Source organism: Mastigoproctus giganteus, chromosome 12 (assembly GCF_048544385.1).
Source record: "Mastigoproctus giganteus isolate SK-2022 chromosome 12, ASM4854438v1, whole genome shotgun sequence".
Lineage (NCBI taxonomy): Eukaryota > Metazoa > Arthropoda > Arachnida > Uropygi > Thelyphonidae > Mastigoproctus > Mastigoproctus giganteus.
Genome location: NC_143586.1, coordinates 149477774 through 149721566, shown reverse-complemented (window position 1 = coordinate 149721566; position 243793 = coordinate 149477774). Strand labels below are relative to the sequence as shown.

The 243793-nt window shown below is 41.9% G+C and overlaps 1 protein-coding gene across 1 annotated transcript; it reads right to left on the bottom strand.

The window, feature by feature from the left end:
* Positions 1–1951: 1951 nt before the first annotated feature.
* On the bottom strand, positions 1952–129076 carry LOC150077504 (uncharacterized). Its single transcript, XM_090385926.1, has 4 exons — positions 128853–129076; positions 110712–111261; positions 70105–70740; positions 1952–2134 (listed from the first exon to the last, which is right to left on the bottom strand). Exons 1-4 carry the CDS (start codon positions 129074–129076, stop codon positions 1952–1954), a joined length of 1593 nt encoding a protein of 530 aa, XP_090242052.1.
* Between the last annotated feature and the right edge of the window lie 114717 nt (positions 129077–243793).

Genomic DNA, 243793 nt, shown 5'->3' with positions numbered 1-243793 from the left:
TCTTCTCGATTAGGTAGGGGCCTTGTTGGGGCCCCAGAAGAAAGGGGATTTAAATTACTCATATGAGTAAAGAGAAAGTGTCTGATGCCTAAGTACCTCACCCACCACGGAGCCCTACGAGGGGGCGCCCACTCGTGAACTAGCAGGTACTGCGTACACGAATGGGACGCCGAGTTCGCTTAGAACACCATACCCACGTTACCAATAAATCTTTATCCCGTCCCAGGACCATAGGGAGGGAGACTTATTGGAACGCAGTTGACCCTAGCAGTATAAAACCACCCGCCGATTGATCCCAGTCGAGCCGGTCCGGGACCGCCCGTCTTGTCGAAGCAGGGGCCAAAGTGGTGTATTAAGGCTGGGCCCCTCAACCACCAGGATCCCCCTTTCCGCTTCCACGGGTCGCGGCGCACGGCTGCACACGCCGGATTCCAAAGATGTAACCCTGGAACCAAGGTATGGGCGTTAGATCCCAGTGATGCTAATCTGGAAACCCAGCAGCATCACTGGGAGGTCCCCTCACCACGTACAGGTGCCCACGTCGAGGGGCCTGAAGGAGTAAGTTTCTCAGGATTCATAGAGGTTTTTTATTTGTTCAGTGCCCGGGCTCCCCACCCACCACGGAGCCCAAAGAGACGCCCACTACCCGGCATGCAATAAATGCGCTCGGGAGTGGGACGCCAGGGCTACCCAGACACTATACCCGCACCGCCGCCAGCCTGAATCCTGTCCCTCGGACCATGAGGGTATGGGCGTGGCATTGACACGGTTGACCCTCGCAGGCGAGCCTACTAGCCGATTGATCCTAGCCGGGCCTTCCAGGACCACCCGTCTTGTCGAAGCAGGGGCCAAAGTGGTGTATTGAAGCTGGGCCCCTCAACCACCAGGATCCCCCTTTCCGAATTTCCACGGGTCGCAGCGCACGGCAAACACGCCGGATTCCATTGATGTAAGCCCGGAACCTAGGCTGTGGGCGTTGGATCCCAGTGATGCTAGTCTGGAAGTCCAGCAGCGTCACTGGGAGGTCCCCTCACCACGTACAGGTGCCCACGTCGAGGGGAGAGAGCTGTTGATTTTCATTCTCTTAGCCTGAGACATGTTCAGCTGTAAGTCATCACATTTTTTAGAGTTAACTTTCTCCAATCTTGTGTTGTTAGTTTTTTGGTCCATTAAACTCCTTTTAGTCCTGGGTGATGTCTTTTCACCCAGGTCCAGCCCCGCCACGGGGAGGCAGGAGTAGTGCTACCAAGTGACCAAGCGAGTAAAATAGAAGGTTAATACACAGAAAAATTAAGAAAGGTTACTTTCCTTTCTGAAACTTCTTCCTTATGCTTTAAGAAAGAGAACTCTTAGTATATATATTTGAATAACGGAAGGAAAAACGTGTGACCTCAAAGGGAAAAGCGTATCTCTCTAATATAATCGCAGTAGAAGTCGCAGGGAAGATCGCTTGGCACCCGGGGCCGTCACTATCGCTTGACACTTGGGGCCAAATCACTCAGGGAATCGCCTGATCACTATAACGCTTGGCACCCAGGGCCATGGCCGCTTTTACTGTATAATCAGCGAGTATTGACTCCATATACAAACTGAAATGGGTTTCACTTTCATTCAGGCCCTTTCCCTTCCATTATAACTCAGTCAAAACTAGCTAACCGATGATCAAATTCATTACCTACGTAAAGAAAGTACTATAATTTTTATGATTATATTTCTAATGAGTGTTCCATTAAAAAGTGCATTGTATTTTGTTTAAACATAAAAATTAATTTTTTTTTAAATACGCATCAAAAAAATTTTTAATCAATTCGGATATATCATCTCAATAGTTCACTATGCTGACTCTGTGACTTTCCGACATTGGCAGTTATCAAGTGGCTTTAGAATAATCATTTTGAACAATTTTTTATGAACGAAGTTCGTTTCGTTCTCAATAGAACTGCACCAGCAATTATTGCACTTCACTATCAGTTAAATCCAAATTCCGAAGACTATTTGACAGCAAAGAAAATGTGCTCTCTTCGCTTATCGGGTCTATGAGGTTATTGCCATTATTAGGGTCTTCGACCCTGATAATGGCAAGGTTCGAAGAGCTTGATATCTCCTTACTAAATTTCTGATTGCGCAATAAATACTGAGAACAATAAATAAAATGTAATGGAGGAATTAAAAGTTTTAATGTTTTTATAAAACATGTTGATAAACTTTAACATAAAGAAATGCAGTGCAAACGATTTAAGCAATAAAATTTTATGTTGTTAAAATCCTAAGGCACCTATGAGCAGATTTTAACCACAGAATAATATACAGTATACACACTATACTGTATATTATTCTGTTTTATTTTATTTTATACAAATATTGTTTAAGTCGCTGATGTGTCCAAAACAGTGCAATAACAATCGCAAATCGGGTAAAAAATTATTATATTAGGGTTACTCTAGAACAACGTCACCTACATATACGCATTATGTTCGTAAATTGCATGTGCTCTCTAGTCGGAATGTCTGTTTAGCTGGACGAGAAACCGATTTTCTGTGAGGAAAAAAACTTCGCTATTCTCGCCCGAGACCGACTCACTCAGCCACAGAGTGAGGAATAGCCAATAAAAGTACCTTGCGTCATTGCAGTGATTCAAACCCAAGGTATTTTCCTCCCGGTGTGGGAGAACAGTGATTATAACCATCATGCTACTGAGAAGACACCATAAATCGAACATTTCTTTTCAATTAACGAGCTTGTTTAACACACGCCACCGAGGCATATCTTTCGACTCATTTATATCCTCGTGGATAGCATATATAGTAAAATCGCCGTCCTCCCCACACCGGGAAGAAAAGAACTGAGTTCGAGTAATGTCGATGATCTGAGGAATTTTTATGAGTCTTTTTTAAATATAGCTGAGTTAGTCGGTCTCAGACGAGGGTAGCATGGTTTTTTCTCCCGGAAACTTGGGTTCTTCGTCCGGCAAACGGAACATCGACCACAGAGCACACGTAATTAAAGAGAGTATACACGACGCAATATGCCCTAGTCGTAATGCTCCTAAAAACCTACTAAAACAACGACTCATTCATATAAAAGTTTCTAGATAGTAGCTTCAGTTGAGAGAATATCATAAAATGTTAATATTCCTCAACTAACTAATTAGTGCTCTTCAACTGGTGTTGTTCAATCAATCTGTAAGTTGTCTGTGTTCTATAAATCGGGCAAAAAAAACTATGATAATAGGGAAACCAAGATCCATCTTATCCACCGATGTTTACTCTAGACGATTTGCCTGATTTTCTAAATGAAAAACCCGACATTGAGGGTGGATAGCGCTGTCCTTGCCTGAAACGACTAACACAGCCAAGTTAAAAAAAGCCCATAATTGTTCATAGCTTCATTGACGGGATTCGAATCCAGATGACCCTCCATTCCACCCTGTATGGGGAGGATAGTGATTATAATCAGTGTTCTATCGCGTAGATTATAAATCGAGCAAACTAACTTAAGTGGTAGGGAAATCATGGAAGCATGAGATGTGTGTATGTGCACGTCAGGAGCTCACATATGTTGTTGTTGTTGTTGTTGTTGTTGGGTTTAACGACACAAAGGCTACTTGGGCCATATTGTGTCTTCTAATAGTGAATATGAAATAATATCTATATTTTATGATATATTTGTATCCGGTTTAGGAAAGTATATAGTTCCTTTTTATTAGAATCATCTCCCAGAATCTGCAATAAATTTATTGATGACTGTGTTTTAGCAATTGATTTAAAAGTATCTAAGCGGATGTTCTGAAGGTGGGGACAGTCCACTAACAAATGGCGAATGGTCAGTTGTACTTGACATGATGTACATTGTGGAGCGCTGTCATTAGTTAATAGATAGAGGTGAGTGAGATAATTGTTGTTGTTGTTCTGGAGGCTTAATGGCACATAAGCTGCTAAGGCTATAATGTGCCTATTCACTTATTATATTAAAACATGAGTTTTCCCTAAATCAAAAGAAAATCTGAAATCAGAAATAATTGAAAAGCCCAGTTTGCCTGAGAAAGTCAAAAAATTCAGAAATATTTGCCTTATCACCAATGAGATTTTCAAGAGTTATTGGTTTATGGAGATTAACCAGTGAGATCAAGGATGAAGTTCTGGCTTGTTTATAATAGGGGCAGCCAATAAGAATATGTTTTACTGTCAAATTATTAGAACAATGTGTACATTGTGGTGGATCATCTCCTGTGAGTAAATGAAGGTGGGTCAGATGGGTATGTCCTATTCTTGCCCTTGAAAGGACTACTTCTTCTTGTCTCGATGTACGGATACTGGAGTGCCAGATTTTTGGATCATGTTTAAACTGAAAGAGTTTATTATTAGTCTGAGAGTGCCAGAGTGCTGTCCATTGTGATATGCAAGCAGCATGAACTGTTAGTGCATAATCTGATGCTGGAACAGGGATATTGGTTAAATCAAAAGTAGTTGGATTTTTTGCAGCTTTATCGGCCAGTTCATTGCCTAAAATACCAGAATGGGATGGAATCCAGCAAAAAGTGACCAGTTGGTTGCGTTTTTTAATTTTCAGTAATAAGCTTCTGATTTCATTAAGAATAGGGTAGACTTCATCTGAGGAATTACATAACGACATGATTGAGCTGAGGGAATCAGTGTAAATAACTGATTTGAAGGAACTGTCTGAACAGAGATTTTCTAAAGCTAGTTTGATTGCATATAATTCAGCAGAAAATATACTAAATTCTGATGGAAGGGAAACTGATACAGTTGTATTCGGAAACACTGCAGCTGCTCCAACATTTGAATTAGATTTAGAGCCATCTGTATAGATTGGGGAGAAGTCAGTATATCTTTGAGTGTGAACTGCATGAATTTGTTTGACATTTGATGCTTGCAAAGTATTCTTTCTCCATTGACAGAGGTAAGTGTCACAGGTTGGAAGAGGAGGAGGAGTCCATGGTGGCTGAGTACATGTGGCTACTTGTTGTACGGAATGGACGGAAATATTCCAAACTTGCTCCAATTCAAGAAGGCGAAGACCAGCTGGCTTTACTATGCTAGGTTTGTTTCTGTATAAGATTTCAAATGGTGGGTTGAAAAGGTATGACTGAACGGGATGAGAGGCACAACTTTGTATCTTTACAGCATATTTGAGTAACAGTGTTTTCCTGCGTAAAGCTAGTGGGGGCTCGTGAGCATCAATGTAGAGATTATGTGCGGGCGACGTTCTGAATGCACCAATTGCAATTCTCAAAGCACTGTGCTGAATTGGATCAAGCCAGCGTAATACACTCTTTCTGGCAGAATCATAGACAGGAGCACCATAATCGAGACGGGATCTGATTAATGCCCTGTATAAACGAAGAAGCGAGGTACGATCTGCACCCCATGTTTGGGCAGATAAAGCTCTGAGTATGTTTAACTTTTTTAGACATGACGTCCGTACATTTTTAATATGGTCTAGGAAATTTAACTTGTTGTCAAGGATTAATCCAAGAAATCTGATGTTGCTGGTGACTGGGACAACGATGTTAGAAATTTGAAGTTCAGGATCTGGATGGAGTTTGCGTTGTCTACAGAAGTGGATGGCAACTGTTTTCTGCTGCGAGAGCCGATAGCCGTTGAGGCTTGCCCATTGTTGAATTTTATTAAGTGACTATCTGAAGCTGTCTTTCAACAGACCTCATGTTTTGAGAATGACAGGAGATGGAAAGGTCATCTGCATAAAGGTAAGTCTCAACTGTATTTGGAAGCTGCTTAGTGATAGAATCTATTCTCAGAGCAAAAAGAGTGGCACTCAGTACTGATCCCTGTGGAACACCTTCTTCCTGGATGAAAGTTGTGGAAAGGGCATGTTGGTATCGAACTTGAAATGATCTAGTATGTAAGAAGTTCTCAATAAATATAGGGAGGTTGCCTCGTAGTCCTAGAAGGTAAAGATCACTAAGTATACCATACCGCCAAGTGGTATCAAAAGCCTTCTCTATGTCTATTGAAACCATTACTAGATGTTCACGTTTGACAAAAGCATTACGGACGGCAAATTCAGCCTTGACCATAAGATCTAGGCATGACCTGTTTTGACGAAAGCCATATTGACTATGGCTCATTAGCTGTTCCGACTCTATGATCCAGACGAGTCTTCTGTGGATAATTTTCTCAAGAATTTTGCTGAGGCAGCTTGAGAGAGATATGGGTCTATAGCTATTCGGGTTGGATGGATCTTTTCCAGGTTTCAGGAATGCCAAAACTGTACAGTGATGCCAAGAAGCTGGAAAAACATTTTCTAAAAATATGCGATTGTAAAAGACCAGGAGGCAGCGCAAAGCTTTGTCATCAAGATGTTGTAGCATGACATAATAAATCCCATCTGGCCCGGCAGCACCATTGCGGGCAGTTTTAATGACATGTAAAAGTTCAGAATATTGCAGAGGTTTGTTATATGGGAGAAGACGGGCAGTTTGAAAATGAATAGCATGCTTTTCTTCAGTGTTTTTAATTCTTTGGAATGAGGTAGGATAGGCTGTTGCTGCTGAAATTTCGGCAAAAGTATTTCCCAAAGCATTAGCTATATCTACTGGATTAGAGAGATCTTTCCCATTCCAAGAGAGGATTGGAGAAGGTATGGTAGGAAACTTACCAGACAGCTGTCTAATTTTTTTCCATATTATTTTGGAATCAGTATTTCTGTGAAAACTAGAGGCAAAACGGATCCAGGATTCTTTCTTTGCTTGCTTTTGTATGAAGCGTGCTTTTGCCCTTAATTTCTTATAGTTAATAAGATTGACTGTGCTCGGACATTGCCGAAACAAATTCCAAGCTTTATTTTTTGCTCTCTTTGCTGTGGTGCATTTGTCATTCCACCAGTAATTATGATGTTTTCGGCCCGGGGGATTTGATAGTGGTATTGTATTTTTAGCCACATTTAGAAGATGCGACGTGATGTAATCTGTGGCATCATCAATATGTTGGAGGCGGATTTTTTCCTCATCAAGGTCGATTGACGATTGAAATTTTGCCCAGTCTGCTCGGACAAATTTCCACTTTCTGCACGGTTGAATTGAAGGAGTCTTTGCTATCAGAAAGTTGCATACTATTGGAAAGTGGTCACTGCCCATGGGATCATTTATTACATTCCACTCTATGGTTGGGACTAGTACTGGTGAACAAATTGTGAGGTCTATTGCTGATGTGTGTCCTGCTGGGAGCTGTACGTGTGTCGGTGCACCAGTATTGAGTATACTGAAATTTAGTGCCTCTAAAAAGCTTTCAATTAGTCGGCCACGTCTATCCAATTTGGGAGAACCCCATAATGGGTGGTGCCCGTTAAAGTCCCCTAATATACAGAGAGGTGGAGGTATCTGTATAAACAGGTCTTCAAGATCTCTTAAAGAGTAAGAACGGTTTGGTGGTAGGTAGATTGAGATAAGTGTTATTGCACTATGGAGAGTTATGCGAACAGCAACAGCTTCTATTTCAGTTTGGATTGGGATATATCTAGTTGGGATCTTCGAGTTTACTAGGATTGCTACCCCACCATGGGCAGCATTAGCGGTATTTCGATCTCTTCGATAAAGGCAATAGTTCTTTATCGAAGGAGAAATTTGTGAGGTCAGGTAAGTTTCCTGTAGACAGAAGGCAGCTGGAGAATATCGGTTAATTAAGTATTGAATATCGTCAGTGTTGCAACGAAAACCTCTGCAATTCCATTGTAAGATACTGTGGTTCATTTAGGTTTAGTTGAGGATGATTCATCAGACTGTTTTTTGTTTGAGCACTTTTTCCGGTCTTTTTTTGGGAAGCTGGGGCGCCCAGTATCCATAGTGTCATTTGCATGAAGTTCTAGTATGGGTTCCTCAAGATCTGAGTGTACATCTACTTCCATACTATTGGTGGATGATTCAGGTTTCTTGTTGTCTTTGGTAGTTTTTAATTTTTCTTTATCATGCGAGACTGTCCGAGTATCAGTTGGGATGCTGATTGGAGTGTTGGTCGATTCACTGGTTTTAGTTTGATGTGTGTCTTTTCCTGAATTAGATAGTGTATTTTTAACCCAATTAGCCATAGATGTGCTGGGGGGTATTGATACATCTGTTTGTACTGCTGTTGAAATAAAGCTTCGAGTGTGAGACGCATATGAACGACTGGGCATGGTCAACATAACCTGTCTGCGTGCCTCAGGGTATGTGACTTTGTGTTCAATTTTATATTTTTGAATTTTCTTCCCTGTTTTCCACATTTCACAGGATTTTGAAAATGCTGGGTGACTTTCTTTGCAGTTAGGGCAAATGGGACTTGATGCTGAACAGTCTGCTTGTGTATGTTCCTTGGAACCACAAATAGGACAAATAGCTTCTCCTCTGCATGCTTGTTGGGAATGTCCATATTTTTGGCATTTAAAACAACGAATCGGGTTAGGAATATAAGCCCGAATTCGGCAGTTTAAATAGCCAGCTTTTACTGAGGATGGCAAATCTGGGGTACTGAAGGTTAAAATGATTGACCTAGTTGGGACGAGATTTCCATCTTTTTTGGTCATTATGCGTTTGGCGTTGGTTACTTTTTGATTACTCAGTTCTTTAACTAATTCCTCTTCTGATATTGTAAGTAGATCCCATTCGGTTATAACGCCTTTCGAGGAATTTAAGGTGTTGTGCGGAGTAATAGATACTGGCAGGCCACCGAATGTCGTTGTTTTGAGCAGCCACTCGGAATGTTTGGAGTTGGCTGTTTCAATTAATAGGTCTCCAGATTGCAGTCGTTTAACCATTTTTGGTGTTCCAGCAATCGATTCCAGAAATCTTTGGATGACGAATGGTGATAATTTGCCTACAGGTTGGTTGGAGAGAGAGTGTATCACCAGAAAGTTTGGCATTTCATTGCACTGAACTTCTCTTCGGAGCCTTTTTGCTTGGTTCACGTCTTCATCATTAGGTTTGTCTAGCCTTGAGTTTGAAGGCTCTAGAGGTGGATATTCATTTTTATCCATCGTTGCTCCTTTTAGCCCTGGGGGATAACTTTTCCCCCAGATTACCGGCCCCGCCACGGGGAGGCAGGAGCAGTGCCGCTCGGAGGCCAAGCGGTTGAAGTGTTAGTTGGTTAATAAAACAAGAAATATAGGAAAAAGAAAGGTGTGTTTCCTTTCTGTGTTCTAACTTGTGGTTTTCAAGTATAGAACTAGTTATAAAAGAAAGGCTTTTGCTAGAAACGTAGGAACTTAAAAGGAAATAACTTCAATCACTTTAGAAGAGCGCTCTATATATCACCAGAATATCGCTTGGCCTCGAAATACGCTTGGCACCCGGGGCCTGAGTGAGATAAGTATGCCCAATCCTGAGCCTTCCTAAAATTGTTTCTTCTCGTCTGCTTTTCTGGAAGCTGGAGGGCCACAGCTTTGGTTCTGGTTTTATTTGGAATAATTTGTTTTCTGGATAACTTCTCCAGATTAATGACCAGCTATTGTAATCACATATGTTAAACAGAAAAGCAACTAAGGCTATGAGTTTTCGGTATATTTCATAACTGCGTGTGTTCGGTTAATGTTTGCTGGAAGAGAAACCCTGGTTTTAGAAGAAAAAACATGCCGCTTGAAAACATCAAAAAGTCCATAAAACTCATCTTGACACCACTGCAATATCCTAACTGTACGAAAAATAATCTAACGTATTCTAAATCACGTTAATTATAACCAATTGGCAGAAAATGCAAAAATATAAAATCAAAAATAGCTTTTTTTTTGAATACTTAGAAAAAAAAAAGTTAATTAGCTATTTCCAAAACGTACCTATGTGTGTGTCTCTTATGTTCTAAATCACCAGGCTATAGCAGTTCAAAGTAATAAATCAACGCTCTGGACAGGTCGATTGCAGAAAGTGCTAGATAAATATCTTTAGACGAATACCCGCAACGCTATATATTTAATAGATCAAAGAACAATACTCCAATTCAAGTTCCTGATTAGTTTTGTAGGGTTTTAGGCATATAAGCGACTTAGGCCATATTATTCCCTATATTTCCCTCATGGGCAGTTCAGTTGGTATAATCACCGTTCTCCCCTACACTGAGTAGGGAAGCATTAGCATTAGTAGAGGCATATGATGCAAGAAAGCAAGCTTATGCAGCATCAGCCAAAAAAAAAAAAAAACTTCCACTTCACCCTCCCTTCGTTCAAAATACCTGTCCAGCTGAGCCTTAAATTTATTTAGGCTATCAACGTCCACGACAAGGGATGGAAGTCTGTTCCACCAACCAACCACCCGCTGGATAAAGGCAAATTTCCGCACATCTATGCTACATCTCTCTTTCCTCAATTTGAATTTATGCCTTCTCAGGTGATTATTCTGAGCAAGAGGAAGAATCCCATCAGCATACACCTCTATCAGATCACCTCGCCGGTGCCTAGTCTCTAGACACTGTAATTTGCAAAACTTTAGCCTTTCTTAGTAAGAGCAACCCTTTGTTCCATTCACTAATCTTGTTGCCCATCTCTGTACTCGTTCCAGCAGCTCTACATCCTTCTTGAAATGAGGCCTCCAGACCTGTATACAGTACTCAAGGTGTAGCCTGACCATTGCCTTATACAAGGGAATAATTACCTCCTTATCCCTGCTAGAAACATTCCTGTATATCATTGACAAGACACCATGAGCTACTCTTGCAGCCCGTCTGCACTGCTCAGAGAACTTCATATCTGCCTGCGCAATTACCCCCAGGTCCTTTTCATTCTCTACCACTGTCAGTGTAGTACCACAGAGTTGGTACGTTGCTCTGGGGTTGCTGTTTCCAATATGTAGTATTTTACATTTGTCAATGTTAAACTTCATTTGCCACCTCTCAGCCCATCGCTGTAGAAGCAGTCCCTTCTGTTCACAAGTACAGACCAGGCTGAAAAACATTTTACCCCTTGAGCCTTGCACAATCTTTCCAGGGCCGAATTGATCGACAAGGCTCTCCTCTCATCATATCCTCCCTCCTATTCGAATTCGACTCCCGTCAATGGCGAGAGGAATTTATGGTTCTTTTAAAAAACTTGGCTGAGTTATCCAGTATCAGGCGAGGGTAGCATTATTTTTTCTCACAAAAACTACGGTTTTTCATCTAGCAAACAGCAAAACGACCACAGACACACGGAATTTACAGATATATTATATACGGCAATATCGCCTAAGTTGTTGATGAGACTAAAACTATACAAATATGAACCAACAATCCGTATATATATTTTTTATTTTTTTTATTTGGTAGTTGTTGGCGCATCGGCTTCTGTGGCCATAATGCACTTCCCAAGGTTTTTGCAGTACTTGGATCTAAGCCCGAGGCGGGATTCGAACCCGCGACCTTTGGTTTGCTAGGCAGGCACTTTACCCACCCGGCTAGCCCGGTCGGCGAATCCGTATATATGTGTGTGTAAGTTGCGTGTGCTCAACGGTCGATTTGCCAGTTTCTTGGACGAAAAAACCGAATTTCCGGAAGAAACTATGCTACTCTGTCCTGAACCCACTAACTTAGACATGTAGTCTACACGGAAAGCACAATGGCATCATCACCATCCTCCTCACATTGGGTAGAAAACGGTCTGGTTTGAATCCTCTTAATGACACAAGGAGCTTTTATGGGCTTTTTTTTTTTCACTCAGTCACTGAGTTATTCGGTCTCATCCGTAGATAGCAAGGACCCACCCCCCCCTGACAATCTTGGGTTTTTCGTCCAGCAAAATAGGCAAATCGACCAGAGAACACATGCAATTTACAAACAATACACAAGTAGTTGAAATAAATTTCTGGATGGGCATTAGAATATTAACACGTGTTAATATTCTAATATTCTATGGTCTGCAAACCATAGAATATTAAGATTACCTTCCAAAAAAGTACATATAGTTACAGATACAGACCCCCTTTATTTTTTCGCTTGTGCTGAGAGATTTCAGCTCTTGATCTTTGTATAGAAACAGTTTAACGTTTTTATGAACCACATTGCACATTGATAGTTCTTCAAGTTGTCGAAAAGGCGTTTTACTAATTCTTCATTTTTTTTTTTTTTTTTGGACTTTACAAGCGTGCTTGCTGAAGAGGTATAACATTTTTTGTTTTTATGCTTCCTTTTATTAATAAAAGGAAACATAAGAACAAACTTCTTGCGTTACGAAAAGTGAACAACCCCTAACTTAAAATAACATAATCCAGACAATAACAGCCATCTGAACACTTGTGCTCAGACTTCATATATTTCGCATTTGCAATCAGCCTTAAGCTGCGAAAGAATAATTTTCAGAACTTTTGATTTTCAAGAACAGTTCAAAGTACAGGAAGGTCAAGTAGTTATAGTGAGTGCTATCAGCGTGTTTCGTTGTCGAGTCAATTATCAGTACGTTAAACCGATTTGATTCACGTGGTACGTGGGTGAATGACCTGCTAAACACGCACCAGCTGAATAACCGTACACACACCAACTGACAATAACCTGATTGCGAGTATGTTATGAAAAATAGTGGATTTAGGACATTATGAAAGTGTTGTTGTTTTTCTGAGATAATGCTTTATGTGGACACATTCTGTGTAAAAATACGACATAATGCAGGGTGTCCCAAAAGTCACTTCGTCTTTTGGTGAAACAGTGTGATTTTTAAATAAATTTCATTATAAGTATATTTATTCTTTTTTACATAAAACAAGTATTTGTTTTGTGTTAGAGATGTTATTATAATTTAATTTTTATTAATGTTTTCTTTTCAAACCCATAATTCATGATGAATTTTCAGGAGCGAATTTTTGTTGTAACATCCCGCATCAAAGGAATGAAGTTTTGTGAAATTAGATAAAGCTTTTCAAGGAGATTTCATGGTGTGGTCCATTAAGCTGTTATTTTGGATTTGATCGACAAGTTCTGCACACATTACTGCTCGACGTGGAAAATCTTCTCCATGCAGGTCATGCGACAGTTGGATGTGGTAGGACTTTTTAATCAGTGTCGAACGCAAAATTTTGTGAACTAATGTCTTGGGTATGTTCGGTCTTCGAGATCCCTCCCTAACTAATAATGTTGGGTTCTCTCCAAACATTTCTCGAATTGATCCACTGCTTTCACGTGCTGTCCTTAGGAGTCCACATCTCTCCTCGTAACGGACAGACCCAGTTCTTTTCAAATTATTTACCAGTGCATGAACCTCATTGTCAGTAGGATGTGAAATTTCGGAAAGATTAAGGAGAAATCTCCTTGAAAAGGATTTGATATTGCAAAGTATATAGATACCAGTGGTTAAATACACAACCTTCAGTCTGGATATCTACAGCCATTCTCTCAAGCCAACGTTAAGAAAATGATGATTACAATAATAAAGCATTAACAACCGACCAAGTGTTACGAACTCCATTTTTCTCGCCCTAGTTAGTTTTTACGAGACCCGGACATCACTTGAATGCCGAAACCCAATGGTTACTATATACATGCATCTCTAGAGCTTCGCGTGATTAACAGAATTTAGAATCCCTTCCCAAACGACTTATTATTATTACTATTATTTTGTTTTTTTTAGGCGCATCTGCCACTCAGGCTATATTTCGCCATTGTGTATTATTTCTGTGCAAGTGCATGTTCTCGGTCGATTTGCATGTTGTGTGTGTACTAAAAACTGGAATAATTCGCGGTGAAACCTTACTCCTTTCGCCAGAGATCGACTAACTATAGTCTGGACTGGAGAAGAATTCAGAAACTCCTCCAACCTGTGAATCCGAAACCAGACCTCTCAAACGAGTGACAAAACCATAATACTGTCACGGAGAACAATATGAAATAGAATTAATGAAGAAATTAATAAATGGAGCTTTCAAGAAACCAACTATACAGTGCCAAGTATATATTCAGATTTATTATGTAGCAGAATATTCTCTGTCCACGTTATACTGTTTAGTGTTTTATTAATTTTAGATAGTCAAAGACTTCTTATACTTTATTTCCCTTATCTAAGAGGCGTTTGTTTCTAGATAAGTGCTGGGGGGAGGAGAGAGAGAGAGAGTATGAGGGACATTAATGGCAGTCGATGTTATCAGTCAATGTGGCAGCGTGATTGGAGTTAGGAGAGACTGAGTCTGTATCCCTCTTTAGGTTATTTATTTCATTTATTTTGTCTTTTCGCAGAATTTTTCTTCAGATTAAGGTCTGGTATGCTTCCAAATATACATTTTGAAATCATTTCAGGGTTATAGCATATCTTAGCTTGCTGTCCATTCATCCGTTCTAATTTTTAACCTTCTCTGTTTGGCAATGCATATTTTTTATCAATAATAATAAAGCAATTATAATTCCTTGTTACAACAATTTTTTTATATAAGAAAGAGTAAATATTAGCACAAAATGCTGAGAAAGTTATGAAGAACGTGATCTTAATCAATAATAACAATAAATGCAACTGAACGCAGAGAGTTCAGCGAATAATTTTTATAAAAAGCTTGAAAGTAAGCCAGGGACTGACATCCTTTTTGGGACTAGTGATCGAAAGACTGTGAGCATTAGATGTTTTATAATTAAATAAAACAAATCTAAAAGCATCAAAGCGATATGTTATTTATTTATATTTTAACCAGCATGTTATATATTTTTCAATACCTTCGGTTTATATCTTCCGAAAACTGCTCCAACTCTTAACTCCATACTATTTTAATAACACATTACATTAATTAATCTTAGATTAATAAATACAGTATTATTATATTTTAATAAATCAAATATTATTTATGATATTTTATAAATAAATATTTTTACTGCTGCACTTCTGTTCAGTCTTAAGTTAGTAAGACAATTCCTATTTCCCATTTCTAAAAGACAATTTATCATCAATGCAGTGCACACAAACAGAAGTGAATTAGCAATAATTTCCTGTTAATGCATCACTGCCCTCAGGAAGGACGTTCAGAAACATAATTTAGATTTCATTGCCCACTGGTATCGTCAAGGACAATGTAGGAGCACAATGATAAAAGGAGTTCCAATCCGATAGCTTTAATTTACGATTTCCGTGAACCTTTTAAATATTTCCATAATGAAGTTGGAACAGTTGTTTTGTATGTAGTATCAAAATTAATGTGGAGTTTCAATAAATTCTGCTAATAAGGTCGCGTAAAATACAGCCTAATAATAACTCCACATTTTGTTGTACTTTGTGTGGTTTTAGACTCCTCAATTTCAGTTAATAACATGATATTAAATGGTTTACAGTATCACTATTACTAATAACGCCAGTTTCACAATTTAGGTTTTTACTAATTATATTTAACTAAATCATATCTTGCAACGTTCTCACAATTATAATAACAGCACACTCTGAAAGTCTAGGTACACAATAAATTTCCATTTAGAGAAATGTTACCCGATGTTATGCATTAGCGTAGCAATTTGCCAACGATAAAATCATAAAATTAATCAGTTACAATAAAAGTCCTTCATTTTAATATACATCTGCACATATTGAGAAATTATATAAATCACAGATAGACAGCTAAAATGATTTGGTTAATACGGATAGATCGCCATCTGTCACTCGTTTGGAGAAGTAGGCCATTTCTAAAGTTGCCTTCAGTCACAGCTGTAGTTAGCCAATCTCAGACAGGACTTTGCACAGATGACAGTAACGTGCAGCTGCAGCTAAAACTGTCCCAAGTTTTTTTAGCGGCAGTCGCACAGTGCTGCCATCTTTTGTTACATTATGAAAATATCCACAAGATAACTTCCGATACAAACGATAGTTATCATTGCGCACTCTCATTATTTATCCTGCTGGAACATTATCTTCCGCCGAGATAATATTAATGGCCAGTTTAAATTGCACAATACGATAACAAGTTTAATGCAGCATTAACAACTCTGTGCTAAAGGGTTATCAGCTGCTCATTAGTATGTCATTAGTTAGAATTCATAATCGTCTACGTAAATTAGGATTAATTAGTAATACCGACGTGCAGCGAGTAATCTAAGAATAACATTTAAAATCATTCAGCCATTTTCTCAAATATTTCTTCTTTTCGGTTTCCTTTTTTCTCTTCTTGAAATGCATCTCCTGATGTTAAGAATAATACAATTTTCTTTTACATCCCGGACAGCTGTACTGAATAAAGGGATTCAGAAACCAAATTGTTACGGCATCCACATACGGCAAGGGTTAATAAATGCGCCAGTGCATTCGAGCTTCGAACATAAAGCTACCGTATGAGAGCATTATGTTCAGTTCACACTGAAGTTAAAAAAGGAGGGAAGAATTTGCTTACTAATGTAATCATTACTCGCTGCTCGACAAAATAAACAGAACATGTAGAAAACGAGGTGTAATTCTGTTCTCTGATGAGTCAGACAGGATTCAGGCCACCTCCGGTAGCCTGAAAACTGTCACTGGGACCGTGAAAGTAGGAGTCGTGGCATCGACATGGTTGATCCTTGCATGCGAACCCACTAGCCGATTGACCTGACCGAGCCATCCCGGACCACCTCTTGTCGAAGCAGGCACCAAAGTGGTGTGTTGAATTTGGGCGCCTCAACCTCCAGATCCCCCTTTCCGAGTTTCCACGGGTCGCAGCGCACCCTGGATTCCTATGATGATAGCCTGGAACCCAGGCTATGGGTGGTGGATCCCAGCGATGATAACTGGAAATCCAGGAGCGTCACTGGGTGATCCCCTCACCGCTGACAGGTGCCCAAGTCGAGAGAACAAAACCAAAAGGAATAATAAAATAAGCACTCCAAATAAAACGTGAGCAGCGGAATGATTGTAATGTACAAAATAATAAAAATTAAATATATATACATAAAATGTTTTAAAAACTACAGTGTATTTAAACAAATAATTAAATAGAAACTGAATTAGTATTTAAGTATGGCTAGACCATGCGATCTAAAATCATTTTACTAAGAAAAATTTCCACTCGATACTTGTTAATGAAGTTCATTGAATTAAAGAAGATTCTAGAAGAATAATAAATATCGCGAAGACGAGACAAGGAAATGTGAAGTGACATCTAGAGTTAAATGAGGGTTGAAGTGACATCTAGAGTTAATTCTTTTAAAATCTTTAAATTAAAAATTCAATAAAATTTAAAAATAAATATGTATTATACTGTACATTTTTTTTGTTCTTTCTAACTAATTAATTTTTTTCTCCACTATTTTGCATTGTTATTGGACTCTATTCATAACGTATGATTAATAAATAAAGCAATAAAAGCTCCTTCGTTTTTCACCAAAAATGCTCTTAATCTAGTTATCATTCCACTCATCTTTCTGTTTATCTCAAGCTTTACATGCTCCCACATTTCTCATTTCATGGCGTAACTGAAAATATAGGTCTGCCCCGAAGAAGCAAAATCAGAAGACGAGCAATTTTCACCTTGGATATACACGAAGTCGATCCTAAGAAAGACTTCAGCAAACAAGAAGATTTTCATTTTCCGTCTGATTTCCGATAGTAACGCTCGCTTAATACCATGTCCTTAAGGATAGCGTAGGCGCTACGAGCGCCGTTCTTCCACGGTCTGGAAAAGAGCTCGAGTCACTTCCATCAAGGTGAAAGCAAAGTTTATTGAAGGACGACCAAGTCAGTCGGGCATAGGTCGAATGCTTTTTCCTCTCTGAAACTCAGGGTTTTCATCCCGTCTAAGGAAACCGAATAAAGATGTTTAATATGTAGAAAGTGTATTGATGTCTCATGGCTTTGTTGCCTCACTGCAACCTGTCGTAAGACCGGACGATGAAAACATTAAAAAATGCTTTCTTGCTAACAGGTCCCTTAGAAAGTAATAGAGAAACTGATGCTTAAAGCTCAGGATCATAAATCTCTACAACTAAAATGTATGCAGAAATTTTCTTGAAGTACGTGTGTTAATGCATAATCAATAACCAAATATTTTTCTGTTGACATTCTAATTTTAACTACATTCTCCTTCACCTACTTCCAGCAATATCTTTGAAATGCTATTTAACGAATTTTGATATAAGTTCACTTATGACAATCAAGCTGTTCCTTTTCAAATGTCCATCAAGAATAATTATCAAAACTTCCTGTTTCAGCAATTATTGTAGTGTTGTCCATTCTCTTCGGGTTTTATCTGCCAATGTTCCTCAAACTTTCCGCGTTTTTGTTTCTTTGTTTTTTTTTTTTTTTTTTTTTTTTTCTGTAAGCTTTGACAACCAGTCAGTGCACACACACATCAATTTTGTTTAATTTTGTTTAACTACAGTTATTAGTGTGTTGAAGAAGAGAAAAAAAGTTTTAAGGAAAACCAACAGACAGTGAATTAAACCGAATATCAGGAAAACTATTAGACCTACAATTATAAAAATAGCTTCTGAAAGTATCATTATATATACATAATTATGTAACAAGATTATTCAGGCTCATTCTATAGGTCGAATACATTAGGCAACCGGGAAATTTCCTGATTTTCTTATTTTGTTTATTTTATTTTGCACATCGACTGTTCCACACAGTTATTTTTTTTAAATATTCACGATCAGTTCAATACGTATATTGTGAATGACGAAAAGCACAATTTCTGTATTATCTTAAAAAGAATACATACACTCAGTAATCACAGAATTATGATCATCCCTCCGAAATCGTCTATGGCACATATCACGAAGTATAAAAAGCCGAAGAGCTTCCTACGCTAGAACAGTAATAATTTGAATATGGTCATGCAAATCAAGGAGATAAGGGTTTGGGTTTTGGTTTTATTGGCGCATTAGCTACTAAGGCTATAATGCGCCAAGACCAGGTCATTTGTAAAAAAAAAAATTAAGTATGGCTAGACCATGTGATCTAAAATCATTTTACTAAGAAAAATTTCCACTCGATACTTGTGAATGAAGTTCATTGAATGAAAGAAGATTCTAGAAGAATAATGAATATCGCGAAGACGAGACACTGAAACGTGAAGTGATATCTAGAGTTAAATGAGGGTTGAAGTGCCATCTAGAGTTAAACTTTAGGGATGAAGTGCCATCTAGAGTTAAACTCATTTTAAACTTTCAGTGACCTAATTAGTTAGGTCACTATGTCAAAAGGTATAGCAAATATATAAAAGAAAAATGTAAAAATTTTATATACGACTAAAAATATTTATTGATTTTAAAAAGCTAAAAACAGCAGACACATTGTCATTGTCAGATAAAATCTGACTCAGTGTATACGGCTCAGTCAGATGGTTAAAAGCGATAAAACGAATATTGCTAAAATCTGGACAGTCAATTAAAATGTGATGAATAGATAAAATGGTGCCACAGTTCTCGCACATAGGACAGTCATCTGCCCTCAGCAGAAAAGAATGTGTAAGATGACTGTGTCCTATTCGGAGGCGAGCTAGAACAACTTCCTCCTTACGATTCCTGCTCAGACTAAACTGCCACGGTTCAATTACAGGCTTTATATGATATAATTTATTCGCAATCTGTCTATTCCATGAATCCTGCCATTGGTAGTGTATCTTCAAGTGTATTATTTGCCTGCAGTCTGTATAGGGGACTGACAGGCAGCGAATATTATTGGGAATTGCTGATTTGGCTGCGGTGTCAGCCAAATCATTTCCCCTAACCCCAATGTGGCTGGGAATCCAGCAGAAGCGGATGTCATATTCGCGTTCATGGAGAACGTGAATCTTCTGCTGAATGCAAGACAGAACTGGATGAGGATTATATCTCACAGATATTAAGGCCTGTAACATGCTAAGAGAGTCAGAATATAAAATGAACCGTTGGTATTGGCTAGTTAGTTAGTTAGTTAGTTGAGTTTTATTGGCGCATCAGCAACTTAGGCTATAATGCGCCAAAACTTTGTCAGCAAAATTAGTAAAACATTCAGTGACCTAATGAATTAGGTCACTAAGTCAGAGTATAAAAACAATTATAAACTGTAAAAGACAAATATCTGTAAACGAGTAACAATAGTAAACCTTAGAATAATAAGATTTTTTTTTTTTTTTTTTTAAATACGAGTAAAAAGGTTTACTGTTTTTAGGAAACTAAAAATAGCAGACACATGGTCATTGTCGGATAAAATCTGACTGAGTGTATACGGCTCAGTCAGATGGTTAAAAGCGGTATAACGAGCATTTCTAAAATTGGTACAGTCACATAAAATATGTTTGATGGATAAAATGGTGTCGCACTGCTCGCACATAGGAGGGTCATCAGCCCTCAGCAAAAAGGCGTGTGTTAGATGACAGTGTCCTATGCGGAGCCGAGCAAGAACAACTTCCTCTTTGCGATCCCTGCGTAAGCTGGACCGCCATGGATGGATCATAGGCTTAATTCGACATAGTTTGTTTGTAGTAATCAGTCGATGCCACGAATCTTGCCACTGAGATTGTAGGTTACTACGGATCACTTGCCTGTAGTCTGTATAGGGGACTAACAGGTCAAGATTATCCGTCAGGGCTGCCGATTTGGCTGCAGTGTCAGCCAAATCATTTCCTCTAATCCCGATGTGACTGGGAATCCAGCAGAATCGGATATCGAATCCACTTACAAAGAGGCTGTATATTATCTGCTGGATTCGGGACAGGGTTGGATGATTAGTGTGTGACATCGCTGATAAAGCCTGTAGTGCACTCATTGAGTCGGCATATATAATACTCCGTTGGTAACGGTGTTTTCTTATGTGATCTAGAGCTAACTCTATGGCATGCAGCTCTGCAGTGTAAATGCTGCAGTCAAGGGGTATCTGCTCTGATACGGTATTATTTGGAAAGACAGCAGCAGATCCCACATACGATTCTGACTTCGAGCCGTCTGTGTAAACTGGCAAGAAGTCAGAATGTTCTGCACGGTGTTGTGAATAGAGCTGAAGGTAGACAGAGGCTGGAGTATTAGACTTCGTCGCAAGTTTGAGCGAGAAGTCACATGCTGGTGTTTGTGCATGCCAGGGTGGAAGGGGCTCCTTTGGTGATCGAGCGACCTTGTCTACCGAGATGTTAAGCTCATTGAGTAGCTCTTGAACACGAATGCCGAATGGGCGATTGGTGGTCCGCCGTGTGTTATAAAGATTTTCCCATCGTGGCTCGAAAACGGATGTCCACGTGGGATGGTCCGGCAGGGACTTCAGCTTGAAGGCATATTGTAGAGACAACTGCATTCGTCGAAGCGACAACGATGGTTCATTTGCTTCGACATACAGACTTTGGACAGGTGATGTTCGGAATGCACCAGTAGCGATACGAATGGCTTGGTGATGGATGGGGTCAAGCCAACGAACAGCGCTATTTCTGGCAGATGCATACACCTGAGACCCATAATCTAATTTTGAGCGTACAAGTGCACGGTACAGACGTAGTAGAGTGCATCGGTCTGCACCCCAAGAGGTAGAAGAGAGAGAGCGGAGGATGTTAAGCCCTCTCGTACACTTCGTACGTAGCTGACGAATGTGTTGAACAAATGTCAACTTTTTGTCAAAAATGAGTCCCAGGAATTTTGCCTCTGATACGACTGGGATGGTACTTTGTCCAAGTCGTAATTCAGGCTCAGGGTGGAGGTTACGTTTGCGACAAAAATGGACGCAAACGGTCTTCTCCGGTGAGAACCTGAAACCACTGGCCGTGGCCCAGATGTTAACACGGTCAATAGCTTGTTGCAGTTGTCTCTCAATAACCCTCATATTGCATGATTGAGAGAATATGCTGAAGTCATCGACATAGAGTGCACTGTTTACAGTTGGAGGAAGTTGTTCTGAAATGGAATTTATTTTAATGGCAAAAAGCGTAACACTTAAGACAGATCCTTGTGGTACCCCCTCCTCTTGGCAAAAAGGCCGCGAAAGGGAGGATCCTACACGAACTTGTAAATAACGGCAGGATAAAAAATTTTTAATAAAAATGGGAAGGTGGCCTCTCAGACCGAGATTGTATAGGTCTCTTAAAATACCAAATCTCCAAGTTGTGTCGTACGCTTTTTCCATGTCAAAGAACATCGACACCAGATGTTCTCTTTTTAGGAAAGCATCTCGGATAGATGTTTCCAGTCTAACTAAGTGGTCCAATGTGGACCTATTTCTTCGGAAGCCGCACTGAAAGCGGGAGAGAAGGTCATTCGATTCTAAATACCATAAGAGCCGAGCATTGACCATTCTCTCCAATATTTTGCACATACAGCTGGTCAGAGCAATAGGACGATAGTTTTTTGGATATTTAGGATCCTTTCCTGGCTTAGCAAAAGCAAGAATAGTTGCCTTGCGCCAGGTTTCCGGAAAGTGCTCCTCGAGGAAGATTCTGTTGTACAGGAGGAGCAGACGGTCCATGGATTCTGGTGAAAGATGTTTGATCATTTCATAATGGATGTTGTCTGGTCCAACAGCGGTAGCCTTTGTACGGGCGAGTGCTGTTTTCAGCTCATGGATATTAAATGGCCCATTGTATGGGTGGGATCCCTTCGATGTGAATTTAAGGGCCTGTTTTTCAGCTTTGCGCTTTAGGACCAGAAACTCTGGGGAGTAAGATGATGTTGCGGAGATGTTAGAAAAAGTTTCCCCAAGAGCATTCGCTATTGCAGTAAAGTCTGCAATAGTACATCCATTATATTCAAGGACCGATGAGGGGTGCGCTGTGTATTTTCCCTTCATTTTCCGGATTTTATCCCAGACTACCTTAGAGTTGGTAGACTGGTTAATAGATGATGTAAAACGGATCCACGATTCCTTTTGACTCTGACGACGGATGTAGCGTGCTTTGGCTCGTGCACGTTTAAAGGCTATAAGGTTGGTCGTGGTAGGATACCGGCGGAATATCCCCCACGCTTTGTTTTGAGCCTTTTTTGCTGCTGTGCATTGTGAATTCCACCAGGGTTCGGGAAATGGTGGAAACCGCGCAGATGTTTTTGGAACAGTATTTGCAGCTGCTTGGACAATATTTTCTGTGATGTACTTAACTGCATCATTGATAGGCTCTTGACTGACTGTACTAAGATCAAAATTTGCCTGATGTTGGAAGGCAGTCCAGTCAGCCTGATCAAACTTCCACCGTTGTAACCTGAAGGGAAGACATGGTCTCCCACTGTGTAACAAGGTTATCACAGGGAAGTGATTACTTCCGTATGGATTCTCCTCCACTTCCCAAGTGAGTGAAGGGAGCAGAGAAGGGGAGCAGATAGAGAGATCAATGGCAGAAAAGGTACGGGTAGGCATGTGAAAAAAGGTGTTTGTTCCAGTATTTAGAAGGGAAAGGTCATTGTCATTGAGCATACGCTCTATGACTCGTCCCCTTCCGTTGATGTCAGCACTACCCCACAGGGTGTTATGTCCATCCATATCTCCGAGAAGTAATAAAGGGGGAGGCAACTGCGTTAGAAGATCATCAAGGTCTGCCTGGGAGATGTCAGTCCCAGGTGGCAAATAAATAGAGCATACAGTTAATAAGAATCCCACTGAAAGGCGAATTGCAACAGCCTCTATGCTGGTTGTTGTTGTTGTTGGTGTAGAGGTTTTTCGGCACAGGGGCAACTGTGGCCAAAATGTGCCTAATCAAATATTTGGAATGGTACCGGAGTTTGCCTTATTTGTTATTAGATACATTAATAAAGTCTAGTTTGTTTGAGATAAGTGAAAAGCTCATTCAGATTGGCATTGTTTCCCAATAGGTGGGTTAGTGATAAAAGTTCTTGCATTTGTGTCAGGGAAAGGAAGGTAGTATTTCTGATATGGGAGTAATACGAACAATCTAACAGAATATGTCGAACTGTAAGTTGTGATGAACAATGCATGCATACAGGAGGGTCATCGCCCATGAGCAGGAACAAGTGGGTCAGGTGTGTGTGCCCTATGCGCAATCTTGCCAGTATTACTTCTTCATGCCTGTTTTTCCTCAAGCTCGAGCTCCATATTTGTGGTTCTTGTTTAATTTCAAATAATTTATTGTTTGTCTGTGTCTTCCAAATGTTTAACCATTGTTCCCTACAGATACGTCGGATATGTTTTAATAAATCTATATAAGGTACTTGGTAAGATGGAGGTGCGTTGCTTTTTGGGTGCTTAGCTGCCTGGTCAGCTGTTTCGTTACCTGTGATTCCAGCATGTCCTGGAATCCAACAGAAACTTACGGTATGATTCAGATTCCTCAAATGATTTAGACGAGACTGGATTTCTTTTATTATGGGATGTGGGGTTGAGAAATTGTTACTTATTGCGGAAAGCGCACTCATAGAGTCTGTATAAATTAAACTATTAGTGTTGAGACAGATATTGATATTGTATATAGCTAGGTGGATTGCATAAAGTTCTGCAGTATAACTGGTACATTCAGCCGGGAGAGATACTGATACTGTAAATGTGGGAAAGACTGCTGCAGCACCTACGGCATCATCTGATTTTGAGCCATCAGTATATATTAGGCAGCTCTGCGCATTGCTAGCGGCATGTGCTTCGTGCAATTGCTTGATGTAACAGCTTTCCATGGACTTTTTTCCCCATTGTTGGAAATAGGTATCACAGTAAGGTGGGTTTGAGGACCAGGACGGATCAGATATTTTGGTTTCTTTGAGCGTGTTTTCAAAATGAACATTCCAGCAATGCATCAAATCTTGCAGTCTAATACCAGTCGGTCTATTTTCAGTGGGTTTATTGTTATAGAATGTTACCCTTTCAGGATTGAAAAGCAGCGGTTGATTCGGATGATCTGGAAGGCTTTTAATCCTGGCTGCATAGGTGAGGAGTAACATTTTCCTTCTGAGATGGAGTGGTGGTTCGTATGCCTCTATATAGAGACTTTGGACCGGAGATGTTCGAAAAGCTCCAAGAGCAGTGCGAAGAGCACTGTGCTGTATTGTATTCAGTCTTGTAAGTACAGATTTCCTAGCTGAGTCGTATACTATTGAACCATAATCTAGACGAGACCTGATGAGCGAACGATACAAATGCAGGAGAGTGCATCTATCTGCACCCCATGCCATGGCGGAGATGGCTCTGAGTATATTGAGTTTTTTCAAGCAGAGAGTTCTGAGATAAGTGATGTTCATGGAAAAATTAAGTTTAGTATCTAATATTAAACCTAAAAACCGGATATTGCTGGCAAGAGGGATTGGTTGGTTTTTTAACTTAAGTTCAGGCTCTGGATGTAATCTGCGCTTTTTACAGAAATGAACTGCAATTGTCTTTTGTTTTGACAGGCGATAACCATTTTCTACAGTCCATGTCTCTAACTTATTTATGGTAAGTTGTAACTGCCTCTGTATGCTGCTAATGGTCGGTGAATGGCATGATATAGCAAGATCGTCGGCATACATATATATTTCTACGGTTTGTTTGTTTGTTTGTTTTGGGGCTTTACGGCGCAAGGACAGCAAAGGCCATAATGCGCCTAGCTATGGTGATATTAAGATACATAGTTCTATCTGTATAGATGATATTCAGAATTATATCATGTTGTATAGTTTTATCTGTTTGAGGAAGTCAAATATTTTGGTCACATGTGGTGTGTCTTCTAGTAGGTCAGAAATGCTGAGAGAGGTGTTCGCCGTTGGAAATGAGGTAAACATAGCTTGTCGCTCAGTACTGTACTTGGGACAATCAATAAGTAGATGATGGACAGTGAGCTGGGTGTTACAGTTTGTACACGTTGGCGGATCAGTGGCTGCAAGCAAATAAAGATGTGTTAGGTGCGTGTGGCCTATCCTTAATCGGGCTAGTACAACTTCTTCGTGTCGGTTTTCACGTATACTAGATCTCCATGGTTTAAGACCTTTCTTTATGCCAAGTAGCTTATTGTTGACTTGATTCTGCCAGATATGTTGCCATTTTTCAAGGCATCGTTTATTTATAATGTACTTATAGTCAGATGTAGGTGTAGTGAAGGATTGGTCTATAGGATTGGTAGCAGTTTTGGCAGCTAGGTCGGCCTGTTCATTTCCAGGGATTCCAGCGTGACCAGGAATCCAACATAGCAGAACTTGTTGTTTATTCTGGTTTAATTTGGTCAGAGTGTTCCAGATCTGTTTAAGTAAGGGGTTATCATATTTTGTATTGCGTTGTATGGCTCGGATAGCACTAATGGAATCGGTATAAATAACGCTGTGCAGTTTAGTTCTTGAGAGTGTGTAGTTTAAGGCCATGTGGAGTGCACAGAGTTCTGCAGTATAGCTGCTACATTCAATGGGAAGTTTTTTGGACAAAGTGATGTTAGGAAATACTGCTGCTGCACCAACATGATTGTCTGTTTTAGACCCATCTGTGTAGATTGGTGTGTACTGGCCGTGCTGGGTTCTCAATGCGGCAAACATTTGCAGTATGTTCTGTTGAGACAGGGTGTGTTTTCCCCAGACTGTCAATGAAAGGTTACACGGTGGTATATAGCATGTCCAAGGTGGGACTGTATGAGAGGCAGTGGGCTGTATTTTACTAAAGTCAATTTGCCAATCGGCCTGCAATGCGGAAAGACGTATCCCGGTTGGTGGATTGATTGATGGATACGCTTGGTATAGGTTTACCCATTTAGGAGAGAAAAGTCCGTTCCAAGTGGGATGGTCTGGATGTCCTTTGAGTTTTGCTGCATAGTGTAGTAAAAGCATTTGTCTGCGTAGCTGAAGGGAGGTTTCATGTGCTTCAGCATATAGGCTGTGGACAGGTGATGTACGGTATGCCCCCAGTGCAAGACGAAGAGCACTGTGGTGCACAGGATCAAGCCAGCGTAAAGCGCTTTGTCTAGCAGAGCTATAAACAACAGAACCATAGTCTAGACGTGAACGTATTAGCGCATGGTACAATTGTAATAGTGTGTATCGGTCAGCTCCCCATGTTGTGCCTGATAGAACTCTTAAAATATTTAGCTTTTTTAGACAGGTAATCCTAAGTGTTTTTATATGTTCCAGGAAGGTGAGTTTTTGGTCAAGTATCACACCAAGAAAGCGGACACTAGGGACAACTGGTATGATTTGATTTTCTAGTCGAGGTTCTGGGTGTGGATGTAGATTACGCTTCCTGCAAAAGTGTATACCGACAGTCTTTTGGGTTGAGAGGCGAAACCCGTTGTTTTGGGCCCATTTTACTATTTTGTTGATTGCACATTGCAGCTGTCGCTCTATCATTCGCATATTAGGCGAATGACAGGCGATACTAAAGTCATCGGCATACAGGGTAGTGGATATTGTTTGTGGCAGGTCCTGTGTTATTGAATTCATTTTTATATTAAAGAGGGTAGCACTTAGCACTGATCCTTGTGGCACTCCTTCTTCCTGTATGAACTTTGAACATAAGTGATTGTGAAATCGAACTTGAAATGAGCGGTGTTGTAGGAAGTTTCTTATAAACTGTGGTAGGTGTCCGCGTAGTCCCAGATCGTATAGGTTTTGCATTATACCATATCTCCAGGCAGTGTCAAACGCTTTTTCAATATCAAATAGGACCATCGCAAGATGCTCTTTGCGTACGAAGGCGTCACGGATGTTTATTTCTGTCTTAATCAAAAGGTCAAGAGTGGATCTACCTTCACGAAAGCCACATTGCACTGGATTCATAAGGTTATTTCGAGATAGAAACCAGGATAACCGAGCGTTGATCATTTTTTCCATTACCTTTCATATGCAGCTGGTGAGTGCAATAGGTCGATAATGCTGCGGATTTGAAGAATCTTTTCCAGGTTTTGGAAATGCCAAAACATAAGCATGCCGCCATTTGTCAGGAAAAGTGTTTTCTTTGAATATTCTGTTGTAGAGCAATAAAAGTGTTTTGAGTGCGGGTTCAGTAAGTTTTGCTATCATTATGTAATGTATTCCGTCTGGCCCTGCTGCACTGAGTTTAGTGGAGGCTAGAGCATGATGTAATTCTGACATTGTAAAACGGAGATTATATGCAGCAGTGGATGTTGATTCAAAATTAATTGAGTGTTTTTCAGCTTGTGCTTTGAGTGTCTGGAATTGTGGCGAGTATGATGTCACAGCTGATATTTCCATGAAAGATCTACCTAGAGCGTTTGCAATTTCCTCTGGCTTTGTAATATCAGAGCCATTTACAGTCAGAATGGGACAGTTGACACTTGGATGTTTTGCATACATACGTTGTATTTTGGCCCAAATTGTTTGGGTTTTTGTCGTTTTTGTAATTGTGGAAGCGAAACGCCTCCATGCTTCCCTTTTGCTGGTCTGTCTAACTCGTTTTGCTTTTGCCCTTGCCTTCTTAAAGCAGATAAGGTTTTCTGTTGTTGGAAACCTTCTGAAGATGTTCCATGCTCTGTTCTTCTCTCTTTTTGCGGCACTACATTCATTATTCCACCACACTTTAGAGCGGGCCGATATTTTAGTGGATCGTTTCGGAATTGCTTTGTCCGCTGCTTGCAATATTTTGTTAGATATATGTTCTACTGCCAAGTTTATGGGTGTTTGTTGGACTTGTTTTTCTTCTAGTGTAGCCAGCTGCTTGTACGTATCCCATTCAGCTTTGGAGAATATCCATTTTGGAATTCGATAAGAAGTATGGGGAACGGTTGTATCAATGCGGCATATCACAGGGTAATGATCACTGCCCAGTGGGTTGCTGTGGATAGTCCATCCGAACAGAGGGTATATGGTTGCTGAGCATAAAGAGACATCAATAGCTGAGGTAGATCCTGTAGGAAGATGCGTATAGGTGTGCGCTCCATTATTGAGAGTTATCAGATTGTGTTGATCAAGTAATTTTTCGATAGTTTTTCCACGCTTGTCCAGGTTATGGTTTCCCCATAGCGGATGGTGACTGTTCAGGTCTCCTAGGATACAGTAGGGTTTGGGAAGCTGGATCACTAGTTCTTCTAATTCAGCGTAGCTTATGTTTTGGTTAGGTGGTAAGTATAATGAGACTATGGTTAAATCAAAGTTGACATTGATTCGTGCAGCAACTGCTTCAAGATTTGTCTTTAGTGGGATTGCTTTTGAGGGTATCTGGGAGTTGATGATCAGTGCTACTCCTCCATGTGCAACGTTGTTCGGATTGTGGGCAACACGATCCTGCCGATGCATTATGTATTTCTGAAGGGAAACAATTGTATTTGGTGTTAGATTGGTTTCCTGTAGACAGAAGGCAACAGGATCATACTGCGAAAGGAGATCTCGGATGTCAGCCAAATTACTGCGATAGCCTCTACAGTTCCATTGTAAGAAAGTAAGCATTATTTTGGTTTAGTGGGGCCCTCGATTTGTTTTCGAGGTGCAGAAGGTTTAGATCGCTCAAATTTACCTTTTCCCTTCTTTGGGAAATAAGGTTTCGCTGTATCCATCTCCTCTTCAGTAAACAGTTCTAAAATCTGTCCATCTTCGTTTGATTTATCTTCTGAATCCATGTAGTCTGTTTGGTTTGAGTCGGGAGTGGTAGACACTGTAGTATTTTGCTGTTGAGTGGCATCTGGTTGTATTGTGATCGGCGTATTTATTCCTTTGCTTTGCTTGCTTTTTGTTTGGGGTGTTGGCACTGGGGACAATACTGACTTTGCCCATTCAGCTAGTGACTTTGTTGGTGGTATAGTTACCTCTGTTTGGGTAGCAATTGATACGTGATTTTTGGTTATTTTGGCATAACTTGGCTTGTTAGTATTTGGAACTGGTAAAGATTTTTTAGCTTCTTGGTAGGTTACATTATGTTCAGTTTTGTATCTCTGTATCTGTTTTTCGCGTTTCCAAAGGGGACACTCCTTCGAATACGCCGGATGGGCTTCTTTACAGTTAATGCAGTTTGGAGTTGTGTTAGTGCAGTCATTTGTAGAATGTTCAGTGGATCCACATGTGGCACAGGCAGCTGCTCCTCTGCAGACCGTCTGTGAGTGCCCAAATTTCTGGCACTTATAGCAGCGTAATGGATTTGGTATGTATGGTTTAACTCGGCAGTTAAGGTAACCGGCTTTGATCAATGTTGGTGGTTTAGGATTATCAAAAGTAAGGATTATAGTCCGGGTAGGAACTAGTACATTATCCTTCTTCGTGAGAATTCGCCTTACATTGATGACTCCTTCTTCTCGTAATTCTTGTTTGAGTTCTTCATCTGACAAATTGAGGAGGTCCCACTCAGTGATGACACCTCTTGACGTGTTCAAGGAAACGTGCGGTGAAACGCTGACCGAAATTCCACCAAAGGATTGTAATTTTTGCAGTTGTTCAGATTGTCTGGCAGTGACAACTTCAACCAGTAGGTCTCCAGATCTTAACCGACGAACTGTCTTGGGAGTACCTATTATGCTTTCTAGGCTTTTTTGCACTAGGAAAGGGGAGAGTTTTCCGACTGGTTGTTCTTGAGTTGAATGTATAATTAAAAAGGTAGGGGTTCGGATTCTGCCTACGTCAGTCTTTTGACGTTTTGCTGCGACAGAACCAGACTCCTCTTGTTCTTGCCTTGTTAGAGTTTCTTCTGTGTACCCAGTGTTTTTCTGGGTTTTATGGACTTCTTGCTCCATTTCGCCCTGGAAGGGAGATCTTTTCCCCTCCAGGTTACCAGCCCCGCCACGTGGAGGCAGGAGCAGTGCCACCTTTGTGACCAAGCGGTAGTGGGTTAGTAGTAATATGCAAAGAAAAAAAGGGGAAAAAAAGAAAGAAGGTTAATTTTCCTCCTGTTCAAGTAAAGTGATTTCTTTACTGAAGCTTATTTAATTGATTGTTAGTGTAACGCTGTAAATAAAGAAGACGATTTTACTTATTCAAGAGAGCGCAATTCACTGGCAAATACACTTGATCACAAAATCGCTTGGCACCTGGGGCCATATTTCTACGGTTTTGGGGATATTCTGCGTCATGGTATTTAGTCTAATTGCGAAGAGGGTGGGACTAAGTATGGACCCTTGAGGCACCCCTTCTTCTTGAATAAAATATTGTGAAAGTACATTCTGGTGACGAACTTGAAAGGTTCTGCACTTGAGAAAGTTCTGGATGAATTTAGGTATGTGTCCTCTCAACCCTAGGGTATACAGATCTCGAAGAATGCCATACCTCCATGTGGTATCGAATGCCTTTTCAATATCTAGACTCACCATTACCAGATGCTCATTTTTAACATATGCATTCCGAATGTTAGTTTCGGCTCTTACCATAAGGTCCAAACAGGATCTGTTTTGTCTGAAACCATATTGGTTGATATTTAGTAGCATTTTGCTTTCTAGTATCCATTTTAATCTCCTATGTATCATTTTTTCTAGTGTTTTACTCAAACAGCTGGTTAGGGAAATTGGCCGGTAGTTTTGTGGAAGCGATTGATCCTTTCCTGGTTTTGGAAAGGCAAGAATTACAGAATGATTCCATGAGGAAGGATAAACACATTCAAGAAATATCCGGTTATAGAATAATAGTAATGATCTTAAAGCTGCATTATTTAGGTGTTTAAGCATTATATAATAGACTCCGTCCGGTCCTGCTGAGCTGTTTGCTGATCTGTTCAGAGCTTCTTGGAGTTCTGCTAGGATGAATGGTTGATTATAAGGAAGGGATTGGTTGGTGTTGAAATTTAATTTATATTTTTCTGCACAGGTTTTGATTTTCAGAAAAGGATTGTCGTACGCAGAAACTGATGATATTTGACTGAAGGTCTCTCCAAGGAAATCGCTTATTTCCTTTGGAGAGGACAGTTCTCGTCCATTCTTAATCAAGATTGGAGCAGAGAAGGGAATGTACTTATTATTTAATTGTTGGATTTTCTTCCATATTAGCCGACTGTTGGTGTCCTTCGTGATGGTACTGGCAAATGTTATCCACGCTTCTTTTTTGGCTTGTTTCCTGATTTGTCGTGCCCTTGCCTTTTGTTTTTTATATAAAATGAGGTTGGCTGTTGTAGGAAATCTACGAAATAGGTTCCAAGCTTTATTTTTTTCTCGTTTTGCACTGTTACAAGCCTCATTCCACCAGTGTTTTGCATGCCTTTTTTGGTTTGCAGAGGATTGAGGAATTGCCTCAGAAGCTGCTGCCAAAATTTGTGCGGTGATGTGCTCTGTGACTTTATCTATTGGTTTGGTTTTGATAAATTGATCATCAAAATTAATACAGAATGAATATTTTGTCCAGTTCGCTTTTGTGAATTTCCATTTTACTCTGTAATCTGGAGAGTGGGATTGTTTTGTTTGAATTTTACATATAATTGGAAAATGATCGCTGTTGTGTGGATCATATAAGGTTGACCACTCCATACTGGGGAACAGTATGGGAGAACAGATTGACAGATCAATTGCTGAAGAGGAGCCTGTGGGTAGATGGACATAAGTGTGATGGCCAGTATTTAGCAAGGTTAACTGCTGTTGATTCAGTAATGTCTCTATCATATGTCCTCTTTTATCCATGCTTGAAGATCCCCACAACGGGTGATGCCCATTGAAATCTCCAAAAAGGCAGAAAGGTTTTGGCAATTGTGCTATAAGATCTTCTAGTTCTTTAAGCATGATAAGTCTGTTTGGTGGGAGGTATATTGAAACAAGAGTTAGTGTTATTCCAAGCGCAATACGTACAGCAACAGCTTCTAAGTCAGTCTGTAGAGAGATATGTCGAACTGGGATTTTAGAGTTAACTAGTATTGCTACTCCTCCATGTGCGGATTTTGCAGTATTCCTGTCTTTTCTGTACATTGTGAAGTCTCTCATTGAGAGGGTTACCTGTGGTGTTAAATTTGTTTCTTGCAGACAAACACTCACTGGATTGTACTTATTAATCAGGTCATATATATCATCAATATTGGCTCGTATGCCTCTGCAATTCCATTGAAGTATGTGCTGCATTACTTGCTTTTAGGAGTTGTGTTTTGATCTGTCTGTTTTTTTGAAGCAGTTTGTTTATAACGATCTGATTTATTTCTGTCTTTTTTGGGGAAAACCGGTCTCTCTGTATCCATGTGTTCTTCTGCAGGAAGTTCTAATATAGTTTCTTCTTGGTTAGTTTTATTGTCAACATCCATATGTATAGGGAACTGTTTCTTGGTCTGAGCATGATCTGTAGGTACTATTTTTTCTGCTTTTTTTGTAGTTTCAGGCACGTTAGGAGGAACTGAAATTGGTGTATTAATTGCTTGTTCCAGTTGCTTGTGTTTGGCAGGTTGTCGCTTAACATTAAGCACGGACCTAGCCCAATCTGCAAAAGAAATGTTTGGAGGGACTGCAATGTCAGTTTGAGTAGCAATAGAATGAGTGTGTTTGGTTGCTTGTGCATACGTGCGTTTTGGCATAAACTGCATGATGTGCTTTTTGGCTTCCTGATACGTTTGTTTTCTGTTTTGTATTTTTGTATTTCTTTCCCCACTTTCCACATTTCACAATTTTTTGAATATGCCGGATGGTTACCTTTGCAATTGGAACAGGTGAAGGAGGTTACGGTACAATCTGCTTGAGTGTGTTCTGTTGAACCACAGTTTGGGCAAATCATAGTGCCACGGCAAGCTACCTGGGAGTGTCCATATTTCTGGCATTTGTAACACCTGATGGGATTCGGTATATATGGACGTATACGACAATTCAGATACCCTGCTTTAACCATTGTTGGTAAGTTTGGGGTACTAAAGGTCAGTATTATGTTCCTTGTTGGCTTTAATTCTCCATCTTTCCGGATTAATATTCTTTTTGCATGTATTACTTTTTGATCTGTCAATTCTTGTACAATTTCATCCTCTGAGATGTTAATCAGATCCTACTCTGCTATAACTCCTTTTGATGTATTCAGAGTGGCATGAGGCGTTATTTTCACGGGAATTCCACCAAAAGTTGTCAGTTTCAATAATAATTCTGAGTGTTTTGGCTTCATTGTCTCTACCAGCAGATCTCCAGACTGTAATCGCTTTACCATCTTCGGTGTTCCTGCTGCATTTTCCAAGCATTTCTGGATTAGAAATGGGGATAATTTGCTAACAGGAGAATCTGAAACAGAATGAATGAGGAGAAAGGCTGGGTGATCTTGTTGACATAGGTCTGTTTTTTGTCTTTTATTTTGATTTTGGTAAGAGTCATGATCGGGTTGGTCTTGATCAGTAGGTGATCTCAACTGATCAAGTGAGGGAAAGGTTTCTTTGTCCATTTTGTACTCCTTTTGGCCCTGAGGGTTGGCTTTCCCACTCAGGTTACCGGCCCCGCCACGGGGAGGCAGGAGTAATGTCACGAGTGGCCAAGCGGTTGTTAGGTTAGTTGGGTTAGTAACTCTAATAAAATTAAAAGGAAAGTTGCCTTTTCTTTCCTGGCTTAACTTACAACTTGTAAGATGAAGTCTACAGTGCTTTTTTTAAGAACTTAAGAGAAACTAACGGGGAACTTAAAAGAAGAGTGATTCCTTTAAAGGAGAACGCTTTGAATCGCTTTATAGAGCTCAGAAAATCGCTTGGCCCGGGAAAACGCTTGGCATCCGGGGCCTTGCTGGTTGTAATTAGCAAGGGCTGCACTGGGGTATGGTTACCCACAAGGATAGCCACTCCCCCATGTACAGAGCCGTCCGCAATTCTATCCTTTCGAAAAACTGTGATGTTGTGCATGGTGGGATCATCATTTGCCTTTAGATAAGTCTCCTGCAAGCAAAAGCAAACTGGCTCGTGCTTTTGCAGGAGGGCCTTGATGTCATCTATATTTCGCCGGAATCCACGACAATTCCATTGTAGGAATTTAGCCATTATTTCGGCTTGGTGGGTCCATCAGGCGGCTTCCGAGGTGCTGAGGGCTTACTTTTGTCAGTCTTGGATTTATCTTTTTTGGGGAAGAAAGGACGCTGTCCCGTGTCCATTTCCTCCTCCGCAAAGAGTTCCAAGACTGACTCTTCGGGTACCTCCTTCTGCTCGACATCCATCTTTTCTTGGGTACTAGGGGGGACTTCCCCTTTCTTATTCTTTTCTTTCATAACTACCTTTGTAATTTGTGGAGCATTAGGAGGTACCGATATAGGAGTGGCAGCTGATTGGTCCTTCTGTGTAGGTTTTTGCGAACTTAAGAGATACCGCGCGATGGGAGTGAAAGACTCCTTTGGAGGAATGGTCATGTCCGTCTGAGTTTCGACGGAACATCTCCCTGCTACCTTCTGGGCGTAGGTAGGTCTGTTGATATTCAGGGGTTTCACCGATTTCCTTGCCTCCTGGTATGATATATTTAGCTCTGCCTTCAGCCGTTGAATTTCTTTTTCTTCTTTCCACCTCTGGCATGCTCGTGAGTAGGCCGGATGTTCGCCCGCACAGTTAATACAGGTGGGTTTTGCGGCTGAACAAGCTGTTGTTTCGTGGTCCTTTGCACCGCATCGAGCGCATGCAAGGACTCCACGGCAGGCCATTTGAGAATGTCCATACTTCTGGCACTTAAAGCACCGTAAAGGGTTCGGAACGTATGGACGCACTGAACAGTTGATGTATCCAGCTTTAATCTCGTCAGGAGGTTTAGGAGTGTTAAAAGTCAGGATTACGCTCCTGGTTTTAACAATTTTTCCATCCCTTCGCGCAGTGATTCTCTTGACGGCAATGACTCCCTGTGGTTTTAATTCGGAGCAGATTTCCTCCTCGGTCACGTCGAGAGGGTCCCACTCCGAAATGACACCTCTCGATGAATTGAGTGTTCTGTGTGGTGTCACTGTTATAGGGATTCCTCCGATTGATGTTACTCGGAGTAGATGTTCGGATTGCTTGTCATTTTTTGTTTCAATTAAGAGGTCTCCAGAACGGAGCCTCTTAACTGATTTGGGAGAACCTATTAACCCATCTAACCCTTTTTGAATGAAAAAGGGCGACATTTTACCAATCGGTTTTTCACCGGTTGAGTGCATGATTAGGAACCTTGGGACTGGCCCTGATGGTTGTTTGTTGTTGTTATGGGATTTCTGGCGCAAGGGCTACATAGGCCATATTGCGCCTATCAAAGCAATTAAGTGTACGTGTGATAACTGCTCTGGGAGCAATTAGAGTTGGTCATACATTTTAATTTTTTTCAAGTAGGTGAAAAATTCGGAGAGTTTTGAGTCATTACCAATGATGCTGTTGAGAGACAAGGGGTTTCAGATGGAGCTGAAAGTAGTCTGTCGGGCAGTGTCAAACAAGCTACATTCAATCAGAATGTGCTTCACTGATAACGGCTGCAAACAGTGCGTGCACTGAGGGGGATCATTTCCTGTGAGCAGAAACAGATGAGTAAGGTGAGTGTGGCCAATTCGGGTTCTGGCTAGAAGTACTTCTTCCTTTCTGATTTTACGGAGGCTAGAGGTCCATAGTTGTGGTTCGGGTTTCAATTGAAACAGTTTATTATGTGTTTGCTTTTTCCACAAAAGAGTCCATTGTTCCATACATATTTCTTGTATTTTATGTTTATAATCAGGATAGGGAACAAGATCATTTGATAAGGCTACGTTGGAGGGATGCTTTGCGGCATCATCAGCGCACTCATTTCCAGGAATACCGCTGTGACCTGGGATCCAGGAGAAGACAACAGTGCAATGTTGCTCATGGAGATGTATCAGTTCTTGTCTTATTAGCTTTACCAAAGGATTGCAAGGAGAGGTGTCTGTGAGAGCTAAGAGAGCACTCTTGGAATCAGTGTACACTATACTTTTATTCGTTGACAGGAGGGAAATATTTTCCAGGGCAAGTTTAATTGCATAGAGTTCAGCAGTGTAGCTGCTGCATTCAGCTGGAAGTGGAATAGAAACAGTTGTATTAGGGAAGATAGCAGCTGCACCCACTTTATTGCCAGACTTTGAACCGTCAGTGTAGATCTTAGAAAAGTGGGAATAATTTTCTTCATGGACAAGATGCAATTGTCTGATGTTAACATCTGCTAGAACACCTTTTCCCCATTTTTCAAAGTAATCATCATATGAAACAGTTAAGGTAATCCATGGGGGATCCGGGTCTTTTAAATCTCTGATGATATTATGAAAGGAAATATTCCAGCATTCTAATAGGTTCTGTAATCTGATACCGGCAGGTCGGATTGTTCTGGGTTTGTTTCCATAGTGTGTTCTCCACTGCGGATCATACAGTAGTGGCCAAATAGGATGAGTGGGGATGCTTTTAATTTTAGCCGAGTAGTTTAACAGTAACATCTTTCTCCTGATACTGAGTGGAGGTTCGTGAGCCTCAACATACAGACTTTGAACAGGTGATGTTCTGTATGCACCCAGGGCAATCCTAAGGGCAGCGTGTTGGATTGGAGCAAGACGAGCCAAAGTACTCTCTCTAGCAGAGTCATACACAGGCGCTCCATAATCTAGGCGAGATCTAATTAGAGACCTATACATGTGGAGCAGGGTGTACCGGTCTTCACCCCAAGATGTACTGGAGACGACCCGAAGTATGTTAATTTTCTTAAGGCAGGTGGTTCGTAGGTGTTTAACATGCTCCTGAAAATTTAGATTTTTATCAAAAATTAGCCCTAGGAGACGAATGCTGTTAACGATTGGAAGAGGATGATTGGCCAAGTGTAACTCGGGTTCTGGATGCATTTTCCGCTTGTTGCAGAAGTGCGTGGCCATAGATTTGTGTTTTGATAGTCGATATCCATTTTGTGTCATCCATAGTTCAATATTATTTAATGATATTTGTAATTGCCTCTCAATATAATTTATAGTCTGAGAATGGCAGGACAAGGTAAGATCATCAGCATAAATATATGAGTCAACAGTGTTTGGAATGCTGTTTGTGATATTGTTAATTCGTATAGCAAATAGAGTGGCACTGAGGACAGAGCCTTGAGGGACACCTTCTTCTTGTCTGTACGTGTGAGACAGAGCCTGCCGGTATCGAACTTGGAATGTCCTGTGGCAAAGGAAGTTTTGGATAAAATATGGTAAATGCCCTTTCATATCCATAGAATGGAGATCCTTTAGGATTCCATAACGCCATGTGGTGTCGAAAGCTTTTTCTATATCGAGACAAACCATGACGAGATGTTGATTCCTGATAAAAGCGTTTCTTATATTTGATTCAGCCTTTATCATGAGATCTAAGGATGATCTCTTCTTCCGAAAGCCAAACTGATTGTCGCTGATTATGTTTCTAGACTCAAGGTACCACGTCAATCGACGGTGCACCATTTTTTCTAAAGTTTTACTTAAGCAGCTGGTTAGAGAAATCGGTCTGTAGTTGTTAGGGATCGAATGATCTTTTCCTGGTTTAGGGATAGCAATTACATATGAATGTTGCCAGGAGCTAGGAAATGTGTGTTCATAAAATATCCGATTGTAAAATTTCAGTAGAGAGGATAACGATTGCTGATCTAGGTTTTTAAGCATTACATAGTAAATTCCATCAGGGCCAGGGGCACTGTTGTGGGACATATTTATAGATTCTTTCAATTCTGATAGAGTGAGCGGTTGATTATAGGATAAACAGCGGGTAGTTTTGAAATTTAGTTTGAATTTTTCAGTATCGGCTTTAATTTTTTGGAATGATGGATGATACGCGATGGAGGCGGACAATTCAGAGAACACTGTTCCTAAGGCATTTGCAATATCTTCGGGATTAGAGATCTCCTTCCCATTCCAATTAAAAATAGGTGCAGGTAATGTAGGGTATTTACCATTTAGCTGCCTTATTTTTTTCCATATTATTCTGGCATCAGTGTCTTTATTGATTGATGAAGCAAATTTTATCCAAGAGTCTTTTTTAACCTTTCGCCTGATGTACCGTGCTTTGGCTTTAAGTTTCTTATAATTGATAAGGTTGGCAGTGGTAGGGCATTTTCGGAATAAGTTCCATGCTGCATTCTTTTCTCTTTTCACCTTATTACAGTCATCGTTCCACCAGTGGTTGGTATGTCTACGATTTCTTAATTGAGACTGTGGGATGGCAACCTTTGAAGCTGATAGTATCTGCATTGTGATATGTTTTGTGACAGTATTGATAGAGGCAGACTCAATGATGTGATCATCAAAAGAGATATGATTTTTATATTTAGTCCAGTCTGCTTTAGAAAATTTCCATTTCATTTGTGGATCAGTTGTTTTGGAGTTCGTGGTTTGAATTCTGCATATTACTGGATAGTGATCACTGTTGAGAGGATTGTCAAGTGTTGTCCATTCGACACTTGGGAAGAGGATCGGAGAGCAGATTGAGAGGTCTATTGCAGATGGTGTTCCAGTAGGAAAATGAATGTAAGTGGGTAAACCTGTGTTCAGTAATGTTAAATTCTGTCTGTCTAGTAGTGTCTCAATGAGTTCTCCGCGTCTGTCTGAGACGGGGGATCCCCATAGTGTATAATATCCATTAAAGTCTCCTAATAGGCAAACTGGTGACGGTAATTGCAAAACAAGGTTTTCTAGTTCATGAATCGTACATTGCTGATTGGGAGGGAGATATATTGAAACGATCGTTAAAGAAATGCCAATCATTACACGAGCCGCAACAGCTTCTAAGGCAGTTTGAAGAGGAATTTGTTTACAAGGAACCCTTGAGTCTATGAGTATGGCCACTCCACCATGAGCACTGTTTGTCCTGTCTTGTCGAAAAACAGTGTAATATTTAACTGACACGGACACTTGTGGTGTTAGATTTGTTTCTTGTAGGCATATGCTCACAGGATGATAACGATCAATTAGTTCATATATATCGTCTATGTTGCTACGAAAGCCTCTGCAATTCCATTGAATTATGTTGTTCATTGTGTTGGTTTTGAATTAGAAGTTGAATCTGTCTGTTTTTTAATGTTACTCTGCTTGTGACGGTCAATTTTTATTTTGTCCTTTTTTGGAAAGACTGGACGTGTGGGCCCTGATGGTAATTCGGTTCGCTGCCTCTTATTAGCAATAATGCTATCTGATTCTCTGTCTAAATTTTCAGATAGGGACCGGGTTGGGGCCCCTGAAGAGTAAGTTTCTCAGGATTCATAGAGGTTTTTTATTTGTTCAGTGCCCGGGCTCCCCACCCACCACGGAGCCCAAAGGGACGCCCACTACCCGGCATGCAATAAATGCGCTCGGGAGTGGGACGCCAGGGCTACCCAGACACTATACCCGCACCGCCGCCAGCCTGAATCCTGTCCCTCGGACCATGAGGGTAGGGGCGTGGCATTGACACGGTTGACCCTCGCAGGCGAGCCTACTAGCCGATTGATCCTAGCCGGGCCTTCCAGGACCACCCGTCTTGTCGAAGCAGGGGCCAAAGTGGTGTATTGAAGCTGGGCCCCTCAACCACCAGGATCCCCCTTTCCGAATTTCCACGGGTCGCAGCGCACGGCAAACACGCCGGATTCCATTGATGTAAGCCCGGAACCTAGGCTGTGGGCGTTGGATCCCAGTGATGCTAGTCTGGAAGTCCAGCAGCGTCACTGGGAGGTCCCATCACCACGTACAGGTGCCCACGTCGAGGGGCCCAGGAATTCAGACTATCAATGGCTTTCTGCAGTTGTCTTTCAATAACCCTCATGTTGCACGACTGGCAAAAAATGCTTAAGTCATCAACATAGAGGGCACTGTTTACAGTTGGAGGAAGTTGTTCTGTGATTGAATTTATTTTGATGGCAAAAAGCGTGACACTTAATACTGATCCTTGTGGTACTCCCTCCTCTTGGCTAAAGGAGCGAGAGAGTGAAGATCCCACACGAACTTGGAACGATCGATTGGCTAAAAAGTTTTGAATAAAAAAGGGCAGATGACCTCTTAGGCTTAGGCTATGTAAATCTTTTAAAATGCCAATTTTTTTTTTTTTTTTTTTATGTGAACCCCAAACACGAGAGGTATTAGAACCTATAGTACTTAGTACCGTGCTTGGGTTAGGGTTGAAGGAGAAGTATGGGAGGAGGGGGATGCCGGAAACTTTGCTCTAGAGACTAAACATGGGTTTCACCACTTCAAGCCTCCAATAGCAAAGTGGTGGTATTTCACCGGTTGATGAAAGCCATCTACCACCTATCTCCAAGTTGTGTCATACGCTTTCTCCATGTCAAAGAACACCGACACCAAGTGTTCGCGTTTTCGGAAAGCATCCCGGATGAATGCTTCCAATCTAATAAGATGGTCCAAAGTGGACTGGTTCCTTCGGAAGCCACACTGGATGCTGGAGAGAAGGTCATTTGATTCGAAATACCATATTAAACGAGAATTGACCATTCTCTCCAGGATTTTGCACAGACAGCTGGTCAGAGCAATAGGACGATAATTGGTGGTGACTTTTGGATCCTTTCCTGGCTTAGGAAAGGCAAGAACGATTGCCTTTCGCCAGGAGTCCGGAAACTGCCCTTCAGTAATGATTCTGTTATACAGAAGGAGCAGACAATCCATAGATTTTGGTGAAAGATGTTTAATCATTTCATAATTGATGCCGTCTGGTCCAACGGCTCTTGCTTTGGAAAGAGCGAGGGCTCTTTTCAGTTCCAGAATAGTGAAATCCCCGTTGTAGGGATAAATGCTCTTACATTTAAAGTTAAGTGCCCATTTTTCGATTTTATATTTCAGGACCGGGAATTCTGGGGAATACGAGATGTTGCAGAGATTTTAGGGAATGTTTCCCCAAGAGAATTGGCTATTGCAGTTGGATATGCAATATCACATCCATTATAATCTAGGATTGCAGAAGGGTGGGATGTATATTTTCCTTTCATTTTCCGGATTTTATCCCAGACTACCTTAGAGTTGGTAGACTGGTTAATAGATGATGTAAAACGGATCCACGGTTCCTTTTGACTCTGACGGCGGATATATCGTGCTTTGGCTCGTGCACGTTTAAAGGCTTTAACGTTGGTCGTGGGAGGATATCGGCGGAATATCCCCCACGCTTTGTTTTGAGCCTTTTTTGCTGTTTGTGCATTGTGAATTCCACCAAGGTTTGGGAAATGGTGGAAACCGGGCAGATGTTTTTGAAACAGCATTCGCAGCTGCTTGGACAATATTTTCTGTGATGTACTTAACTGCATCATTGATAGGCTCTTGACTGACTGTGCTAAGATCACAATTTGCCTGATGTTGGGGGCACTCCAGTCAGCTTGATCAACCTTCCACCGTGGTAACCTGAAGGGAAGACATGGTCTCCCACTGTGTAACGAGGTTATCACAGGGAAGTGGTCACTTCCGTATGGATTCTCCTCCACTTCCCAAGTGAGTGAAGGGAGTAGAGAAGGGGAGCAGATAGAGAGATCAATGGCAGAAAAAGTAAGGGTAGGCATGTGGAAGAAGGTATTTTTTCCAGTATTTAGAAGGGGAAAGGTCATTGTCATTGAGCATACGCTCTATGACTCGTCCTCTTCCGTTGATGTTAGCCCTACCCCACAGGGTGTTATGTCCGTTAAAATCCCCGAGAAGTAAGAAAGGGGGAGGCAACTGTGTTAGAAGATCATCAAGGTCTTCCTGGGAGATGTCAGTTCCAGGTGGCAAATAGATAGAGCAGACGGTTAATAAAAATCGCACTGTAAGGCGAATTGCAACAGTTTCTATGCTAGTTGTAATTAGCAAGGGCTGCACTGGGGTCTGGTTACCCACAAGGATAGCCACTCCCCCATGTACAGAGCCATCCGCAGTTCTATCCTTATGAAAGATTGTGGTGTTATGCATCGTGGGATCGACATTTGCCTTTAGATATGTCTCCTGCAAGCAAAAGCAAACTGGCTCGTGCTTTTGGAGGAGGGCCTTGATGTCATCAATATTTCGCCGGAATCCACGACAATTCCATTGTAGGAATTTAGCCATTATTTTGGCTTGGTGGGTCCATCAGGTGGCTTCCGAGGTGCTGAGGGCTTACTTTTGTCAGTCTTGGATTTATCTTTTTTGGGGAAGAATTGACGCTGTCCCGTGTCCATTTCTTCCTCCGCAAAGAGTTCCAAGACTGAATCTTCGGGTTGCTCCTTCTGCTCGACATCCATCTTTTCTTGGGTACTAGGGGGGACTTCCCCTTTTTTATTCTTTTCTTTATTAGTTACCTTTGTTACTTGTGGACGTTAGGAGGTACGGATATAGGAGTGGCAGCTGATTGGTCCTTCTGCGGAGGTTTTTGAGAAACGGTTTTTTTGGAGGAACGGTTATGTCCGTCTGAGTTCCGACGGAACATCTCCCTGCTACCTTCTGGGCGTAGGTAGGTTTGTTGATATTTTGAGGTTTGACCGATTTCCTTGCCTCCTGGTATGATATATTTAGCTCTGCCTTGAGCCGTTGAATTTCGTTTTCTTCTTTCCACCTCTGGCATGCTCGTGAGTAGGCCGGGTGTTCGGCTTCACAGTTAATGCAGGTGAGTTTTGCGGCTGAACATGCTGTTGTTTCGGGGTCCTTTGCACCGCATCGAGCGCATGCAAGGACTCCACGGCAGGCCATTTGAGAACGTCCATACTTCTGGCATTTAAAACACCGTAAAGGGTTCGGAACGTATGGACGCACTGAACAGTTGATGTATCCAGCTTTAATCTCGTCAGGAGGTTTAGGAGAGTTAAAAGTCAGGATAACGCTCCTGGTTTTAACAATTTTTCCATCCCTTCGCGCAGTGATTCTCTTGACGGCAATGACTCCCTGTGGTTTTAATTCGGAGCAGATTTCCTCCTCGGTTACGTCGAGAAGGTGCAACTCCGAAATGACACCTCTCGATGAACTGAGTGTTCTCTGTGGTGTCACTGTTATAGGGATTGCTCCGATTGATGTTGTTCGGAGTAGATGTTCTGATTGCCTGTCATTTTTAGTTTCAATTAAAAGGTCTCCAGAACGAAGCCTTTTAACTAATTTGGGTGAACCTGCTAACCCATCTAACCCTTTTTGAATAAAAAAGGGCGACATTTTACCAATTGGTGTCTCATGGGTAGAATGCATAATTAAGACCCTTGGGACTGGCCCTGATGGTAATTCGTTTCGCTGTCTCTTTTTAGCAATAATGCTAACTGCATCTTTTTCAATGGTTTCAGAGAGGGACTGGATTGGGGCCTCTGAAGAAGTTAGTTTATCAGAATTCATGTAAATTTTAAGTGGTTTGGTGTCCGGGCTCTCCACCCACCACGGAGCCCAAAGGGACACCCACTACCCGGCATGCAATAAATGCGCTCGGGAGTGGAACGCCAGGGCTACCCAGACACTATACCCGCACCGCCGCCATCCTGAATCCTGTCCCTCGGCCCATGAGGGTAGGGGGCGTGGCATTGACACGGTTGACCCTCGCAGGCGAGCCTACTAGCCGATTTATCCTAGCCGGGCCTTCCAGGACCTCCCCTCTTGTCGAAGCAGGGGCCAAAGTGGTCATTTTCGGAAAGGGGGATCCTGGTGGGCCCCTCAACCACCAGGATCCCCCCCCTTTCCGAATTTCCACGGGTAGCAGCGCACGCGAAACACGCCGGATTCCATTGATGTAAGCCTGGAACCTGGGCTGTGCGCGTTGGATCCCAGTGATGCTAGTCTGGGTGTCCAGCAGCGTCACTGAGAGGTCCCCTCACCACCTACAAGTGCCCACGTCGTGGGGAGACTTCCGACGGAACATCTCCCTGCTACCTTCTGGGCGTAGTTAGGTTTGTTGATATTCAGGGGTTTGACCGATTTCCTTGCCTCCTGGTATGATATATTTAGCTCTGCCTTCAGCCGTTGAATTTCTTTTTCTTCTTTCCACTTCTGGCATGCTCGTGAGTAGGCCGGGTGTTCGCCTTCATAGTTAATACAGGTGGGTTTTGCGGCTGAACATGCTGTTGTTTCGTGGTCCTTTGCACCGCATCGAGCGCATGCAAGGACTGCACGGCAGGCCATTTGAGAATGTCCATACTTCTGGCATTTAAAACACCGTAAAAGGTTCGGTTGTTGTTGTTGTTTGTGGGTTTAAAGAGACAAGGGCATCTGAGGCCAAATTGTGTCTATTCATCGTTTAATTGCATGACCCTATCTTTATAGTTGTTAAATTTTATACTGTTGTATAGGCCAATACATTTTAAGTATGTTAAAAGTTCTTCAATATTTGCATTGTTAACTAGGATATGAGATAAATCAGGTGATACGTTAAGCCTGGAAATTGATTGAAAAGTGTTTGACCAGATGGTTGAAGGCAAGGGACTATCAAGCAGAAAATGGCGGACTGTGAGCCGACTGTTACAGGATGAACACTGAGGTGGGATTTCTCCCAATAGCAAGTGGAGATGGGTATGATGTGTATGTCCAATTCTTAGCCTTGCCAACACCACTTCCTCACGTCTGTTTGGTCTGAAGCAAGAGAGCCACAGCTTTGGTTCTTGTTTTATTTGGTAAAGTTTGCTGTTAGTCTTCCTTTTCCATATCTGTGACCAGTTGTGGTGACATGCTTTACGAATAACAGGTTTGTAATCAGTGGATGGAATCTGAGGTTGTTGTGAGAGAGTGGGTTGAGGATGTTTAGCGGCAAAGTCTGCACTTTCATTTCCCGGAATGCCAGAATGGCCAGGGATCCAGCAAAAGCAGATTGACAGATTGGACATACTACAGGAAAATAGTTGGGAATGAATTTCTTTCAATATAGGATGAGAAGGGGAGAAATTCTTCCTTATGGCATTGATAGCACTGAGGGAATCCGTGTAAATTATTGCGGGTGAGATGCAAAGTTCAATAATCTTACTAAGTGTTAACTTGATGGCATAAAGTTCAGTAGTGAAGACACTGCATGATAAAGGTAGTGTGGCTGAAATTGTACATGTAGGAAAGACAGCTGCAGCACCTACCATACTATCAGTTTTGGACCCATCAGTATATATTTTACAGAAATCGGAGTTAAGATTAGCATGAGCTGAGTGCAACTGTCTCATGTTATTGGGAGATATGACATTCTTCCCCCACTGGAGAAAATGTGTCATGTGAGGCACAAACATACGTCAAAGGTGGAATAGGTGCAGTTGTGTTCTGAAAAATATCAGCTAAATCAATGTTCCAACTCAGAATAAGATCTTTGATCCTGAGAGAAGCAGGTCGATTTTCATGTGGCTTATTCTCATAAAAGGAATCCCACCGAGTGTGATAAAGATACTCCCAACTGGGGTGCGATGGAAGACTCTGGATCTTAGAAGCATAGAAAAGCAATAATGTTTTTCTACGAAGATGTAATGGAGGCTCGTGGGCTTCGATATAAAGACTTTGCATGGGAGAAGTCCTGAATGCGCCCAGAGCAGTCCTCAGGGCACTGTGCTGGATGACATTTAGCCGATCTAATGTGCTTTTCCTAGCTGAGTCATATACGGGAGAACCATAATCTAAGCGTGAGCGGATCAGAGATTTGTAGAGGTGAAGTAAGGAGTACCGATCAGCTCCCCACGACATGGATGAGACTGATCGAAGCATGTTCAACTGTTTTAGACAAGTAGTTCGTAGATATGTGATATGTGCTTGGAAGTTAAGCTTACTATCTAAAATCAGACCGAGAAATCTGATGCTGTTTACTACTGGTATTGGACAATTGTTTAGCCGTAATTCAGGATGGTGGTGGACAGCACGTTTGTTACAAAAGTGAGTGGTGGTAGACTTTTGTACAGCTAGACGATATCCGTTGCGTGACATCCAGGATTCAATTCTGTTAATGGCAAGTTGGAGTTGACGCTCAATGGTGTTCATGCTTTGCGATTGGCAGGAGATGGCGAGGTCATCCGCGTACATATATGCCTCCACAGTTTTGGGGATGTCTCTAGTTATGCTGTTGACTCGAATTGCAAATAACGTTGCGCTGAGTATAGATCCCTGCGGTACTCCTTCTTCCTGAATATGGGGTGTAGACAGTACGTTCTGATAACGGACCTGAAAAGAGCGGTGGCGCAAGAAATTCTGAATTATCTGAGGGAGATGACCCCTTAGTCCTAGATGATAAAGGTCCATAATAATACCATGTCGCCAGGTAGTATCAAATGCCTTTTCAATATCTAAATTGACCATGACTAGATGTTGCTTCATGACAAAGGCGTTGCGAATATTCGATTCAGTTTTGATAAGGACATCAAGAGTGGATCTGTTCTTACGAAAGCCACTCTCATGGTCTGTTAAAAGGTTCTCTGCTTCTAAGATCCAGGTAAGCCTCGTATGTACCATTCTTTCAAAAATTTTCCCCATGCAGCTTGTGAGAGATATTGGCCTATAATTTTTAACCAAAGAAGGGTCTTTGCCTGGTTTTGGTATGGCAAGTATGAGAGAATGACGCCAGGAAAGCGGATAGGCATTTTCTGAGAAGATTCGATTATAGAAAATTAATAGGGTACGTAAGTCCTCTTCAAGTAATTGTTTTAGCATGATGTAATGTACATCGTCTGAGCCTGCCGCACTATTTGAAGATTTATTTAAGGATTCTTTGAGTTCTGTTATATTAAATGGTTGATTGTATGGAAGTGAGAGCTGTGTGGAGAAGTTAATTTTGCGGCGTTCTGCATCTGCCTTGATGCGCTGAAAGGAGATCGAGTAGGAAGTAGAAGCAGATATTGTAGAGAATGATTCTGCTAGCGCATTGGCGATTTCCTTAGGTGCCGATAGATCTTTCCCATTCCAACAGAGTATTGGAGAGGGTGGTCGAGTGAATTTTCCATTTAGTGCTTTAATTCTTCTCCAAATGAATCGTGGGTCAGTGTCTTTGGTGATAGTTGAGGCAAATGAGATCCACGAGTCACGTTTGGCTTTTCTCCTAATCTGCCTTGCTTTGGCTTTAAGTCTTTTGTATTCTATTAGATTATTGGTTGTCGGAAACTTACGGAATTTGTTCCAAGCACGGTTTTTCTCACGCTTGGCATTAGAACAATCTGTATTCCACCAGTTGTTATGGTGGGAGTACTTGTGAGGTTGTGACTTCGGGATTGAATTTTTTGCTGCATTTAGTATCTGATTAGTAATGTAGTTAGTTACGTCTTCAATTGGATGTTGCTGAACATAACTCCTGTCTAACTGGACCTGGGTACAGTAGCTCTCCCAGTTTGCCTTCTTGAACTTCCAGGTGGATCGGACCTCGAGATTTGCAGTTACCCGTGTTTGTAATGAGCAAAGGATTGGAAAGTGATCGCTGTTTAAAGGATTGTTTAGCACTGACCATGACATACTTGGGAGAATTGCTGGTGAGCAGATAGACAAGTCTATTGCAGAGGTAGATCCTGTAGATAGGTTAATATAAGTGGGAGATCCAGAATTTAGTATAGTTAGGTTGTTATTATTCATGAATGTTTCGATTAATTTGCCTCTTGTGTCAATCGCTGGCGACCCCCATAATGGATGGTGGCCATTAAAGTCACCAAGAAGGCAGATTGGAGATGGTAGTTGCATAACCAAATTATCAAGATCTGTATTTGAAAATGGTTGAGAAGGGGAAATATATATAGAAGTTAGGGTAATTGATATACCGATTGAAATACGTGCTGCCACAGCTTCTAGACTAGTTTGTAACTGAATTTGCCTGGACGGTATGTTTGATTTTATAAGCACAGCTACTCCTCCGCGAGCAGGAGACTCCGAAATCCTGTCTTTTCTATATATTGTATAATTTGTAAATTTTGGTGAAGCTTCAGATGATAAGAAAGTTTCTTGTAGACATACTCCTATCGGATTGTATTGAATCAGTAAATCTTTTATGTCATCAGAATTGCTTCTTAGTCCTCTGCAGTTCCACTGTATGATATTAGACATTATTTGAGTTTAGTTGTGGTCGATTGTTCTGACTGTTTTTTAGAAGTGGAGCATTTCGATTTGTCTTGCTTTATTTTATCTTTTTTCGGAAAATAGGGGCGTACGGAATCCATGGTGTCATTTGCATGGAGTTCCAAAATGGGCTCCCCATTATCTGAACGCTCATCTACTTCCATACTATTGGTGGGAGTTTCCATTTTTTTTGAACCTGTGTCAGATTTCCTTTGCTCTGTGTCATATGGGACCGATTCAGTATGACTAGGGATACTGATTGGGGTATTTGTAGCTTCGCTAGATTTATTTTGAGGATTTTCCTTTTTTGAATTTGAAAGAGTAGATTTAAGCCAATTAGTCATTGAGGTATTAGGCGGAATTGATACATCTGTTTGTGCTCCAGTAGATACATAGTTTCTAGTGCGAGCAGCGTAGGTTCGACTGCTAGGCATGCTCAACATAACTTGCCTACGTGCCTCAGGAAAAGAAACTTTATTTTCTATTTTATATTTTTGGATTTTTTTCCCTGTAATCCATAATTCGCAAGATTTGGAAAAGGCAGGGTGACTTCCCTTGCAGTTTGGACACGCAGCGGTTGCGGCCGAGCAATCAGCTTGAGTATGTTCTTTAGCTCCGCAGATGGGACAAATGGGGTCACCTCTACATGCCTGCTGTGAATGACCATATTTCTGGCATTTGAAGCAACGAACAGGATTCGGGATATATGGTCTAATACGACAATTCAAATAGCCAGCTTTGATTGAGGATGGTAAGTCTGGAGTACTGAATGTTAAAATGATGGTTCTAGTTGGAGTTAGATTCCCATCTTTTTTACTCATGATTCTTTTTACACTTGTTACCTTTTGACTACTAAGTTCTTGGAGTAGTTCTTCTTCGGAGACTGTAATTAGGTCCCACTCACTGATCACACCTCTTGATGAATTTAAGGTTCTGTGGGGAGTAACTGATACTGTCAGCCCCCCAAATGATGTTGTATTTAACAGCCGTTCAGAATGTTTTGAGGTGGCTGTTTCGATCAGGAGGTCTCCGGATTGTAGTCGCTTCACCATTTTTGGTGACCCTGCAATAGACTCTAAACACTTTTGTATCAAAAATGGTGATAACTTGCCTACAGGTTGGGCAGATAACGAATGTACCACCAAGAAATTCGGTATCTCATTTGGACATTTTGCTTCTGTTCGAAGCCTTTTTGGGTGAACAGAGTCATGGTCAATATCGGGAGTCTCTTGTCTTGAGCTCAATGGCTCTAAAGGGGGATAATTATTTGTATCCATGTTAGCTCCTTTTGGTCCTGGGGGTTTACCTTTACCACCCAGGTTACCGGCCCCGCCACGGGGAGACAGGAGCAGTGCCGCTTGTGCCCAAGCGTATAGGTTAATATAGTTAGTAGGAGTACTAAATTAAAGAAAAAGGTTCTTTCCTTCCTCTGGGCTCACCTCTTAGTACTTTTAAGAAAATGAAGCTACTTAACCAAAAGGTTTAATAAGTAAGGGAGAAAGCAAAATAGAACCTAGTTGCTTACCAAAAAACGCTCTTTAAACGCACGAGAATCCCTTGGCTACGGAAACGCTTGGCACCCGGGGCCTAAAAGGTTCGGAACGTATGGATGCACTGAACAATTGATGTATCCAGCTTTAATCTCGTCAGGAGGTTTAGGAGAGTTAAAATTCAGGATAACTCTCCTGGTTTTAACAATTTTTCCATCCCTTCGTGCAGTAATTCTCTTTACGGCAATAACTCCCTGTGGTTTTAATTCGGAGCAGATTTCCTCCTCGGTTACGTCGAGAAGGTCCCACTCCGAAATGACACCTCTCGATGAATTGAGTGTTCTGTGTGGTGTGACGGTTATGGGTATTCCTCCGATTGATGTTACTCGGTGTAGATGTTCGGATTGCCTGTCATTTTTAGTTTCAATTAAAAGGTCTCCAGAACGAAGCCTCTTAAGTGATTTGGCTGAACCTGGTAACCCATCTAATCCTTTTTGAATAAAAAAGGGTGATATTTTACCAATCGGTGTTTCATTGGTAGAATGCATAATTAAGAACCTTGGGACAGGCCCTGATGGTAATTCGGTTCGCTGCGTCTTTTTAGCAATAATGCTAATCTGCCTCTCTGTCTAAATTTTCAGATAGGGACCGGGTTGTGACCCCTGAATGAGTAAGTTTATATTATTCATATAGTTTTTTAAATTGTTCAGTGCCCGGGCTCCCCACCCACCACGGAATCCAAAGGGACGCCCACCTCCTGGCATCCAATAAATGCGCTCGGGAGTGGAACGCCAGGGCTACCCAGACACTATACACGCACCGCCGCCAGCCTGAATCCTGTCCCTCGGACCATGAGGGTAGTGGCGTGGCATTGACACGGTTGACCCACGCAGGCGAGCCTACTAGCCGATTGATCCTAGCCGGGCCTTCCAGGACCACCCGTCTTGTCGAAGCAGGGGCCAAAGTGGTGTATTGAAGCTAGTCCCCTCAAGCACCAGGATCCCCCTTTCCGAATTTCCACGGGTCGCAGCGCACGGCAAACACGCCGGATTCCATTGATGTAAGCCTGGAACCTGGGCTGTGGGCGTTGGATCCCAGTGATACTATTCTGGAAGTCCAGCAGCGTCACTGAGGGGACCCACGTACCGGTGCCCACGTCGAGGGGCTCAATAATAGATAGAAATGAGTATGATTAATGAGTCCAATTCTGAGTCTTGCCATTACCACTTCCTCTCGTCTCTTTCGTCGGAAGCCACTGCTTTGCATCTTATTTTATCTGGTAAAGTTTACTATTGATGCTACGTTTCCAGAGTAATCTGAAGATGTTATGATAAACCGGTTTCAGGATGTTTCGATGCGAGTTCAGCAGTTTTGTTTCCCGGAATGCCAGAATGGCCAGGAATCCAGCAAAAACTGATTTTATACAAAACGTTTTGTAAAGATGCAGTAGAGTATATCGATTAGCTCCCCATGGCATAGACGATACTGATCAAAGTATATTCAAATGCTTTAGACACGTAGTTCTTAAATGATTGATGTGAGCTTGGAAGTTCAGCTTGCAGTCTATTGATACAAATAACAATCGTTCAGTTGATTTAAAAAATTTTGTCTTCCATGTGGAGTTTCCTTCTCATTTGCTCAAATCAATTTAGAGGCGAATTAAAATCACCCATTATATATTCACGCTTACCTGCCCATTCCATTTGCATGTTGAGGCTGTCATCATAATCTTCACAATCATCTGGCCTGTAGATTACTCCCACTCTCAATATACCTTTGCTTCCAAAGAAAATTAATAATTTTTCTTGGAAAGCTTTGTTTATTATTTTTTTTTATATTTCTTCTTATTATTATTTTAATCTTTTTCTTTCTCTCTGTCTCTCTGGGTTTTTTTTTTTTTTTTTTTGGCTAGGGCAGGATAAGCCATATGCTTCCTTGCACCATGTGGCTATTGCTAATACTAATATTAATCCAAGAAATCCAACGATTGTAACAAGTGGGATTGGAGTATTGTTTGTTTGAAATTCAGGACCAAGATGTAGAATCTATTGATGTAGAATCTATTTTAATGTGGTCCAAAAGTGAGTGGCAGTACATTTCTTTTATGATAGTCGATAGACTTTTCATAATGTCCAAGATTCTATTTTGGTCATAGCAAGTTGTAGCTGCCGTTCGATGGTATTCATTCTTTGAGACTGACAGGAAATGGTAAGGTGGTCTGCATGTATGTAACTTTCAACAGTTTTTGGGATATCTCGTGTCATGCTGCTAACTCGCATTGCAAATTATGTTGAACTAAATATTGATTCATTGATTTGGTTTTTAATGGCACATCGGTAGCTAAGGCCATAATGAGCCAAGTCAAATTTAAAAGGATACTAACATTTTGGTAGCCTAGGTTGCCACGTCAAGCAATTAACTATTATGTAAGGCGCCTCCGTAGCGAGGTGGGCAGGAGCAGCAGTGCGTAGCACATGCTTCTTGATTAGACCGGGGTTCGAGCCCGTGAGCCACCAAATACGGAGGATGCGGAAAGGTTAGGGAATGACCGCAGCATATCCCCGGAGCAATATGGCCTTAGTTGCTAATGCTCCTAAAAAAAACGAAATAACAAATAACAACTATTATGTAAAAATAGTATAAAATAAAGTAAAAACCTACAAAGTATAAAACTTAGATCTTTGTATACAAATTAATAGATTGTAAAAAGTTAAACACGTCAGACATGTTGTCTCTGTCACCTAAAATCTGACTGAGTGTAAATGGTTCAATCAGATTATTAAAAGCGGTAAAACAAGCGTCGTGCTTCTATGAAAACGGGAATTCTATAAAAAGATGACGGACGGTTAAAATAGCGTTACACATCTCACATATGGGTGGGTCATCCGTCCTCAGCAAATAGGAATGTGCTAGAGGACTATGACCTATGCGGAGCCGAGCAAGAACAACTTCCTCTCTTCGAACCCTGCGTAGACTGGACTGCCATTGCGTGATTAATGTGATCATCACAGGCTTAATGTGATGTAGTTTATTTATAGCCTGTCTGTGCGACGAATCTTGCCATTGGGAACGTAATTTAGAACGTATTATTTGCCTGTAGCCTGTATAGAAGACTGACAGGCAATGATTATCAAGGGAAATGGCTGATTTGGCAGCGGTATCAGCTAATTCATTTCCCCGGATCTCAATGTGGCTTGGGATCCAGCAAAAGTGAATTTCAAATTTTAATTCCAAGAGAGAAAAAAGAATCTGCTAGATCCGGGACAGGATTGGATGAGGGTTATATCTCATCGATACTAGAACCTGTAACACGCTCAATGAATCACGATAAATCATATACCTTTGGTAGTTGCTGTTCTTAATGTGATCTAGGGCTCTTTCTATTGCACACAACTCTGCAGTGTAAATGCTAGTTTCTTGTGGGATCTTATTGGATAACGTTTTGTGAGGGAACAAAACAGCAGATCCCACATAAGATTCTAACTTTGAGCCATCTGTATAGACTGGCAGAAATTCAGAATACTGTTGTCTATGTGATGCAAAGAGTTGCTGGTAGACAGATGGCTGTGGAGTAGCCTTCTCCCAGATCTTAAGGGAGAAGTGGAAGAAATTGCCTTGGTGACTGGGCACAGTTGTCTACCCTCATGTCTAGTTCATTCAACAGCCCTTGAATCCAAATACCAAAATGTTTGTTGGCATTCCGACGGGTGTTGTACAGGTTTTCCCAACATGGCTCAAAAACGGATGCCCACGTGGTATGATTGGGCAGGGATTTCAATTTGACGGAGTACTATAAGGACAACTTCTTACGTCGAAGTGATAGTTCATTTGCTTCAACGTAAAGGCTTTGGATAGGAGATGTGCGAAATGCTCCAGTGGCTGTCCGGATGGTGGATTGGGTCTTACTACCAAAGTACACTATCTCTAGCAGAATCATAAACCCGAGACCCATAATAAGTTTGGAACGGAAAATGTTCGGTAAAGACGAAGAAGGGTAGTACGATCTGCGCCCCACGAAGTTGACGAAAGGGCTTTGGTTTGGTTTGTAGTTTATTGGCGCATCAGCAACTGAGGCTATAATGCGCCAAATACCGGTCATATATAAAAAGTGAAAACATTCAGTGACCTAAGTAGTTAGGCCACCATGTCGAGATATAAAAGAAGTAAAAGTACAAAACATATGAACAAAGGAATGCCAAATCAATTTTAAATTCGATTAAAAAGGTTTACTGATTTTAAAAAGTTAAAAACAGCAGACACATTGTCATTGTCGGATAAAATCTGACTGAGTGTATAAAGCTCAGCCAGAGGAATAAAAGCGGTAAAATAAAAATCACGTTCGTGTCTAAAACGTGGACACTCGGTTAAAATGTGGCGTATGCTTAAATAGGTGTCACAATTCTCACATATAGGACAGTCATCTGCCCTCAGCAAAAAAGCATGTGTAAGAGGACTGTGTCCTATGCGGAGCCGAGCTAAAACAAATTCCTCTCTGCGATTCCTGCGCAGACTAGACTGCCAATGTCGGATTACAGGCTTTATCTGATAGAGCTTGTTTGTGACTTGCTCATGCCAGGATTGTTGCCATTGGGACAGTAATTTATCGTGTATTAACTGCCTGTAGTCTGTATAGGGGACTAACAGGCAATAACTGTTGTGGGGTTCGGGTGACCTGGCCGCAGCATCTGCCAGTTCATTTCCCACTATCCCAATGTGGCTTGGAATCCAGCAGAAACGAATGTCAAATGAACAATAAAACAAGGAATGCAACGTCTGCTGAATCCGGGTCACAAATGGATAAGGATTATACCTCATCCCCGATAAAGCCTGCAGTGTACTTAGAGAATCACTGTACCCCATACACTTTTGATACCTATGGGTTTTAATGTGGTCCAAGGCTAACTCTATAGCATACAACTCAGTTGTATATATGCTGCATTGTTGGGGAATCTTTCCAGATATAGAAAGATCTGGAAAGATAGCAGCAGATCCAACAGAACTCCGACTTCGAGCCATCAGTGAAGACAGGCAAGAAGTCGGAGTATTCGGCCCGGTGGGCAGCATAGAGTTGGTGGTAGATAGAAGATGGAGATATGGACTTACCCCAATTTTGAACGGAGAAGGCGCACGATGGTGGGCGAGCATGCCAGGGTGGAAGTGGTTGCCTTGGTGACTGGGCAACATTGTCTACCATGATGTTCAGCTCTCTGAACAGCTCTTGGACACGGATGCCAAAAGGCCGATTGGCATTCTGACGAGTGTTATATGGGTTTTCCCATCGTGGCTTGAAAACGTATGTCCACGTAGGGTTGTCTGGCAGGGATTTTAATTTAAGCGTATATTTTAAAGACAATTGCTTTCGTCGAAATGACAGTGGCGGTTCAGTTGCTTCAACATATAAACTCTGGACATGGGATGTTCTAAATGCTCCAGTAGCGATACGAATGGCTTGGTGGTGGACTGGGTCCACCCACCTAAGTACTGTTTCTAGCCGATGCGTACACTTGGGACCCATAGTCTGTTTTAGATCGGACAAGTGCACGGTAGAGACTGAGTAAAGTGGAACGGTCTGCTCCCCATTTATTCGAGGAAATAGAGCGTAGAAGATTCAACCCTCTTGTGCACTTTGTCCGCAGTTGACGAATATAAGGTAAGGTAAACTTCTTGTCGAAAATGAGCCCCAAGAATTTTGTCTCAGGTGCTACTGGAATGATGTCTTGTCCGAGTTTTAGTTCTGGTTCAGGGTGAAGGCTCCGTTTCCGACAAAAGTGTACGCAGACTGTCTTCTGTGGCGAGAACCTAAACCCATTAGTCACTGCCCAAGAGTTGACGTGGTCTATGGCATGCTGCAATTGCCTTTCAATGACCCTCATATTGCATGATTGCAAAAAGATGCTAAAGTCATCTACAAAGAGGGCACTGTTTACGGTTGGAGGAAGTTGTTTAGTTATAGAGTTAACTTTGATTGCAAAAAGCGTAACGCTTAAAACTGATCCTTGTGGAACTCCCTCTCTTGGCAGAATGGCCGGGAGAGGGTGGATCCTACACGAACTTTAAATGACCGGTCTGTAAGAAAGTTTTTGATAAAGAGGGCAATGTGTCCTCTAAGACCAAAGTTATGTATGTCTTTTAGAATTCCATATCTTCTCCAAACGTGTCATAAGCTTTTTCCATATCAAAGAAAACCGACACCTGGTGCTCACGTTTCAGGAAAGCATCAGGTATAGATGTTTCCAAGCGAATTAAATGGTCAAGTGTTGACCTGTTCCTTCGGAAGCCACACTGTATCCTGGAAAGGAGGTCGTTAGATTCTAAATACCACAAAAGACGAGCATTGACCATTCTTCCCAGGATCTTGCACAAGCAGCTCGTCAGAGCGATAGGACGGTAATGTTTTGGTATTTTTGGATCCTTTCCTGATTTCGGAAAGGGAAGGACGATTGCCATATGCCATGAGTCCGGAAATGTCTCTTCAATATAGATTCTATTATAGAGACAAACAAACGATCCATGGATTCCGATGAAAGGTGTTTAATCATCTAATAATGGATGTCGTCTGGCTCAACAGCACTCGCCTTGGATAGTGAAAGTGCTGCTTTCAGCTCCTATTGTGTAAAGGGCTGATTGTACTCCTCGCAATTGTTAGAGGACAGCTTCAGGTGATGTTCCTCTGCTCTTTGTTTGACTGCGAGGAACTCTGGGGGGTAAGCTGTTTCTGAAGATACTTCAGCAAATGTCTCCCGAAGAGTATTTACAATTGCAGTTAGATCTGCAATTGTACATCCATTATGTTCCAGGATCGATGAAGGGTGTCAGTTGTATTTTCCCTTCATTTTCCGAACTTTGTCCCAGATGACTTTGGGATTGGCGACCCGGGTAAGGGAGGATGAAAATCTGATCCAAGATTTCCTTTGGCTCTGACGTCGTACATAACGTGCTTTTGCACGTGCACGTTTGAATGATATTAAATTTTCAGTGGTGGGATATCGGCAGAATATCCCCCATGCTGTGTTTTGTGCTTTTTTTGCTGCCGTGCATTCTGAATTCCACCAAGGTTAGGGGAATAGTGGGAACCGGCTGGATGATTTTGGGATTGCAATTGCAGCTGCTTGGACAATCGTTTCTGTGACATACATGACTGCTTCATTGATTGGCTCCTGACTGACTGTAGTGATGTCAAAGTTTGTCAGATATTGAAAGGCAATCCAGTCAGCCTGATCGATCTTCCACCGCGGTAAACTAAATGGCAGACAGGGTCTACCATTAGTTAGGGTTGTTATCACGGGGAAGTGATCGCTTCCATATGGATTTTCTTCTACCTCCCAAGTAAGTGAAGGAAGGAGAGAAGGGGTTTGTTTGTTTGTTTGTTTGTTTCGGGATTTATTGGGCGCATCGGCAACTATGACCATAGTGCGCCATACATATGATAATTATGCATGCTATTTCTTTTCACTTACAGAAAATGGAAAAAGAAATCAGAAAATAATTTTTTTCCCTAACTAAAGGAGGTAATATACTTTAATCATCTTCAGAAAGTTATATATGCTTGAGACATTTGTTTCATTGTTTAAAAGTGAGGTAAGTGTAAGATCTTTTGTCGTGGCTGAAGTGCAAAGAATCTGGCGTTCTCTTGTATATTTTGTGCATTCGACCAGAATGTGTTTCACTGAGAGCAGTGTATTACAGTGATGACATTGAGGGGGTATTTCTCCTCTTAAAAGATAACCATGAGTGATATTTGTGTGCCCTATTCGCAGTCGAGCCAATATTACCTCTTGATGTCGGATTGAATTAAAGCTGGAAGGCCATCGCTCAAGGTTTGGCTTGATACTTCGAAGTTTATTATTAGGTTGATTTTCCCATGATAACTGCCATTGGCACATGCATTTTTCCTGGATTATTGGTCGATAGTCTTGATGAGGCACTTTCCATTTTTTCTCGGGTGGTAGGTGAGCTGATTTGGCAGCATTGTCCGCTAGTTCGTTTCCAGGAATTCCAATATGTCCTGGGACCCAGCAGAAATGTATGTTTTTTCCAAGTTCTGATAAGCTATGTAAAGAGCTGACTATTCTTTTCACGACTGGGTGGGTGATGTTCATGGTGTTTTTTAGTGCTTGGAGTGCACTTAAAGAATCTGTGAAAATTATACTGTTGTTAATATCAGAGGACTCGATATGGTTCAGTGCGACCTGAATTGCTATTAGTTCGGCGGAAAATATACCGAACTCAGGTGATAACTGATAAGCTAATGTGATGTTTGGAAAAACTGCGGCGATTCCAACGTGGACATCATTCTTTGATCCATCCGTATGTACTATGGAAAAGCTGGGAAACTGGTCTACTACTGCATGGTATAGTTGCGAGAAGTTTTCTCTATGCAAAGTAGATTTATTCCATTCATGCAGATGTAAGTCACATGAGGGTGGAATGATATTCCAAGGAGCAAGAGAGGATGGGAGGCTATGTGCCACATTGTCTAAGGTTAGATTTAGTTCTTCTAAGAGGTGTTCTATTCTCATACCCAAAGGACGATTAGCATTAGGGCGGTTTTGGTATAACCTACTGTGCTGTGATGTGAAAAGTATAGGCCAGTTCGGGTGTTCTGGCATAGATCTAATTTTATAGGCATAACGTAGTATCAGTTGTTGTCGCCTGATTGAGAGAGGTGGTTCGTGTGCTTCAGCATATAAGCTATGTATTGGTGACGTGCGATATGCCCCTAAAGCAACGCGTATTCCACTATGATGGATAGGGTCAAGCCAGCGAAGGGCACTAGGTCTTGCTGAACTATAGACTGGTGCTCCGTAGTCAAGTTTCGATCTTATTAATGCTCTATATAACCGTAATAAAGTAAGGCGATCAGCTCCCCATTTGGTTGCAGAGAGAACCCGGATGATATTTAGTTTTTGTTGACATGATGTTCTTAGTCTTTTGATGTGCTCAACGAAAGTGAGTTTATGGTCTAAAGTGATTCCTAAGAACCGTATGCTGGGATGAACTGTTATTTGTTGGCGATTCAGTTGTAGCTCCGGATTGGGATGGAGTTTGCGTTGGCGGCAAAAATGGATGCAAAATGTTTTTTCTGGACAAAGTTGAAATCCATTAGTCTGAGCCCATGAACAGATCTTATTTATTGCCACTTGCAACTGTCTCTCAATAGTATTCATATTTTTAGCATGACACCAAATACTAAGATCGTCTACAAACAGAGCTTTATCAACAGTGTCTGGAATTTGTCCGGCAATGGAGTTTATTGCAATTATAAAAAGTGAAGCACTGAGTACGGAGCCTTGAGGAACTCCTTCTTCTTGGGGAAATACTTGGGACAGTGAGGTTTTGAATCGTACCTGGAATGTACGCTTGCATAGGAAATTCTGTATGAAAATCGGGAGGTGACCCCGAAGTCCATGACGATGTAATTCACGGAGTATTCCATACTTCCACGTGGAATCATAGGCCTTACTGATATCAAAGCAGACTAACACATGGTGTTCCGATCTGAGGAATGCATTACGGATGGAATTCTCTAGTCTGACTAGTATATCTAGTGTAGATCTGTTTTGTCGGACACCGTATTGTGCAGAATGTAGCAGATTGAGATTTTCAAGGTACCAGATCAGTCGGCGGTTTACCATCTTTTCGAGAATTTTGCAAATGCAACTGGTCAAGGCGATTGGTCTATAATGAGTGGGATTTGTAGGGTCTTTACCTGGTTTAGGGAAGGCAAGGACCGTAGCGTGATGCCATTGATTAGGAAATTTATCTTCCAGGAAGAGTCTGTTGAATAGATGAAGAAGTAACTGTAATGATTCGGTACTTAGTTCCTGAATCATGGAATAGTGGATGTTATCTGGTCCTACAGCACTGCGTCTAGATGTTGACAAAGCTCTATGTAATTCGTGTATGGTAAAAGGTAAATTGTATTCTTCATCACCTTTTGAAGAAAAGTTTAACTTTTGTTTTTCTAAACTTGTTTTTAATCTTCTGAAGGTCGGCGTATAACTTTCTATTGCTGATGTTTTTGCAAAGGTTTCACCTAGTATATTGGCAATTCCAGCAGGATCATTTACATTCTGCCCTCTCCATTCCATGATGGGTAGGGGTATCGGTTTATATTTGCCACTCATTTTTCTGATTGCTTTCCAAATTTTATGTGTAGACATTGCTTGATTAATAGTCGAAGTGAAGCGGATCCAAGCAGCCTTTTTATTGCAGCGTCTAACATATCTCGCTCTTGCTCTAGCACGCTTATATTGAATGAGATTGGTTGTAGTTGGACTCCGGCGAAAAGAATTCCAAGCTTTGCTTTGCACTTTTTTAGCCACAAGGCATTCATCACTCCACCAGGTTTTTGGATGAATCGGTAATTTTGATGAGGATTTCGGTACGGTTTGTTCTGCTGCATGTAATATCATTTTGGTGACATAGTCAACTGCTTCGTCAGTTGTGAAATTTTGGATTATTTCGGGATCAAGCTTGGTTAATTTTTTATAGGACTGCCAATCTGCTTTATCAGTAAGCCAATGCGGAATTTTAGTAGGATGATGAGTGGGCTTATTAAGTAATTCAATTATTATGGGGAAATGATCGCTATGTAACGGATCGTTGTTTACCGTCCACTTTAGAATAGGATATAAGGTTGCAGAACAGATAGACAAATCTATTGCAGTGCTTGTTCCTGAAGGAAGGTGAACGTATGTAGGTGAACCGTCATTTAGAAGAAGGAGGTTGTTATTGTCTAGACACTGTTCAATTAGTTTTCCTCTTTGGTCGATGTTGTTGTTACCCCAAAGAGTGTGATGACCATTTAAGTCTCCCAGAATGAGGAAAGGTGTTGGGAGTTGAGCTATAAGATTGTTGAGATCATTTTGCTGGAGTGTATAGCTTGGTGGAATGTATAAGGAGCAGATTGTCATATGGATGTCAGCAGCTATACGGACTGCTATTGCCTCGAGGGGAGAGTTCAGTGAGACCTGTTTGGTAGGAATATGTGGGTTTGTTAAAATAGCTACGCCACCATGTGCGATATTCTGATTGGTTCTGTCTTTTCTAATAATGTTATAACGAGACAGTTTTGGTGTATTTTGGGGTTTTAAATACGTCTCTTGAAGGCAGAGACATATTGGTGAGTACTTACAAGAAAGATCGTATAGGTCATCGATATTGGCACGGAATCCACGACAATTCCACTGTATTATTCTGTGCATTATTTATCTCTTATTAGACTTTCTGAGCGTTTTCGGGTTGTTGAAGTTTTCTGTTTTTCACTTTTGCTTTTATCTTTTTTTGGGAAGGAAGGCCTTTCGGTGTCCATGTCTTCTTCAACAAAAATTTGAAGAACAGGGTCATCTGCTGATTTTTCTTCAGTGTCCATTTGTTGTTGGTGACTAGAAGTTAGGATATGTTTTTCTTTGGGTCCTTGATCCGGACTCTGGACGTTTTCTTGTGGTATGGTAATTGGTGTATTTACAGCTTGGGTTTGAGTTGCACTGTACAAAGATTTTACGTAATTTGAGAAAGACTGTTTTGGAGGTACTGTTATTTCAGTTTGCGATCCGGTTGATTGGAATTTTTTGGTGGCTTGGGCATACGTAGGTCTGTCTGCATGAATTGGTGGTGAGATGATTCTTTTTGCTTCTTGGTAAGAAACATTATGCTCAGTTTTATATTTCTGGATAAGTTTCTCGCTTTTCCAGCGCTCGCATATTCTGGCATAAGCGGGATGATCGTTTTTGCAATTTGGACATACTGATTGAGGAGCATTACAGTTTTCGCAATCGTGTTCGATTGAACCACACTTTGCGCAAGTAGGGGTTCCCCGGCAAGCTGTTTGGGAATGTCCATACTTCTGGCATCGGAAACACCGTAGCGGGTTTGGGACGTATGGTCTGACATTACATACCAGATATCCGGCCTTAATGGATGATGGACGGACCGGTGTGTTAAAGGTCAAGATCAGATTGCGGGTAGGGATCAGATTACCATCTTTTCTCGTGGAGATTCTCTTGACATGAATAACTCCTTGTTCTTTCAGTTCTTCTAGCATTTCTTCTTCAGTTACATCTAGTAAGTCCCAGTTTGAGATCACTCCTTTAGAGGTGTTTAGTGATCTGTGGGGTGTTACAGTTACTGGGAGACCTGCAAAGAAATTTGTTTTCAGAAGTCGCTCAGAATGTTTGGTATTAGATGTCTCAATGAGAATATCTCCTGATCTGAGTTTTTTTACGGATTTCGGAGATCCTGCTTTACTTTCCAATTCCTTTTGAATTCTAAAGGGAGAGAGTTTGCCAACTGCATTCTCACCAGTTGAATGGATGATTAGATAGGTTGGAATTGGATATGTCTCTGGCTCAGTTTTTTGGCGCTTTGCCGTTCCTGCTGTGGAACTGTCTTTCTTTTTTGATATCTGGGTTGCGTCTGGCAGCCCAGATAAGTCTGAGTTTGATTTACTCATGATATGCTCTTTTTGGCCCCGGGAGATTGTCTTTTTCTCCCAGGTTACCAGCCCCGCCACGTGGAGGCAAGAGCGGTGCCGCCTAGTGACCCAAGCGAAGAAAAGGGTTAGTAATAACTAAAAATAAAAAGAGGGATTAAAGAAAGGTGGCTTTCCTTTCTAGGTTATAGTATTTGAATATATCTATTTAATTATAATATTCAGGAGTTATCGGAATTTCGAAACTCAGGAGAAACGTATTTACAATTAAGCGTACTAGATAATCACTCTGGAAAGGCGCTGTGGTCACTAATATCGCTTGGCACTCGGGGCCGGAGAGAAGGGGAGCAGAGAGAAAGATCAATGGCAGAGAATGTACGGGTAGGCATGTGGAAGAAGGTGTTTGTTCCCACATTTAGGAGGGAAGGATCATTGTCAGTGAGCATATGCTCTATGACTCGTCCCCTTCCATTGATGTCAGCACTACCCCACAGAATGTTATATCCATTGAAATCCCCAAGAATTAAACAAGGGGAAGGCAATTGCATGATAAGATCATCAAGGTCTTTCTGGGGGATGTCAATCCCAGGTGGCAAATAAACAGAGCAGACAGTTAATAAGAACCCCACTGTAAGGCGAATTGCTACAGCTTCAATGCTAGTTGTAAGCTGCAAAGCCTGAAATGGTATCTAGTTGCCGATGAGGATTGCGACTCATCCGTGGGCAGAACCATCCACAATTCTATCCTTGCGAATGATGGTAATGTTATGCATGGTGGGGTGATCATTTGCCTTTAAATAAGTCTCCTGTTTGCAAAAGCAAACTGGTTTGTGCTTTTGCAGGAGTGCCTTGATGTCGTCAGTATTTTGCCGGAATCCACGACAATTCCACTGTAGGAATTTAGCCATTATTTGGACTTGGTGGGTCCATCAGGCGGCTTCCGAGGTGCTGTGGGCTTAAGTTTGTCAGTCTTGGATTTATTTTTCCTGGGGAAGTATGGACGCTGTCCTGTGTCCATTTCTTCCTCAGCAAAGAGTTCCAGAACTGACTCATCATGTACCTCCTTCTGCTCGACATCCATGTACTAGGGTACTAGGCGTTACTTCCCCTTTCTTATTATTTTCTTTTGCTTTTGTTACTTATTAACGGTGGGTTAAAAAGGTATGACTGAACGGGATAAGAGGCACAACTTTGTATCTTGACAGCATATTTCAATAACAGTGTTTTCCTGCGTAAGGTTAGTGGGGGCTCGTGAGCTTCTATGTAGAGACTATGTGCTGGCGACGTTCTGAACGCACCAATTGCAATTCTCAAAGCACTGTGTTGAATAGGATCAAGCCAGCGTAATGCACTCTTTCTGGCAGAATCATAGATTGGAGCACCATAATCGAGACGGGATCTGATTAATGCTTTGTACAACCGAAGCAGGGAGGTACGATCTGCACCCCACGTTCGGGCAGATAAGGCTCTGAGTATGTTTATCTTTTTCAGACAGGAAGTCCGTACATTTTTAATATGATCTAGGAAATTTAATTTGTGGTCAAGGATTAATCCTAGGAATCTGATGTTAGTAGCGATTGGGATGGAGACATTGGAAATTTGAAGTTCAGGATCCGGATGAAGTTTTCGTTGTCTGCAAAAATGGATTGCAGTTGTTTTCTGCTGAGAGAGTCGGTAGCCGTTGAGGCTGGCCCATTGTTGTATTTTATTTAGTGAAATTTGAAGCTGTCTTTCAATAGATCTCATGTTTTGGGAATGGCAGGAGATGGAAAGGTCATCTGCATATAGATAAGTCTCAATTGTGTTTGGAAGCTGTTTGGTGATAGAATCAATTCTAATAGCAAAAAGAGTGGCACTCAATACTGATCCCTGTGGAACACCTTCTTCCTTAATGAAAGTTGAAGAGAGGGCATGTTGGTATCGAACATGAAATGATCTAGTATGTAGAAAGTTCTTAATAAATACAGGAAGGTTGCCACGTAGTCCGAGAAAGTACAGATCACTAAGTATACCATGCCTCCAGGTGGTATCAAATGCCTTCTCTATGTCTATTGAAACCATTACTAGATGTTCATGTTTGACAAAAGCATTATGGATGGCAAATTCAGCCTTGACCATAAGGTCTAAGCATGACCTGTTTTGACGAAAGCCATATTGACTACGGCTCATTAGCTCTTCCGACTCGATGATCCAGATGAGTCTTCTGTGGATAATTTTCTCAAGGATTTTACTGAGGCAGCTTGAGAGAGATATGGGTCTATAGCTATATGGGTTGGATGGATCTTTTCCAGGTTTTAGGAATGCCAAAACTGTAGAGTGATGCCAAGAAACTGGAAAAACATTTTCTAAAAATATAAGATTGTAAAAGAATAGGAGGAGGCGCAAAGCTTTGTCATTAAGATGTTGTAGCATGACATAATAAATCCCATCTGGTCCAGCAGCACCATTGCGGGCTGTTCTAATGACATGTAATAGTTCAGAATATTGCAGAGGTTTATTATATAGGAGAAGGTTTGAAGTTTCAAAATTAATACCATGCTTTTCTTTAGTGTTTTTAATTCTTTGGAATGAGCTAGTATATGCTGATGTTGCTGAGATTTCTGCAAAACTATTGCCCAAAGCATTGGCTATATCTACAGGATTAGATATATCTTGCCCATTCCAGGAGAGGATTGGAGAAGGTATGGTAGGAAACTTACCAGACAGCTGTCTAATTCTTTTCCATATTATTTTGGGATCAGTATTTCTGTGAAAACTGGATGTAAAACGGGTCCAGGATTCTTTCTTTGCTTGCTTTTGTATAAAGCGTGCTTTTGCCCTTAATTTCTTATAATTAATGAGATTGACTGTGCTTGGGCACTGCCGAAACAAATTCCAGGCTTTATTTTTTGCTCTCTTTGCTGTGGTGCATTTGTCATTCCACCAGTAATTAAAATGCTTTCGGCCCGGCGGATTTGATAGTGGTATCGTGTCTTTAGCCACATTTAGAAGATGCGACGTGATGTATTCTGTCACATCATCAATATGCTGGTGGCGGATTTTTTCCTCGTCAAGGTCAATTGATGACTGAAATTTTGCCCAGTCTGCTCGGACAAATTTCCACTTTCTGCAGGGTTGAAATGAAGGAGTCTTTGCTTTCAGAAAGTTGCAAATTGGGAAATGGTCACTGCCCATGGGATCGTTTATTACATACCACTCTATGGTTGGGACTAGTACTGGTGAACAAATTGAGAGATCTATTGCTGAGGTGTGTCCTGCTGGGAGCTGTACGTGTGTCGGTGCACCTGTATTGAGTACAGTGAGATTTAGTGCCTCCAAAAAACTTTCAATTAGTCTACCTCGTCTATCCAATTTAGTAGAGCCCCATAATGGGTGGTGCCCGTTAAAGTCCCCTAATATACAGAAAGGTGGAGGTATCTGTATAAAGGGGTCTTCAAGATCTTTTAAAGAGCAAGTACAGTTTGGTGGTAGATAGATTGAGACTAGTGTTATTGTACCATGGAGAGTTATACGAACAGCAACAGCTTCTATTTCAGTTTGGAGTGGGATATGTTTTGATGGGATCTTTGAATTTACTAGTATTGCCACACCACCATGGGCAGCGTTAGCAGTATTTCGATCTCTTCGATAAATCCAATAGTTCTTTATCGAAGGAGAAATTGTGTGGTTAGGTAAGTTTCCTGTAAACAAAAGGCAACCGGAGAATATTGGTTAATTAGGTATTGAATATCAACTGTGTTGGAACGAAAGCCTCTGCAATTCCATTGTAAGATGTTGTGGTTCATTTTGGTTTAGTTGAGGATGAATCATCTGACTGTTTTTTGTTTGAAGAGGATTTTTTTCGGTCTTTTTTCGGGAAAGTAGGGCGTCCAGTATCCATCGTGTCATTTGCATGAAGTTCTAGTATTGGTTCTTCATGATCTGGGTTTACATCTACTTCCATACTACTGGCTGATGATTCAGGTTTATTCTTATCTTTAGCAGTTTTAAGTTTTTCTTTGTTATGCAGAACTGTCCGCGTCTCAATTGGGAATTTTTCTGTGTCATTTGAGACTGTCTCAGTATCATTTGGGATACTAATTGGGGTGTTGGTGGCATTACTGGTTTTCGTTTTAGAATTTTCTTTTCCTGTGGTTGATATGGTTGCTTTAACCCAATTAGCTAGCGAGACATTGGGCGGTATCGACACATCTGTTTGAATTGCAGTTGTATGAAAACGTCGGGTTCGAGAGGCATAAGATGGACTTGGCATGGTCAGCATTATTTGTCTGCGTGCCTCAGGATATGTGACTTTGTGTTCTACTTTATATTTTTGGATATTCCTACCTGTTTTCCACATTTCACATGTTTTAGAAAATGCGGGGTGATTGCCTTTGCAGTTGGGGCAGATGGGAATTGCGGCTGGACAATCTGCCTGCGTATGATCCTTTGCTCCACAAATAGGACAGATGGCGCCACCTCTGCATGCCCGCTGTGAATGGCCATATTTCTGGCATTTAAAACAGCGAAGAGGATTTGGGATGTATGGACGAATTCGGCAGTTTAAATATCCAGCTTTTACTGAGGATGGCAAATCAAGAGTACTAAAAGTTAAAATGATCGAACGAGTTGGAATGAGATTTCCATCTGTTTTTTGTCATTATTCTTTTAGCGCTGATTACCTTTTGGTTGCTAAGTTCTTGTACTAATTCATCCTCTGACACAGTAATTAAGTCCCATTTTGTGATGACACCCTTTGATGAATTTAAGGTATTGTGGGGAGTAACAGATACTGGCAACCCACCAAATGTCGTTGTCTTTAATAGCCCCTCCGAATGTTTTGTGGTGGCTGTTTCAATCAGGAGATCTCCGGATTGGAGTCTCTTTACCATTTTTGGTGATCCTGCAATAGATTCTAGATGTCTTTGAATCACGAACGGAGATAACTTACCCACAGGCTGGGTAGACAGAGAGTGCATCACCAAAAAATTGGGAATATCTGAACAGTGTGTTTCTGTTCGAAGCCTTTTGGGTTGGCTATTTTCCTTGTCTTCATTACCATATTCTGGTCTTGAGCTTGAAGGCTCTAAGGGTGGAAAATTTGTGGAATCCATGATGGCTCCTTTTGGCCCTGGGGGATTATCTTTTCCACCCAGGTTACCGGCCCCGCCACGGGGAGGCAGGAGCAGTGCCACGAGGTGACCAAGCGGCTGGGTTAGTAATTAGTATTTATAGAAAAAAACAGAAAGGTGGATTCCCTTTCTGGGCCTTTCCCTACTTCTTGTAGAGTGAAAGTGCTACTCGGATATACAAAGAAATTAAGAAAACGGTTTTTGAAACAAAAATAGAATCTGTTTGCTCAAATACTCTTTGCAGAAATCGCTTTTAGAAATGCACTACAAATCGCTTGGCCACGGAACACTTGGCACCCGGGGCCACCCATCTTGATTGACCTCGAAATTCGCCAGACCTCATTCCAATTGAACCACCTGTGGGACGTTTTGGAATGTGAATATGGCGTTTGGATACGCAACCGTAATTTGTTTTGAGACTGTGGATAGATAGCTTTACAGGCAGCCTGGCGGCAGATAGCTAAGGACGTATTCTGACATCTAGTTGAATCAGTGCTTAGGTGAATAGAGGCAGTTATACATGCCAACATGGCGCAATATATCATTAGGTAGGTGTTCGTGGCTGTTGTTGGGTTCACGACACATAGGCTGCTAGGGCCATATCCAGAATGTCCTGGAATCCAGCAGAATATCACAGTTTGGTTTGACTCATTACATGCCAGTAATTTAGAATGGATTTATGGATTACAGGGTGAGATGTGTTCGTATTACGGAGGGTTGATTCAGCCTTTTGATAACGATTTCGACAGTCCTTTAAAACTAGGAAATTTCGTGCCGCCAACACCACCGGTTGTGTTCTATTTGTTTTCCCTGCTCATGGACTATTGCACGGCATCGCAATTTCCATTGAAGTTGTTGTTGTTGTTGTTGTTGGGTTTAACGACACAAAGGCTACTTGGGCCATATTGTGTCTTCTAATAGTGAATATGAAATAATATCTATATTTTATGATATATTTGTATCCGGTTTAGGAAAGTATATAGTTCCTTTTTATTAGAATCATCTCCCAGAATCTGCAATAAATTTATTGATGACTGTGTTTTAGCAATTGATTTAAAAGTATCTAAGCGGATGTTCTGAAGGTGGGGACAGTCCACTAACAAATGGCGAATGGTCAGTTGTACTTGACATGATGTACATTGTGGAGCGCTGTCATTAGTTAATAGATAGAGATGAGTGAGATAAGTATGCCCAATCCTGAGCCTTCCTAAAATTGTTTCTTCTCGTCTGCTTTTCTGGAAGCTGGAGGGCCACAGCTTTGGTTCTGGTTTTATTTGGAATAATTTGTTTTCTGGATAACTTCTCCAGATTAATGACCAGCTATTGTAACATGCTTTATGGATGATATGTTTATAATCAGTATATGGGGATCGAAAAGTCTGCAAAAGAGTAGTATCTGGTTGTTTGGCTGCTAGATCTGCTCTTTCGTTTCCTGCTATCCCAGAATGACCTGGAATCCAACAGAATGTTACAGTTTGGTTTGACTCATTACACACAAGTAATTTAGAATGGATTTGTTTTATTACAGGGTGAGAGGAGTTGGTATTACTATTTATGGCAGAGACAGCACTGAGCGAGTCAGTGTATATTATGGCAGACGAAATTAGAAGTTGAGTAATATGCCCTAGAGCCAAGTTAATAGCATAAAGCTCAGCAGTGAAGATACTGCATTCTACAGGTAATGAGACAGAAGTGCTGAAAGATGGAAAGATCGCAGCAGCGCCTACTTGGGTCTCAGTTTTCGATCCATCTGTATAGATCTTACAGGCCTGTGAATTAAAAGCAGAGTGAGCTTCATGTAACTGTGCGATATTGAAGGGACACAAGGTGTTCTTTCCCCACTGTTGGAAATAGTCATCGTAAATTGCAGGGATATTTGTCCACGGTGGATCAGGAGGTGTTATGTCCTGATATATATTGTCGATTGCAATATTCCACGTTTGAGTTAGTTCTTTAAGTCTAAGTGCAGCAGGTCTGTTTTCATTTGGTTTACTGTTGTAAAATGAGTCCCATTCGGTGTTGTACAGACATCTCCAATTCGGGTGGTAGGGAAGACTGCGGATTTTTGCGGCATACATTAAAAGCAATGTTTTCCTCCGAAGATGTAAGGGAGGTTCGTGGGCTTCAATGTAAAGGCTCTGGACTGGGGATGTTCTGAAAGCCCCTAGAGAAACTCGAAGGGCACTGTGCTGGATGGTATTTAATCGTTCTAATGTACTCTTCCTCGCAGAGTCATACACTGGGGAACCGTAGTCCAAACGGGATCTGATGAGAGCTCTATAAATATGAATAAGCGTATGCCGATCAGCGCCCCAAGACATGGATGACACACACCGAAGGATATTCAATTTCTTCAAGCAGATGGTACGAAGATAGGCCACATGTGCTTGAAAGTTCAGTTTTCTATCTAGAATCAGGCCAAGAAAGCGGACAGTGTTAACCAGAGGAACCGACACATTTTTTATCTTTAACTCAGGATCAGGATGAAATGACCAGAGTTTGCAGAAATGAGTGGAAGTGGATTTCTGTTCAGCAAGATGGTATCCATTGCGTAAAGTCCACGATTCTATTCTGTTTAGAGTAATTTGTAACTGTCTTTCGATAGTATTCATATTTTGTGATTGGCACGATATGGTGAGGTCATCTGCATACATATATACTTCAATAGTTTTTGGAAGATCTTCCAATATATTGTTGACCCTAATTGCGAATAGGGTTGGACTCAGTATAGAACCCTGTGGGACACCCTCTTCTTGAATATGAGATGCTGATAGGAAGTTTTGATATCTGACTTGAAAGGTACGTAACTTTAAAAAGTTCTGAATAATTTGAGGGAGATAGCCTCTCAACCCTAACTGATGCATATCTGTGATAATACCATGACGCCATGTGGTGTCGAATGCTTTCTGAATATCCAGGTTGACCATAACTAAATGTTGTCTCCTGATGAAGGCGTTACGTATGTTGGATTCAATTTTGACAAGTAAATCTAGGGTGGACCTGTTTTTGCGGAAGCCATATTGGTGATCAGAAAGCAGATTTTGGGATTCAAGAATCCAGGTGAGCCTCTTATGCACCATCCTTTCGAAGGTCTTGCCCAAACAGCTTGTCAATGATATTGGTCTGTAATTTTGAACTAGAGATGTATCTTTTCCCGGTTTTGGTATTGCACAAATATAGGAATGACGCCATGAGAGAGGATATGTGTTTTCTGAGAAGATCCTATTATAAAATAGCAATAGTATGTACAGATCAGCTTCACACAGATGTTTAAGCATTCTGTAGTGAATGCCGTCTGGTCCTGCTGCACTATTTGGAGATTTACTCAAGGATTCTTTGAGTTCAGCTATAGTAAAGGGCTGGTTATATGGAAGTGGGTGATTAGTTGAAAAATTCAATTTTTTTCGTTCTTCATTAGTTTTAATTCTCTGAAAAGCAGTCACATAAGTGGTTGAGGCGGAAGTATTATAGAAATATTCTGCTAAAGCATTTGCGATGTCAGTAGGAGACGATAGGTCCTGCCCATTCCACTGAATTATTGGAGACTGTAGAGGTAGAAATTTTCCATTGAGAGCTTGTATTTTTTTCCAGATAATCCGAGTGTCAGTATTTTTGTTAATAGTTGAGGCGAACTTAATCCAGGAGTTACGTTTTGCTTTTTTCCTAATTTGTCTTGCTTTGGCTCTCAGTTTTTTGAAAGCTATAAGGTTGGCAGTAGTGGGGAATTTGCGAAATTGGTTCCAAGCACGGTTTTTTTCTACTTTCGCTATGGTGCAATCTTGATTCCACCAATGGTTTTGGTGTACCCGCTTGCTCTGGTTGGATTTTGGAATAGACATTTCAGCTGCTGATAATATATGGCTGGTAATGTGTTCGGTTACTTCATCAATATGTTGTTGCTGTACATACTGTTTGTTTAATAGGACACAAGTACAGTAGTTTTTCCAGTCTGCTTTGTGGAAATTCCAAGATATACGGGCTTTGGGGCATGATACGACCTGTGTTTGAAGTGAGCTGATGATTGGAAAATGGTCACTGTGGAATGGATCGTTCAACACCAACCATTCCATACTTGGAAAAAGAGATGCTGAACAGATAGATAAATCTATGGCAGATGTTGTGCCTGCAGGTAATTGAACATACGTTGGAGAGCCAGTGTTTAATACAGTCAGATTATGGTTATCTAGGAATGTTTCAATTAATTGGCCTCTCTTATCCATAGTGGAGGATCCCCACAATGGATGGTGACCGTTAAAATCACCGAGTAAACAGACAGGAGGTGGCAGTTGTGTTAAAAGGTTGTCAAGTTCAGTCTGGGTACAAGGATAATTAGGTGGTATATAAACAGATGCAAGGGTTAATGATATTCCCATTGCTATCCGAACTGCTACAACTTCTAGGGAGGTTACTAGTTGGAGATGTCTTGATGGTATGGTAGTTTTGACAAGAATACCTACCCCTCCACGAGAAGAGTCAGAATCCCTGTCTCGCCTAAACATAGTATAGTTTTTGAATTTGAGTGAAACTTTTGGTGATAAAAATGTTTCCTGTAAGCATACTCCTAATGCGTTTGTTTGTGTGAGTAAATCATTCAGGTCATCTATATTACTGCGTAATCCTCTGCAGTTCCATTGTAGGAATTTGTTCATTGCTTGGGTTTATTTGACGAAGATTGATCTGACTGTTTTTTCTGAGGTTTCTGCCTGCTTAGTTTTGATTTTTCATTTTTGGGAAAGGTTGGGCGTCCTGTATCCATGGTATCATTGGCATGTAATTCTAGGACTGTGTCTTCGTCCTCTGACTGAACGTCCATTTGAATGTTGCTATAGCATGATTTCATTGTCTTTTGATTTTCAACACTAACAGATTTTGTTCTTTCGGGCAAGGTTGAGATGGCATCAGTTGGGATACTGATTGGCGTGTTGCTGGTTTCATTAACTGTAGATTTTTTATTGCACGTTAGCATGGTTTTGGCCCAGGTGGCAAATGAAATGTTTGGTTCTATGGAGACATCTGTTTGAGTTGAAATTGACCGGCTGTTTTTAGAGACCGATGCGTATGATCGGCTAGGCATGGTTAACAGTATTTGCTTCCTTGCTTCAGGGTATGTGACTTTATGCTCTACCTTATATTTCTGGATTTGTTTGCCTGTTTTCCAAAGGTCACATGCTTTAGAAAAGGCAGGATGGCTTCCTTTACAGTTAGGGCAACTAGGAGTGGCAGCTGTACAGTCTCCTTGGGAATGCTCCTTAGAGCCACAAATAGGACACACAGCATCGCCTCGGCATGCCGTCTGAGAATGGCCATACTTCTGGCACTTAAAGCAGCGAATGGGATTTGGGATGTAAGGCCGAATCTTGCAGTTTAAATAACCTGCTTTAACAGAAGATGGAAGAGTCGGAGTACTAAATGTCAAAATGCCGGACCTGGTTGGTAGTAGGTTCCCATCTTTTTTGGTCATTATTCTCCGCGCATGAGTCACTTTTTGTTCCCTCAGTTCTTGTATTATCTCTTCTTCTGACACTGATAGTAAGTCCCATTCGCTGATAACGCCTCTAGAGGTGTTAAGAGTGTTATGGGGCGTAACTGACACTGGAATACTGTTAAATGATGTTAATTTTAACAGCTTCTCTGAGTGAGTTGTCTTAGAAGTTTCAATTAGAAGGTCTCCAGATTGGAGACGCTTAACCATTTTAGGAGATCCACAAACCGATTCTAAACATTTCTGTATAAGAAAAGGCGATAGTTTGCCAACAGGTTGCGTGGATAATGAGTGCATTATAAGAAATGCTGGCACGTCATTATTCTGATTTTCCGTCCTTAGTCTCTTTGGACGATTGGAGTCATGGTCAATGTCAGGAATTTCTGACCTTGAGCTCGAGGGCTCTAACAGTGGATAGTCACTTATATCCATGTCGGCTCCTTTTGGCCCTGGGGGTTTGTCTTTACCACCCAGGTTACCGGCCCCGCCACGGGGAGGCAGGAGCAGTGCCACGAGGTGACCAAGCGGCTATTAGTTGTGTTAGTAATAAAGAAAACGAAACAGAAAGGTTTCTTTCCTTTCTGGGCCTTTGCCTACTTCTTGCAGAACAAAAGAGCTACTTAAATATAAAATGAGAAAAAACGGTATTCAGAAATAAACAGAATATATACAATGGCAAAAGCTCTTTAGATAGCTCGCTTTGGAAAATGCACTGAGATCGCTTGGCCACGGAACGCTTGGCACCCGGGGCCTTCCATTGAAGTAAAGCGTGCTACAAAACTGCCAAGTCGATCTTGTTCCATTCCTGCTGGCAGACTTTCCACAAACCTTCAATAGTTCTGGGGCGGCGGTTTCTGAGAGCTCTTTTCAAAAGTCCGAATTCGCAAAAATCCATGGGTGTCGCGGCAGGTGTTAGGTAGTTAGTTAGTTAGTTAAGTTTTATTGGCGCATCAGCAACTTAGGCTATAATGCGCCAAAACTTTGTCAGCAAAATTAGTAAAACATTCAGTGACCTAATGAATTAGGTCACTAAGTCAGAGTATAAAAACAAGTATAAACTGTAAAAGACAAATATCTGTAAACGAGTAACAATAGTAAACCTTAGAATAATAAGATTTTTTTTTTTTTTTTAAATACGAGTAAAAAGGTTTACTGTTTTTAGGAAACTAAAAATAGCAGACACATGGTCATTGTCGGATAAAATCTGACTGAGTGTATACGGCTCAGTCAGATGGTTAAAAGCGGTATAACGAGCATTTCTAAAATTGGTACAGTCACATAAAATATGTTTGATGGATAAAATGGTGTCGCACTGCTCGCACATAGGAGGGTCATCAGCCCTCAGCAAAAAGGCGTGTGTTAGATGACAGTGTCCTATGCGGAGCCGAGCAAGAACAACTTCCTCTTTGCGATCCCTGCGTAAGCTGGACCGCCATGGATGGATCATAGGCTTAATTCGACATAGTTTGTTTGTAGTAATCAGTCGATGCCACGAATCTTGCCACTGAGATTGTAGGTTACTACGGATCACTTGCCTGTAGTCTGTATAGGGGACTAACAGGTCAAGATTATCCGTCAGGGCTGCCGATTTGGCTGCAGTGTCAGCCAAATCATTTCCTCTAATCCCGATGTGACTGGGAATCCAGCAGAATCGGATATCGAATCCACTTACAAAGAGGCTGTATATTATCTGCTGGATTCGGGACAGGGTTGGATGATTAGTGTGTGACATCGCTGATAAAGCCTGTAGTGCACTCATTGAGTCGGCATATATAATACTCCGTTGGTAACGGTGTTTTCTTATGTGATCTAGAGCTAACTCTATGGCATGCAGCTCTGCAGTGTAAATACTGCAGTCAAGGGGTATCTGCTCTGATACGGTATTATTTGGAAAGACAGCAGCAGATCCCACATACGATTCTGACTTCGAGCCGTCTGTGTAAACTGGCAAGAAGTCAGAATGTTCTGCACGGTGTTGTGAATAGAGCTGAAGGTAGACAGAGGCTGGAGTATTAGACTTCGTCGCAAGTTTGAGCGAGAAGTCACATGCTGGTGTTTGTGCATGCCCGGGTGGAAGGGGCTCCTTTGGTGATCGAGCGACCTTGTCTACCGAGATGTTAAGCTCATTGAGTAGCTCTTGAACACGAATGCCGAATGGGCGATTGGTGGTCCGCCGTGTGTTATAAAGATTTTCCCATCGTGGCTCGAAAACGGATGTCCACGTGGGATGGTCCGGCAGGGACTTCAGCTTGAAAGCATATTGTAGAGACAACTGCATTCGTCGAAGCGACAACGATGGTTCATTTGCTTCGACATACAGACTTTGGACAGGTGATGTTCGGAATGCACCAGTAGCGATTCGAATGGCTTGGTGATGGATGGGGTCTAGCCAACGAACGGCGCTATTTCTGGCAGATGCATACACCTGAGACCCATAATCTAATTTTGAGCGTACAAGTGCACGGTACAGACGTAGTAGAGTGCATCGGTCTGCACCCCAAGAGGTAGAAGAGAGAGAGCGGAGGATGTTAAGCCCTCTCGTACACTTCGTACGTAGCTGACGAATGTGTTGAACAAATGTCAACTTTTTGTCAAAAATGAGTCCCAGGAATTTTGCCTCTGATACGACTGGGATGGTGCTTTGTCCAAGTCGTAATTCAGGCTCAGGGTGGAGGTTACGTTTGCGACAAAAATGGACGCAAACGGTCTTCTCCGGTGAGAACCTGAAACCACTGGCCGTGGCCCAGATGTTAACACGGTCAATAGCTTGTTGCAGTTGTCTCTCAATAACCCTCATATTGCATGATTGAGAGAATATGCTGAAGTCATCGACATAGAGTGCACTGTTTACAGTTGGAGGAAGTTGTTCTGAAATAGAATTTATTTTAATGGCAAAAAGCGTAACACTTAAGACAGATCCTTGTGGTACCCCCTCCTCTTGGCAAAAAGGCCGCGAAAGGGAGGATCCTACACGAACTTGGAAATAACGGCAGGATAAAAAATTTTTAATAAAAATGGGAAGGTGGCCTCTCAGACCGAGATTGTATAGGTCTCTTAAAATACCAAATCTCCAAGTTGTGTCGTACGCTTTTTCCATGTCAAAGAACACCGACACCAAATGTTCTCTTTTTAGGAAAGCATCTCGGATAGATGTTTCCAGTCTAACTAAGTGGTCCAATGTGGACCTATTTCTTCGGAAGCCGCACTGAAAGCGGGAGAGAAGGTCATTCGACTCTAAATACCATAGGAGCCGAGCATTGACCATTCTCTCCAATATTTTGCACAGACAGCTGGTCAGAGCAATAGGACGATAGTTTTTTGGATATTTAGGATCCTTTCCTGGCTTAGCAAAAGCAAGAATAGTTGCCTTGCGCCAGGTTTCCGGAAAGTGCTCCTCGAGGAAGATTCTGTTGTACAGGAGGAGCAGACGGTCCATGGATTCTGGTGAAAGATGTTTGATCATTTCATAATGGATGTTATCTGGTCCAACAGCGGTAGCCTTGGTACGGGCGAGTGCTGTTTTCAGCTCATGGATATTAAATGGCCCATTGTATGGGTGGGATCCCTTCGATGTGAATTTAAGGGCCTGCTGTTCAGCGTTGCGCTTTAGGACCAGAAACTCTGGGGAGTAAGATGATGTTGCGGAGATTTTAGAAAAAGTTTCCCCAAGAGCATTCGCTATTGCAGTAAAGTCTGCAATAGTACATCCATTATATTCAAGGACCGATGAGGGGTGCGCTGTGTATTTTCCCTTCATTTTCCGGATTTTATCCCAGACTACCTTAGAGTTGGTAGACTGGTTAATAGATGATGTAAAACGGATCCACGATTCCTTTTGACTCTGACGACGGATGTAGCGTGCTTTGGCTCGTGCACGTTTAAAGGCTATAAGGTTGGTCGTGGTAGGATATCGGCGGAATATCCCCCACGCTTTGTTTTGAGCCTTTTTTGCTGCTGTGCATTGTGAATTCCACCAGGGTTTGGGAAATGGTGGAAACCGGGCAGATGTTTTTGGAACAGTATTCGCAGCTGCTTGGACAATATTTTCTGTGATGTACTTAACTGCATCATTGATAGGCTCTTGACTGACTGTACTAAGATCACAATTTGCCTGATGTTGGAAGGCAGTCCAGTCAGCCTGATCAAACTTCCACCGTGGTAACCTGAAGGGAAGACATGGTCTCCCACTGTGTAACAAGGTTATCACAGGGAAGTGATTACTTCCGTATGGATTCTCCTCCACTTCCCAAGTGAGTGAAGGGAGCAGAGAAGGGGAGCAGATAGAGAGATCAATGGCAGAAAAGGTACGGGTAGGCATGTGGAAAAAGGTGTTTGTTCCAGTATTTAGAAGGGAAAGGTCATTGTCATTGAGCATGCGCTCTATGACTCGTCCCCTTCCGTTGATGTTAGCACTACCCCACAGGGTGTTATGTCCATTCATATCCCCGAGAAGTAAGAAAGGGGGAGGCAACTGCGTTAGAAGATCATCAAGGTCTGCCTGGGAGATGTCAGTCCCAGGTGGCAAATAAATAGAGCATACAGTTAATAAGAATCCCACTGAAAGGCGAATTGCAACAGCCTCTATGCTGGTTGTAATTAGCAAGGGCTGCACTGGGGTATGGTTACCCACAAGGATAGCCACTCCCCCATGTACAGAGCCGTCCGCAATTCTATCCTTCCGAAAAACTGTGATGTTGCGCATGGTGGGATCATCATTTGCCTTTAGGTATGTCTCCTGCAAGCAGAAGCAAACTGGCTCGTGCTTTTGCAGGAGGGCCTTGATGTCATCTATATTTCGCCGGAATCCACGACAATTCCATTGTAGGAATTTAGCCATTATTTTGGCTTGGTGGGTCCATCAGGCGGCTTCCGAGGTGCTGAGGGCTTACTTTTATCAGTCTTGGATTTATCCTTTTTGGGGAAGAATGGGCGCTGTCCCGTGTCCATTTCCTCCTCCGCAAAGAGTTCCAAGACTGACTCTTCGGGTACCTCCTTCTGCTCGATATCCATCTTTTCTTGGGTACTAGGTGGGACGTCCCCTTTCTTATTCTTTTCTTTCATAACTACTTTTGTAATTTGTGGAGCATTAGGAGGTACCGATATAGGAGTGGCAGCTGATTGGTCCTTTTGTGCAGGTTTTTGAGAACTTAATAGATACCGCGCGATGGGAGTGAAAGACTCCTTTGGAGGAATGGTCATGTCCGTCTGAGTTCCGGCGGAACATCTCCCTGCTACCTTCTGGGCGTAGGTAGGTTTGTTGATATTCAGGGGTTTGACCGATTTCCTTGCCTCCTGGTATGATATGTTAAGCTCTGCCTTCAGCCGTTGAATCTCTTTTTCTTCCTTCCACCTCTGGCATGCTCGTGAGTAGGCCGGATGTTCGCCCTCACAGTTAATACAGGTGGGTTTTGCGGCTGAACATGCTGTTGTTTCGTGGTCCTTTGCACCGCATCGAGCGCATGCAAGGACTCCACGGCAGGCCATTTGAGAATGTCCATACTTCTGGCACTTAAAGCACCGTAAAGGGTTCGGAACGTATGGACGCACTGAACAATTGATGTATCCAGCTTTAATCTCATCAGGAGGTTTAGGAGTGTTAAAAGTCAGGATAACGCTCCTGGTTTTAACAATTTTACCATCCCTTCGCGCAGTGATTCTCTTGACGGCAATGACTCCCTGTGGTTTTAATTCGGAGCAGATTTCCTCCTCGTATACGTCGAGAAGGTCCCACTCCGAAATGACACCTCTAGATGAATTGAGTGTTCTGTGTGGTGTCACTGTTATAGGAATACCTCCGATTGATGTTGTTCGGAGTAGATGTTCGGATTGCCTGTCATTTTTAGTTTCAATTAAGAGGTCTCCAGAACGGAGCCTCTTAACTGATTTGGGAGAACCTGCTAACCCGTCTAACCCTTTCTGTATGAAGAAGGGCGACATTTTACCAATCGGTTTTTCACCGGTTGAGTGCATGATTAGGAACCTTGGGACTGGCCCTGATGGTAGTTCGGTTCGCTGCCTCTTATTAGCAATAATGCTATCTGGATCTTTGTCAATGGTTTCAGATAGGGACCGGGTTGGGGCCCCTGAAGAAGGTAGTTTATCAGGATTCATAGAGTTTTTTATATGGTTCAGTGCCCGGGCTCCCCACCCACCACGGAGCCCAAAGGGACGCCCACTACCCGGCATGCAATAAATGCGCTCGGGAGTGGGACGCCAGGGCTACCCAGACACTATACCCGCACCGCCGCCAGCCTGAATCCTGTCCCTCGGACCATGAGGGTAGGGGCGTGGCATTGTCACGGTTGACCCTCGCAGGCGAGCCTACTAGCCGATTGATCCTAGCCGGGCCTTCCAGGACCACCCGTCTTGTCGAAGCAGGGGCCAAAGTGGTGTATTGAAGCTGGGCCCCTCAACCACCAGGATCCCCCTTTCCGAATTTCCACGGGTCGCAGCGCACGGCAAACACGCCGGATTCCATTGATGTAAGCCTGGAACCTGGGCTGTGGGCGTTGGATCCCAGTGATGCTAGTCTGGAAGTCCAGTAGCGTCACTGGGAGGTCCCCTCACCACGTACAGGTGCCCACGTCGAGGGGCGCGGCAGGTGATTTAATAGGTATATCTTCAAACGGGATCGAACGAATACCTGTCGCCGCTTCCATTCTCCCTAAAATAGCGGGGGTGGAATGTAACATGTGGCTGGACGCCTTTTTGTGGTGCATCCAGACCTTTTCAGCGTCAGAACCGTACAATGTGGATATTTTGCGTTCAAACAACGGCTGTAGAACTTCAGTCTGCAAATAATACACTGGTAATTACCTGGATCTCCAGGTAATTACCAGTGTATTATTTGCAGACTTTTGCCGCACTCTTTGCCGCACTGGATTATTTGCAGACTTTTGCCGCACTGGATAATTACCTGGATCTCCAGGTAATTATCCAGTGCGGCAAAGACAACTTAGTTGATTTCAACCCTTCTAAAACTCAGTCTTGTCTTATATCTGTCAAAAAGGATTCTTCTGCTCCTATGCTTATCCTTGGTGACACTCCGATTTCTAGGCAAAATGATATATCTCTTTGGGGGATTACCCTGACTTCTAATCTCTCTTGACACAAGCACATTACAAATATTGCTTCCTCTGCATCTAAAAAACTTGGTTTTCTCTTTCGCTCTCGGTTTTACTTTTCTTCCAAACAGCTGCTCACTCTGTATAAATCGCAAATCCGCCCTACCATAGAACATTGTTCCCACATTTGGTGTGGGCCCCCAAAACCTCTCTCAGGCTTCTTGATTCCATTCAGAAGAGGGCAGTTAGCTTAATTAATGACTCATCTCTAACAGTCTCTCCACTCGCTGTCTCATAGACGCACTGTTTCTGCTGCATGCCTCTTCTACAGATACTTCCATGGGCACTGTTCTTCTGAATTGACTTCTATAATTCCCGCTCTCTTTTCAAAACAGTCAGAACACGTGCCGCCACCAGCCAACATCCGTTTACTGTCCAACTTCAGACTCACACAACCAACTTCTCATCTTCCTCATTTATTCATTCAACTGCCGTTATCTGGAACAACCTTCCTTCATACGTATTTCCTAAAAATTACAATCTACAGAATTTCAAATCGAATGTCAACAAATATCTTCTTTCGTCTTCTCGACCTCCCCAAGCAAGGTAAAATGTACTATAGGTTCTAATACCTCTCGTGTTTGGGGTTTCATAAAAAAAAACAAAAAAAAAAAAAAAAACACTGAGTTGACTTTGCCATTATTAGCGACTCTAAGCAACTGTCATTTGCCTTTAAAACAAAAACCGGCTACAACCATAAAACCTCGGCCAAAACTTTCCTTGCACTGATGCGCCTATTTTGGAAAGGCCTTGTCACCACGTAGACGTTAATAAATTGCCCGAATTTTGTTGCAATTGGAGAGGTATACCCTCACTTCGGCAAACTTTGCTACGAATTTCCACCTTTCAGCTTCCAGATATTTTTCGTAGAGTTTTCGAGTACAATCAGTCCTCGTATGGCACGATAGTTGTGTTTACAGAAACCCTCGTGCAACGCAAAATCGTGCAATATAAACAACAGGCCCTATGGGAAAAATAGGGTTAGGTGCCGACCACCCAAGATTGAACACACATTTGTAACCAAAACATTACCAAACACAATAAATAATCTTAATAAAATACGTAAGTATTTTATTACGATTATTTATTGTGTTTGGTAATCGTAATCTACGACTATTTTTGTAATCGTAATAAGATATTGCTAATGCTTTTGCTTCTATCGTAAGAAAACTTGTTTTTTGTTTGATTTTCTATCGAAACAGATGACAGCCGTTCCATCTCTTCCAATTCTTTGTGTCAATCTAATGGATTTTAATTACACTTTGAGTTGTTCTACTATGAAAGTTGTTTTTATTTTCTCTGCCTTCTTTCTAATTTTCGGCGTTGCCTCATTTAGGCCTGTAGCAGATGCAATATCACATGGTCTTTCATTTCGCTCAAAGCGTTTCCAATTTCATATTTTTTCTCTATCGACAGAGGCGGCCAAAATCATACCATCCTCCGGCCTTACCGGGAACACCTCACATTTTAATAAAGCACATTTCTTCTAAAGCAATTTCCAGTTGCGTTTCTGCTAGTGGAATCTGTTATAAACTGGTAGTAAACTCGATCTAATTGCATTTTCGATAATACCGATAGCTGTGGCTTTTTACCTTATTATGGTTGGTTGGTTGGGTTTTATTGGCGCATTAGCAACTGAGGCTATAATGCGCCGAATCCTTGTCATAAAAAAGTAAAACTTTCAGTGACCCAATAAATTAGGTCACTAAGTCAGGGTATAAAAACAAGTATAAACTGTAATAAAAGATAAATATCAGTAAACAAGTAACAATAATATGGTAGATTTTTTAAATGTGAGTAAAAATGTTTACTGATTTTAGAAAGCTAAAAATATCAGACACATCGTCATTGTCGGATAAAATCTGACTGAGTGTATACGGCTCAGTCAGTTGGTTAAAAGCGGTAAAACGAGCATTTCTAAAACTGGTACAATCACATAAAATATGTTGAACGGATAAAACGGTGTCGCATTGCTCGCACATTGGAGGGTCATCAGCCCTCAGCAAAAAGGAGTGTGTAACATGACAGTGTTCTACGCGGAGCCGAGCAAGAGCAAGTTCCTCTTTGCGATCCCTGCGTAAGCTGGACCGCCAAGGATGGATCACAGGCTTAATCCGACATAGTTTGTTTGTAGTAATCAGGCGATGCCACGAATCTTGCCACTGAGATTGTAGGTTACTACGGATCACTTGCCTGTAGTCTGTATAGGGGACTAACAGGTCAAGATTATCCGTCAGGGGTGGCGAAGAAACCTTCCATACAGGTCTATTTTGCAGAGGTTCTGCAAACGTCAGCTTATCAGGTGGAGATAGACGGAAGTCTAGGAGTCACCTTAGACATAATAATAATAATAATAATAATATCCGTTAGGGATGCCGATTTGGCTGCAGTGTCAGCCAAATCATTTCCTCTAATCCCGATGTGACTGGGGATCCAGCAGAAGCGAATATCGAATCCACTTACATAGAGGCTGTATATTATCTGCTGAATTCGGGACAGGGTTGGATGATTGGTGTGTGACATCGCTGATAAAGTCTGTAGTGCACTCATTGAATCGGCATATATAATACACCGTTGGTATCGGTGTTTTCTTATGTGATCTTGGGCTAACTCTATAGAATGCAGTTCTGCAGTGAAATGCTGCAGTCAAGGGGTATTTGCTCTGAAATGGTATCATTTGGAAAAACAGCAGCAGATCCCACATATGATTCTGCCTTCGAGCCGTCTGTATAAACTGGCAAGAAGTCAGAATGTTCTGCACGGTGTTGTGAATAGAGCTGAAGGTAGACAGAAGACGGAGTATCAGACTTCGTCGCAATCTTGAGCGAGAAGTCACATGCTGGTGTTTGTGCATGCCAGGGTGGAAGGGGCTCCTTTGGTGATCGAGCAACCTTGTCTACCGAGATGTTAAGCTCATTGAGTAGCTCTTGAACACGAATGCCGAATGGGCGATTGGCAGTGCATCGTGTGTGACTTCTCGCTCAAGATTGCGACGAAAGCATATTGTAGAGACAACTGCATTCGTCGAAGCGCCAAGGGTGGTTCATTTGCTTCGACATACAGACTTTGGACAGGTGATGTTCTGAATGCACCAGTATCAATAGGAATGGCTTGATGGGGTCAAGCCAACGAACAGCGCTATTTCTGACAGATGCATATACCTGAGACCCATAATCTAATTTTGAGCGTACAAGTGCACAGTATAGACGGAGTAAAGTGCATCTCTCTGCACCCCAAGAGGTAGAAGAGAGAGAGAGCGGAGAATGTTCAGCCCTCTCGTGCACTTGTTGTTGTTGTTGGTATGAAAATTTCACGACACAAGGGCAACTGTGGCCAATATGTGTCTGTCAGCGTCATTACGTTCATTTTAATGATTTAGGATGGATATATCAGAGTGTATTTATTATTCCTAGATGTTTAATATATATAAAGAGCTCAGTTAGGTTTGCCTTGTCACCGAGTACATGAGTGAGGGTTAGAGGTGCTTGCAAGTTTGCTAATGATTGGAAGGATGTGGCTCGAATGGCTGAATATGATGGACAATCAATCAGGATATGCCTTACTGTAAGTTGTATCTGACAGACAGAGCAGAGCGGTGGATCTTCTCTTAAAAGTAAATGTTTGTGAGTAAGGAAGGTATGTCCAATGCGCAGTCTGGTTAATATAACTTCCTCCTGTCTATTTGTACGTGAACTAGAATTCCAAAAACATAGATCTTTTTTTATTCTGCGAAGTTTATTGCATGATTGGTCCCTCCAAAGTTGTTTCCAGATGGAAATATATTTGGTACGAAATACATCCCTATAATCTGTAAATTGTACAAACTGAAAGTTATCTTGTACATCAAGATCTGGATTTTTTGCGGCTTGGTCTGCATGATTATTTCCTAGAATTCCAGCATGGCTGGGAATCCAACAGATAGACACTTGTTTTCTTGCTTTATGAAAAACTCCGAGTTGTTTTTTGATATGCTGAATCAAGGAATTTGAGGAATGTTTGCTGTTCTGCAAAGCTGCTACTGCACTAAGGGAGTCAGTATAGATTAGAGCAGGTAGAAGTTGATGCTGGGTAATATCATCCAGTGCTAGTTTAATAGCATATAATTCTGCTGTGAAAATACTGCAAACATGAGGCAAGGAGACAGATATAATATATTCCGGTAAAACTACTGCGGCACCTACTGAGTTGTTCGATTTTGAACCATCTGTGTAAATCTGATGACTGTTTCTATTTTCAAAACTGTGCAGTGCATGAAGCTTCTGTATAACGATTGGAGAGATCTCTTTTTTATTCCTGTTTGTAAGGTGTGATATGGATAAAGGCACAGTCGGAGTCCAAGGAGGTTCTGAGTTTATATCTACTGCAGAAATGTGCTGGAAATGTATTTCCCAAACTTGAGCTAAGTGTCTGAGGCGCAGTCCTACTGGTTTATTTTCATTTGGCTTGTGATCATAATTACTCGTCCATGGTGGATTGTGAATAATGGACCAATTTGGATGTGATGGCTGACTGTATATTTTTGCCGCATACATGCACAGTAAATAATCTCGTCGAAGATGCAGCGGGGGTTCCGAAGTATCTGCATACAGGCTGTAGATTGGTGAAGTTCTAAATGCTCCTAAAGCTATGCGGAGAGCATTATGGTGAATGGTATCTAGACGACGTAAGATGCTCCTTCTTGCTGAAGCATATACAGGAGATCCATAGTCTAAACGAGATCTAATCAAAGTTTTATATAATAGTAATAATGTGGACCTGTCGGCTCCCCAGGCCATTGAAGATACTGTGCGCAAGATGTTAAGTTTTAAGAGGCAACTGGTTCGAAGTCTTAGTATATGTTCCTGAAAGTTTAGTTTTCTATCTATTGTTAAGCCCAAAAAGGAGAAATTTTGAACAACAGGTAGAGCAATTTTATTTAAGTATAAGACCGGTTCAGGATGAAGACCACGCATTTTACAGAAGTGGATAACAACAGATTTTTTCTCAGATATTCTATAGCCATTATTTTGAGTCCATACTTCTATTTTGTTTATGGATAATTGCAGCTGTCTTTCAATGGTGTTCATGCTTTGTGATTGAAATGAAATGGAAAGATCATCTGCATACATATATATTTGCAATGATGGGGGTATAACCTTTGTGATATTGTTCACCCGCAGTGCAAACAGGGTTGCACTTAATACTGAGCCCTGGGGAACCCCTTCCTGTTGTATATAGATTGTAGAGAAACAGCCTTTGTATCGTACCTGAAATGTTCTGTCGGCAAGAAAGTTTTCTATAAATTGTGGAAGTTGTCCTCTGTATCCTAATTGAAATAGATCTCGTAGAATTCCGAATCTCCATGTTGTGTCAAAGGCTTTTTCAAGATCTAGATTTACCATCACCATATGCTGCTTTCTTATAAACGAGTTTCTAATATTTGTTTCTACTTTGACATGTAGGTCAAGTGTTGATCTATTTTTCCTAAATCCAAATTGGTGGGGTGATAAAATATTCTCTTTTTCCAGCAACCACGTAAGTCTATTATGCACCATTCGTTCAAGGATTTTTCTCAAGCAGCTGGTCAGTGAAATCGGGCGATAATTATATGTATAGGAAGGATCTTTTCCGGGTTTGGGAAATGCAAGGACAATTGCATGCTTCCATATGGATGGATACAGGTTGTTCAGAAAAATTCTATTATATAGAGCTAGCAGGATTTCCAGACAATCAGAGTTTAGGTGTTGTATCATAGTATAATAAATGCCATCGGAACCTGGTGCGCTATTTGGTAATTTTGTAATGGTTGTAAGTAATTCCTCTTTTAGAAATGGTAGATTATAAGAATGAGATATCTTGGTAGAGAAATTCAATTTACTCCGTTCAGCTTGCTCTTTATATTTTTGAAAGTCAGTGCTGTAGCTTGTAACTGCTGATATGGAAGCGAAAGATTCAGCCAAAATTTCTGATATCTGGTCTGTTTGAAAAACGTCCTGCCCTTTCCAATGGAAGATCGGAGATTGTGTGATTGGATATCTTCCACTTAAAATCCGAATTTTTTTCCACACCGAACCAGGATTCGAGTTCCTAGTAAGTGTAGAAGCGAACACGATCCAAGACTTTTTCTTTGCTTTTTTCCGAATTCTCCTTGCTTCAGCTTTGGCTTTTTTATATGCAATTAAATTGGCGGTAGTTGGGTATTGACGGAATCTATTCCATGCTCGATTTTGTTTTGTTTTTGCTGTTGCACATTCTGCATTCCACCAAGAGTTGTACCGTGCCTGCCTTGCCTTACTTATTTCAGGTATTGTAGCTTTGGAAGCTTCTAGCAGTTGATCGTTGATATATAAGACAGCATCATCTATTGGCAGGGTTTCTATTAATTGCTTATCCAGTTTGATTAATTGCATATATTTACTCCAATTAGCTTTTTTAAAATTCCATACTGTCCTGGTTCCTTCTGTAAGAGTTGATTGTGTCTGTATGGAACATACTATCGGAAAATGATCACTGTTGTAAGGATCATTCAACACGAACCATTCTATACTAGGATAAATTGATGGAGAACATATTGTTAAGTCTATTGCAGAGGTGATACCTGTAGACAAACTGATATAAGTGTGAGATCCGGTATTCAGTAAATTCAGTTGTTGATCATCTATGAGAGTTTCGATTATGTTACCTCTATTGTCTGTGTGAGTAGATCCCCACAAATGATGATGGGCATTCATATCTCCCATAAGGCAGTAGGGAGGTTGGAGCTGCATAGTAAGATCATTTAATTCCGATCTGGAGAGGGGGATATTTGGTGGAAGATAAATGGACGAGATTGTGATAGAAATTCCGATGGCTATTCTTACTGCTACTGCTTCTAAGTTGGTTCTTAATGTTGTTTGCTTAGCTGGTATATGAGTATTTACCAAAATTGCCACTCCTCCTTTGGCAGTTCTGTTATCATTCCTGTCTCTCCGGAAAAGTGTATAATTTTGAAATGTGGGTGAAGATTGAGGTGTTAGATGGGTCTCCTGAAGGCAAATGCAGGCCGGTTTATACTGCTGAATTATATCTTTTATTTCATCCAATTTTCCACGTAAACCACGACAGTTCCACTGTATAATAATATGTTGCATTATTTAGGTCTCGGGACGATTTGCTGAATCTGACTGCGCTTTTGAGTTTTTCCGTTTATCATATTTGGGTCTATCTTTCTTCGGAAAATTAGGACGAGGTGTATCAATATCTTCTGCAGGGTGTAGTTCTAGTATGTTCTCTCTCTGTTCATCAGTGTCCATTTGATCTATATTTGTTTGTTTCTGTTCACACGGTTTATTAGATGATGTTTGCTTTGTTTTTGAAGATTTTACTTCTGATTTCTGCTTTCCAGGCATGGAAGTATCCTGCTCTTTACCACTGGATGTTTCTTGTGAAACTGTTTTTGTCATCAATATTACTTTACTCCAGTCTATAATGTGATTTAGAGGTATTACTACCTCCGTTTGAGTGGCTATAGTTTGCTGTCGTTTCACTGCTGAAGCATAGGAACGTGAAGGTTTGGTTGCAAGTATCTGTTTTCTTGCTTCTGGATAAGACACTTTATTTTCTACTTTGTATTTTTGAATTTGCTTTCCCAATACCCACATTTCGCATGTCTTTGAAAAAGCAGGATGATTTTCGTGACAATTGGGACAGAGTGGTGTAGTGGATGTGCAGTTTGCTTGATTGTGGTCTTTTGATCCACAGAGTGGACAGATGGGATCACTGCGACATGTCGCCTGAGAGTGTCCGTATCGCTGACAGTTGTAACACCTTATTGGATTTGGTATATATGGTCGGATTTTGCAATTTAAATATCCTGCTTTAACTGAATGGGGAAGAGAAGGATTGTTAAATGTGAGAATTACTGATCGGGTTGGAATGAGAATTCCGTCTTTCTTCATCATTATCCTCCTAACATGAATTACTTGTTGTTCTGTTAGCTCGCTCAGTAGTTCTTCCTCTGAAACAGTCAAAAGGTCCCATTCAGTAATAACACCTTTCGATGTATTCAGGGAATTATGTGGGGTAATTTCAACTGGTAGGCCTGCAAAAGTTTTCATTTGTAGTAATTTTTCCGATTGATGACTTAATGAGGTTTCTACTAAGAGATCACCTGATTGTAATCGTTTTATCATTTTTGGTGATCCAACCATGGACTCTATAGTCTTCTGAACTAAGAAAGGGGATAATTTTCCCACGGGTTGTGATGATAACGAATGTATCACCAAAAAAAAAGGGACAGTAGGCTGAGAGCTGTTGATTTTCATTCTCTTAGCCTGAGACATGTTCAGCTGTAAGTCGTCACATTTATTGGAGTTAGCTTTCTCCAATCTTGTGTTATTAGTATTTTGGTCCATTTTCAACTCCTTTTAGTCCTGGGTGATGTATTTTCACCCAGGTCCAGCCCCGCCACGGGGAGGCAGGAGTAGTGCCACCAAGTGACCAAGCGAGTAAAATAGAAGGTTAGTACACAGAAAAATTAAGAAAGGTTACTTTCCTTTCTGAAACTTCTTCCTTATACTTTAAGAAAGAGAACTTTTATTATATATTTGAATAACGGAAGAAAAAACGTGTGAACTTAAAGTGAAAAGCTTATCTCTCTAATATAATCGCAATAGAATTCGCAGGGAAGATCGCTTGGCCTCAAGATTCGCTTGGCACCCGGGGCCTCGTGCACTTGTGCGTAGCTGACGAATGTGTTGGACAAATGTCAGCTTTTTGTCAAAAATGAGTCCCAAGAATTTCATCTCTGATACAACTGGAATGGTGTTTTGTCCAAGTCGTAATTCAGGCTCAGGGTGGAGGTTACGTTTGCGACAAAAATGGACGCAAACGTTCTTCGCCCGTGAGAACCTCAAACCATTGACCGTGGCCCAGGAGTTAAGACGGTCAACAGCTTGTTACAGTTGTCTCTCAGTAACCCTCATATTGCATGATTGAGAAAATATGCTGATGTCATCGACATAGAGTGCACTGTTTATAGTTGGAGGAAGGTGTTCAGAAATAGAATTTATTTTAATGGCAAAAAGCGACACTTAAGACAGGTCCTTGTGGTACCCCCTCCTCTTGGCAAAAGGGCCGCGAAAGGGAGGATCCTAAACGAACTTGGAAATAACGGCAGGATAAAAAATTTTTAATAAAAACGGGAAGGTGACCTCTTAGACCGAGATTGTAAAAGTCTTTTAAAATACCAAATCTCCAAATTGTGTCGTACGCTTTTTCCATGTCAAAGAAGATGGACACCAAGTGTTCTCTTTTTAGGAAAGCATCTCGGATAGATGTTTCCAGTCTAATTAAGTGGTCCAGTGTGGATCTGTTTCTTCGGAAGCCGTACTGAAGTCCGCAGAGAAGGTCATTCGATTTTAAATACCATAAGAGAAGAGCATTGGCCATTCACTCCAATATTTTGCACAGACAGCTAGTCAGAGCAATAGGACGATAGATTTTCGGAGATTTAGGATCCTTTCTTGGTTTGAGAAAAGCAAGTATACTTGCTTTGCGCCAGGTATCCGGAAAATGCTCTTCAAGAAAGATTCTGTTGTACAGGAAAAGCAGACGGTCCATGGATTCTGGTGAAAGATGTTTGATCATTTCATAAGGGATGTTGTCTGGTCCAACAGCGGTAGCCTTATTATGGTGAAATGTGTTTCCCCTTCACTGATATAAAAAAACAAAAATACATTTTCAGAATCTTCTCTTCATTCCTACCGTGTTCCCTTCAGTTGGGGTGATTCCGCGTTCGACTGCCATTTCTTGTAAACACAAAGGCGAATCGTGCATAAGCGAATTTCATTCGTGTTATATACGATATCGTTCCCCTATTTATAAATCGTGTATGATCGAATTCGTGTAGTGTAAATACGTGTTATACGAGGCCTGACTGCATTGACCAGCCGGTCTGCAATGTGCTTTGCTCCTAAGTGGTGTACGCGGACCTTGTGCTTCTTCTCCAGTTGTAAATTTTCATTGATTATGCAACAAACGGTTGACTGGGAGGTTCCCACACGTGATGCTATAGCTCTTTGGGTTTTTGGATTTTCACCGACAACGAGCGACTGCACTTTTCTTCGTACTACCTCCCTAGTTCGACTTGGAGCAGTTTGCAGTTTCTTCAGTGTTTTCCGCCCACTTACAGCAGCTTCGCGGAATTTTCCTTTGCCATTCAAAACCTTATGGATACCAAACTTCGATGCCCAAAAATTTTCGACTTGCACCTATCAATAATTTTCGAATAACTGTACCCTTCTTCGTAAAGTGCGATTATGTAACCTTCCAACTATGGGTCCAATATCCGAGGCATGTTTGATTTTGGGTTTATTGGCGCAAAAACAACTAAGGTTATACTGCGCCAAGAAACGATTAAAATAACATTAAAGATAAATTCTGGTAACCTTTAAAAAGGTTACCTCGTCAAATTGTTATTTATATATGTGGGTATATATTAATCGCTTTTAAAAATTTAAAAACTGCCGACACGTGGTCGTTGTCTGATAAAATCCGACTGAGTGTATAAGGCTCAGTCGGATGAGTAAAAGCGGTAAAATGTATATTGCGAACATGGGTAAAAAGAACGCAATCTATTAAAATATGCTGTACAGTTAAAACGGTGTCGCAAGACTCGCACATAGGAGGGTCATCCGCCCTCAGCAGAAAAGAATGTGTCAGATGACTGTGACCTATGCGGAGTCGAGCAAGAACAACTTCCTCACTCCGATTCCTGCGCAGACCAGACTGCCAAGTTTGTAATACAGGCTTTATTTGATATAATTTATTTGTTCTCTGTCTGTGCCACAGTTCTTGCCATTGGGAATGTATCTTTTTGCGTATTATTTGCCTGTAGTCTGTATAGGGGACTGACAGGCAACGATTATGAGTGGGTGTTGCTGATTTGGCTGCAGCGTCAGCCAAATCATTTCCCTTTATCCCAATGTGGCTAGGAATCCAGCAGAAGCGGATATCAAACTTGCATTCATGAAGAGAATGTCTCTTCTGCTGAACCCGACAAAGAACTGGATGAGAATTATGTCTCGTAGATAATAAAGCCTGTAATACACTCAAAGAATCGGAATATATTATTGACCTTTGGAATTGACAAGTTCGAATGTGATCCAAGGCTAGCTCTATTGCATACAGCTCTGCAGTGTATATGCTGGATTCGGGAGGAATCTGCTGAGATATTATGGTGTCCGGAAAGACAGCAGCAGATCCTACGCATGATTCAGACTTCGAGCCGTCTGTGTAAACGGGCAGGAAATCTGAGTACTCAGCTTGGTGTGCAGAGTAGAGCTGCTGGTAGACAGATGATGAGGTCTCAGACTTTACCCATTTCTTAAGGGAAAAGTCGCACGGTGGGGGATGAGCATGCCAGGGTGGAGTAGGTTCTTTTGGTGTTTGTGCCACCTTGTCTACCATGATGTTAAACTCTCTGATTAGCTCTTGGACACGAATACCAAAAGGTCGGTTGGCAGTCTGACGGGTATTGTACAAGTTTTCCCAACGTGGCTCAAAAACCGATGGCCACGTAGGATGGTCTGGCAGGGATTTCAACTTTAAAGCATAGTTTAAAGACAACTGCTTACGTCGAAGGGATAACGATGGTTCGTTTGCTTCGACGTATAAGCTCTGGACAGGAGATGTTCGAAAAGCTCCAGTAGCGATACGGATAGCCTGATGGTGGACAGGGTCTAGCCATCGGAGGACACTATCTCTAGCTGAAGAGTATACCTGGGACCCGTAGTCCAATTTGGATCGTACAAGTGCACGGTAAAGCCGTAGTAGGGTGCATCGATCTGCTCCCCAACGCGTTGAGGAGAGAGAGCGGAGGATATTGAGTCCCCTCGTGCATTTTGTACGAAGTTGACGAATATGTTTGAGAAAAGTCAACTTTTTATCAAACACAAGTCCCAAGAATTTTGTGTCTGACACTACTGGAATAACATTTTATCCGAGCCTTAATTCAGGTTCAGGATGAAGATTACGCTTGCGACAAAAGTGTACGCAAACGGTCTTCTCCGGCGAGAACCTGAAGCCATTACCAAGTGCCCAGGAATTAAGGCGATCAATGGCTTTCTGCAGTTGTCTTTCAATAACCCTCATGTTGCATGACTGACAAAATATGCTAAAGTCATCAACATAGAGGGCACAGTTTACAGTTGGAGGAAGTTGTTCTGTGATGGAATTGACTTTGATGGCAAAAAGCGTGACACTTAATACTGATCCTTGTGGTACTCCCTCCTCTTGGCTGAAGGGACGAGAGAGTGAGGATCCCACACGAACTTGGAAAGATCGATTGGCTAAAAAGTGTTGAATAAAAAAGGGGAGATGCCCCCTAAGGCCAAGGCTATGCAGATCTTTTAAAATGCCAAATCTCCAAGTTGTGTCATACGCTTTCTCCATGTCAAAGAACACCGACACCAAGTGTTCGCGTTTTAGGAAAGCATCCCGGATGGATGCTTCCAATCTAATAAGATGGTCCAAAGTGGACCGGTTCCTTCGGAAGCCGCACTGGATGCTGGAGAGAAGGTCATTTGATTCTAAATACCATATTAAACGGGAATTGACCATTCTCTCCAGGATTTTGCACAGACAGCTAGTCAGAGCAATAGGACGATAATTGGTGGTAACTTTTGGATCCTTTCCTGGCTTAGGAAAAGCAAGAACGATTGCCTTTCGCCAGGAATCCGGAAACTGCCCCTCAGTAAAGATTCTGTTATACAGAAGGAGCAGACAATCCATAGATTTTGGTGAAAGATGTTTAATCATTTCATAATGGATGCCATCTGGCCCAACAGCACTTGCTTTGGAAAGAGCGAGGGCTCTTTTCAGTTCCTCTATAGTGAATGCCCCGTTGTAGGGATAGAGGCCCTTGGTCTTAAAATTAAGTGCTTGTTTTTCCAGTTTATGTTTAAGGACCAGGAACTCTGGGGAATACGAGGATGTTGCAGAGATGTTAGAGAATGTTTCCCCAAGAGCATTGGCTATTGCAGTTGGATCTGCAATAGCGCATCCATTATAATCTAGGATTGAAGAAGGGTGGGATGTATATTTCCCCTTCATTTTCCGGATTTTATCCCAGACTACCTTAGAATTGGTAGACTGGTTAATAGATGATGTAAAACGGATCCACGATTCCTTTTGACTCTGACGACGGATGTAGCGTGCTTTGGCTCGTGCACGTTTGAAGGCTATAAGGTTGTTCGTGGTAGGATATCGGCGAAATATCCCCCACGCTTTGTTTTGAGCCTTTTTGGCTGCTGTGCATTGTGAATTCCACCAAGGTTTGGGAAATGGTGGAAACCGGGCAGATGTTTTTGGGACAGCATTCGCAGCTGCTTGGACAGTGATATCTGTGATGTACGTTACTGCGTCATTGATAGGCTCCTGACTGACTGTATTGAGGTCAAAATTTGCCTGATGTTGGAAGGCATTCCAGTCAGCCTGATCAAACTTCCACCGTGGTAACCTAAAAGGAAGACACGGTCTTCCACAGTGTAACAAGGTTATCACAGGGAAGTGATCACTTCCGTATGGATTCTCCTCCACTTCCCAAGTGAGTGAAGGGAGTAGAGAAGGGGAGCATATAGAGAGATCAATGGCAGAAAAGGTACGGGTAGGCATGTGGAAGAAGGTGTTTGTTCCAGTGTTTAGAATGGAGAGGTCATTGTCATTGAGCAAACGCTCTATGACCCGTCCCCTTCCATTGATGTTAGCACTACCCCACAGGGTGTTATGTCCATTAAAATCCCCGAGAAGTAAGAAAGGGGGAGGCAACTGCGTTACAAGATCATCAAGGTCTTCCTGGGAGATGTCAGTCCCAGGTGGCAAATAAATAGAGCAGACCGTTAATAAAAATCCCACTGTAAGGCGAATTGCAACAGCCTCTATGCTGGTTGTAATTAGCAAGGGCTGAACTGGGGTCTGATTACTCACAAGGATAGCCACTCCTCCATGAGCAGGACCATCCGCAATTCTATCCTTACGAAAGATTGTGATGTTATAAATGGTGGGATCATCATTTGCTTTTAGATAAGTCTCCTGCAAGCAAAAGCAAACTGGCTCGTGCTTTTGCAGGAGGGCCTTGATGTCGTCAGTATTTCGCCGGAATCCACGACAATTCCATTGCAGGAATTTCGCCATTATTTTGGCTTGGTGGGTCCATCAGGCGGCTTCCGAGGTGCTGAGGGCTTAGTTTTATCAGTCTTGGTTTTATCTTTTTTGGGGAAGAAAGGACGCTGTCCCGTGTCCATTTCTTCCTCCGCAAAGAGTTCCAAGACTGATTCATCCGGTACCTCCTTGCGCTCGACATCCATTGTTTCTGTTTTATCTGTTAGCTCTTTACCACTTGGTTTTGGTAGTGGTGGAGCACTCGGAGGTACGGATATAGGAGTGGCAGCTGATTGCGTTTTTTTGGTGGGCTTTTGTGAACTCAATAAATAGCGTGCAATCGGAGTGAATGACTCTTTTGGTGATACAGTCATCTCTGTTTGTGTACCGATAGTGCACTTCGCAGAAACCTTCTGGGCATATGAAGGTTTCCCGCTATTTATTGGTTGCATGCGTCTTCTGGCCTCTGGGTAGGAGATATTCAGCTCTGTTTTTAGTTTTTGGATCTCTTTTTCATCCTTCCACCGCTGGCATGCCCTGGAGTAGGCAGGGTGCTCTCCTTGGCAATTTATACAGATCGGTTTGGAAGCTGAACATTCCTTGCTCTCCTGATCTTTCGAACCACATCGAGCACAGGCAGGGTTACCACGACAAGCCGTTTGTGAATGGCCGTATTTTTGGCATTTAAAACACCTCAGTGGGTTTGGGATGTAAAGCCTCACTGGGCAGTTTAAATAGCCTGCCTTGATGGAACCTGGAGGCCGTGGGGTGTTAAATGTTATGATGAGAACTCGGGTAGGGACGAGATTCCCATCCTTACGCATTGATATTCTCTTGACAGCCGTCACTCCTTGGTCTTTTAGTTCAGAGCAGATCTCTTCCTCAGAGACATGAAGAAGATCCCACTCTGAAATGACTCCTCGTGAAGAGTTCAAAGTTCTGTGGGGTGTTACAATGATCGGTATTCCCCCTATGGATGTCGCATTGAGGATTCTTTCTGCTTGCTTTGTACTTGAAGCTTCAATTAAGAGATCTCCAGAACGCAGCCGTTTTACAGATTTTGGTGATCCTGCCAGCCCTTCTAATCCTTTCTGGATAAAGAAGGGTGACATCTTCCCAATTGACTGCTCTCCGGTAGAATGGAGAATGAGGAAAAGCGGTGTTATAGATGGTGTTTTATCCTCAGTTCTGGCTCTTTTTGCAGAATTGCTCTCGCTCTCATCTGATCGATTAGGTAGGGGCCTTGTTGGGGCCCCAGAAGAAGGATTTAAATTACTCATGAGAGTAAAGAAAAAATGTCTGATGCCTAAGTACCTCACCCACCACGGAGCCCTACGAGGGGGCGCCCACTCGTGAACTAGCAGGTACTGCGTACACGAATGGGACGCCGAGTTCGCTTAGAACACCATACCCACGTTACCAATAAATCTTTATCCCGTCCCAGGACCATAGGGAGGGAGACATTGGAACGCAGTTGACCCTAGCAGTATAAAACCACCCGCCGATTGATCCCAGTCGAGCCGGTCCAGGACCACCCGTCTCGTCGAAGCAGGGGCCAAAGTGGTGTATTGAAGCTGGGCCCCTCAACCACCAGGATCCCCCTTTCCGCTTCCACGGGTCGCGGCGCACGGCTGCACACGCCGGATTCCAACGATGTAACCCTGGAACCAAGGTATGGGCGTTAGATCCCAGTGATGCTAGTCTGGAAAACCAGCAGCGTCACTGGGAGGTCCCCTCACCACGTACAGGTGCCCACGTCGAGGGGTCCGAGGCATGTCGACATTAAAACGACTTCTACATCTGATGCACCTGTTAATAAGGTTTGGGACTGTGCCTGCGTGAAAAAAAAGTTTACATTGCTACCGTACGTCTCAAGCAGGATTAATGTGAAAATCATAAACCAGCCTGCTAGAACATAGAAAACTTATTGTTAAGCACCAAAAGCTACAATCTTGCTTTACCATCTCGCAAGGAGTGCCACAAGGGGGAGTTCTTTCGGCTACTCTCTTCGCGGCCGCCCTGGAGCCGTTTCTTGCACGGTACTACAATTTTATAACATATGCTGACGATATAAAATTCTTCATCTCTTCTAAAGACCATGAATCAGCAGAAGGTATTTGTCAGATGGCAAATAGCACAATCCGAGAATTTGAGAGCTACCTGGATTGCATCGGGCTCCGTATTAATGCACAGAAGTCTGCCCAAATGACCATAACTTACAAGCAGAATAAAAATGACATCTCGATCTCTGTGAACGGGTCTAATGTGGAAAAAGTGCACTCTCACCTGGACCTGGGTCATAAGTGGGATGAAAGAATCACCTTTGCTCAACACTTTGCCCATATGAAGACAAAAATATTCGCCGCTTTATGGGCTACTAGACAGGAACTGGTAGGAATTAGTGATCATCATCTAGCGACCAAGTACATTTTAATGTGTGTCCTGCCAATTGCAATGTATGCCTCGCAAATCTGGTCTTCAGCTCCAGATTCACATTATAAGTCCGTCCTTGGGATCGAGTACTGGTTCTTGCGATGGCTTAACAGAGTTGCTGGCCACCCTTTTACTATCTCAAGGGCCATTCTCTACTCAAACCTTAACATCACACCCTGGATGCAGCGGACAACTAACAGGAACATACACACTCTCGCACAAATGCTCACAGGCAGAGTAGCTGCTCCAGTCCTAGATAATATATTAGTTAAACCGCGTGCCACTGCTAGACGTTGCGGAGAACTAAATAATCCACTGCGTTCAGTCCTGAACAATCTTAGTTGTTGTTGTTGTTGTTGTTGTTATTGTTATTTTTGGCGCAAGGGCTGCTCAGGCCATATTGCGCCGATCAGCGATGTGGACGATACTCATGATGACTGTTTTGCAATCAGAACTGATCATATAAGTTTATCCGTTTGATAAATGAGAAAAATTCTGTGAGATTGGCATTATTACCTATGATATGACAGAGGTTTAAAGATTCTTTAAGATTAGGAAGAAAACTGAATGAGAGTTGCCGGGCATGCGAGTATAAGGTGCATTCAACAAGAATGTGCTTCATTGTGAGTTGAGAATTGCAGTGTGTACACTGAGGAGGATCATTGCCTGTGAGGAGGAATAGGTGGGTAATGTGACTGTGACCAATTCTTGCTCTGGCTAGGATTACTTCTTCCTTTCTGTTTTCCCGGAAGCTAGAGGCCCATAATTGTGGATCTGGTTTTATTTGAAAGAGCTTATTATCTGGTTTATTTTGCCATATAAGTGTCCATTGTTCCTTACATATTCTTTGTATATTAGATTTGTAGTCAGCATATGGAACGAGAGCACATGATGACTCTGAATTAGAAGGATATTTGGCTGCATAATCTGCACATTCATTTCCAGGTATCCCAGTGTGGCCTGGGATCCAGCAAAAGATAACTACAAGCTGGCGTTCCTGAGTGTGTATCAACATATCTCTTATAGTTTTTATTAAAGGATTCTTTGGTGAGGAGGTGTTTTGTAGGGTTATAAGTGCACTCTGCGAGTCCGTATATATTATACTCTTTTTGATGGACAGATGGAGAATATTTTGTAGGGCAAGCTTGATGGCAAATAACTCAGCTGTATAACTGCTGCATTCTGTGGGAAGTGATAGAGAGATGGTGTTAAAAGGGAATACTGCTGCAGCACCTACTGCGCTATCAGACTTTGATCCATCGGTATATATTTTTGTAAAAAGAGGATAATTCTCTGTGTGAGCAGTATGGAGTTGTTGTATATTGATATTTGCCAGGGAATGCTTCCCCCAGTTTACGAAGTAATTGTCGCAGGATGGTATAGTATAGGCCCATGGCGCAACTGGACAGGTTGGATCTTGGAGGACTTTTTCGAGATGGACATTCCAAGTTTCTGATAGTGCTTGTAATCTGATACCAGTAGGCTGAACAGCACTGGGTTTATTTCTATAAAAGATTTTAAACTGTGGGTCACTAAGTATAGGCCAAATTGGATGGGTAGGCATGCTTCGAATTTTAGCTGCATAATTCAGAAGTAACACCTTTCTTCTGAGACAGAGTGGAACTTCATTGGCTTCAATATAAAGGCTTTGTACTGGCGATGTCCTAAAAGCTCCTGTAGCAATCCTGAGGGCAGAATGTTGAATAGGTGCAAGGCGTGTAAGTACGCTTTCCCTGGCAGAGTCATAAACTGGGGCACCATAATCAAGACGAGACCTAATTAGAGTTCTATACAATTGAAGCAGGGTATAGCGATCTGCACCCCATGTTGTCGAAGAAAGAACTCTGAGTATATTCATTTTTTTCTGGCAAGTAGTCCGCAGATATTTGATATGATCTAAGAAATTAAGCTTACTATCAAAAATGAGGCCCAGGAGAGAAATACTTTTCATGACTAATATAGGATGATTCGTTAAGTGAAGCTCTGGTTCAGGATGCATCTTTCGTTTGTTGCAAAAATGAATGACACTGGATTTCTGATGTGATAGTCGGTATCCATTCTGTGTCATCCATAATTCAATATTGTTAAGAGAGGTTTGTAGTTGCCTTTCGATGAAGTTCATATTCTGTGAACTGCAGGAAACAGTCAGGTCATCGGCATAGAGATATGTGTTTACAGGGACTGGTATGCATTTGGTTATATTATTTATTCTTATTGCAAATAAGGTAGAACTCAGAACTGAGCCTTGTGGGACTCCTTCCTGTTGTATATAGATTTGCGAGAGGACTTGCCGATAGCGGACTTGAAAAGTTCTATTCTGGAGGAAGTTTTGTATGAAATATGGTAAGTGGCCTCTGAGGTCAAGGGAATGTAGATCTTTCAAGATACCAAAACGCCAAGTGGTGTCAAAGGCCTTTTCTATGTCAAGGCATACCATAACGAGATGCTCGTTTCGGATAAACGCATTCCTGATGTTTGTTTCAGCTTTGACCATGAGATCCAGGGATGATCGATTTTTCCTGAATCCAAATTGGCTATCAGATATTAAATGTTTGGAGTCAAGATACCAGGTTAGTCGGCGGTGTATCATTTTTTCCAGGGTTTTGCCCAAGCAGCTGGTAAGAGAAATAGGTCTATAGTGGTGAGGGACAGAGTGATCTTTCCCTGGTTTGGGAATTGCCAGTACATAGGAGTGATGCCAGCATGTGGGGAATGAATGTTCAGTGAAAATACGATTGTAGAAAGTTAACAGCAAGGATAATGCTTTGTTATCTAAGTGTTTAAGCATTGTATAATACACTCCATCTGGACCAGGAGCACTGTTCTTTGAGGTATGTATAGCTTCTTGAAGTTCAATCATAGTGAGGGGCCGATTATATGATAGACACGATTTGGTTTTGAAGTTCAATCGAGATTTTTCAGCTGAAGCTTTAATCTTCTGAAATGACTGGTCATATGCGGTCGATGCAGACAGCTGTGAGAATACAGAGCCTAAAGCATTTGCAATTTCTGCAGGAGTACACAGTTCCCGTCCATTCCAGTTGAAAATTGGGGAGGATGGAGGAGGAAATTTGCCATTTAATTGTTTTATTTTTCTCCATATTATTCTAGAATCTGTATTTTTATTAATTGAATTTGCAAATCGGATCCAGGAGTCTCTTTTTGCTTTTTTCCTGATATGGCGAGCCTTGGCTCTGAGTTTTTTATAATTTATAAGATTATTGGTAGTAGGATGTTTGCGGAATATATTCCAGGCTCGGTTTTTTTCTTTTTTGGCACTTCTACAGTCTTCATTCCACCAATAATTTATGGATCTACGAGAGCTTGACTGTGACTGTGGAATGGCAATAGACGCAGCTGCTAGGATTTGTTTAGTGATATGTCTGGTGACTATGTCAATTGGACAAGATTCAATTATCTGATTATCAAATGATACATGATAAGTATATTTTGCCCAATCAGCCTTGGAAAATTTCCATTTCATGCAGTTTTCTGAAGTCACAGAGTGTGAAGTTTGAATTTTACAGATTAGTGGATAGTGATCACTGTTCAGTGGATCATCCAAAGCTGTCCACTCAATACAAGGAAAAAGGATTGGAGAGCATATAGATAGGTCTATTGAGGACACAGTTCCTGTTTGGAGATGAATGTAAGTTGGTGAACCAGTATTTAGGATGGATAAATTCTGCCTGTCAATGAGCATTTCAATAAGTTGTCCCCGTCCATCTGCATTGGGAGAGCCCCACAATGGATGGTGTCCATTGAAGTCGCCCAATAAACAGAAAGGGGTTGGCAACTGCAGTATTAGATCTTCAAGTTCATGAATAGTGCAAGGCTGAGTGGGCGGTAGATAGATAGAGACAACTGTTATAGTGACTCCAATTGCTATTCGCGCAGCAACCGCTTCAATAGAGGTTTGCAAAGGAATACGCCTGCAAGGGACTCGTGAATCTATGAGAATAGCAACCCCACCGTGAGCTTTATTTGTAACTGGTCTATCTTCTCTGAAAAGAGAATAATTTTTGATCGAGAGAGATACCTTAGGAGTTAAATATGTCTCCTGTAAACAGATGCCAACTGGATTATGACGTTTAATTATTTCTTGGATGTCATCAATATTGCTACGCAAGCCTCTGCAATTCCACTGGACTATATTATTCATTGTTTAGATTTAGACGAGGGAGCTGAGTCTGTCTGCTTTTTAAAAGTCTGTTTACCGCGGTCAATTTTGATTTTATCTCTTTTTGAGAAAACTGGTCTCTTGTCTATTTCATCTTCCGGATGGATCTCCAGAATCGTTTCTGTTTCTTCCTGACTGGGGATTTCATTGGTATCCATAAGGACGGAGTCAACTGGCTGTTTGCTAACGGGATCTGGTTTCTCTGTTTGAACAGATATTACAGGGGCTGCATGGACAGCAGGTGGTATGGTGATTGGCGTGTTGTTAGCCCTGCTTGATATATGTTGCTTTGATGATTGTGGTGCAGAAGAGAGCAGGGATCGAGCCCATTCAGCAATAGAGATGTTTGGTGGAATTGATGTGTCAGTTTGGATGGATACTGAATGAAATTTTTTAGAGGCTTCGGCATATGTACGTCTAGGCATCTGTATTTGCAGTTGCTTTCGTGCTTCTGGGAACGAGACTTTGTTTTCTATTTTATATTTCTGGATTTTTTTCTCATATTTCCACTGTTCACAATTTTTGGAGAAGGCTGGATGGTTGCCTTTACAGTTGGGACAAAGAGAAGACTGGGTATTACAATCAGTTTGGGTATGCTCCTTCGATCCACAGTTTGGGCAGACTGGGTCACCTCGACAGACTGTTTGTGAGTGTCCAAATTTCTGACACTTATAACATCTTATTGGGTTTGGAATGTATGGCCGTATGCGACAATGCAAATACCCTGCTTTCACTGACGAAGGTAGGTTTGGTGAGCTGAATGTTAATATGATGCTCCGAGTTGGAGTTAGCTCGCCATCTTTTTTCATCATGATTCTTTTGGCCTGTGTGACTTTCTGTTCCTGCAATTCCTGTACAATTTCCTCCTCTGAAACATTCATTAGGTCCCATTCTGAAATTACGCCTTTGGATGTATTTAGTGTGGCATGTGGGGACACCTTGACTTGAATTCCACCAAATGAATTGAGTCTAAGTAGAGACTCAGAGTGTTTAGAGCTTGTGGTCTCTACAAGCAAGTCGCCAGATTTTAGTCGCCTCACCATTTTCGGGGAACCAGCTACATTCTCAAGACATTTTTGAATTAGAAATGGCGATAGATTGCCTAAGGGTTGGTTTGTCAGTGAATGGAGAATCAGAAAACTCGGATGTTCAATTCGATGAGTATCCGTTTTCAGTCTCTTTGGATTGGTAGAGTCGATATCAGGTTGATGCAAATCCGCATTATTCAGATTTGCAGTCTTAATCGGGGGGAAGTTGTCATATTCCATGTTTTGCTCCTTTTGGCCCTGGGGGTTTGCTTTACCTCCCAGGTTTCCGGCCCCGCCACGGGGAGGCAGGAGCAGTGCCACTAGGTGACCAAGCGGCTGAGTTAATTGGTTAGTACTGTTAGAAATAGAAACAGAAAGGTGGCTTCCCTTTCTGGGCCTTTGCCTACTTCTTGTAGTGCAAAAGTGCTGCAGTAATTTATAAATAAAGAAAACGGTAGTTGGAACGAAATATAATTTGTTCAAAGGCTCTTTGGATATAACGCTTTTTGGAACGCACAAAAATCACTTGGTCACGGAACGCTTGGCACCCGGGGCCACAATCTTAGTAGCCTGCAAAGATTCTTCCCATCAAATGCAGCGAAAATATTTAACTCACTACACATAGATGCCGAAAAACTGTGTGAGGATGCAACATACCGGAAAGAGATCTTCCAGGATTCGTACAGACTTACCGAAATATGAATCGGCTGCAAAGTACCAAAGAATTGTGAATAAAAGTGAAGCTTTCTGCTTTAAGAACAATAATAATTTGTTGACTGTAAAAATATACCTTCTGTAACAGTTATGTTAATATGTAAGTTATAGATGGAATTATTAGTGAATTGTAAATATATGAGTTGTATAATGTATGTACAGAATCATTAATGTGTAAATACCGTATATATTAAACATAAAATGTGTATATAATATTTCGGGACGAGACTACGTGTTCAGTATATGTAACCCACTGCACGTAGTATCTCGTATCCTGATATGTACTTAGCACACTCCTGGAACTTTGCCGTCCCGGGGTGGTTTCCTTATGGAAATAAACAGATAATAATAATAATAATAATAATAAAAGGTTGAATCAACCCTCCGTACTACTTATAGCAGAAACAGCACTGAGTGGGTCACTGTATATCAAGGCGGACGAAATTAGAAGTTGGGTAATATGATCCAGAGTCAAGTTTATAGTAGCGAAAATACTGCATTCGATTGGTAATCAGACAGATGTGGTGAATGTGTCCAAGTAGGTGCTGAGGGAAGACTGCCGCAGTACCCACTTGGATATCAGTTTTTGATCCATCTGTATAGACTTCACATGTCTTTGAGTTAGCAAGAGAGTAGGTTGCATGTAAATGTGCGATATTGGAATGAGATAGGGTGTTCTTTCACCATTGTTGAAATTGTCCAAGGTGGATCTGATGGTGTCATGTCCTGAAATATATTACCAATTTCTATATTCCATGATTCAGCTAGTTCTTTAAGTCTAAGGGGAGCAGGTCGGTTTTCATTTTGTTTGCTATTGTAAAATGACTCCCATTAGGGTGAGAAGGAAGACTGCGGATTTTTGCAGCATACAAGAGAAGTAATTTTTTTTCCTGCGGAGTTGTAACGGAGGTTCGTGGGCTTCAGGTAGGTAGTCATAATTCAGTGATCACGCAGTGTATCTAAAACATTTTCAGTTAGACAATCCTTGAAACTGATTTGTACCTCCACTGCATCCAGCGACATTGCAGTTTGTTATAACTCCCCTTGCGGTTATGAAAGTACTGACAATGACATTTCTTTCAAATCAAGTGGTAAAGATTTGACGTTGAATCTTGTATCAATGGCAGAAACGTTTATTCTTTTAAACCGTAATAATAATAATATTAATAATAATTCAGACAATCTTATGCCATGTGAGTATTAAGAATTCTTCAATAAATACTCATGATTCCTCTGATAATCACGAAAACCAAGACAAAAATTACCGGCTATACATACATTTGCGGTTTTCTTTATCGCAATGCAATAAGTAAATAAAAATAAAGACAATTTAAGTTTAAGAGTAATTAAAGTGTGTTTCGAAAAACAGCTAATTAAAATGAATGAATTAAGAAACTGACCTTGTAATTTTAAGTCCGCATTAGGAACAGCAGTGCACTAATACACCTGGAATAAGAAACAGCCAGAACAAACAGTTAGTCGTACTCCATGATGACTACTGAACCATTGTAGGAAAACGTTTGCATTTTACTTTACGCTTGAGCCATTTCGGGTTATTTCTTTTATTAGTATCTTAAAGGCATTCTCAGGAGACCTATTTTTCACTGTCCTTACCGCCAATCAAAATGCGTACAACTATTCTAATGTTAATTATCCAGCTGAGAGAGCAGAATTCAAACGCACTTCCCCATGTCAGAAACTTCCTCTTGCAACACCGAAAAATGGAAGTTTTTCCTGTTAGAATGAAGAATCGAACTTGGGCTACGTTTATGACAATGAGCCACGTCTGTGAGGTACTGAAGAGACAGGTAGAAAGGTCATTAGGGTGCAGTTACATTTGTTCTAGGGTCTGACGTAAAAAAAAATTGGGATATTTAAATTACTTTGATTTGATATAATATTTTTATAATTGAACATAAAATAAAAATAATTTTCAAATTAAAGTCAATATGTTATATAAAGAATAAGATATTTTTGTGACTTTAGCACTAGGAGAAATATTTGCGCGAAATTTTTATGCAATACTAAAAATCAATAAAAATAATCCTGCAGATGCAATTCTGACTGTGGACTGTAAAATAGAATGTCATATTCATTTCGAACGTACACGTTTGATATTAATATGAATATTTATACTTCGGGTATAACTGTCCAACCATCTCAAATTTCATCATAGACTGTTTGGACCACGTGTTAAAACAATCTAATAGTCCAATTAAAGTTAGAGGACTTGGAGAAAAATCGAAATGTTTAAATTTAATGAGGACGAAAATGCATATGAATAAAACTGGCCAAGTGCCAACTGTGAGTAGATGTACAGATTAAGTAAAAAATACATTGTGGTAATTATTAACAAATCAGATGAGAATGGAAATAAATTTGGCAGACCTGTTGTCAAAGTAACTATTGGCCAAAGATAGTTATGATTAATGCAGTTGAGAGAAGCGTAACGTGTAAGGAAACGAAGAATAAATGAGAACATGTGTGTTTTCTTCTGTTTACAGAAAGGGTCTTGGCAATTTGGTCACGTATGCTCAATGAACAGGAACACAAATTTCTACTGAAAGTAATGGGAACTGAGCAGATAAGTGCTGTATCAATTGCCAGTAGAACAAACTAAGCAACCGCTCGAATCGACGTCTGTACCTTTGGGTTTTTCGCTGTTTGCCTCCAGTAATTACAGAAGTCTGTCTGAAGCTACTTCTATAAAAAAGGAATTCTCCTACCCTATGTTTTCATCCTCTGGTAAATGGATATGCACTAAACTAGCAGAAAATAAGTACTCGTGAGCATTCACACGAGTAAATACTGTAATTGAAACTAGTTAGGATAGTGGAGACTCGGATGAAATACTAAGTTTTAATAACAGTTAAAAACTTTGAGAGGTCGAAATACTGAGAGTAATCTGTAATTAACTTCGATGGATCACTTATTCGTGTGATATTATTTTCGTCGTCCTTCAATAATTTATATGTAATCGAGTTTCTTTACACAGTTCAAAATATATTATTTATATATAGCTAGCCCGGTCGGCATGTCATAGTGTATATTATCTGGTCCAACTGCACTTGGTTTTGTTTGTGATGCTGCTTCGCGTAATTCATATAATGTAATTGGTTGGTTATAGGGTTCAATCCTTTTGGTATTAAAATTAATTGTGTTATTTTCAGTTTTCTCCTTATAGGTCAAAAATTCTGTAGTGTATGATTCTTTTGACGATACTTCAGCTATCTCTGATGGTTCGGTAATGCTTTCTCCATTACAGTGTAATACTAGTGATGGTTGGTTTTTATATTTCCCATTAATTTTTCCTATTTTATTCCATATTATTTGTGTGTTTGTTGTTCTATTTATTGAGGAAGTAAACTGGATCCAGGAAGTTTTTTCTGGCTTGTTTCCGTGTATATCTAGCTAGTGCTCGTGCGTGTTAATATTTTATCAGATTATCTTTTGTAGGATATCTCCGGAACTTATTCCAAGCTTTGTTTTGTTGTCTTCTTGTTTTCATGCAATCGTCGTTTCACAAGAATTTTGGGTGATTTGTGGATTAAATATTGACAGTGTTCTAAATTTTTCCCAGTTGCCGTTTTCTATTGTCCACCGGTTGGTCTGTTGGAATGACAGGGAGTGTTTCTGGTCAGTATGGTGATTACTGGGTCGTGGTCAATGTTGTTTGGGTTTTATATTACTTGCCACTTTAATTCCGGTAGAAGGGATGGTTTGGTTTGGGTTGGTTTGGTTTGGTTTTTAATGGCGCATTGGCAGCTAAGGCCATAATGCGCCAAGACAAATTTAAAATGTTATTAAACATTTTGGTAGCAAAAGCTACCACGTCAAACAAATAATTATTACGTTAACAAGGTATAAAAGTAAAACCATAAAACTTATATCTTTGTATAAACATTAATAGATTGTAAGAAGTTAAAAACGTCAGACATATTGTCTCTGTCACCTATAATCTGACTGAGTGTAAATGGCTCAGTCAAATTATTAAAATCAGTAAAACACAAGCGTCGTGCTTCAATAATAACAGGACATTCTACAAAAAGATGACTGATGGTTAAAATAACATTACAATTCTCGCACATAGGTGGGTCATCCGCCCTCAGCAAATAGGAATGTGTTAGATGACTATGACCTATGCGGAGCCGAGCAAGAACAACTTCCTCTCTTCGGACCCTGCGTAGACTGGACTGCCATTGCATAATTACAGGCTTAATGCGATGTAATTTATTTTTGGCCTGTCCATGCCAAGAATCTTGCCATTGGGAAAGTAGTTTAGAACGTATTATTTGCCTGTAGTCTGTATAGGGGACTGACAGGCAATAATTATCCAGGGAAATGGCTGATTTGGCAGCGGCATCAGCTGATTCATTTCCCCGGATCCCAATGTGGCTAGGGATCCAGCAAAAACGAATATCGAATTCTAATTTCGTGAGGGAAAAAAGAATCTGCCGGATCCCGGACAGGATCGGATGAGGATTAAAACTCACCGATACCAGAGCCTGTAACACGCTCGACGAATCACAATAAATCATATACCTCTGGTAGTCGCGATTTTTAATGTGATTTGGTTTGGTTTGGTTTTATTGGCGCATTAGCATCTAAGGCTATAATGCGCCAAGACCAGGTAATATATAAAAATTTAACATCTCAGTGACCTAATTAATTAGGCCACCGTGTCCAGATCTAATTACAATGATAAATCAATAAACGAAATAATAATAACATGAATTTTAAATACGATTAAAAACGTTTATTGCTTTCAAAAGGCTAAAAATAGCAGACACATTGTCATTGTCAGATAAAATCTGACTGAGTGTATACGGCTCAGTCAGATGGCTAAAAGCGGTAAAACGGATATTGCTAAAATCTGGACAGTCAACTAAAATGTGTCTAATTGATAAAATTGTGCCACAGGACTCACACATAGGAGGGTCATCAGCCCTCAGCAAAAACGAATGAGTCAAATGACTATGTCCTATGCGGGTCCGGGCGAGAACAACTTCCTCTTTACGATTCCTGCGCAGACTAGACGGCCACGGTTCAATTAAAGGCTTTATAAGATATAATTTATTCGCAGTCTGTCTATTCCACGAATCCTGCCATTGGGAGTGTATCTTTTCGTGTATTATTCGCCTGCAGTCTGTTGTTGTTGTTGTTGTTGTTGGGGTTTAAAGTGCAATGGCTACTTAGGCCATATTGCACTTATGGAAGTGATGCATACAGTCTGTGTTTGTTGATTAATAAGCAGTTAAATACGGTTATACAATCTTATTCGTTTTAGAAAGGAGAAGAATTCTGCAAGATTTGAATTTTCGCCTATGATATGGTGAAGTGACAAAGGTTCCTTTAAATTTGACAGAGAATTGAAAGACATTAGTCGAGCATTATTATATAGAGTACAGTCCAGAAGTATGTGTTTGACTGTGAGTGGTGTATGACAATGATTGCACTGGGGAGGATCATTTCCTGACAAAAGAAACAGATGGGTTAAATGAGTATGTCCAATTCTGGCTCTGGCTAGAATTACTTCTTCTTGTCTGTTTGCTATAGAGCTAGAAGCCCATAATTTTGGTAAGGGTTTTAGTTGGAATAGTTTATTTTGGAATTGTGTTTGCCACTGAAGAGTCCATTGATCTTTACATATTCTTTGTATATTCATTTTATAATCTGCGACAGGTACTAGCGAATTCGTTGGGGCTGGGCTGGATGGATTTTTGGCAGCATCATCTGCAATTTCATTCCCTGGTATTCCGGTATGGCCTGGAATCCAGCAGAAGATAACCTTTTGCTGATGCTCTCTAAGTCGTATCAACTGTGTTTTGATGAGCTTTAATATCGGATGAGTAGGTGGGGAATTGTTTTGCAATGCTAATACGGAACCTTGCGAGTCTGTGTAAATTATGCTCTTTTGAATTGACATATGGAAGACATTTTCTAATGCAAGCTTTATGGCAAATAATTCAGTTGTGTAGCTACTACACTCTGTCGGAAGAGATTGAGAAACTATTTTATCAGGGAGTACCACTGCTGCACCCGATCCACTCTCGGATTTCGACCCATCTGTATATATTTTAGCGAAGTCAGGATAATGTTGACCATGCTCAGTGTGCAGCTGTTGGATGGTAAAGTCTGATAGAGAGTGTTTACCCCACTGGTGGAAGTACTTGTCACAACATGGCGTGATGTCAGACCATGGTGGGTCAGGATCTATAGGATCTTGCAAGATTTTATCGAAGTGTATATCCCAATCTTCTGTTAGATGTTTTAGCCTAATACCAGCAGGCCGAACTGTCTGTGTTTTGTTTCTATACAGGGTCATATACAGCGGATCATGAAGTATTGACCAATTAGGATGGGTTACCTGGCTTTGGATCTTGATTGCATAGTTTAACAGCAACATCTTTCTCCTCATGTTTAGAGGAGGTTCATGGGCTTCGATATATAAACTTTGCACTGGAGATGTTCTGAATGCACCTAATGCTGATCTAAGAGCTGAATGTTGGATAGGGTTGAGCCGAGATAAAACACTCTCCCTAGCAGAATCAAAAACAGGCGCCCCGTAGTCCAGGCGTGATCTAATTATGGCTCTGTATAGGTGAAGCAGGGTGTTACGATCTGCTCCCCATGCTGTCGCTGATAAAACTCTGAGTATGTTCAGTTTCTTTTGACAGTTTGTCCGGAGATATTCAACGTGTTTTTGGAAGTTTAACTTGTTGTCGAAAAATAATCCTAGTAGACGAATACAATTAGCTATGGGAAGAGGTTGGTTATTCAAGTGGAGCTCGGGCTCAGGATGCATATTTCGTCTGTTACAGAAGTGTATGGCAGCAGATTTCTTGCTGGACAGTCTATAACCATTTTCTGTCATCCATGTCACGATGCGATTAATTGATATTTGTAGCTGGCGTTCAATGTAATGCATGTTTTGAGAATGACAGGATATTGAGAGATCATCTGCAAAGAGGTAGGAATCTACAGTTTTCGGAATGAGTTCAATTATGTGGTTCATTCTCATTGTAAATAAAGTGGCACTGAGAACCGACCCTTGCGGAATTCCTTCTTCTTGGGTAAAGATCTTAGAGAGGGTTCCCCGGTAACGGACTTGAAAGGATCTCTGATGTAGAAAATTTTTGATAAAGTATGATAAATTACCTCTCAGGCCAAGAGAATGCAGATCTTTTAAGAGGCCGAATCGCCAAGTAGTGTCGAAGGCTTTCTCGACATCAAGACAGACCATTACGAGATGTTCCTTCTTGACGAAAGCATTTCTAATGTTTGTCTCGGTTTTGATCATGAGATCCAATGAAGATCGATTTTTCCGGAATCCAAATTGGTTGTTGTTAATCAAGTTTTGGGACTCCAGGAACCAAGTGAGACGGCGATGTATCATTTTCTCTAGGGTTTTGCTTAGACAGCTGGTAAGGGATATTGGTCTGTAATTTTGCGGAACAGAATGATCTTTACCGGGCTTTGCAATTGCTAGTACATAAGAATGACTCCAGGAACTTGGGAAGGTATGTTCGGAAAAAATGCGATTGAAAAATATGAGCAGTAATGAGAGTGATCTCTGATCCAAATTTTGCAACATTACATAGTATATCCCATCTGGGCCAGCAGCACTGTTTCTTGAGTTGTTAAGGGATTGTTGCAGCTCAAGCATGGTAAATGGTTTGTTATAAGGTAAAGCGGAATTGTCAGTGAAATTTAGTCTGGATTTCTCTGCAATTGTTTTAAGTTTTTGAAATGTTTGATCATAGGCGATAGAAGAGGACAGCTGAGAAAATGTGGTTCCCAGTGCATTTGATATTTCTGTAGGGGTAGAAAGCTCCTGTCCATTCCAGTTCAGTAGTGGGGTGGATAAAGGAGGAAATTTACTGTTTAAACGTTTTATTTTTCTCCAGATTAATCTAATATCAGTATTTTTATTCACTGACGAGGCGAATTTAATCCAGTTTTCTTTTTTCGCTTTACGTCTGATGTAACGAGCTTTTGCTCTAAGACGTTTATAACTAATAAGATTGAGGGTGGTTGGGTGTTTGCGGAAAAGGTTCCAGGCTTTGTTTTTCTCTTTTTTCGCATGGGTGCAGTCCTCATTCCACCAATAATTTGTTTTTCGTCTATTTCTTGCTTGATATTGAGGAATGGTAGCGGATGCGGCTGACAGAATTTCATTTGTGATGTGCTCAGTAACACTGTCGATGGAACAGGACTGAATAATGTAGTTGTCAAATGATATTTGCGTTCTGTATTTTGTCCAATCAGCTCTTGAAAATTTCCATTTCATTGGATTTTCTGTTGGGAAGGAACAGGATGTTTGAATTTTGCAGATTATGGGATAGTGATCACTGCTATAAGGATCGCTTAGAGTTACCCACTCTATACTTGGAAAGAGGATTGGGGAACAAATGGTAAGGTCTATTGTAGAGGTTGTACCTGTAGGGAGATGGATATATGTGGGAGTGCCAGTATTTAGTAAAGTTAAATTTTGCCTGTCTATCAACATTTCAATAAGCTTCCCTCGTTTGTCTGATATAGGTGAACCCCATATTGGATGGTGGGCATTAAAGTCTCCTAGGATACAAAAGGGAGATGGTAACTGCAAGACAAGATCTTCGATTTCTTGAATGGTATATTGATGATTTGGTGGAAGATAGATTGAAACCAGTGTCAGTGTAATACCATTTACAACGCGAGTGGCAACAGCTTCTAAGGAGATTTGTAAATGGATGCGTCTGGAGGGGATACTTGAATCCACGAGTATTGCTACTCCTCCGTGAGCACTGTTAGTGTCAGCTCTGTCTTGTCTAAACAAGGTATAATTTTTGATTTTGATTGAGATCTGAGGTGTCAAATTCGTTTCCTGCAAGCACATTGCAAGAGGTCGGTATAGGTGAATTAATTCATGGATATCATCGATGTTGCTGCTAAGGCCTCTACAGTTCCATTGGATGATCTGTTCCATTATTTGGATTTGAAAGAAGGAGATGAATCTGACTGCTTTTTATAAGTGGGTTGTTTGTGACGATCCAGCTTAGGTTTTTCTTTTCTGGGGAAATTGGGGCGTGTTGAATTATTGCTATCTTCCATTTCATCATCTGCATGTAATTCAAGGAGGTCTTGGGTAGTCGTATCGTCGGTATCCATCCTTGTTGAGGGTGGTTGATTAACCTCGACAGGATCTGATTTTTGAGGTTTTTCTGTTACTTTACCTTGGGTTATGATTTGGGTTGGAACTGTGATAGGTGTATTCATACTTTGGTCAACTGTGTTTGGCTTTGATGTAGGCTGGGTCGATAGAACTGATCGAGCCCAGTCTGCAATCGATTTATCTGGAGAGAGTGACACTTCCGTCTGACATGCTACTGATTGGTGAGAGTGGATAATCGAGGCATAAGAGCTATTTGGCATGGTTAGTTTAATTTGTTTCCTAGCTTCTTGATAGGAGACTTTATTTTCAGTCTTATATTTTTGAATTTTTTTGCCTATCTTCCAGAGGTCACATTCTTTAGAGTATGCTGGATGGCTTCCCCTGCAATTAGGACACTGTGGAGTTTGTGCTTTGCATTCTAACTGGGTATGAGTTGTGGAGCCACAGTTTGGACATGTTGAAACGCCACGGCATGCTGTCTGGGAGTGACCAAATTTCTGGCACTTGTAGCATCTTAGGGGATTTGGGATAAAGGGTCGAACACGGCAATTTAAGTAACCTGCTTTGACTGATGCTGGTAGATTCGGTGTATTGAAAGTTAGAATTATGTTACGTGTTGGGACTAAGGTACCATCTTTTCGTATCATGATTCTTTTTGCTTGAGTTACATTTTGTGACTTTAGTTCTTGTACTATTTCTTCTTCAGACACGTTCAGTAGATCCCACTCAGTAATCACTCCTCTGGATGAATTCAGGGTGTTATGCGGAGTGACTTGTATTGGAATTCCGCTTAGAGTGGTGAGTTTCAGTAGTTGTTCAGAGTGTCTTGGGAGAGAAGTCTCTATTAACAAGTCCCCGGATTGGAGACGTTTCACCATTTTTGGAGATGCTGCTGCATGTTCAAGGCATCGTTGGATGATGAAAGGGGATTGTTGTTGTTGTTGTTTGGGGTTTAACGGCGCAAGAGCAACTTCGGCTATATTGCGCCTGTTCAAGTTTTGTTATTTCCTGTTACATTGTTACTGCTTTAACATATTAGATATGATTAGTTAAGTTTATTAAGCTGAGGTATGATAAGAGTTCACTGACGTTTGAGTTTTCTCCCATAATGAGTTCAAGGCTTAATGGCTCATTTGAATGCGATTTGAATGCTGATTGGCGGGCAATTTGGTATCGTGGACATTCTATGATGATGTGCTTCACTGTTAGTGTGGTCAGACACTGAGAGCATTGTGGAGGATCGTCTTTCATTAGGAGGTAAGAGTGTGTTAAATATGTGTGCCCGATGCGAAGCCGGGCGAGGATAACCTCTTCATGTCTGTTTGACCGAAAACTTGATTTCCAGGATTTCTGCTCTTGTTTAATTTGGTATAATTTATTGTTTGTTTGAGATTTCCAGGTCTGCGTCCATATATTTTCAGAGGCTTTTCGATTGATGTTTTTAAAGTCATTGAGCGGTATTTTATGCAAGTGAGAATTTTTGTTAGAAGGATGTTTTGCAGCATCATCCGCACGTTCATTGCCGAGTATTCCAGAATGTCCAGGAATCCAAGTGAATCTGACTCTTTGTTTGTTTTCCCGAAGGTGTAATAGGGAGGAAAGAATTTTTCTTACATACGGATGAGATGGATGATCCTCTGTCTGTAAAGCATATATTGCACTTAATGAGTCTGTGAAAATAATACTTTTTACGAGGGAAGTTTTGGCAATGTGATCTAGGGCGAGACTTATTGCAAACAATTCGGCACTAAAGATACTGCACTCTATTGGAAGAGACTGTGAGATTATGTTGTTTGGCAATGCAACAGCAGCACCAACGTGTGTGGCCGTCTTGGATCCATCAGTATACAGATGAGAATAGTCAGAGAATTGCGTTACATAAGAGGAATGAAGCTGTTTTATATGTTGACTTGGGATATTGCTCTGTTTCCATTTTATGAGGAACATGTCACAGTCAATTGAACTGATTTTCCACGGTGGAACGGCTGTGGGGGTATCTTGGTAGATTTTATCCATACTTAAGTTCAATTGTGAGAGTATTTCTTTTAGTCGGATACCTGCAGGTTTGCAGATATGAGGTTTGTTCGTATATAAATTTTCCCATTTCGGTTTATACAAGTATTGCCATGTTGGATGTCCAGGAAGGCTTTGAACTTTCGCAGCATAGTTCATAAGAAGAACTTGTCTACGAAGACTGAGTGGGAGTTCATGGATCTCTGTGTATAGGCTATACACAGGTGAGGTACGGAAGGCTCCTGAAATAACACGTAATGCATTGTGATGAATTGGATCTAACCAGTTTAACACACTTTTCCTAGCTGAGGAGTAAATGGGAGAACCATAATCTAATTTAGATCTTATCATTGCACGATAAACATGCAAAAGTGAATAACGATCAGCTCCCCATGTCATGGCTGATACAGCTCGTAGAATGTTTAATTTCTTTAAGCACATTGTACGTAGATATTTTATGTGTTCTAGGAAATTTAATTTTTGATCCATGATTAGTCCTAGTAGCCGGATACTCTGTTTCAGTGGAATTTGTTGATTGCTTATCCTGAGTTCTGGATCAGGATGCATCTTTCGTTTTCTGCAGAAGTGTATTGCCGCTGTCTTTTGTACTGAGATTCGATATCCATTATAGATGGACCAGGATTCTATTTTGTTAATAGCACATTGGAGCTGCCTCTCGATTGTCCGCATATTCTGTGAGTGACATGATATTGTGAGGTCGTCGGCATATAGGTAGGTTTCAACTGTTGCTGGAATAACTTCTGTTACAGGGTTTATTTTGATAGCGAAAAGGGTTGCACTGAGGACTGAGCCTTGGGGGACCCCCTGTTCTTGATTGTATATTAGAGACAGAATATGATGATAACGGACTTGAAAAGTTCTTTTAGTCATGAAATTCTGAAGGAACTTTGGTAGATGGCCTCGAAGACCTAATTTGTACAATTCATGAAGGATACCATATCTCCACGTAGTATCGAACGCCTTTTCAATATCAAGGCATATCATTACAAGGTGTTCGTTTCGGAGAAAGGCATTGCGAATATTTGATTCAGCTTTTGTCATTATGTCTATTGTTGATCTATTTTTCCGGAACCCATACTGACTAGGACTCAGGAGGTTATGGAAGTCAAGAAACCATGTTAACCGATCATTCACCATTTTTTCTAAAATTTTACCTAGACAGCTAGTGAGCGCGATGGGACGATAATTATATGGATTTGAATGGTCCTTCCCAGGTTTTGGAAAGGCCAGTACAAACGAATGTCGCCAAGAGTCTGGATATGTATCCTCAAGGTATATCCTATTATACAGCAGTAACAGCATGCATAAAGAGTTTTTAGGGAGGTGTTTGATCATTTGATAGTGGATTCCATCCGGACCTGCTGCGCTTTCTTTAGATTTGGCTAGGGCTTTATGTAATTCATTTATAGTGAAGGATTGATTGTATGAAATCTCATGAGCTGCATGGAAATTGATTTTGTATTTTTCGATTTGAGCTTTATATGTTTGAAAGATTGGTCTGTATGACGTTGTTGCTGACAATTCCTCAAACGTTTCTCCTAGTAGATTTGCAATTTTTTCTGGTTCAGTTATGTCATGACCTTTCCAGCTTATGATCGGTTTAGGGACGGTTGTATATTTGCCTGAAATTTGTCTAATTTTATTCCATATTATTCTGCTGTCCGTATTTCTATTAATTTTGCTTGCAAAGGATATCCAGGATTCTTTCTGAGATTTCCGGCGTATATAGCGTGCTTTTGCTCTGGCTTTCTTATATTTTATGAGATTGGTGGTGGTGGGATACTTTCTGAATTGATTCCAAGCCTTATTTTTTTCTTTCTTTGCTTCCAAGCATTCTTCATTCCACCACGGCTTATAATGTTTATGAGACTGGTTAGCTGTCTTTGGTATTGCAATGTTTGCTGCAGAAATTATTTGATTTGTGATGTGAGTAACAGCATTATTGATATCAGTATGTCTTATGATTTTCTCATCTAGAGAAGCAGCATATTGGTATTTTTCCCAGTTTGCTTTGCAAAATTTCCATTTTATACCTCTTATAGGTTGCTGTACATCATTTGCTAGTAGGTGACAAACAACTGGGTAATGATCACTGCTATAAGGATCATCGGAAACAGACCAGTCAAGGAGAGGAAAGAGAGCTGGGGAACAGATGGTGAGATCAATTGCAGAGGTAGTCCCTGTTGGTAAGTGGACATGGGTGTGAGTACCTGTGTTTAAGAGTGTTAGGTTCCTATTATTTATAAGTTTTTCAATCATCTGTCCTCTTTTGTCTGTATGAAGTGATCCCCAGATGATATGATGCCCATTAAGGTCCCCCATCAAACAAAAAGGAGATGGTAATTGTTCAATTAGATCCTCAAATTCTTGCAGTGAATACGCATGATTAGGTGGAAGGTAGAGCGAAATCATAGTCAAGGTAATTCCAGTCACGATGCGTACCGCGACTGCTTCAAGGGGTGTTTGTAGCTGAATATGCTTGGATGGAACATTAGAGTCAACAAGAATGGCGACTCCTCCATGACCTGTATTGGTTTTTCGATCTTGCCTATATACATTGTAGTTCTTGATTGAAATACTTATGTGCTGAGTTAGGTTTGTTTCTTGCAAACAGATACTTGCAGGAGCATATACGGAAATTAGATCTTTGATATCGCTTAAATTACTTCGAATGCCACGACAATTCCATTGTAGAAGTGTACGCATTATTTGGGTTTAGTACTTGATTCAGATGACTTACGATGAGTTGCTTGTTTTAATCGATCTGTTTTGATTTTTTCTTTTCTGGGGAAGCTGGGTCGGCAACCACTGTCCATGTCATCATTTGCGTAAAGTTCCAGAACTGGTTCATCTTCTTTCTCCTTTTCATCAATTTCCATAGTGTCAGTATTTTTTTGTGTTTTTTCAACAGGTTTGGTGGAATTTGTACTGCTTGTTGGTGTTGGATCTTCAGCATCTGGTGGGATTACAATGGGTGTATTAATTGCCTGATCTACTTTTTGTTTTGTTTGTATAAGAATGTTACGTGCCCAATCTGCTATTGAGATGTTAGGCGGGATTGTGATGTCAGTCTGTATTGCAATTACCTTTGTTTTCTGTACTGTAGTTGCTGCTGTTGCTGCTGCTGCTGCATATGATCTCACTGCTGGAAATAGTGGTATCTGCTTTTTGGCTTCTTGATATGTTACCTTATGTTCAGTTTTATATTTTTGAACTTGCTTTTCTCTTTTCCATATATTACAGTCTCTGGAATAGGCAGGGTGGTCTCCTTTGCAGTTTGGGCAGCAAGGAGACTGTGTATTGCATTCTTTACAGGTATGTTCTTTTGAGCCACAAGTGGCACAAATAGCTTGTCCTCTGCATACTGTTTGGGAATGGCCATATTTTTGACACTTGAAGCATCTTATCGGATTGGGGATATATGGCTTTACCTGGCAATTCAGGTACCCGGCTTTGACTGATGATGGTAGAGTTGGAGTACTGAAAGTAAGTATGATGGTGCGAGTTGGAACGAGGTTTCCATCCTTTTTAATAAGGATTCTTTTGGCATGTATGACATTCTGGTTTTGTAGCTCTTGTACGATTTCTTCTTCAGAGCTATTTAGGAGGTCCCATTCCACGATAACCCCTTTAGATGAATTTAAAGTGGCATGTGGAGTGACTTTGATGGGAATCCCTCCAAAAGTTTTGGTTTCAAGAAGAAGCTCAGAATGTCGATGATTTGACGTTTCTATCAGAAGGTCGCCTGATTTCAAGCGGCGAACCATTTTCGGTGGACCAGCTATATGTTCTAGACACCTCTGTATAACAAAGGGAGAAAGTTTACAAACTGGTTGGTCTGATAGTGAATGAACAATTAGAAAGAGTGGCGAGATGGTGTGGGTCACATCTTTCTTTTGTCTTTTGGCAGTAGATGGATTAGGATCATCTTGCTGCCGATTGTGATCAGTTTGATCCATAATTCCAGGAGAAGCCTGGTTTGTCAAGTCCATTGTTGCTCCTTTTAGCCCTGAAAGGATTATTTTTCCTTTCAGGTTTCCGGCCCCACCACGGGGAGGCAGGAGCAGTGCCACCTAGTGACCAAGCGGCTGGCGGATTAGTTTGTTAGTGAAAAAATGGATAAATATCCTAAAAAAGAAAGGTGATTTTCCTTCCTGGGTTCTACTTAAAATCTGCTAAGTGAAGAACCACTTACAATGAACTGAGAATAAGAGCGGCTAGAAATGAAAGAGAACAAAATCACTTGGAAGGATCACTTTAGAATTCGCTTAAGAAAATCGCTTGGTCCCTATCGCTTGGCACTTGGGGCCATGAAAGGGGAGAGCTTGCTAACAGGCTGTGCCGACAGAGAATGGATAATCAGGAAAGCTGGTGATTCCTGTCTGCCTGCATCTTTTTTCATTCTCTTAGAGGTAGAAAAGTCATGGTCGGGTTCACGATTGTCATATTGAGCACTCTTGGGCTCTAGACGTGGAAATTCATTCGTTTCCATTACTGCTCCTTTTAGCCCCGAGGGTTGATTTATCCCCCAGGTTACCGGCCCCGCCACGTGGAGGCAGGAGCGGTGCCACCAGTGACCAAGCGATAAAAGGTTAGTGGTTAGTGTGTTAGAAAAGTAGTTATATATACAAAAGAAAGGTGTCTTTCCTTTCTTGTAGGAGGCTTCCTTCTTTATTTACAAAGGGCCAGAAAATAAATAACTTTGAAAGTAAAGCCTTTGGAAATCTCTTTATCAACTGCTCTTTAGAAAAACGCTTTCAAATTCGCTTTGTAAATCGCTAGATCACTCGCTTGGCACTCGGGGCCCCTGCAGTCTGTAAAAGGGCCTGACAGGCAGCGATTATTATTGGGAACTGCTGATTTGGCTGCATTGTCAGCCAAATCATTTCCCTTAATCCCAATGTGGCTGGGAATCCAGCAGAAGCGGATATCATATTCACGTTCTCGGAGGAAGTGAATCTTCTGCTGAATGCTAGACAGAACTGGATGAGAATTATATCTCACAGATATTAAAGCCTGTAACACGCTGAGAGCGTCGGTATACAAAATGAACCGTTGGTATTCGCATTTACTAATGTGATCCAAGGCTAACTCTATAGCGAGCAGCTCTGCAGTAAATATGCTGCATTCAGAGGGAATCTGCTCTGATGTAATGCTGTCTGTAAAGACAGCAGCAGATCCCACATATGATTCCGACTTCGAGCCGTCTGTGTAAACTGGCGCGAAGTCAGAATATTCAGCTCGGTGTGCTGAATAAAGCTGCAGGTAGACAGACGATGGAGTGTCCGACTTTCCCCAATTTCTAAGTGACAAGTCACATGCCGGGAAATGAGCATGCCGGGGTGGAAGGGGTTGCTTCGGTGTTTGGGCAACCTTGTCTACCTTGATATTAAATTCTTTGAGTAGCTCTTGGACACGAATACCAAAAGGTCGGTTGGCAGTCTTACGTGTGTTATACAAATTTTCCCATCGTGGCTCAAAAACGGATAGCCACGTAGGATGGTCTGGCAGGGATTTCAGTTTGAAAACGTAGTTTAGAGACAACTGCTTACGACGAAGCGATAACGGCGGTTCGTTTGCTTCGACGTATAAGCTCTGGACTGGAGATGTTCGATATGCTCCAATAGCGGTACGGAGTGCCAGATGATGGACAGGATCCAGCCACCGAAGTACACTGTCTCTGGCCGAATTGTATACCAGGGACCCGTAATCTAGTCTGGATCACACATGTGCACGGTAAAGCCGAAGGAGGGTACATCGGTCTGCTCCCCAAGATGTAGAGGAGAGAGAGCGGAGGATATTTAGCCCTCTTGTGCACTTGGTGCGGAGTTGACGAATGTGATCAAGAAAGGTCAACTTTTTATCAAATACGAGTCCCAGAAATTTTGTATCCGCCGCAACTGGAATAGCATTTTGTCCGAGCCTTAATTCAGGTTCAGGATGAAGATTACGCTTACGACAAAAGTGTACGCAAACGGTCTTCTCCGGCGAGAACCTGAAACCATTTTCAAGTGCCCAGGAGTTGAGGCGATCAATGGCTTTCTGCAGTTGGCTTTCAATAACCCTCATGTTGCATGACTGACAAAATATGCTAAAGTCATCAACATAGAGGGCACCGTTTACGGTTGGAGGAAGTTGTTCTGTGATGGAATTTACTTTGATGGCGAAAAGCGTGACACTTAAAACTGATCCCTGTGGTACTCCCTCCTCTTGGCTAAAGGAACGAGAGAGTGAGGATCCAACACGAACTTGGAAAGATCGATCGGCTAAAAAGTTTTCAATAAAAATGGGGAGTCGTCCCCTAAGACCAAGGCTATGCAGATCTTTTATGATGCCAAATCTCCAAGTTGTGTCATACGCTTTCTCCATGTCAAAGAACACCGACACCAAGTGTTCGCGTTTTAGGAAAGCATCCCGGATGGATGTTTCCAATCTAATAAGATGGTCCAAAGTGGACCGGTTCCTTCGGAAGCCGCACTGGATGTTGGAGAGAAGGTCATTTGTTTCTAAGTACCATATTAAACGAGAATTAACCATTCTCTCCAGGATTTTGCACAGACAGCTAGTCAGAGCTATAGGACGATAATTGGTGGTGACTTTTGGATCCTTTCCTGGCTTAGGAAAAGCAAGGACGATTGCCTTCCACCAGGAGTCCGGAAACTGCCCTTCAATAAAGATTCTGTTATAAAGAAGGAGCAGATAATCCATAGATTTTGGTGAAAGCCGTTTAATCATTTAATAATGGATGCCATCAGGTCCAACAGCACTTGCATTAGAAAGAGTGAGGGCTCTCTTCAGTTCCTGCATAGTGAATGCCCCGTTGTAGGGATAGAGGCCCTTGGACTTGAAATTAAGTGCCTGCTTTTCAATTTTATGTTTCAGGACCAGGAACTCTGGGGAATACGAAGATGTTGCGGAGATGTTAGAGAATGTTTCCCCAAGAGCATTGGCTATTGCAGTTGGATCTGCAATAGCGCATCCATTATAATCTAGGATTGAAGAAGGGTGGGATGTATATTTTCCCTTCATTTTCCGGATTTTATCCCAGACTACCTTAGAATTGGTAGCCTGGTTAATAGATGATGTAAAACGGATCCATGATTCCTTTTGACTCTGACGGCGAATGTAGCGTGCTTTGGCTCGTGCACGCTTGAAGGCTATTAGATTACAAGTGGTAGGATATCGACGGAATATCCCCCACGCTTTGTTTTGAGCCTTTTTTGCTGCTGTGCATTGTGAATTCCACCAAGGTTTGGGAAATGGTGGAAACCGAGCAGATGTTTTTGGAACAGCATTCGCAGCTGCTTGGACAATGATTTCTGTGATGTACGTTACTGCGTCATTGATAGGCTCCTGACTGACTGTACTGAGTTCAAAATTTGCCTGATGTTGGAAGGCATTCCAGTCAGCCTGATCAAACTTCCACCGTGGTAACCTAAAAGGAAGACATGGTCTCCCACTGTGTAACAAGGTTATCACAGGGAAGTGATCACTTCCGTATGGATTCTCCTCCACTTCCCAAGTGAGTGATGGGAGTAGAGAAGGGGAGCAGATAGAGAGATCAATGGCAGAAAAAGTACGGGTAGGCATATGGAAGAAGGTGTTTGTTCCAGTATTTAGAAGGGAAAGGGCATTGTCATTGAGCATACGCTCTATGACCCGTCCCCTTCCATTGGTGTTAGCACTACCCCACAGGGTGTTATGTCCATTAAAATCCCCAAGAAGTAAGAAAGGGGGTGGCAACTGCGTTAGAAGATCATCAAGGTCTTCCTGGGAGATGTCAGTCCCAGGTGGCAAATAAATAGAGCAGACCGTTAATAAAAATCCCACTGTAAGGCGAATTGCAACAGCCTCTATGCTGGTTGTAATTAGCAAAGGCTGAAGTGGGGTCTGATTACTCACAAGGATAGCCACTCCTCCATGAGCAGGACCATCCGCAATTCTATCCTTACGAAAGATTGTGATGTTATAAATGGTGGGATCATCATTTGCCTTTAGATATGTCTCCTGCAAGCAAAAGTAAACTGGCTCATGCTTTTGCAGGAGGGCCTTGATGTCATCTGTATTTCGCCGGAATCCACGACAATTCCATTGTAGGAATTTAGCCATTATTTTGGCTTGGTGGGTCCATCAGGCGGCTTCCGAGGTGCTGAGGGCTTACTTTTATCAGTCTTGGCTTTATCTTTTTTGGGGAAGAATGGACGCTGTCCGGTGTCCATTTCTTCCTCCACGAAGAGTTGCAAGACTGAATCGTCCGGTACCTCCTTGTCCTCTACATCCATTGATTCTGTTAATTTTGGTTGCTCTTTTTTACCACTTGGTTTTGTTAGTGGTGGAGCACTAGGAGGTACGGATATTGGAGTAGCAGCTGATTGTGTTTTTGTGGTGGGCTTTTGTGAACTCAATAAATAGCGTGCAATCGGCGTGAATGATTCTCTTGGTGGTATAGTCATATCTGTTTGTGTACCGATAGTGCACTTCGCAGAAACCTTCTGAGCATATGAAGGCTTTCCGCTATTTATTGGTTGTATGCGTTTTCTGGCCTCTGGGTAGGAGATGTTTAGCTCCGTTTTTAACTTTTGTATCTCCTTTTCGTCCTTCCACCGCTGGCATGCTCGAGAGTATGCAGGGTGCTCTCCTTGGCAGTTAATACAGTTAGGCTTAGGAGCTATACATTCCTTGCTCTCGTGATCTTTAGCACCACATCGAGCACAGGCAGGGTTACCACGACAAGCTGTTTGTGAGTGGCCGTACTTTTGACATTTAAAACACCTCAGTGGGTTTGGAACGTAAATCCTCACTGGGCAGTTTAAGTACCCTGCCTTGATGGAACTTGGAGGCCTTGGGGTGTTGAATGTTAGGATGAGAACTCGGGTAGGGACAAGATTCCCATCCTTACGCATGGATATTCGCTTGACAGCTGTTACTCCTTGTTCTTTTAATTCAGAGCAGATCTCTTCTTCAGAAACGTGAAGAAGATCCCACTCTGATATCACACCTCTTGAAGAGTTCAAAGTTTTGTGAGGGGTTGTGATGATGGGTATTCCCCCTATAGATGTGGCTTTCAAAAACTTTTCAGCTTGATTTACATTTGATGCTTCTATTAGAATATCTCCAGAACGCAGCCGTTTTACGGATTTGGGTGAACCTGCCATCCCTTCTAATCCTTTCTGGATGAAGAAGGGTGACATTTTCCCAAGTGACTGCTCTCCGGTGGAATGGAGAATGAGGAAAAGAGGTGTCACAGATGTTGTTTTCTCCTCAGTTCTGGCTCTTTTAGCTGAATTACTTCCACTCTCATCTAACGATCGATTAGGTAGGGGCCTTGTTGGGGCCCCAAAAGAAGGATTTAAATTACTCATGAGAGTAAAGAAAAAATGTCTGATGCCTAAGTACCTCACCCACCACGGAGCCCTACGAGGGGGCGCCCACCCGTGAACTAGCAGGTACTGCGTACACGAATGGGACGCCGAGTTCGCTTAGAACACCATACCCACGTTACCAATAAGTCTTTATCCCGTCCCAGGACCAAAGGGAGGGAGACTTATTGGAACGCAGTTGACCCTAGCAGTATAGAACCACCCGCCGATTGATCCCAGTCGAGCCGGTCCGGGACCGCCCGTCTTGTCGAAGCAGGGTCCAAAGTGGTGTATTAAGGCTGGGCCCCTCAACCACCAGGATCCCCCTTTCCGCTTCCACGGGTCGCGGCGCACGGCTGCACACGCCGGATTCCAAAGATGTAACCCTGGAACCAAAGTATGGGCGTTAGATCCCAGTGATGCTAATCTGGAAACCCAGCAGCATCACTGGGAGGTCCCCTCACCACGTACAGGTGCCCACGTTGAGGGGTTTTTAATGTGATCTAGGGCTGTTTGAATTGCATGCAACTCTGCAGTATAAATGCTAGTTTCTTGTGGGATCTTATAGGATAATGTTTTGTGAGGGAATACAACAGCAGATCCCACATGACATTCTAACTTTGAGCCATCTGTGTAGACTGGCAGAAAGTCAGAATACTGCTGTCTGTGTGATGCAAAGAGTTGCTGGTAGAGAGATGGCAGTGTAGTAGCCTTCTCCCAGATCTTAAGGGAGAAGTCGCAAGTTGGAAGATAAGCATGCCAGGGTGGAAAGAATTGCCTTGGTGACTGGGCAACGTTGTCTACCGTCAAGTTTAACTCATTGAGCAGCCCTTGAATACGAATACCAAAGGGTCTGTTGGCAGTCCGACGGGTGTTGTAGAGGTTTTCCCAGCGCGGCTCAAAAACGGATGGCCACGTGGGATGATCGGGCAGGGATTTTAATTTAAAGGCGTACTGTAAGGACAACTGCTTACGTCGAAGAGACAGAGATGGTTCATTTGCTTCAACGTAAAGGCTTTGGACAGGAGATGTGCGAAATGCTCCAGTGGCTGTCCGGATGGCTTGATGGTGGATTGGATCTAACCACCGAAGTGCACTATCTCTAGCAGAACCATAAACCTGAGACCCATAGTCAAGTTTGGTGCGGACAAGTGCTCGGTACAGACGAAGAAGGGTAGAACGACCTGCGCCCCATGAAGTTGACGAAAGGGCACGAAGGATGTTAAGCCCTTTGATACACCTTGTCCTCAGCTGACGAATGTGTTGTAAAAATGTCAGCTTTTTGTCGAAAATAAGTCCAAGGAATTTGAATTCTGCTAAAACTGGGATGTTATTTTGCCCAAGCCTTAATTCTGGGTCAGGATGAAGATTACGTTTGCGACAGAAGTGTACACAAACGGTCTTCTGTGATGAAAATCTGAACCCATTAGCCAAAGACCAAGCTGTAAGATGGTCAATGGTTTTCTGCAGTTGCCTTTCAATGACCCTCATATTGCATGAGTGACAAAATATAGCAAAGTCATCTACATAGAGGGCATTGTTTACAGTGGGTGGAAGTTGTTCTGTGATAGAGTTTATTTTGATTGCAAAAAGCGTGACACTTAGAACGGATCCTTGTGGGACTCCCTCTTCCTGAGAGAAAACTCGAGAGAGGGTGGATCCTAAACGGACTTGAAATTGGCGATTCGAAAGAAAGTTTTTAATGAAAAGAGGAAGGTTACCTCTAAGACCAAAGTTATAAAGGTCTTTCAAAATCCCAAATCGCCAGGCTGTGTCGTACGCTTTTTCAATATCAAAGAAAACTGCTACCAAATGCTCGGATTTAATAAAAGCATCACGAATGGACGTTTCCAATCGGATTAAATGATCGAGAGTGGATCTATTTCTTCGGAAGCCGCACTGTGTCCTGGAAAGCAGACCATTTGTTTCTAAATACCATACGAGGCGTGCATTAACCATTCTTTCCAGGACTTTGCACAAACAGCTTGTCAGAGCAATAGGACGATCGTTACTTGGATTGCTAGGATCTTTTCCTGGTTTTGGGAAAGCAAGGACGATAGCCCTTTGCCAGGAATCCGGAAATTGTTTCTGAATAAAAATTCTGTTAAACATAATTAAAAGGTGATCCTTAGATTGTGGTGAAAGGTGTGTTAACATTTCGTAGTGGATGTCATCGGGCCCTACAGCACTTGCATGCGTGAGGGCAAGTGCTGCATTTAATTCTTCATGTAAAAAGGGCTTGTTATACGATTCAAGCCCTTTTGAAGAGAAGTACGGTGGGTGTTTCTCAATTTTCATTTTCAGGGCCAAAAACTCTGCGGGAAAAGATGTTATTGCAGATATTTTTGCAAATGTTTCCCCTAGAGTATTTGCTACTGCAGTTCGATCTGCAATTGGACATCCGTTATGCTCGAGGATCACAGAAGGGCATGGTGGATATTTTCCCTTCATTTTCCGGATCTTATCCCAGACTACTTTTGAGCTAGCAGCCTGAGTTATGGAAGATGTAAAACGAATCCAAGATTTCCTTTGGCTCTGACGTCGTACATAACGTGCTTTTGCACGTGCACGTTTGAATGATATTAAATTTTCAGTGGTAGGATGACGGCGGAATATCCCCCACGCTTTGTTTTGTGCTTTTTTTGCTGCAGTGCATTCTGAATTCCACCAAGGTTTGGGGAATAGTGGGAACCGGCTGGATGATTTTGGGATTGCAATTGCAGCTGCTTGGACAATCGTTTCTGTGACATACATGACTGCTTCATTGATTGGCTCCTGACTGACTGTAGTGATGTCAAAGTTTGCCAGATATTGAAAGGCATTCCAGTCAGCCTGATCGATCTTCCACCGCGGTAAACTAAATGGCAGACAGGGTCTACCATTAGTTAGGGTTGTTATCACGGGGAAGTGATCGCTTCCATATGGATTTTCTTCTACCTCCCAAGTAAATGAAGGAAGGAGAGAAGGGGAGCAGATACAAAGATCAATGGCAGAGAATGTACGGGTAGGCATGTGGAAGAAGGTGTTTGTTCCCACATTTAGGAGGGAGAGATCATTGTCAGTGAGCATATGCTCTATGACTCGTCCCCTTCCATTGATGTCAGCACTACCCCACAGAGTGTTATGTCCATTGAAATCCCCAAGAATTAAACAAGGGGAAGGCAACTACATGATAAGATCATCAAGGTCTTTCTGGGGGATGTCAATCCCAGGTGGCAAATAAACAGAGCAGACAGTTAATAAGAACCCCACTGTAAGGCGAATTGCTACAGCTTCAATGCTAGTTGTAAGCTGCAAAGCCTGAAATGGGATCTGGTTGCCGACGAGGATTGCGACTCCTCCGTGGGCAGACCCATCCACAATTCTATCCTTACGAATGATGGTAATGTTAAGCATGGTGGGGTCATCATTTGCCTTTAAATAAGTCTCCTGCATACAAAAGCAAACTGGCTTGTGCTTTTGCAGGAGTGCCTTGATGTCGTCAGTATTTTGCCGGAATCCACGACAATTCCACTGTAGGAATTTAGCCATTATTTGGACTTGGTGGGTCCATCAGGCGGCTTCCGAGGTGCTGAGGGCTTAATTTTGTCAGTCTTGGATTTATCTTTCCTGGGGAAGTATGGACGCTGTCCTGTGTCCATTTCTTCCTCAGCGAAGAGTTCCAAAACTGACTCATCATGTACCTCCTTCTGCTCGACATCCATGTTTTCCTGGGTACTAGGTGTTACTTCCCCTTTCTTATTCTTTTCTTTTGCTTTCTTTACTTGTGGAGCATTAGGAGGTATCGATATAGGAGTGGCAGCTGATTGGTCCTTCTGTGCAGGTTTTTGGGAGCTTAAAAGATAACGTGCAATGGGAGTAAATGATTCTTTTGGAGGGACGGACATGTCCGTCTGAGTTCCAATCGAACATTTCTCTGCTACCTTCTGGGCGTAGGTAGGTTTGTTGATGTTAAGAGGTTTCACTGCTTTTCTTGCCTCCTGGTACGATATGTTTAGCTCTGCCTTCAGCAGTTGAATTTCTTTTTCTTCTTTCCACCTCTGGCATGCCCTTGAATAGGCCGGATGTTCTCCCTCACAGTTAATGCAGGTGGGTTTAGTGGCTGAACATGCTGTTGTTTCGTGGTCCTTTGCACCGCAGCGGGCGCATGCAAGGACTCCACGGCAGGCCATTTGAGAATGTCCATACTTCTGACATTTAAAACACCGTAAAGGGTTCGGAATGTATGGACGTACTGGACAGTTGATGTATCCAGCTTTAATCTCATCAGGAGGTTTGGGAGAGTTAAAAGTCAGGATAACACTCCTGGTTTTAACAATTTTCCCATCCCTTCGCGCAGTAATTCTCTTGACGGCAGTAACTCCCTGTGGTTGTAATTCGGAGCAGATTTCCTCCTCGGTGACGTCGAGAAGGTCCCACTCCGAAATGACACCTCTCGATGAATTTAGTGTTCTGTGTGGTGTCACTGTTATGGGTATACCTCCGATTGATGTTACTCGGAGTAGATGTTCAGACTGCCCGTCATTTTTTGTTTTAATCAAGAGGTCCCCAGAACGGAGCCTCTTAACTGACTTGGGTGTACCTGCTAACCCATCCAACCCTTTTTGTATAAAAAAGGGCGACATTTTACCAATCGGTGTTTCATTGGTGGAATGCATTATTAAGAACCTTGGGACAGGCCCTGATGGTAGTTCGGTTCGCTGCCTCTTTGTAGCAATAATGCTATCTGCCTCTCGTTATTTTCAGATAGGGACCGGGTTGGGGCCCCTGAAGGAATACGTTTATCAGGATTCATGGAGTTTTTTTAATTGTTCAGTGCCCGGGCTCCCCACCCACCACGGAGCCCAAAGGGACGCCCACTACCCGGCATGCAATAAATGCGCTCGGGAGTGGGACGCCAGGGCTACCCAGACACTATACCCGCACCGCCGCCAGCCTGAATCCTGTCCCTCGGACCATGAGGGTAGGGGCGTGGCATTGACACGGTTGACCCTCGCAGGCGAGCCTACTAGCCGATTGATCCTAGCCGGGCCTTCCAGGACCACCCGTCTTGTCGAAGCAGGGGCCAAAGTGGTGTATTGAAGCTGGGCCCCTCAACCACCAGAATCCCCCTTTCCGAATTTCCACGGGTCGCAGCGCACGGCAAACACGCCGGATTCCATTGATGTAAGCCTGGAACCTGGGCTGTGGGCGTTGGATCCCAGTGATGCTAGTCTGGAAGTCCAGCAGCGTCACTGGGAGGTCCCCTCACCACGTACAGGTGCCCACGTCGAGGGGAGAAGGAATGGTGTGCATATAGTTAGATCTACCGCTGAGGTTGTTCAACTAGGAAAGTGAAAGTACGTATGTTTGCCATTATTGAGTAGAGAAAGTTTATGATGGTCTATTATTTCTTATATTATTCGTCCTCGTCTGTTGATGTCAGTGTTTTTCCACAGATGACTATTCCCATTCAAGTCTCCCATTATACAGAAAGGTGATGAGAGTTGGGAGATTAGTTGGTCTATTCCTTCAAATGGTTGTTGTTGGGTTTTTTTTGGCGCAAGAGTTACTTTGGCCATATTGCGCCTGTTCCTGTGGAGAGACACTGTAACTTCGAATGGTATATCTGGTCTTGGTGGAAGGTACACTGAACAGATGGTTACCCTAAATCTCAGTGTTATTCTTACTGCCATTGTTTCTATATTGCTTTTTAAAGGAATGTTTGGTTGGAATGTGGTTATGGACCAAGATGGCTACTCCTCCATGTGTTGACCTTTCTCTTATTCTGTCTTTCCAATACATTCTATAATTTTTAACTGACAGAGTGTCTTGTTGTCTATGGTATGCTTTTGTCCCTTGAAGACCAAACATATTGGCATATTGTGTGTTATTAGATACTGGACATCTTTGTAATTGGCTCGTAGTCCTCTGCTGTTCCACTGGATGAACTGATCCATTATTTGGTTTTCCTAGGACTTTCAGGTTGCTTCCGTAATGGAGCATTCTTATACTCTGTCTTATCATTTTTAGGGTAGTTTGGCCGGTCCATGTCCATATCTTCTTCTATGGAAATTTCTAGCACTGGTTCTTCAGATGTGCTTATTTTTATTTCTTTTTGCCTTCAATCCAGTAAGTGATTCTTTTGACAGCATAGAAATTTCGGTTTGAACTTCTACTGATTTATATTGGTTTACTGCTTGTGCAGATGCTGGCTTGTTTGTAGGCCGTGGCTGTATTATTATCCTTGCTTCTTGGTACGTTGTGTTGTGTTGTGTTCTGTTTTGTATTTCTGAATTAGTTTCTCTTGTTTCTATTTTTCGCATGTTTTTGAGTAGGCCGGGTTCCCCTTTACAGTTTGTACATTTCAAGATGTTGGCAGAACAAACTGTAGTCTCGTTTTCTTTAGAATCACATCACATTTTCTACAGGTTGTTGAGTTTCTGCATGCCATTTGCGAATGTCCAAATTTCTGACATTTGTAACAACGCAATGGATTTGGTATGTACTGTCGTACTTGGCAGTTCAGATATCCTGCTTTGACTGTTGTTGGAGATTTTGGAGTATTAAAGGTTATGATAAGGATTCTTTTTTGGAATTATATTTCCATCCCTTCGGCTATTCATTATCTTCACTCCTGTTACTCCTTAGCTTCTCAATTATTCTATGAGCTGTTCCTCTGACACATTTAATAGGTCCCACTGGCAGATCATCCCTATGAAAGAATTCAGTATGCTGTGTGCTGTTACCACTACTGGTATTCTTCCAAAAAAATGTTGTTGATAGCAACTTCTGGGAGTGTTTGGGATATTTTGTTTCCACTAGTATGTTCCCGGATGTCAGGCGTCGAACCGACTTCGGAGATCCTACTAGACCCTCTAATGTTTTATGAATTACGAACGGAGACATGTGTCCTAAGGTCCGATCTCCTCTCGAATGTATGACAATATATTTCGGTATTTTTGGAGGGTCCATATTTGTCTTCTGGCTTTGTGTTTTCTGTATCACTACTTGATAGGGATTTCTCTTGAAGCCCTGTAGTATTAGTAGTTATTTTACTACTCATGTTTGCTCTTTAGGCCTTGGGAGTGTTACTTTCCTCTTCCAAGTTACCAGCCACGTGGAGGCAAGAGCAGTGCCATTTAGTGACCAGGCAGTTACTGTAAAAGTGAGAATAGGACAAAAAATAACAGAGGTGAGTTTCCTTTCTGTGTCTTCACTTACTGATTGTAAGAGACAAAGAGCTGTTTCACAAAAACATGAAAGGAAGTTACCAATGAAAATGAAAGAAACTGGTATATTTTTCAGAACGCTCTATAAATCGCTTGACACGTGGCGCCAATTAGTCTTGTAAATTCGATTTTAGTGCCAGGGAAGCTAATGGAGTCAATGGCTAAACAAGAAATAGAACCATTTTGAGAGGAATTCAGGTATGGCAAACAAAACATGAATTTGTTAAATGGAAGTCTTCTCTGGCCAATCTGATTATCTATACGAGATGGTCATAAAGGAGCTGGATTCAGAAAATAATTCTGGAATCATGCACTTAGATTTCAGTAAAGCTTTTTGATACTGTTCACAAAAACCACTGGTGCACAAAATGGGACAATATGGCATTGGTGGCTCCACAGAGTTCGGTGTTGGGACCACCACTGTTTTTAATATTTATTAACAATACTGATGTAGGTAAACCAAATTAATGTCTAAGCTTTCTGATAATTATCATCAAACTTAATGCAAAGATGGGCATGGTGATGTAATCACAGTAATTATGGTATGCTTCTTCAAGATCTGGAGTAATTAAGCAGATGGGCTAAAAGGTGGCAAGTGAAGTTTAGTTTGATAATGCAAGGTACTGCATTTGAGTAGCCGTAATCCCTGCATAACATATCATTTGGGTGGTATTAAAATAAAGCATGCAAATAGGCTGTGCTGGCACAGCTCATAAGAGTTTTTCAGAGTCAAACTCCGACAAGAATTTTGCCAGCAGGGGGAAAATACTGCATAAAAGTTAGGAAGCTTCATTTAAGAAGCATGCAGATTTGTTGGAACGTGTGCAGAGAAAAACAGTTGTTGTTGTTGTTCGGTTTAACGACACAAGGGCAACTAAGGCCGAATTGTGTCTCTTCGTCGCTAATTGACAAAAAGCATATTGTTAGAGAGATTACATTATATGCTTCTATATAATATCGGTGTTTAGAATCACCATAGATAACTCTTAATAAACTACAAAGTAGTTGTTGTAGGCATCATTTGCTCTTTCTCATATTGTGCTCTGCCTTCACGACGAGTTGCCATGATATTGCACTACTTCGAATAAGTAACTCTTCACTAAAAGAGAAGACTATTGTTACTTATTCTCAGTTGAGTACCACCACCCAGACAGCACTGTTTCACGGCTATTGGCCGATCATCAGTGGGTGGGCAGGTTGGTTGGTTGGTTGGTTGAGTTTTATTGGCGCATCAGCAACTATGGCTATAATGCGCCAAAACCTTGTCATAAAAGGTAAAAAAGTTTCAGTGACCTACTGAATTAGGTCACTACGTCAGGTTATAAAAACAAGTATAAACTGTAACAGACAAATATCAGTAAATAAGTAACAATGGAAAATCTTAAAATAATAAGATTTTTAAATATGATTAAAAAGGTTTACTGATTTTAGGAAATTATAAATAGCAGACACATGGTCATTGTCGGATAAAATCTGACTGAGTGTATACGGCTCAGTCAGATGGTTAAAAGCGGTAAAACGAGCATTTCTAAAACTGGTACAGTCAACTAAAACGTGTCTGATTGTTAAGATTGTGCCACAGGACACACACATAGGAGGGTCATCAGCCCTCAGCAAAAACGAATGTGTCAAATGACTATGTCCTATGCGGGTCCGGGCAAGAACAACTTCCTCCTTACGATTCCTGCGCAGACTAGACTGCCACGGTTCAATTACAGGCTTTATACGATACAGTTTATTCCCAGTCTGTCTATTCCACAAATCCTGCCATTGGGAGTGTATCTTCTGCTGTATAGTTTTCCTGTAGTCTGTATAGGGGACTGACAGGCAGCGATTATTATTAGGGATTGCTGATTTGGCTGCGGTGTCAGCCAAATCATTTCCCCTAATCCCAATGTGGCTGGGAATCCAGCAGAAGCGGATATCATATTCACGTTCATGGAGAACGCGAATCTTCTGCTGAATGTTAGACAGAACTGGATGATCATTATATCTCACAGATATTAAAGCCTGTAACGCACTGAGAGAGTCGGAATATAAAATGAACCGATGGTATTGGCATTCACTAATGTGATCCAAGGCTAACTTTATAGCGTGCAGCTCTGCAGTAAATATGCTGCATTCAGAGGGAATCTGCTCCGATGTAGTGCTGTCTCTAAAGACAGCAGCAGATCCCACATATGATTCCGCCTTCGAGCCGTCTGTGTAGACTGGCGCGAAGTCAGAATGTTCAGCTCGGTGTGCTGAAAAAAGCTGCAGGTAGACAGACGATGGAGTGTCCGACTTTCCCCAATTTCTAAGGGACAAGTCACATGCCGGGACATGAGCATGCCAGGGTGGAAGGGGTTGCTTTGGTGTTTGGGCAACCCTGTCTACCTTTATATTAAATTCTTTGAGTAGCTCTTGGACACGAATACCAAAAGGACGATTGGCAGTCTTACGGGTGTTGTACAAATTTTCCCATCGTGGCTCAAAAACGGTTAGCCACGTAGGGTGGTCTGGCAGGGATTTCAGTTTTAGAGCGTAGTTTAGAGACAACTGCTTACGTCGAAGCAATAATGGCGGTTCGTTTGCTTCGACGTATAAGCTCTGGACAGGAGATGTGCGATATGCTCCAATAGCGGTACGGAGAGCCAGATGATGGACAGGATCGAGCCAACGAAGTACACTGTCTCTGGCCGAATTGTATACCAGGGACCCGTAATCCAGTCTGGATCGTACAAGTGCACGATAGATGCGTAGTAGGGTGCATCGATCCGCACCCCAAGATGTTGAGGAAAGAGAGCGCAGAATATTTAGCCCTCTTGTGCACTTTGTGCGGAGTTGACGGATGTGATCCAGAAAGGTCAGCTTTTTATCGAATACGAGTCCCAAGAATTTTGTGTCCGCTGCTATTGGAATTACATGTTGTCCGAGCTTTAATTCAGGTTCAGGATGAAGATTACGCTTACGACAAAAGTGTACGCAAACGGTCTTCTCCGGCGAGAACCTGAAGCCATTAGCAAGAGCCCAGGAGTTGAGGCGATCAATAGCTTTCTGCAGTTGTCTTTCAATAACCCTCATGTTGCATGACTGACAAAATATGCTAAAGTCATCAACATAGAGGGCACAGTTTACAGTTGGAGGAAGTTGTTCTGTGATTGAATTCACTTTGATGGCAAAAAGCGTGACACTTAATACTGATCCTTGTGGTACTCCCTCCTCTTGGCTGAAGGAGCGAGAGAGTGAGGATCCCACACGAACTTGGAACGATCGATTGGCTAAAAAGTTTTGAATAAAAAAGGGCAGATGCCCTCTTAGGCCTAAGCTATGTAAGTCTTTCAAAATGCCAAATCTCCAAGTTGTGTCATACGCTTTCTCCATGTCAAAGAACACCGACACCAAGTGTTCCCGTTTTAGGAAAGCATCCCGGATGGATGCTTCCATTCTAATAAGATGGTCCAAAGTGGACCGGTTCCTTCGGAAGCCGCACTGGATGTTGGAGAGAAGGTCATTTGACTCGAGATACCATATTAAGCGAGAATTAACCATTCTCTCCAGGATTTTGCACAGACAGCTAGTCAGAGCAATAGGACGATAGTTGGTGGTGACTTTTGGATCCTTTCCTGGCTTAGGGAAGGCAAGGACGATTGCCTTTCGCCAGGAGTCCGGAAACTGCCCCTCAGTAAAGATTCTGTTATACAGAAGGAGCAGACAATCCATAGATTTTGGTGAAAGGTGTTTAATCATTTCATAATGGATGCCATCTGGTCCAACAGCACTTGCTTTGGAAAGAGTGAGGGCTCTTTTCAGTTCCTCTATAGTGAATGCCCCGTTGTAAGGATAGAGGCCCTTGGTCTTAAAATTAAGTGCCTGTTTTTCTAGTTTATATTTCAGGACCAGGAACTCTGGGGAATACGAAGATGTTGCGGAGATGTTAGAGAATGTTTCCCCAAGAGCATTGGCTATTGCAGTTGGATCTGCAATAGCGCATCCATTATAATCTAGGATTGAAGAAGGGTGGGATGTATATTTTCCCTTCATTTTCCGGATTTTATCCCAGACTACCTTAGAATTGGTAGCCTGGTTAATAGATGATGTAAAACGGATCCATGATTCCTTTTGACTCTGACGGCGAATGTAGCGTGCTTTGGCTCGTGCACGCTTGAAGGCTATTAGATTAACAGTGGTAGGATATCGGCGGAATATCCCCCACGCTTTGTTTTGAGCCTTTTTTGCTGCTGTGCATTGGGAATTCCACCAAGGTTTGGGAAATGGTGGAAACCGGGCAGATGTTTTTGGAACAGCATTCGCAGCTGCTTGGACAATGATTTCTGTGATGTACGTTACTGCGTCATTGATAGGCTCCTGACTGACTGTACTGAGGTCAAAATTTGCCTGATGTTGGAAGGCATTCCAGTCAGCCTGATCAAACTTCCACCGTGGTAACCTAAAAGGAAGACACGGTCTCCCACTGTGTAACAAGGTTATCACAGGGAAGTGATCACTTCCGTATGGATTCTCCTCCACTTCCCAAGTGAGTGAAGCGAGTAGAGAAGGGGAGCAGATAGAGAGATCAATGGCAGAAAACGTACGGGTAGGCATATGGAAGAAGGTGTTTGTTCCAGTATTTAGAAGGGAAAGGTCATTGTCATTGAGCATACGCTCTATGACTCGACCCCTTCCGTTGATGTTAGCACTACCCCACAGGGTGTTATGTCCATTAAAATCTCCAAGAAGTAAGAAAGGGGGAGGCAACTGCGATACAAGATCATCAAGGTCTTCCTGGGAGATGTCAGTCCCAGGTGGCAAATAAATAGAGCACACAGTTAATAAAAATCCCACTGTCAGGCGAATTGCAACAGCCTCAATGCTGGTTGTAATTAGCAAGGGCTGAACTGGGGTCTGATTACCCACAAGGATAGCCACTCCTCCATGAGCAGGACCATCCGCAATTCTATCCTTACGAAAGATTGTGATGTTATGCAGGGTGGGATCATCATTTGCCTTTAGATAAGTCTCCTGCAAGCAAAAGCAAACTGGCTCGTGCTTTTGCAGGAGGGCCTTGATGTCATCAGTATTTCGCCGGAATCCACGACAATTCCATTGTAGGAATTTAGCCATTACTTTGGCTTGGTGGGTCCATCAGGCGGCTTCCGAGGTGCTGAGGGCTTACTTTTGTCAGTCTTGGATTTATCTTTTTTGGGGAAGAATGGACGCTGTCCCGTGTCCATTTCTTCCTCCGCAAAGAGTTCCAAGACAGATTCATCCTGTACCTCCTTGTTCTCTACATCCATTGTTTCTGTTGTTACTGCAGGCTCTTTACCACTTGGTTTTGGTAGTGGTGGAGCGCTAGGAGGTACGGATATAGGAGTGGCAACTGACTGTGTTTTTTTGGTGGGCTTTTGAGAACTCAATAAATAGCGTGCAATCGGGGTGAATGACTCTTTTGGTGGTATAGTCATCTCAGTTTGTGTCCCGATAGTGCACTTAGCAGAAACCTTCTGGGCGTATGAAGGTTTCCCGCTATTTACTGGTTGGATACGTTTTCTGGCCTCTGGGTAGGAGATATTCAGCTCTGTTTTTAACTTTTGGATCTCTTTTTCATCCTTCCACCGCTGACATGCTCTAGAGTAGGCGGGATGCTCTTCTTGGCAATTGACACAGATAGGTTTTGGAGCTGAGCATTCCTTGCTCTCGTGGTCTTTAACACCACATCGAGCACAGGCAGGATTACCACGACAAGATGTTTGTGAGTGGCCGTATTTTTGGCATCTAAAGCACCGCAGTGGGTTTGGGATATAAATCCTCACTGGGCAGTTTAGATAGCCTGCCTTTATGGAACTTGGAGGCCGTGGGGTATTAAACGTTAGGATGAGAACTCGGGTAGGGACGAGATTCCCATCCTTTCTCATCGATATTCTTTTGACAGCTGTCACTCCTTGGTCTTTTAATTCAGAGCAGATCTCTTCTTCAGAAACATGAAGAAGGTCCCACTCTGATATGACGCCACGTGAAGAATTTAGAGTTTTGTGAGGGGTTACGATGATAGGTATTCCCCCTATGGATGTAGCCTTTATGATTTTTTCCGCTTGCTTGGTGGTAGAAGCTTCGACCAAAAGGTCGCCAGAACGCAGTCTTTTTACAGATTTTGGTGAACCTGCCAACCCTTCTAATCCTTTCTGGATGAAGAAGGGTGACATCTTTCCAATGGACTGCTCTCCGGTTGAATGGAGAATGAGGAAAAGCGGTGTCACTGATGGTGGTGGTGTTTCCTCAGTTCTGGCTCTTTTTGCAGAGGTGTTATCTGCGTCATGATCTCGATTAGGTAGGGGCCTTGTTGGGGCCCCAGAAGAATTGGGATTTAAATTACTCATAGGAGTAAAAAGAAAATGTCTGATGCCTAAGTACCTCACCCACCACGGAGCCCTACGAGGGGGCGCCCACTCGTGAACTAGCAGGTACTGCGTACACGAGTGGGACGCCGAGTTCGCTTAGAACACCATACCCACGTTACCAATAAGTCTTTATCCCGTCCCAGGACCATAGGGAGGGAGACTTATTGGAACGCAGTTGACCCTAGCAGTATAATACCACCCGCCGATTGATCCCAGTCGAGCCGGTCCGGGACCACCCGTCTCGTCGAAGCAGGGGCCAAAGTGGTGTATTAAGGCTGGGCCCCTCAACCACCAGGATCCCCCTTTCCGCTTCCACGGGTCGCGGCGCACGGCTGCACACGCCGGATTCCAATGGTGTAACCCTGGAACCAAGGTATGGGCGTTGGATCCCAGTGATGCTAATCTGGTAAACCAGCAGCATCACTGGGAGGTCCCCTCACCACGTACAGGTGCCCACGTTGAGGGGGGGGGGGGGGGCAGGTACCCTGGTATTGCAGACATGACGACCCAGTTGTGAAGTTAATCACACAATATGAGAGATGCCAAGAGGTGTAGATGTCAATATTTAAAATAAATAAATGCACAAGGCATAATACTTTAAGAGTTTGGTATCTATATAATATCGGTGTTTAGAATCACCATAGATAACTCTTAATAAACAACAAAGTAGTTGTTGTAGGCATCATTTGCTCTTTCTCATATTGTGCTCTGCCTTCACGACGAGTTGCCATGATATTGCACTGATGATCGGCCAATAGCCGTGAAACAGTGCTGTCTGGGTGGTGGTACTCAACTGAGAATAAGTAACAATAGTCTTCTCTTTTAGTGAAGAGTTACTTATTCGAAGTAGTGCAATATCATGGCAACTCGTCGTGAAGGCAGAGCACAATATGAGAAAGAGCAAATGGTGCCTACAACAACTACTTTGTAGTTTATTAAGAGTTATCTATGGTGATTCTAAACACCGATATTATATAGATACCAAACTCTTAAAGTATTATGCCTTGTGCATTTATTTATTTTAAATATTGACATCTACACCTCTTGGCATCTCTCATATTGTGTGATTAACTTCACAACTGGGTCGTCATGTCTGCAATACCAGGGTACCTGCCCACCCACTGATGATCGGCCAATAGCCGTGAAACAGTGCTGTCTGGGTGGTTGTACTCAACTGAGAATAAGTAACAATAGTCTTCTCTTTTAGTGAAGAGTTACTTATTCGAAGTAGTGCAATATCATGGCAACTCGTCGTGAAGGCAGAGCACAATATGAGAAAGAGCAAATGATGCCTACAACAACTACTTTGTTGTTTATTAAGAGTTATCTATGGTGATTCTAAACACTGATATTATATAGATACCAAACTCTTAAAGTATTATGCCTTGTGCATTTATTTATTTTAAATATTGACATCTACACCTCTTGGCATCTCTCATATTGTGTGATTAACTTCACAACTGGGTCGTCATGTCTGCAATACCAGGGTACCTGCCCACCCACTGATGATCGGCCAATAGCCGTGAAACAGTACTGTCTGGGTGGTGGTACTCAACTGAGAATAAGTAACAATAGTCTTCTCTTTTAGTGAAGAGTTACTTATTCGAAGTAGTGCAATATCATGGCAACTCGTCGTGAAGGCAGAGCACAATATGAGAAAGAGAAAATGGTGCCTACAACAACTACTTTGTAGTTTATTAAGAGTTATCTATGGTGATTCTAAACACCGATATTATATAGATACCAAACTCTTAAAGTATTATGCCTTGTGCATTTATTTATTTTAAATATTGACATCTACACCTCTTGGCATCTCTCATATTGTGTGATTAACTTCACAACTGGGTCGTCATGTCTGCAATACCAGGGTACCTGCCCACCCACTGATGATCGGCCAATAGCCGTGAAACAGTGCTGTCTGGGTGGTTGTACTCAACTGAGAATAAGTAACAATAGTCTTCTCTTTTAGTGAAGAGTTACTTATTCGAAGTAGTGCAATATCATGGCAACTCGTCGTGAAGGCAGAGCACAATATGAGAAAGAGCAAATGATGCCTACAACAACTACTTTGTTGTTTATTAAGAGTTATCTATGGTGATTCTAAACACTGATATTATATAGATACCAAACTCTTAAAGTATTATGCCTTGTGCATTTATTTATTTTAAATATTGACATCTACACCTCTTGGCATCTCTCATATTGTGTGATTAACTTCACAACTGGGTCGTCATGTCTGCAATACCAGGGTACCTGCCCACCCACTGATGATCGGCCAATAGCCGTGAAACAGTACTGTCTGGGTGGTGGTACTCAACTGAGAATAAGTAACAATAGTGTTCTCTTTTAGTGAAGAGTTACTTATTCGAAGTAGTGCAATATCATGGCAACTCGTCGTGAAGGCAGAGTACAATATGAGAAAGAGCAAATGATGCCTACAACAACTACTTTGTAGTTTATTAAGAGTTATCTATGGTGATTCTAAACACCGATATTATATAGATACCAAACTCTTAAAGTATTATGCCTTGTGCATTTATTTATTTTAAATTATATGCTTCTGTACAAACCAATATGTTTTATATATAATAAAAGTTCTTCAATATTTGCTTCATTTCCTAAGATGCGAGATAAATCAGGTGATATATTCAATGTAGAGAGTGACTGAAAAGTGTTTGACCGGATGGTTGAATGTAAGGGACAATCAACCAGGAAATGACGGACTGTAAGCTGCGTCTGACAGGATGGGCACTGTGGTGGGCTTTCACCCACTAATAGAAAGAGATGAGTGTGGTGAGTATGTCCAATTCTGAGTCTTGCCAATACAACTTCCTCTCGTCTGTTTCTTCGGAAGCCAGACAGCCACAGCTTTGGATCTTCTTTTATCTGGTAAAGTTTATTGTTAGGCTCACTTTTCCAGGTCTGTGACCATTTATTGTAGCAGGCTTTGCGTATGACAGCCTTAAAATCAGAGAAAGGAACCTGAGGATGTTGTGAGAGAGCGGGTTGAGGATGTTTAGCGGCAAAGTCGGCACTTTCATTTCCCGGAATGCCTGCATGGCCAGGGATCCAGCAAAACCTAATTGACTGATTGGACACACTGCAAGTAAATAGCTGGGAATGAATCTGTTTCAATGTAGGGTGAGAAATGGAGGAATTCTTCCTTATGGCAGAGACAGCACTAAGAGAATCCGTGTAAATTATGGCAGACGAAATGGAAAGCTCAATTATTTTACTAAGCGCTAAGTTAATGGCATATAATTCAGATGTGAAGACGCTACAAGCAAGCGGAAGTGTGGCTGAAATTGTACATAAAGGAAAATGTGCCGCAGCACCTACCATACTCTCAGGTTTTGAACCATCCGTATAAATTTTACAGGCATGGTTGTCCGTAGCATGAGCTGAATGTAACTGTCTGATGTTGCAGGAAGGTATATTTTTCCCCCACTGGAGGAAGTATGTATCTTGAGAGACAGACACATATGTCCAAGGAGCAACAGGTGTAGTTGTCTTGGAAGCAACAGGTGTCTTGGAAGATTTCATTTAAATCGACATTCCAAGTCTGAACAAGCTCTTTGATCCTGAGAGAGGCGGGTCTATTTTCATTTGGCTTGCTCTCATAGAAGACATCCCAACGAGTATTATAGAGATATTCCCAACTTGGGTGCGATGGTAGACTCTGGATCTTAGCAGCGTAGTGAAGCAGTAGTGCTTTTCTACGCAGGTGTAATGGAGCATCATGCGCTTCAATATATAGACTTTGGATCGGAGAAGTCCTGAAAGCTCCCAGCGCAGTCCTCAGAGCACTGATATGGATCATATTTAGCCGTTTTAAAGTAGTGCTCCTGGCAGAGTCATACACTGGACAACCATAATCTAGCCGTGAACGGATTAAACTTCTGTAAAGATGCAGCAAAGTACACCGATCAGCTCCCCATGACATAGATGATACCGAACGAAGTATATTCAAATGCTTTAAACAAGAAGTTCTCAAATAAGTGATGTGAGCTTGGAAATTTAGTTTGCAGTCTAATAGTAGTCCAAGAAATTTAACGGTATTAACGAGAGGGATTGGAGTATTGTTTATCTGTAATTCAGGTTCAGGATGGAGAGCTCGCTTCTTGCAAAAGTGAGTGACAGTGCATTTCTTTTCTGACAATTTGTAAGCGTTCTGTGAAGTCCAGGATTCTATTTTGGTTATGGCAAGTTGTAGCTGCCGTTCAATGGTTGTTGTTGTTGTTTTTAACGACACATAGGCTGCTAGGGCCATATTGTGTCTTTCTAATGGTTAATATGGAATATCAGCTTAATTGTGATAGCTATATTTTATGATATATTCCTATACGATTTAGGAAAGTAAAGAGTTCTTTTTGATTAAAATCATCTCCCAGAATCTGTAATAAATTTATTGATGACTGCTTATTAGAAATTGACTTAAAAATGTCTAAACGAATGGTTTGAAAGTGGGGACAGTCCACTAACAAATGTCGAATGGTCAGTTGTACTTGACATGATGTACATTGGGGAGCGCTGTCATTAGTTAATAGATACAGGTGAGTGAGATGAGTGTGCCCAATCCTTAGCCTTCCTAAAATTATTTCATCTCGTCTGTTTTTTTCTGAAGCTGGATTGCCACAGCCTTGGTTCCGGTTTTATTTGGTAAAGTTTATTTCCTGGATAACCTTTCCAGATTAATGACCAGCTGTTATAACATGCTTTACGGATAATGTGTTTGTAATCAGTAAATGGAACTTGAAAAGTCTGCGAAATAGTGGTTTCTGGTTGTTTGGCTGCATGATCTGCTCTTTCATTGCCGGATATTCCAGAATGTCCTGGGATCCAGCAGAATGTCACAGTTTGGTTCAATTCCATACAGGCAAGTAACTTAGAATGAATCTGTTTTACTACAGGGTGAGAGGATTTGGTATTAGTATTTATGGCAGAGACAGCACTGAATGAGTCAGTGAATATTAAAGCAGACGGAATTAGTTGTTCAATAATGTGATCCAGAGCTAAGTTTATAGCATAGAGCTCAGCAGTGAAGATACTGCATTCTATGGGCAATGAGACAGAGGTGCTAAATGTTGGGAAGATTGCAGCAGCACCTACTTGGGTCTCGGTTTTTGATCCATCTGTATAGATTTCACATGCGTTTGAATTAGAAAGAGTGTAAGTTGCATGTAACTGTGCGATATTGGAAGGAGACAGCGTGTTCTTTCCTCACTGTTGAAAGTAGTCATCATATATTGCACAGATATTTTCCCAGGGTGGATCTGGTGGTGTTTTGTCCTGAAATATATTGCTGATATCTATGTTCCATGATTGAGCCAGTTCCTTAAATCTAAGTGGAGCAGGTCGGTTTTCATTAGGTTTACTGATATAAAATGACTCGCATTCAGTATTGTAGAGACATCTCCAACAAGGATGAGCGGGCAGACTACGGATTTTTGCAGCATACATCAGAAGTAATGATTTTCTGCGAAGATGTAAGGGAGGTTCATGAGCTTCGATGTACAGGCTCTGAACCGGGGAAGTTCTGAATGCGCCTAGAGCGACTCTCAAAGCACAGTGCTGGATGGTGTTTAGTCGTTCTAAAGTATTTTCCTCGCTGAATCATATACTGGAGAGGCATAGTCCAAGCGAGACCTGATGAGAGCTCTATACAGATGGATGAGAGTATGACGATCAGCACCCCATGACATGGATGACACACACCGAAGGATATTCAATTTCTTCAAGCAGATGGTACGAAGATAGGCCACATGTGCTTGAAAGGTCAGTTTCCTGTCTAGTATCAGACCAAGGAAACGGATATTGTGAGCAAGAGGAATTGGCACGTTATTATTAACTTTAGCTCTGGATCAGGATGAAGTGACCGAAGTTTGCAGAAATGAGTGGTAGTGGTTTTCTGTTCAGCGAGATTATATCCATTTCTTAAGGTCCAGGATTGAATTTTCGTTAAAGCAATTTGTAGCTGCCTTTCGATAGTATTCATGCTTTGCGATTGACAGGATATAGTGAGATCGTCAGCATACATGTATACTTCAATCATTTTTGGAAGTTCTTCCAAAATATTGTTGATCCTAATCGCAAATAGGGTTGGACTCAATATGGAACCCTGTGGGACACCCTCTTCTTGAATGTGAGATGTTGACAGCATGTTTTTATATCGGACCTGAAATGTACGCAATTTTAAAAAGTTCTGAATTATTAAAGGGAGATGTCCTCTCAGCCCCAACTGATGCATATCTTTAATAATACCATGACGCCATGTGGTGTCAAATGCTTTATGAATATCCAGGTTGACCATCACTAGATGTTGTTTTCTCACGAAGGCATTACGAATGTTTGATTCAATTTTTACAAGTACATCTAGGGTGGACCTGTTTTTACGGAAGCCATATTGGTGATCAGAAAGGAGATTTTCGGAGTCTAGAATCCAGGTGAGCCTCTTATGCACCATCCTTTCAAAGATTTTGCCCAGACAGCTTGTCAATGATATTGGTCTGTAATTCTCAACTAGAGAAGGATCTTTGCCTGGTTTTGGAATAGCACAAATATAGGAATGACGCCATGACAGAGGATACGTATTTTCAGAGAAGATCCGGTTATAAAAGAGTAATAGTGTGCCGAGATCGGCTTCACACAGATGCTTCAGCATACTGTAGTGAATGCCGTCTGGTCCTGCTGCGCTGTTCGGAGATTTGCTCAAAGATTCTCTCAGTTCAGATAGAGTAAACAGCTGGTTATATGGAAGTGAAAGTCTAGTTGTGAAATTAAACTTATGACGTTCTGAATCAGTTTTACTGCGTTGAAAGGAGATCGCATAAGAGGAACAGGCAGAAATGTTATAAAAAGATTCGGCTAAAGCATTTGCAATGTCAGTAGGAGAGGATAAGTCCTGCCCATTGCATTGTATTATTGGAGATTGCTGCGGTAGAAATTTCCCATTCAGAGCTTGAATTTTTCTCCAAATGACTCGAGTGTCAGTATTTTTATTAATATCTGAGGCGAATTTAATCCACGAGTCACGTTTTGCTGTCTTCCTAATTTGTCTTGCTTTGGCTCTGAGTTTTTTGTACATAATGAGGTTGGCGGTAGTTGGAAATTTGCGAAACTGGTTCCAGGCATGATTTTTTTCTCGTTTCGCTTTGGAGCATTCTTCATTCCACCACTGATTTTGGTGTACCCGCTTGCACTGGTTAGATTTTGGAATGGAAATTTCTGCTGCAGATAATATGTGGCTTGTAATGTGATCAGTTACGTCATCAATACGATTTTGTTGTACATATAGTTTGTCAAGTAGAACACAAGTTGAATAGTTTTTCCAGTCTGCTTTATGAAAGTTCCAAGAAGTGCGGCCTTTAGGACATGACACCGTCTGTGTTTGAATTGAACTGATGATAGGAAAATGGTCACTGTGCAATGGATCATTTAACACTAACCATTCCATGCTTGGAAAAAGAGAGGCTGAACATATTGATAAATCTATGGCTGATGTACTACCTGTAGGTAGTTGAATATGAGTTGAAGAGCCAGAATTTAACAGAGTCAGGTTATGGTTATCCAGGAACATTTCTATTAATTGGCCTCTCCTATCCATGATGGGAGATCCCCACAATGGATGGTGACCGTTGAAATCGCCGAGTAAACAGACTGGAGGTGGCAATTGTGTGATAAGGTTGTCAAGTTCAATCTGGGAGCAAGGATAATTCGGTGGGATATAAATGGATGCAAGGGTTAACGATATTCCCATTGCTATCCGAACCGCTACAACTTCTAAAGAGGTTTGTAGTTGGAGATGTCTTGACGGTATGTTAGTTCGAATAAGAATAGCCACCCCACCACGAGCAGGAGTGTCAGAATCCCTGTCTCGCCTAAACATAGAATAATTTTTAATTTTCAGAGAAACTTGTGGTGATAAAAAGGTTTCCTGTAAACATACACCTATTGCTTTAGTTTGTATTAGTAAATCATTCAAGTCATCTATATTACTGCGTAATCCTCTACAGTTCCATTGAAGGAATTTATTCATTTGCTGGATTTATTGGAGGAAGATTGATCTGACTGTTTTTTTCTGGGAAGGTTTCTGTCTGCTTAGTTTCGATTTTTCATTTCTGGGAAATGTTGGGCGTCCTGTATCCATGGTATCATTCGCATGTAACTCAAGTACTGTCTCTTCATCCTCTGACTGAACCTCCATTTCCATGTTGCTAATCCTTGGTTTCGATTTCTTCTGGTTTTCAATAGTAGCTGATTTCGTTGTTTCTGGCAAGGTTGAGATAGCATCAGTTGGGATGCTGATTGGGGTGTTGCTGGTCTCACTGACTGTAGTTTTCTTATTATAAGTTAGCGCAGTTTTGGCCCAGGCGGCAAAGGAAATATTCGGTTCGATGGAGACATCTGTTTGGGTTGCAGCTGAGCGGCTATTTTTTGTGACCGATGCATATGATCGGCTAGGCATGGTTAGCATTATTTGCTTTCTTGCTTCAGGGTATGTGACTTTATGCTCCACTTTATACTTCTGGATTTTTTTCTCTGTTTTCCAAAGGTCACACGCTTTAGAAAATGCAGGATGGCTTCCTTTACAGTTTGGGCAAACAGGAGTGGAAGCTGTACAGTCTTCTTGAGAATGCTCCTTGGAACCACAAAGAGGACACACAGCATCGCCTCGGCATGCTGTTTGAGAATGACCGTACTTCTGACATTTAAAGCAGCGAATGGGGTTTGGGATGTAAGGACGAATCTTACAATTTAGGTAACCTGCTTTAACAGAAGATGGAAGAGTCGGAGTACTGAAAGTTAAAATGATGGACCTGGTTGGTAGTAGGTTGCCATCTTTTTTAGTCATGATTCTCCGTGCATGAGTCACTTTTTGATCACTAAGCTCTTGTATTATTTCTTGTTCAGAGACATTTAGTAAGTCCCATTCGCTGATGACGCCTTTAGAGGTGTTCAGGGTGTTATGTGGCGTAACTGACACTGGAATGCTGTTAAAAGTTGTCAATTTTAACAATTTTTCTGAATGGCTTGGCTTGGAAGCTTCAATTAGAAGGTCTCCAGATTGAAGACGCTTCACCATTTTAGGAGATCCAACAACCGATTCTAAACATTTCTGTATTAGAAATGGCGATAACTTGCCTACAGGTTGTGTGGATAATGAGTGCATTATTAGAAATGCTGGCATATCTGCACTCTGTTTTTCAGTCCGCTGTCTCTTCGGACGATTCAAGTAACGCTCTGAATCAGAGTTGACAGGTATGGAGCTCGTGGGCTCTAGCGGTGGATATGCATCACAATCCATCGTTGCTCCTTTCAGCCCTGGAAGAGGGAATTCCTTCTCCCAGGTTACCGACCCCGCCACGTGGAGGCAGGAGCAGTGCCAACCAGTGACCAAGCGATCAGCAGAAGAAGAGAGCAGTACGTTGCTAGCGATGGCAGTAACGTTGCTAGCGTTGAAGCAGTGACGTTGCTCAGCGAGGGAAGCAGTAACGTTGCGAGCGGTCAGCAGTGACGTTGCTCAGCGAGGGAAGCAGTAACGTTGCGAGCGGTCAGCAGTGACGTTGCTCAGCGAGGGAAGCAGTAACGTTGCTCAGCGAGGGAAGCAGTAACGTTGCGAGCGGTCAGCAGTGACGTTGCGAGCGGTGGAGGGTTTATGAAAGCACTAGTACTCACTCTAGGAAAAACGCTAGAAAACGCACTATAAAGATCGCTTGGGAACTATCGCTTGGCCCTCGGGGCCTTAAAGTTAATGAAGTTAGCAGTTGTTGGGAATTTTCTAAACAAATTCCAAGCTCTATTTTTTGTCCGTTTAGCATGTGTACATTCCTGATTCCACCAGTAATGACTCTGTTTGCGTTTTCCAGGTAAATATTTAGGTATTGCAGAATTTGCAGCTTGTAATATTTGATTCGTTATATAATCGGTTTTGATTTGATTTGATTTGGTGTTTATTGGCGCAAAAACAACTAAGGCTATACTGCGCCAGGAAATGATTAAAATAACACTAAAAATGAATTCTGGTAACCTTTAAAAAGGTTACCTCGTAAGATTATTTGTATATATATATCAATGTGTAAAAGCAGTATAAGTTTAACAATAAATGATCCAATTTATATATGTGTGTATATATTAATAGCTTGTAAAAACTTAAAAACTTCTGACACGTGGTCGTTGTCTGATAAAATCTGACTGAGTGTATAAGGCTCAGTCGGATGAGTAAAAGCGGTAAAATATATATTGCGAACATGGGTAAAATTAACGCAATCTATTAAAATATGCTTTATTTATAAAATGGTGTCGCAATACTCGCACATAGGAGGGTCGTCAGCCCTCAGCAGAAAGGAATGTGTCAGATGACTGTGTCCTATGCGGAGTCGAGCAAGAACAACTTCCTCGCTCCGATTCCTGCGCAGACTAGACTGCCATGTTTCTATTACAGGCTTTATTTGATATAATTTATTTGTTCTCTGTCTCTGCCATAGTTCTTGCCATTGGGAATATATCTTTTTGCGTATTATTTGCCTGTAGTCTGTATAGGGGACTGACAGGCAGCGATTATGAGTGGGTGTTGCTGATTTGGCTGCAGCGTCAGCCAAATCATTTCCCTTTATCCCAATGTGGCTAGGAATCCAGCAGAAGCGGATATCAAACTTGCATTCATGAAGAGAATGTCTCTTCTGCTGAACCCGACAAAGAACTGGATGAGAATTATATCTCGTAGATAATAAAGCCTGTAATACACTCAAAGAATCAGAATATATTATTGACCTTTGGAATTGACAAGTTCGAATGTGATCCAAGGCTAGCTCTATAGCATACAGCTCTGCAGTGTATATGCTGGATTCGGGAGGAATCTGCTGAGATATTATAGTGTCCGGGAAGACAGCAGCAGATCCTACGCACTATTCAGACTTCGAGCCGTCTGTGTAAACGGGCAGGAAGTCTGAGTGCTCAGCTTGGTGTGCAGAATAGAGCTGCTGGTAGACAGATGATGAGGTCTCAGACTTTACCCATTTCTTAAGGGAAAAGTCGCACGGTGGGGGATGAGCATGCCAGGGTGGTGTAGTTTCTTTTGGTGTTTGTGCCACCTTGTCTACCATGATGTTAAACTCACTGATTAGCTCTTGGATACGAATACCAAAAGGTCGGTTGGCAGTCTGACGGTTATTGTACAAGTTTTCCCAACGTGGCTCAAAAACCGATGTCCACGTAGGATGGTCTGGCAGGGATTTCAACTTTAAAGCATAGTTTAAAGACAACTGCTTACGTCGAAGGGATAACGATGGTTCGTTTGCTTCGACGTATAAGCTCTGGACAGGAGATGTTCGAAAAGCTCCAGGAGCGATACGGATAGCCTGATGGTGGACAGGGTCTAAAGGACGCCAGGGCTACCCAGACACTATACACGCACCGCCGCCAGCCTGAATCCTGTCCCTCGGACCATGAGGATAGTGGCGTGGCATTGACACGGTTGACCCACGCAGGCGAGCCTACTAGCCGATTGATCCTAGCCGGGCCTTCCAGGACCACCCGTCTTGTCGAAGCAGGGGCCAAAGTGGTGTATTGAAGCTGGGCCCCTCAACCACCAGGATCCCCCTTTCCGAATTTCCACGGATCGCAGCGCACGGCAAACACGCCGGATTCCATTGATGTAAGCCCGGAACCTAGGCTGTATATAATCGGTGACACTATCTATGGACTGAGACTGGACTCTCTCATCATCAATCTGGATTAGGGAGGAGTATTTATGCCAGTCTGCCTTACGGAATTTCCAAGTGAATCGCTGCAATGGAGACAAGTTTACTTGTGTTTGAATATTACATAGAATCGGCAGGTGATCGCTGTTTAGCGGGTTATCAAGGACTGACCACCCCATATTGGCATAAATGGAGGGAGAGCAGATTGAGAGGTCTATTGCTGTCATGGATCCTGTAGAAAAATGGACATAGGTGGGTGCACCAGTGTTTAACAGAGTAAGGTTATGAGCATCAAGCAGCGATTCTATTATTTTACCCCTTTTGTCAATTTTTTGTGATCCCCATAGTGGATGATGAGCATTAAAGTCTCCCAGTAAGCAGAAAGGAGATGTTGTTTGTTGTTTTGGTTTTATTGGCGCATCAGCTACTAAGGCTATAATGCGCCAAGACCAGGTAATTTATAAAACAATTTTAAACTTTCAGTGACCTAATTAGTTAGGTCACTATGTCAAAATGTATAACAAATATATAAAAGAAAAATGTAAAAATTTTATATATGAGTAAAAATATTTATTGATTTTAAAAAGCTAAAAACAGCAAACACGTTGTCATTGTCAGATAAAATCTGACTGAGTGTATATGGCTCAGACAGATGGCTAAAAGCGGTAAGACGGATATTGCTAAAATCTGAACATTCGATTAAAATGTGTCTAATTGATAAAACTGTGCCACAAGACTCACACATAAGAGGGTCATCAGCCCTCAGCAAAAAAGAATGTGTCAAATGACTATGTCCTATGCGGGTCCGGGCAAGAACAACTTCCTCTTTACGATTCCTGCGCAGACTAGACTGCCACGGTTCAATTACAGGCTTTATTTGATATAATTTATTCGCAGTCTGTCTATTCCACGAATCCTGCCATTGGGAATGTATTTTCTCGTGTATCATTTGCCTGTAGTCTGTATAGGGGACTAACAGGCAGCGATTACTATTGGGAATTGGTGATTTGGCTGCGGCGTCAGCCAAATCATTTCCCTTAATCCCAATGTGGCTGGGAATCCAGCAGAAGCGGATGTCATATTCACGTTCAAGGAGAACGTGAATCTTCTGCTGAATGCTAGACAGAACTGGATGAGGATTATATCTCACAGATATTAGAGCCTGTAACATGCTAAGAGAGTCAGAATATAAAATGAACCGTTGGTATTGGTATTTACTAATATGATCTACAGCGTGCAGCTCTGCAGTAAATATGCTGCATTCAGAGGGAATCTGCTCTGATATAGTGCTGTCTGTAAAGACAGAAGCAGATCCCACATATGATTCCGACTTCGAACCGTCTGTGTAGACTGGCGCGAAGTCAGAATATTCAGTTCGGTGTGCTGAATGAAGCTGCAGGTAGACGCATGATGGAGTGTCCAACTTTCCCCAGTTTCTAAGCGACAAGTCGCATGCCGGGACACGAGCATGCCAGGATGGAAAGGGTTATTATTATTATTATTATTATTATTATTAATATTAACAGCTACAAAACAGCAAACAACGTGCCTGAGGGTGCAGCTACAAAGAATTATTACATAGCTTCAAAAAGCTTGGCGTATACATTTCCCAAAGAAAAGAAAAAAGTATATGTACAGATAAAATAAACTAAATAAATAAAAGGACTCATCAAAATTTATACAATACTCGAAAGACTGCCAATCGTCCTTTTGGTATTCGTTTCCAAGAACTACTGAAAGAACTTAATATCAAGGTAGACACGGTTGCCCAAACATCAAAGCAACTTCTACAACAGGACAAATTTTCACATCGTGGCTCAAAAACGAATGGCCACGTAGGATGGTCTGGCAGGGATTTCAGTTTTAAGGCGTACTTTAGAGACAACTGCTTACGTCGAAGTGATAACGGTGGTTCGTTTGCTTCGACGTATAAGCTCTGGACAGGAGATGTTCGAAATGCTCCAGTAGCGATGCGTATTGCCTGATGATGGACGGGGTCCAGCCACCGCACGACACTGTCTCGGGCTGAGGAATATACCTGGGACCCATAATCTAGTTTGGATCGCACTAGTGCACGGTAAAGCCGAAGAATGGTACATCGGTCTGCTCCCCAAGATGTAGAGGAGAGCGAGCGGAGAATATTAAGTCCACGTGTGCACTTGGTGCGGAGTTGACGAATGTGATCCAAAAAAGTTAGTTTTTTATCGAATATGAGTCCCAAGAATTTAGTATTTGCTGCTACTGGAATAGCATTTTGTCCCGGCCTTAATTCGGGTTCAGGATGAAGATTACGCTTGCGACAAAAGTGTACGCAAACGGTCTTCCCCGGCGAGAACCTGAAGCCATTAGCAAGTGCCCAGGAATTGAGAGGATCAATGGCTTTCTGCAGTTGTCTTTCAATAACCCTCATGTTGCACGACTGGCAAAAAATGCTAAAGTCATCAACATAGAGGGCACTGTTTACAGTTGGAGCAAGTTGTTCTGTGATGGAATTTATTTTGATGACAAAAAGCGTGACACTTAATACTGATCCTTGTGGTACTCCCTCCTCTTGGTTAAAGGAGCGAGAGAGTGAGGATCCCACACGAACTTGGAACGATCGATTGGCTAAAAAGTTTTGGATAAAAAAGGGCAGATGCCCTCTTAGGCCTAGGCTATGTAAGTCTTTTAAAATGCCATATCTCCAAGTTGTGTCATACGCTTTCTCCATGTCAAAGAACACCGACACCAAGTGTTCCCGTTTTAGAAAAGCATCCCGGATGGATGCTTCCATTCTAATAAGATGGTCCAAAGTGGACCGGTTCCTTCGGAAGCCACACTGGATTTTGGAGAGAAGGTCGTTTGATTCTAAATACCATATTAAACGAGAATTGACCATTCTCTCCAGGATTTTGCACAGACAGCTAGTCAGAGCAATAGGACGATAGTTGGTGGTGACTTTTGGATCCTTTCCTGGCTTAGGGAAGGCAAGAACGATTGCCTTTCGCCAGGAGTCCGGAAACTGCCCTTCAGTAAAGATTCAGTTATACAGAAGGAGCAGACAATCCATAGATTTTGGTGAAAGATGTTTAATCATTTCATAATGGATGCCATCTGGTCCAACAGCACTTGCTTTGGAAAGAGTGAGGGCTCTTTTTAGTTCCTCTATAGTGAACGCCCCGTTGTAGGGAGAGAGGCCCTTGGTCTTAAAATTAAGTGCTTGTTTTTCCAATTTATGTTTCAGGACCAGGAACTCTGGGGAGTACGAGGATGTTGCGGAGATGTTAGAGAGTGTTTCCCCAAGAGCATTGGCTATTGCAGTTGGATCTGCAATAGCGCATCCATTATAATCTAGGATTAAAGAAGGGTGGGATGTATATTTTCCCTTCATTTTCCGGATTTTATCCCAGACTACCTTAGAGTTGGTAGACTGGTTAATAGATGATGTAAAACGGATCCACGATTCCTTTTGACTCTGACGACGGATGTAGCGTGCTTTGGCTCGTGCACGTTTGAAGGCTATAAGGTTGTTCGTGGTAGGATATCGGCGAAATATCCCCCACGCTTTGTTTTGAGCCTTTTTTGCTGCTGTGCATTGTGAATTCCACCAGGGTTTGGGAAATGGTGGAAACCGGGCAGATGTTTTTGGAACAGTATTCGCAGCTGCTTGGACAATATTTTCTGTGATGTACGTAACTGCATCATTGATAGGCTCTTGACTGACTGTACTAAGATCAAAATTTGCCTGGTGTTGGAAGGCAGTCCAGTCAGCCTGATCAAACTTCCACCGTGGTAACCTGAAGGGAAGACATGGTCTCCCACTGTGTAACGAGGTTATCACAGGGAAGTGATCACTTCCGTATGGATTCTCCTCCACTTCCCAAGTGAGTGAAGGGAGCAGAGATGGGGAGCAGATAGAGAGATCAATGGCAGAAAAAGTACGGGTAGGCATGTGGAAAAAGGTGTTTGTTCCAGTATTTAGAAGGGAAAGGTCATTGTCATTGAGCATGCGCTCTATGACTCGTCCCCTTCCGTTGATGTTAGCCCTACCCCACAGGGTGTTATGTCCATTCATATCCCCAAAAAGTACGAAAGGGGGAGACAACTGCACTAGAAGATCATCAAGGTCTTCCTGGGAGATGTCAGTCCCAGGTGGCAAATAGATAGAGCAGACGGTTAGTAAAAATCCCACCGTAAGGCGAATTGCAACAGTTTCTATGCTAGTTGTAATTGGCAAGGGCTCCACTGGGGTCTGGTTACTCACAAGAATAGCCATCCCCCCATGTACAGAGCCCTCCGCAATTCTATCCTTACGAAAAATTGTGGTGTTATGCATTGTGGGATCGTCATTTGCCTTTAGATATGTCTCCTGCAAGCAAAAGCAAACTGGCTCGTGCTTTTGCAGGAGGGCCTTGATGTCATCAATATTTCGCCGGAATCCACGACAATTCCATTGTAGGAATTTAGCCATTATTTTGGCTTGGTGGGTCCATCAGGCGGCTTCCGAGGTGCTGAGGGCTTACTTTTATCAGTCTTGGATTTGTCTTTTTTGGGGAAGAATGGACGCTGTCCCGTGTCCATTTCCTCCTCCGCAAAGAGTTCCAAGACTGACTCTTCGGGTACCTCCTTCTGCTCAACATCCATCTTTTCTTGGGTACTAGGGGGTACTTCCCCTTTTTTATTCTTTTCTTTAATAGTTATCTTTGGAACTTGTGGTGCGTTAGGAGGTACCGATATAGGAGTGGCAGCTGATTGGTCTTTCTGCGCAGGTTTTTGAGAACTTAACACAGACATCTGCCTTCAGCCGTTGAATTTCTTTTTCTTCTTTCCACCTCTGGCATGCTCGTGAATAGGCCGGGTGTTCGCCTTCACAGTTAATACAGGTGGGTTTTGCGGCTGAACATGCTGTTGTTTCGTGGTCCTTTGCACCGCTTCGAACGCATGCAAGGACTCCACGGCAGGCCATTTGAGAATGTCCATACTTCTGGCATTGGGTGAGGTGCGGGGATAGTCTCGGCATGCAGACGCAATAATTCGAGCTCCTGATATTTTGTTTAATTTAAGTGCTTAAAGTGCCTCATACTTCTGGAATTATGTTCTCCATAGACAAGTTTAGAAGAGGATTCCGTTGGTGAGACTTTTTTTTTGGTGTTTTCTGGGATCTTTCTGCTAGATCTTAACGTTAATTATTCAACGTCTTTGTCAATGGTTAGGTCGCCATGCCGCCATTGGCAGGAAATTGAAGAGAGCAGTTTTCGGTCTTTTCGGAGCTGCCACGCTAATATCTAGCAAATTGTGACTGGGGAGGGGACCACCCGCTGTGTGTCAGCAATTGTCTGCTTACGTTGCCTAGTGATTGTCGCTTAACAAGGTCAAGAATAACGTCACGTGGCGACAAGGTTAGGGATTATACTCCTCCACCCTAATTGCACTTTTCTCCTCTTATGCCCATAGGCACAACGTCTCTGAAACTTTTCGCCTGATTTAAACTAACTTTACCATGTTTTCTGTGTGTTCCCCACACGTCTACAAACTTTTTGTGGCAGATGTGAAACTTCCCCCGGGCTTATCCTGCAAGAAAATGAAGACTGACATCGTATTTATCGTCCCCAAAAACTTCTAATAATAATAATAATAAAAAAAAAAAAAAAAAAAAAAAAAAAGACCTTGTTCTGTTAATTTAGAGGTTTTTCCGCTTGAACTTTTCCTATTTTTTCCCACGTGAACAGAAGGCTACAGCCCAATACCGGGTTCCTGTTTATCATAGAGACTTGCTTCAACCATCATTTTGCTACTTTTTAGGAGAATACTAACGGCGACCCGATTATCTGGAAACCCCTGTTTTCCGTTTTTCGAAAATCATGTCCACTGCAGACTATACTATCATTGATGAATGCCAGGACTTTACTCCTGAAACTATCCAAACTCTAGGCCTACGGGGTGATACTGAGGCCTCCAGGCCTACTCCAGCCTCCAAGAAGCGTAATAAAAAATCATTTCCGAAATCAGAAATGGAAACCAGATCCCAAAGTGAACGAAAGGAACTACAAGACCGATCTTCCCAGCAAGGAGAAAATGATGATGAAGAGACACCACTGGATCCCACTCTGCCTGAGGGTCCCGTTTTAGAGCAGGTTCTCTACCTGAGAACTGCACTAGAAACTTTAATGAAGACAACCAACAGCAGAGTCAGTACAGCTCTGCGCGCAGACATAGTTTCCCTATGGACGAAGTTGGAAACCATTTTACTTACAACGCACCTCGAACGCGAGAAAGCAGTGGCTAAACTCGAGGCATATCTTGACGGTAGGGATAGTCAAATGCAACAGCGCGCCCCTAATTATGCAGACACGCTGAGGATTCCCAGTAATGCTGAACAAACAACTGAATCAGAAAACTCAACCAAAAGGAAAACTCTCCTACAAAAACCACATCTGGTAATTGTTAGATCTACTTCCACAGAAGATCATCACACAAGTGAGGAAGTAAAAAATATAGTGGTCGCAAATTTAGCTTGATTGATTGATTGATTGATTTGGGTTTTATTGGCGCACTAGCAACTAAGGCTATAATGCGCCAAGACCAGGTAATATCTAAAAATTTAACATCTCGGTGACCTAATTAATTAGGCCACCATGTCCAGATCTAAAAACATAAATAAACAACAATAATATATAAATTTTAAATACGATTAAAAACCTTTATTGCTTTTAAAAAGCTAAAAACAGCAGACACATTGTCATTGTCGGATAAAATCTGACTGAGTGTATACGGCTCAGTCAGATGATTAAAAGCGGTAAAACGGGTACTGCTAAAATCTGGACAGTCAATTAAAAGGTGTCTGATCGTTAAGATTGTGCCACAGGACACACACATAGGAGGGTCATCAGCCCTCAGCAGAAACGAATGCGTTAAATGACTGTGTCCTATGCGGGTCCGGGCAAGAACAACTTCCTCAGTACGATTCCTGCGCAGACTAGACTGCCACGGTTCAATTACGGGCTTTATACGATATAATTTATTCGCAGTCTGCCTATTCCACGAATCCTGCCATTGGGAGTGAATCTTCTCGTGTATTATTTGCCTGTAGTCTGTATAGGGGACTGACAGGCAGTGGTTATTATTGGGAATTGCTGATTTGGCTGCGGCGTCAGCCAAATCATTTCCCCTAATCCCAATGTGGCTAGGAATCCAGCAGAAGCGGATATCATATTCACGTTCATGGAGAACGTGAATCTTCTGCTGAATGCTAGACAGAACTGGATGAGGATTATATCTCACAGATATTAAAGCCTGTAACACGCTGAGAGAGTCTGAATATAAAATGAACCGTTGGTATTGGCATTTAATAATGTGATCCAAGGCTAACTTTATAGCGTGCAGCTCTGCAGTAAATATGCTGCATTCAGAGGGAATCTGCTCCGATGTAGTGCTGTCTCTAAAGACAGCAGCGGATCCCACATATGATTCCGCCTTCGAGCCGTCTGTGTAGACTGGCACGAAGTCAGAATGTTCAGCTCGGTGTGCTGAAAAAAGCTGCAGGTAGACAGATGACGGAATGTCCGACTTTCCCCAATTTCTAAGGGACAAGTCACATGCCGGGACATGAGCATGCCAGGGTGGAAGGGGTTGCTTTGGTGTTAGCGCAACCTTGTCTACCTTGATATTAAGTTCTTTAAGTAGCTCTTGGACACGAATACCAAAAGGGCGATTGGCAGTCTTACGGGTGTTGTATAAATTTTCCCATCGTGGCTCAAAAACGGATAGCCACGTAGGGTGGTCTGGCAGAGATTTCAGTTTTAGAGCGTAGTTTAGAGACAACTGCTTGCGTCGAAGCAATAACGGCGGTTCGTTTGCTTCAACGTATAAGCTCTGGACTGGAGATGTTCGATATGCTCCAATAGCGGTACGGAGAGCCAGATGATGAACAGGATCCAGCCACCGAAGTACACTGTCTCTGGCCGAATTGTATACCAGGGACCCGTAATCTAGTCTGGATCGTACAAGTGCACGGTAGATGCGTAGTAGGGTGCATCGATCCGCACCCCAAGATGTAGAGGAAAGAGAGCGCAGAATATTCAGCCCTCTTGTGCACTTTGTACGGAGTTGACGGATGTGATCCAGAAAGGTCAACTTTTTGTCAAATACGAGTCCCAAGAATTTTGTATCCGCTGCTATTGGAATAGCATTTCGTCCGAGCCTTAATTCGGGTTCAGGATGAAGATTACGCTTACGACAAAAGTGTACGCAAACGGTCTTCTCCGGCGAGAACCTGAAACCATTTGTAAGTGCCCAGGAGTTGAGTCGATCAATGACTTTCTGCAGTTGTCTTTCAATCACCCTCATGTTGCATGACTGGCAAAATATGCTAAAGTCATCAACATAGAGGGCACTGTTTACAGTTCGAGGAAGTTGTTCTGTGATGGAATTTACTTTGATGGCAAAAAGCGTGACACTTAATACTGATCCTTGTGGTACTCCCTCCTCTTGGCTAAAGGAACGAGAGAGTGAGGATCCCACACGAACCTGGAAAGATCGATTGGCTAAAAAGTTTTTAATAAAAATGGGGAGTTGCCCCCTAAGACCGAGGCTATGCAGATCTTTTAAAATGCCAAATCTCCAAGTTGTGTCATACGCTTTCTCCATGTCAAAGAACACCGACACCAAGTGTTCACGTTTTAGGAAAGCATCCCGGATGGATGTTTCCAGTCTAATAAGATGGTCCAAAGTGGACCGGTTCCTTCGGAAGCCGCACTGGATATTAGAGAGAAGGTCATTTGATTCTAAATACCATATTAAACGAGAATTGACCATTCTCTCCAGAATTTTGCACAGACAGCTAGTCAGAGCAATAGGACGATAATTGCTGGTGATTTTTGGATCCTTTCCTGGCTTAGGAAAGGCAAGAACGATTGCCTTGCGCCAGGAATCCGGAAACTGCCCTTCAATAAAGATTCTGTTATACAGAGAGAGCAGATAATCCATAGATTTTGGTGAAAGATGTTTAACCAATTCATAATGGATGCCATCTGGTCCAACAGCACTTGCTTTGGAAAGGGCGAGGGCTCTTTTCAGTTCCTGAATAGTGAACGGCCCATTGTAGGGATAGATGTTCTTGGACTTAAAATTAAGTGCCTCTTTTTCCAGTTTATGTTTCAGGACCAGAAACTCTGGGGAATACGAGGATGTTGCAGAGATGTTAGAGAATGTTTCCCCAAGAGCAATGGCTATTGCAGTTGGATCTGCAATAGCGCATCCATTATAATCTAGGATTGAAGAAGGGTGGGATGTATATTTTCCCTTCATTTTCCGGATTTTATCCCAGACTACCTTAGAATTGGTAGCCTGGTTAACAGATGATGTAAAACGGATCCATGATTCCTTTTGACTCTGACGGCGAATGTAGCGTGCTTTGGCTCGTGCACGCTTGAAAGCTATTAGATTAGCAGTGGTAGGATATCGACGGAATATCCCCCACGCTTTGTTTTGAGCCTTTTTTGCTGCTGTGCATTGTGAATTCCACCAAGGTTTGGGAAATGGTGGAAACCGGCCAGATGTTTTTGGAACAGCATTCGCAGCTGCTTGGACAATCATTTCTGTGATGTACGTTACTGCATCATTGATAGGCTCCTGACTGACTGTACTGAGTTCAAAATTTGCCTGATGTTGGAAGGCATTCCAGTCAGCCTGATCAAACTTCCACCGTGGTAACCTAAAAGGAAGACATGGTCTCCCACTGTGTAACAAGGTTATCACAGGGAAGTGATCACTTCCGTATGGATTCTCCTCCACTTCCCAAGTGAGTGAAGGGAGCAGAGAAGGGGAGCAGATAGAGAGATCAATGGCAGAAAAAGTACGGGTAGGCATATGGAAGAAGGTGTTTGTTCCAGTATTGAGAAGGGAAAGGGCATTGTCATTGAGCATACGCTCTATGACCCGTCCCCTTTCATTGATGTTAGCACTACCCCACAGGGTGTTATGTCCATTCATATCCCCGAGAAGTAAGAAAGGGGGAGGCAACTGCTTTAGAAGATCATCAAGGGCTTCCTGGGAGATGTCAGTCCCAGGTGGCAAATAAATAGAGCAGACCGTTAATAAAAATCCCACTGTAAGGCGAATTGCAACAGCCTCTATGCTGGTTGTAATTAGCAAGGGCAGAACTGGGGTCTGATTACTCACAAGGATAGCCACTCCTCCATGAGCAGGACCATCCGCAATTCTATCCTTACGAAAGATTGTGATGTTATGCATGGTGGGATCATCATTCGCCTTTAGATAAGTCTCCTGCAAGCAAAAGCAAACTGGCTCGTGCTTTTGCAGGAGGGCCTTGATGTCATCAGTATTTCGCCGGAATCCACGACAATTCCATTGTAGGAATTTAGCCATTATTTTGGCTTGGTGGGTCCATCAGGCGGCTTCCGAGGTGCTGAGGGCTTACTTTTATCAGCCTTGGCTTTATCTTTTTTGGGGAAGAAAGGACGATGTCCCGTGTCCATTTCTTCCTCCGCAAAGAGTTCCAAGACTGATTCATCCTGTACCTCCTTGTTCTCTACATCCATTCTTTCTGGTGTCACAGATGACTCTTCTAAAGTTTTTGGCTTTTCTTTACCACTTGGTTTAGGTAGTGGTGGAGCACTAGGAGGTACGGATATAGGAGTGGCAGCTGATTGTGTTTTTGTGGTGGGCTTTAGTGAACTCAATAAATAGCGTGCAATAGGGGTGAATGACTCTTTCGGTGGTATAGTCATCTCAGTTTGTGTACCGATAGTGCACTTAGCAGAAACCTTCTGGGCATATGAAGGTTTCCCGCTATTTATTGGTTGTATGCGTTTTCTAGCCTCTGGGTAGGAGATGTTTAGCTCCGTTTTTAATTTCTGTATCTCCTTTTCGTCCTTCCACCGCTGGCATGCTCGAGAGTATGCAGGGTGCTCTCCTTGGCAGTTAATACAATTAGGCTTAGGAGCTAGACATTCCTTGCTCTCGTGGTCTTTAACACCACATCGAGCACAGGCAGGATTACCACGACAGGATGTTTGTGAGTGGCCGTACTTTTGACATTTAAAACACCTCAGTGGGTTGGGAACGTAAATCCTCACTGGGCAGTTTAAGTACCCTGCCTTGATGGAACTTGGAGGCCGTGGGGTGTTGAATGTTAGGATGAGAACTCGGGTAGGGACAAGATTCCCATCCTTACGCATGGATATCCGCTTTACAGCTGTCACTCCTTGTTCTTTTAATTCAGAGCAGATCTCTTCTTCAGAAACGTGAAGAAGATCCCACTCTGATATCACACCTCTTGAAGAGTTCAAAGTTTTGTGAGGGGTTACGATGATGGGTATTCCCCCTATAAATATGGCTTTCAAAAATTTTTCAGCTTGATTTATATTTGCTGCTTCAATTAGAATATCTCCAGAACGCAGCCGTTTAACGGATTTGGGTGAGCCTGCCATCCCTTCTAATCCTTTCTGGATAAAGAAAGGTGACATTTTCCCAAGTGACTGCTCTCCGGTGGAATGGAGAATGAGGAAAAGAGGTGTCACAGATGTTGTTTTCTCCTCAGTTCTGGCTCTTTTAGCTGAATTGCTTTCACTCTCATCTGACGATCGATTAGGTAGGGGCCTTGTTGGGGCCCCAGAAGAAGAATTTAAATTACTCATATGAGTAAAAAGAAAATGTCTGATGCCTAAGTACCTCACCCACCACGGAGCCCTACGAGGGGACGCCCACTCGTGAACTAGCAGGTACTGCGTACACGAATGGGACGCCGAGTTCGCTTAGAACACCATACCCACGTTACCAATAAGTCTTTATCCCGTCCCAGGACCATAGGGAGGGAGACTTATTGGAACGCAGTTGACCCTAGCAGTATAATACCACCCGCCGATTGATCCCAGTCGAGCCGGTCCGGGACCACCCGTCTCGTCGAAGCAGGGGCCAAAGTGGTGTATTAAGGCTGGGCCCCTCAACCACCAGGATCCCCCTTTCCGCTTCCACGGGTCGCGGCGCACGGCTGCACACGCCGGATTCCAATGGTGTAACCCTGGAACCAAGGTATGGGCGTTGGATCCCAGTGATGCTAATCCGGAAAACCAGCAGCATCACTGGGAGGTCCCCTCACCACGTACAGGTGCCCACGTTGAGGGGCAAATTTAGCAGAAGACCTGAAAATGGCAAAAATTAAATCTGTGCGTAAGACACGTAATATTGGTGTCATCATTGAAACTGAGACGAAAGAAGAAGCTAACAAAATCATTAGTAACCCCAAAATACAAACACTTGGCCTACAGGCTGCACCCCCGAAAAGAAAGGGGCCCAGCATAATAATTTATGATACCGAAAAGGACCTAACCCCAGCAACGCTCCAGGATGAACTATACAGAAGAAACCTCCAGCAGGACCACTCAGATGTTGAACCAAATGACCTCGTTTTCCCGAAATTCCAAAAAAATGCCAGAGTGGGAAATTCTACCAACTGGGTAGTGGAGCTTTCCCCCGCAGCCTGGAGAACAATAAGTCAACAAAATAGAGTGTTCATAAATTGGGGCAGTCACCGCTTCAAGGAGCATGTGGCTGTCCCCAAATGCTACAAGTGTTGTCGTTTTGGACACACGACACACACGTGTACCCAAGCTCAACCCACATGTGGACACTGTGCTGAGAGAGGCCACGACTTTAACTCGTGCACTAAAAAAGAAGACCCACCCACTTGCGCAAACTGCAAATCAATGAAAATGCAGGCAGATCATTCCATCCGGGACAATATTGGTATTGGTATTGGTATTGGTGTTTAAAGGCACAAGGGCAACCAAGGCCAAAATGTGCCAGGTCCTACATTATTATTCTAAGGTAATATAATATGTTCTATTTTGGCATCATAGGAATTCATATATATGTATTTCCTTCAGAAATGTATAGAGTGTAGCTAGGTTAGCACTATTGCCAATCATGTGGTTAAGCGATAACGGTTCTTGTAGTTGTGATTGAGAATGGAAAATTCTTCTGAAAGGAGAATAGTGAGGACAATCTAAAAGTATATGCTTGACTGTAAGCGGTATTGAACAATGCCTGCATCGAGGTGGGTCATCCCCCATGAGTAGAAACATATGGGTTAGATGAGTATGTCCAATCCTTAGTCTTGCTAGAACAACTTCTTCCTGTCTATTTTGTCTAAAGCTGGAAATCCATAACGCAGGTTCTTTTTTGATTTGGAGCAACTTGTTATTACTTTGTACCTTCCATATTTCTGACCACTGAAACATATAGACTTTTTTTATATGCTTCAAATAATCTCTATATGGTACTTTATAATTTGCTGGTGTTGTACTGTTTGGATTTTTGGCTGCCTGATCTGCTCTCTCATTGCCTAAGATACCAGAATGCCCTGGGATCCAGCAGAATTTCACTTTATGATTCCTACTTCGTAGGTGGTTTAAGTAGCAAATGATTTGTTTTTCGATTGGTTGTGATATTGAAAACTGATTACCCAAAGCAGACACTGCACTCAAAGAATCAGTGTATATTATACTGCTAGTATTGTGGATAGTGTTAATATTCTGTAAGGCTAGTTTAATTGCATATAACTCAGCAGTGTAACTGCTACATTCAACTGGTAGTGATATGGAGACTGTAAAAGATGGAAAGACAGCTGCGGCACCAACTGTAGAATCTGTTTTTGAGCCATCTGTATATATTTGGTAGCTTTGTATATTGTTGAGGGTATGTTCTTTATGTAGTTGTTTGATATTTTCATCTGCCAGGGAGTTCTTTCCCCATTGCTGAAAGTGCGTATCACAGTGAGGGAGATTTACAGACCAGGGTGGATCAGGAAAATCGCTTTCTTTAAGTATGTTATCAAAATCAATATTCCAGGTGTGAAGCAAATCTTTTAGTCTCATGCCAGTTGGTCTATTTTCATTCGGTTTACTGTTATAGAACGTTGTCCACTCAGGGTTGGAAAGCAACGGTCGAACGGGATGGTCTGGAAGGCTCTGAATTTTAGCTGCATAATTTAGAAGCAACATTTTCCTTCGAAGGTGAAGTGGAGGTTCGTGTGCCTCTACATACAGACTCTGAACAGGGGATGTTCTAAATGCGCCCAGAGCAGTTCGAAGGGCACTGTGTTGGATGGTATTAAGTCTGATTAATGCGCTTTTCCTAGCTGAATCATATACAATAGCACCGTAGTCTAAACGAGATCTGATAATAGCACGATACAAATGTAATAGAGTGTACCTATCAGCTCCCCATGTCATAGCAGAAATGGACCTAAGTATATTAAGTTTCTTTAGACAGACAGTTCGGAGGTGTGTGATATGTGAAGTAAAGTTCAGTTTGGTGTCCAATATTAGGCCTAAAAAACGGAAATTACTGGTGAGAGGGATCAAATGGTTTTTTAATCTGAGTTCTGGTTCTGGGTGTAGCTTACGTTTTTTGCAAAAGTGAACTGCAATTGTTTTTTGGTCTGATAAACGATATCCATTCTGCATTGCCCATGCCTCCAACTTATTTATAGAGAGTTGCAGCTGTCTTTCAATGGTATGTATATTTTTGGAACGGCAAGATATAGTTAGATCATCAGCATACATATATAGTTCTACAGTATTTGGGATGTTGTGTGTTATGGTGTTCAGTCTAAGTGAAAAAAGGGTAGAGCTCAGTACTGATCCTTGCGGGATACCTTCTTCTTGAGTGTAGGACCGAGAAAGTACAGATTGATAGCGGACCTGAAAGGTTCTGTGTTGAAGAAAATTTTTAACGAATTCTGGTAAGTGCCCTCGCAATCCTATGGAATGAAGCTCTCTCAATATGCCGTATCTCCAGGTAGTGTCGAAAGCCTTTTCTATATCGAGACTTACCATTACAAGATGTTCGTTTTTGACGTAAGCATTGCGGATGTTAGTCTCGGCTTTCACCATTAGATCTAAAGTGGATCTGTTTTGTCGGAAACCAAACTGATTGTTGTTCATCAGTTGTTTAGTTTCAAGAGCCCAGGTAAGCCGTCTGTGTATCATTCTTTCTAGGATTTTACTTAGACAGCTAGTTAGAGAAATAGGTCGGTAATTTTCTGGAAATGTGTGATCTTTTCCTGGTTTAGGAAAGGCCAAAATGATGGAATGATGCCAGGAAGATGGATACGTACCCTCAAGAAAAATCCGATTATAGAACATTAATAGTAAATTCAAGGCTGTACTGTTTATATGTTCCAGCATTACATAATATATACCATCAGGTCCAGCTGCACTGTTAGGTGATCTCTTTAATGCTGTTTGCAGTTCAAATAGGTTAAACGGTTGATTATAGCCAATATATTGGGAAGTATGGAAATTTATTTTGTTCCTTTCTGCTGAAGCTTTGATTTTAAGAAAGGAGTTGCTATATGCTGACGTGGCAGATGTTTGGTAAAAATTCTCTGCAAGGACGTTAGCTATTTCTTGACAGGAAGAAATTTCCTGTCCATTTTTGATTAAAATGGGAGAAGGAAGAGGTGGATATTTCCCATTTAATTGCCGAATTTTTTTCCAGATGAGACGACTGCTAGTATCTTTTGTAATAGTGGAGGCAAACTGTATCCACGATTCCTTTTTGGCTTTTCTTCTAACTTGCCTAGCTTTTGACTTTAGTCTTTTATACTGAATTAGGTTGTTGGTAGTTGGGAACTTTCGGAACAGGTTCCAAGCTTTATTTTTTTCCCTTTTGGCATTGGTACAAGTTTCATTCCACCAGTGTTTAAGGTTTTTGTGTTTAAATGTGGAGGCTTGAGGTATTGCTTCGGAGGCAGTGGTCAGTATTTGTTTGGTAATATGCTCTGTGGCATCATCAATGGATTGTAGTTTGATCAATTGGCTATCAAAAGAAAGACGGGTTGAAAACTTTTTCCAATCTGCTCTGGAGAATTTCCATTTTGAGCGATTATCAGGATGTGATGTTTGAAGCGTTTGGATTCTGCATATGATTGGAAAGTGATCACTGTTGTGTGGGTCGTTTAATACTGTCCATTCTATACTGGGGTATAATATGGGGGAACAGAGAGTTAAATCAATTGCTGACATAGATCCAGAGGGAAGGTGAGTATAAGTATTTTCACCAGTGTTTAGTAATGTTATATTCAGTTGGTCTAGTATAGTCTCGATCAAGTGTCCTCTACTGTCCATGTGGTCTGATCCCCACAATGGATGATGCGCGTTGAAATCACCAAAGATACAAAAAGGTGGTGGTATCTGTCTTATAAGGTCTTCTAGTTCTTTAAACGTGCACATCTTGTTAGGTGGAAGGTACAGAGATACTAGAGTTAGAATTTGCCCAACTGATACACGTACGGCAATGGCTTCTAAGTGGGTTTGAAGCGGTATTTTTCTAGATGGTATTTTACAGTCAACTAGAATCGCGACGCCTCCGCGTGCGGATAATGAGGAGTTTCTATCTTTTCTGTAAAATGTAAAATTTCTGATTGATGGAAAGACTTGTGGAGTTAGATTAGTCTCTTGTATGCAAACGGCTATAGGACCATATCGGGATATTAAATCATAGATGTCATCGGTATTGCTGCGTAAACCTCTACAATTCCATTGAACAATGTTCTGCATTATCGGGGTTTGAGGAGGGAAGGCGAGTCTGTCTGTTTCTTGTGAGTGGGTTGCTTTTGACGGTCGTATTTCATTTTATCTTTTCTAGGAAAATTGGGACGTCCGGAATCTGTACCCTCTTCTACGTCATCAGTTTGACCTGATGTAAATCCAGTCTCCATATCATCTTCTGCATGAAGATCAAGTACTGTTTCATCGTGTGTAGTTATATTTTCAGAGTCCATTCTATTTGAGTTTGCCTTTTGTGATTCACTGGCTTGTTGCCTTCGTGATTTATTTGACATTTTATCACACGATTTTATTTTAGGCGGAACTGTGATAGGGGTATTGCTTATTTCATCAACTACAACGGGTTTGCTGGTAGGTTGAGGTGTTGATAGCACAGATCGTGCCCACTCTGCAATGGATGTATTGGGCGGAATTGATACATCAGTTTGGGTTGAAACAGCTTGGCATTTTAGTGTAATGGCAGCGTACGTGGTTTTTGGGATAGTTGACTTTATTTGCTTTCTTGCTTCTTGATATGTGACCTTATTCTCTGTCTTGTACTTTTGTATTCTTTTTTCAATTTTCCAGAGTTCGCATGATTTTGAGTATGCTGGATGGTCATTCTTGCAATTTGGACATTCCGGAGCCTTTGCAGTGCACTCTGTTTGTGAATGGTTTTTTGACCCGCAGTTAGGACAAGTATTTTCGCCTCTACATGTTGTTTGGGAGTGACCAAACTTCTGGCACTTGAAACATCTTAAAGGGTTTGGAATGTATGGGCGGATACGGCAGTTTAGGTAGCCTGCTTTAACAGAGGTCGGCAAATTTGGTGTACTAAAGGTCAGTATAATATTACGTGTGGGAACAAGATTGTCATCCTTCTTTATCATAATTCTTCTTGCTTGAGTTACTTTCTGTTCTGCTAGTTCCACGACTATCTCCTCTTCAGTTACGTTCAACAAATCCCACTCACTTATTACTCCTTTTGAGGAGTTCAAGGTGTTATGTGGTGAGACTTTGATTGGGATTCCGCTTATAGATGTCATTTTTAATAAAAATTCTGAATGCCTTGCTTGAGTGGTCTCAATTAAGAGATCTCCTGATTGGAGCCTTTTCACCATTTTCGGTGTACCTGCTGCATTCTCCAGACATCTCTGGATGACAAAGGGAGAGAGTCTGCTTAGCGGCTGAGTCGATAAAGAATGTAAAATCAGAAAAGCTGGTGGTTCTGATTTGTTACAGTCTTTTTTCATTCTTTTTGCCAGATTGGAATCGTCTTCCATTCTACGAGTTTCAGTATGTTGAGAGCCTGTCGGCTCTAGTGGTGGACATGTATCACAGTCCATTGTTGCTCCTTTTAGCCCTGGGAGTGAGCGCTTTTCCTCCCAGACTTCCAGCCCCGCCACGTGGAGGCAGGAGCGGTGCCACCTAGTGGCCAAGCGGTTGGAGAGGTTAGTTTGTTAGTGCAAAAAATTAATAAATATACTACGAAAAGAAAGGTAATTTTCCTTTCTGGGTTCTTACTTAGGATCTGTTAAGTACAGAACCACTTACAAAGAAATGAGTAGAAGAAAAGCACTGGAAAGAAAAATATAACTAAATCACTGGGAAAGAGCACTATATATCGCTTTGGAAAATCGCTTGGACACTATCGCTTGGCACTCGGGGCCCCGGGACAATAAATGCCCTGTCTACACAAAAGCTAAGAGCACATGCCAACTAAGGCTCGATTATGGGGACTTACCTTAAACCATTTAATACTACCACTGTAAAATTTGCACAAATTAATGCCCAGCGAGCTAAAGCAGTTGCAGCGCAGTTGAGGAAAAAGGCAGATGAGGAGAACCTCGATATCCTCTTTCTTCAAGAGCCATATTCGCATAGTAAGGCAGTCAGAGGGTATCCGTTGGCTTATAAGATCGTTCAAGTGGACGGGGAGACCCCATGGGCGGCTATTCTGGTCAGAAACTCTGATCTCACTGTTACCAAAATACCACATTACTGCCTTCCCTGGGCAGCCTGTGCCTATATCATCACCCCTTTGGGGGAATTTTACGCAGTTTCTCTCTACTCGCGGCCGGGGGAGGATATTCTCCTGATTATTAGATACTTACAAAGCATCTCTCTGGAATTCCCAAATGCAAAAATCATCGTTGCCGCCGACGTAAACTGCAGGTCGCCAGCGTGGTTCAGTGAAACTCAAGATAGACGAGGCACAAACAACGGACAAAGACTGGAAGAATATCTTTCAAACAGTTCTTTCTCAATTCTCAACCAACCAAATAACCTACCGACCTTCTCTAGTACAATGTGGGAAGCCACAATTGATATCACCCTGGCCACAAGATCCGTTGCACAACACCTTTCATCCTGGACAGTTAGAGAAAGCTGGACCACTTCGGACCACCGTGTAATAACTTTCCAACTACACCGATCAGTAAGCCGACAACCAATTATGAGGCAAACTCTACATAGATTTGCAATTGACAAGGCAAACTGGCAGGAATTTAAGGATTCACTGATCATGGCCGCCCACTCTCTCAGCACAGTTGGACTGAACCCAGACCAGCACCAAAAGGCAATTGTAAGCCTAGTCACTGACAGCTCAATTAACTCTATTAAACGGAAGAAACCTTCTCTTGGAGCCGTACCTTGGTGGTGCCCAGAGCTCCAACAACTGCGACGGGAGGTTTACACCCGACGGAAAAATTTTCAACGCGCAAGACGGACATGGCCAGAAGCGGAAGTAGAGTATCTCAAGCAGCAATACCGAACGGCAAGAAACGAATACACAGCCCTGATTAAACAAAGGAAAAAGCGCTCCTGGGAGCACCTAGTCTCCACAGTTGGAAATTCTGCTCCATGGGGAGTGGTTTACAGAGTAATCACAAACAAACTCCCCAGGGGAGAAGTCATCCCAGCCACCAAGACGCCACAAGGCACGTATACAAAGACATGGTCCGAATCTATAAATAACATCCTTGACGCCATGTTCCATCAACACATGCCACCAAGTACCCCAGAGCAAATACTACTATGTGAGGAAAACAGCACATACACCACGGCCCAAGTGGAAGACAGCTTCACCAAGGAAGAACTGGACTCCGCTGCAGCAAAAATAAAAAACAAGAAATCTCCAGGAGAAGATATGCTGGAGCCTGAGATCGTAAAGAAGGCTGTTGAAACCATCCCAAATGAGATCCTAAACCTCTTCAACCATTGCCTTGAAGCAGGCCATTTCCCAGTAGTATGGAGATCTGCAAAATTAAGGCTTATTCTCAAGAATCCGACAAAACCACAAGACCTTCCGGAGTCATACCGGCCCATCGCTCTTCTATCCATACTAAGCAAACTCCTAGAACATCTTCTAAGCAACAGAATAGAAATTCATTACTCCAAGGCTGGCCTTCACTCTGACAACCAATACGGCTTTAGAAGGGGATACTGCACGGTGGACGCCTTAGAGAATATCGTCAAAGCAGCTACCACTACCAGCCATAAATACTTCCTTGTCATTTCAGTGGATTTTGCCGGGGCGTTTGACTCCCTCTGGTGGCCAAGCGTCCTTGGCAGACTCCGGAAAGCAAAACTACCAGCTAATTTGTACAATTGTATAAAAACCTATCTTGCAAACAGAACAGTAACCGTCAGTGCTCCGTACTGTTCAGTCACACGACCAGTCTATAGAGGATGCCCACAAGGCTCAGTACTTGGCCCACTTCTCTGGAACGTGGTGCTCGACAGCTTTCTAAACCTCGACCTTGGTAATGTGCGATCGCAGGCCTATGCGGATGACCTGATCCTGATGCTGGCGGCAGACTCAAGAACTCAACTAGAGATCTCTGCAAACCGTGCTATAAATATCCTACAAGACTGGGCCACCCAAAACCACTTAAAGATATCCCCAACAAAAACCTGCTCCATCCTACTTAAAGGTTCTCTCAATATCAGAAGGCCTCCCCAGATAAAGATTCAGGAAACAACAATTAAGCTTTCCACTGAACTTAAATATCTTGGTATTCTGCTGGATAAAAATCTGTCATTCACACCCCATCTTACTTACCTCAGAAGCAAAATCAAAAAATACTCCGCACTAATAGCTAGAGTCACTCGTCGCGACTGGGGACTTAAGAAGAGGACCCTAGCCCTCTTCTATAAGGCAGTCTTCTTACCAGCAATAACATACGCATCAGGAGTCTGGTTCCACAAGGCGGTAACAGCAGTTAACAAAAGGAAGCTAGAGACCATTCAACGTTCAGTCCTACTAACAATCTCGAGAGCCTGCTGTACTGTAAGCACCCACGCCCTCCAGGTCCTCTTGGGTGCTCTCCCCCTGGACCTGGAGATCGTCCGCTGTGGGTTGCTTTATCAACTATCCAAAGGCAAATCAATCACCTGCCTAGACTACACAACTGATCCGGCGAACGATCGTAAACTAGAGAAAAAACGCCTTCTCACCCACCTACAGCAGGCCTGGCAAACCCGCTGGACGACTTCGACAAAAGGGGAAGTCACCCGAAGATTCATACCGGATAATCAACTAGTGTTTCCCCAAAGCCCAAACTGGTTTTCACCGGGTCTGCTGACATCTTACCTGCTCACGGGACATGGCGCAATAAGAGCAAAACTCTCCAGTTTCGGATTGAGTGACACCCCTCTCTGCCACTGTGGACAGCCAGAGACGTGGGAGCACCTCATGCACCACTGCCAACTATATGAAGACCTCCGCTGCCTCTTAATAACTAGAATACGTTTCTCACCAATAAACCAAGAACAATATCTCCTGGAGAGCGAGGACAACTATAAAGCCTTAACGCAGTTTGCGCAGGATCTTTTTACTAGAAGAAGAACATACCCACAACCTTAGCAGGAATTTTCCCACAAACTAACCACTCATCATCCATAATAAAGATCCTTAGATGTGTCAACCAAACAAAAACCTAACAGCTACAATCTGAAAAACTAATCATTAACTTAACCTGGATCTGACCACTGGCTTAAACTGGAGTCATTATCTGGATTTGACCACTCACACGGACGGAACAACATGTCCCAGGAATGGCGTACGAAGACCTGACAAAGACATTATGCAGTTTGCTGCCGAAACATCATTAGGCGATCTGAACCGGGTACCCTCACTCGGTTCACTTTCTTTCCCTTTCCTTGGCAGGGGATGGTTACTCTGTACCCTCCCCCCTGCCATCCCCTATCTTCACCTGGTGAGGCATGGGCCTGCCCCACCGACTTTTGGGGTTATCTTCACTATTGACTCCATATTTCTGTCTTTCACCCCCCAGTCTTCAGTCTCCCTTCCCTCTCTAGCTATCTTGCGACTAGCGTTTGACCCTTGCCAAAACTACACAAGCCCCACACAAAAATTTAAAAAAAAAAATAATAAATAAATAATAATAATAATAAAAAATGAACTATAACCCGTATAACTTATATCTCTTTCGGTCTGACCCAATTTCTAGCGTTTCTCCTCCCCCCTCCACTTTTTTTTTTTTTTTTTTTTTTTTTTAGGTCCTAGCCACTGAAATCTCAGGAAATTAGGTGGCAGGACCTGCCAGAGTAAATAGTAAATTTCTAAAATACTGGTGTACCTGGTCTGCCTCCACGAGGTATAGTGTGGGCAACGGTGGGTCTCATTTGAGACCCAACGGCTAAAAGACCAGATGAACAACGGTACAAAACATTACACACTACAATATCCATACACTTTTAAACCTCTGGCCTCTACAGTGTTCTGTATCACACCACAATGTATATTACGCGGAGATGGGGGAAACCCCTGGTGCCGTTAGACCCTAAAAACACTATACACTATACACTATACACTATACTACTTCTGGCATTTGAAACACCGTAAAGGGTTCGGAATGTATGGACGCACTGAACAGTTGATGTATCCAGCTTTAATCTCATCAGGAGGTTTAGGAGTGTTAAAAGTCAGGATAACGCTCCTGGTTTTAACAATTTTTCCATCCCTTCGCGCAGTGATTCTCTTGACGGCAATGACTCCCTGTGGTTTTAATTCGGAGCAGATTTCCTCCTCGTATACGTCGAGGAGGTCCCACTCCGAAATGACACCTCTAGATGAATTGAGTGTTCTGTGTGGTGTCACTGTTATAGGGATTCCTCCGATTGATGTTGTTCGGAGTAGGTGTTCTGATTGCCTGTCATTTTTTGTTTCAATTAAGATGTTGTTGTTGTTGTTTAAGGGTTTAAAGACACAAGGGCATCAATGGCCAAGATGTGTCTTTCCAAGTTTTTAATGTAAATCAAACATTTTTTTCAGATTTGTTTATTAAATCTGATTTGCCGAATAAATTTAAATAATTCATCTATATTCGCAGAATTGTCTAAGATCTGTTGAAGAGTAACTTGATTCTGGTTATTGCATAAACTCTGAAAACAAAGGAATCTGGAATTTCTGAATCGAGGGCATACCAAAAGAATGTGTTTTACTGTAAGTTGAACTTGGCATTGAAAACAGAGTGGGGGATTTTTGTTTGCCAATAGATGAAAATGAGTAAAATGAGTATGGCCAATTCTCAGTCTGGCAAGTATTACTTCTTCTCTGCGGCTCTCTCTAATGCTTGAGTTCCATATTTCTGGATTAGGTTTTATTTCATGTAGTTTATTGTTGATTTCATTTTTCCATATTTGGGACCATTCATTTTCACTTTCTCTAATAATTATTGGACTAAAATCAGTGTGTGGAACTAGCATTGTTCTGTTTGGCAGTTCTGATGCTGACTTAGCTGCAATGTCTGCTTTTTCATTGCCTGCTATTCCGCAGTGTCCTGGGATCCAGCAAAGGGTTATATCAGATTGTTTCTTTTGACAGATGTTGATTAGAAAGTCAATTTCTTGTAGGAAAGGATGACGAGAATGTCGTTTACCCTGTATGGCTGAAATAGCACTGAGTGAATCCGAGTATATTAGGACAGAGAGGGACGACTGTTGACATATTTCACTTAATGCAAGCTGTATAGCATATAGTTCTGCAGATAGAATGCTGCACTCAACTGGAAGGGATTTTGAAATTACATGCGATGGGAGCACGGCTGCTGCACCTACATGTGATTGGCTCTTAGATCCATCCGTATAGATTATGAGTTTCCCAGTGTGTTGCGAAGTATAGTTGGCATGCAACTGTCGGATATTACATGGTGGAATGGTATTTTTTGACCACTGAGCAAAATAAAGATCAATGTTTATATGATGTCTATTCCATGGGGGTAAAGGCATATTTTCATTTTCCGCAATTTTATTGAGATCGAGTTTCCACTTTTTTATTACTTCTTGAAGACGAATTCCAGCAGGTCTGGGTTCATTAGGTTTGGATTCATAAAGTGTTGACTATAAAGGTTGGTTGAGATATACCCAACAGGGGTGAGTTGGAAAGCTTCTTATTTTAGCAGCGTATTGGCAGAGTAGGCGTTGTCTTCTAAGATAAAGCGGAGGGTCGTGTGCTTCTATATACAAGCTTTGAACTGGCGAGGTTCTGTAGGCGCCTAGTGCTGATCGAAGGGCACTGTGTTGAATGGTGTTCACAGACCGTAAGATGCTGTTTTTAGCTGATGCATATACTATGGCTCCATAGTCTAATCGTGACCGGATTAGAGCACGATATAAATTGAGCAGTGACTGTCTGTCAGCACCCCAAGATGTTGAGGATACTGCACGAAGGATGTTTAGTTTCTGGAGGCACGTATTTCTTAGATAGGTCACATGTTTATGAAAATTTAATTTGGTGTCTAAATTCAGACCCAATAATCTTATGCAGTCTGTCATCGGTATTTCTCTGCCTTTCAGTTTTAATACAGGTTCCGGATGAAGCGATCGTAATTTACAGAAGTGTATTGCTGCTGTTTTCCCCTCGGTTAATTGATAGCCGTTGCTTTCTGTCCAAGTTTCAATTTTGTTTATTGCTATCTGTAGTTGTCTTTCGATGGTAGCCATGTTCGATGATTGACAGGAAATAGCAAGATCATCTGCATACATATAAACTTCTACCGCGGCTGGGATGTCTCTTATAATGCTACTGGTACGTAATGCAAAGAGTGTGGCACTTAAAATCGATCCCTGAGGTATTCCTTCTTCTTGTGTGTGAATTTTGGACAGCTCATTCTGGAATCTTACTTGAAAGGTCCTGAGGTGAAGAAAATTCTGAATGAATCTAGGCAGGTTACCTCTCAGTCCAAGTTTGTATAGGTCTTGGAGGATTCCATATCTCCAGGTTGTATCGAATGCTTTGGTAATATCGAATGTTATCATTATCATGTGCTGTTTCTTAAGAAAAGCATTTCGAATGTGAGCTTCAACCTTGATGTGGACATCAGTTGTACACCTGTTACGGCGGAAACCAAATTGGTGGCATGATATAGCATCTTGATCTTCAATAATCCAGACAAGTCTCTTGTGTACCATCTTTTCCATTATCTTTCCTAAACAGCTGGTCAAAGATATAGGACGATAACTATTGGGAGAGGAAGCATCTTTCCCGGCTTTCGCTATGGCTACCACAACTGACTGATGCCATGTATCAGGGTAAACATTCTCCTCAAAGATTCTATTGTAAAATTTCAGTAATATAGATTTTGAGTTTGAGTTGAGGTGGCAAAGCATTATATAGAAAATGTCATCTGGTCCAGCAGAACTATTTCTAGAATTCTGGAGAGCTTCGTTGAGTTCATTCATAGTGAACGGAAGGTTATAAGAATGAGATTGTTTTGTAACAAAGTTAATTTTATATTTTTCCACGGAAATTTTTTTGCGTCTAAATGAGTCTTCATAAGATTGAGATGATGAAGTGACTGCAAATGTTTGTGCTAAAGCCTCTGCAATATCAGTTGGAGAAGAAATATCTATTCCTTTCCAGGACAAGATTGGGGCTTTGGTTTGTTGACACTTTCCACTGAGGATACGGATCTTTCTCCAAATTATTCTGGGGTCAGTGTTTCTGCAGATGGTAGAACTGAATCGAATCCACGCATCCTGTTTAGCTTTTCGACGAATTCGGCGTGCTTCAGCTTTCAGCCGTTTATAGTTTATAAGGTTCTCCATTGTAGCATTTCGGCGAAAAGTGTTCCAAGCTTTGTTTTGTTTCCTTTTGGCAAGATAGCAGTCCCTTGTCTACCAATTATTGTACCTTTGTTTCGTAAGGTTAACTTTCGGTATTGCGCTGGTAGCAGCTTCAAGTAATTGTTCTACTATATGTCTAGTGGCATTATTAATAGATGCAGAAAGAATCAAATGGTTATCAAATTGCACTATTTTCGAAAACTTTTCCCAGTTAGCTCTGTGAAAATTCCACGTAATTTTTTGGTTAGATGTATAGTTTGTATCCGTCTGTATTTCACAAATTATAGGAAAGTGATCGCTGTTGTGAAGGTCAGTTAATACTGTCCAATCAAAGCTAGGATAAATGGACGAGGAACATATGGACAGATCCAGAACAGAGCTAGAACCTGTAGGCAAGTGAATATAAGTATGCACACCGGTATTCAGTAGTGTTAAGTGATGGTTATCAAGTAGAGTTTCGATCATCCTCCCTCTACGATCCATGTTCGGGGAACCCCACAAAGGATGATGAGCATTTAGATCACCTAGAAAGCATACAGGTTGGGGTAGTTGATTATGTAAATTATCAAGTTCTGCAATGGAACATGAAACGTTTGGTGGAATATAAATGGAGACAAGGGTGAGATTAATCCCAAGAACAATACGAACGGCTATTGCTTCTAGATTAGTGGAAAGCTGAACGGCTTTCGATGGTACATTACTACGAACTAATATTGCTACTCCTCCTCTTGCTGGAGAATCGGAACATCTGTCACGTCTATATAGTGTATACCGCGAGAAGTGTGGGCTATAATTTGATGATAAATAAGTTTCCTGTAGACAAATACATGCAGGATCATGCTGGTGCATTAGGTATTTTAATTCATCAAGATTACTTCTTAGTCCTCTACAATTCCATTGAATAATTTTCTGCATTATTTGGGTTTAGGTTAGATGGATTGGTCTGATCGTTTGTTTTTCCCTCGATCCTGTTTATATTTCTCTCGTTTTGAAAATACTGGGCGAGTAATATCCATCTCATCATCAGCATGAAGCATGAGAACAGCATCATCATTGTCTAATTTCTCATCGGTTTCCATGGTTCGTTCAGTTGGTTTATTTTGTGTACGATGAACATCTTTCTCCTTTAAGAATGCGCCTGAGTTTGGAACGTCTTGTTGTGGCTTGGATGGCTTTGTATTAGTAGAATTTGATGGACTTTTTGTCTTTGTTGCTGTTAGTGTCTCACCATCCGCAAGGATGGATCTAGCCCATTGAATAAGAGATAATTTAGGAGGAATAGTAATATAAGTCTGTGTAGAAAATTCTTTAGTGTTTTTAACTGCATTGGAATATGTTTTGGCAGGGATCACATTTAATATTTGTTTACGTGCCTCTTGGTAAGATACATTTTTCTCTACCTTGTACTTCATTATTTTCTTTCCCGTTTTCCATAATTCGCAAGTTCTAGAATATGCGGGGTGAGTACCCTGGCAATTGGGACACTTTGGCGTAGCTGCTGTACATTCAGTTTGGGAATGGTCTGATGAGCCACACAGGGGACAGATTGTCTTACCTTGGCATGCTGTTTGAGAATGACCATACTTCTGGCATTTAAAGCATCTAAGTGGATTTGGTATATATGGTCGGATCTTACAGGAAAGGTAGCCAGCTTTTACTGATTCTGGTAGATTCGGACTGCTGAAGGTAAGGATAACATTTCTTGTGGGTGTAAGGACGCCATCTTGTTTGGTCATAATTCTTTTAGCACCGACAACACGTTGTGCTTTAAGTTCTTCGGCAATTTCTTCCTCAGAAACATTAAGGAGGTCCCATTCCGAGATGACTCCCTTTGAGGTGTTTAAACTTCTGTGCGGGGTTACCGAAATGGGAAGGCCTCCGAAGGTCGTTTGCTTCAGGAGTTGTCTAGAATGACTGGAATGGGAAGTCTCTATAAGAAGATCTCCTGAGCGAAGGCGTTTGACAATTTTGGGAGTACCTGCTACAGCCTCTATGCTTTTCTGCACAAGAAATGGCGACAAGCTACTAAGAGGTTTCGTTGACAAAGAGTGTAAAATTAGAAAAGCAGGTATGTCATGTGAAGAATCATCTTTTTTGATTCTTTTTGCTTGAGATGACTCAAGTTCATGCGAGCACGTAGGCTCTACAGTTGGTGATATTAATGGATCCATATTTGCTCCTTTTCGCCCTGAGTATTAGATTAATACTCAGACTACCAGCCCCGCCACGTGGAGGCAGGAGCGGTGCCACCAGTGACCAAGCGATAAGAGATTAGTGGTTAGTGTGTTAGAGAAATTGGTTATATATATATAAATATAAAAGAAAGGGTCTTTCCTTCCTTGATATGAAGCTTAGTTCTTTATTTAGAAAAAGCCAAAATTAAATGATTTTATAAATAAAGAGGGTTTTAACAATCTCTACAATCTGTCGCTTAGAGAAAAAACGCTTTCAAATCACTTTGGAAATATCGCTATGATCACTCGCTTGGCACTCGGGGCCTTCAATTAAGAGGTCTCCAGAACGGAGCCTCTTAACTGACTTGGGTGAACCTACTAACCCATCTAACCCTTTCTGTATGAAGAAGGGCGACATTTTGCCAATCGGTTTTTCGGTGGTAGAGTGTATAATTAAAAATCTTGGGATAGGCCATGATGATGTTTCAGTTCGCTGCCTCTTTGTAGCAATAATGCTATCTGCCTCTGAGTCTGTATTTTCAGATAGGGACCGGGTTGGGGCCCCTGAAGAAATGAGTTTATCAGGATTCATGGAGTTTATTAAAGTGTTCAGTGCCCGGGCTCCCCACCCACCACGGAGCCCAAAGGGACGCCCACTACCCGGCATGCAATAAATGCGCTCGGGAGTGGGACGCCAGGGCTACCCAGACACAATACCCGCACCGCCGCCAGACTGAATCCTGTCCCTCGGACCATGAGGGTAGGGGCGTGGCATTGACACGGTTGACCCTTCCAGGCGAACCTACTAGCCGATTGATCCTAGCCGGGCCTTCCAGGACCACCCGTCTTGTCGAAGCAGGGGCCAAAGTGGTGTATTGAATCTGGGCCCCTCAACCACCAGGATCCCCCTTTCCGAATTTCCACGGGTCGCAGCGCACGGCAAACACGCCGGATTCCATTGATGTAAGCCTGGAACCTGGGCTGTGGGCGTTGGATCCCAGTGATGCTAGTCTGGAAGTCCAGCAGCGTCACTGGGAGGTCCCCTCACCACGTACAGGTGCCCACGTCGAGGGGCAGAAAGGAGATGGCAGCTGATCTACTAGCTTTTCTAAATCATCTGAGGAGAAAGCGAAATTAGGAGGGAGATATATAGAAGCTATTGTAATGGTGATACCAATTTCAAATCGCACTGCTACTACTTCAAAAGGAGTCTGAAGGGGAACATGTTTGGATGGAATGTTATTTCTGACAAGAATAGCCACCCCTCCATGAGCTGGCGTATCAATACTCCTATCTCGTCTAAAGATGTTATAATTTTTGATGGAAGGACACACTCGTGAATTTAGAAGAGTTTCCTGTAAGGCTGTGCCAGCTGGTTCATACCGATCGATTAGATCCTGCAAATCATCTTTTGCATTCCGAAATCCTCTGCAATTCCACTGAAGTATTTTTCCATTATGTGATTTTTTGTGTTGTTCTCGGCTCTGACTGTTTTTTAGTTCCAGCTTGCTTGTATCGATCAATTTTTGCTTTGTCTTTCCTAGGAAAGACGGGTCGGGTCACATCTATTTCATCGGTTGCATGTAATTCTAAAAAGGTATCTTCTGAATCATGATGTTCGTTGATGTCCATTCCGCTGGTGGATGTTTGCGGTTTCGTGGTTTCTGTTTCTTTTGGTTTTATTGCTGAGGAAACATCCGTTGGTATGGTGATTGGGGTATTACTTGACTGCTCAGTTGTTTTTTTGTGTAGGACACTGTCTTGCACTAGAAAGCAACGAACGTGCCCAGTTCGAAATTGATACATTCGGAGGAATTGTTACTTCAGTTTGGATCCCTACAGACTGTGAGGGTTGAGCTGCTGTGGCATATGTTCGCTTTGTCTCTGTTTTGATTATCTGTCTTCTTGCCTCTGAGTATGTCACTTTGTTCTCTACTTTATATTTTTGAATTTTTTTTCCTTGCTTCCATAATTCACAGGTTTTTGAGTAAGCTGGGTGGTTACCCTTACAATTTGGGCAATGCCGAGTTGTAGTGGCACAATCAGATTGGTTATGGTCTTTTGACCCGCAGTTGGGGCATACTGCCTCACCTCGACATGCAGTCTGGGAGTGTCCATATTTTTGACATTTGTAGCACCTGATGGGATTCGGAATGTATGGTCGGACACGGCAATGCAGGTAGCCTGCTTTCACAGATGTTGGTAAGTTAGGAGTGCTAAAGGTAAGAATTATACTTCTTGTTGGAACGAGTTGTTGTTGTTGGTATGAAAATTTCACGACACAAGGGCAACTGTGGCCAATATGTGTCTGTCAGCGTCATTACGTTCATTTTAATGATTTAGGATGGATATGTCAGAGTGCATTTATTATTCCTAGATGTTTAATATATATAAAGAGCTCACTTAGGTTTGCTTTGTCACCAAGTACATGAGAGAGGGTTAGAGGAGTTTGCAAGTTTGCTAATGATTGGAAGGATGTGGCTCGAACGGCTGAATATGATGGACAATCAATCAGGATATGCCTTACTGTAAGTTGTATCTGACAGACAGAGCAGAGCGGTGGATCTTCTCTTAAAAGTAAATGTTTGTGAGTAAGGAAGGTATGTCCAATGCGCAGTCTTGTTAATATAACTTCCTCCTGTCTATTTGTACGTGAGCTAGAATTCCACAAACATAGATCTTTTTTTATTCTGCGAAGTTTATTGCACGATTGGTCCCTCCAAAGTTGTTTCCAGATGGAAGTATATTTGGTGCGAAATACATCCCTATAATCTGTAAATTGTACAAACTGAAAGTTATCTTGTATATTAAGATCTGGATTTTTTGCGGCTTGGTCTGCATGATTATTTCCTAGAATTCCAGCATGGCTGGGAATCCAACAGATAGACACTTGTTTTCTTGCTTTATGAAAAATTCCGAGTTGTTTTTTGATATGCTGAATCAAGGAATTTGAGGAATGTTTGCTGTTCTGCAAAGCTGCTACTGCACTAAGGGAGTCAGTATAGATTAGAGCAGGTAGAAGTTGATGCTGGGTAATATCATCCAGTGCTAGTTTAATAGCATATAATTCTGCTGTGAAAATACTGCAAACATGAGGCAAGGAGACAGATATAATATATTCCGGTAAAACTACTGCGGCACCTACTGAGTTGTTCGATTTTGAACCATCTGTGTAAATCTGATGACTGTTTCTATTTTCAAAACTGTGCAGTGCATGAAGCTTCTGTATAACGATTGGAGAGATCTCTTTTTTATTCCTGTTTGTAAGATGTGATATGGATAAAGGCACAGTCGGAATCCAAGGAGGTTCTGAGTTTATATCTGCTGCAGTAATGTGCTGGAAATGTATTTCCCAAACTTGAGCTAAGTGTCTGAGGCGCAGTCCTACTGGTTTATTTTCATTTGGCTTGTGATCATAATTACTCGTCCATGGTGGATTGTGAATAATGGACCAATTTGGATGTGATGGCTGACTGTATATTTTTGCCGCATACATGCACAGTAAATAATCTCGTCGAAGATGCAGCGGGGGTTCCGAAGCATCTGCATACAGGCTGTAGATTGGTGAAGTTCTAAATGCTCCTAGAGCTATGCGGAGAGCATTATGGTGAATGGTATCTAGGCGACGTAAGATGCTCCTTCTTGCTGAAGCATATACAGGAGATCCATAGTCTAAACGAGATCTAATCAAAGTTTTATATAATAGTAATAATGTGGACCTGTCGGCTCCCCAGGCCATTGAAGATACTGTGCGCAAGATGTTAAGTTTTAAGAGGCAACTAGTTCGAAGTCTTAGTATATGTTCCTGAAAGTTTAGTTTTCTATCTATTGTTAAGCCCAAAAAGGAGAAATTTTGAACAACAGGTAGAGCAATTTTATTTAAGTATAAGACCGGTTCAGGATGAAGACCACGCATTTTACAGAAGTGTATAACAACAGATTTTTTCTCAGATATTCTATAGCCATTATTTTGAGTCCATACTTCTATTTTGTTTATGGATAATTGCAGCTGTCGTTCAATTGTGTTCATGCTTTGTGATTGAAATGAAATGGAAAGATCATCTGCATACATATATATTTGCAATGATGGGGGTATAACCTTTGTGATATTGTTCACCCGCAGTGCAAACAGGGTTGCACTTAATACTGAGCCCTGGGGAACCCCTTCCTGTTGTATATAGATTGTAGATAAACAGCCTTTGTATCGTACCTGAAATGTTCTATCGGAAAGAAAGTTTTCTATAAATTGTGGAAGTTGTCCTCTGTATCCTAATTGAAATAGATCTCGTAGAATTCCGACTCTCCATGTTGTGTCAAAGGCTTTTTCAAGATCTAGATTTACCATCACCATATGCTGCTTTCTTATAAATGAATTTCTAATATTTGTTTCCACTTTGACGTGTAGGTCAAGTGTTGATCTATTTTTCCTAAATCCAAATTGGTGGGGTGATAAAACATTCTCTTTTTCCAGCAACCACGTAAGTCTATTATGCACCATTCGTTCAAGAATTTTTCCTAAGCAGCTGGTCAGTGAAATTGGGCGATAATTATATGTATAGGAAGGATCTTTTCCGGGCTTGGGAAATGCAAGGACAATTGCATGCCGCCATATGGATGGATACAGGTTGTTCAGAAAAATTCTATTATATAGTGCTAGCAGGATTTCCAGACAATCAGAGTTTAGATGTTGTATCATAGTATAATAAATGCCATCAGGACCTGGTGCACTATTTGGTAATTTTGTAATGGTTGTAAGTAATTCCTCTTTTAAAAATGGTAGATTATAGGAATGAGATATCTTGGTGGAGAAATTCAATTTACTCCGTTCAGCTTGCTCTTTATATTTTTGAAAGTCAGTGCTGTAGCTTGTAACTGCTGATATGGAAGCGAAAGAGTCTGCCAAAATTTCTGATATCTGGTCTGTTTGAAAAACGTCCTGCCCTTTCCAATGGAAGATGGGAGATTGTGTGATTGGATATCTTCCATTTAAAATCCGAATTTTTTTCCACACCAAACCAGGATTCGAGTTCCTAGTAAGTGAGGAAGCGAACACGATCCAAGACTTTTTCTTTGCTTTTTTCCGAATTCTCCTTGCTTCAGCTTTGGCCTTTTTATATGCAATTAAATTGGCGGTAGTTGGATATTGACGGAATTTATTCCATGCACGATTTTGATTTGTTTTTGCTCTTGCACATTCTGCATTCCACCAAGAGTTGTACCGTGCCTGCCTTGCCTTACTTATTTGAGGTATTGTAGCTTTGGAAGCTTCTAGCAGTTGATCGTTAATATATAAGACAGCATCATCTATTGGCAGGGTTTCTATTAATTGCTTATCCAGTTTGATTAATTGCATATATTTACTCCAATTAGCTTTTTTAAAATTCCATACTGTCCTGGTTCCTTCTGTAAGAGTTGATTGTGTCTGTATGGAACATACTATCGGAAAATGATCACTATTGTAAGGATCATTCAACACGAACCATTCTATACTAGGATAAATTGATGGAGAACATATTGTTAAGTCTATTGCAGAGGTGATACCTGTAGACAAACTGATATAAGTGTGAGATCCGGTATTCAGTAAATTCAGTTGTTGATCATCTATGAGAGTTTCGATTATGTTACCTCTACTGTCTGTGTGAGTAGATCCCCACAAATGATGATGTGCATTCATATCTCCCATAAGGCAGTAGGGAGGTTGCAGCTGCATAGTAAGATCATTTAATTCCGATCTGGAGATGGGAGTATTTGGTGGAAGGTATAGGGACGAGATAGTGATAGAAATTCCGATGGCTATTCTCACTGCTACTGCTTCTAAGTTGGTTCTTAATGTTGTTTGCTTAGCTGGTATATTAGTATTCACCAAAATTGCCACTCCTCCTTTGGCAGTTCTGTTATCATTCCTGTCTCTCCGGAAAAGTGTATAATTTTGAAATGTGGGTGAAGATTGAAGTGTTAGATGGGTCTCCTGAAGGCAAATGCAGGCCGGTTTATATTGCTGAATAATATCTTTTATTTCATCCAATTTTCCACGTAAGCCACGACAGTTCCATTGTATAATAATATGTTGCATTATTTAGGTCTCGGAACGATTTGTTGAATCTGACTGCGCTTTTGAGTTTTTTCGTTTATCATATTTGGGTCTGTCTTTCTTCGGAAAATTAGGGCGAGGTGTGTCAATATCTTCTGCAGGGTGTAGTTCTAATACGTTCTCTCTCTGTTCATCAGTGTCCATTTGGTCTATGTTTGTTTGTTTCTGTTCAAATAGTTTACTAGATGCCGTTTGCTTTGTTTTTGAAGATGCTGCTTCTGATTTCTGCTTTCCAGTCACGGAAGAATCTTGCTCTTTAGCACTGGGTGTTTCTTCTGAAGCTGTTTTTGTCATTAATATTACTTTACTCCAGTCTATAATTTGATTTAGAGGTATTACTACCTCCGTTTGAGTGGCTATAGTTTGCTGTCGTTTCACTGCTGAAGCATAGGAACGTGAAGGTTTGGTTGCAAGTATCTGTTTTCTTGCTTCTGGATAAGACACTTTATTTTCTACTTTGTATTTTTGAATTTGCTTTCCCAATACCCACATTTCGCATGTCTTCGAAAAAGCAGGATGATTTTCGTGACAATTGGGACAGAGTGGTGTAGCAGAGGTGCAGTTTGCTTGATTGTGGTCTTTTGATCCACAGAGTGGACAGATGGGATCACTGCGACATGTCGCCTGAGAGTGTCCATATCGCTGACAGTTGTAACACCTTATTGGATTAGGTATGTATAGACGGATTTTGCAATTTAAATATCCTGCTTTAACTGATTGGGGAAGTGAAGGATTGTTAAATGTGAGAATTACTGATCGGGTTGGAATGAAGATTCCGTCTTTCTTCATCATTATCCTCCTAACATGTAGTAGTAAATTAATAAGAGGAGTTTACCTCAATATAGTACGTGGAACACTTCCGTATGATACCCTCCAGAAATTAAAACGGAAAAAACGAAAAAAATCGACAACTTACCGGTACATTTACCGGTACAAAAATCGTTTTGAATATTTTCGTTAGATTCTTTTAATTGCGTTAATTTGAATTTTAATTGTTTTGAATTGATTTTGAATTGTGTTAAATTGATTATTTAATTATTTATAATTTACTTTAATTATTTATATTTTACTTTAATGTACCGGTAAGTTGTCGATTTTTTCGTTTTTTCCGTTTTAATTTCTGGAGGGTATCATACGGAAGTGTTCCACGTACTATATTGAGGTAAACTCCTCTTATTAATTTACTATATCATTATCAACGTAGAACATATTGAGTATTACAGCTCTGATTCATACTATCCTCCTAACATGTATAACTTGTTGTTCTGTTAGCTCGCTCAGTAGTTCTTCCTCTGAAACAGTCAAAAGGTCCCATTCGGTAATAACACCTTTCGATGTATTCAGGGAATTATGTGGGGTAATTTCAACTGATAGTCCTGCAAAAGTTTTCATTTTTAACAATTTCTCAGATTGATGACTTAGTGTGGTTTCTACTAAGAGATCACCTGATTGTAATCGTTTTATCATTTTTGGTGATCCAACCATGGACTCTATAGTCTTCTGAACTAAGAAAGGGGATAATTTCCCAACAGGTTGTGGTGATAAGGAATGTATCACCAAAAAGAAAGGAACAGTAGGCTGAGAACTGTTTATTTTCATTCTCTTAGCCTGAGACATGTTCTGCTGTAAGTCATCACATTTATTGGAGTTAACTTTCTCCAATCTTGTGTTGTTAGTTTTTTGGTCCATGTTCAACTCCTTTTAGTCCTGGGTGTTGGCTCTTCACCCAGGTCCAGCCCCGCCACGGGGAGGCAGGAGTAGTGCCACCAAGTGACCAAGCGAGTAAAATAGAAGGTTAGTACACAGAAAAATTAAGAAAGGTTAATTTCCTTTCTGAAACTTCTTCCTTATTGTCACTATTCTTCCTTATACTTTAAGAAAGAGAATTTTTATTATATATTTGAATAACGGAAGAAAAAAACGTGTGAACTCAAAAAGAAAACCTTATCTCTCTAATATAATCGCAATAGAATTCGCAGGGAAGATCGCTTGGCCTCAAGATTCGCTTGGCACCCGGGGCCTGTTGGAACGAGTGTACCGTCTTTTCGGGTCATGATTCTCCTTGCTTGTATCACTTTTTGATCGTGTAATTCTTGGACAATTTCCTCCTCTGATACAAGTAATAAGTCCCATTCTGTTATTACTCCCTTTGAGGAGTTTAAGGTAGCATGGGGAGTAACTTTTATTTGGTGTCCTCCAAATGTTGTGAGCTTTAATAGCTTTACAGAATATTGAGGTTGAGTTGTTTCTATTAGAAGATCACCTGATTGAAGTCTCCGTACTGATTTAGGTGAACCAGCAGCAGACTCAATGCATTTCTGCACTAGAAAAGGTGATAATTTGCTCAGAGGCTGATCTGATAGAGAGTGCAAGATGAGGAAGGCTGGTATCTCCTCTTTAGGTGTTGTTTTCAACCTCTTTGGTTGAGAATAGTCATTTTCATTGTCATTTGATAGTCTTGAGCTCGATGGCTCTAAAGGTGGAAATGAACTGTTTTCCATCTTTGCTCCTTTCAGCCCCGGGAGAGTGGATTTCTTCTCCCAGGTTACCGGCCCCGCCACGGGGAGGCAGGAGCAGTGCCGCTAGAGTGACCAAGCGGTATATGGGTTAATACGTTAGTTTAAAGAGAAAAAGAAAGAAAGGTGAATTTCCTTTCTTAAAACTTGCTTACAATTCATAAGACCAAGTTATTAATTAAAGAGAGTGTAAAAAAACTTTTTAAACTAAATAAGAACTTTGGCTCTGAGTAAACGCTCTATGAATCACTCTGAAATTCGCTTGATCACTATAACGCTTGGCACCCGGGGCCTTATATGCATGTATATATAGATTAGTAAACTGTAAAAAACAAAAAAGAGCTGACACCTTTTCATTGTCGGATAAAATCTGACTGAGTGTATAAGGCTCAGGCCAATGGTTAAAAGCGGCAAAGCGCATGTAATTAAAATCTGGGCACTCCTGATGGACAGTAATCAGAGATTTATCACATTTTATTAAAAAAAATGAACTTTGTTTTTTTTTATCATTGATAAATTAACGAATTCTTCGAGTAGGGGAGTGGCTATTTTTTTCCTTCATTGGAAGTAAATATATCTTTGGAGACGTGATAAGGAACTTGTTTGACTATGCTGAAATGCATCGGCTTTTTTTTCCCCATTAGCTGGTAAATATGAGATGCGGGGTTAGTTGAAGAGAGTTTTTATCTCCATTGTGTTATATGCAGGGTGATTGATGAGAATTCATTTTCACTGGAATTTCTTCTAGTTGTTTTTGGAGATTCCGTGTTCGGAAACTTAATTTTGCGCATTCAGAGCAAATGAACCGAAGGCGATACCCACTAAGGTCATTATTGCCCATCATAAAAAATATTTTCCGTACCTCTAAGGAATTCTTCCTTCCCTCTTTCATTATAAGATAATGATGCAACTTGGGCAACTTCATAAGATAGAAGAAAAATACCATCACTTCTCTAAGTAAAATATTTGGTAGACCGAAGTGGAGATTTTGTGTTTAATTTCCTCTCCACATGGGAAAATAAATCAAACTCATTGCTTTCATCAATATTACTGTTCAACAAGGGACATCAAACTAAGGTAAACTCTAGGATTTTAGGGCAAATTACTTTCTGAAATACCTTTTTATATTTTATATAAGACAGGTTAATACATTAGGGTGATAATTGGCTACTAGAATGCAATTACGTTTTAATGATCTGGTTCACAGTGGTTTTCGAAGGCACAAAAATGCTTTAAGGATACTAAAAACTGTACTCAGAGGAGTACAGAAAACACCACTACCAATAACAGCCAGTTATTTTTCGCGGGAAATATCTGTACACAAAGTACAAAGAAATGAATGATAATATTTGGAAAAAAAAAGCAACGGTTGTATTTCCACATCATAATTTTATATAACGATTCACTGAGCGCACTGCAAGCTTTACCAGCAAAGAAACAAACTACTCATGCAACCCTGTCCCGGATTCAGCAGATATATAGTCTCCACGAACGTGGATTCGACATCCGCTTCTGCTGAATCCCCAGCAGCCACATCGGGATTACAGGAAACGATTTGGCTGATTCTGCAGTAAAATCGGCAGCCCTGACGAATAATCTTGATCTGTTAGTCCCCTATACAGACTATAATCCGTAGTGAAACATTTAGTGTCAAGATTCGTGGCATCGGCAAGTTGCAAACAAGCTATATCAGATTAAGTCTTTGGCAGTCTAGTCTACGCAAGGATCGTAAAGAGGAAGTTGTTCTTGCTCAGCTCCACGTAGAACACAGTCATCTGGCACACTCCTTTCTTCTGAGGACTGATGATCCTCCTATGTGCGAGCAGTATAGCACCGTTTTATCCGTTAAACATAATTTATCTGACTATACCAGTTTTAGAAATGTTCGTTTTACCGCTTTTAACCATATTTTATTTTATTAATAACAGGGTACACAACAGGTAACCATTAAAGTGTATCTGAGAGCAGAACGATGAGCAGAGTTGGTAAAAATAATAAGAAATCTAACAGCAAGATTAACCATTGATATAGATTCAAACATTAAAATTATATGTACAAAAGGGATATGAATTAAGTTACCGGTAAAACAAATATTAATTAAATTAATTAAAGATGAAAAAAATAATAATGAACTACATAAATTTCGTCATCAGCCATTTTCAATCCACCGGAGGATGAAGGGCTCTCCAGAAACTTTCCAGTTCCTTCTGTTTGTTGCAATGGACACCCATTTACTGCCCACGAACTCGTGAAATTCATCTGTCCATCTCCGTTGTCGTCCAGGTCTTCTTCTAGCTCCTCTTGGGTACCATTCTGTTATTTTCTTAGTGCATCTCTCATCATGTCTTCGAGTTATGTTTCCTGCCCAAGACCATTTTAGTTCTTTAGTTTTGATAAGAATGTCCTTTACTTGAGTTTGCTGCCTAATATCTAACAGTCTGATTCCTAATATAATTCTTTCCATTCTTCGCTGTGTCATTCTCAGCTTCTCTTCCATTCTTTTGGTGAGTGCCCAAGTTTCACTTCCATAAGCCATGGTGGGGAGTATACATTGGTTCATTATTTTACGTTTCAGACAAATGGGGATATTGCTCCTTAGTATGCGACTATACTTCCTGAATGTTATCCATTTAAATGTATTCTTCTCTTGACTCCCAGACCTTTATCATTATTACAGCTAATGACTTCTCCAAATTAAGTATATGAATCCACCTTTTCAATCACTGGTCCATCAATGATTATATCCCTTTCTGTGGCATACTTGTTCATCATTACTTTTGTTTTAGCTATAGGCATCTTTAGTCCGAAATCCTTACTAACTCTGCATAACTGACTAAGATACATAAATAAATTAGAGCTAATCACTTTCCTGTTGAAGAGAAAACAGGCATACTTGTGGATCGAGTTCATCAGTGATTAGGAATTGTCAAAAAAGTCAATGAGAGTCATTTGATGATTCTGTTAAGTGGACTGAACTTCATGAAGTCCGTGATAGCAAACAAGGCGAAACAGCGTAAGATTCCTGACGTCTACGAGGAGCATGGAAGTTGATTTTAATGAAGATATCAAATGCTTCATAGGTTCCAGTGATTACTTTGGCTAGAACGATGTCAACAATAACTGTTCTAGTGCACAGAGGCCTCAGACGAAAGTAGTCACACAGCGATTCATAGTATACTGAGTGATAAAATAGAGTGTTACGGAACTTAAGGTAGTGGGAAAAAAAATTTTTGGACTGCTTCTCTTTTGTTAATTAAAGTCTTCGCGTGAGGATTCCAGATGGGTGAGTTGAATTCAAGAACTAGCAGAACAATGGTTTTATATAAGATAACATCATATCTGTAGTTTTTGAACTTGTAAGTGTTCCTTTTGATAACTCCCAGTGTTTTGAATGCTTTGCTGGTGATTTTAAGGACATGGGCATCAAATTCAGCACTGCTAAAGAAGAGAACCCCCCAAGTCATTGACTTGGTCACACCTTTCGATGACCACAGAGTTAATAGAGTATTCCGTATTTATTAGTTGGGAAATCTGCAGGATGAGAAATATTATTTAGCACCTCGACGGGTTAGCAGACAAACCATTCAGAGATAGCCACAGAGAGTTTATTGAAGGCACATTGAAGCTGTCTAGAGAATCGGATATCTCCTTCACTGCTGAGTAGATCGTAAGTTCATCTGCATAGAGAGCAACTTGAACATTTGAAGTGCAAATGAAAGAAGGCAAATAATTTATGCAAACGATTTTTATATCACTAATTGGAGTACCTTGAGGTACTCCATTTAGTGGTATAAAAAAGTCCGACTTCACTTCATTGACGATTACGCTCAAGGAAAGGTGCATAATATAGCCATAAGAACAATGGGTCACTAATACCGTACAGCTTAATTTTTTCCAAAAGGTGCCTGAGAATATGACTGAGCCTTATACGCTCAGCAGATTCTAACCGACAATGTGTCAGCATTTTTTGAATTTTTAAAAGCGATTAACATATATACACTTACATGAAAATATCCAATTTATTTTTGCCCTTACGCTCTTATACTGAATTTTGTTCATTGTTATGTATAACCTTTTGACGAGGTAACCTTTTTAAAAGTTATTAAATTCCTCATTTTTTTTCGAATTTTATCTTTGCCTTGTCGCAGTGTAACGTTTTCGTTTTTGCGCCATAAAAATCAAATCATATCAAATAAAATTTGAGTTGCCAAAAATTCAGAGTGAGTTTAATCGGAGGAAACACACTTGGGACAAACCGCGTTTCCTCTGAATATCATCTGAGATTGGCCATACTTTTTGAACTTTTAATATCATAATGGATTGGGAATGTTGGGACGAATGCTGTTGTTGTTGTTGGTTTAGTTTTATTGGCGCATCAGCAACTAAGGCTATAATGCGCCAAAACCTTGTCATGAAAGTGATAAAACTCTTTCAGTGACCTAATGAATTAGGTCACTAAGTCAGGATATAAAAGCCACGTATATATTTTAAAAGACGAACAGCAGTAAACAAGGTAAAAATAAAAAGATTTTTTAAATATGGTTAAAAAGGTTTACTGATTTCAGGAAACTAAAAATAGCAGACACGTGGTCATTGTCGGATAAAATCTGACTGAGTGTATAAGGCTCAATCAGATGGTTATAAGCGATAAAAGGAGCATTACTAAAACTGGAACAGTCACATAAAATATGTTTAACGGATAAAATGGTGTCGCATTGCTCGCACATAGGAGGATCATCCGCCCTCAGCAGAAACGAATGTGTCAGATGACTGTGTCCTATGCGGAGTCGGGCAAGAACAACTTCCTCGCTCCGATTCCTGCGCAGACCGGACTGCCATGTTTGTATTAGAGGCTTTATTTGGTATAATTTATTTGTTCTCTCTCTATGCCATAATTCTTGCCACTGGGAATATATCTTTTGGTGCATTATTTGCCTGTAGTCTGTATAGGGGACTGACAGGCAACGATTGTTAGTGGGAGCTGCAGTGTCAGCCAAATCATTTCCCTTTATCCCAATATGGCTAGGAATCCAGCAGAAGCGGATATCAAATTTATATTTATGAAGAGAATATATCTTCTGCTGAACCCGAGAGAGAACTGGATGACAGTTGCGTCTCAAAGATAATAAAGCCTGTAATACACTCAAAGAGTCAGAGTATATTATTGACCTTTGGCATTGAGAAGTTCGAATGTGATCCAAGGCTAACTCTATAGCATGCAGCTCTGCAGTGTATATGCTGGATTCAGGAAGAATCTGCTGAGATATTATAGTGTCCGGGAACACAACAGCAGATCCAACGAACGATTCAGACTTCGAGCCGTCTGTGTAGACGGGCAGGAAGTCGGAGTTCTCAGCTCGATGTGCAGAAAAGAGCTGCTGGTAGACAGATGAAGAAGTCTCAGACTTTACCCATTTCTTAAGGGAAAAGTCGCACGATGGAGTATGAGCATGCCATGGTGGAAGAGTTTCTTTTGGTGTTTGTGCAACCTTGTCTACCATGATGTTAAACTCTCTGAGTAGCTCTTGGACACGAATACCAAAAGGTCGGTTGGCAGTCTGACGGGTATTATATAAATTTTCCCAACGTGGCTCAAAAACGGATGTCCACATAGGATGGTCTGGCAGGGATTTCAACTTTAGAGCATAGTTTAAACACAACTGCTTACGTCGAAGGGATAACGGTGGTTCGTTTGCTTCGACGTATAAGCTCTGGACAGGAGATGTTCGAAATGCTCCAGTAGCGATACGAATAGCCTGATGGTGGACAGGGTCCAACCATCGAAGGGCACTGTCTCTGGCTGAGGAATATACCTGGGACCCATAATCTAGTTTGGATCGCACAAGTGCAGGGTAAAGCCGAAGAAGGGTACATCGGTCTGCTCCCCAAGATGTAGAGGAGAGCGAGCGGAGAATATTAAGTCCACGTGTGCACTTTGTGCGGAGTTGACGAATATGATCCAAAAAAGTTAGTTTTTTATCGAATATGAGTCCCAAGAATTTTGTGTTCGCTGCTACTGGAATAGCATTTTGTCCGAGCCTTAATTCAGGTTCAGGATGAAGATTACGCTTGCGACAAAAGTGTACGCAAACGGTCTTCTCCGGCGAGAACCTGAAGCCATTAGCAAGTGCCCAGGAATTCAAACTATCAATGGCTTTCTGCAGTTGTCTTTCAATAACCCTCATGTTGCACGACTGGCAAAAAAATGCTAAAGTCATCAACATAGAGGGCACTGTTTACGGCTGGAGGAAGTTGTTCTGTGATAGAATTGACTTTGATGGCAAAAAGCGTGACACTTAATACTGTTCCTTGTGGTACACCCTCCTCTTGGCTGAAGGGACGAGAGAGTGAGGACCCCACACGAACTTGGAAAGATCGATTGGCTAAAAAGTTTTTAATAAAAATGGGGAGTTGCCCCCTAAGACCAAGGCTATGCAGATCTTTTAAGATGCCAAATCTCCAAGTTGTGTCATACGCTTTCTCCATGTCGAAGAACACCGACACCAAATGTTCGCGTTTTAGGAAAGCATCCCGAATGGATGCTTCCAATCTAATAAGATGGTCCAAAGTGGACCGGTTCCGTCGGAAGCCGCACTGGATGTTGTAGAGAAGGTCATTTGATTCTAAGTACCAAATTAAACGGGAATTAACCATTCTCTCCAGGATTTTGCACAGACAGCTGGTCAGAGCAATAGGACGATAATTGGTGGTGACCTTTGGATCCTTTCCTGGCTTAGGAAAGGCAAGAACGATTGCCTTTCGCCAGGAGTCCGGAAACTGCCCATAAATAAAGATTCTATTATACAGAATGAGCAGACAATCCATAGATTTTGGTGAGAGATGTTTAATCATTTCATAATGGATGCCATCTGGTCCAACAGCACTTGCTTTGGAAAGAGTGAGGGCTCTTTTCAGTTCCTGAATAGTAAAATCCCCGTTGTAGGGATAGAGGCCCTTGGACTTAAAATTAAGTGCTTCACTTTCCAGTTTATGTTTCAGGACCAGGAACTCTGGGGAATACGAAGATGTTGCAGAGATGTTAGAGAATGTTTCCCCAAGAGAATTAGCTATTGCAGTTGGATCTGCAATAGCGCATCCATTATAATCTAGGATTGAAGAAGGGTGGGATGTATATTTCCCCTTCATTTTCCGGATTTTATCCCAGACAACCTTAGAGTTGGTAGACTGGTTAATAGATGATGTAAAACGGATCCACGATTCCTTTTGACTCTGACGGCGGATATATCGTGCTTTGGCTCGTGCACGTTTAAAGGTTATAAGGTTGGTCGTGGTGGGATATCGGCGGAATATCCCCCACGCTTTGTTTTCAGCCTTTTTTGCTGCTGTGCATTGTGAATTCCACGAAGGTTTAGGAAATAGTGGAAACCGGGCAGATGTTTTTGGAACAGCACTCGCAGCTGCCTGGACAATATTTTCTGTTATGTACTTAACTGCATCATTGATAGACTCTTGACTGACTGTGCTAAGATCAAAATTTGCCTGATGTTGGAAGGCAGTCCAGTCAGCCTGATCAATCTTCCACCTTGGTAACCTGAAAGGAAGACATGGTCTCCCACTGTGTAACAAGGTTATCACGGGGAAGTGATGGCTTCCGTATGGATTCTCCTCCACGTCCCAAGTAAATGAAGGGAGTAGAGAAGGGGAGCAGATAGAGAGATCAATGGCAGAAAAAGTACGGGTAGGCATGTGGAAAAAGGTGTTTGTTCCAGTATTTAGAAGGGAAAGGTCATTGTCATTGAGCATACGCTCTATGACTCGTCCCCTTCCGTTGATGTTAGCACTACCCCACAGGGTGTTATGTCCATTCATATCCCCGAGAAGTAAGAAAGGGGGAGGCAGCTGCGTTAGAAGATCATCAAGGTCTGCCTGGGAGATGTCAGTCCCAGGTGGCAAATAAATAGAGCAGACAGTTAATAAAAATCCCACTGAAAGGCGAATTGCAACAGCCTCTATGCTGGTTGTAATTAGCAGGGGCTACACTGGGGTCTGGTTACCCACAAGGATAGCCACTCCCCCATGTACAGAGCCGTCCGCAATTCTATCCTTTCGAAAAACTGCGATGTTGTGCATGGTGGGATCATCATTTGCCTTTAGATATGTCTCCTGCAAGCAAAAGCAAACTGGCTCGTGCTTTTGCAGGAGGGCCTTGATGTCATCTATATTTCGCCGGAATCCACGACAATTCCATTGTAGGAATTTAGCCATTATTTTGGCTTGGTGGGTCCATCAGGCGGCTTCCGAGGTGCTGAGGGCTTACTTTTGTCAGTCTTGGATTTATCTTTTTTGGGGAAGAATGGACGCTGTCCCGTGTCCATTTCCTCCTCCGCGAAGATTTCCAAGGCTGACTCTTCAGGTACCTCCTTCTGCTCGACATCCATCTTTTCTTGGGAATTAGGGGGGACTTCCCCTTTCTTATTCTTTTCTTTCATAACTACCTTTGTAATTTGTGGAGCATTAGGAGGTACCGATATAGGAGTGGCAGCTGATTGGTCCTTTTGTGCAGGTTTTTGTGAACATAATAGATACCGCGCGGTGGGAGTGAAAGACTCCTTTGGAGGAATGGTCATGTCCGTCTGAGTTCCGACGGAACATCTCCCTGCTACCTTCTGGGCGTAGGTAGGTTTGTTGGTATTCAGGGGTTTGACCGATTTCCTTGCCTCCTGGTATGATATGTTAAGCTCTGCCTTCAGCCGTTGAATCTCTTTTTCTTCTTTCCACCTCTGGCATGCTCGTGAGTAGGCCGGGTGTTCGCTTCACAATTGATACAGGTGGGTTTTGCGGCTGAACATGCTGTTGTTTCGTGGTCCTTTGCACCGCATCGAGCGCATGCAAGGACTCCACGGCAGGCCATTTGAGAATGTCCATACTTCTGGCATTTAAAACACCGTAAAGGGTTCGGAACGTATGGACGCACTGAACAGTTGATGTATCCAGCTTTGATCTCGTCAGGAGGTTTAGGAGAGTTAAAAGTCAGGATAACGCTCCTGGTTTTAACTATTTTTCCATTCCTTCGCGCAGTGATTCTCTTGACGGCAATGACTCCCTGTGGTTTTAATTCGGAGCAGATTTCCTCCTCGGTGACGTCGAGAAGGTCCCACTCCGAAATGACACCTCTCGATGAATTGAGTGTTCTGTGTGGTGTCACTGTTACATTTTTTACATTAATCAAGCTAAATCAATTGGCCACCTGAGCCGTAGCTCATCTGCCACTTACAATCATAACTGTTTTATTTGTTAACAACCTTGGTCAATCAAATTAACAAAAACATCAAACAATTACAAAAGTCTAACTTGACTAATGACAAAAATCAAAGATAGCACAACCTTTAGCCTCGTGGTGGAGTCGGCATCTCCGCCCCCACCACGAGTTTCCGTCCCCACCACGAGGAGGTAGGTTGCCCTATCTAGTGAAACACAGTCTGGTATCTGTCAGACTAAATAATAATAACAATTGATCTTACAATTTCATTATAACAATTGATCTTTCAATTTCATTTTAACAATTGATCATACATTACTCACACCGGTCCAGTCCCCATGAACACCAACACTGACATTACTGTGACCGACGACCCCCAGCCACCAACCGGGAGAAGTCTTCCTACAATTACTGGAAAAGGGGTACCCCGACATGATACCAACTAATCTTGTTCAGTTCTTCTCTTTAAAGTATCTACCGCCTTTAAATATTCTGGACAAGTTCGATCATTAGCACCATGTGCAGAAGGCACCTTCCTCCTCCAGCAATTTACACATTTTGGAGCATCCGCTCTTTGCGTACAAGACTTAAAGGTATGACCACTCCCGGCACAGTGACTGCAGAACTCGCCCGCATCACAGTACCGGGCCACATGGCCATACGCCATACATTTGTAACATTGTGTCGGTGTCCACAACTCCCGAACACGGTGTGAGCTCCAATTCAAAAACACTCTTGAATATTTTAAAAGGTATCTCCTTACACGTGGGGAAACCTCCACCACAACATTATACCCAGGAGAATTCCTTGCCTTATTTTTAGCAAGTATTTTTATTTCGGAGAGAACTTGGTCTTTATTGACAAATCCGTCAACCAAATTTCTTTCCCACAATTCCTTTATTAGGGACTCTCGATCTACGTCTGAATCAACATCGAAATTTACTAATCTTGGTAATCGACGAAGGGGCCTTTCAACCTCCATCCCAAGCTTTTGTACCTCCGTACACTCTTCAATTTTCTTAGCATCGACTTCAGAAGCAGTTTCGATCATTACCCTTTTATTTCTTATAGGTCGAACTGATACTATCTTGACGTCAGTTAAGACAGGGGCAACTCGTCCCATCAACTCACTCTTAACTTGGTCACTAGTACTATAGTTGTCCGCCTTTGCCTTCACTATAATCATTTTATTCTTGGACTTTACCTCACTAGAACTGACAGCCTCTGCATATGGTCTTTGAACAGCCGCATCTTGTTCTTTCTGCTCCGTCAAGGTGTTCAACTTAGTCTCAAGGAACACATTTCGAACAGTTAAGGACTGCACCAGCTCAGCCATCTTGTCCCAGTATCCCATTACAATATCTAGATCGTGTATACTTGGCTTTTTTAAAGTTGATACAAAAGACCTTAATTTACTTCTATAATGATCTAAATTCTCCAAGGTGGTAGGTTCTAACATACACCGTACAAATTCCGAGGAACTCTCCTGTGAATCCAAAGGTGTCTTCTGTCTTGAACTCTTCCCATCTGGAATTCTTTTCCTTGCAGGTGGTCTACTCGAGACCTCTCCTGTAACTTCAATTGACGACTCCGAACTTTCCTCCGAAGATTCTTCTGATTCTTCCACTGGAGGAGCCAGAATCTTTTTCCTAGTTCTTGGCATGATGCTCTAGGACTTTCTAGAACACTCACAAAATCAAAATTTTGATTACACGAAATTACAAAAAGAACCAATCCAAAACAAGCTCTATCTGCCAGCTGAGGGAACAATCACCCCAGCTGCCCAGCCCAGACCACTAGGAGGAAGAGCCTCTTCAAACAATTTGTTGTTCAGGGATCTAAACAACCAGCCGCACTATCAGAAGACCAAACAAGTCGCAATGATAAAGTTTTGACCAACTAAGCAACAAATCATTTGGCACCTGGGCCGGTGTCACTGTTACAGGGATTCCTCCGATTGATGTTACTCGGAGTAGATGTTCGGATTGCCTGTCATTTTTAGTTTCAATTAAGAGGTCTCCAGAACGGAGCCTCTTAACTGATTTGGGAGAACCTACTAACCCATCTAACCCTTTTTGAATAAAAAAGGGCGACATTTTACCAATCGGTTTTTCACTGGTGGAATGAATAATTAGGAATCTTGGGACAGGCCCTGATGATGATGTTTCAGTTCGCTGCCTCTTTGTTGCAATAATATCTACCTCTCCGTCATTATTTTCAGATAGGGACCGGGTTGGGGCCCCTGAAGAAGTAAGTTTCTCAGGATTCATGAAGGTTATTTAGTTGTTCAGTGCCCGGGCTCCCCACCCACCACGGAGCCCAAAGGGACGCCCACTACCCGGCATGCAATAAATGCGCTCGGGAGTGGGACGCCAGGGCTACCCAGACACTATACCCGCACCGCCGCCAGCCTGAATCCTGTCCCTCGGACCATGAGGGTAGGGGCGTGGCATTGACACGGTTGACCCTCGCAGGCGAACCTACTAGCCGATTGATCCTAGCCGGGCCTTCCAGGACCACCCGTCTTGTCGAAGCAGGGGCCAAAGTGGTGTATTGAAGCTGGGCCCCTCAACCACCAGGATCCCCCTTTCCGAATTTCCACGGGTCGCAGCGCACGGCAAACACGCCGGATTCCACTGATGTAAGCCCGGAACCTAGGCTGTGGGCGTTGGATCCCAGTGATGCTAGTCTGGAAGTCCAGCAGCGTCACTGGGAGGTCCCCTCACCACGTACAGGTGCCCACGTCGAGGGGGGGACGAATGCGGTAGAGTAAATAACTGGCTTTTGCTGATGAGGTTAGGTTTAGGGAATTAATATAAGAACAATAGTCCCGGTAGGAGCAAATTTATTGTCTTTTTTAATAATAATCCTTTGAGTGCAATAACATTTTCTTCCTGAAGCTTTTGAGTTATTTTTTCCTCCGTCAAGTTCAACCGATCCCAACTAGAAATAACACCTTTAGATGTATTTATAGTTGCATGGGTAGATACTTTCACTAGTATCCCAGCAAAATTTATTTGTAAGTCGAAGGAATTTCTCTAATGTCTGCAGTTTACAGTTTCTACAAGTAGGTCCTCTGATTGCGGTCTCTTACCCATCTTATGATATCCTGAAATACTTTTCAGGCGTTTCTGGATTATGAAGGATGATAAATTACTGAGAGGTTGGTCTGAAAGTGAGTGAAATATTAGAAATGCAGGAAAATCTGTTTTCGAGGAATTTGTTTTAAACCTCTTAGGTTGTGACTTATCGTGATATGTTTCTGTCTCTGACCGAGAGCTTTTCTGCTCTAAAGGTTATAAAACATTGTTTTTTATTTGCTCCTCTTCACCCTTGCCAGATGAACTTTTCTGCAAAGGTTTTTCGGCCCCGCCAGAGAGAGAGAGAAGTGCCTAATGTGACCAAGTGGAGATTAATAAGGATTAGTCGTTAAGAAAGAAAACTGTAAAGTTAGGTAGCTTTTATTTCTCGTTCTCTACAAGACTTTTTAAGAGCTTCTATAAAATAAAGAATTTTGGAAAATGTAGGAACTTACAAAGAAGTACTCGTCGCTCTAGAAATATTTTTCAATGAACGATTTCATAGATAAATCGGATGGTCACAATTCTCTTGGTGCCCGGAGCCATTTCAGTGTGTACAATGCCTTTGTTATCACGCTGTGTAAGGGCATATTATGTTTAAATAAACCAAATTTAATCAGTTAGATAATTATCATCCATGGAAGAAAACGTATGGAAGAGACCCATATTGATGGTGGACGCCAAACTAACTTTCTAGAGTCTCCGTGGATGTATTTTCCCTCTCCACTTGCTCTATTTTCGAATCCTCGGTCACCATATGTGTATATCGCGTGTTCTGGAGATGTATTTTTTAGTTTGTTTATCTGTGTGAATGGAGAAATTTGATAAGAAAACGCGATTCCAAGGTGGCCAAGAAAGATAAACACGTTTCTTGGTTGTATTTTCACACTGCTCTTTTATTAAGATCAAGCCTAAACCACGCTAAGGCAAACAGCGATAAAAATGTCTTTCTAAATTCATTTTGTAGAATGATTGTCATCTGAATATCAAGGCAAGTTAAATGTAGTAGCCTACACCAGTACTCTTCAAAGGAACAGGAAAAGTTCATTTGAATTTGCTTTGTCTACGAGCATCAAGTAAGCTAATTGGTATTGGTATAGTTATTTCTGGCGCAAGGGCTACTTAGGCCATATTGCGCCTATAAACGAGATGAAGGTCACACGGTGTCTCTAAGGACAGTTAGAAACAATTACACAGATGTATCCGTCTTAAAAAACAGAAAAATCCCGGGAGATTTGCATCATTACCTATGAGCTGGCGGAGTGTCAAAGGTTCTTGACTATTTTGAAGAAAACTGAATGAGGCTTTTCGGGCTTGAGTGTATAACGTGCATTCAACGAGGATGTATTTTATGGTGAGAAGAGAATTGCAGTGCGTACACTGCAGAAGATCATTTCCTGTAAGAAGAAAAATATGGGTGAGCTGACTGTACCCGATTCGTGCTCTGGCAAGGATGACTTCTTCCTTTCTGTTTACACAAAAACTAGAGGCCCATAACTGTGGTTCAGGTTTTATTTCACGAAGTTTGTTATTCAGCTGAGCTTGCCATAGAAATGTCCATTGTTCCTTACATGTATTTCTTATATGGGATCTGTAGTCCATATATGGAACGTAGTAATCTGGCGATGCTATGTTGGATGAATGTTTGGCTGCATAGTCTGCTTTTTCATTCCCTGATATCCCCATGTGGCCTGGGATCCAGCAAAAGATAACTACTTGCTGGTGATCATGGATATGCATCAGCTGAGTTTTTATAGATTTTATTGCTGAGGAGGAATTTTTCAAGGCTAAAAGTGAACTCTGAGAGTCAGTATATATTACACTTTTTTGGATGGACAGACGGAGAATGTTTTCTAAGACAAGCTTGATGGCATATAATTCAGCTGTATAACTGCTGAATTCGGTGAGAAATGAAACAGAGATGGTGTTATAGGGAAAAACAGCTGCAGCACCGATTCCACTCCCAGACTTTGATCTATCAGTGTATAATATTGTAAAACATGGATAATTTGGTTTGTGAGCAGTATGGTATTTGCAAGCGAATCTTTTCCCCAGTTTAGGAAATAGCTGTCACAGAATGCCTTAACAGAAGACCATGGAGGATCTGGATTTTGTCCAGATGTATATTCCAAGTTTGTGATAATGCCTACAATCTGATGCCAGTAGGGTGGACTGCTCTAGGTTTATTTCTGTAGTATATTGTGAACTGTGGATCATTAAGTATTGACCTAATGGTGTGAGTAGGTAGACTTTGAATTTTGGCTGCATAATTCAGAAGTATCATCTTTCTCCAGAGGCTGAGTGGGGGATCATGGGCTTCGATATAAAGACTGTACTGGGGATGTTCAATAAGCGCCTACAGCAATCCTGAGGGCGGAATGTTGAATAGGGGCAAGCAGTGCTAGCAGGCTTTCCCTAACTGAATCATCCACCGGGGCACCATAATCGAGGAGAGATCTGATTAGGGTTCTGTACAAGTGAAGTAGGGGTGTACGATGTTGTTGTTGTTGGTGGTTTAGTTTTATTGGCGCATCAGCAACTAAGGCTATAATGCGCCAAAACCTTGTCATGAAAGTGATAAAACTCTTTCAGTGACCTAACGAATTAGGTCACTAAGTCAGGATATAAAAGCCACGTATATATTTTAAAAGACGAACAGCAGTAAACAAGGTAAAAATAAAAAGATTTTTTAAATATGGTTAAAAAGGTTTACTGATTTCAGGAAACTAAAAATAGCAGACACGTGGTCATTGTCGGATAAAATCTGACTGAGTGTATAAGGCTCAGTCAGATGGTTATAAGCGATAAAAGGAGCATTACTAAAACTGGAACAGTCACATAAAATATGTTTAACGGATAAAATGGTGTCGCATTGCTCGCACATAGGAGGATCATCTGCCCTCAGCAGAAACGAATGTGTCAGATGACTGTGTCCTATGCGGAGTCGGGCAAGAACAACTTCCTCGCTCCGATTCCTGCGCAGACCGGACTGCCATGTTTGTATTAGAGGCTTTATTTGGTATAATTTATTTGTTCTCTCTCTATGCCATAATTCTTGCCACTGGGAATATATCTTTTGGTGCATTATTTGCCTGTAGTCTGTATAGGGGACTGACAGGCAACGATTGTTAGTGGGAGCTGCAGTGTCAGCCAAATCATTTCCCTTTATCCCAATATGGCTAGGAATCCAGCAGAAGCGGATATCAAATTTATATTTATGAAGAGAATATATCTTCTGCTGAACCCGAGAGAGAACTGGATGACAGTTGCGTCTCAAAGATAATAAAGCCTGTAATACACTCAAAGAGTCAGAGTATATTATTGACCTTTGGCATTGAGAAGTTCGAATGTGATCCAAGGCTAACTCTATAGCATGCAGCTCTGCAGTGTATATGCTGGATTCAGGAAGAATCTGCTGAGATATTATAGTGTCCGGGAACACAACAGCAGATCCAACGAACGATTCAGACTTCGAGCCGTCTGTGTAGACGGGCAGGAAGTCGGAGTTCTCAGCTCGATGTGCAGAAAAGAGCTGCTGGTAGACAGATGAAGAGGTCTCAGACTTTACCCATTTCTTAAGGGAAAAGTCGCACGATGGAGTAGGAGCATGTCATGGTGGAAGAGATTCTTTTGGTGTTTGTGCAAGCTTGTCTACCATGATGTTAAACTCTCTGAGTAGCTCTTGGACACGAATACCAAAAGGTCGGTTGGCAGTCTGACGGGTATTATATAAATTTTCCCAACGTGGCTCAAAAACGGATGTCCACGTAGGATGGTCTGGCACGGATTTCAACTTTAGAGCATAGATTAAAGACAACTGCTTACGTCGAAGCGATAACGGTGGTTCGTTTGCTTCGACGTATAAGCTCTGCACAGGAGATGTTCGAAATGCTCCAGTAGCGATACGAATAGCCTGATGGTGGACAGGGTCCAACCATCGAAGGGCACTGTCTCTGGCTGAGGAATATACCTGGGACCCATAATCTAGTTTGGATCGCACAAGTGCACGGTAAAGCCGAAGTAGGGTACATCGGTCTGCTCCCCAAGATGTAGAGGAGAGCGAGCGGAGAATATTAAGTCCACGTGTGCACTTTGTGCGGAGTTGACGAATATGATCCAAAAACGTGAGTTTTTTATCGAATATGAGTCCCAAGAATTTTGTGTTCGCTGCTACTGGAATAGCATTTTGTCCGAGCCTTAATTCAGGTTCAAGATGAAGATTACGCTTGCGACAAAAGTGTACGCAAACGGTCTTCTCCGGCGAGAACCTGAAGCCATTAGCAAGTGCCCAGGAATTCAAACTATCAATGGCTTTCTGCAGTTGTCTTTCAATAACCCTCATGTTGCACGACTGGCAAAAAATGCTAAAGTCATCAACATAGAGGGCACTGTTTACGGTTGGAGGAAGTTGTTCTGTGATAGAATTGACTTTGATGGCAAAAAGCGTGACACTTAATACTGATCCTTGTGGTACACCCTCCTCTTGGCTGAAGGGACGAGAGAGTGAGGACCCCACACGAACTTGGAAAGATCGATTGGCTAAAAAGTTTTTAATAAAAATGGGGAGTTGCCCCCTAAGACCAAGGCTATGCAGATCTTTTAAGATGCCAAACCTCCAAGTTGTGTCATACGCTTTCTCCATGTCGAAGAACACCGACACCAAGTGTTCGCGTTTTAGGAAAGCATCCCGGATGGATGCTTCCAATCTAATAAGGTGGTCCAAAGTGGACCGGTTCCGTCGGAAGCCGCACTGGATGTTGGAGAGAAGGTCATTTGATTCTAAGTACCAAATTAAACGGGAATTAACCATTCTCTCCAGGATTTTGCACAGACAGCTGGTCAGAGCAATAGGACGATAATTGGTGGTGACTTTTGGATCCTTTCCTGGCTTAGGAAAGGCAAGAACGATTGCCTTTCGCCAGGAGTCCGGAAACTGCCCATCAATAAAGATTCTGTTATACAGAATGAGCAGACAATCCATAGATTTTGGTGAGAGATGTTTAATCATTTCATAATGGATGCCATCTGGTCCAACAGCACTTGCTTTGGAAAGAGCGAGGGCTCTTTTCAGTTCCTGAATAGTAAAATCCCTATTGTAGGGATAGAGGCCCTTGGACTTAAAATTAAGTGCTTCTCTTTCCAGTTTGTTTCAGGACCAGGAACTCTGGGGAATACGAAGATGTTGCAGAGATGTTAGAGAATGTTTCCCCAAGAGAATTAGCTATTGCAGTTGGATCTGCAATAGCGCCTCCATTATAATCTAGGATTGAAGAAGGGTGGGATGTATATTTCCCCTTCATTTTCCGGATTTTATCCCAGACTACCTTAGAGTTGGTAGACTGGTTGATAGATGATGTAAAACGGATCCACGATTCCTTTTGACTCTGACGGCGGATATATCGTGCTTTGGCTCGTGCACGTTTAAAGGTTATAAGGTTGGCCGTGGTGGGATATCGGCGGAATATCCCCCACGCAGGGGTGTACGATCTGCACCCCATGATGTAGAAGAAATAATTCTTAGCAAGTTCATTTCTTTCTGGCAAGCAGTCCGTAGATGTGTGATGTATTCTGAGAAGTTCAGTTCATTATCGAAAATGAGACCAAGGAGATGAATGCTATTCGCCACTGTGATTGGACGTTTTCTTAGGTGTACCTCTGGATCTGGATGCATCTTTCGTTTATTACAGAAGTGAATGACTCTTGATTTCTGATACGATAGTCGGTAACCATTCTGTGTCATCCATAGCTGAATATTATTAATAGAGTTTTGCAGTTGCCTCTCAATGAAGCTCATGTTTTGCGAACTGCAAGAGACAGTCAGATAATCAGCATAAAGGTATGAATTTGCAGAGTCGGGAATATTTTTGGTCATCTGATTTATTCTTATTGCAAATAAGGTTGCACTAAGTAAAGAGCCCTGAGGGACTCCTTCTTGTATATAGGTTTGCGATAGTACTTGCGAATAGCGAACTTGAGAGTTCTGTGCTGTAGGAAATTCTGTATGAAATACGGTAAGTGGCCTCTCAGGTCCAGGGAATGAAGATCTCTCAGGACACCAAACCGCCAAGTGGTGTCAAAAGGCCTTCTCTATGTCGAGACATACCATTACGAGATGTTTATTTCCAATAAACGCATTCCTGATGTTCATTTCTGCTTTGATCATGAGATCCAGGGATGATCGGTGTTTCCTGAAACCAAATTGATTGTCACAGATATTTTGGGAATCAATATACCATGTTAGTCGACGGTGTATCATTTTTTCTATGGTTTTACTTAAGCAACGGGTGAGCGAAATGGAGTTTTCGTAATTATTCGGAGTAGAGTGATCTTTCCCTGGTTTGGGTATCGCCAGTACAAACGAGTGACGCCAGGATTTTGATTTGATTTGATTTCGGTTTTAATGGCGCAAAAACAACTACGGTTATATTGCGCCAGGAAACGATTAAAATATCAACAAAGAAATTCTGGTAACCTTTAAAAAGGTTACCTCGTCAAATTGTTATTTATATATGTGTGTATATGTTAATAGCTTGTATAAACTTAAAAACTGCCGACACGTGGTCGTTGTCTGATAAAATCTGACTGAGTGTATAAGGCTCAGTCGGATGAGTAAAAGCGGTAAAATATATATTGCGAACATGGGTAAAATTAACGCAATCTATTAAAATATGCTTTATTGATAAAATGGTGTCGCAAGACTCGCACATAGGAGGGTCATCCGCCCTCAGCAGAAACGAATGTGTCAGATGACTGTGTCCTATGCGGAGTCGGGCAAGAACAACTTCCTCGCTCCGATTCCTGCGCAGACTAATAAATAAATTTTCTGTTTATACTCCGGGACGACCAAACGGTCAGAGGAGTTCACAAGATAGATATAATACAAGAAACAGCACCGTATTCAGTAGTCACGGGCTTGAACCCCGGTCACTCAAGGCACGTGTACTTACGCACCCGGGCGCCTGACCACTAGGCTACGGCAGCCTTACTAGACTGCCATGTTTCTATTACAGGCTTTATTTGATATAATTTATTTGTTCTCTGTCTGTGCCATAGTTCTTGCCATTGGGAATATATCTTTTTGCGTATTATTTGCCTGTAGTCTGTATAGGGGACTAACAGGCAACGATTATGAGTGGGTGTTGCTGATTTGGCTGCAGCGTCAGCCAAATCATTTCCCTTTATCCCAATGTGGCTAGGAATCCAGCAGAAGCGGATATCAAACTTGCATTCATAAAGAGAATGTCTCTTCTGCTGAATCCGACAAAGAACTGGATGAGAATTGTGTCTCAGAGATAATAAAGCCTGTAATACACTCAAAGAATCGGAATATATTATTGACCTTTGGAATTGACAAGTTCGAATGTGATCCAAGGCTAGCTCTATAGCATACAGCTCTGCAGTGTATATGCTGGATTCGGGAGGAATCTGCTGAGATATTATAGTGTCCGGAAAGACAGCAGCAGATCCTACGCACGATTCAGACTTCGAGCCGTCTGTGTAAACGGGCAGGAGGTCTGAGTGCTCAGCTTGGTGTGCAGAGTAGAGCTGCTGGTAGACAGATGATGAGGTCTCAGACTTTACCCATTTCTTAAGGGAAAAGTCGCACGGTGGGGGATGAGCATGCCAGAGTGGAAGAGTTTCTTTTGGTGTTTGTGCCACCTTGTCTACCATGATGTTAAACCCTCTGATTAGCTCTTGGACACGAATACCAAAAGGTCGGTTGGCAGTCTGACGGGAATTGTACAAGTTTTCCCAACGTGGCTCAAAACCGGATACCCACGTAGGATGGTCTGGCAGGGATTTCAACTTTAAAGCATAGTTTAAAGACAACTGCTTACGTCGAAGGGATAACGATGGTTCGCTTGCTTCGACGTATAAGCTCTGGACAGGAGATGTTCGAAAAGCTCCAGTAGCGATACGGATAGCCTGATGGTGTACAGGGTCCAGCCATCGGAGGACACTATCTCTAGCTGAGGAGTATACCTGGGACCCGTAGTCTAATTTGGGTCGTACAAGTGCACGGTAAAGCCGCAGTAGGGTGCATCGATCTGCTCCCCAACGTGTTGAGGAGAGAGAGCGGAGAATATTGAGTCCCCTCGTGCATTTTGTACGAAGCTGACGAATATGTTCGAGAAAGGTCAGCTTTTTATCAAACAGAAGTCCCAAGAATTTTGTGTCTGACACTACTGGAATAACATTTTGTCCGAGCCTTAATTCAGGTTCAGGATGAAGATTGCGCTTGCGACAAAAGTGTACGCAAACGGTCTTCTCCGGCGAGAACCTGAAGCCATTAGCAAGTGCCCAGGAATTAAGACGATCAATGGCTTTCTGCAGTTGTCTTTCAATAACCCTCATGTTGCATGACTGACAAAATATGCTAAAGTCATCAAAATAGAGGGCACAGTTTACAGTTGGAGGAAGTTGTTCTGTGATGGAATTGACTTTGATGGCAAAAAGCGTGACACTTAATACTGATCCTTGTGGTACACGCTCCTCTTGGCTGAAGGGACGAGAGAGTGAGGACCCCACACGAACTTGGAAAGATCGATTGGCTAAAAAGTTTTTAATAAAAATGGGGAGTTGCCCCCTAAGGCCTAGGCTATGGAGATCTTTTAATATGCCAAATCTCCAAGTTGTGTCATACGCTTTCTCCATGTCAAAGAACACCGACACCAAGTGTTCGCGTTTTAGGAAAGCATCCCGGATGGATGCTTCCAATCTAATAAGATGGTCCAAGGTGGACCGGTTCCTTCGGAAGCCGCACTGGATGTTGGAGAGAAGATCATTTTTTTCAAGATACCATATTAAACGAGAGTTAACCATTCTCTCCAGGATTTTGCACAGACAGCTGGTCAGAGCAATAGGACGATAATTGGTGGTGACGTTTGGATCCCTTCCTGGCTTAGGAAAGGAAAGAACGATTGCCTTTCGCCAGGAATCCGGAAACCGCCCCTCAGTAACGATTCTGTTATACAGAAGGAGCAGACAATCCATAGATTTTGGTGAAAGATGTTTAACCATTTCATAATGGATGCCATCTGGTCCAACAGCACTTGCTTTGGAAAGAGTGAGGGCTCTTTTTAGTTCCTCTATAGTGAATGCCCCGTTGTAGGGATAGAGGCCCTTGGTCTTAAAATTAAGTGCTTGCTTTTCCTGTTTATGTTTAAGGACCAGGAACTCTGGGGAATACGAAGATGTTGCAGAGATGTTAGAGAATGTTTTCCCAAGAGCATTGGCTATTGCAGTTGGATCTGCAATAGCGCATCCATTATAATCTAGGATTGCAGAAGGGTGGGATGTATATTTTCCCTTCATTTTCCGGATTTTATCCCAGACTACCTTAGAGTTGGTAGACTGGTTAATAGATGATGTAAAACGGATCCACGATTCCTTTTGACTCTGACGACGGATGTACCGTGCTTTGGCTCGTGCACGTTTGAATACTATAAGGTTGTTCGTGGTAGGATATCGGCGAAATATCCCCCACGCTTTGTTTTGAGCCTTTTTTGCTGCTGTGCATTGTGAATTCCACCAAGGTTTAGGAAATGGTGGAAACCGGGCTGATGTTTTTGGGACAGCATTAGCAGCTGCTTGGACAACATTTTCTGTGATGTACTTAACTGCATCATTGATAGGCTCTTGACTGACTGTACTAAGATCAAAATTTGCCTGATGTTGGAAGGCAGTCCAGTCAACCTGATCAATCTTCCACCGTGGTAACCTAAAAGGAAGACATGGTCTCCCACTGTGTAACAAGGTTATCACAGGGAAGTGATCGCTTCCGTATGGATTCTCCTCCACTTCCCAAGTGAGTGAAGGGAGTAGAGAAGGGGAGCAGATAGAGAGATCAATGGCAGAAAAGGTACGGGTAGGCATGTGGAAGAAGGTGTTTGTTCCAGTATTTAGAAGGGAGAGGTCATTGTCATTCAGCATACGCTCTATGACTCGTCCCCTTCCGTTGATGTTAGCACTACCCCACAGGGTGTTATGTCCGTTAAAATCCCCGAGAATTAAGAAAGGGGGAGGCAGCTGCGTTAGAAGATCTTCAAGGTCTGCCTGGGTGATGTCCGTCCCAGGTGGCAAATAAATAGAGCATATAGTTAATAAAAATCCCACTGAAAGGCGAATTGCAACAGCCTCTATGCTGGTTGTAATTAGCAAGGGCTGCACTGGGGTCTGGTTACCCACAAGGATAGCCACTCCCCCATGTACAGAGCCGTCCGCAATTCTATCCTTTCGAAAAACTGTGATGTTGTGCAGGGTGGGATCATCCTTTGCCTTTAGGTATGTCTCCTGCAAGCAACAGCAAACTGGCTTGTGCTTTTGCAGGAGAGACTTGATGTCTTCTATATTTCGCCGGAGTCCACGACAATTCCATTGTAGGAATTTAGCCATTATTTTGGCTTGGTGGGTCCATCGGGCGGCTTCCGAGGTGCTGAGGGCTTACTTTTATCAGTCTTGGATTTATCTTTTTTGGGGAAGAATGGACGCTGTCCCGTGTCCATTTCTTCCTCCGCAAAGAGTTCCAAGACTGATTCTTCGGGTACCTCCTTTTGCTCGACATCCATCTTTTCTTGGGAACTAGGGGGGACTTCCCCTTTCTTATTCTTTTCTGTCGTAATTACCTTTGTTAATTGTGGAGCATTAGGAGGTACCGATATAGGAGTGGCAGCTGATTGGTCCTTCTGTGTAGGTTTTTGCGAAGTTAAAAGATACCGCGCGATGGGAGTGAAAGACTCCTTTGGAGGAATGGTCATGTCCGTCTGAGTTCCGACGGAACATCTCCCTGCTACCTTCTGGGCGTAGGTAGGTCTGTTGATATTCAGGGGTTTGACCGATTTCCTTGCCTCCTGGTATGGTATATTTAGCTCTGCCTTCAGCCGTTGAATTTCTTTTTCTTCTTTCCACCTCTGGCATGCTCGTGAGTAGGCCGGATGTTCGCCCTCACAGTTAATACAGGTGGGTTTTGCGGCTGAACATGCTGTTGTTTCGTGGTCCTTTGCACCGCATCGAGCGCATGCAAGGACTCCGCGGCAGGCCATTTGAGAGTGTCCATACTTCTGGCATTTAAAACACCGTAAAGTGTTCGGAACGTATGGACGCACTGAACTGTTGATATATCCAGCTTTGATCTCGTCAGGAGGTTTAGGAGAGTTAAAAGTCAGGATAACGCTCCTGGTTTTAACTATTTTTCCATCCCTTCGCGCAGTGATTCTCTTGACGGCAATGACTCCCTGTGGTTTTAATTCGGAGCAGATTTCCTCCTCGGTGACGTCGAGAAGGTCCCACTCCGAAATGACACCTCTCGATGAATTGAGTGTTCTGTGTGGTGTCACCGTTATAGGGATTCCTCCGATTGATGTTACTCGGAGTAGATGTTCGGATTGCCTGTCATTTTTAGTTTCAATTAAGAGGTCTCCAGAGCGGAGCCTCTTAACTGATTTGGGTGAACCTACTAACCCATCTAATCCTTTTTGGATAAAAAAGGGCGACATTTTACCAATCGGTTTTTCACCGGTTGAGTGCATAATCAGGAACCTTGGAACAGGCCCTGATGTTACTTCTGTTCGCTGCCTTTTTGTACTAATAGTACTATCTGGATCGTCGTCAATGTTTGCAGATAGGGACCGGGTTGGGGCCCCTGAAGAAATGAGTTTATCAGGTTTGTTTGTTTGTTTGTTTGTTTGGGTTTTTTTGGCGCATTAGCAACTATGGCTATAATGCGCCAAGACTAGGTAATATTTAAAAAAAAAAAAAAAAAAAAAAAAAAATTTAAATTAAACTCTCGGTGACCTAATTAATTAGGCCACCATGTCCAGATCTAATAATAAATATATAAAAAAGATAAATCAATAAAAGATATAACAATAACATATAAATTTTAAATACTATTAAAAACGTTTATTGCTTTCAAAAAGCTAAAAATAGCAGACACATTGTCATTGTCAGATAAAATCTGACTGAGTGTATACGGCTCAGTCAGATGATTAAAGGCGGTAAAACGGATATTGCTAAAATCTGGACATTCAACTAAAAGGTGTCTAATAGATAAAATTGTGCCGCAGGACTCACACATAGGAGGGTCATCAGCCCTCAGCAAAAACGAATGTGTCAAATGACTATGTCCTATGCGGGTCCGAGCGAGAACAACTTCCTCCTTACGACTCCTGCACAGACTAGACTGCCACGGTTCAATTAAAGGCTTTATGTTGTTGTTGTTGTGATGGGGGTTTAATGGCGCACAAGCTGCTGGGGCTATAGTGCGCCTATTCATAGGAAAATAATAAAACTCAAATTTTGGATAGAATCAATTTATGGCTTATTAGAGTGATGTTTTAAAATTTATGATACAATCCAATTTTTTTCAAAAAAGAGAAGAATTCATTGATGTTTGCATCGTCACCTATAATATTTTTTAATGTCTTCGGTTCCGGAAAATTTTTTAGGGAAAGGAGGATGGATATTCTGTCCTGATCATAGTGAGGGCAGTCAACGAGAATGTGTTTGACTGATAAGTGCGAGGAACAGTGTGGACAATGAGGAGGATCCTCTCCTGTAAGTAGGTGAAGGTGAGTCAGATATGTATGTCCTATCCGTGCTCGTGCAAGCACTACTTCTTCTCTTCGTACTGTTTTGATGCTAGAGCGCCAAAGCTGTGGATCCTGTTTCAACTGATAAAGTTTATTATTGCTTTGGGTGTCCCATATCTCTTTCCACATCGCAAGACATGTTGTTTGTATGATATGATTATAGTCATAGATTGGAATAGGAGCAAGGGTTAAATCATAAGTTGTTGGATTTTTGGCAGTTTTGTCAGCGAGTTCGTTCCCCTTTATCCCCGAATGGGCTGGGATCCAACAAAAGGTCACTGATTGATGACGTTCCTCAATTTTTAATAATAGGCTTCTGATTTGGTTTAATATAGGATGAACCTTATAACGAAAGTTTTGTATTGCTGTAATTGAGCTTAGAGAGTCAGTATATACAATATATTTTAGAGATGGGTAGAGATTCAGGTTTTCTAAAGCTAACTTTATTGCATGAAGTTCTGCAGAGAAGCTGCTATACTCAGGTGGAAGGGAAGCAGAAATGATTGTAGAGGGAAATACTGCTGCTGCTCCAACAGCTGAGTGTGATTTGGAGCCATCAGTATATATTGGCAATAAACTAGCATATTTCTGAATATGGCTTGCATGGAGTTGTTTCATGTTCAGTGACGGTAAAAGATTCTTTCCCCATTTTTGAAGGTAAGTATCACAAGTTAATTGTGGAGGAGGTGTCCAAGGTGGGTGTGAGCATTTCATTATGTCTAGCCTGTTGACATTAGGAATATTCCAACTCTGTGTTATTTCAATTAGTCGTAAGCCTGCCGGTCTTATTTTACTGGGTTTGTTTCTATAAAGGTTTTGCAGTGGTGGATTAAAGAGATACGGCCCAATAGGGTGCTGACAGCAGTTTTGTATTCGGGCTGCATACTTAAGAAGTAGTGTTTTCCTGCGGAGACAAAGAGGGGGCTCATGTGCTTCAATATATAAACTTTGGGTAGGGGATGTCCTGAATGCGCCAAGGGCAATCCGCAGTGCACTATGCTGTATAGGATCTAACCAGCGTAGTGTACTCTTTCGGGCAGAATCGTAGATTGGAGCACCATAATCCAAACGGGATCTGATCAATGCTCTATATAGCAGAAGCAAAGATGTACGGTCTGCTCCCCAAGACATTGCAGATAAAGCTCTCAGTATGTTCAGTTTTTTAAGGCAGGAAGTACGTAGCGATTTAATGTGTTCAAGGAAATTTAATTTTCTGTCAAGGATTAATCCCAAGAATCTGATATTGTTGGTCACTGGAATGGGAAAATTTGACATCTGAAGTTCAGGATCTGTATGCATTTTTCGTTGATTACAAAAGTGGACTGCAACAGTTTTCTGCTGAGATAGACGATAGCCATTGAGTCCTGCCCAACTTTGCACCTTATTCAAGGATAACTGCAGTTGCCGTTCAATGGATCTCATATTCTGAGAATGGCAAGAAATGGATAGATCATCCGCATAAAGATAGGTCTCAACTGTATTTGGGAGTTCTTTTGTTATAGAATCAATTTTAAGGGCGAAGAGGGTTGCACTCAATACAGAACCTTGTGGCACTCCTTCTTCCTGTAAAAATGTCTTAGAAAGAGAGTTGTGGTATCGGACTTGGAACGAACGGTTCTGGAGAAAGTTTCTGATAAATATAGGAAGGTTGCCCCTTAGACCAAGGGCATGGAGGTCGCTGAGAATGCCATGACGCCAGGTAGTGTCAAATGCCTTCTCTATGTCAATGGAAACCAAAACCAGATGTTCATTTTTTACGAAGGCATTGCGAATTGCAGACTCTGCTTTAAACATGAGATCTAAGGAGGACCTGTTCTTACGAAAGCCATGCTGTTTATTACTCATTAGGTGCTGTGTTTCGATGGTCCAAACAAGTCGATTATGAATAATTTTTTCAAGTAATTTACCGAGGCAACTGGAGAGGGAAATTGGTCGGTAATTGTTTGGCCTTGTAGGGTCTTTTCCAGGTTTCAAAAAGGCAAGAACTGTGGCATGATGCCAGGAGATGGGATAAATGTTTTCCATAAATATTCTGTTATAGTAGACCAGTAGTATTTGTAAATTTTTGTCACCAAGGTATTGTAACATGATATAAGATATGCCATCTGGCCCAGCAGCACCGTTGTGTGTCGTTTTCATGGCATGTAGGAGTTCGTGATATTGAAGAGGCTGGTTATACGGAAGGAAGACTGAGGTTCGAAAGTTTATAGCTCGTTCTTCAGTCTTGGTCTTTATTTTCTGAAAATCCGCCGAATAATTTGACACCGCTGAAACTTTAGCAAACGTTTCGCCCAAAGCATTTGCTATGTCCTCAGGAGCTGAGAGTTCCTGCCCATTCCATGAAAGAATAGGTGAGGGGGTTGTAGGGAATTTTCCAGAAATCTGTCTGATTTTCTTCCATATTAACCTGGAGTTAGTGTTTCTGTTTATGGTAGATGCAAAATGAATCCAAGAATTCTTCTTGGCTTGCCTTTGAATGAGACGTGCTTTCGCTCTTAGTTTCTTGTAATTGATTAGATTAGTCGTGGTTGGTGATCTGCGAAATATATTCCATGCTTTATTTTTTAACTTCTTTGCTTTAGTGCAGTCTTCATTCCACCAATAATTATGGTGCTGTCGGGAATGCGGATTCGACAATGGAATTGAACACTTAGCTGCAGATAGTATGTGTGAAGTGATATAATCTGTGGCTTCATCTATCGACTGTGTCCGTATATATTGCTCATCCAGGGTGACTAAAGATTTAAATTTGACCCAGTTGGCTTGAGAAAACTTCCATTTCCTGCAGGGATTGACTAATGGTGGTTGAGCAGTGAGCAGATCACAAATAATGGGAAAATGATCACTGCCCAAGGGGTCATCTAAAACAGACCATTCTATGATTGGATACAGAGTCGGGGAACATACTGATAGATCAATTGCAGAAGTTTGTCCAGTTGGCAATTGTATGTGAGTGGGTGCACCAGTATTAAGAACAGTAAGGTTTTGTTTGTCTAGAAAAGTTTCAATTAATCGGCCATGTGTATCTACTTTTGTTGATCCCCATAAGGGATTGTGGCTATTGAAATCACCCAACAGACAGACCGGGGGTGGCAATTGCATTAGCAGGTTTTCAAGATCTTGGTAAGAGAAAGTATGACTTGGTGGGAGATAGACCGATGCTAGTGTTAACGCAATCTGGGTTATCAGACGTACGGCAACAACTTCAATATCAGTTTGCAAAACAATTTGTTTGGTCGGGATCTTTGAGCTGATGAAGATGGCCACACCTCCACGGGCAGCATTTGAAGTATTACGATCTTGTCGATAGATGACATAGTTCTTAATGTTGGTGGAAATTTGTGGAGTTAGGTAGGTTTCCTGTAGACAGAAACCAACTGGAGAATAGCGGTGAATTAGGACTTGAATATCATTAAGGTTGCTACGATATCCTCTGCAATTCCACTGTAGAATATAAGGCATTATTGGTGTTTAGTAGAAGAAGCTGTATCTGACTGCTTTTTTAATGTGGTTGGCTTGTGACGTTCAGGCTTTGGTTTGTCTTTTTTGGAAAAGAATGGTCGACCGGTGTCCATTTCTTCTTCCGCATGTAATTCTAATATAGGTTCTTGTCTAGATGAGTCGAATGTATCCATAGATGTTTCTGGGATATTCTTTTTTAAATGTGAGCTCCGATTATTTGATGTAGAAGCAGTCACTGTGGGTGGAGAAGGAGATGTTGCTGGTACTGTAATTGCAGTATTATTTGCCTGGTTCATCTGCTTAGGGGTATTGGATTGTTGCTGGGAGAGAACAGCCCGAGCCCAGTCAGAAATTGAAGTGTTTGTAGGTATTGTAACATCGGTTTGGGTGCCCACTGATTGATACTTTTGCGCAATACTGGCGTATGTACGCTTAGTTAAACTGGGAGCAATTACTTTCCTTGCTTCTTGAAAACTTACTTTATTTTCAATCTTATATGTCACAATTTTCTTTTCAGTTTTCCATTTCTCGCATGACCTGGAATAGGCAGGATGGTTGCCTTTACAGTTGGGGCAGGCCATTTCTTTTGCTGAGCAATCACTTTGAGTGTGTTCAGAGGACCCACAATTGGGGCAAACTTGATTTCCTCTACATGCCATTTGAGAGTGACCATACTTTTGGCACTTAAAACATCTCAAAGGATTAGGAATGTAGGGCCTAATTCGACAATGTAGATAGCCTGCTTTTATCGATGTTGGTAGATTTGGTGTATTGAAAGTGAGGATAATGTTCCTTGTAGGTGCAAGTATATTGTCTTTTTTAGTCTTAATCCTTTTGACTGCAATGACATTTTGGTCTTGAAGTTCTTGCATTATCTCCTCCTCCGTGACATTCAAAAGATCCCAGCTGGATATAATCCCTTTGGATGTATTTAGGGTAGCATGGGGAGAAACCTTTACTGGAATTCCAGCAAAGTTGGCAAGGTTTAGTAGTTTCTGCGAATGTCCATGGTTTATTGTCTCCACTAGTAGGTCGCCTGATTGCAGCCTCTTGACTGTCTTAGGCGATCCTGCCAGACTTTCCAGATGTTTTTGGATAACAAACGGAGAGAGCTTACTGAGAGGCTGATCTCCAAGAGAGTGCATTATTAGAAATGCAGGACAATTTGTCGCTGAGGAAGTGGTTTTCATCCTCTTGGGTTGCGACGTGTTATGCTCGTTGTCTAACTCTGGCCGAGAGCTTGTCGGCTCGAGAGGCGGAAAGGCATGTTGATCCATGTTTGCTCCTTTTAGTCCTTGGCAGATGAGCTTTTCTGCCAAGACTTCCGGCCCCGCCACGGGGAGGCAGGAGCAGTGCCTGGTGTGACCAAGCGTAGAGTATTAGGTGTTAGTAAAAGAAGTATGAAAAATAAAGAAAGGTAGCTTTTCTTTCTTGCTCTGTACAAGTACTTTTTGTGACAGTAGCTGATATAAAAAATAAATTTCTTAAGGACAGTAACTTAATATAACTTTAGATCGCTTTTGATAATCACTTTTTAAGTACAGAGAAAACGCTCGATCACATTCGCTTGGCACCCGGGGCCTAAAGGCTTTATAAGATATAATTTATTCGCAGTCTGTCTATTCCACGAATCCTGCCATTGGGAGTGTATCTTTTCGTGTATTATTCGCCTGTAGTCTGTATAAGGGACTGACAGGCAGCGATTATTATTGGGAATTCCTGATTTGGCTGCGGTGTCAGCCAAATCATTTCCCCTAATCCCAATGTGGCTCGGGATCCAGCAGAAGCGGATATCATATTCACGTTCATGGAGAAACTGAATCTTCTGCTGGATACTAGACAGAGCTGGATGAGGATTATACCTCACAGATATTAAAGCCTGTAACACGCTGAGAGAATCAGAATATAAAATGAACCGTTGGTATTGGCATTCACTAATGTAATCCAAGGCTAACTCTATAGCATGCAGCTCTGCAGTAAATATACTGCATTCAGAGGGAATCTGCTCCGATGTAGTGGTGTCTGTAAAGACAGCAGCAGATCCCACATATGATTCCGACTTCGAGCCGTCTGTGTAAACTGGCGCAAAGTCAGAGTGTTCAGCTCTGTATGCTGAATGAAGCTGCAGGTAGACCGATGATGGAGTGTCCGACTTTCCCCAATTTCTGAGGGACAAGTCACATATTGGAATATGAGCATGCCAGGGTGGAAGGGGTTGCTTCGGTGTTTGGGCAACCTTGTCTACCGTGATATCAAGTTCTACGAGTAGCTCTTGGAAACGAATACCAAAAGGACGATTGGCAGTCTTACGGGTGTTGTACAAATTTTCCCATCGTGGCTCAAAAACGGATAGCCACGTAGGATGGTCTGGCAGGGATTTCAGTTTAAAAGCGTAGTTTAGAGACAACTGCTTACGTCGAAGCGATAACGGTGGTTCGTTTGCTTCGACGTATAAACTCTGGACAGGAGATGTTCTATATGCTCCAGTAGCGATACGAAGAGCCTGGTGATGGACAGGATCCAGCCATCTAAGGACACTGTCTCTGGCAGAAGAATATACCTGGGACCCATAATCAAGTTTGGATCGCACAAGTGCACGGTAAAACCGAAGAAGCGTGCATCGGTCTGCTCCCCAAGATGTAGAGGAGAGCGAACGGAGAATATTAAGCCCGCGTGTGCACTTTGTGCGAAGTTGACGGATGTGGTTCAGAAAGGTCAACTTTTTATCAAATACGAGTCCCAAGAATTTTGTGTCCGCTGCTACTGGAATACCATTTTGTCCGAGCATTAATTCAGGTTCAGGATGAAGATTACGCCTGCGACAAAAGTGTACGCAAACGGTCTTCTCCGGCGAGAACCTGAAGCCATTAGCAAGTGCCCAGGAATTCAGACTGTCAATGGCTTTCTGCAGTTGTCTTTCAATAACCCTCATGTTGCATGACTGACAAAAAATGCTAAAGTCATCAACATAGAGGGCACAGTTTACAGTTGGAGGAAGTTGTTCTGTGATGGAATTGACTTTGATGGCAAAAAGCGTGACACTTAATACTGATCCTTGTGGTACTCCCTCCTCTTGGCTGAAGGGACGAGAGAGTGAGGATCCCACACGAACTTGGAAAGATCGATTGGCCAAAAAGTTTTTAATAAAAATGGGGAGTTGCCCCCTAAGGCCTAGGCTATGAAGATCTTTTAATATGCCAAATCTCCAAGTTGTGTCATACGCTTTCTCCATGTCAAAGAACACCGACACCAAGTGTTCGCGTTTTAGGAAAGCATCCCGGATGGATGCTTCCAATCTAAGAAGATGGTCCAAGGTGGACCGGTTCTTTCGGAAGCCGCACTGAATGTTGGAGAGAAGGTCATTTGATTCGAGATACCATATTAAACGAGAATTAACCATTCTCTCCAGGATTTTGCACAGACAGCTGGTCAGAGCAATAGGACGATAATTGGTGGTGACCTTTGGATCCTTTCCTGGCTTAGGAAAGGCAAGAATGATTGCCTTTCGCCAGGAATCCGGAAACTGCCCCTCAGTAAAGATTCTGTTATACAGAAGGAGCAGACAATCCATAGAGTTTGGTGAAAGATGTTTAATCATTTCATAATGGATGCCATCTGGTCCAACAGCACTTGCTTTGGAAAGAGTGAGGGCTCTTTTCAGTTCCTCTATAGTGAATGCCCCGTTGTAGGGATAGAGGCCCTTGGTCTTAAAATTAAGTGCTTGCTTTTCCAGTTTATGTTTAAGGACCAGGAACTCTGGGGAATACGAAGATGTTGCAGAGATGTTAGAGAATGTTTCCCCAAGAGCATTGGCTATTGCAGTTGGATCTGCAATAGCGCATCCATTATAATCTAGGATTGCAGAAGGGTGGGAGGTATATTTTCCCTTCATTTTCCGGATTTTATCCCAGACTACCTTAGAGTTGGTAGACTGGTTAATAGATGATGTGAAACGGATCCACAATTCCTTTTGACTCTGACGACGGATGTAGCTGTTGTTGTTGTTGGTATTGTTATTTCTGGCGCAAGGGCTACTAGGGCCATATTGCGCCTATCAAAGGTATGGAGTTCAGACATTGTGATTATAGAATCATATCAGATGCGATCATATAGTTGTATCTCTTTGAGAAAGCAGAAAAATTCTTGAAGATTTGCATCATTGCCTATAATATGACGAAGTGTTAAAGGTTCTTGAAGATTTCGTATAATACTGAAAGAGGATATTCGGGCGTCAGTGTATAGTGTACAATCAATGAGAATGTGTTTGATTGTGAGAAAAGCGTTACAGTGCGTACACTTAGGAGGATCGTCTCCTGTGAGTAGATAAAGATGGGTGAGGTGACTGTGACCGATTCGCGCTCTGGACAGGAGCACTTCTTCCCTTCTGCTTGCACGGAAACTGGAAGTCCATAACTGTGGTTCAGATTTTATTTGCAGGAGCTTGTTCTGCGGTTGAGCTTGCCATAGAAGTGTCCACTGTTCCTTACATACATGTCTTATATAGGATCTGTAGTCAATGTATGGAACGTAGTAATTTGTAGATGTTATGTTGGATGATTGTTTTGCTGCATAATCCGCTTTTTCATTACCTGATATCCCCATGTGGCCTGGGATCCAACAAAAGATGACTACTTGCTGTTGCTCTTGGATATGCATCAGCCGTGATTTTATTATTGCTATTACAGGATGTGTTGGCGAGGAGGAATTTTGCAAGGCTATAAGGGCGCACTGTGAGTCTGTATATATCACAGTTTTTTGGATTGACAGATGGAGGATATTTTCTAAGGCAAGGTTGATGGCCCATAATTCTGCTGTGTAACTGCTGCATTCAGTGGGCAAGGAAACAGAGATGGTGTTATAGGGAAAGACAGCTGCAGCCCCGACTCCACTTTCAGACTTTGATCCATCAGTGTATACTTTTGTAAAATGTGGATAATTTTGTGTGTGAGCAGTATGAAGTTGCTGTATATTGATATTAGCAAGCGAATGTTCTCCCCAGTTTAGGAAATAGCTGTCACAGGATACTTTAATAGAATACCATGGAGGATCTGCACTGTTTGAATTTTGGAAGACTTTGTCAAGATGTATATTCCAGGTTTGCGATAATGCTTGCAATCTGATACCAGTAGGTTGAACTGCTCTAGGTTTGTTTCTATAGTGCATAGAGAACTGTGGATCATTAAGTATTGGCCGAATGGGGTGAGTAGATACACTTTGAATTTTAGCAGCATAATTTAGGAGTAACATCTTTCTCCTGAGTCTGAGGGGAGGTTCATGTGTTTCAACATAAAGACTTTGTACTGGCGATGTTCTAAAAGCACCTACAGCAATCCTGAGGGCAGAATGTTGAATAGGGGCAAGTCGTGCTAACACGCTTTCCCTAGCGGAATCGTACACCGGGGCACCATAATCAAGGCGAGATCTGATTAGGGCTCTATATAAGTGAAGTAAGGTGCAACGATCTGCACCCCACGATGTAGAAGAAATAACTCTTAGTATGTTCATTTTTTTCTGGCAAACAGTCCGTAGATGATTAATGTGTTCTTTAAAGTTCAATTTATTGTCAAAAATCACACCAAGAAGACGAACGCTGTTCACAACTGCGACAGGTTGGTTTCTTAAATGTATTTCAGGATCTGGGTGCATCTTTCGTTTGTTACAAAAATGAATGACACTAGATTTCTGATAGGACAGTCGGTAACCATTCTGTGTCATCCATAGTTCGATATTATTGATTGATGTTTGAAGTTGCCTCTCAATAAAACTCATGTTTTGTGAACTGCAAGAGACCGTCAGATCATCAGCATATAGGTATGAAGTCACTGTATTGGGAATAATTTTAGTCAACTGATTTATTCTTATTGCAAACAAAGTTGCACTAAGAACAGAGCCCTGAGGGACTCCGTCTTCTTGTATATATCTTTTGGAAAGGACTTGCCGATAGCGAACTTGAAAGGTCCTCTGCTGTAGGAAATTCTGTATGAAAAGAGGTAAGTGACCTCTCAGATCCAGGGAATATAGATCTCTCAGGATGCCAAAACGCCAAGTGGTGTCAAAGGCTTTCTCTATATCGAGACATGCCATGACGAGATGCTTATTTTGAATAAATGCATTCCTAATATTAGTTTCTGCTTTGATCATAAGATCCAGTGATGATCGGTTTTTCCTGAAACCAAATTGATTATCAGATATTATGTTTTGGGAATCAAGGTACCATGTTAGTCTACGGTGTATTATTTTTTCTAGGGTTTTACTTAAGCAGCTGGTGAGAGAAATGGGTCTATAATTATTAGGCATAGAGAGATCTTTCCCTGGTTTGGGTATTGCCAGTACAAAAGAGTGACGCCAAGAACTGGGGAATGAATGTTCCATGAAGATGCGATTATAGAATGTCAGAAGGGAAGATAGCGATTTATTATCTAGATGCTGTAGCATTATGTTGTATATTCCATCAGGGCCAGCAGCGCTGTTCCTTGCAGTGGATAGAGCCTCTTGAAGTTCTAGCATAGTGAGTGGTTGATTGTACGGTAGAAAGGATTTGGTTCTGAAATTCAGGTGGGATTTTTCGGCTGAAGTCTTAATCTTTTGAAATGATGATTCGTATGCTGTTGATTGAGATAACTGCGAAAATACTGCGCCTAGGGCATCTGCAATCTCTGCAGGAGTAGACAGTTCCAACCCGTTCCAGGTGATAAGTGGGGAGGACAATGGGTGAAATTTGCCATTTAATTGCCTAATTTTTTTCCATATAATTCTTACGTCAGTATTTTTATTAATTTCAGTTGCGAATCGAATCCAAGAGTCTTTTTTTGCTTTTTTCCTAATATGGCGGGCCTTAGCTCTAAGTTTTTTGTAGTTTATCAAGTTAGCAGTGGTAGGGTATTTACGGAATAAATTCCAAGCACGGTTTTTTTCTTTTTTTGCATTTCTACAGTCCTCATTCCACCAGTAGTTTCTGCTTTTACGGATGCTTGACTGTGATTGAGGAATGGCAGTAGATGCAGCTACTAGGATCTGTTTTGTAATATGGTTGGCAGCTTTGTCAATTGGTTGATATTCAATGACTTGGTTGTCAAAGGATACATGGGAAGCGTACTTTGTCCAATCTGCCTTAGAAAATTTCCATTTTTTGCTGGTTTCTGAAGTTATGCAGAGTGAAGTTTGTATTTTACAGATTATTGGGTAGTGGTCACTATTGAGTGGATCATCCAGAGCAGTCCACTCAATACTAGGAAAGAGGATAGGAGAGCAGATGGATAGGTCTATTGCAGAGACTGATCCTGTTGGTAGATGGAAATAAGTTGGAGAGCCTGTATTTAATATGGTTAGATTTTGTCTGTCGACAAGCATTTCAATCAGTTGTCCTCGGGCGTCTGTGTTGGGAGATCCCCACAATGGATTATGTCCATTGAAGTCGCCCAATAAACAGAAAGGAGTTGGCAACTGCAAAATGAGATCTTGAAGTTCTTGAAACGTACAAGGATCACTGGGTGGCAGGTAGATGGAAACCAGTGTTAGGTTAATGCCAATCGCTATTCGCGTGGCAACGGCTTCAATGGCAGTTTGTAGCGGAATGCGTTTACAAGGGACTCGTGAGTCCACGAGTATGGCTACCCCTCCATGAGCATTTGTGGTTGTAAGTCTGTCTTGCCGAAAGAGAGTATAATTTTTTATCGAGGGAGACAACTGCGGTGTTAAATATGTCTCCTGTAAGCAGATTCCAATTGGATTATGGTTCATAATTATTTCGTGGATGTCGTCAATATTGCTGCGAAAGCCTCTGCAATTCCATTGTACGATGTTTTTCATTGTTTGGGTTTATATGGAGTAGCTGCATCTGTCTGCTTTTTGGAAATCTGTTTCAGGCGGTCAGCTTTCATCTTCTCTCTCTTTGAAAAAACAGGTCTGGTTTCTATTTCGTCTTCTGGATGGATTTCCAAAATGGTTTCATTTTCTTCTTGATTGCAAGTCTCATTTGTGTCCATAGCGGAAGAGGATTCAGCATGCTGCTTATTAATGGGATCAGCATTTTCTTTTTGAGCAGGTCTTACGGAAGTTGCAGCAGCAACAGGTGGTATCGTAACTGGTGTGTTACAAGATCTGGTTGAAGTCTGTTGCTTTGAGGACTGTGGTACGGAAGAGAGTATAGATCGAGCCCACTCAGAAATAGAAATGTTTGGTGGTATTGATGTGTCAGTCTGAACAGATATTGTATGAAATCTTTTGGTAGCATCAGCATATGTATGTTTTGGTATCACTTGCTGTATTTGTTTCCTTGCTTCTGAAAAGGCCCCGGGTGCCAAGCGTTCCGTGACCAAGCGATTTCTTTGCGTATCTCAAAGCGTTATCTCTAAAGAGCCTTCAAGTGATAGATTATATTTTGTTTCAACAACCGTTTTCTTTATTTATTAATTAGTGTAGCTCTTTTGCACTAGAAGAAGTAGGCAAAGGCCCAGAAAGGAAAGTTACCTTTCTGTTTTTTATTTCTAATAGTACTAACTAACTAACTTAGCCGCTTGGTCACCTTGTGGCACTGCTCCTGCCTCCCCGTGGCGGGGCCGGAAATCTGGGTGGTAAAACCAACCCCCAGGGCCAAAAGGAGCAAAACATGGACTGTGACAATTTTCCACCGATTAGGACTGCAAATCCAAATACACTAGATTTGCACATACCCGATAATGACTTATCCAATCCAAAGAGACTGAGGACGGATGCTCCCCGAATGGAAAACCCAAGTTTTCTGATTCTGCATTCGCTAACTAACCAATCGTTGGGTAGTTTATCACCATTCCTCATTCAAAAATGTCTTGAGAGCGTAGCTGGCTCCCCTAAAATGGTACGACGACTGAAATCTGGCGACCTGCTTGTTGAGACCACCAACTCAAAACACTCTGAGTCTCTACTCAGACTCACCTCATTTGGTGGAGTTTCAGTTAAAGTGTCCCCACATGCCACTCTTAATTCATCCAAAGGTGTTATTTCTGAATGGGACCTGATGAATGTATCAGAAGAAGAAATTGTTCAGGAACTGCAGGACCAGAAAGTCACACAGGCAAAACGAATTATGATGAAAAAAGATGGAGAACTCCTTCCAACTCGTAGCATAATTTTGACATTCAGCTCACCTAATTTACCTTCATCCGTAAAAGCAGGGTATTTGCATTGTCGCATTCGCCCATATATCCCGAACCCAATAAGATGTTACAAGTGTCAGAAATTCGGACACTCACAAACAGTCTGTCGAGGAGACCCCGTATGTCCTAACTGTGGTTCAAAAGATCATTCCCAGGCTGACTGTAAAGCCCAGGCTCCACTCTGCGCCAATTGTAAAGGTAACCATCCAGCCTTTTCTAAAAACTGTGAACAATGGAAATATGAGAAAAAAATTCAGAAATATAAAATAGAAAAGAAAGTTTCATTCCCAGAAGCCAGAAAGCAAATACAACTAATCACACCTAGACGCACGTATGCTGAAGCCGCTAAAAAGTTTCATTCAGTATCGGTGCAGACTGATACATCAATACCTCCAAATACCTCTATTTCAGAATGGGCTCGTTCCCTACTCAGTTCTGCACCTCAACCTTCAAAGCAACAGATTTCTACTAGAGCTAACAATACACCAGTCACGATACCACCTTCTGCCGGTGCAGATCCCGTAAGATCCGTCCAAGCAGATAACGCAGATTCTAATCGAAAACAGACATTTGACTCCTCCCTTATGGATACTAATGAAATTTCCAATCAAGATGATACCGAAACCATTCTGGAGATCCATCCAGAGGATGAAATAGACCAAAGACCGGTTTTCTCAAAAAGAGAAAGGATTAAAATTGACCGTGCCAAACAGACTTCCAAAAAGCAGTCAGATTCAGTTCCTTCATCTAAATTGAAATAATGAACAACGTTGTCCAATGGAATTGTAGAGGCTTTAGGAGCAACATTGATGACATATACGACATAATTAAGCAGCATAAACCAGTGGGCATCTGCCTACAGGAGACATATCTGACTCCTCAGGTATCTCCTTTGATAAAAAACTATACTCTTTTCAGACAAGATAGACCTATTGCAAATAATGCTCGTGGTGGAGTAGCCATACTCATAGATTCGCGAGTCCCATGCAGACGCATTTCTTTACAAACCTCTATAGAAGCCGTTGCTACCCGAATAGCAATTGGCATCACTCTGACTCTTGTTTCGATCTATCTACCACCCAATCATCCGTGTACTATTCACGAACTTGAAAATCTTATAATGCAGTTGCCAACCCCTTTCTGTTTATTGGGCGACTTCAATGGACACCATCCATTGTGGGGTTCTCCCAATGCAGATGGACGAGGGCAACTCATTGAAATGCTCATTGACAGACAAAACTTAACCATCCTAAATACTGGTTCACCCACTTACATCCATCTCCCAACAGGAACAGTGTCTGCAATAGATCTATCAATATGCTCTCCGATCCTCTTTCCTAATATTGAGTGGACAGCTCTAGATGATCCACTAAACAGTGACCACTACCCATTAATCTGTAAGATCCAAACATCACGCTCTTCAACTGCAAAAAACCAAATAAAATGGAAATTTACCAAGGCAGATTGGGCCAAGTATACCTCTCATGTTTCATTTGATAAACAGATCATTGAATCCTTCCCAATTGACACAGCCACTGATCATATCACCAAAGAAATTCTAGCAGCTGCATCCATTGCCATCCCACAATCACAATCAGTCACCTACAGACCCATAAATTATTGGTGGAACGATGAATGTAAGAATGCCAAAAAAAAAAAAAAAAAAAAAAAAAAAAAAAAAACCGAGCGTGGAATATATTTCGCAAATACCCTACTACCAACAACCTTATAAATTATAAGAAACTAAGAGCCAAAGCCCGACACATCAGAAAGGAAGCTAAAAAAAACTCTTGGATCCGATTTGCGACTTCAGTAAATAAAAATACTGATGTAAGAACAATATGGAAAAAAATAAGACAGCTAAATGGCAAATTTCCTCCATTATCCTCGCCAATATTCAACTGGAATGGACAGGAGCTCTCTAGTCCTGCAGAAATTGCGAATACTCTAGGGACAATATTCTCCCAGTTGTCTGCCTCGAACTCGTATGATCCGTCATTTCAGAAGATCAAAGCCTCAGCCGAAAAATCAAAACTTAACTTCAAAACCGCTGCTTCTCTACCATACAATCAGACACTTACTATGATTGAACTTCAAAAAGCTATATATTCCTCAAAGAACAGTGCTGCTGGTCCAGACGGACTATATTACATAATGCTTCAACACTTAGACAATAAATCACTGTCATTGCTGCTGACCTTTTACAACCGTATATTCATTGAACATTCATACCCCACTCGCTGGCATCACTCCTATGTAGTGGCAATTCCCAAACCAGGCAAAGATCATTCTATCCCTCACAATTATAGACCCATCTCTCTTACCAGTTGTTTGAGTAAAACATTAGAAAAAATTATACACCGCCGATTAACATGGTATCTGGATTCAAAACATCTAATCTCTGATAACCAGTTTGGTTTCAGAAAAAATCGCTCATCCCTAGATCTTATGGTTAAAGCTGAAACAAATATCAGGAATGCATTTATACGAAATGAACATCTTGTCATGGTCTGCCTTGACATAGAGAAGGCCTTTGACACCACCTGGCGTTTTGGTATCTTAAAAGATCTTCATTCCCTTGACCTGAGAGGTCACTTACCATGCTACATACAAAACTTCCTTCAGTATAGATCTTTTCAAGTTCGCTATAGAGAAGTCTTCTCACAAATCTATATACAAGAGCAAGGAGTACCACAGGGCTCAGTTCTCAGTGCTACTTTATTTGCATTGAGAATAAATCATATTACCAAATGTATTCCCAAGACTGTGAACTCATATCTCTATGCTGATGATCTGACTGTTTCCTGCAGTTCGCCGAATATGAACTTCATTGAAAGGCAACTACAAATCTCACTAAACAATATTGAACTATGGATGACACAGAATGGTTACAGACTATCTCATCAAAAATCGAGTGCCATTCACTTTTGTAACAAACGAGGGATGCATCCTGACCCAGAGCTACACCTAACAAATCATCCTATCTCAGTTATGAGTAGCATTCGCCTCCTCGGTCTAATTTTTGATAGGAAACTTAATTTTTTAGAACATATCAAATATCTCCGGACAACCTGCCAGAAAAAAATGAACATTCTCAGAGTTCTTTCTTCTACAACATGGGGTGCTGACCGTTACACCTTACTTCACCTGTATAGAACTCTAATTAGATCTCGTCTTGATTATGGAGCCCCGGTGTATGACTCTGCTAGGGAGAGTGTGCTAGTACGGCTTGCTCCTGTTCAACATTCTGCCCTTAGGATTGCTACAGGTGCTTATAGAACATCGCCAGTACAAAGTCTCTACGCCGAAGCCCATGAAATTCCACTCTGCCTCAGAAGGAAGATGTTACTTTTGAATTATGCCGCTAAAATTCAAAGCATGCCTACCCATCCAATTTGGCCAATACTTAGTGATCCACAGTTTAAAATGTTCTACAGAAATAAACCCAGAGCAGTCCAACCTACTGGCATCAGATTGCAGGCTCTATCTGAAAGCTGGAATGTGCACCTTGAAAAAGTCCTCCAAGATCCAAACACTTCAGTTCCCCCATGGTCCTGGGTTAATCCATCCTGTGACAATTACTTCCTGAACTGGGGAAAAGATTCCCTTGCAAATATTAACGTGCGACAACTTCATACTTCTCACACACAAAATTATCCGCATTTCATGAAAATATACACAGATGGATCAAAGTCTGATAGTGGAGTAGGTGCTGCAGCAGTTTTCCCTTTTAACACCATCTCTGTATCTCTGCCTACTGAATGCAGCAGTTATACAGCTGAGTTATTCGCCATTAAACTTGCCCTAGAAAATATTATTCATTGCTCCATTAAAAAAAGTATAATATATACCGACTCGCAGAGTACACTAGTAGCCCTACAAAACATCTCCTCACCAACCAATCCTTTAATACAAACCATAAGAAGTAAGATGATTCTTATTCAGGAACGCCAACAAGTAGTCATCTTCTGCTGGATCCCAGGTCACACTGGGATCCCAGGAAACGAATGCGCAGACCATGCTGCAAAACATCCATCTAACCCATTATCTTCAGGCTTTTGTGTTCCATATGTTGATTACAAACCTATGATACGAAGGACATGTAAGGAACAATGGACACTTCTATGGCAAGCTCAAACGGGTAATAAGCTATTGGAAATAAAATCAGAACCACAGTTATGGACCTCTAGTTTTCGTACTAACAGAAAGGAAGAAGTCATCTTAACCAGAGCACGAATCGGCCACAGCCAGTTTACTCACCTATTTCTCCTTACAGGAAATGATCCTCCACAGTGTTCTCAATGCAACTGTCAGCTAACAATGAAGCACATTCTTGTTGAATGCACTCTGTACAAACATGCTCGGCAATGTTCATTCAGCTTCCTTCCAAATCTAAAAGAACCTCTAAAACTCTCTCACATCATAGGCAACGATGCTAATCCCTTGGAGTTATTCTGTTTTCTTAAACGAATAAAACTATATGATCGTCTCTGACTGTTTCCATAACAGTCACCATTGATAACTTTCATATCACTGATAGGCGCAATATGGTCTAAGCAGCCCTTGCGCCAAAAATAACAATAACAACAACAACAACAACAACAACAGTTTCTGAAAATGAGACTTTTTTTTCTACCTTGTACTTCTGAATTTTCTTTTCATATTTCCATTGGTCACATGTTTTAGAGAAGGCTGGGTGGTTGCCTTTGCAATTAGGGCAGAGTGAGGACTGTGATTTACATTCAGCTTGGGTATGCTCCTTCGAGCCACAGTTAGGGCATACAGCATCACCTCGACAGACTGTTTGGGAGTGTCCGAATTTCTGACATTTATAACATCTTAATGGATTTGGAATATACGGGCGAATGCGGCAGTTCAGATACCCGGCTTTCACCGATGTAGGTAGGTTTGGTGAACTAAATGTCAGTATGATGCTTCGAGTTGGGATAAGTTCGCCATCTTTCTTCAGCATAATTCTTTTCGCCTGTGTGACCTTCTGATCTTGCAATTCATTTACAATTTCCTCCTCTGAGACATTCATTAGGTCCCATTCTGAGATGACACCTTTGGAGGTATTGAGTGTAGCATGTGGTGACACCTTGACTGAAATTCCACCAAATGTGGAGAGTTTCAGAAGGGACTCAGAGTGTTTGGAACTGGTGGTCTCAACCAGTAGGTCGCCAGATTTTAGACGTCTCACCATTTTTGGGGAACCTGCTACACTTTCCAGACATTTCTGTATGAGAAATGGAGATAGATTGCCTATGGCCTGGTTTGTTAAAGAATGCAAGATCAGGAAAGTAGGATGTTCTATCCTGCAAGCATCCGTCTTCAGTCTCTTTCTGGTGTTTGTGTCATCATCGGGATGGTGCAAATCCAATGAGTTAGGATTTGCTGTCTGGATCGGGGGAAAGTTGTCGAAATCCATGTTTTGCTCCTTTTGGCCCTGGGGGTTTGCTTTACCACCCAGGTTTCCGGCCCCGCCACGGGGAGGCAGGAGCAGTGCCACGAGGTGACCAAGCGGCTGTGTTAGTAAGTTAGTACTAATAGAAAAAGGAAACAGAAAGGTGGTTTTCCTTTCTGGGCTTCTGCCTACTCTTTGTAGTGCGAGACAGCTACTCTAATATAGAAATAAAGAGAACGGTGTTTGAAACTAAAAATATAAACTGATTGCTTAAATTCTCTTTTTAGAAAACGCTTTCAGAGACGCACTATAATCGCTTGGCCACGGAACGCTTGGCACCCGGGGCCACGGATGTAGCGTGCTTTGGCTCGTGCACGTTTGAAGGCTATAAGGTTGCTCGTGGTAGGATATCGGCGAAATATCCCCCACGCTTTGTTTTGAGCCTTTTTTGCTGCTGTGCATTGTGAATTCCACCAAGGTTTGGGAAATGGTGGAAACCGGGCTGATGTTTTTGGGACAGCATTAGCAGCTGCTTGGACGATGATTTCTGTGATGTACTTTACTGCCTCATTGATCGGCTCTTGACTGACTGTGCTAAGATCGAAATTTGCCTGATGTCGGAAGGCAGTCCAGTCAGCCTGATCAATCTTCCACCGTGGTAACCTAAAAGGAAGACATGGTCTCCCACTGTGTAACAAGGTTATCACAGGGAAGTGATCGCTTCCGTATGGATTCTCCTCCACTTCCCAAGTGAGTGAAGGGAGTAGAGAAGGGGAGCAGATAGAGAGATCAATGGCAGAAAAGGTACGGGTAGGCGTATGGAAGAAGGTGTTTGTTCCAGTATTTAGAAGGGAAAGGTCGTTATCATTGAGCATACGCTCAATGACTCGTCCCCTTCCGTTGATGTTAGCACTGCCCCACAGGGTGTTATGTCCATTCATGTCCCCGAGAAGTAAGAAAGGGTGAGGCAACTGCGTTAGAAGATCATCAAGGTCTGCCTGGGAGATATCAGTCCCAGGTGGCAAATAGATAGAGCACACAGTTAATAAAAATCCCACCGTAAGGCGAATTGCAACAGCCTCTATGCTGGTTGTAATTAGCAAGGGCTGGACTGGGGTATGGTTACCCACAAGGATAGCCACTCCTCCATGAGCAGGACCATCCGCAATTCTATCCTTACGAAAGATTGTGATGTTATGCATGGTGGGATCATCATTTGCCTTTAGATATGTCTCCTGCAAGCAAAAGCAAACTGGCTCGTGCTTTTGCAGGAGGGCCTTGATGTCATCTGTATTTCGCCGGAATCCACGACAATTCCATTGTAGGAATTTAGCCATTATTTTGGCTTGGTGGGTCCATCAGGCGGCTTCCGAGGTGCTGAGGGCTTACTTTTATCAGTCTTGGCTTTATCTTTTTTGGGGAAGAATGGACGATGTCCCGTGTCCATTTCTTCCTCCGCAAAGAGTTCCAAGACTGATTCATCCTGTACCTCCTTGTTCTCTACATCCATTCTTTCTGTTGTTACTTCAGGCTCTTTACCACTTGGTTTTGGTAGTGGTGGAGCACTAGGAGGTACGGATATAGGAGTGGCAACTGACTGTGTTTTTTTGGTGGGCTTTTGAGAACTCAATAAATAGCGTGCAATCGGGGTGAATGACTCTCTTGGTGGTATAGTCATCTCAGTTTGTGTCCCGATAGTGCTCTTAGCAGAAACCTTCTGGGCATATGAAGGTTTCCCGCTATTTACTGGTTGGATACGTTTTCTGGCCTCTGGGTAGGAAATATTCAGCTCTGTTTTCAGTTTTTGGATTTCTTTTTCGTCCTTCCACCGCTGGCATGCTCTTGAGTAGGCGGGGTGCTCACCTTGGCAGTTAACACAGGTGGGTTTTGGAGCTGTACATTCCTTGCTCTCGTGGTCTTTCGCACCACATCGAGCACAGGCAGGGTTACCACGACAAGATGTTTGTGAGTGGCCGTATTTTTGGCATCTAAAACACCGCAGTGGGTTTGGGATATAAATCCTCACTGGGCAGTTTAGATAACCTGCCTTGATGGAATTTGGAGGCCGTGGGGTGTTAAACGTGAGGATGAGAACTCGGGTAGGGACGAGATTCCCATCCTTCCGTATCGATATTCTCTATACAGCTGTCACTCCTTGGTCTTTCAATTCAGAGCAGATCTCTTCTTCAGAAACATGAAGAAGGTCCCACTCTGAAATGACGCCTCTAGAAGAGTTCAAAGTTTTGTGGGGGGTTACAATGATAGGTATTCCCCCTATTGATGTGGCGTTCAGGATTTTTTCCGCCTGTTTAATAGATGTAGCTTCGACCAAAAGGTCGCCAGAACGCAGTCTTTTTACCGTTTTAGGTGAACCTGCCAACCCTTCTAATCCTTTCTGGATGAAGAAGGGTGACATCTTTCCAATGGACTGCTCTCCGGTGGAATGGAGAATGAGGAAAAGCGGTGTAACTGATGGTGGTTGTTTATCCTCAGTTCTGGCTCGTTTGGCAGAGGTGTTATCTGCGTCATCATCTCGATTAGGTAGGGGCCTTGTTGGGGCCCCAGAAGAAGGATTTAAATTACTCATATGAGTAAAGAGAAAATGTCTGATGCCTAAGTACCTCACCCACCACGGAGCCCTACGAGGGGACGCCCACTCGTGAACTAGCAGGTACTGCGTACACGAATGGGACGCCGAGTTCGCTTAGAGCACCATACCCACGTTACCAATAAGTCTTTATCCCGTCCCAGGACCAAAGGGAGGGAGACTTATTGGAACGCAGTTGACCCTAGCAGTATAAAACCACCCGCCGATTGATCCCAGTCGGGCCGGTCCGGGACCACCCGTCTTGTCGAAGCAGGGGCCAAAGTGGTGTATTGAAGCTGGGCCCCTCAACCACCAGGATCCCCCTTTCCGCTTCCACGGGTCGCGGCGCACGGCTGCACACGCCGGATTTCAAAGATGTAACCCTGAAACCAAGGTATGGGCGTTAGATCCCAGTGATGCTAATCTGGAAACCCAGCAGCGTCACTGGGAGGTCCCCTCACCACGTACAGGTGCCCACGTCGAGGGGGGTTTATCAGGATTCATAGAGTTTATTTAATTGTTCAGTGCCCGGGCTCCCCACCCACCACGGAGCCCAAAGGGACGCCCACTACCCGGCATGCAATAAATGCGCTCGGGAGTGGGACGCCAGGGCTACCCAGACACTATACCCGCACCGCCGCCAGCCTGAATCCTGTCCCTCGGACCATGAGGGTAGGGGCGTGGCATTGACACGGTTGACCCTTGCAGGCGAGCCTACTAGCCGATTGATCCTAGCCGGGCCTTCCAGGACCACCCGTCTTGTCGAAGCAGGGGCCAAAGTGGTGTATTGAAGCTGGGCCCCTCAACCACCAGGATCCCCCTTTCCGAATTTCCACGGGTCGCAGCGCACGGCAAACACGCCTGATTCCATTGATGTAAGCCCGGAACCTAGGCTGTGGGCGTTGGATCCCAGTGATGCTAGTCTGGAAGTCCAGCAGCGTCACTGGGAGGTCCCCTCACCACGTACAGGTGCCCACGTCGAGGGGGTGACGCCAGGAGCTGGGGAAGGAATGCTCCATGAAGATTCTGTTGTAGAAGGTCAGCAGCGAAGATAATGATTTATTGTCTAGGTGTTGTAGCATTATGTAGTATATTCCATCCGGGTCAGCAGCACTGTTCTTAGCGATGGATAAAGCCTCTTGAAGTTCTATCAAAGTAAGTGGTTTATTGTACGGTAAAGAGGGTGTAGTTCTAAATTTCAAACTCAATTTTTCCACTAAAGCTTTTATCCTCTGAAATGATGGATCATATGCCGTAGAGTCAGGTAACTGTGAAAATACTGTCCCTAGGGCATTTGCAATCTCTGCAGGAGTAGATAGTTCCTGCTCATTCTAGGTGAAAAGTACGGACGACAAGGGAGGAAACTTTCCATTTAATTGCCTTATTTTTCTCCAGATAATTCTTACATCGGTATTTTTATTAATTGCAGTTGCAAATCGAACCCAAGAGTCTCTTTTTGCTTTCTTCCTAATATTACAAACTTTGACTCTAATTTTCTTGTAATTTATAAGGTTGGCGGTGGTAGTATTGGTTTGGTTTGGATTTTATTGGCGCATTAGCAACTAAAGCTATAATGCGCCAAAACCAGGTAATATATAAAAATTTAATCTTTCAGTGACCTAATTAGTTAGATCACGCGGTGGTAGGACGTTTGCGGAATAAATTTCACTCACGGTTTTTTTCTATTTTTACAGCCCTCGTTCCACCAATAATTTGTGGTTCTACGCATTCGTGACTGTGATATGGCAGTAGATGCAGCTGCTAGAATCTGTTTGGTAATATGATTGGCAATTGTGTCAATTGGATGAGATTTGATGATCTGATTGTCGAAGGATACGTTAGAGGTGTACTTTGCCCAATCCACCTTGGAAATTTTCCATTTTGTGCAGGTTTCTGATGGTATGCAGTGTGACGTTTCAATTTTACATGTTATAGGGTAGTGGTCACTGTTGTTGAGCGGATCATCCAGAGCTGTTCACTCGATACTAGGGTAAAAGGTTGGAGAGCAGATAGAGAGATCTATTGTCAGGTGGAGGTAAGTTGGTGAGCCAGTATTTAATATAGTTAGATTTTGTCTGTCGATAAGCATTTCAATGATTTGTCCTCATCCGTCTGTAGTGGGAGAACCCTACAATGGATGTGTCCATTGAACAGAAAGGGGTTGGCAACTGCTGAATGAGATCTTCAAGTTCATGTAGGATACAGGGTGACAGCTAGATTGAAGCAAATGTTAGGGTAACGCCAATGGCTATTCGCATGGCAACAATTTCAATAGTAGCTACAACAGTGCGTTTGCAGGGTACTCTTGCATCTATAAATATGGCTACCTCTAAGTGAGCATTAGTGGTAGAAGGTCTGTCTTGCCGAAAGAGTATAATTTTTTTTATCGATGTAGACACCTGAGGTGTTAAATATGTCTCTTTTAAACAGATTCCAATTGGTTTATAACGCATAATTATCTCGTGGATGTTGTCGATATTGCTGAGAAAGCCTCTGCAGTTCCATTGGACGATGTTTTTCATTGTTTCCATTTAAATGAAGAAGCTGTGTCTGTCTACTTTTTGGAAGTCTGTTTCACTCGGTCAATTTTTATTTTGCCTCTAAAAATATTGGTCAGGCATCTATTTCGTCTTCTGGGTGGATATCCAGAATGGTTTCCGTTTCTTCCTGAGAGCAAGTCCCATTTGTGTCCATAAGGAAAGATTCAGAATGCTGTTTGTTACCGGGATCAGAGTTTTCTGTTTGACTAGATCTTACAGGAGTTGTATGATTGACTAATTATACAGTTTAATGCTTGAAGTACTGTTAATTATTCATTATTTTTTTAGCAAAGCTTATTATCATAGTACTCACCTCTGAGATCCGTATTGGTTGAAATTAAAACTGCATGAAAAGAAGGTAAAAAGGGAATAAAAGTGAAAGTTCCATTACATTAATTGATTAAATTTGATATTTAAAAAACATATCCCTAGGAAAAGGAAGTGCACCACCTTTTTCCTGGTTGTCATTTATAAAAATTATATAAAAGAAATTCGCGTGTTGGAAAGCCAAAAGCTGGACGCGAAGCTTTCGATGTCGTCGTCATCAGTTGGTGAATGTCATAAGTTGTGAGTGATAATTTGGTGGATGCATCGCGTTAAACAGGTGTATATTTGATTCATTTGAGCTGCCGTATTGTGATAGGTTCGTAGGTAATCTGGTGTTTATAATTTCGTATGATCTATTTTGGTGAAACCGTTCTGTAGCAAGGGCCTCATCCTGGAATATTTTATAATTCGATTAAAGTTTAATTAGTGTAATTGCGTTATCTATTATTTTATTGTGATTAAAGGAGTGTAGATGTTTGACTAAATTCGGTTCCTAGTTGGATTTGAAACTATTGTAATGATAGTAGGCTCTCATGTTGGCTGGTTTGGATGTTCCAAATTTTGTGGTTGTACTACCTATGTAGCATGCATTACATCCTGGTTGGAATTTTATAATGTATATTATATTAATTATATCGTGGATGTTGTATTTATACGTTTCTTTGTATTTGCCAAAAAAAGTTTAAAATCCATACGAAATTTTAAACACCAGATTACCTACGAACTTATCACCAATATGGCAGCTCAAACGAATCAATTCCACCAAAAAGGAAGGGGATGAATCTGATTGGTCCACTTGACATCGATGGTTCGACTGTTGATGAACCTGCTCAGATAGCAAACAAACTGAATGAGTATTTTGCATCTACATTCACACATGAGGAATTATTAAGGTTTGAAAATGGCAGAAGGTTATCAAATTGTAGCAGGATACTTAATGATTTTGTAATAACTGAAAGCAAAGTGGAGGAGAAATTGTTGAAGTTAAACATAAGAAAAGCACCTGGGGTCGATGGGATCTATCCAGTTATATTAAAGGAGGCGGCAAAGCAACTAAGCAAATCCTTAGCAATAATTATGAGAGCGTCCTTGGACTCAGGGGAGGTTCCCACGGACTGGAGATGTGCAAATGTATCCCCAATTCAAAAAGGGGGATCGAAGGGTGACACGAGTAATTACAGACCAGTTAGTTTAACTTCTGTTCCAGGTAAAATAATGGAGTCACTGGTTAAAGATGCATTGCAAGATCATCTAGACAAGACTACAGCAATAATTCAGACACAGCATGGGTTTGTTAAGGGAAAGTCTTGTCTGACAAATTTGATAGGATATTATGATGTGGTTACAAAGGAACTGGATGCAAAAAATAATTTTGATATCATATATTTGGATTTCAGGAAAGCTTTTGACACTGTTGCGCATGGAAGACTATTGTACAAATTGGAGCAGAATGGTATTAAGGGTAAGTTGCTACAATGGATAAAAGGATGGTTTAAGTGGGAGAAGACAGGGGGTGGTAATCAATGGGTGCTGCTCTTCTTGGACTAATGTTATTAGTGGAGTCCCACAGGGTTCGGTGTTAGGTCCACTGTTGTTTTGTATATTTATCAATAATATTGATGAAGGTATATCTGGCTTAATGTCGAAGTTTGCAGATGATACAAAGGTTGGCAGGGTTGTTAATGACAGTAATGGCAGTGTTGTTGTTGTTGTTGTTGTTTTTTGGCGCAAGGGCTACTATGACCAAATTGCGCCTAATTCTGTGGAGAGACACTGGACAGATCAGTAAAGCGAGTTTATAAGAGCATATATATATTAATCTGTTTCAGAAAGTGAAACAATTCAGATAGATTAGAGTTATCTCCAAGTATATGTCTTAGTTCAAGAGATTCGTTCAAGGTACGGAGGGATCTAAATGTTGTGAATCTGATAGACTGATAATGATCGCACTCTATAAGAATATGTATAAAGTTAGTGGTGAATCACAATGCATGCATACTGGTGGGTTATTTCCTTGCAATAAATAGAGATGCGTAAGGTGGGTATGTCCAATACGTGCCCTGGCAAGTACAACTTCTTCGTGCCTGTTTGAGCGGAAAGTAGATTTCCATACCTGCGGATTCTGTTTTATATTTCGTAACTTGTTATTTAATTGATTATGCCAAATTTCTCTCCATTTTTCATTGCATATTCGGTGAATGATAAATTTATAGTCTGTGAAAGGAATCTGGATATTGTCATTGTCAGTGGGATTTCTTGCTGCTTTATCTGCATGCTCATTTCCTGGTATTCCAGTGTGCCCTGGGATCCAACAAAAAGTAACACTCTGCTTATTTTTATGAAGATCCAATATTTGAGTTTTTATTAGATTTATCAATGGATGTGGAGAGCGAGAATTGCCTTGGAGCGCTGTCACTGCACTTAAAGAGTCTGTATATATTATAGTCTTCGGTGTGGAGTTAGTAGCAATGAAAGTCAAACCCATCTTAATGGCATAGAGTTCTGCAGTGAAAACACTGCATTCCTGAGGCAACGAGACAGAGACTGTTGATGTTGGTAGAACCACGGCAGCTCCCACAGCTGTGTCATTTTTGGAGCCGTCAGTATAAATTTGCAGAGTTTGTGCATTTGCTAAGGAGTGGGCTGCATGTATTTTCTGAAAAGTTTCGTTGTTCAGGGATTGTTTCCCCCATCGTTGAAAGTAATAATCGCATGAAGGCATGCATGCTTTCCATGGAGGTTGCACGATTTCTCTTTCTTGATGAATATTGGTCAAATGTATATTCCACTGCTGAATTAGTTCTTGTAGGCGGATTCCTGTAGGTTTGTTTTCATGAGGTTTATTTCTAAAAAGGCTTACCCATTGGGCATCATAGAGGTGTGACCAGATAGGATGATATGGAAAACTATTTATTTTAACTGCGTAGTTGAGGAGCAGCATCTTTGTCCGAAGGTGCAGTGGAGGTTCATTGGCTTCTATATATAAGCTTTGGATTGGCAAAGTCCTGAATGCCCCAAGAGCAATCCTGAGCGCACTATGTTGTACTGTGTCAAGACAGGCCAACAGAGTCATTCGAGCGGAATCATAAACTGGAGCGCCATAATCTAATCGCGATCTTATTAAAGCTCGGTATAGATGGAGCAGAGTATAGCGATCAGCTCCCCATGTCATGGATGAGATAACTTTAAGTATATTCAGCTTTTTCATACAGATAGTTCGTGTTTGTAGTATATGCTTCTGGAATGTCAGTTTGGTGTCAAATGTCATGCCCAAGAATCGGATATTGCTAGTGGTTGGTATCGGTTTATTTCCCAATGACAATTCGGGTTCTGGATGTAACTGACGTTTTTTACAAAAGTGAATGGCAACCGTTTTGGTTGCGGATAGACGATAACCATTATGTGAAGTCCATGATACTATTTTGTTTATGGAAAGTTGCAGTTGTCGTTCAATAGAACGCATATTCTGTGAATGGCAGGATATTGCAAGATCATCAGCATACAGATAGATGTCTACATTACCCAAAATGTTGGGCACTAAATTGTTTATCCTGAGGGCAAAGAGTGTAGCACTGAGTACCGATCCCTGCGGTACACCTTCTCTTTGGACAAAAGATTGTGAAAGAGCATTACGGTATCTCACTTGAAAAGTTCTATTTTTAAGATAACTCTCTATGATCATTGGGAGTCGACCTCTGACATATAGGTCTTGTAGAATGCCATAGCGCCAGGTGGTGTCAAATGCTTTTTCAATGTCTAGGCACACCATGACAAAATGTTCTTTTCGGATAAAGGCGTTTCGTATGTTACACTCGGCTTTCACCATCAAGTCTAATGTGGATCGGTTTTTGCGGAAGCCGTATTGATTACAGTTAATGACTGAGTGGGATTCTATGTACCATACAAGTCTATTGTGTATCATCTTCTCTAATGTCTTGCCCAAGCAGCTGGTAAGGGATATTGGTCTATAGTTGCATGGATTCGTCTGATCTTTTCCAGCTTTAGGAAACGCTAGCACTGTTGAATGACACCATGAGCGTGGATAATGGCTTTCGGAGAAGAGCCGATTCAGAAACAGCAATAGGGAATTTAATGCCTTTTGGTCTAGATGTTGCAGCATGAGGTAATAAATCCCATCAGGACCTGATGCCCCATTTTTTGATGTTTGTAGAGCGTCCTGTAGTTCCAAAAGCGTAAACGACTGATTATATGGATGTGTTAGTTTTGTGCTGAAGTTTAATTTGCATTTCTCAGCCCTTCTTTTATGTTGCTGAAAAGATGATTCATACGCAGCAATATCTGATATTTTGGCAAAATTTTCTGCAAGAGCATTGGCTATTTCAATCGGTGAAGATAAGTCTTGTCCGTTCCATCTCAGTATTGTATGGGGCGTTGGTAAGAATCTTCCATTCAGTTTTTTTATTTTATTCCAGATTATTCTGCTATTGGTATCTTTCGTTATAGTAGAGGCAAACTGGATCCAAGAATCTTTTTTAGCCTTTTACCTTACAAATCGTGCTTTTGCTTTAAGTTTTTTGAAATTTATAAGGTTCTCCGTTGTTGGGTGTTTTCGAAACAGGTTCCATGCCCGATTTTTCTCTTTTTTGGCAAGCTGGCACGCATCACTCCACCACATATTTACATGTTTAGAGGAACCAGTACGGATTTTGGGTATAGCCTTGGTTGCGGCATTTAGGATCTCAGTTGTGATGTGTTGTGTAGCATCATCGATGGATTCATGTCTGATAATTTTGTTGTCGAATGAGATATTAGAAGCAAACGCCTTCCAATCTGCCTTGTGAAATTTCCATTTTAAGTGCATATTATTTGCCTGGGGTATTCTAGATATTTGGATTTCACAAATTATCGGATAATGGTCGCTGTTTAGGGGATTATCCATTGTTGACCAGCGAATGAGGGGATACAATGTTGGAGAGCAGATTGTTAAGTCTATAGCTGTAGTTGTTCTAGTAGCGAAATGAATGTAAGTATCTGCACCAGTGTTCAGCAGTGTTAGATTACATTTGTCAAGTAGCGATTCCAGAATTTTTCCTCGTCTGTCTGTATGCGGGGAGCCCCAGAGTGGATGGTGGGCATTAAAATCCCCCAATAAACAGAAGGGGGGAGGGATCTGCAGCAGAAGTTCTTCTAGATCATTATAAGTATATACTTTGTTTGGTGATAAGTAGATTGAAACTATTGTTAGCATGATTCCTAAGGAGACACGTACTGCTACTGCTTCTAAGGGGGTCTGCAGTGGAATATGTTTAGTAGGAATTCTTGAGTTTACAAGAATGGCCACACCTCCATGCACAGTGTTATTGTTATTTCTGGTATGCTGATATATAGTATAATTCTTGATTTTTGGGATTACGTTTGGTGGTAGATTAGTTTCTTGTAAACATATGCTTACCGGACTATACTGTGGGATTAGGTCATAGATATCATCAATGTTGCTACGTAGGCCTCTACAGTTCCACTGTATGATGTGGTCCATTATTTGTTTTTAGTAGTTGGGTTTGGTTCAGTCTGCCTTTTAGGTCCAGTATGTTTCTGTCTCTCCAATTTTATTCTTTCTTTTTTCGAGAAAATTGGTCGTCCGGTGTCCATGTCATCTTCTGCGTGTAGATCTAAGATTGTCTCATCCTGGTTGATGTTTTCATCTGTATCCATATTTGTTAAATTTGGCTGAGTTTTCTGCATTGGAGCTACTATCTTAGTTTTTATGGTTTCTGAGGAGGACTGCGATGCAGTTGACGGTACTGTAATTGGCGTATTATTGGCACGATCTGTCGCATGTTGTTGTTTAGTAGATTGCTGTGAGGCTGAGAGTATTTCTCTAGCCCAGTCTGCAATAGACACGTCAGTTTGAGTGGCTGCTGACTGATATTTCTTTGTTGCTGCTGCATAGCTGTGTTTTGGTGTAGTAAGCATAATTTGTTTCTTTGCCTCCTGGAAAGTCACTTTCCGCTCTACTCTGTATTTTTGTATATTTTTCCCTGTTTTCCATAGTTCACAGGTCCTCGAATAAGCGGGATGTTGGCCTTGACAGTTCGGACAATGTGGCGTTTCAGCATCACATTCCGTTTGTGTGTGAGATTTTGAACCACAGTTTGGGCACACAGCATCCCCTCGACAGACGGTCTGAGAGTGCCCAAACCTTTGGCACTTATAACACCTGATGGGATTAGGAATGTAGGGTCTTACACGGCAGTTTAGATAGCCGGCTTTAACATTCAAAGGTAAATTTGGTGTGCCAAACGTTAGGATGATGTTTCGTGTGGGAACAAGCTGACCATCTTTTCTGATCATAATCCGCTTAGCTTGTGAGACTTTCTGTTCTTTTAATTCTTGGACCAGTTCTTCATCTGTGACATTCATCAAATCCCACTCAGAAATTACCCCTCTGGAGGTATTTAGTGTTGCATGTGGTGTAATTTGCACTGGAATACCACCAAAGGTTGAGAGGTTCAGCAGAGTCTCTGATTGCTTACGACTCGCACTTTCTATAAGCAAATCTCCGGATCTAAGCCTTTTCACCATTTTAGGCGAACCTGATGAGCTTTCCAAGCATTTCTGTATCAAAAATGGGGAGAGCGTATTCATGCATATGCTTGACAAGGAGTGGAAGATTAGGAAAGATGGGAATTCCTGTTGCTCTTTGTCAGTTCGCAGTCTTTTCGACTGTGATGTGTCATGGTCTGTGTCATTGACTAATGGACCTGATGAGCGTCGAGGCTCAATTGGAGGAAAATTATCAAATTCCATGTTTGCTCCTTTTAGCCCCGGGAGAGGGACTTTCTTCTCCCAGGTTACCGGCCCCGCCACGTGGAGGCAGGAGCGGTGCCACCAGTGACCAAGCGAAAAGTGGTTAGTGTGTTAGAGAAGTTACTTATATATATAATAGAAAGGTGTCTTTCCTTTCTTGTCAGGAAGCTTACTTCTTTATTTAGGAAGAGCCAAAATAAATAACTTTATAAAAGGAAAGGTTTTAACAAACTCTCTAATCAGTCGCTTGGAAAAAAGACGCTTTCAAATCGCTTTGTATATCGCTTTGATCACTCGCTTGGCACTCGGGGCCAATGGCAGTGTACTACTGCAACAGGATCTAGATAATTTGGGCAGATGGGCTAAGAAGTGGGAACTGAAGTTTAACCTTGATAAATGCAAAGTACTGCATATGGGTAGAAGTAACCCCAGAGAAACGTACCAACTGTGTGGTACTACACTTAAGGTGGTAGAAAATGAAAAATACCTGGGAGTAATTGTGCAGTCAGATATGAAGTTCTCTGAGCAATGCAGACAGGCTGCCAGGGCAGGTCATGGGGTTTTGTCAATGATATATAGGAATTTTGCTAGCAGGGAAAAGGATTTGTTTGTTTGTTTTGGTTTTTTTTAGCGCATTAGCTACTAAGGCTATAATGCGCCAAGACCATGTCATTTAAAAAACAAATTTAAACTTTCAGTGACCTAATTAGTTAGGTCACTATGTCAAGAAGTATAAGAAAAATGTAAATTTTATAAACGAGTAAAATTATTTATTGATTTTAAAAATCTAAAAATAGCAGACACATTGTCATTGTCGGATAAAATCTGACTGAGTGTATACGGTTCAGTCAGATGTTTAAAAGCAGTAAAACGGATATTACTAAAATCTGGACAATCAATTAAAATGTGTCTCATAGTTAAAATTGTGCCACAGGACACACTCATAGGAGGGTCATCAGCCCTCAGCAAAAACGAATGAGTTAAATGACTGTGTCCTATGCGGGTCCGGGCAAGAACAACTTCCTCCTTACGATTCCTGCGCAGACTAGACTGCCACGGTTCAATTACAGGCTTTATACGATATAATTTATTTGTTCTCTGTCTCTGCCATAGTTCTTGCCATTGGGAATATATCTTGTTGCGTATTATTTGCCTGTAGTCTGTATAGGGGACTGACAGGCAGCGATTATGAGTGGGTGTTGCTGATTTGGCTGCAGCGTCAGCCAAATCATTTCCCTTTATCCCAATGTGGCTAGGAATCCAGCAGAAGCGGATATCAAACTTGCATTCATGAAGAGAATGTCTCTTCTGCTGAACCCGACAAAGAACTGGATGAGAATTATGTCTCGTAGATAATAAAATCTGTAATGCACTCAAAGAATCGGAATATATTATTGACCTTTGGAATTGACAAGTTCGAATGTGATCCAAGGGTAACTCTATAGCATACAGCTCTGCAGTGTATATGCTGGATTCAGGAGGAATCTGCTGAGATATTATAGTGTCCGGAAAGACAGCAGCAGATCCTACGCACGATTCAGACTTCGAGCCGTCTGTGTAAACGGGCAGGAAGTCTGAGTGCTCAGCTTGGTGTGCAGAGTAGAGCTGCTGATAGACAGATGATGAGGTCTCAGACTTCACCCATTTCTTAAGGGAAAAGTCGCACGGTGGGGGATGAGCATGCCAGGGTGGAAGAGTTTCTTTTGGTGTTTGTGCCACCCTGTCTACCATGATGTTAAACTCTCTGATTAGCTCTTGAACACGAATACCAAAATGTCGGTTGGCAGTCTGACGGGTATTGTATAAGTTTTCCCAAAGTGGCTCAAAAACGGATGCCCACGTAGGATGGTCTGGCAGGGATTTCAAATTTAAAGCATAGTTTAAAGACAATTGCTTACGTCGAAGGGATAACGATGGTTCGTTTGCTTCGACGTATAAGCTGTGGACAGGAGATGTTCGAAAAGCTCCAGTAGCGATACGGAGAGCCTGATGGTGGATAGGGTCCAGCCATCGGAGGACATTATCTCTAGCTGAGGAGTATACCTGGGACCCGTAGTCTAATTTGGGTCGTACAAGTGCACGGTAAATCCGTAGTAGGGTGCACCGATCTGCTCCCCAACGTGTTGAGGAGAGAGAGCGGAGAATATTGAGTCCCCTCGTGCATTTTGTAGGAAGTTGACGAATATGTTCGAGAAAGGTCAACTGTTTATCAAACACAAGTCCCAAGAATTTTGTGTCTGACACTACTGGAATAACATTTTGTCCGAGCCTTAATTCAGGTTCAGGATGAAGATTACGCTTGCGACAAAAGTGTACGCAAACGGTCTTCTCCGGCGAGAACCTGAAGCCATTAGCAAGTGCCCAGGAATTAAGGCGATCAATGGCTTTCTGCAGTTGTCTTTCAATAACCCTCATGTTGCAAGACTGACAAAATATGCTAAAGTCATCAACATAGAGGGCACAGTTTACAGTTGGAGGAAGTTGTTCTGTGATGGAATTGACTTTGATGGCAAAAAGCGTGACACTTAATACTGATCCTTGTGGTACTCCCTCCTATTGGCTGAAGGGACGAGAGAGTGAGGATCCCACACGAACTTGGAAAGATCGATTGGCTAAAAAGTTTTTAATAAAAATGGGGAGTTGCCCCCTAAGGCCAAGGCTATGCAGATCTTTTAAGATGCCAAATCTCCAAGTTGTGTCATACGCTTTCTCCATGTCAAAGAACACCGACACCAAGTGTTCGCGTTTTAGGAAAGCATCCCGGATGGATGCTTCCAATCTAATAAGATGGTCCAAAGTGGACAGGTTCCTTCGGAAGCCGCCCTGGATGTTGGAGAGAAGGTCGTTTGATTCTAAGTACCATATTAAACGGGAATTAATCATTCTCTCCAGGATTTTGCACAGACAGCTGGTCAGAGCAATAGGACGATAATTGGTGGTGACTTTTGGATCCTTTCCTGGCTTTGTTTTAGAAAGGCAAGAACGATTGCCTTTCGCCAGGAGTCCGGAAACTGGCCTTCAGTAAAGATTCTGTTATACAGAAGGAGCAGACAATCCATAGATTTTGGTGAAAGATGTTTAATCATTTCATAATGGATGCCATCTGGTCCAACGGCACTTGCTTTGGAAAGAGCGAGGGCTCTTTTCAGTTCCTGAATAGTGAAATCCCCGTTGTAGGGATAAATGCTCTTAGATTTAAAGTTAAGTGCCTCTTTTTCGATTTTATATTTCAGGACCAGGAACTCTGGGGAATACGAAGATGTTGCAGAGATATTAGAGAATGCTTCCCCAAGAGCATTGGCTATTGCAGTTGGATCTGCAATAGCGCATCCATTATAATCTAGGATTGAAGAAGGGTGGGATGTATATTTCCCCTTCATTTTCCGGATTTTATCCCAGACTACCTTAGAGTTGGTAGACTAGTTAATAGATGATGTAAAACGGATCCACGATTCCTTTTGACTCTGACGACGGATGTAGCGTGCTTTGGCTCGTGCACGTTTGAAGGCTATAAGGTTGTTCGTGGTAGGATATCGGCGAAATATCCCCCACGCTTTGTTTTGAGCCTTTTTTGCTGCTGTGAATTCCACCAAGGTTTGGGAAATGGTGGAAACCTGGCAGATGGTTTTGGAACAGCATTCGCAGCTGCTTGGACAATATTTTCTGTGATGTACTTAACTGCATCATTGATAGGCTCTTGACTGACCGTGCTATGATCAAAATTTGCCTGATGTTGGAAGGCAGTCCAGTCACCCTGATCAAACTTCCACCGTGGTAACCTGAAGGGAAGACATGGTCTCCCACTTTGTAACGAGGTTATTCACAGGGAAGTGGTCAGTTCCGTATGGATTCTCCTCCACTTCCCAGGTGAGTGAAAGGAGTTGTTGTTGTTGTTGTTGTTGT

Coding starts and splice junctions, on each gene's coding strand:
- LOC150077504 (XM_090385926.1), bottom strand. CDS start 129,076: ATGATAAGACAGAGTATAAGAATGCTCCATTACGGAAGCAACCTGAAA. Junction 111,262..128,852: donor TCAGTTAAAAATTATAGAAT/GTATTGGAAAGA, acceptor TATCCCCTCCAG/ACGCATCCATTTACAAATCT. Junction 2,135..70,104: donor ATCTTCCAAAAACTATTGAA/GTATATATGTAT, acceptor TATTGTTCTCAG/TATTTATTGCGCAATCAGAA.